This window comes from Rhinolophus ferrumequinum, chromosome 17, assembly GCF_004115265.2.
Source record: "Rhinolophus ferrumequinum isolate MPI-CBG mRhiFer1 chromosome 17, mRhiFer1_v1.p, whole genome shotgun sequence".
NCBI lineage: Eukaryota > Metazoa > Chordata > Mammalia > Chiroptera > Rhinolophidae > Rhinolophus > Rhinolophus ferrumequinum.
The window spans coordinates 4956293-5241744 of record NC_046300.1 but is presented as its reverse complement, the minus strand read 5'-3'; the positions used below and the strand labels follow the sequence as shown (position 1 = coordinate 5241744).

The window sequence follows — 285452 nt, the reverse complement described above, 5'->3', positions numbered from 1 at the left end:
AGGCTCAGAGCAGACCCACACTAGGGAAATAGGCGTGTCTCTCTGGTCTCCTTGTCCGACCCCCTGCAAGGTGAGTACTCTGCAGCGCTACAGGCTCCTGCTCAGGTCCAGCCTTAGTCACTCTGTGGTTGCACCTGATTCATTTATGAGAAGACAGTTGAGGGCCCCACTATCCTGCCACCCTGCCTGATGTCACTGCACTTCCCGGGGGCATGTTCCCACTCCTGGGAAGGCCCATCCCGCAGGAAATGGCTGTGCGATGAATGTGCCGGTGAGTGAGTGAGCGAGTGATGAGTGAGCGAGTGATGAGTGAGCGAGTGATGAGTGAGCGAGTGATGAGTGAGCGAGTGGGTCAGCCCCTCCCCCGGGAGAACACCAAGAAGAGGCCAAGAAATGGGCAAGAGCGTCTCTGAGAAATGGGCTGACGTGGAGGCAGAAGCAGGGACCCAAAGGGAGGCAAAGGGTTAGGAGGCTCAGGAGGAAAGCGATGGGCCTAAGGGCACAGACACAAAGCGGATTGTGACCCCCGAGAGCCGGTGTCCAGGAGCTCGGGGGACACAGCTCCAAGGCCCTCAGCCACAGATGGCCTGAGACGGACAGGTCCCTGGGGCCAGCAAAGCAGAAACAAGGTGGGGTAACAGGAGCTTGGACTGACCACGAGACAGACCAGAGGAACCATGAAACGAGCACCTGGGACCCAGGGTGGAAATAAGAGTCCACAGTAAGCATAACCTAGCTCAAGGTCACAGAACAAGGACCCAAGGTCACAGAGGGAGCCACCAGCCATGGCCTGGCCCTTTGTTCTCACCAGAAGGGAACCTCAGCTAGCCACAGTGCTGAGGTGCAAATTTCCCCAGATAAGGACACTGAGGGTAAGAGAGGCCACTTGGCCTGGGAAGGGCCCCGTGGCAGTGGCCTCTTTCCTGAGGGCGGCCTCCCTCCATCCTGTGCTTGGGCACGCTGGCACTGCCAGGCACTTCCTCAGCCTGTCGAGGGCCCAGCCCCCAGCCCGGCACCCACGGGCTTCCCCGGCCCTGGATGAGGGCAGTGACAGGGAACAAAGGCCCCGTCTCTGCCTGCTCGGGCTCCCACCCCCTTGCCCGCCCCTGGCACAGAAGGACCGGGGCCCCGAGGAAGCCCGAGAGCAAAAGTAGCTAGCATCCATCCACTCCTTTGCCAACGCTGCGAGAACCCCCACCCCCTCCCACAGGCCTGCTGGCTACACAGCAGTGTTCCCCCATTCTAAAGATGGGAAGGCTGAGTGACAGGGGTGAGGAGCTGGCAGCCACACAGTGGGATTCGAACTCAGAACCCTTTGCTTACAGAACCTGCCCGGTATCCCTCGCCATATGCGTGAAGGTGTGACTTGTTGGTCACAGGTCACTCAGGGCAGAGATGGGGCAGGGACAGAGAAGGCAGAGCCTGGACAGCTCAGCTGGGAGAGTCTTTGGAAAGGCGCTGAGTTGCCTGGACCCTTCCAGCCCGCCCACTTACCTACCCGCCTGCTCAGGGCCAGTCCAGTGCTGGTCACAGTGGAAGAGATAAAGTCAGGTGAAAGGAAGAGAGGGAGAAACCAAGTCAGCACCCAGGCCTCTAGTCCCCAATGGGGCTGTCAATCCAGCCAGAGGCAAAGGAAACCTCAGCCCTTCCCATCCGTAACACGGGACTATGTTGCCCCCTGGGGGCCACTCCCCCAGGCCATGGCCACCTCCCTTCTTTAGGCCCATTTCCTGCTCCCCGCTCTTGCCCACAGCCTGTCCTTGAGCCCCCAGAGGGGACTGCATGGATGTTGATTCCTCCCTGCGGGCCTAGGCCAGGAAATGATCACAGAAAGCACTGGATATCTGGGTGTGATCCGCCCCACTTTACAGTGGTGGAAACGGACTCAGGAACCTGTCAGAGGCCACCCAGCTCCAAAGGGGCAAAACAGGGCTGTCCCATCCCTGACCAAGTTTCATGTCCCTGGTGTCCCAGGGTCTGTGGGGGCAGGGGGAGAGGGTGATAAATGGACACCCCACCATCCCACCCACAGGAGCAGCTCTACCCCCTGCAGCCCCAGGGCCCCTGGACAACGTCCAGGCAGACAGCTCAGCAATTCAGGGTGAGCAAGGGCTCAGCTGTGGGACCTTGGGCCTGAAACCTCTCTCAGCTTCCATCTCCTATCAACCAGTCAGCAAAGGCCAACAGGGAAAGCTGATGCCCCTGTCTGCCAGTGCCCCAGGGCTGGCGAAATGCCCACACCCAGCTTGTCCCAGAGGCCTGGCTGCTCCCTCAGCTATGGGCACCTCCGAGGGGTCAAAGCAAGTACCACGCAGACTCTGGCCACTGCCTCACACAGGGCAAGCGCTGGGATGCCAGCCAGTGTCCCTTCTTGCCTCCCCCAGCCCTGGCCCTTATGAGACACAACTCATTTTAAAGAAAAAATAATATTTATTTGCAATATAAACAAAGTCCCGTTGCTGGTTCGGGATATATATGTGTGTGTGTGTGTGTGTGTGTGTGTGTGTATGTAGGGTCACAAATTTTCCTTCATAAGATCATAAAGCAAAACTGGCCACCCTCTTGGCATACCCTCATTTACACAAACCTGATGCATCTGTCTGGGTTTTTCTTTTTAAAAGTAAAAAAGAGAGAAAGAGAACCATGTACAGCATGGAAGCTTTTTGTCAATTTCTCGACTGTGGCAAGATTTTAATCCGCTGCCTTAAAGAATCCCTGAAAACAAGCCCTGTGAGGTAAGATGCAGTGGGGGCAGAGGGCCGTGGCCTCGCTCACAGGCCGAGCGCTGGCTTGCTCGGGGACCGGCCCGCCCCCTCCCCCTGCCCGGCCCCCATGCAGTCCTGACACCTGGTAGAACTGAGGTTGGAGAAGGAACAAAACTGGAGGAGGATAACGGAATCCGTGGCACTGTTCTCTGGATGTGGGGGTGGGGGCCGTGGACAGAGCCTTCCATCCCTTTCACTTGTCCATCCTTGTCCCCTGTGCCTGCCCCGGGACTGAAATGGGTATGGTTTCCTGGTAGTAGAAGGCATGGGCAAGACGAGCGCTGGGCAGGCTTCCACGGGGACAAGCAGGCTGGGGGTGGCAGCTGAACCAAAGCAACAGCCAGGGTGAGGGACAGAAACGGGAAGCAAGGCTGGGCCCCCACCACCGAAGATTCCCCCAGCCCCTGGGCCTCCACTCTCAGTTACAAACAGAGAGAGAGAGAGACAGAAGTAGTGAGTCTGTACAGAAAAGGGCCCAGGGCCCAGGCCCTCCTAGGGGCCGAGCGCAGAGGGCTAACGCTACTGCCTGGCGTCCCCCGTGGCCCCATCTCCAGCAGGGCCTCCTGTCTCCTACCTTGGGGAGTCTGCAGGGACCACCAGAGGGGCAGCTGGGAGGGCAGAGACTGCAAAGGCCACTTGTCCAGCTGACCCATGACAACTTGCAGTGGCCATCACAGGCCCATGCAGGGCCATGCTGGGCTGGGCCAAGGTGGGAGATGTGGGCCGACGGGGGCCGACGCTGAGAGCAGCAAGCCACTGCTTCAGGAAGGGCCTGCTGCAGAAACGGAGGCTTCACACATGTGCAAAACGCATTTGGTCAAGATCAACACGGGGTTTGTCTTTTCCATTAAAAAAAAAAAAGAAAGAAAACAAAAGACCAATAATTGCTTTTGAAATAGGAAGAAAAACAAAACTGAGAACACCTCTCTCTCTCTCTTTCTCTCTCTCTCTCTCTCTCTCTCTCTCTCTCTCTCGCAGGATCAAGAAAGGGATGAAATACTGGTTTATACAATCCACTGTTGCGTGTAGCCTGAAAATAACACTTTTCATTTAAAAAAGAACAATCAGAATGTGAACACTGCTCCAGGGAGCTTGGATTTACCTGCCGAAAGTAAAACGTAAACTCAGGTCCGTGGATGTCTTTAAAAAACAGCCAAACTGACTGGGCCTCAGCAGAATGGAGTGTCCTGGGCCAAGGATGAGGTTCCGCTGGACCCCCCACAGCCGTGTCTGAGCGCCGGCGGCTGCTCCAGAAAGTCCTGCAGACGGAGGCCTTGCCGTGGGCTCCGCCCACCCAGGATGGTAAGGGCAGCTCGGCCACTTGTCAGCCTGGATCCAGGCGACGTCCAGGTCCCTTAGGACAGACACAGCAGGACAGGCTCGCCCACGCGGCCCTGTGGAGGGTGGGGGAGGAGCCGGCACCCAGCCCACCGGTGCCCCTGGCCTCACGTGGACTCCAGGGTGTTGAGTGGGAACAGGTTGTGGTTGGTGGGCGTGGAGAAGTAGAGCTGCTCGCTGGGGGTGTGGTTGTCGCACGGGCTGCTCAGCCCCAGCGTCCGCTCAAAGTCCAGCAGCTGCCCCATAAAGTTGAAATTGGGTGAGATGTTGGACTTTTTCCTCTTGACAAAGTCATAGGCGTCATTGAGTGACAGGTTCATCTTCTGCATCAGGTAGGCCACCGTGACCGTCACGGAGCGGCTGATTCCGGCCAGGCAGTGTACCAGGACACCACACTCCTTGGAGCGGGCCTCGTCTGAAACACACAGGCACGTGTCAGGGAGGCGCCTCCTCCAAGCAGCCGGCAGGCAGGGCTGGGCACAGAGGGCGGCATGCTCACGGGCTGGCTGGTGCCTGACTCTGGAGGGACCTGTGCAGTCCCACATGAGTGAGACCGCAACTGGGGGCAAAGGTCAAGAGCATGACTGTGGAGAGGGCTCTGCCACTCGTTACTGCCAAGCCACTGCACATCCCTGTGCCTCAGTTCACTTATCTATAAAATGGGCCCCCGTATTAACAGTGCTCTTATAAGGACCTGCCAAGTGACAGCTCCACAAATGACATAATTACTGCTAGTGCTGCGACAGTGCTGAGGGTGTCACCTGCACCCTCTCAGGTCCGCGGCACCATGGCTAGTACGCTAATGTTATAAATGCGGAAACGGGCACAAGAGACAAAGTGAACAGCCCAAGGCCACACAGAGGTTCCTCCTAATTCGTCGTACCCACTGCTGCCAGCCCATGACCTGGGGGTGAGGACTGAGCTTGTTCTCCTGGGCACCCATGGGCACCCCCCAAGAGCCTCCTGGGAAACAGGCCTTTGGGGGAGGCCCCTCCACAAGGGAATAGGGGCCCAACCCTGCCCTCTGCCCTGCCCTGCCCAGCCAGTCCTCAGGGCCTTAGCCCTGTTCCTGAATAGCCAGGGACTGGGATGAAGGCCATGCCTGAAGTGTCACAAGTGGGGTTTGCTTAAGTAGGACCCCCACCCCACTTATTATATGCCACCCCAGCAGGCCCATGTGCCAGTGACATTTCCCACAACCAACCAAGGTCTTTCAACCCTCCCAGCTTCCCCCAGTGCCACTCTCAGACTCCTTTGCCTCACACACAGTAGGAGCTCAATAAATACTGGCACATTAATAAATACAATAAATACTGGCTGAACAACTCAGTCCTGTAATCTGTCCTCCCCTGGACCCTAGGGCAGCTGCCTCTTTGTGCCTCAGCTGTGCCAGGGACATAAACAAGAGGCAGCCCTACGGCCCCCAAGCTCCCCACCTCCCTGACTCCGAGCCCACTGGGAACCAGCACACAGTTGGCACTCAATCAGTGCACTCCTACAAGACGACCCATAGGGTCACAGACTGTTCCTCAGCTGGTCCTCACTGCCTCTGGCCTGGCAGAGCTTCTCCTCCCCACCCCTACCCCCTGGGAGGGTACCCAGGGCTAAAGCATGCAGTAGGTGCTTAATCCAGACTTGAGGACTGAGTGGGGACAAGACCAGCAGGGGAAGAGACAGATGTTGTGGCTTTGTGTCGAATCATGTGGTCTGACCTTGAGATTTGGGGCAGAAGGAGGTGATGGAGACAAGTCTCCAGTGGTGACACACCAGGATATGGGGACCGCCTGGCCCCCAAACCCACTTCCGGGTGATCCAAAGTGAAACTGCTTCCGCTGCCTTTATTTTTAGCCCTTTCAGGGTGTGGCTGAGCCGTGGGGGTGCTGGAGCTGGGTCCTGGCCCACTGCATCCTATGGGATGCTGGGGCCTCAATTCCTTCACTCATCAAATGGGGTATATGGTTCCCCCCTACCTTTACACCCTGTCCTGTCCCCCTCCCCAGATGTAGAGGGGCCTTCAAGAAGGATAAAGGCACCCACAAACCAGGCTCAGCCCTGAGGAATCTGGGGTCCCCTAAACTCCCCTCCCTAGTTGAAGGGCAGCACAGAAGCTGAGGCAGCACCACAGCCCCCGGGCCATGTCCTCTTGGGCAGAGCTGGAAGCTCCGCAGGGCCAGTCACAGCCCCTCCCCCAGGCCCCAGCTTCCTTCCTTCCTCCCAGCCAGGCACCTAGTTTTGGTTCCCAGTAAGCGGATGAGATGGGGGAGCCTCCCACTTCCTGTTATTAAAGCTAGCCCAGCCCAGCTGACACCAAAACGCCCTCCACTGGACACAGCCGCCAGTTGGAGAAGATGGCCCTGGCTACCTCCTCCCTGCCACCGAAAGCTGGGCAAAAACACTGGGTCACCAGGCTCAGGGAACCCAGGGTTTCCATTCACCCTGATCTTGTGTCTCTTTCCAGCACCCTGGGTGAAAGGGGAGGCCACGGAAGATGACCTGTAGTCAACGGCCTCCAGCTGGCCAAGGAGGAAGCAGGAGGAGCGGTCAGAGATAAGGCAACTCATGGCGCCCAAGTCAACTGAGGCTGGGGCTGCCGGGGGCTCCGAGAGCTCTACGACGGCAGAACAGAGCAGGCCTTCCTCAGTCTTCGCCCCACACACACATTCTCTCTACAACCCCTGTTCTCCAAGCAAGCCCCCCCAGGCTGCTGGGAGCACCTGGGGCCCCACATTCCAACAGCTGCCCGTCTGGGGTAGGCCTTTAGCTCCAGACCACCCTTCAGCCCCCTCAGGTACACGGCAAAGCCCAAAAGGCACCGTGACAGACCCATTCTGGAGAGACATGTGTGCCGACGCGTGACACGGAGCCGGCGAGACCCGTGGGAGGCCTGAGAGCTGCGATGTTTCAGCTTGCTCAGCCTGAAACAGCAAAGCCAGAAAATTCCAAGCAGCACAGTAGGGGCCATAAGGTGCCGACAGCTGCGGGGAGCCCAGGGCTCAGGGGACTGCTCTGGCCCTGAGGGCTGCGGTGACTCACAGCAGGTATGGGTACACCCATGGGCACATGCTGGCACATGCAGGGCACACACAGGCCTCGACAGGCCCAGAGCTACCTAGTCAGGCGCAGGTGACACCCAGAGTCCGGTCCACACCTTGACACGCCTGCCTACCCACCCTGCCCAGAGCACAGCAACACCTACCGATGAAGCTGATGGCCTCAGGGAAGAACTGGGAGAGGTTCTGGCTCCAGTGGTCGGAGATGGGGATCTGCTTGTAGGTGAACTCGCCCCCGTGCTCAAAGGCGTTGGGCAGGTTGGGTGTGACGTTGAGGATGTATTTGATGCCGTACTTGCCGAGCACGTCCAGGTTGGTGGAGTCCTTGGCGCAGCCGAGGTAGAGGTAGGGCAGGATCTGGACAGGGAAGGCCGGTTGGCTCGATGGCACAGGGCTGCCGTCCGACTCGGTGGCACTGCTGGGCAGCTCTCGGTCTGACTCACCGTCCGAGCAGTCTGAGCTGATACGGAGGCCCCCCAGGCCCAGCACTGAGGTGGGTGGCGAGCCGCTGGGCGAGGACGAGCTGTCCACGTTGGTCTCGCAGTGCTCGGAGTACTCTGTCTGGAACTTGTTGAAACCACCTGTGGCCAGGGCGAGATAGGGTCTGGGTGAGAGACTGTCGGTGTCACGGGCCAGTGGCCCCAGGCCAAAGGGGTTGCAAGAGACTATGATGGCCCCGGTGCCCCACGTCAAGCACCATAACACCAATAACGGCCAACATAGGCCGTGCCAAGTATACATGTTCCTTCTCCTGTTTTCTCCATATCTACCCTATGATCCACTTCCCAGATGAGGAAACTGAGGCCCCAGGAGGTAAAGGAACATGTCTGAGCTCCATACCCTACTCATAAGGCTTCAAGGCTCCAGTCACACCACTTTAGGGCACTTGAGGACAGGCCCTAGCTCACGCCTCTTCTACAGCTCCCATGTGCACTTAGCACCCATGGGTGCCCAATAATTGCTAAGTGCTAAAGAAAAGCAGACAACACCATCTCAGGCCAGCACCTGTGGGTCTGCAAACCCCTCTTATAGATGAGACTGCAGAAGCCAGAGCTGTGTCTGGGTCAAAGGCAGAGAGGGCTCCCGCCTCCTGACCTGGAGTCCAGAGCCTGCACCCCACCCCCAACCAGTCAGGGAGGAGAGTGTGAAGGCACTGGCTGGCCCTTTCCCCCAGCAGCCACAGGTCTAGAAAAGGGGTCCTAGCCCCACCTCTCCAGAACTCCCCCTTAGAACACAAGATCCCCCAGCCTTGGACCCACAGAGGGGGAGGACCGCTGGGGGCTTTACAGGGATTAGAAATGGGGAGCGCCTTGCTGCTAAGCATGGGCCCTGCGCCCGAGGGTGCCGCAGGCCTCCCCTCCCCTCCCGCCTGCCCGCCCCACTGCCAGCGAGAGGCCATTTTGGAATGTTAATTGGAAACACCGGCTGCAGCCACTCGCCGCCCCCCCCCCCAGCGCTGCCTCCCCCTTCCACAAGCTCTGAGGCGGCATGCTGGGGACTGGGGGCCCTGGAAAGCCAGGGTTAGGGCAAGGGACACTGCTTACAGCCGCGCCCCAAGCGCCTCCAAGAGGCGGTGATCCCCAAGCAGCACGACCCATGCAATAATGCCTGGAGTCCCCCAACCCCAATGGTCCCTATGCTCTGGGAGCCGGGAGGGTGCTGAAAAAGGCTCCTGCCTTGTCCCTGGACTTCCAGGGACACACATTCCAAGCTGGAGGAGCTAGACTTGGGTGCCCTGTCGCCTTTAGGGGTCCCAGGAGGGGCCCCTCCCTACTCTGAGGGGCTCAGCTGGAACCTGGACGCTGCCATGGCCCCAATAACAGTTAAAAAGGAAAGCCCAAGCAGGAAGTTTGTTCAGCCCACTCAAATCGTGCCGAGAAAGGGCTGCAAAGGGGGCCCCCACGCCAGTCTAAACCCGCACCGCGGGGGCCGGGCTCCCGCGAGGGGCGGATGCGGGCCGGGGGCGACGTGGCGCCAGCGGGGCAGGCTGAGCGCTGGGAGAGAAAGTAGCCTCCGGCGGGGGCGTCAGGGAGTCGCTTTAGAGCCCTAATCCCGGACCCGGGTCGCGGTGCTGCCCTCACCTTGGAGGTAGTAGGCCTGGCAGCCGTCGTCGCGCAGCTTTTGCAAGAGCAGGCCAAGCACCGAGGCGGGTGCGCCGGGCTCTGGCTGCCACTCGGCCGTGGCCTCGTCGTAGAGCAGCACGGTGGCCGCTTTGCAACGCGTGGCGAAGCGCTCCTTGTCGGCGTGGTTGGGGATGATGGAGCGGATAGGCAGGTTGCCCTTGCGCAGGCGGCGCAGCATGAGGCCCGGGATGGCCAGGTTGATGGCCGTCTCGATGTGCGACGACTCGAAGAGCTCGTGCGGCCGGCAGTCGAGCAGCAGCAGGGACGCGCCGCCGCGCGCTTCCAACTCCTCCTGTAGCCACTCGGCGCTCTTGCAAGGCATGGCCCCCGCACCCGTCACTGCTCCCGCCCCGGTGCCCGCGCCGGACCCCGCACCGGGCTCCAACCCCGCCCCGGTTCCCCCAGCCGCCGACGCCCCCGAGGCCGACATGGGCGCCCGCACTGGGGGGCCGCGGAGCTGGTTTTTCATGGGGAGCGCGGGTGGCCCGGGGCCGGGGCCGGGCAGCCCTGACCAGGGACCGCGCCCGGGCCGCGCGGGCCCCAGCCGCGTCTCTGGGCGCCCGCCTCCCGCCGAGCTGCGCGCCCGCCGCCCCGGCCTCCCGGCCTCCGTCCCGCCCGGCCCTCCGCGCGCGCCGCGGCCTGACAGCCCCAATTAAACCGCGGCACCCGAGGCCGCGCGCCGAAGCGTCCTCCGGGGGGCGGGGCTGCGAGGCCGGCTCCCGGCCTTAAAGGCGCCGCACCGCCACCGCTCCTCCCCACAGTATACGCCGACGCGCTCGCGGCCGGGTGCGCCGAGAGACCTGCGCCTGGGCCCTCGCCCCGCCTCAGCGCCGCGGCTGTCTTTCCTTGCGGGGAACTGGGAACGACCCACTTAGGGGGCCCGATCAAGACGCCCTCCTGGGTCCGGTAGACCCGCGCTCCCAGTTCTTCACGGACTGTGGTGAAGGGCTGCCCTGGATGCGTCCTGCGCCTGGTATCCCCTCCCCACATTCACAGAAGCGGAGTTCCCCCGGGGATGGGGCGGTCACGCTGAGCCAATCTCCTCTCCTCCTGTCAGCCCCATTCATTCATTCTCTCAGTGAGTTCATTCAACAAAAGGAAATTGACCGCCTACTACGTGCCAGACACAGTCATCATTTCAGGCGACTGAATAGTCCCTGTGATAACCACAGGCTCTGAGACCTTGGAGGGGTCTCACCCCAGCAGGCCTGATCCGGAATAAGCACCTGAACAACTGGCAGAGTAGGACGGCCCAGGGCTGCGCCACCCACGGTGGGCAGGAGTGGAGAAAACCTGGAAAGGACCAGCCCTGGGAGGAGAGAGCGAGCCCTTTAAGAAAGCTTTCCAAGCCGGGTGGTGACAGGCGCCGAGTGAAGCGGCACGTGACTTTTCCACAGGGGCGGGTGGGAGGCGGAGCGCTCCTTTATAATCGGCTCTCTTTCCCCTACCTCCTTCCCAGTACACCCATCAACTTTCGCGGTAGGCGGGAGTGCGACGCGCAGGTGGCCAATCGCAGCCGAAGGAGGCAGTGGGGAAAGGAGGCGGGGTCCGCCGTCGGTTCCACCCAGCGCGGGAAGTGGGCGGGGTCTCCGCGAGAGGGCGGTACCCGTTCGGGGGTGGGCGGGACAGAGGAGGTGAAGGGATCCGCAGGTAGCCCTGGAACAAAGCGGCTCGACTCTGGCGGCGCGCGTGCGCAGGGCCTGCCGCGCTTTTCCTAAGGAGCCACGGTTGTCTGCCCGCACAGAAAGCTTGCGGCGGCTGGGTCCTGTGGTCCTGCTCATCTGTCCCCTGGCCAGGCGGAGTGACCCCACCTCCTTGGGGTTTACCCCTCCTACTCAGCCCGAGGCTTGTCGGCACACAGCTAGCTTCCCTGCCTCTACCCACAGCTGGAGAGAATCAGGGTCAGAGGTGGGGGTCTGGGGTACTGAGATTTGCCTAACGGAGGGCCTCTGGAACAGGGAGTATTTGTGCTTTCCGCTGACCCTAAGACAGGAAGAAAGGCAGCCCTGGGGCAGTCTGCTCCCTGCAGTCTTCCCTGCCAAGCAGTCTACCTTAAGGGTTTCATCCCTGGCGGCAGGGCTGTGTCCCAAAGGAGCGGGGGTCTGTCACAGTCACAGCCCAAGGAAGACCACAGCATTGCAGCCAGAGAAGCTCTTATCACCCAGGGCTGCCCTGGGGTTGCTAGGCAGAGTCTACTTCCCTGGGGTCCTAGGACCTGTGGAAAGAGACTTCAGGGCCTGAGAGGCCCAGCAGATTCTGCCCTGCCACTTGCTGATGTGTTGTGTGACCTCTGTGGTTCTCAGTTTTCCTGATGTAGGGGAGTGCTGCCTTGGACAGCGCCCAGCCAGTCCATCACAAAACTATCTGACTGGGAGGGTGCTTCTCTGAGGCCAGGCCCCTTGGCCAGCAGTCCAGGTCCTGCTTGTCAGGAATGGAGGCAGCACTCAGAAAAGAGGGCTGAGCAGACCCACAGGGAGGGGACCCGCTGGCCAGTGAATCTTTCCTGGGAGGCTGGTTGAAGAGTTTCTGCTATAACAGTGCTTGATGAGAAGTTAGCCCCTGCTCTCACTAGTGGGGGCACAACTGAAGTGAGAACCTCCCCTGGGCTCCCACAGTCCCCGTCCCCCATGCATCAGAACATGGAGAGAGGAAAGGAGGCCTTGCCACCCCTCACGTTAGCTTGGATGGCCCCTTGTCTCCCCACCTCTGGACTGCCCTAGCGGGGGCATACACCCTGGAAGAGAGACCTGTGAGGATGTGTGGCACTGGAAGACCTCGGGGGGGCAGGGGGGGCATCCTCCATCAGGGATGTAAAAAGAGGCAGGTTTTGGATGATAACTGGAGAAACGAGAGCACATGTGGAGAGGGTGACAGTGGAAGCAAAGGAATGGAGAAGAATTAACCCGGCCATATACGCGTACAGTGCCAGCGGGGCCTGGGCCCCCATCACCCGGGGTTGAAGGAGAGGCCCAAAGCCTTAGTTCCTGAGTGGAAGCCCTGCCTCCAGCCTTGAACAGCTAGACCCAATGCATAAAATGGATCATAGAGGGCTGCCCTTGTATGTGCAGGGGAGGGGGTGCGTGGGAAACAGACCCCTCTGACTTACAAGGCCTGGAGCACAGCAGGAACTTGCCCATGGTCAGACGGAAGAGGCCAAAGCTGTCCCTGCCCAGGGCGTCACCCGGCTACTGTGAGCCTCCCTCAAGGATGCTGGTGCCCTGGGGGAGGTCTTGGGACCAAAGACACCCTTCCTCTTCAGGAATGTGGCCTGTCCTGCTGTCAGGGTTCAGGCCTTCACTCACCTGCAGCTCCTAGAAGAGATGTCCATTCACCAGGTCTCCCCGAGGGGTAGGTGTGGGGTCCCTGGGGGTGAGCTGGTCTCAGGAGGGGACGGCAGGTAGCGTATGTCTGAGGGCTATACTCCTCTCCCACCTCCAGGTCTTCGCACACTGTACTCCCTCAGCTCGGACAGTTTTTGCCCTCACCCTTTGCCTGTCTTCTAAGATCCCAGCTCAGGTGTCACCTTCAGGGAGGCCTCCCCTTGTCTTCCAGGCTAGATTAGCGCCCCCAGCTCCGTGCTCCCAGGATACCTGCCCCCCTCTTCTTTGTTCTGGACTCTATCACGGTCACTGTTCAACACCCTCCACCAGACTTTCTCCCTTTGGTCACCCAATGTCCACTTCCCCTTAAGCCCATTCCTCCTTTTGCCGTCTCTGTCTCATCCCTGTTTCCACAGGTGCCAAGCCCAAACCCATGAGGCATGTTAGGAGTTGCCCTCTCTGTTTGCACATATCCAGCCCCAGAACCACACAATGAAGGGGACTTCCCAGGGCAAACCTTGGCCATGGTGGTGGGACGTTTGATGTGAACAGAGCAGATGTGAACTGGTGTGTACCTTCCCCCCCCCCACACACACACATGTCCACATGGCATACAAGCGTATGTCACCAAGGGGCTGTGTCACCAAGAATAGTTTAAGCATCGTGGAAGCACTTCCCTTTCCCACTAGTGCCCCCGGATTTCTTAGAGATGGGCTACCGTGTTTTGAATGGCCTATGCCACAGAGGGAGGAGGGGAGGTGGGTCAGTCAGTTCCTTGCCCTCCTATCCTACATGGTTAACACAGATTTAGGGTGAGCTCCTGCTTGCTTTCAGGTAGACAGCTTTTTCCAATGGGTCTATTTCACATCCTATTATGAGAGCCAAGCAGGGGCTGGGGCACAAGCCCAGCCCTCCAGCCCGTGATGCCAGCCTCTGCCCAGGACAGCTCCACCAGGCTGGGGGAAGTATGCCATCAGAGCCCCGCCCGAGACCCAAACTGGGGGGCACGCTGCTTGCCGCTGAACCTGGGGACAGCTTCTTCCCTGTCCCTTGGTGAGGTGCCTGCCTGGATTGCAGTCAGAACAGGTCACGTCTAAGCCAGGAAGGGGTGGACTGTAAAAGGCCTGGGAACTCTCCTGCCGTGGATAGAACCCCTGGCATGTACACCCACACACATGTAAGGACACACACAATACAGGCACAAACACACACAGACCTACCTATATATCCACATATCCTCACAGGTACATATGTGGGTGTGCAGAAATACACAGACCTATGCAAAAGTACAGAAATATACATGTGCACACACACACTGTTTCATGTACACACACAAACACACTGTATACCGGGGCACTTGCCACTTTTGTTGGAGGGGTGCCCACAGACAGAGACCCCAGAGAGGTTGTTACAGGAGGGTGGAGTCCATGCTTCCCTCCCCTTACCTTCCAGTCACTTGGGCTCACCCTGCCCTATTGGCTGTTGCTGGAATTTTGTGACAAGCTCTGGATGGACTGATGGGAGCTGCCAGGCCCTGGGTGATGGCGGTACAGCATGGGGAAGCTGTTGCCTAGAACAGTTCTGGTGCCTGGAAGCCCTGTGCCTGCTCATCCTCCCTATGCCCTGCCCACATCTATAGCGCAGAGAGGGTAGGAAGACAGGGCCCTGGGGAGCAGGTGGGAGAGAGGGTCACAGCCAGGAAAATCTGAGAGCAAGACCTGGCGGGATGGGAGCCAGGGTCTGGGAAACCAGGGACTCCCCAAGGCTGCCTGGAGAAGGCAGAAGGCCAAGAGTGAAGGGAGTTGGGTGCTGTGGGCACCTCCTCTCCATTCGTGTTCAAACATTTTCTGAGCACCTGCCCTGGGCCAGGGTGTGTGCAGGGCAGTGAAGTGGGGCCTCAGAGGGGGACGAGACCAATATAATTCCTCCCTCTCCCAGCTCCCCAGCCAACAGTGAAAGAGCAAGCCCTTGGCCAACCTCCCCACAGTGGGTTCCCTGTGGCCACTCATCATTGACAGTGTGCTTCTCCCAGCCACATACCCAGCCCCCTGGGGCCAGCCTGAGGATGGAAAAGAGAAGTCTAATGTTCACCACTCTGCAATGCTGTGCCCCTGGCAGACATTACTAGTCAATCACAGAACTCTCTCTTGCTGAGCCATCCGCTGGCCTCAAAACCCTTCTGAGCGGGCATGACCAGTGGGTTAACTGTGGTAGACAAGGGTGATTAAACCGATTTGCTAAGTCCTATTTGCTAATTTATAGCCAGAGCAGCTGTGGCCTCTCTGTCCCCACCTCCAGCTCCTTCACCCCGATCTCCTCCTGCTCCCCACTCTGTGCCCCAGACGCAGCACCCCTGCCTCATTCCCTGCCCCCACCCTCTAAAATCATCTCCGGCTTCTGAGGAGCCCCCATGTCAGGAAGCCTGCACTGTCTGACCTCAGCAGGCAGCTCCTGCTCTGCATGCCCCCTGTGGGATCCAGAGTGTGCTGCCCTCTACCCACTTAAGCACAATTCAGCCTGTGGGGTTCTGGGGTGGGGTGGCCAGGACTTCCACATGGCCCCATCCTCCCTCAGATCCAAGCTCTTGCTGGTACAGGTCTGCTGGTTTGGTCGACCTGGGCAAGTCAGCCTTTCAAGCTCTGCTCAGAGCTGACTTGGGACTGGTTTCTGTCCTGGCACAAAGGCCGCACCTATGTTGCTCTCCCCCCATTGCAGCTTTCACATCTTCAGCCTTGCATTCACCCCAGGTTCCCCAGAGAGGTCAGCAGAGCAGGGCTTGTCTGTCTGTTCTACAGATGGGAAAGCTGAGGTCTAGGAAGGGAAATGTCTTGCTCAAGGGCCTGGCTCCAGCCTCAACCGGTTACTCACTTACCCACTGGGCCTGGGCTGAGTCATGGTAGCCCAGGTGATGGGAAGGAAACACATAAACACGGGAAAGTGGGAGGGGTGGCTTGGGGGAGGATGTGCCTGCTTGGGGCTCTCAGCTCTGAGCTCCCCCACACAGGCCCCTGTGGGCTTCCTTGACAGGCACAGGCCTGAACGTCTCAAATCATGTTCCAGATCCAGGCTTTGCATCAGCCCCGAGAGGGCTGTCAATCCATCTGACAGATGGGGAAACTGAGGCCCATGTTTACAAATCAAGCTGTGGCAGGGGTCTGGGCCCCAGACTGAGAACCCATAGCTCCTTTCCCTCAGCCCAGGGGTGCCCAGCTGGCTCTCACGGTGGCTCCAGGCTTTTGCAGGAGGAGGCCCAAGCATGACCCACAGGAAGCTCTACCAGCTCTTCCCATGTCTGGGTGGGGGGGCAGGCTGACTGGAGGCCTGGGCAGCTAATCACCCCGTGACAGGAGGGGACTATATCATGCACACATCATATGTGCTGTCAAATGCTTTTCCCACTTTCCATAGCACACCTGGCTCACCCATCCGGGACCCAGTTTCAGAACCCATCTCTCTCTACCGTCACTACACAGTCCAGGCTCTCTTACCGCTCCCTGGACCATCTCACCAGCCTCCTCCTCGGTCCTCTGCTCCATCCTCACAGTCCATGGCCCACACAGCAGCAAGAGGGATCCTGTGAGAACATGAATCAGACCTGGCCTCCCCTGCTGCAAAGCCGCCCACTGCCCTGTGCAGTCCTTCTCTGTGGCCGGCATGGCCCTGGGTGATATGGCCCCGGGCCCAGGATCCACTCCCCCAGCCCAGCCCCTACATTGTCCTGCCTGCTCTCTCTCCAGGGCCTTTGTACTCACTGGTCCCTCTTCTGGAACCCTCCTCTCCCAGTTTTCTCCTTTGACTGCCTTTTTATCCTTCCTCCCAGACCCACCCGTCCTCCAGAGCCAGAGTGGGCACCTGGGGAGCGACTGAGCCAGAATTGGAACCCCAGCCACTCTCTAGACTCTGTGTTGGCAGCACACGGTACTGTAATTTAAAATGCCATTGGCTCATCCCTGCCATGATGGATGATTCTGGAAGCCTCTTACTTGCATTCCTCAATTGGACTTCTCAGCCTGTCCTGCATGACCTGCCCAGAGTCGCTCCGTGAGATTCCCTGTTGCCAGAAGGCTCCTTGCCACGGAGGGATGGACCCCTGCTCCCACCATGCCTAGCAGGGCCTCCTAGGGGCCTCAGGGCTGTAGGCCGCTATTTCCTGCTTTCCGTGAGGGTGCACCCTCCCCCCGTCCAGCTGCAGCTCATCCTTCCTCCGCAGATTGAGCCGAAACTCCCACCCCTTGGTGGACCCAGGGGTCCGTGGAGTCCAAAGCCTGGGGTCTAGTCCTGTCCACCACCACCCTGGGGTGGGGGGGTCTGGGCTGGGTGTGAGGCTCTGACTCAGCTGGGAGCCCCATCTGCTGGCACTGAGGGCCAGGAGAAGCTGCTCACAGCCCCTGGAAGCCAGGTGGGCTGGGTCTGATTTCCTTGGGGCTCAGAGCAAGGTGGAGAAGGACTCAGGTAAGCCCAAGTGGGCCAGTTGCCTGCCCCCAAGCCACTGCTGAAGTTCAGAGCCCTTTCCTCTTGCACCCCCTCCCCCAGAATCTTTGCCCCGGGCTGATCTCCCCTGGCTCTATGACACTCCAGGACTTGTGGGAAGCACTTCATGGCTCTGAGGGATGGAAGCCAGGGCTTTGGGGAGCAGGGTTCTTAGCTGCCTGCCCATCTGGCCACCAGGACACGCTCGGCCTCCACCTCTGCCAGGAAGGGCCTGGAGCCCTGTGGTTTGAGCAGGGGCTGGGAGGCAGACAGGCATTCCCAGCCAGAGAAAAGGGAAGGAGAGTGACAGTCAGGGGAGGAGGAGCGCCCGGGGTCTGCCCAACTAGTCTATGTGTTTTCTATTAGGAGAAACAGCAGTGGCAGCAGGCTCCTGACAGTAAAGCCAGTCCAACCTCTGAGGCTGGGAGGTGGAGGAGGCTGGGGATTCCCAGGGCACCTGGCGGGCGGATGTGCCCCTGGCCTGGGCTGGTCTGCTTCAGGTGGGCCAAGAGGCGGTGCTGGTCGGCTCTCCGCGGCTGCCAGGCCTAATTGCCTCGTTAGCATCTGCCCGCTGCCCAGGCCTGTCTGATCCCTCCCCACCAGCCCACGCGGCCGTTTTCCAGGAATACCTCCTATGAGGCATTGGTGGTGACAGTGATGGTGACCGTGTGATGATGGCAGAGCTGGGGAATGGCCTGGGAGCCAGTTGACCTGGTCCAGGCATGCAGTTGCTGAGTTGAGACCTCGGTGGCCAGCCCCATCCCGCATGGGATCAGCTGGCCAGCACCTGACTAGAGCTGGATGGGCGGCCTTCCCAGGAGCAGCACCAGGACACAGGCTGGGGCTCCCCTTCCTGGCCTGGCCCCTCCCAGCTCTACCCCTCCCACAGGGGCACGTGCCCCCAGGCCTGGGAGACTCCCTCCCTGCAAAGATGCCGGTCTCCTGGGAGAGAGGAGGGGTCCAATGGACTCTGACTCTCAGGGCTCCTGGCGACCCTCTGAGGGGACAGGGTGGACCAGACGCCAGCTCTGCCTGAGGTCCCCTGCCCACTTCCCTGCCCCACGCATGGCGTATGCCAGAAGACAGCATTGCCCTGACCCCCAACTCCCTCTTGCCTGAGCCCTAGCGGCAGCTCAGAGTCCAGGGCTGGAGGGGCTGAGGTGTTGAGAGGATAATTTGGCTGGAGTTGGAGCCCTCCTTAGAAGTCGTCCCAGAAATCTCCTTAGCTTCTCCAGAACCAAGGACTCAGGCTGGGGAGTGAACTGGATTCCCAGGCCATGGCTTTACCAGACGTGGAGCCCCAACAAAGCTGGGGACGCAATATGCCACCTGCTATAGAATTGGGTGGTCCCTGGAGGTGCCTCAGCCTCCCCACCTATAAAGTGGGGCAATACCTTCCGCCTACCCTAACTCCCAGGAGTGCAGGGCAGCCAGGCAGGTTCTACACTGGAACTGTCAGAGGGAAGGGGCTCTTTGGCCTAAGGTACTGGGTACAGACGCTCAACCACCCCCATGCACTATAGGCAGCAGGAGTGGCCTTGGCCTGGCACACCTATACTAGACAAGGTCAAGTGCTGACACCTGCCAGGCCCTGCACTGGACATAGCAGGACAGCCCTCTGTGGCCCTCAAACAACCAAGGTGTGAGTGTGCCATGTGTGTTGGGACAGGGCATGGGTGAGACGTGGAGGGCAGGGGAATGGAGATTGGGGAGCCTGACCTGACACCTGGTCCTAATACTGACTCACCCACCAGCCTCCCCTCTCTGGGCCTGTTTCCTCCTCCATAAACTGGGTGCTGTACACCATGTAAGATTGCTGTGAGGCAGGGGAAATACACCATGTGAGGGGCCCAGTCCTGCGTTGACTGCATGTCCCCCTGCTCAGCCCTCTTGTGCCTGGACAGTGGGGAGAGGGCCCTGGGGGCAGGCAATGACCCCCATGGAAAGGCCAGGCAGTGTGGGAAGAATAGGCTCCGAGCAGGCAGTCTGGCTCCAATGTGGAGGGAAACAGAGGGGCAGAGCAGGTCTTCTGAACCTAGAGCCAGTGGCTGCCCCGTCCTGAGGCTCCCATGGTGGGGGCAGTAGCATGGACACTCCCAACACCACAGGGCAAGGCCCTGCCCGCCGACCTCACGCCTGACTGTGTGCCCACGCTTGTCTACCCACCTGCCTGTCCTCCCATGAGGAAGGGTAGGGAGGAAATCAGTCACCAGGGCCTTGGCATCCTACCTCCAAGCCTTGGCCTTGCCAGCCCCTGCCGCCTCCTGGTCACCCTTCCTTAGCTGCCACCCCCATTCAGTTCCCACCCTTTGCTCAGACCCAGCTCTGGCCTCAGGGGCTATCCCAGCAGGGGGCTTTGACCCCCACCTCCCGCTTCCTCAGGGCTGTTCCTGCAGCATTGCCCGATGTGGCGTCCATGGCACACCAGGCCTGCCAGGTACACCTCGATGAAAAGGCCCATGCTCAAACATCTGGGGAATGCTGTGAACTCTGTGGCCCCAGCTACATAGCACAGGCCTGCGTTAAAGGTTCTGAGCAATCCCATAGGGACACCAGCGGCTTGACTTTGTTCATCTGGCATATCCCAAACTCTGGTGACCACAACGTGAGTTTTGGGTATAAGCTCCACTACCAACCCATAGGACTGGGCCCTCAGCGTGGATCTGAATGATCAGGGAAGTGGCCTTATGTTGCCCACTCTAGGGGCCCTGAGGGGGTCAGATGTTGCCAGCTGCCCCAGTGGGGTCAGAAGCTATCCTAGCCTGGATCCTGGGAAGCTAGGCTGATTAGACGGGCACCGGAGAGCAGGCTGGAGAGGAGATGAGCCGGACGCCTGGCCATGCTTCCTGCAACCAACATCCGCCATGCCCAGCTCCTGTGGTCTCTAGCTCGAGGCTGCAGAGCTACACAGGGACCAGGCGGGGAGGCCGCCGCTCTCCGCATAGGGCTGCGGACAGGGCCCTCCCCACGCCAAGCCTGAGTTGGGTTATGAGCCCCTGAGGGTCTCCTAATGAGTTCCATATGCAGTGGATGCCTCCGAGAGGAAATGGAAGGGGCTGGGGAGGGAGAGGGGGCCTGAGAGGGGATTAGAAACATGTGTTTTGGAGGAAGACAGGGAGGAGGAGGGAGGAGGCAAGGGGGCAGAGGAGGCAAGAGGAGGGGAAGATTTTATCCTCAGAAGTCCTGGAGCCCTCACACACCCCACCCCCCTCAAGGTTGGCTGCGAGGCGCCCGGCCCCTGCAGAAGGCCCCAGGCCAGATGTCTGTTGGGGGAGTGGTGGAAGACCCCTCCAAGGGCCCTCTCCTCCCTTCAGGTAGAAGCCCCCAAGTCCCCTTAGGGGCAGGAGAGAACCAGGTGGGTGGGAGCTCCTGGGCGTAGGACGCCCAGCCCAGCCAGCAGCAAGACGCTCCTTCAGATCCAGCTTCCCGGCCTCCAGAGCCCTGAGCGCGGCGAGGCCACTGCCCGGGCCAGCCCCGACTCCCGCCTTCGCCCTCTCGGCTAGCGGCTAGCAGCTAGGCTGCCCTACCTGCCCACCCTGTCCGGTGGGGACTGTGCATGGGCACCCAGATTGGCCTGGCAGCTGGAAGCCTCATTAGAAATCGGCTGTGTGGGAACCATGTTGGCATGTGTGTGTGGGTGTCCAGTGAGAGACCTGTGGTGGTTAGAAAGCGGAGCCTGAGGGCCTCACGGGGTACAACGGGTCCCCCTCCCAGGAGCATTTGTGGCGCCCCAGGTTCCCACCCAGCTGACCAAGGCTGAACCGGGAGTGGGCCTTGTAGCCAGCTGGCTGGCCTGCGGGACTCTGATGTTGGGGGCCCAGCCCTTCAGCCCCCATGTCCAGCTGCCTCCCAATCATGGATCGAAGGCCAGCAGGGATCAAGCCTGCTCTTAGAACTGTGTGTGTCTGAGCAAGTCTTCCCGGTAGCCCTAGAAGGCCACTCCTGCTCTTATTCCACGTTATGAGGAGGCTGAGGCACAAAGAGGTGAAGTCAGAGCATTCCTGGCAGTACGAAGAGCAGGTGGAAAGGCCGTGGAGCTGGAATTTGCTTGGTGTGTCCAAGGAACAGTGAGGAGGTTGGCGTGGCTGGAGGGGCATGAGGGGAAAGTGGCAGGTGGCAGGAGGGACAGACAGGATCCAGTAGGGCATCATGGCTGTGGCCTAGACTTGAAGGAGGCTGGGGAACCACTGGAAGACATTGAACAGGGATGGCATGAGTGATCTTACAAGGTTTCTTTTTCACACTTACTTTTTCATCTTACAGCTCAGCAGACTCAGGCTGCTGTGAACAGATGGGGCGGGTCGAGGGCAGAGCAGACCAGGCAGGAAGTGAGCAGGCAGCCCCTCTGTAGGTCCTGGCTCCGGGGGCTGGCTCCCCGTGGCCCGAGTGGTGGGCAGGCCCAAGCTCCTGGGGGAGGCTGGAAGCACCCTTACCTGGTCCGCCCCAGGCTGACGCACCCTTCCCTCACCAGTGCGGCCCACAGAGCTGAGGATCCCCCAAACCACAGGCATTTGTCCCCAACAGGAGACTTCAGGAAATTTCAAAGGGCACGGGCGTCCTTGTGGGGCCTCACATATGGCAGCTAGAGCACCCCAAGTACTAGGGGAGCTGGACCCCACTCTGGGGCCAGGGCAACCCTGGGCGCAGAGGCCAGCGTCACAGTTCCAGCCAAGAAGTCCCACAGCAGCAGCCTGGACATGGGCCAGCCCAGGCCTGTGACAGAAAGCACCTTCTGTTTCTAGTTAGCAGCACATGTGAGCTGCTGCCTGGAGGGTCTACGAGGACTAATTACACTGCTTCTCCTGCTCCAAGTTTCAGAGGCTTCTGCGGAGCCAGACCAGGAGCAGTTGTCATGGGAAGGAGATGCAAGGGGCTGAGCTGACTCCCATCCCAACCTTGGCACGGGGGCACGCCTTTGGGGTGGCTCTGGCTGGGGTCAGAGTTTGAGGGGCTCAGTGCAGTGGGGTAGGGCACTGTAGGAGCTTCTGGGAGAGCTGGATGGTTCTAGAGACCTGCCAGGTCAAGGCAAGGCCCTGGGCTGAGCCAAGCCAGGGGAGGTCTGAAAGAAGAGGCCAGCTGAGCAGAGCCTCTGCAGGGTATGTGTGCCCTCGGCCAGGCCTGAGGCCAGGAGAATATGGGCTAGATCAGCGTGGGCCCAGGGTGCTCAGGGACGTCCATGGCTCCGAAGTCAATCTCGATTCCAAAGCCGAGTCTAGGTGGCCAGCTGGGGATGGATAGGTGGAGGACAGAGGCGGAGTGACACTTGATGGCATGGCTCCTGAAGGCCATGTCTCTGCCCACTAGGTACCCACGGAAGATGCCGAAGTCCCACTTTCAGGAACACACACTGTGCCTACAAGAGAAGCTTAGGGCCATGAAAGAGAAGCCTTAGGAGAGGCTGACGTCGTCTCCTGCCCAAGTTCTTTGTCCCAGTGCTCAGATTTCTCATGGGTGGTAGAAGAGTGGGTGGGGGCCAGGCAGATGTAGTCCCAGGCAGACCCAGAGTGAAAGCTTTCCCGGCCTTGCTCTATAAATAGGTTCTCGGGAGAGTGTTTCCATACGGCTGGCTGTCTGAGGAGGGGCTGGCACAGAAAGCTTCCTAATGGCTCTGCCCCAGGCTCTCTGGCCTGCCTCGTCTCAACCTGAGCATGGCTGTGAGGCCCGACATCCTGGGCCTCCGTGGGTCAGGAGGCCGGGCTGAAGCCAGGGAGCCCAGGGTGTCCGAGGAGCAGCTGGGGTGGGCTGAAGCCTGGGCCACGGTGCGCACAGGAAGTGAAATGATGCCCCTGGCACTGGGCCACGGCCGCTGCCTTGGCAAGGTGCTTCCCCCTCAGCAGCCTGGGGTGGGGTGCAGTGGGGGTGCTTGGCGAGAAGCCCTGGGTGGATTTCTGTCCGCTTACATGGCCACACACCAGTGAAGGCTGGAGCCATCAGGCCCATCTTGAGGAAATCATTTCGGAAAAGGAGGTTAATGACGGAGCGGGACAACAGGGCCATTATGACTCACGGCGCTCTCTGGCTCAGCCGGCTGGGTTTCCGGGATTCTGGGCAATCACAAACACCCACTCCCAAGCTTGTGCTGGCTGCAGTGCTCTTGTCCCCTCAGGTGGGGAGGGGCTGCCCTGAGCCCCCCGCCTGCCCGCCCAGCTCCCTCCTCACCACTGGAAATGCCCATGGCAGAGGCCTCCCCGGATCAAGTGGCCAGAACTCTGGCCACCTCGAATTTCAGAGCTAGAGGGACCCAGCGACCACCACCCCTAACCCCACTGACACACAGGCCAAGTTCCAGGGCAGGGGCCTGACCTGCCAGAAGTTTCCCCATAAACAGTCACACAATGACCACCTGTCATTCAGGAGAAACCACAAGAAAGGCCCTACCACACGGTCCCCAACCTTCCCAAATCATCGCGAGCCAACCCAACCCCCACACTCAGTCCTGCCTGCCACCAGCCCAGACATACCATTTCCCCCAGGAGCAACGGGGACCCCTAGGTTCTCACTCAGAGCACTGAGGTCTGGGTCAGGCCCACATGAGCAAGAAAATGAACTCTTTGGGGGGAAGAACTTGGCCCACATGAGAGCTTGAGCCCTACCCCCCAAGCTCCGCCCTCTGATACACAATGGCTTGGAGGAGGCGGGTCTCTGTCATCTTAAAGACAAGTGCAGCTCTCCAGGAACCATCCTTCTGCCAATCCAGGTCTGGTTGGTCGCCCCGTCCAGGCAGGTGTGTGTGTGCAGGCTCCCCCAGGAGGGCTGGCCCGGGCCAGCCAGCAGAGCACTCCCAGCGGCCCGTGGCCAGGTCTGGCCTGCCTCCACCTGGGAAAGCCTAGATGGGCTTCCTAGGATGCGCTGATGTTGGCCCACAGACAAGGAGTATGGTTTTGGAGGACGTGCCCCCCAGGACTGGTTACATGTGCTAACTGTGGTGGGGCTTCCAGAGACAAATGCCACCCCCCACCCCGGTGTGGGCCACTTCCCAAATCCCTAACACGCCCTCAAAACCACATTTTCTCCCACAGAGAAAGGTGGAATTCAGAAGTTCAAAACTTGATCCTGATCCTTCAGTATAAACTGAAGATGGGGGCGAGGCAAGCCTGGCCTGGCCTGTGAGCCACAGTGCCTTGGCGACCCTGCTCCTGCCCCACTGTCCCTACCAAGAGGCACCATCTGTGTCTTTGGAGGTGACCTCATCCTGGGCTGGCTGTCCCAACTCCTGGGAGTTCCAGGTCCCCACAGGGCAGCTGAGCTGTGTCTCAATGTCAATGTCAGCACAGCCAGCACGGGAGGGGATGACAAAGCTGGCCTCACAAGCGGTGTCCCCTCTGAGCAGGCTGACGTCAGGTTGCCCAGACTCTCCCCAAACGCCTCCAGAGATGGGGAGCCCATGACCCCGAAGCAGCTGAGGGCCTTCCCTGCCAATTCGGGTCAGCAGGCCTGTCAGGTGCTGGCAGGGCCATGTGGGAGACCTGCAGCAGGTCCCGGGGCCTTCGGGACCTCCTGGGCCAGTGCCTCTTCCCCACCTACAGCTCATGGGAGCATGTCAGCTACAGCAGGCCCCGCTGTCCTGGTGGGGCTGGTGGGGGTAGGGAGGCATGGGCCCCGGCTGTGCCAGGTGAGTGCAGGTCTCTCTGCTAACCACCTGGAGGGGTCGTTATCACCACCACTTAACACACGAACCTGAGGCTCAGAGAGGTTTTGTCACCATGTCAAGGTCACACAGCCAGTGGGCCAAGGGCAGAGCTGAAAGCCTGACCTAGACTGCTGCACTCTCCCCACCCAGCTGCAGGAGGCAGCTTCCCCATTCTTGCGTTCATCAGGACACAACACAAGCTGCCTTGGCCCAAGCTAAGCATTCAGGCTGTGCTCCACCTGGAAACCGCAGAGGCTGGGAGCCTCATTAGCAGAGTGGTACTGACAGCTCCCGGGAAGATCTAACTGTCCCCCCTGGCCCCCAGGGCAGGGCAGGTGTGTTGGAGAATGAAACCCTCCCCGGCTGGCCAGGCCCCAAGAAGCCGAATGTGGAAGGCACGGACGACACCCAGACATATGGAAAACACTTGCCTTTCTGCTCAGATGCAGAGGGAGGAGCCTCTGGAAACCCTCCTGAGCCAATGGGAATGCAGGTGCCTGCAGGTCCCAATCGAAGAAGCCAGCGGGGGCCAGCTAGAGAAGGGGGTGGTGTGCAGCGGCTCTGGCTATCCTTGCTCCCCCAACACCCTGAAAGGCTGCAAGCAAGGGCGTCCTGGGACTGCAGAGGTAATCCTGGCAGGGGCCCTCCCAAGTATCATTTTCATTCTCGCTGTATGGGGTTGGGGGTTCTGATTAAGCCTCACTCAGAATGAGCCATTTCTACGACAAGCTCAATAAAGTCTGTTTTAATTGTCTGACTCCTTTGCCTTCGCACACGCAGAGGAAGCCACCAGGCCCTGTGGGGAGCAGAATCCAGACCCCTGCAAAGCCAGAGTGCATGTTCCTGGGTGAACCTGGCTCAAATGGGCCCACACCATGGCTTCTGTCAGATTTAGCGAAACTCCTGTCTCATCCATCTAGGAGCAGTCCCTAGGCTATGGTGGCTGGGAAAGCAGTCACGTGGCACAAAGGAGGACAGACCCCAGCAAGGTGGCTTGGGGCTACCTCCTCCGGGGGTAGGGGGGACGCTGTGATCTCAGGGATCCTTAGGACTCCGAGGCAGCAAACATTTTCAAGTGGCTCCTTCACACGAAACTAAACGTGGCCCACTTTGCATGTGTGGGCCTGACGACCAGGCCCCCACGTTGGGCCGAGCCCCTCTAGGTGCGCACAGCAGGGTGGGGGCAGGGAGCATAACCCCTGGGCTCGGGGATGGATGGGATTCCCCCAGAGCGGAATCCCTTTTATTTATTTACCTGAGTCCCACAGTACAAACCCCTGGCTTGCTATCCCCCCAAAACCGACTGAGCTCCCGATTCTTGCTCCCCGATCACGGCGCGGTTCTCTGCATGATTAGCTGCTGGTTCTCCAGGCACTGCTTTAACTTGTCTTCTGTCAGTGTCAACCGCTGCTCCAGGATGGAGACTGTCTGCAAAATAATAGGTGGTCAGGCTCAGAGGGCACAGGGGCCACCAGGCTGCTCTGGGGATCCCCCAGCTAGTCCTGCTCAGCCACCCGCACCCAATGTCCAAATGCCAACTGTTGGCTCTTCCCACCCAGGGTCCTGCTGGGCCCCTCATCTCTGGTGGCTTTTGGGATAGTTCCTGCCATTATGTCCACTCCTCCTGGCTCTGGATAGTTGTTCTCTGATGTGCAGGAGGAAGCAACACTGAAGGAAAGGAGGTGGCAGTCCCACGGGTCTTTGGTCATTCCCCAAGACAACGGGGGTCAGGAATCCCCGGCCCTGGTAGTCTGACATTTAGACTGTAGTTCAGAGCAAAACGACCTCCTCACTGGGGCCAGGTTCTGCCCACAAACTGGACACCATCCACTATCTTCATTACAAAGGTGAGAACACTGCACCCACCCACAGCCGAAGGCATCCCACCTGGGTCCTCACCTCGAGCTCTTCGCCTCCATACCTGGAAGGGCTTCCAGACTGGGAGGTGAGTCCCTGAGCACAGGCGGCCCTCTGCCTTTCTGAGTGCAGTGGGGACCATGGCAGGAATGTGCCAGCTGGGGCTCAGGCCCTCGCCCGTCTCTGAGCCCCTTTTCTCCTCTGGAATGGGAAGCATAACGCTAAGCTCACAGCAGTCCTGGAGACTCAGCATTGTGCCCGGCTTGTGCCCGGCTTGGCCACTGTGACGATGAGTGGTGTCACGCTGACTTCCGGAGGCTGAGGCCGTGCTCCCCGGCCTCCACACACACCTAGCACGCGGGCTGGCCTGAACTGGCCATCTGGGCTGCCAAACGTGCCAGCTGCTGGGGCTGCGTGCCCTTTGTGGGCCAGGGTCAGTCTTGCAGACAGGGCTCCAGACACGGCGGAGAGAACCTACCCCCCCTGTGGCTTCGGACAGAGTGCGGCAGGGCGGCAGTGGTGTCTGGGGGCTGTGTGCTCCCCAGAGAGGGGCTGGCCCACTGCCCTCAAGCACTGGCCCATGGGCCTGCCCCACCGGTCACAGGCCCACCCCAGCCCTCACTCAGCCTGACACACGCTGGCCGTGAGGGCTGTGCTCACAGAGGGCTGGTTGAGTGCCTGTGTGTGCCAGACCCACAGCGGGCACTGGGCAAGTCTACTGTGAACAGGCATCAGAGACGGGTCAGATAAGAAACAACGCTTTCTATTAATTCCCCCCATTCGTCTGTGGGCTTTCCCAAGAGGTTTTGCAGCCTCCCCTGAGGCTCCATGGAGGCTCTGGGCCTTGGTCCAGTGGAAAGTTTCCTTCCATCCACTTAATGAAACACTGAAACATTCTGGGATGGAGTTTCCCGCTAAGGCTGCTATAAATTCTCGAAGCATCCTGACTAATGTCAGCCGCTCATGGAGGCCGCTCCTTCCGGGGGCCAGCCTCTTCTGAGCTTGCCGGGGCTACACAGGCTCTGAGCCCTGGGCCATGGGACAGGGCCTAAGAAGCTGCTGCTACCCCTGAAGCAGGAACTGCACCCTGAGCGGCAGAACTGGGCTGACACAGCCCCATTCCCCCTGCGCCAGCAGCCCATGGAGGGGGTCTGCCTCTCGTAAAAGTGGTGGTAGAAACAGCCCTGGCTGGCCCAGGGCAGCATTCCTGGAAGTTTCCACTGGCTGCTGCAAAACTCACACTGAGCCAAGCTCCAAAGTCATTCTTCATCCAGACTTTTTCCGATGGCCATGGACTCCAGGCCACAGTGGGGGAGCCAGGCTGCTTTCCTCTTCTGGCCCCACTCCGTCCCCTTTTCCAACTTTTCACAGGCACCGACCTTCCAAAAGTAGAGGCAGTGGGTGCTGGGCCAATGTCAATACTAGGGGGCCACGCATTTCACGAGGCCTCCCTATGGGGCCCATACCTCAGCTTGGTAGAAATATGGCCATTACATTTGTCAATATTAAGTTTCTCTGCACAGAAAAGCATCACTTATTTCCCATCCAGCCCCCTGAATCGAGGGTGCCGAACCAACTGTGGGCCTTTCCTTTGGGAGCTTGCAGGGGGTGCTCCATTGCATGTTATAGACAAACAGGTTTTTAAAAAGTCCCCCACCCCTCACCCCTGCTGCCCTCCGGCTTCTCCCCTTTCCAGCCAAGCTTCTGGAAGAGTCATGTCACCTCTGTCCTTGGTCCCCACCTCTCCCCTTCCCCTTCTGGCCCCAGCCTACTCTGCCAAGGTGCTGGGTGGCAGCCCCCATCCAGGGATTAAGCCCACCAGGCTCCTCCCAGCCCCATTTGAGCCCTCGTCCCCAGATCCGGAAGGATGGGCCAGGAGAGGAGCGCGCCAGGATGTCTGCAGGCTAAGGCTGGCTGGCGTTCTCGGCTTCTCAGGTTGTCGCTAGTAACCCTCCAATACAGCAGGCCCTGGTTTCATGGAAAGCGGCGCTCCCACAGGACAAAGTGAACCTCAACGTCCTGGGCTCTGACTTGGCCACGTGTATCCCTCCACCAGGGACGGGAAGGCTCAGAGCTGCTGGTGCCGAGGCTGCCAGACTGCGGGAGGCGGGAAGAGCATCCGGGAGAGGGTGTGGGTGGGCGGGCGGCGGGGGCATCCCCAGCAAGGGCTGCTTCCGGGCCGTTCATAGTGGGAGCTCCCCACACCACGTGCTGGGCACACAGCAGGCCACAGCCCTTCCCTCCTGCTGCCCAGGGCCATGCCAGGCAGGCTGCCCACTGCTCACCCACCTCATACTCTGGGTCTGGCCCTGGGAACCCTCCTTCTACCACACGGTGCCCGGACTAAAAGGGCGAGAGGGAGCACTGAGCTGCCTGGCAAACACCTCCGCCGTCTTTCTGGGTCCACACTGCCCACCCAGTCAGCTCACCTTCCTTTTGTTCAAGGGCAAATGAGAACTGACCTTCCCAGCAGCTCCTTGACCTACACGGAGTCTCATCTTACTCTGTCCCAGCCTCTCAGAAAGGCCCCAAAGAGGGGCAGGATGGGTCTAGTGGCAGGTGCCACTGAAGGACACGGGGCAAAGGGAACCTGGAGAAAGGGCTGGGGAACCAAGGCCTAGCTCCTGGGACTCGTCCATCCCGGGCTCCAAACTCCCACAGACTGGCTCCTCTGGTCTGTTGACCTGGGGGGATCCAGGCCGCTCACTCCCTTCTCCCCAAGCCATCCAGGCAGCTCACTCCTCAAGTGCCCCCTGCACCTGGGGCGTGGAGGCCGGACTCGAGGCGAGACCAGTAGGAGGACTCAGGAGTGGGCTTTTGGTTCAAGACCACCCTGACGGCTCTCGACACTCCACTCCAGGGGTGCTCTTGGCAGCTGTCGTTCACGGAGCGCTCACGAGGTGCCAAGCACTCTTCAGCAACCCTCAGGCTTGGAGCCTTATCACCCCCATTTCAGTGAGGAAACCAAGGCGCACACGGCTTCTACGCGACACACCTGGGCTGTGAATCCCGCTGGGCTGGCTTCAGAGCAGGGGCTAGGCGCTGGGGGCCACGTGCCTCTGTTCTGTCCCCATCGAGCACACAGAAGGCGAGGCCTAACCTGACTCCCTTCCCCCCATCATGGCCACGTGACCCCAGGAGACTGGCCTGTCCCCCAGCCGCACGCCCACACTCGAGCAGCCTGAGGAGGAACCTGTGCATCTGTTCTAACCTAGTGGCAGCCACCGTCTGTCCTGCCCGGCCCAGCCCACCTGGCCTGGTGGCTCCAGATTAAATGAACAGAAGCAGTGGGAAGGGACCCCCAGGGTCACCACCTTCACACCCAGCAGGCCACGCTCAGGCAGTTCCTAGACCTCAGACAACCCCGTCTCCATAAAACAGAGTGTCTTACCTGGCTAAACATTTCGGTTTGGAATGATCACTTTGAGCTATGAAAAGACACTATTATAGGAACAAAAGGGACACACTGACAAGAACCTTTCACTGCTACGCAACGAGAAACCACCTTACCACCTTAATTTTAGATGCTTTCCTTCACTGGGGTTGACAGCATTAGTGATCAGCCCCACAACTCTCTGTGGAACTCGCCCAGGTCACTGCTGGGGCCCCACCCCTCAGGAGGCTGGGCTCGACTTTAAACAAGGTACCTCCCTTCCTGGAGCGGACCCCACACCACTCGCCCAACACTGTGCCTTTCAGGGTCACAGTCTTCACCTGCGAGCTGTGGGGTGGCGGGGAGGCTTGTGGGGTAAGGTCCTAGGGAATCCAGAAGTTTCAGCTTCAAAGTCACACCTGTCAGAGGGTTACCTGGGGGGCTTGTTTCTGAACCACCTTCTGAGTTACTGGCAATTTCCAGGAAGTCACAGCCCTTCTCATGGAAAACTGAGCCCTTGGAAATACTCCCATTTGCTGTCGGATATATTCTGTTGTTTCTGTAGACCCAGGACTGGCCTACTAGGCCTGCGGCCTTATTTGTAAATGCCATGCCCATTTGTTTACAATCGTCTAGGGCAATTTTCAGCTAGTGGCAGGTAGACTAGTTGTGACAGACTCATAACCCCAAAGCCTAGACCATTTCCTGTAAAGGAAAGCTTGCCGACCCCTGCTTGCCCTAGACGCCCTCCATTCACTCAGACCCACACTGCGCAGTAGCACCTGCCCATTCTGGCCTGTGCCAGGTCCAGGGTGACAATGGCGCAGACACACTCAGCTGGGCCTGTGGGTGTGCTGGGAAGAATGGAGGGGTCTGGCCTGCTCAGGGCCCCAGGAAGTGAGCAGTGAGCAAAGGCTGAGAAGCTCACCAGGCCAGAAGGGCGCTGGGCCAAAGGGCCGGTGTGCACGAAGGCAGAGGTGGGACGGAAGGCACCGAGCAGGCAGGATGGACCGAAGGAGGCTCGTGTGCAGGAGCGAGGGCAGAGCTCTGAGGAGGCAGGAGATGGGTGGGGCCCTGCAGCCGTGCTGGCAGCCTCTCCCCCAGCCTCAGAGCAACAGAAGGTGCCGGGGTCCTAGGCCATGGGGGCGCGAGATACCTCTGGCTGTGAAATGGGGACGCTATGGGCAGCGGCTGTGGAAGGGTGAGATGGAGGCAAGAGAGAAAGAGAGGGGATGGTGGCGGCTTTGTCCGGAGGAGGGGGCTTGGGAGAAAAGGGGACAAGCACAGGTACCCATGCCATGAGGCATGAACCACCAGCAGCCAGCGGTGAGTCAGACGCGGACCAGAGAGGAGGAGACGTTCCCCGAGGCCAAGAGCACAGACCAGGCCTCGCGACAGGACAGGCGGAGGCCGAGGCCCTTCTGAGAGGGTCAGTGAGGCATGGGGTGGCTGGGGAAGAAGCCTGGGCCAGCAGCAGGGCTGGTTTGCATTTCTGGGATCATCCCCAGCCCTGGGAGCAGCCGGGGGGCCTGGGGAGAGGAGGAGGGGCAGTGAATCCACAAGCCCCGGACGCCGAAGGTGAGCTGAGGACCGATGATGTCACTGGGCCACTGAGATCCACGGAAGCAGCCTGGGTGGGCAGTGAGGAGAGACTGCCCAGTCCCAGGGACCCAACAGGGAGGGTGAAGGACGGAAGCATTGGGGACCAAAACCCAGAGCCCGGGCCAGGGCTTTCCAGCATGAGTGGCCCCGAGCTCTCCAGGGAAAGGCTCCCAGGGAGGCTGCACGGGGTGACTCACGGACATTGTGACCCGTCTTCCACTGGGCAACATGAAGAGGGTGAGCGACTTCTCACGCACAGTGCAGGGCCTGTGACACGGTTCCCGTAACACCCTGGAGGGCCTTCTGAGTGTGGCAGAAGAAAAACCAAGTTTATTTTTAGTCCCCAAAGAACTGTAGTGATGCCCAAAGAAGCTGCACCAAATGCCAGTCCCCAGCGACACGTGGCACCCAAGGCACCAGCTCCAGTGGGAAAGCACACAGCGCATAGGCTGTTCCGACAGACCCCCCCCCCCCCGAAGCTCGCTGCCTCAGACGCCTCCCTTCTCTACCGACAGAGTTTCCAGGTGTCGGCCAAAGGCCGGCTAGGGGCCCGGGGGCTCTGGGACCTGGAACAGTTGAGCCCGGCTCCCACACTGTCCCCCACCCCCACCAATAGCAAACTGGCCAGTTCGGGTGCCCTGTGTGGGACAGAGCCTGGGTGTGTGTATCTCCGCTGGCCTCCAAGGGGGCCGAGGGTGAGCCTCCACGCCTGCTGTGTGTGATGGGGACTCAGGCATCTGTGGGCTTGCAGGGTGACTGCACAGCCGCTGTGACATGCTATGGGCTCCGTGTAAGGCCAGGGAAGAGTTTGCACGGCGGAGGTGAGAGTCAGGTGCCCCGAGAGAAGGAGCCCTACTGGGAAGTGGTGGCACGGTCAGGGCGAGGGCAGGGCCCGGGGGCCTCCTGGAGCGCTGCACAGTCCCTTCTCGCCATCCTGTGCCATCCAGTTCCGCCACGGCACTATCCCTGGGCTTGGTGGCCCTTTCCTTTGTCCCCCCTTTCTTCTTTGGCCACCTATTTCCCAGCACCCCACTTCCTCACACGACCACCCCCACTTCTTTCAGCCTCACAGGAATCTCTCCCCAGCGCTGTTTCCTCTTGAGGTGGGCTTGTCCCGCATTTTCTCTCAGCTCTTTTCTTCCAGTTCCCATTTCTGCTTCTCTTTTAGGCCTCTTTCTCATCCCCTTTTCACTTTGTGTTTGGGGAGAAGGCAAGGAGAAAAGCAGTGGGATGCATGTCTGGCCCACAGGGACCGAGCTCTAGGTGAAGTCTGGCCTGTCAGGCTCACCTGAAGGAGCGCCCCAACTCTGACCTCTGACAGGGGTTCCGGGAGGTTCTTGTGAGACACAGATCTCATTCGTATTTTTCAAAGATTTAAAGAAAGAAGAAAAACCCACGGCATCCAATTCTTTTCTAGTGCTGGTAAATTTATAAAAAATGCTCTTAAAATAAAATTCAAATGATAAGTTAAAAAAAAAAAGACAATATGAGCCGGGCCAAAGGAAATGCATTCCAAGTACAAGATGCAGCAGGTGCAAAGGCCCTGAGGCAGAGAAGAACATGGCACTCAGATCTGTCAGGAGGCCAGAGTGGTTGGTCTGGACTGGCTGAGCAGGGAAGAGAGTGTGGTGGCCACAAGGGAGGTAGAAGGGGGGCCCCAGGACCCTCACCCAAATGGGACAGGAGTGGGGAAGCCCCCACTCCCTGGCACTGCCTCGCGACTCGCAGGTCTGGGAAGGTATGGCCAAGGATGGTGGTCCCCCGCTAGGCCTGTGTGTGGCCAATTGTCAGAGTGCTGGCTCCAGAGTGAACTCGGGGAGAAGAGGCTGGGCCTGGGAACTGACCAGGGCTGCCTGGTGCCACAACAGGCAGTGAACGGAAGGGAGTGAACTGGCACTTGAGGACACAGACCAAGGGCATACCCTCCAAACCAGGTCCCTTCCAGCAGCTGCTCTTCCTCCCAGAGACACACTGCTGCCGCCACTTTTGCTGAAGGCTTCCTGGATGTACCCCACCTGCAAATGTAGCGGGAAAACCGGGCAGCCCCGGTTTTCACACATCTGACATCACACATCTGTCAGGTGCCCGCCACGTGCAGCCAACAAGGCTCTGTCCTGTAGGGGCTTCCAGGCACCGAAGTGGCCACAGTACAAGGCCTGTCTGGACTGGCTTTTGGCAAAGCTGCTCCGCCAGGACTGACAGTGAAAAACATTTTGGAGGAAAGGGAAAGAACAAGGGTGATTAGCCAGCCATTCTCTGCACTTCCCAGACATTTGACTAGTTCCTTACAAAATGCTGGCACTGTGCAGGCCTCACTAGGCTTCTCCACGGCACTCCCCAATCCCGTCCAGCTCTGGGGGCAGCGCGTCTTCCCAGCAGCCCCTGACCCCAGCCAGGGCACTTCTCCACGTCCACTTCCTGCTCTTAGCAGGGCCCTAGGTGGTGCATGGGGCCCTCTTAGGTGAGTGGTATTAGTTCTATGGACGATATTCCCTCCTGGGCCTCCTCAGAACTAGGAAGACAGGAGGCACAGAGGTGGACAGGGTGGCTGGGCCAGAGACAGACTAATGATGGAGGCAGAGAGCTTCTGTCCAGCCGCACGTCCCCTCAAGCACTTTGCCTGGGCTGGGGGCACAGCAGCGAGGGGCACTACAACTGCCCTGGATGGCAGGCTAGCAGGGAAGCCAGGAGACTGGGGCATCAGTGTCCCAGTGCGGCAACATGAGGAGTGGGACCAGAGGGCTGAAACGGCCGGGGATCTGCTGCATGAGCAGAGCTGCTAGGGCTACAGCATGGGCACAGCCTCAGACAGAGAGGAGAGGTGTGCTGGGCAGAGGCGGCCCCTGGGGGAAGGCCGGGAGCGGGCGGGGGGATGGGGAACGCAGCAAGGCTGACGGGGCTGCAGAGAACAAACATCAGGATGAGACTCGTGTCCAAGCCACCCCTGGCTGCCGTGTGGGGCTGGCCGGGCAGTCACATCAGGGAACGAGACTCAGGCGGTAACCCTCTCCAGCGGGGTTCCCTCTGCCCCAGGCCCCCAGCATACGGACAGTGCTGAGGCTCCAGGCACTTCCCTCCACGGCCGCTTCTCAGTCCCCTCCACATGCTCCTGTTGCATCCCTGTCCTGTCCAAGAGCTCGGGAATAACAGCATGGCATTACCATGGCTCAGGGCCTGGGTTGCCCGTCACTAGGCCCTTCCTGCCCAAACCCCACCTCCCTGGAAGCCCCACCCAGCCCTTCTCCCCCAAGATGCCTTCTGGTCCCGGGCCCAGCACTCGGGCACCTGCCCGCCTTGTCTCCCAGCACGTTACGGCTGTAGCACGAGTGTGGCCCCTTGGAAAATGCTGTCAGAGTGATTCCCGGTCCCCACCTTTGTCCTGTAGGGTAAGACCACAGGTTCCAGAACTGTACAGCCTGGGTTCAAATCTGCACTTGACCACTAACTGGCTGAGCGGCTTTGGGCAAGTTATCTGACTCAAGGCTTCAGGTTCCTCATGTGTACACTGCGTCTCATGCAGAGTCACTGTGATACTGTATTAATAGCCAATATCTATGTGGCACTTGCTCTGTGCCAGGCTGGGCAGAGGCATGCACTGTGGGCAACATGACACCCCCAGCTCTTACCCTCACGGGGGCCATGGCTGAGCAGGACTGTGGGAGAGCCCTGGGCACAGAAGGGGTTGATGAGGTCCTGAAGAAGCCAGCCTGTGCTCAGGCCTGGGAGGGGCTGAGCCATCGGGCACGTGTTGGTCTGACGGCTTCTCCTGTGACAGAAGCTTCCTTTGAATCATTTCCAAACTTGTGGCTGATTTAGGCTCCCCCAGGCGTTCCCCAGAGGGACTGGGGTGCCCCAGCCCCTTGCCTCCCAACACAGGAGCCAGATTATTGGGGGACAGAGGGTTCAAGCTGCCCTGAGTCTCAAGGAGAGGGCACAGTCACCCAGCCATACCCCCCTGGGGCACGTGTGCCAGGCCGTGGGAAATTTCCTGGGGCTGGCCATTGGCTCAGTGCCAGTCTCAACTGTGCCACACAGAACGTCTAACTTTCTTCCTTTGCTTTCATTGCAAGATGGAAAAATGTGGAATTAATCTCCCCTGTAGCATGGTTTTGACTTCATCAGATTCTAACGATCTAAAACACAGGCAACAAAAGGGGACCTCTTCGCTGTGGGGTCTGGTGAGCTGTCAAAGCAAAGTGGGGCTGCTGGGCCCAGCGCCTGCCCGCTCTGCCTTGTCTCCTGCCAGCTCCAGCTCTGTCTCACTGTCTGTCTGTCTGTCTGTGTGTGCACGTACGTGCAGGGCCAGTCCACTGCCACATGTCAGGGGTGACTGGGGGCTGCAGGGGCCAGCCCAGCTCCCTGAGGACAGGCGGTGCTGGTCTGAGCTCAGCCCTTCCCACACCCTAGGCTTTGCCTCTCAGCCCCAGCCTCTGCCCAGGCTAATGGTCCACAGCACGGGGATGCAACTGCCCGCCCTTGAGCAGCCTTTCCCATCCGTCAGTCTGAACGCTGGCACCATGGCTGCAGGGATCTTTGTCCATTCCTTCTCACTACTGTCCTCCTGCTTCTAAGCACAGGTCTTGATACATACTGGGTGCACACGGAGTGCTGGATAGACAACTGCCCAGTCCAGAGCACTGGGGGACGCAGAGCCCCAGCCAGCCCAGGTCCCGGAGGGTGGCCCTCCTGCTGCGTGAGGCATACTCCCCCAGCTTGGGCCTTGGACCTGGCGGGCTTGAGGGGACAGCGAGGGCGGGAGGAGAGGAGCGCAGGCAGGCGGGAATGGCCCCCACCAACCAGGCGTCAGCAGGAAGTGGGGGTGCACCAAGGGGGGCAGGAGTCCAGGAAGCAGGCGAGTTCCTCCCCTTCCCACCTCAGGCCTGACATGAAGGCTAACACGCTCTAAGGCCTCAACTTCCACGGGGAAGGAGTGGAGATTCCCTCTCCTGCCACCGGCCGCCGTCTGACATGCTAACTTGCCCAGGGTCACACAGAGCTGATGTACAGAACTTTCTAAACAAATTCCTCCCAATCTCTCTGGATTCATCAACTGTCTTTTTAAGCACAGTCTGCTGCTCACAACGCAAAATGAGCTTCTGTCCCTTGAGCCTGCAGGTCCGTGTTTCTGTTTCACATTATCTCAGGGATAGAGGGTTTTCCTGCCGTTTCTGCACCCCCAGCCCCGCCTCCACTGACGGTCAGCTCTCTTCAGGAAGGACGGGAAACACTTTTCTACTGCTGGATTAGCCCCGGGACTCAGGAATCTTGGCCAATTTGCCTTCCTCGTGGCTTTACAGGAACTCCTTTTCAATGTACTTGTACACAGGCTTTTCCATATTACTGCTCAGCCCCAAAGGAGAAGCTATAAAGAGTGGGTCCACTCACCACCACCCATAAAACCAGACGCTCCTGAGACCCGGGGGGCGCTCGCCACACCAGGAGGAGACGAGGAGGGAGAGCGGCACAGCCCCGCTGACACTGGCCTATGTTCAGGCTCATCTCTGTGCCAGCCTGGCCAGCAGGGAGGCCAGTGCCCGACAGGGACAGGCCTCATGGCACAGGACGCCAGTCACCGCTCAGCCACAGGCTCTGCTGTGCTCTGACTCCTGTGTGCGTCCAAACAGGGCTGAGCAAGGGGTGGGGGCCACGGCCTCGGCTGCCTTCCACATCCCACTTCTTCCGAGGCTGACTTGTCCAGTGATCCACACACAGTGGTCCATTTACCAAAACCCGGTTACACATAATCGTCCCAAGTCAGAGAGACAGTTTGGTAGCTCATTGGAGGCCTGGAAAACCTCAGTACAGCCTGGTAAGTCAGGCTGTGGCCCAGCTGACGGGACCACCTCAGGGACGAAGATGGGCTCACGGGCTCCCTTGCCGGGCGAGTACCCGCTGACCATGGTGGGGAGCCTGTCCTCTCACCTTGGCCAGTTTTCTGGACTCCCAGCTGGGCCCAGACCGCTCCCCCAAATGCCATGTCCTGCTGAGTTCAAAGCTTCTTTCTGCTTTTTCTCCTCCATCCAGCTGTGGGTACTGTGGGTACAGTGAGGGTCTATACCAACAGTCCAGGCCTAGACAGGGCCCTCTACAGAGTGGGTAGAGGGAAGGGGCGGGCCCGACTGTGACATCCCCGTCCCCTGCCGGCAGCACTTCATTTGGGAGAGTCCCAAGTGGCCAGCCACAGGATCGGCTGTGATGGCTAATCTCGGAGCCACGCGGGCCTCAGAGCCATGGGGCTGCCCGTCACAATCACAACACTCACGATACCTCTTCTCGTGGCCTGGGCATGACCCTTCCTTGAGGGCTCTTGGGTCCCCAGAAGAACGAGAGCAAACCACCTGGAGTCCCTCTCGCCCTCTCTCAGAGCAGGCCCAGAGTCAGTCTGAAGAGGTGCCCCTGCTTCCCCTCCCCAGCTCCAGGCCTGCTGGGGCCTCACAGGAGAAATCTCATACCACCGTGACCATTCCCAGGCCCCAGAGGTAACCGCAGCCACCCTCGGCCCATCTGCAAGCGGCAGCTTCTGTGGGGAGGGGGTGCTTTCTGCCACAACCGCAGACTGGATGGAAGACGGAGCTGCTGCCATCCAGCCCCTCCCACAGCAACAAACACGAGCTCGCCTTGTCCTTCCCTGTGCCTCTGCATCTGCAAAGCCAAAGGAGCCTACGATAAACTGCCAAGAAGAACAACATGGCTGGGAAGGACCAGGGCCCAGCCCCTCTGTGACCAGCTGGAGTCACACCCCAGGTGTGCCTCTGTACAGGCCAGTGTGTGTGGAGTCCCCTGGCCCCAGGAAGCAGCCTCTTAACAGAGGACAAACAAGTCCCTTGTCTCCTAACCCAACGGCAGGGACTCAGGCTGTCCCGAACTCGACTTTGGTCCAAGGGCAGCCCTTCAATGTCCATGAAGAGAGGACGGCCAACCCCACTGCGGACCCTGGAGGCCAGGAGGCTAGATATGCTGACATGCAGAGACGGCCCTTTTGTGGAAAGCAGCAACAACCCGATGGCACGGCCTGTGTGCGGGTGACATCAGAGGGCTGCACACGCCCTACAAACAGGGATCACAGGGGGGCAAACAGGTGACTCACTCTACCTTCCCAGCACATTCGGTCTGGGCACACCTGGGAGGACCGGCCCCCAGGGAAAATGGCATAACTGCTTTAAAATCTGGAGTCTGTTTCCACAAACAACAGCTGGTCTACCCAGGAAAGAGAGCTCCCGAGGGTTATCAGGCAGCTCAGCCCATGTGAGGGCGGGCCCAGGGTCCCCACCTTCTCCACCAGCATGTAACCAGACGCCACAGCTGAGCAGCCCATCAAACAGGGAACTGTCAGGACTGTGGTGGGGCGCAGGGGTCCAGGTGTCTTGAAGTGAATGGGGCCATTCTCCCCAACTCCCCAAAGCAAACAGGCAAAAATCCTTAGCCGTGTTCTGTTAGGTCAGCAGTTACAACAACCTGGACATTTAACAAACTCAAACGCCAGAGACCCAAACTGGCAGGGCTAGGGGGGCCTGCCCCGCCTGCTTCCCACGGTTCGTACGGTCCAGTTCAGGAGCCCAGCGCCCCCCGGCAAGTCCCAGGAACCTGAATGTGACATCACGGCATCGCTGTGCAGCCTGAAGCGTGGGTGCCATAAAACAACATGGCTGGAGCAGGAATTTCATGGCTTGGTATTTTTAAAAAGCAGCAAGACGTGAATGAAACTGGAGTCAAAAATAACTTTGCTGTGGGCTTCGGAGGCAAAACCACCAAGCTACTGGTGGGCCCAGCCCCTCCCTGCAGCTCCTGGGTCCTGTCCTGGACTCCGCGCCCCACCCCTCGACCTTGAGGAAGACCCAGGGCTCTGCACCTCCCAGACGTCACCTGAACCCGTCACTTAGGGGTCTTGAAGGAAGCGGAGGCAGCCAGTGTGGGAGGTGAGCTCATGCAGGAGTGCTGGCTGTGGCACGGCCTCTCCCCGCCCAGTCCTAGTAGTTCCTGAGAACTCCCAGGAGGGGTTCTGAGGAGCAAAATGTCTCCTCAAGACAAAGCTAAATTCCATCATTAGGAAATACATTTTCCCCCACGACCATTATGATATCTCGACTCAAAGAACAGCTGTCACAAGACGTATACATCTTTTGGGCCAGCCTGGTGGCTCAGGCAGTTAGAGCTCCGTGCTCCTAACTCCGAAGGCTGCCAGTTCGATTCCCACATGGGCCAGTGGGCTCTCAACCACAAGGTTGCCAGTTCGATTCCTTGAGTCCCGCAAGGGATGGTGGGCTCTGCCCCCTGCAACTAAAATTGAACACGGCACCTTGAGCTGAGCTGCCTCCTGGATGGCTCAGTTGGTTGGAGCGTGGGCTCTCAACCACAAGGTTGCTGGTTCAACTCCTGCAAGGGATGGTGGGCTGCGCCCCCTGCAACTAGAAACAGGCAATTGGACCTAGAGATGAGCTGCACCCTCCACAACTAAGACTGAAAGGACAACAACTTGACTTGGAAAAGTCCCGGAAGTACAAACTGTTCCCCAATAACGTCCTGTTCCCCTTCCCCAATAATAATAAATAAAGAGTACACATCTTTTGAAGAGCTTGGCCCCTGATGCCTGGGTCCAGGTTCAGGGCTCCCATCTAATGGGCCCCATGACTCATCCCCAATTTTCAACAACCGCCAGTGCACCCCAGTCCCCCTCACTCCTGGACCCTCCTCCTTCCTGGACCCGGAGAAAGACCTGTCCTTTCTCCCCCTCTCATCCTATTGTCCAGCCAGACCACTAGTGTTTCACTGGTGGCTCAAAAGCACTCCTGGGACTCGAGTCCAGCAGTTACAGGCCTATGGAATGTCCACTTCTGTCACTACAGCAGGGTCACCTGGCCACACTGCCCCTTGGAAAACATGGACAAAACAGCCGGCACCAGTCTAGCACATTGGGTCATCCAGGCAGGGCTAGACTGTTATCACTTAGCAGAGGAGGAAACTGAGGCTCTGGGGAGCAGCGTCACCTGCCCAAGGTCACCTAGGTGATAAATGGTGGACTTGGCCCTCAAATCCAGGAGGGCAGACACCATGTTCTGAGCAGCCCAGGTTCTCTCCAGAGGGGGAGGGCCGATGGCTCACTGGGCTGCCTGAAACCCAGGAGGGACCTCTGCTCCCCATAACTGCTAAGGACACATAGACTAGATGAACCCGGGCTGCTCAGAACATGGCGTCTGGCTGGGATCAGGGTCCCGAGGAACTCAGTGGAGGGACCAGTGGAGCCCCAAACAGCAACCTCACAGGGGTTAAGGAGGGGTCTCTCCCACACAAAGAAGGGCCAGGGCAAGGGGGTGTGCTCTCTGGCCGGCGACCTCAGGGGCCTGGCCTGCGGACTCTCTGATCACAGAGCAGGGAGCAAGGTCTTCTGGCCTTAACTTTCAGGAAGGTCAGGTTTGGTTTGCAGATCAACTTCTTGATGAAGCCACCCCTTCCCCGACTACACCAAAACTGTTCAGTAAGGGGAGCTGGGGAAGGTCTGACCTGTGCTGGGTCGAGCTCAGGATTGCCTGGCATCCTGAGGAAGCCCAGACCAAGTAGCCCCCGGGGCTGGTCCTGCACAACAGCTGTTACAGACGCCTCCCTACATGTGGCGGGATGCTAGCTGCTGGCCACCAGGCGGGAGGATAACCTGGGGCTCTGCAGTAAAGCCTTCGGAAAACTGCAGGCCTCAGACAAACATCAGGAGGAGGGAAATTATGAAGAGGACGTGATCCCCACACTCTGAGGACTTTCCATCTGAAGGAGCACCTGCCAGGCCGCACAGCCCCAGGGGCGCACCTGCTTGGGGGACAGGCGAAGTCTATTTCCCCAAATACATACATTTTTGAAAAATAACGTATGCACTTTATAAAAAAGGTGTTCTCCCCAAAACAAAATAGCACAACCCCAATTCGGGAGTTAAAGGTCTGGGTTTCAGATGCTGCACACGCCCCAAGGGCAGTGTGGTTTCCTTGGGGTCTGAGAGGATTCTGGGCCGGGAGGGCTAGCAGAAGCCACCTCAGTCACTTGCTTGGGGGGCCAGGAGCCTCGCAGCTGCAGTCCTGCCCATCTAATTACCCCCTTTGACCCTCCTGCAGTGAAACCTGGCTCCAAGCTGATCCCAAGCCAGGGCAGCTGCAGAAGTCACATCCTGGGGATAGGACCATAATGGCTCTGCCCCCGGCCCACGTCCCAGCCTCTCTGTGTCCCTAGCTCCACTCCACCCCAGACCCTCAGCATGCGTCAGGCCCTAACTCCGCCCTGCTCAGTGGTCCCGTCAGAGGCACAAACTCCTGTGCTGCTGCTGTTACCCCCCCCCCCCACACACACAGGACCCATGGCCCTCTTGACTTGGCCGCTGGACTCCCACCTGGCATGCTATTCCCAGCTGTCCCCTGCCAGCCCCTCCTCGGACGCCTGCCTGACATCAGCAGGCAGTGCTGGGACCTTCCTGAGAGTGGGACTGGGTCCCGCACAGAGCCCCATACACAGAGAGCGCTGAACAAATATGTGTGCATGGCGGGAACCCACCACCATTGTGAGGGCTGAAGACTGGCTCTCCCTGGCAGGGACGCAGTGGGCGCTGGAGGTGCCATTTCTGGTGCCCTCGTGAAGACCCTCCCCCACAGCCAGGCCCTGAATAATGACAAGGCATTGCTGGACACCGTCCAATGGGCTTCACACAGGCTGGCACTTCTAATCTTCACAAGAGCCGCATGAAGCAGGTGCTAGTAACAGCTCTGTGTTCCAGATTTGGAAAGTGAGGCACAGGTAAAGTGACTTGCCCAAGTTCACTGAGCTAGGCACTGGGAAAGCTGGGATTTGCACCCAAACAAGCTCTGAGCCCCATCCCTCCAGGGCATCGCGTAGCTGCCTGACCCCCGGGCCTTCGCGTTGTCCAGAGGTGCCCCTGGACAGCACTGAGACTGGGTCCCTGGTCTTCAGCCTGGTGGCAAATGGGCCACAAACCTCCAGAGAGGAGGACTCGATCACTGGGCCACACCCAGCCTGTTGAGCAGGAGGGCAGGCTCTGAGGACCGTGAGCCCCTGAAATGTCTGTGGTGCCCCACTCATGTCTCCCAGGGGCCAGAGGCTCTGTGCCTTACCCAGTAAACATCCTGCCACTGCCCACTGCAGCCCCCATGAAAGGGTGTTCTGCAGGAGGGCGGGCCCAAGGAAGGCAGAGGCCACTCTTAAGTAAACTGCCTTGTCGGGGAGGGAAGGGGCAGCGAGAGGGGAGGAGAGCGTGATTCCGATGGGCAGCTTTGAAGAAGTTGGTGCTGAGGTGGCTGAGACACCCACCCCTCCAGAGCACGGGGGCACGTCAGAGTAGTGAGGAACACCCACTGAGGGGACGGCATCCGAGGCCGACAGCCACAGACCATGGAGGTTCAGGGCCCGGCTGAGCTACCCACACAGGAGAAGGACGGTGGTGGGCGCCCAGCTCCAGGCCTCAGGGGAGCCTCCAGAGAGGGGGCTGCCCTCAGCCCGGCTGTCCCAAGGGGTGGGGACCAACCCCAGTGGGGACAGCTCTGGCTGTGGCTGGAGCACTCCAGCTAGAGCCCCAACTCCAAGAGGTGGTGGGCCTGGAAAATGGCTGGCCACCGAGGGTCAGCACCAATGCACGGCCCCCTGCTCTGCAAACGGGCTGCACTCTAAGGCCTCACCGGGGGCTTCAGCTGTGGAACCCAGGCTTGGAACTCAAAAAGCCCAGAGTCCATAGCACTTTGGCATTCAAGAACGCACCCTGCTGGGCACAGCAGGTGGCTGGTGACGGGTTGGGCAGCAGGTGGGTGGAGTGGCAAGTGGGTCTGCACAGGGTGCCACCGAGTCATCCGGACCCCGGCCACAGGCCAGCCTTCACTTACTGGCTGTGATACTAGTTTCTTACAAAGTTACTGTCGTGCTCCTAACTGCTAACACATAACCAACCCTCCACGTGCACCCCAAAAACACTGACACAAAGTGCTTTTAGTGTTCTACGCCTCTGGATCCAATGACGCTATTTTTAACCATTTTCTCAGACTTAATTTCCAGTTTTATCCTATAAAGTTCTAATTGATCCCCCCCCCGCCCCCGATCTCCCACTTGAGGAGCTGAAGGCATGAGGTGGGTGTGGCAGCTTCTGCCGCGTGTGAGGTGGGGACAGTTTTAAGTCTTTGCATGCTGCTCACATCTCTCTCGGCACAGGCCTTCTTCTCAAGAGGTAACAGGCTTTCAGGAACATCTGCACCATGTGCCCGTAGCCACCATCCCCGTCACCGATGCCAGACCTTTCCCTTCCAATGCCCTTTCCTCAGTGGGTCCAAGGGGCGCAGTCCCAGCTGGGATGCTGTGACACACGTGGACCACATGACACAAGGTGCAGGGGCTTTTCTCCCTGAGCCCCAGGCCCATGACGCCACACCACGGCGTCTCCATTTCTGCCAGACGCAAGCGTCCTTTGCGTCCCTCCTTCACTCTCACTTTACCCGAGCTGCCCCAGGAGAGGGGGGTCTGCACCCAGAGCCAAGGAGGGAAGGGGCCTGAGGACCTTTAAATCCTGCCTTGTCCCACCTTCATGCCCCACGCCAGCCACGCTGGGCTGTGCCTGTGGCCTGGATGTGCCCAGGGCCTCCTCCAGACCCGCAGGCAGATCACTCCCTCTGTCAGCACCGCGCTCCCATCCCAGGAGATGCCCGCTGGCACCCCCGCAGCGCTTGCTGCCACCGCACGTCAGGGCATTTTGCTCTTACTGACCCTGCTGCACCCCTAAGTCTGAGGTCTGAGCACGCACGCTCCACAGGGTGGGCCCACGTCTGTCTCAGGAGAGCGGTCAGCACCCCAGCTCCCGAGGGCCAGGCACAGGCCAACACTTCCCACAGCTTCACCTCCTTTAATCCTCACCATGATGGTGAAAGGAGGAGCCCACGACCTGCACATTACAAACACACCAGAGCTTGGAGAGCCCAGGGCGTCTCTCCAGGTCACTCAGAGGATACGCAGTGACAGCTCAGACCCAGAGCCTGGGCTCCTGGACGCCTTGATTCCCGTCCCTGGAGTGCCCACCCAGTGAAGAGTGGGATGAATGGACAGTGTTTCTTTCAATGTGCTGCTGTGGCCCAGGCCACCCTTGCATGGGCACACCCCGGCAGGATCCAGAACTGGTGGTCTGGGGTCCAGTGGCTTGGCCAAGGCTTGGATAGCCCTGAGAGCCAGGATCCCAGGGCAGGCACTGCCATTTCACTAACTTGGGATGGAAAACAGGTCCATTATGTTTTTAAAAACAGCACCTGCTGGCCAACCTCAGATGGTCCCAATGGCAGGCCAAGTGCAGCCAATGGCAGGCCAAGTGCAGACAATGGCAAACTTGCATCACACCTACCTGGGTAAGGACGTCCAGCTGGCTCACGATGTGCTCCAGCGTGCTGGTCAGTGTCTGGGGCACGCTTATGGGCTCCTGGGGCCGGCTCCGCACTGACTCCTGAGTCCTGTCTCTGTCTGCTGGGACGGGGAAATCCACCTCTGGCTAAAGACAATGGAAGGAAAGACAGCCTTCAATCTTAATTGAGTGCTCAAGGAAACCCTGACAGAGGAACGGCCCTGCTGAAGGAGCAAGTGGAAAACCACCAGCAAACTCGAGAAAACAAGCTCCAAATGCTGGTGAGCAACAGCCGTGTGCCGGGACTCCCACAGCCGGGCCGCACACCCTCCGTCAGGCCTTGTTTTCTGAGCAGAGGCTATGAGTAAAGAGTGGAATCAGAGCACCTGGCAGTTGGGCTGGAGAGGCCTGGAGGGAGGAGCAGATGGGCCAGACAGTGCCCTCTGGCCAGCTCCTGGAGGCCCCGGGCTGCCTAGACAAGACTCCAGGGAACGTGAGGGGCTCAGCGTTTCTGCCTAAGATCTTCCCGTTCCCAAATACAGCAACCACTCCCCCAGCACCCACCCCACCGAGAACTAGTGATTTCCTAAGGGGATTCATTCCAGTCCATGTGTCCCCCAAAACTCAGGCTCCGTTCTGCTCACAGACGAGAGCTTCTCCTGCCCCAGGAAGCACCAGCATCCTGAGGACATGGCCGGCAGATGCCCCAGTTTTGGCCCGGGAACGGACAGGTCCTCTGTGCACTTACTCTCTGTGGGAACGACGAGCTTGGTGAGGCCCACACTCCTGGCCGGCCCCACAGCCCCAGGAACCCGTCAGTGAAGCCAGACTGGGCTATAAACCACAAGCTCACTCACGGACATTCCAAAGGTTACCATGCCACTCTCGGCTTCATCAGTCCTCCAGGGCTCGCCACCGCCTTCAGGAGAAAACTCCAGCCCTGGACAAGGCACCCTGTGCTGGGCCTGCCCCCTTCTGCAGCTCCCTGTGGTCCTGTCCGCTGGGAAGGCCCTCATGCACCTCTCATTCCCTCTGCCCCGAGCAGCCTGTCCTCCACTCACTTGGCAACCCTAGTCAGAAGCTCCTCTCTGCTCCTGCACACGTGGGCCTGCCCCACCCCTGCCCCGCACCTCAGGGCCAGGACACCTGAGCAGGAGAACCCAACGCCGCCCGCCCGCCCACATGTCTGTGTCCTTGTTGCTGTGTCCTGCCCGCAATCATCACCCGTCGCAGGTAAAGCCAGGACATTGCTGGGCTCAGAGCTCACCGACTACCCATGCACCACAGAGCTGAGGTGACCGCACGGTTTTCTTTATGACAAAAGTGTTCTGATCGCACAGATAAACTCTCAGGTGCACGTTGATCTGAACTTGGGAAAATGCAGGCCCTGGCGATTAAAGAGAACTTGGACGTGAGACCTGGGGAGAGGGTATTCTTGAGAATGGAGCAGCACATTCCCACACGGCCACCATTGGCACATGTGCTGTGGCGCCGTGGCCACCTGGGAAGGCCTCGGCCCACCAGAGCTGGGCTCCTCCCGCCCTCCAGGAATCAGTGCAGTTCCGATCTCAATGCCAAAAGGAAGCATTTCAGAAGGCTCGGCCCACCTTCACCTCACCGCGGTGGCCCTTGGCCTGAGGAGGTCCTCTCGGAGACACAGCCGAGTGCTGTGGGGAAAGCAGTGCGTTGGCGGACATCCGAGCTCCACCACTGACGGGCGAAGAGGCCGTGGGCAAGAAAGAGGCTGAACCTCTCTGGGCCTCCACTTCCTCATCTGTAAAATGGGGGTGATGACTGACTCAGCCTGCCCTTCAAAGGGCTGGGCTGTGAGAAGCGCTTATCTAAAATCACCAGCAAGCCTTTCCTCAGACACGTTCCCAGTCCTGAGCCCACTGTTCTGGAGGACCCCAATTCCTTTGCATGCCGTTCCTCTGCACACCGAGTCCCCAACGGCTCCCTCAGGAAGGGCCCACAGGAAGGGGGGAGCCGGGCACCGATACCCCACAGCCGACATCTTCCGGGAGTGGCCCAACCGGGAGGAGGGAGTGGAAATTCTGTTTCTTTAGAATAGCCCCGCAACTGTGCCAAGCTGAGCCTCTGAAGGACAGTGACGATGGGTGTGGTGGGGAGGTACGTGAACACTGAGGACAGCAGATGCGTGCCCGAGCCAGGGAGGTGGCCTTTGGAAGAGAAGTCATGGAACCACCATGTTTTCCCATCTATTCCCAGCTTCCACGGGCTGTGTCCATTTTACAACAAAGAAAACTGAGGCTCAGACGAGAAGCGACTGTGGGAAGGTGCCCAGCCTCAAGCCTCATGCACAAGTCCAGGGTCCTGCTGCTGGCCTATGCCTCTGGCCACGCCATTTGGTCCCTGTCTTACTTCACCACCAGGATGAGGCCCTTGTCAGCTGCTTTGTCTATTCCCATCAGCACACATGACAACACTCAACACGCTGTGAGTCCAGCACAGAAAGAGATATTCGCTGCTGTTGACTTGTAACCTATGTGCCAATGTTTTACACATGTCACTTCATTTAAGCCTTGCAATGGCCCTTCCCAGCAGGCATCCTTGACCTTATCTTTCAGATAGGGAAGCAGGCTCAGGGAGGTTAAGTAACTTGTTCTAGGTCACCCAGGAAATGACAGAGCCAGGATCTGAACCCAAAGTACAGCAGTTGTATCCCCTTACATCCCCATGGAGGCCCCCAGCTCCTGGGTCTAACACTTTCTACGTCAGTCCCCCACCCCACCTGCCCTGGAACGCCTGTCTGGCCCAGAGCAGGCCCTCCACAAACACTCACCACCTCAAAGAGCCAAGTCCACCACGGTGACATTCCTGGGTAATGAAACCTTCCCAAGACCAAGCGCTAGCAGCCCTGCCCCACACAGCATTGCAGCCAGTCACCTGCACTCCCGCACTCTGGAGACATGGCATTTCCCCGAGAGCTTGGCAAGTAAGCAACAAAACAGAGATGATGGCAGAGACACATGTCCTAGGGCTGAGTAATGACCGCGGTGGAATAACCAGAGTAGTGTTTAAGGGGAAAACCGTACGAGCGTTCTGTCTGTCCAACATCGAAGGGTACTGGGGGCGCTGCCTGGTGGTTCTCAGACGTATCACGAGTAAAATCACAACAACATTAACTTACTCACACAAACCCACGGAGCTGCACCACGTTGACAACTTTCATTTCTGCCAAATATAAACAGCTTAACATCAAAAGAGAGAAAAAGGTGAAACTCAGAATAGATGAATCTAACTTCGTGGAAATCTCACCTGGGGTCTTAGGTGTCCCCTCTCGCCCCGGCGCCCTGTGGGGTCCTGGGATCTCACAATGACTAGTTTCTGCCTGCCTCAGTTTCTGTTGCTGCCAGCCTGTCACATGCCACCAGGAGCTCAGCACTTCACACACTGCAGGAACTGCGTCAATATCTATGGTTGATCTCAGCCACTCAAACACATGGGTAACCAACTCATAAATTTTCATTAAAAAAGATGAAACAAAAAAGCTTGCAGGTCTTCCTGTGATAAGAAATCAACCCATCGGGGGTTAACTTCTAGACCGGTCTCTGGATTGACTGTGATCTCACTTTCTCATCATCAAGGTGCAGGGATGGATAAGGGCCTTCCTTCGGCCCAGGATATAGAAAGTTGGGGAAAGCATGAAACCCAGCCTCACAAGAAAAAGACCGACAATCAACAAGAATCATAACTTTTCTTACATCAGAGAGTAAACAACTAGCCTGAAATCTAAGGAAAGACAGACTCTTCCTCCAAGGAAAACAGGAAGTGAGCACGGCTCACCTTTGGCAAAGCATGGAAGAAAGGACGCCGAGTGCTTACAAGTGGGTATGAAGAACTGAGTTATAAGCTTTAACAAATGGCTAGAGGCTGAGTGTGGAGGGGGAATGAAGAACACCTGGGAGCCACAGATACAAGGGGTGTTGACACCCACTCACAGGTTCTCCTCCACAAACCTCCACGGGGCTTTCATGAGAAAGACTGGGGGCAGGGCAGTGGATGGGAGCAAACCATCCTTGAGGTGTGCAGGCCTGGAAGAGGGGAGTCGACACAGAAAAGGCATAAAGCCTACCAGGACCTTTCTCCCCTACAGAACAAAATCTTAAATTTGGGGGGAAGAGCAAAGAAAGATAAAACCCCTCTGGCCTTGGGGGATAGGCAGGAAACCATCCTGAGCTGAGATCACTGAGTTCTCCAATGGCTGAGGAAGGGGCAGGACTTCCAAGACCCAGGATCATAGGGCCTAAGATGGAACCCGGGCCAGGGCAACACAGAACCCCCCCACCCCCAACACAGCTAGCAAGTACCAAGTAACAAGCAGCAGCAGCCTGTAGCTGAGGGAGGGACAACAGCATGGAGACAGACACACTCTGAGGGGCAGACCCCCTAGGGAAGGCCGAAAGCTGGGGGTGGCACAGGAACAGTGAAAAAACCCTCCAACAGCCAGACCTCACTTGAAGTACACAGGAAAACTAAACTAAGCTCAACTCCTGATAAGACACTATTTACCTCAACCTCCACTGTCCGAACTGTAAGGTCTGGCATTGAATCAAAAAGTATGAGACACACAAAAAGGCAAGGGGAAAAACCCCACTGTTGAGAGGCAAAGCAATCAGCAGAATCAGATTCAGATGGCTCAGACAGGGGCAGTATCAGATAATTTAAAATAACTATGCTTAATATGTCAAATGTTCTACTGGAAAATGTGGACAGCACACATGAACAGGTGGGGAATTTCCGCAGAGAGGTAGAAATGATAAGAGTCGATGGAAATGCTGGAAATAAGAAACCCAGTGACAGATATGAAGAATGGCTTTGACGGGCTCAACTCAGTGGAGGAAAAGAATTCAGTGACCTTAAAGATAGATCAATTCCTCACACTGAAGCATCCTTGGGAAAAGAACAGAACAGAGCGTCCATAGCTGTGGGGCGATGTCAGATTGTCTAAGGCATGTATGACTGGAATCCGAGAAGGAGAAATGAGACATTTCTTAGAATGCAAGTTTGCTGGTAATAAATTCTCTTATCTGAAAGAGTCTTTATTTCTCCATTTCTAAAAGATATTTTTGCTTGGTATAGAATTCTGGGTTGAGTTTTTTCCTTGAATACTTTGAAGATGTAACTTCAGTGTCTTCTGGCTTGTGTAGTCTCATATGAGAAAAATTCTGTAATTCCTACCTTTGATGCCTCTATATGTGTCTCTCTTCTCTGTCTGTCTTCAAGATTTTCTTTTAATCTTTGGTTTTCGGAAGCTTAAATATAATTTGCATGGGCTTTTGTTTTGTTGTTTTTCTTTAGCCTACTTGTTATTTCTCTGAGCTTGGATCTGTGGTTTGATGCCTTTCATTATTTTTTGAACATTCTTGGCCATTATCTTTTCATTATCACCAGAACACCTTAAATGTATTATTAGTTCCCTAGGGCTACTCTAAAAAGTTGTCACACTTAGTGGCTTAAAACAATAGAAATTTATTCTCTCAGAGTTCTGGAGGCCAAAGGTCTGAAATTACGGTGTCAACAGGGCCACACCTCTGGAGACACTAAAGTCATTTTTCGCCTCTTCCAGTTTCTGGTGACTCCAGAATTCCTTGGCTTGTGGCTGCATAACTCTGATCTCTGCCTCCATCTTCACAGGTGTCTCTTTTCTGCGTGTCTCTTACAAGGACACTTGCCATTGGATTCAGGGTCAACCCAATAATCCAGGATGAGCTCATCTTGAGATCCTTAATTACAATGACAAAGACCTTTTCCCCAAATAAGGTCACATTCACAGGTTCCGGGGGTTAGGGCATGGACACATATTTTGGGGGAGCACCATTCAACCCACTACAGAATGCTTAGATATAAATCAAACAACATATGTACAAAATCTATTTGCTGAACACTACAATGTACTGATGAGAAAAATCAAAGACCAATATCAATGAAGAGAGATATTACGTTAATGTATTGGAGGCTCAATTGTTTTAAGATGTCAATTCTCTCCCAAATCACCTACAGGAATCAAAAAGCTGATTCTGAAATTTATATGGAAAGGCAAGGGAACTAGAAAAGCCAAAAACATTTTGAAAAAAAGAACATTAGAGGACTCGAAGACTCAGGACAGTGTGGTGATGGTGAAAGGACAGGCACGTAGATCAACGGAACAGACAGAGTCCAGAAACGCACCCACAGGTACCTGGTCAATTAATTTTTAACACAGATACACAAACAACTTAGTAGACAAGAGTTTTTTTCAACAATTGCTGGAACAATTGCATATCCACATGCAAAGAAATGAACTTCAGTACGTACCTCGCACTATGTATAAAAAGTATTAATAACTCAAAATGGATCACAGATCTAAATGTAAAACCTAAAACTATAATATCAGCATACATTTTTCTTCTAAAGTACAGGAGGAAATCTTTGTGAGCTCGGGTTAGGAAAAATTTCTTAGACATGACACTCAAAGCATGATCCATAAAAGAAAAAGTTGACAAAATGAACTTCATCAAAATTCAAAACATCTGTTCTTTGAAAGACTGTTAAAAAGATAAAAACACAAACCATAAACTGGGAGAAAATATTTGCAAGTCACATATTTGGCAAAGGACTTGTACCCAGAATATATTAGAACTTTCCAAACTCAGTGAGAAGACAACCTAATTTTTGAAAATAGGCAAAAGATTTGTTCGCCAAAGAACATATAAAGATGGCAAACAAATACATAAAAAGATGCTCTACATCATTAGCCATTAGGAAAATGCAAGTTAGAATCACCATGAGATATGAGAATCACCATGAGAACTTTAGAATGGTCTAAAGTTCTAAAGACTGGTCACACCAAGTGCTGGTGAGGAGGTGGAGAAACTCAACCTCTCATATTCAGCTAGGGAGATTGTAAGATGGTACAACCACTTTGGAAAACAGTTCGACAGTTGCTTAAAAGGCTAAATATGCACATATTGTATGTTCCATTCAACTCCTACGTATTTACACCCAAAGAAAATGAAAATGTAAATAATAAAAAGATATGTACATGAAAGTTAACAGCAGCTTTATTTGTAATAGCCCCAAATTGAAAATAACCCAAATGTTCACCAACAGGCAGGAAAACAAATTGTGGTATATCCATTGGATGGTGTACGATGCAGCTAGAGATGAATGAACTATTGATATACATAACATGAGTGACTTTCAAAATAATTAGGCTGAGTGAAAGAAACCAGAGCAAAAGAATATGTAACTATATGATTCAATTTATATCAAATTCTGAACAACACAAACTGTCTACAGTGACAGAAAGCAGATCAGTAGTTGCCTGGGTCTGGAGATGGAGGGAGTGGACTGACCACAAAGGGGCACAGGGGACTTTTGGGCATGATGGAGTCATTCTGTACCTTGCTCACCGTCGGGATTACATGACTCCATGTTTGTCAAAACTCAGAGAATGGTTCACTTTTTAAAATGGTGAATGTTACTATTTATACATTAGTAAGTCTGATCTTTTAAAAAATGCAGTGACAATTGAAAGGCTCCTGGGAGCCCAAACTACCCATCACATGACCTTGCAATTGACAACACCCATCGGTGGCGCTCAAGATGCAAATCACCACCTTTCCATGGGACATCACCAATGGGCAAAACCCAAGGCTGAAGAACCCAGCTGAGGCCCGTGAGGTCTACCACTGGTCTGGAAATTAGTTTCCAAATGCAGAAAGCCAGCGTCACACTTCAGTGCAAAGCCTCAGTTCCCAAAGCCTCAGTCTCCCCGATTGTCAGCAGATGTCCCCAGGAAGGGTTTCCCAAGCAGCAGCTGTCCAGTCTATGGAATGTCAGGCCTCAGCCGCTTAGGGATCTTCATACACCTTGCCAGTCGTGAGCGAGCAAGGTCTGCACACACCTGGCCAACAGCCAGGAATGGCTGGAGTTTTCCCGTAAAGATGTCGTGAGCTGACCTGACAGAATATCCCCCTCCAGTGAGTGAGGCAGTCAATGATTAACACCTGCTCAAGGCAGCAATTTCTCTTTTTCTTTTAATCTCTAACATTGGAACTTGACCCCAGCCCGGCCTGCTCTGGAAACTCTGTAACAGACAAAAACATCCAGAGACTGGTCCACGGCTTGAGTCTGAGCCAGAGTGAGGACAGGGAGGTGACCCAGGCCCAAGATCTGGGCTGTCTCACGGGTACCCTCCTTGTGTAGACCCAGGTGGGCAGCACTTCTGGCCACTCCCCACTTAAAACACCAAAGCATGTCACTGTTTCCGAAGCAGGGCTGAGTACAAAACTGGAAGAAGTGGACATACAGTTAAATCTTTTCAGCTGAATCGTTCATCGCATACACGTCCTGCTAAGTCAGGGTGTAGGGATCACGGCCAGACGTTTCTTAGTCTGCATCTCAGGCCTTTGGCTTTGGCAATTTGCCCTCACGGAAAGTTAAGAGGCGTCCCTGTCTAGCCACCTCCTGTTTGCTAAGCCCGGCCCCGGGAGGAGAGCAGGGAGCAGGGCAGAGCTCATTTGGGCTTACCCTCACCGCCAGCATCTCGAGTGGAAAAAGGCACGGCTGTTTCCTCAACTCAAAGCTCCAAACTGGCCCTGTATTCCCCACATATATTTGTGGACAGATATACTACAGTCTTGTTTGCCCTATAATTTAGGGTTCCGGCCTGGAGTCCAACAAGAGAGGAAACTTCTAGTTCTAAACATAGCCCTGAACCCAAGAGGAATTCTGGTTTCTTAAAATCATCTAATTGTTCAGCAGTCTTGCCAAAGCTCTTGCAAGCCAGCTGAGTCTGAGTACGGGTCTTGGTTACTGCCGCTGGCTTTGGTGTGAACGTGTATGAAGGTGAAGGGTGCTTGTGCATGACCGACGTTCTCTGTGAGAGCATTCCCGCTGAACACCACCCACTTCCGTGAGGGCTGGCCCTTGCTCAGTTCAGTTCCACAAACATGTCTGAGGGCCCACCCCTGGCTGGGCACGGAGTACCCGAGGGTTACCTACCCCCTACCTAGAGACAGAAACACCTCTCCTCCTACAGCAAACATCGTAACTGGGGCCCCCTGGGACGGAGATCAAGGCTTCTGATAAAGCCCAAGTGTTGACTGGAAATTAAAAACAAAAAAAAAAAATTGAAGTGCTTTGAACTAATTTTAGACTTAGAGAAAAGTTGTGAAAAATAGAAGAGAGAATTTCCATCTATCCCTCCCCCAGGTTCCCCCAGTGTTAACACCTTATGTAACCATTAGAACAACGATCACCAGGAAATCAACACTGGGACGATGCCAGTAACGAAACTAAGGACAGCACGGGACTGGCACCAATTTTCCTACTAACGTCCTTGGACCCTGATGTCCCAGAATCCGATGCAGGGCTCACACTGCATTCAGTTATTTCTCCTTAGTCTCCTGCAATCTGTCAGCAACGCGCCCCCCCACACCCATCCCTTCACGACCTTGACACTTTCGAATAGTACTAATCAGGTATGTGGTCAAGTGTCCCTTGATTGGAGCCTGATGTTTTCTCATGATTGGAATGAGGTTACGTATTTTGGACAAGACCACCAAGGAAGGCGTGTGTGTGGCACCATCACGCTGACTGCATCACTGCGACGTCGGCCTCTCTGCCAGGTCTCCCCAGTGCAAAACGCCATTTCTCCCTGTGTAGCTAATCTGGGGGGACTGTGGCTTTTTAAAAGGAAACGCATTGCTGTCATTACAAACTCCGTGTGTCAGTCCAGCTTGCGGGTGGCTGCAGCTGCCCCACAGATGAGAAGCGTCTCATGAAGACGAGCCATAGGGCGACATCTCTGGAAGACGCTGAAGTTCTCCATGACAAAGAGGAACAGTAGCAGTTTATTTATAGATCCACTTGAAGACAGCTCATTGTAACTACTGGAGTTGAATTTTTAAAACCCGGGGAACAAAGGCTGGCTATTTTAAACTCTCCTTGCACTTAGTTCAATGGAGAGTGTTAGAGGCACGGACCACACCCGGGCATTGCTCCCAAGCTTGGCAATTCATATTTTGTGCAGCATCTCAGGACACGAGCAAAGTCTGCCAAGACGGGTAACCGACTGGCTCCGCCTACACAGCAGAGGCGGCTGGCCTTAGACGGGCCAAATCCTCACAGGCATGCTGTCGGGACAGAGCCGGGGAGGCCGCATCCCACGGGGTCTCAGGACCTCCTGTCCTGGAAAAGGAAGTTGCACACCGCTGTTGTGAACTCAGGTTACAGGACGTGTCCCTCCCTCCCCCTGAAGGCTGTGAAGAGGGACAGCGCCCCCCAGCGGATGCCTGTCCCAGGACAGCTGGCAGTAGCTGGCCCACCTGCCCCAGGGTCAGATACAACTCCAGGGTGGAACAAGGGTGTCCTGGGTGGGGCCCAAGTCACAACTATCCCTGTGGACAGAGAACAGAGAAGCCCGGATGCTCCTCGTGCCCCAGCCCAGCTGCTGCTCTATACCCAGGCTGTACAGTCTCCACACCAGAGCCACTGTGGGGAGGGAGACGTGGGTGTTCTCGAAGCCCCCGTCCTTATTTGAACAGAAGGCATCAAACTGCATTCTTGACAATGTGGAAAACTGTGACTATGGACTAGGCATTTGATACTAAGGAATGATTACTTTTGTTGGATGTGATAAGAGCACTGCAGTTATATAACCAAAAACGTTTTCACTTAGGGCAAAATATATCTAGGATGAAATACAAATACTCCAACTCTTCTATAAAAACGTGGGGGGGAGATGAGTGAAGACTGGCAAAGTGACAAAGCGAGGTGACAAGCACACGGGTTTGTTATGTTATTCTCTCTACTTTCTGTGTTAACTTGAAAACTCCCACAATACAAAGACTTTTTGTTTTGTTTAACAATAATAATAATAATAAAAAGCTTCCAGGCGATGGAAATGGGCTGTGGAGCTGAGGCCAGGCGAGTGGGACCCCAGGAGAAAACTGAGGTACGGCGTCCCCAACTCGCTGTCCTGGCGTTTTCAGGCGCAGGAGGCAGTTTAGTCTGAATCCGCGAACGCTCATAGCAGCCTTTGGCATGGTCACACAAAAGGCGCTTGATGGCACTGAGGGCATCCAGTGAACCTGCAGCAACATCCGGACTGTCAAAGAAATTAATTTTAAGATAATCTCCATGGAAACCGTCTATTCTGATTTTTTCCATGGTAACCAGTAGGAACATAAACATGGCATCATCTCACACGTTTATACCACACGGGCGATGCTGCCATCCAATCTGGAAGGTACAAGCTGCTGAGGGCTTTGCTCCACGGAAAATGAAAAGAAGTAAAACTTCTCGTCCAGGCGTGCAGGCTCTACTACCCTCCATTGCCCAGTCACTGTCACCGCCCTAAAGTGACAAAGCAGGCCAGAAAGCAGTTCCCTTTATTTAGCCTGGGACCATCCAAAATTCAAAGGAAAGAGCCAGAGCCTGCATCTAGCCTCACACACTCCAGCCATGCTGCCCACAGACATGTCCACTGAACCCTGACGCCCTGACCATTTTGTGTTCCATACACAAGCAGGCCCCACGGGAGGCCAAGACCCCAACCCTCCAGGGATACAAATGAGGCCTGCGAATAACTGACTCCGGGAGAGAGGGGCTGCCTCAGCAGGCAGAGTGCTCTGGGTGGGTGGAGTGGGAAGACTTCACGAGCTGCTGCCCTACCCGGGGAGACTGCATGGAGGAGGCACCATCTGGACAGGAGGAGTGTCGCTCTGCTGGGGAACAGGGAGTATGGCCCCAAGAATCAGAGCCAGAGTTAGGCAACTGGCTCTATTTCCACTTGTGGATCATTTCTTCTATTTTCAGCTTTCTGGGTTTGAAAAAGTAGCATGGAAAAGAAAAGAAGGAAGGAAGGAAGGAAGGAAGGAAGGGAGGGAGGGAAGAGAAAGACTTGGAGGCCAGTGACCCTCGCTCTCTGCTTTGCACCGCATACATGGCCACTGCTGGCTCTCTGTTGGAGAGGGGACTTATCAGCATGATCAGACCAGACTGCAGATGCTTGCATCACTGTCAGCAAAATGGCAGTGTCACAGCAGTGGCCGCGGGGCTGAAATGAAAGGCAATCTGAGGCAGGCAGCCCCTGCTGGGGACCAGAGGACATGGAACCTTGTAGTAAAGACCCACAATGTCAGGACACACTGCCCATTGTCCTGTGATTTGGGCTCATTTCCTCATGTGCAACTGTGGAATCTCCACTGGCCTTGAACCCACCTTTTGGCCGCCAGGGGAAAAGGAAAACCCAAAACAGTTCTGAGGCCCTTGAAAGAGGTAACAGAGCTCTCAAAGGTATGTGTGCGCCCTGAGGCGTGTCCCGATCCACGTGGAGCCGGACACGAAGGCCACGAGGCTTCGTCTGGACTCGAGTCAGGTTTGCCCATCCCCATGACACTGTGATACCTTACTACGCCCACCCTGGAGTTCTGCAACCAAGCCTCCTGCTGGTTTAAGTCACGAGGCAGGCCTTCCTTCCTGAGTCATGCCACTCATCTGGATAGGGCTCAACTTGTCTGTAGAATAGATGGGAACTTTCCAGTGGCAAGAAACTTCCCGCAGCCCCTGCAAGGGGCAGCTCGGAAAAGGGAGCTCAGCTCTGCCCCATTCCACAGCCCCCCTCTGCCACTACTGCTGTCACCACGGTTTCAGGGTATGTCCTGAAGCCCAGTGGTACCTGGAGCCACTACCCCAAAAAGCTTTGCAAAGAGGACCCGGGGCTTTAAATATTGAGCAACAAGCACCTGGCCCCTCCAGCTCAGCTATTGGCTTCTCTAAAGGTCCAGCAGGCTCTGGAGTGTGGGAGCTGGCCGAGGCGTCCGCATCTGCAGGGCAAAAGGCCTGTGGGCTCTTCCTGTAAGTGGCCTGAGGTGACCTCAGAAAATGGTTTGCTATTCACTTGACCCAGAGAACCCCACAAAATCATGTAAATCGAGAAGTTCAAACCTCCGTGTTCATTTTAAGAACACTTGTGAAACTGCCCAGGGCATCAAGGGGATGCATATCCGAAAAACCACCAAGTATCTAAAGGATGTCACGTCACAAAAGCAATGTGTGCCATTCTGTCATTACAATGGTGGAGTTGGGAGGTGTGCCCAGGACAAACAGTGGGTTTGGACACAGGGTCAGTAGCCCAAAGAGAGTGTAGAATTTTTGCTGCACATGCTTAAAAATGCAGAGACTAATGCTGAACTTAAGGGTTTAGATGTGGATTCTCTGTCACTGAGCACAGCCAGGGAGCAAAGCTCCCAAGAGACAGCGCAGGACTTACAGAGCGCATGGTGGGTTAACCCACACACGAGCTCCCCCTGCCTCACTGAGGGGATCTTCACTGAGAAAGAGCAGATTGTTCCTAAGCCAGAAGAGGAGGCTGCACAGAAGAAAAAGATCTATCTCCCAGAAGAAACTAAAGAAACAAAAGCTTACGGCCCGGGAGTAAATTCAGCATCAAATAAATGCCAAAAAAAGTAAAAGCAGGGAAAAACAAACAAACAGGTGACTGGACGCAGCCGCCCTAAGGGGCAGAAGCCGAGAAGGAGCACAGGCCCAGCAGGGCCCACACGGCGCTGCACTGAAGCCCATCCTCCCTCTGACCGACGTCCTTGGCTGCAGACAAAACCATGCCTGTGCCTGCCCAGGGGGTGCCTTTGGGTTTACGAAGCCCATAGGGCAGCACTCGCATTTAACGCTGCACTGAGGTCAGAACCCAGGCCACACCACTTCTGGAAGAGGCAGACTACAATTCCCCGAGGGCCCCTCCCAAGCTGTAGCCCTCATGAGCCGCAGAAACTTCCCGAGGTGGACAGACTCCCTTCTTCCCCCGCCCTCTCTGGTCTGGATGCCATGGGCACAAGGGGCCAGCCCGTGTTCCAGTGGACCGGTGGCTCTCCGAGTGGCTCCCTGGAATGGCGGCATCAGCGTCAGCATCACCTAGACACGTGTCAGAAGCGCAGATTCCTCACCGTGCCCGACACTCTGGGGATGGGGCAGGCTGTGTTTTGACAAGCCCTTGTGGTGATTCTGGTACAAGCTGAGGTCTGAGAGCCACTGCCACAGGCTTCCTGCAGTGACGTCCTACATGAAAAGGGCTGTCTCCTCACTACAGCACCGGGAAGCCCAGCTAACTCCACTGGACGTTATTTCTGCAAACATCGGTGTCCCCCCCACCCCACCCCCGCTTTCGTAAACACAGTAGTTATTTACATGTGCCTGGTAGCGGCCTCGACCCAGCTCCCAGGGCAGTCAGTTGTAGCCTCTGGGAGGAAACGAGAGGGGTCCTGCCTGCTTCTCAGTAATGGACACAACCCGCCAGACCCTGAGGGTAGGGCCCAGCGCCCCCGACCCTGGGGGCAGGAACCCCTCTGCCAGGAGCATGGGGATCCTCAGTGCATCTAGACTTTGCACAGCCATACTACCCACCAGCTACTGTCCAAGGATACGCTGTTTCAAGCAGGAAACTTTCTTTAAAAATTATAGTTAGGTAACAAATATTGAATCTTTTTAAATTCTAGTCTCCTGTCTTCCCACCGAAACTAAGAAACCCAGAGCACTTTCCATGACTTCTCTCCAGGTAAAGGGGGGACATGCAACCCGTTGTGAAGTGAGGTGTGCTGTCTGAGGGCCTGTGCTGGGCCACCCCACGCCCACCCCGCACGGTGGTCTTTTGCAGAGTGAGCCCATAAAATGGAACACGCCCAAAGGATGTGATACACGCTGCTGGGGAGAAATCAGGGTACAGAGACTCAAGATGACCTGCCTGGGGTCAGTGTACAGGGGCAGTACGGCTCTTACTGCCACCAAGTTCTGAAAGTGGCTCCGTGGGCCAGAAGTTTCCAGCGTCATCCACTTCCTTGGAAGTGCTGCCTGAGAATCCTCTCCAGGACACCCATCCTGGGAAGATTGCCATCCCAGCCCACGGAAGTGACTGACCAGGCCATGTCAGGGGACCTGGAGATGCCCTACAGAACGGGAACCCCGGGTCCTGGTGGGGAACAACGGGGACGGGTACCGGGGGTCAGATTTCACCAAGGACGATGGGTCCAAGGCAGTGCTGCAGGGGTCTACACAGGGGCACGCGGGGGGGACAACTGTGCTGAGTCACCGGCATCTGTCCCGTGCTGGGCTTGGGTATCTGTCCCAGGGGCTGAGGACACTGGGCTCCTTTTTCCCACTTAGACATGGGGACAATCCCTCTCGCTCTTTTCCAGCCTCTTAGTTTTGTTAGCAAAGGGGCCGAGATCTGCACCTTGATCCCAGGGCCACGGGCTTGCCTGGGGGCTGGGCCCATCAGCAGGTGAGCCCTGAGCTCAGGTTCCTGCACAGAATGTGCACCCGAGAAGTCCCAGGACACATGACAACAAAGTCCCCACTGTCCCAAGTGAGCCCACAAAGCCAGGCCCCACCAGGCCCCACGACGGGCCAAACCAGGAGGAAGGGTCCCCTCGGGGAGGGTCTGCATTCCCGTGGTTCTCACCAGACTCTCCTTCCCGCTGATGAAGGGAGCTGTGAACAAGGCTGGCTTTTCAGCCAATGTGAACAGAGCCAGCACTCCAGCATGTCTTGATCCCACAGATGCCCTGAGCCCAGGGGCACGGGCAAGGGCAGCCCATGTGCTGGGCCCCATGAAAACGACACCTCCAAGATGCCCAAACGCTTGGGCATCCGCGACTCACGTGCTGCCAAGAGCCCCTTGAATAGCCTTGGAAAATTTGGAGCCAGAACTGGGGTCAAGGGGAGAAGGGAGAGACTGCCTCCTCTCTAAGACATGTCAATCTGGGGTTCACGCCTGCTCTAAACACCCACAATGCCCATCTGCCAAGTGTCCCCTCAAATCCACACTTCTCCTCACCATGGAAGGCCATGCCAGCCAGAAATCTGTGTTGTTAGTAAGAGACCCAAGTCCTCCATGTTCCCAGGTGATTCCGAGGCAGGTGGACACGGGCCCTGTCCCTCACCTTGACCTGGACTCCTCAGCTCTGGTGAGAACCCAGACCTTCAGCAACCACCACCCAGGACGCCCAGAACCTCAGCATGGGGCAAGATCCAGTGCCAAGACTCTATGGGCCAGTAATCGGGCCCAAGGACCCCTAAGTCAAGCCCACCCTTGTGCAGCACCCCAAAATAGAAATGTGAAGTAAGGGTGCAGGAGGTGGCTGGCCTCCACCCTCAGAACCAGAGGAAGTAGGAAGAACAAACGGGCCATCCTCAGGGCAGGCTGACGTGTCAGGTCAGATGTCCTCGGCTAACCCGGCCTCCTCCTCCAGGGGACAGTTCCAGCACTGGGGCTCTGCGGGGCCCAGCCACCTTGCCCAGAGGAGTCATAGGGACGGGGCAGGAGAAGAGCCTGTTTGCACCCCTCCTGCCCGCCGGCCCTCACCCTGCAGGTTTTGAACACACAGCCTCCTGACTGGGTGGGGGACTCAGCTAGCTCTCGGTCGAACAGAGGAAGGAAAAGGAAAATTTTATAAATAGCTAAGGTTTGCTGAGTACCCGCCATGTGCCAGGCACGGTTCCAAGTGCCTGCTGGCATGTTCCAAGTGCCACCTCATGAGATCTCACCAAGGAGGACCTGGCATCTCCCATGTGAGTGGAGAAAGGCCCTGGGCCCTAGAAGTCACGGTGATTGTCTGCACTGGAGGGTGGCTGACCCTGAGAACTCAGGAAGTGGTTTTTCGGTTTTACTGAATTACCTAGCATTCTGCATTCTCCTCCGCGCCCAGCACAACCTTCCGTCCCAACTGCATAATGGGCTCAGAGATTGTGGAGGGAGGGCAAGAGTAAATCAGAATAAATGCATCTTTGCTATTCAAAGTCATTTTCAAATGTTTCTGTGGTTGAGACAGAAGTCAGTCCTGTGGCAGCTGGCACTTGAGGGCCAAGTGCCAAATCCAAGGTCAGGCAAGACACAGTGGTCCTCACACCTCAGGGACAGGCCCTAAAGCACAGCCAGCAGGACGGAGTGAGAGCTGTGAGGGTGAGTGAGGAGGGCGACATGAACAGGGCAGCAGCAGGGAACAGGGCTAAGCACTAGGCCCCTGAAAACTCCAGCACGAGATGCTGCGGACAGCTCGAGGGGCCCTACATAAGCCCCCCTGGGAAATGCTCATCTGCTCGAAACCTTCCAACCTGCCTCCAGCCATGTAGCGTACTGCACCCCCCTTGGCCCAGCACTGGAGTCCTACCCGAGCCCTCCAAGCAGAGACAGCTCCCCAGCCACAGCCCGAAAATCCCACATCACAACTCGGCCAAGAATAGAGAGAAAAATGGAACCCATTATTCTCATTCTGAAGGGCTGGGAAATGGCTTTTGCTTTTCAACATGAAATGTGCCTAAAAATAAGCTGTGAATTTCAAGCAGAGGCTGAAAATAGCTGCGGCAGTGAACAGAGCTCTGTTCAGAGCGGGCTTGAGGACAGCCTTTTTCCTGAGAGTTGAATGCCACAGTCAGAGCCGGGGTCCTGGGTGGAGGTTTCCAGGGCAGAGGGGCTGTCACAGGCTCACAGGGCAGCCTTGCCCTGCTCTGGCCCTCTGGCTTTAACTGTCACACTCTAAAAAGCACATGATCAGGAATTCAAGACCAAGCACCTGGCCCGCCGGGCTTCCTGCAATCCCCAGATGCCCAGGCGTGCCTCAAGGGGCCGAGGCCCAGTGTGTGTGCAGAGCTGGGGGGCGGGGCCTCAGGTCCGAGAGCTCGTGGGCTGCCTGAAAGGCCAAGGGCCCTGGCCAACCACCAAGCCACTCACTGGTCATAGGCCAGCACCAGGGCAGGGCCTACGGGAAGGGCAAGGACTCTCCAACTGTAAGTGAAGAAAACCTACTAGCTGAAGGTCTTCATGGACATCACCTCTGGAAGATTCCGAAGTGTGACAAGCCGAACATTTCTACCAAATGGGCTTGTGGGAGAAATCCAGGCTGAGAGGTCTGGCCCCACTGAGCAGGAGCAGGAGCTCCAGAGTGTGCACAGGCCCGGGCGGCTGGAACCGCTGGCTGGCCCCAGCACCGTCCCCAGGCTCCTTCCTCCCGTATGACAGCCCTGCCCTCAGTGCCATATCCTCCCGCTGCTCCATCAGCTTCCTTTCTGGGCTCACTCCCCAGGGAGCTAATGCAGTGATTTTCACCTGGGGGCAGTTCTGCCCCTCGGGACATTCGGCAACACCTGAAGACAGTTTGGGTTGTCACAACTAGGGGTCAGGAGACACTACTGGCAGCTAGTGGACAGAGGCCAGGGACGCTCCTAAGCATCACAATGCCCAGGACAGCCCCCCAACAATGATTTATGTGGCCCAAAGGACGAGAGTGCGGGGGCCAAGAACCCGAGCTGCAGAAGGGCCATACGCAGATGGAGCTGGGGCGAGCTCAGTGGATTCCGCCGCTCCTGGGCTCCCTGGGGAGGGCACAGCCCAGCCAGCCCCAAAACCAGTCACTGGGCACCATCCCAGCGCCAGGAAGCCCTGGGGCAGGACGGGCCAGACCACACTCATCAGCTTCCCTCCCCACCGCAGGGGAGACCTGACCACTGAGCGGTGCTACACCCATTGGCCTGCCCAAGTCTGGGGACACGGAAACACTTCTGTGTATGACAGCGGTGGCGGTGGCACAGTGTGAATGTACCTAATGCCACTCAACTGCACGCTGAAAAATGGGCAAAATGGTAAATGTTATGTCATGTATATAAAATAAAACAAACAATTCCTCGTGGCCTGGGAGCCCTGATCAAAGGCTACAGAAGGACACCACGTGGTGTGCATGGGCCAGCGTGGGGACACATGACAAGTCAGAGCTCACCAACACCACACACAGGGTGCTCAGGCCTGCCTCAGGGGATTCAGGTCCCACCATGGAGATGGAGGCTTAGGAAGAGGGGTGCTTTGCTTGGGACCATACAGCCAGGGTTCAGACCCCAGCGCCCATACCCTTCCCCCTATTTGAGTCCCACGTGGGGACGTGCACTGGGCAGAGCTGTGGCCTGAAGGCAGTACAGGAACAATCGGTTTTCCCACCCCGCCAAGCATCCACCCACCCTGCTCTGTCCCCCACCCCACAGGCCTGTGTCCTAGATTATCAGACTGAAAAGCAAAGGTGCCCCACACCCCTGAGCCAGGACTGAAGAGAGAAGAGGCAGCTTGTTCAAGTAACTTTCCTGGTAACTCCAAGGAAAGGAACGTGCGGGTCTCCCCTTGCTGGTGATTACCAACCATTTCCGAGAGATGGTGGTGGCGCCTTCTCCTGGGATGGGGAAGGACAGGAGTGTGGGGACGGGGGTGTGAGAAGGGGTCCCTCTGACAGAGTCAAAGGCTGGATGGACTCAGAGGTTTCCTGGTTCTATTCTGGGCCAGCCTTGACTCACGGGGGGGGGGGGGGCAAGCGCTTCCTGTTGTTCAGGCCAGTTTCCGCGCGTGGGAGAGGCCTTGCTGCCCCTCAGGGCCAAGAGGGAGAGACTTAAACAGCCTGTGGCCACCGGGAATTAAAACCCTCGAGCCCCTCAGGGCTCCACATCCATGCCTGTCCTGTTTATTTCAGCCAAAGCTGAATGCGACCTTATTCAATAAGACTTTATCAGTTATCAATTTTTTCCTCCAAATATTTGTCCAAAGAAATATCGTTAACTATTTTAATTCAGGAACAGTGACTGCCCTTTTACCAACAAAGGTACTAAAAATGGTTTGTGGCTGAGGAACTTCCTTTCCATGGTTTTTTTTTTTTAAAAAAAAGGAAGTGAGAGCAACAAGGCCAGGCTTTGCTACCCATCCCAGCTACGGCTCCAGGCCCCGCACCCTCTAGAACACAGAGCCTGGCCCGCAACAGGGCCTCCCTTTCCCCAGGCCTCAGCCAAGCAGATATGTGCCCTGGGCAACACTCTCACAAATGGCAGGCACGGGCGCAGGCACCCAGCAAGTCTGCGTGTTCACTCTCAATTCGAAACAAAGCACCACAAGGCCAAAAGTACTATTTGGTAAATGACAAGCTCTTACCAGGCCCCTTCCCGTGACCAGCCTAAGCCTCCAGCCCCGGCCCCCTGTCTCTGGGCCCAGTGCTGTTCGCCATGACCCAGGACACCAGTCACAGGGCTCAGACATAGCTGCCGGCCACCTACCTCATTCCCCGAGGAGCTGGCCAGCGTGGCTGGGGGCCTCTGCACTTTCGTGACTTCTCCATAATCCACAACATCAAAGTTACTCCTCCAAACCATCACCTGCCGAGACCAACAAGCATACAGATTCAGAGGAGAAAACTCCTTGCCAGTCCTTCATAGAGAACATGGGCCCAAAGTTCTGGGCCAATGGCAGGACACCCCAACTCAACTCTGGGACCTGCCCCCCCTCTCCAGAGAGCAGGCCTTCTGGGCAGGCATCCAGAGGACCTGGATGGGCCACCAGAATGGATTCACTGCCTGCCACCACCAGGCCTGTGCACTTGCTGGTCGCTCTGCCAGGCTGTCCCAGGCCCGAGACCCATGCAGCTGGCTCCTCAGGCTGCAGTGTCCACTCCAACGCCACCTTCTCAGACATGCAGTCCCTAAGCTCCTGCTGATTCTTACCACAGCCCTCTATTTCTTTCTTTCATGGCATCAGAGTCGCTAATTACTGAAGCCTTTTGTTGCTTGTCTAGCTTATCATCTGTCCCCCAGCTAACATAGACACTTCTGAGGGTGGCGACCTGGCCTGTTCCACTGTGAGAAGTGGTCAACATACGGATGTCAGCCCAGACCACTGGACTTAAGATGGAGGCTCCACCCTTTACTGTGTAGCTGCAGGCAGGGCATTCAACCTCTCTGTGCCTCAGTTTCCTCATCTGTGAAAAGGGAATGATCCTAGTTCCCGCCTCACAGGACTGCAGTAAGGCTCACAGGGTACAGCTCCACAGACTGGCACACAGGGAGCCGTCGGTAACATGCCCTTCATCCCGGTCCTGCTCAGGATCTTCACTTCCTGAGGCTGCTCCAACTAAAGCTGAGAGGCCCTGCTGGGCAGCGAGAGCGTCCCTGCTGGCGGGTGTCAGCCACGTGTGGCTGCACTCATCTCGGGCCACTGCCCGGATGGCAGGAATTGTGGAGCGTGGCCAGCGGTCAACTGAAAAACCACAGTATCCACGTAAGATAGAAACTCAGCACGCCCTGGGCGCTTTCCCAGCCAGGACACAGCCACAGGCCTGGTTTTCTGGAAGGCTCCTGGCCACCCCACAGCAGCACCGCTGTTCACTGCTCCCCGACACATGGACACATAGGGGATCCCATTTGTCCCCGTTCCACACAGAATGTCAGCACACAAGCCATTTGGAGGTTCCTTGTGCAACTGGGCAAGTGTAACTGTGGAATAAATGCCCAGCAGTGGAAGGGCTGCCTAGGACGTGAAGAGATGCTGTCAGATGCCACTCCAGCGGGCTCTCAGAGCTGACGGCAGTGGCTGCCTAGGACTGGCCAGAGTAGGTGGAAGCCCTCCTTTCCACCCGTATGCCTCCCGGACCATGTGACTTTCCTTATGATGTGAATTTACTCTTCTAGACCCCTTGTCTTCTAAGCAGTAAGCCAGGCCTCTACGCCCAGGGAAGGCTCAGGGGTCCCCTTTGTCCTCCTCCTCCCCCGTCTGGTTAGCGCAGGAGTTGGGACTGGTGTGGGAAGACGCCTGCCATCTCTCATCCAGGCTGTGCTCACAGGGCTCCCACCCTCTGCTTTCCTGGCAGAGACTCAACTAAAACCAGTCCTTTGGGCTGGGGCTGGGCTCCCTGGCAGGCCAGTGGGATTTTCCTGGGCTGAGCAGTGACAGCTGTGAAGCCAGGCATCAAGGGGAAGGACATTCTGGACGACCAGCAGGTCAAGAGTGGCTCAGAACAGCCACCTTTCGTTCCTGGACAAAGTGCTGCACGGGAACCTGGAGGGACATTTCCAACAGGTGGATTCTTCAGTGGCCCCTAGGCCTCCCAACGCCAGGCTTCGGGCCAGACCCCAAGGTCAGAGTGCCCTCCAGGAGACCGGTCGTTGGTGCTTAGCAGTCCAGGCAGGAGGCACCAGGGTCGAGAAACAGAAAGCCTCAGCAGACGGGTGACAGAGTGGGACGGGACCTCCTCACACATGCCTCTCTGCAGCCCTGGAGTTTGAAAACGCTGATGCTTCAGACTGCACACAAGCAGGCCAGAGCAGAGGGTGCCAGACAGGGCAGCTGGTGAGACTCAGTTTCCCTGCCCACAGAATGGGTGAAAAGAGGGCTTGCCCCACAGGACTGCTGTGAGGACTAAATGAGGTGTGAAGCTCTTGCCAGTTTGCCCACTCGACCAGGCCCGCATAATTGTCTACCGTATTTTGCTGTGTATAATGCACACTTTTTTGCCCAAATTCGTGAGGGAAAAATAGGATGTGCCTTATACACGGGCAGTACCAACTCCGTATCTATATAAATGTTTTCAATTCTTTTATTTATGCTTATGAATTAAAAGTGTAACTCTAGAAGTCAATAACGATATCTGTATGCAAAATAATACCCTGGAATACGATCAGTGGTTTTATTGAACCTATGATGACCTTGCAAATACGAAGAGTTCTTGGCCTTCTATGATGTGTAAATATCATAAATTTGTTACCAGTACATCAAATTTCTTGTACCTTGTATCTGTCCTTATGTTTTGTAATTATTTGTTACATACAATTTCTTGTACTGTAAGTTAAAAAATAAATGCTAAAATTCCTTTCATAAGACAAAAACCATGTACCTAAATATAAACAAATAAAAATTTGAATTGAAAAGATTTTTTCCCTGGAAGTTTGGGCCAAAAACATGGGTGCACATTATACACGGGAGCACATTATACACGGCAAAATACGGTAATTATTCATTTATAATCAGGAGAAAGAAGTTGCTAAAAAACTTTGCTTTCAAAACTCTTTCATGGTAACAATGGCCCAGACACCTTGCAACCCACGCTGATTTGAGCAGTGAGGGCTGTGATCTGCGGTCCCAGGGTCAGCACCTGCAGACCTGCTCTGGGGAGGCCAGGGCCCTGGGGCTGAGCAACCCCACCCCAAGCTCCAGCCTTCGAGGTCCCTGAACGCCACCAAGGACGCTGGGCAGACCCGCCCACTCCCATGACGCCTTGGCCTCCTGTTCTGTTCTGATCAGTAGGAGCTGAGATCCCTCAGGTCATTCTTTACTTACCTGTTCATCAGAACCTCCAGAAGCAAAATACTCCCCCGTTCTTGAAAAGGCAACAGTGGTGGCTGCACCCTATCAGAACAAACGAGAAAGAACAAACACCAAAGGTGACTTTAGATTCTAATGCACAGGAAGAAACCAGAAGCTCCCAAGTGAGAGCAGCCGCAGAACAAAGGACCGAATCCTCCCCGCCTTTGGCAGAGGAGACCGCGGGTGCCCAGGCATGAGCGCCACCACTGCGACCTCCGGTCCTGAGCACCACTGACAGGACAAAGGCCAGGCCATAGGGTCGTGGGGGGCAGACAAGAACGAGGCCTGGCATCACTACCCACACTTCCCCAGGAGAAGCCGGTGGTCAGAGGCACACTGATCTCTCCGAGGCCCAGCGTCAGGACGAGCCAGGCCACGCTTCTCCCCACAGCACCCAGAGCTGACTGGAGCCCCAAGGAGGGGCAGGGTGCAGTCAGGAGGCTGGGGAGGGGGTTCCTGAAGGTCCCTGGGCACAGGAGCAATGGGATGTGTCCTCAAACGTGCATGTCACTGTCCTTACGGTCAGGCCCTGGGAGGAGATGGGCCGTTCTGGCTTCCCAGGTGCTGAAGGTCCCACAACCATTGGAAGAGGGATGCCAGGCCTGTGCCAGGCAGTGCTGAGGGCCAGGGGGCATGTCCAGGCATGGGCGGGGACATGATCTCCTGGCAAGGGAGGGCAGCAAGAGCCCCAGTGCCCACACGAGACGTCTCCAGCAGTGGGGCTGACAGAGGGCTGGAAGCGCGGACAAGAGAACATGGGGAGCACCGTCCACTCAGTGCCAGGAAACACCAGACAAGTTGTGGGCTGGAAAAGGGACCCGAGGTCACAGAGCGCGGAAGGCAGGCTGAGAGCTGCACCCCGGGCCCAAGTGCACTGGGTAGGAGGGAAGGAGTCTGCCCACGCTTCCGGAACCCACCCTCGGCTCCTCCTCTCCAAGGCGCCTGTAACGGGGTGCTGAAGAGCAGGTAAGTGCAGGCCAGTGAGCGCTGAGCACGTGGGCTGGCCAAGGGCACTTCCCCTGCGCTGGCCCATGTAGGCCTCAGAGATGGTGGTGCCTTTGTTTACCCTTCCTAAGGGTGACTCCTCAGAGGGCAGAGAAGCCTCCAGCCTGTGCCCCTCCCTGCCTTCTCTCGTGGGGGGGGGACAGGAACAGGAGTCCTGTGCGGCCATCAATAGGACAAAGGAAATCCATTCTTACCTGACGAAGGGGACCATGTTGTTACACCAGTGAGTGTGACGCCAGACGCAAAGCCGCCCACATGGGGCCCGTGTGTGGGAGGGGGCAGGTCGTGCGCCACTCAGATACCCTTCCAAGTGACAGTCACCGAGGGCTAACAAGGCTCAGAGGACCTATAGGGGGTGTGTGTGTGTGTGTGTGTGTGTGTGTGTGTAACAATTTCAGTGGCTTTTACATGATTCTTGGAAATCTTTGTAATTTCACATATTTTGAATTTTTAACAAGTGTGTGGCATTACCGCATCAATAAAAAAAAAAAAAACTGTTTTCATTTTGAGGAAAAACAGAGGGAAGAGGGAAAAGGGAGGGAAACCAGTATAAGGAGAGTCCAAGAAACTGGGCTCCTATCCTGGCCAGAGCTGGCTGAGAAATGGCACGTTTCCAAGAAGTCACAGCAACTAAGGAACCGAACAAATATTCATGGGTCAGTCACTTTTCCTGCCATCCCTCAACCACCAGATGGCAAGCTGGGGACGAGGTGCTGGAGACCAAGCAGCGGCAGCAGCAGCAAAGAAATGTGGCTGGCAGTGATTCAGGACCAGAAAGCAGGTGCTGGGAGCCCTCTAGGCAGGAAGTGCTGGAACGTTCCCTAGGGCCCAAGTACCAGGAGACTCCAGGAATGGCACGAGTGACAGTGAGCTATGAGGGGACTCTCGAGGGGTGAGGCCTGCAGTCCTTCCCAACGGTGTCCATTTCAAGAGGCCTGCTTGGCTCCCATACCAGGTTTGTCGGTGTTCCTGGAAAGACGCCTTCCACAAGGGGTCCCGCCCGTCCGTCTGTCCGTCTGTTAGGGGCTCAGGCAAGCAGCCCAGGGCACTCAGAGCACAGCCCAGAGAGGCTGGCTGGGGCTCTGCTGTGGGCCCAACTGGAATGCAGACAGGCCCCCCCCCCGATGACAGTCTTCTTGCCAACCCCTCAGTCGGCCTCCAATGGCCTCGGCCTCCGACCCTCATCTCGCCCTCCCCGACAGCTGACCAAAGCTGACCACTCACTGTCCAGCAGACACGGTCAGCTCGAAGCCTTCTTTTGCATTGCATTTTTTCTGCTCTTTCTGCATTCAGATCTTAACTCAGTTATTTTTCCATCTTTCTTGGTTTTAAATAAATTCACTTAAGGCTACAAATTTACCTCTGATCACCACCACCTTAGATCCCAAACATTTCCAATATGCTACGTTCTCACGATCGTTCACCTTCAAGTGTTCCGTTCCCACTAGGATTTTCTCTTCAGCACAGCAGTAATTCCAGAGTACGTTCCAGTTTCCAAACCATGGGGCTCGGGGCGTCTCTTTCATCATGGACAGTGGTCAGACAGGATGCATGTTCTTTAAGATCGTTTTGCCTTTGTAGTGGCTTACTTCTCTCTGTTAATTACTCGGGGCTGGGGTGTTGCCAAGCTGTTTCCTCCCCTAGGCAAAATCCAGGGACCTCTGCAGTGACCCAAGTGTGACTGAGCAGTAGCACTTGGCTGGGCCCTTAGCAGCGTGAAGTCCAACCTTCCCCGGACGGTTGGAGGTGCCCATCTGCTTGGGGTCCTGTTCCCAGGCAGCTCCTAGGCCCCACCAGTTCCTTCCCCCCACCTTCCCTCTCCGGACCTGGACAGCCAGAGTCTTTCGTGACACGAACCTGCCTGATCATCCTGAGTACGGAACACAGCCTGGCCTCCACCCCCTCTGCCTCCTATCCCAGCCACCCGGCCCTCAAGCTTAGCTGGACCCACACTCAGCCATTTCACCACACGCCGCCTCTGCCTTGCCAACCTCCAGACCCAAGAGAACCAACTGTCTGGCTGTTCCACTTTTAAACGGCAGAGTTCTCCTCGCCGCCCCGCCTGACCCTGTGCCCACACCGGCTATGCTGGCAAAGGCCCAGCCAGGTACCCCCACCCACCACCACCTCTCAAGGGTTTTGAAGTTTTTCGGTGGCTACCAGGGAACAAATAGGAATGTCACACCACATGTCCCAAGTCAGAGGTGAAAGGAGTGTTTATCTCATGGAGGCCCGAGAGGCCGCTGGCGGGGGGTGTCCTGGTCTGACCTGCATGCTCAGGCTCCGTCCTCCACAAACCCGGGCCAGGGAGGCTCCTACACTCGCTTACCAGCGTCTGCTGTGGACTGGCTCTCGTGTTGCAGCAGGGGCCCCATGGACCAGAGCAGCCTCTGGGAGGAGCTGCTGCCCAGGAATGCCCACGCTCTCTCCCGACCTTGGCTGGGGACCCCGCTCCCAGCCACCAACCCCGGGCTGCTGCCGGGGGACAGGGGGCCCGGCTGACCTCTTGGTTCCTTATGTTGGAGCTAATGAGCTGTTCTCCCTCTCGATGTCCCCTCACCTCTCCTAGGAGGTGCTCAACTACCCAGGCCAGGAGGTATGAGCTTCCTTTCCCCTGGAGCAGCCCGAGGGGCAGCCCACGTGCCCCAGCCCACTCCGTCACGCAGCTGCCTTTCCTCCTGCTGGGTGAGCCCCCCGCGGCTACTGCCCCAGCCCCAGCGAGGCCCCAGCATGGCATAAGCTCCCGTCACATCAGTGGGCCCGCTCTGAGCCTGTGGTTTCATGACAACGTAGCCTCCGCGCAGACAGCAGCCCTGGGTTGGGCCTCAGCAACAGCTGCTTGCCCGTGGGCCAGCCGGGCGCATGGAACCAACCATGTGTCCACTGGTCTCTGCAGCTCAGTCCCTCCACAGCCACACGAACACCAGATCTAACTCCCCACCCACGTCCCGCCCACCCTCCTCTCCCAAATAGATCTGGGGACTTAAACTAAATGAGCATGCTTTGAGACTATGTTTCGGAAAATACAGAAAAATAAATCTCTATTTCTAGCACACTACCCCCACGCTTGCCACACAGAGCTATGGGGGCCTTGCTCGGGGTACAAGGCTTCAAACGACAGCTGTGGTCGGCAGGAAAGCCCTTCCCTCTCCTGGTTTTGCTACATGTGGGGTGAGATGGGGTGAGGAGGCCTATCTCACCCCACATGTAGCTGGGAGACCCAGCAAGCAGCAGGGACTCCCTTTCCTCCTGCTTCACTGGCATGACCATGCAGATTCCACAGCAAGACTCCGCAGAGCCTCAGAGAGGATACTGGCACCCCCAGCCAGCCCAGTGCCCTCAGATACCCTGCCTGTCCTCCAGGACTTGGGCCCTGGACCTGATGGGTGGGACTAAGAAGGACACTGCAAACAGACCAAGGGACCTGCAGGCCAAATCCACTCAGGGCGCTGGGGTAGGGGGTGTGTCTGAGTCAGGGGAATCACCACAGTCCACCCACCAGGGGACGGATTTCAGGAATTATGTGACAAAAGAGAAGTCAAAGGAATAGGACGTTCTGGGGGAGATGAGAACAACCTTAAACAAAACAAAAAGCCAGATAAACCCTTGAGATTCAGTGGGTGGGTAGGAGGAGAGGAAACAGGCGATCCCCTCGGGGTGGGGGCCTGACGGCTATGGCCCCATGCCCACCACCAGGGACTAGGTCATCAGAAACTCCTACCAGGGACTCATTTTCCTAACAATAATGCCTGCCCGCCCATGTGCCAGGACCGCGGCCATAAGTTTAAACGGCCTTGTAAAGAGCTCTCACCTAGAGCAGCTGGGGTTGTAGCCCAAGAACTGAAGTGGACAGGGGCTGACATCTGTGAGGACCGACAGTCCGGTGCAGGCAATGCAGACACGTCCTTCCCAGAATGAGGCAGATCCAGGAGTCCTTTACAGATCAGGAGACTCAACAAAGTTAAGGTCTTGCCCAATGTCACAGGACACAGGCAAAGCTGCAATGGTCTGACCCCGATGCCCAAGCCCTCTCCTGCCGTCCACAGCCCCCAAGGCTCAGGCTTTTACAGCTAAACAAGATAGGAGAGCCTCTGGTCTTTCCAATCCAGAAACGGGGATTACAAGCTATTGGTTCCTGGAAATACCAGGGTGTTTCCTCAGAAAGCTGGGTATCGTCACCCACCAGACAAGGCTGTGTGACCCCTCCCCAACCCAAAGCATCCCGGCAGTTGGCCTCAGTCAAAGCTGCCAAGGGTGACTGTGTAGGCTCTTTACCAGCCCAAGCCACCGAGCGAGAAATCACCCGGTAATCCCAGGGTGAAGGCAGAGGAAGGAAGACCGTGTGCTATACCCAGGCTGGCAGCGCCTGCCTGCCCTGTCCACTGTCCACCTGGAGGGCACGTGGAGCTGGAGATACAGGGGTAGGTAGAGAGGTGCCCTACCCCTCAGCCCCAACAGGCTCCTCAGCCTGGCCCACACCCCTGCCTGGCAAAGGCGTCGTGTCCGCTTGGTACCCGCTGCCTCGTCATCGCCGAGCCCCTCACAGCTGGAGCAGCAGGGCTGTCGAGGACCCAGTGTCCACGCAGGTTGCAGCCAGCTCTCTGGCTCGCCACCCAAATCACTCGATGACACTCTTAAGAGCCACATGGGCCCAAGCGCAGCCCCAGGTATAGCTGTCCCCAGGTATAGTGTGCATGCGTCAAGCTCCTGTGGGCAGGACCTCTCACTCCTCCAACATGCTTCCTGGAGGCCCTTTGCAGCTCAGAGTCCCAGAGCCAGGACTGCAGGAGAAGCACCAGAATCCCTCAGGCTCGCTGTAACTTGTAACTGATGTCCAGGCCGCACCCACGAAGTGAGCCAGCCTCACATGGGCCAGTGGGGAGCGTGGCCAATCGTGGGCCAGAGAACCACCAAACTGCCGGCCTGGTGGGACTCTTGGGCTGATGCGCTGCCCTTGGGCCCAACCCAGGAGACACCGACTACATTGGGTGATCGTGATCATAACCTGGCACTTGGCACGTGTCTGTCCTGGTGCCCTTGTGCCTTAAGGGGCAACTGAATGGCACTTCCAGCCTCAACCCAAACAAGGGAACGCCAGCCCAGCAGCAGCACTGCCTCCCCTGACCCTTCTTTCTCCATCCTGACCCTCCCTCACTGTGTGTCTTCACACAGGCAGCTTCCCGGGCACACACAGAGCGCCCTCTCTAGGCCAACATCTTTGACCGCGTCCCTTCTCACAGGTGTGGCACTGGAAGCCAGAGGGGGCTGCAGCTCCATCTGACAGAAAAATACAACAGTCCTTTCTCTGGGCTATGCCTGGGGACAGTCATAAGCAGGTCCTCTAAGTCCAAACCAAAGTGTCATGGGGTTTCCTCTTGCTGGACCAGAACGGGGTCATGTAGCAGCAAGGCTGGGACACCGGCAACCACAGGCCTGCGGGCCTCCCACAGACCAGTAACCTACAAACCAGAGTGAATGACAACTTCTAAAAGCTGTACATGCGAGGCAAGTGAGAGTGGTGGGAACGGTGGACTCAGGTCCTTGTCCCAACTCTGCCACCCTAAGCTGCACGAGGCCCCTACGTGTCCAGCCCACTCTCCAGGTCTCAGTTTCTCCGTCTAGACTTAAAAGTGCCTTCAGATCTGCGATTCTCATCTGTGGGAAAGAATCCTGGGGCACCTGGGACCCATTGGGACTCCCCCACCCCAGAGCTGCTCAGCCACACGCTTCAGGAAGTAGCTGGTGGCAGCTGTGCTTGAGGAGGCACTAGCCACTTCCGGAACAGAATGTGAAAGCCCAAGTCACAGAGCCCAGGTGCACGTCTTCCTAGAAGGACGGAGGGCCTCTGACGACACACCGAGCGCCAGGCGGAGCTCCAGCCCACCCCTCAGCAACCCCGTGACATGGCCCTGCTGTCTCTGGGGCTCAGCGGAGGCCATACATGCCCCAGAGGGGTCAACACAGGTGTCACAGAACGTCCCCCACTCCCGCGACAGCACCTCACAAAACCTCCAGTGAGGACCATCCCAGAGCACAGCGGCCCCAGGTGACAACACAGGCCCAGCCTCCACACTCCTCCCCAGGGCCGAGCAAAGCAGCCCCTCTCCCGGCCACAGGTCTCCACAAGCACCGGGTATTCAGTGTGGCTGGCGGCTGTTTTAACCAACTGCCCAAATCAAGGCTGCTCATGGGCACCGCCCTCCCTCAGGCAGGCACTTAGCTGACTCTGAATCGCCCCAGCCCCAGGGGCAGAGCCAGGCCCGACAAGAAGCCACAGCAGGCCCTGGCAGACCTGGGGGCACCGAGGGCGAGCGGGGCTTTGCTCAGGGCAAACAGGCTGTCTCGGCAGCCCTACCCCACACGCACCCCACACGGGCGCCCCATCAGCCCTGAGACCAGACACTCGCTCACGAGGCTGCTTCCATGTCATCAGAAGCACCCCAAAAGAAAGTCCAGGCAGGCAGAGAGGGCAAAGGAAGCGGGCAGTCTGCATGAGTGGCCGGCTGCAGAACCCCCACCCCGAGCTGCGGTCACCACGGAGGTCTCCCCGCAGGTCTTGAGGAAGGGGAGGGGGAGGGCGGAGAAGCAGCTCTCTAGGGAGAGGACAGGCGTTAGAGCAAGCGTAGGGCTGGAGTGGAGTCAGGGCAAGCCGGCCCCCGGGCTCCCACCTCCGCAGCCCAGTGAAGCTGGCGGCATGGCTACCACAGGAGGCACACGGATCCTAAGTTTCTGTATTCGACAGGGACTTTGCGGGAACAGAAACAAATTTGAGCCTCACTCTCTGACTCCCACTTTCATTTGAGATGTACCCTGGGAGAGAAGCCCACCCACCTTCACCCAACCCTCCAAGGACCGAGTAAGACTAGACGGCTTCTCCCGGTCTCCTAACACCTCTCACGCCATGTCAGCTCTGTTGACCTCCCCAAAAGCCCGCCACCTCCCAGGCCATGAGCCCCAGGGGGTGGGACCATGACACCCATTTCACATCCCTGGTGCCCAGCCCAGCAGGCTGGGGAGTAGATGGTAAATAGACACACAGATGGCAAGTGAACAGAGGTGAGCTCGCTTCTCTTTCTCCTCCCTCCCTCTGGGCACTGCGAGCTTGCTGCCCTGAGGAAGAAATGATTCTGGGGAGCCATTTCCCGTCCTCCATACGCCCAAACTGCCAGCTGTCCCTCAGCCTAGTCCCATTTCCAGGTTTGACACCAGACAAGCAACCGCAGTTTGACTTGGCCCGTTCCACTTCTCCAGAACGTCAGCAGGTTTCCTTTGCGTGCCTGGTGCTGGGCCTGAACGCAGGAAGGGCATTTCAGATGCCGCATTCGAGGGTTCTCAGATGAGGAGGTGAGTCAGCTGCTTAAAGAGCCCTCACGGAGAAAGAAAAGGGATCCGTGGGTCGGCACCTGTTTGCATGGTGCGTCTGCGTAGTGCTTCTTCTCTCTTTTTGTGGGGAGCAAGAGAGGAAGCAAGCGCCGTGGTTTTCAAATGCACTCGTGGCTATAAGATCCCAAACTGGTGACACATGAATCCAAATGATTGACTTGCCGAAGGGCTAACCACGGTGGCTCCTGCCACACTTCCCACAGGAACAGCAGACAGCCCAGCCCCAGGGCCGTACATTATGCCTACTTGTGCCAACCACTGGGGGAGCAGGCCCGCTGGTCTTCCCGCACACCGGACACGACTCCGACAGGGAGGGCAAGGAGCCACCACTGCTGAAGGCAGCACGCGGCCTCCGGGCCCCAAGGAAGCAGAAGGCCGTGCCCCACCCCAAGCCCTGGCCAGTGGCCCTACGTGTCCCGCCTCTGACAGCAATGGGCTCCAGAAGGCCCAGGGCTAGACACCTCACACCTGGCTGCTGGCCCGAGATGGAGGAGCCCTCCAGGGCCTCTCTCGGCCCTCCACAACCTGTCCCCTCTCCATCCTGCCTGCACCCTGCTCACAGGTGGGGAAGGGGACGAACTGAAAAGCTGTGCCCGCACCTCCTGGCCCACTTGGGTGTGGTGCCTCTGCCAGGACAGGAGATGTTCTTTCACCCGCTCTGCTCAGCAGGAGACAGCTCAGCCACAGCCCCGTGTTTGGGGGTGTGACAGGCTGCGCCCAGGCCAGCTGCTGGGGTGCGCCGCTGCCATCCCCTCACACAGCCGCCCACAGGGCCCACGCAGGGACTCCAGGAATTCCCAAAAAATGTACAGGAAGACTTCCCTCCTGCTTGTTGTTGTATCTCCAAAAGTGTCCATGGCTGCAGAACCCTGGGAGACCCCAAAGCAATTCAGGGCATGGGTTCCAGGCCTCCACTCAACCACTGGACCAAGGGATGGATGCCTGAGGTCATGAGGGGAAGGGCTGCATTCAGCCCCCCGGGGAAGTCTGCCAACCACATCCAGATGCCTCCCTGCCCACTCCCTACCCCCGAACTCCTGTACTCCCTTCTCAGCTGCAGGGCCAGGCCCCACGGAGGTCACAGGTCTTGTGGGGCCAAACCTGCTTCTGCATCTCACCTCACTGCCCAGGCCACAAGGAGCCCATAGACACCACCCGTAGTGGGCAGCAAGGGAAGGGCTGACTCAAGGGGACCCAGCCCTGCTCGGGTGCCAGGCCCACGCCCTTACCTGATGCCCATGGAGCGTGTAGAGCAGCCGGCCCTCCATGAGGTCCAGGATCTTCAGGGTCGAGTCACTGGAGGCTGTGACCAGGTAGTTTCCCGACGGGTGAAAGGAGAGGGCGTTCACCGCTGCGCTGTGCACTGGGGAGGGACACTAGTTAGGCGCTGGCTGGTGGGCCAGGGGCACAGCTGAAGCCTGAAGACAGGCAATTGTGGCCAACTGAGGCTCGGCCCAGGGCTGTGCCAGGGTGGCCATCGCTCAGAGGAGCTGTGGGGGGGGGGGGTCCCACAGGATTCCCAGGGGAGAAGCATGATCCAAGGAGAAGAGGAGACTCATCCGAGCCAATGGCAAAGGGCAGGTATGGCCGAGGGATGGAGTGACCCCTCCACCTCTGCCACCACACAGAACTCATGTGACCCGCTGTGACCTACTCCCTCTCCACACGGCTGCTTTAGGGAAGGCAAAGGGAAAGCAGACCCTGGAAATGCCATCCGGTGTCCCTGCCCTGTGGGAGAGGGTGCGGGGGGGGCAGGCAAGCAGATGGCTGACACGCTATGGGGAGCCAGTCAGGCCTGGGTTCCCATCCTGGCGTCCTCACTGGCCCACGTTGTGACCTTGACCAAGCACCTCGACACTGAGCCTGTACCTCCTGCACCAGAGCACCCACGTGTTAGGGATGCTGTGGGCACGCCACCAGGTCAAGCCTCTGCACAGTGAGCCCCCAGTGTCCCCTGCCATTTCACCCACTCAACAGCTCCACCCCACCCAAGACTCTTTCCCCACTGCCCCAGCCCGAGCCCCACCATCCATCCTGGTGTCCGTGGCTCTCCAAGGTCTGGCCACCCGTCCTATCCTGTTAGCTCCCCAGCTTTGCTCCCCATGGGCCCAGGAGACTTGCCCGCCTCTTCCCCTGAACTTGAAGCTCACTGCGCAGTCACCTCCTGAGGGAAGCCCCCCGACCTCCCCCTCTGGTCACCCCCTGGCTTGTCCTCCAGAAGCACCCTGAGTCCCAGGTCCGTGCACTCTCTTCACAGCAGGGGTTTTCCACTTGTGTGCAGCTGGGTGATTCACCACTGTGTCTCCCATGAGGCCACATGCTCCGTCAGACAGGGGCTGTGTTGGGTCCTTGACTCAGAAAGTGGTTGGTGAGTGGCTGAGTCGGACCTGGACAGGCCACATGGAGACGGTAATGCGTGGACCAGCTACGTTACAGCTTCTTAGGAAGAGCTGGGTGCCTGCGTACCCATTACCACAGACCTGGTGAGGGAGCTAAGAAAACCATGACCCCGCCAAGCCAGAACTGCCCCGAATACAGCCACAAATTCATAAAGCAACCCCTCACCATGGCGCTGTGCGGCCGCTTGCAGGAACGTGGCTGCGCCAGTCAACACAGCCACTAGGGAACGGCCCTCGGCAGAGCCCCCAGGGTGCACGAGCCCCTCCGACACCAGCCAGGATGATGTACTGAGGTGCCTGGGTGGGGACACAGGTTCCCAAGCACTGAGGGGACACAGGCAGGGCTTCCCGGAAGACGATATTCACGGCTGAACGCTGTGGACGTGCGAGGTCACGGGGGACGAGCCAACACCCTTGGTGTTGATGGGAACTGGGGCATGGAGGGCAGACGGATGAAGCCACAGCCGGCTCCCGCAGGAACTAAATGGCACCAGCCACAAGCAGTAGCAGAAATAACATCAGCAACGCAGAGTGTGACCGTCCTAACGGCGTGTGCAGGGACACACACACGTGTGCACGCCCGGAGGACGCATGTGGACCAGAGGCTTGAAAGAGAGGCTGGGATTATTTCTGGGGAGGACAGCAATAGAGGGACTTCTGATTTTTGCTCTGCATACTTCCAGGATAATTTTTTTAACCACCAGAATAGTCACTGTGATTATACAACTGAGTGAATGATAAAGTGAATCCTTGTCACGTCACGTTCAGGGAGGCAGAAGACCGAGGCCCAGCTCAGAGAGGGCCTGCAGGCTCCCCGGTCGTGCACCTACAGGCTGTGCACCAGGGCCCCGCACTCCTGAGGGCCCGGCTGTGCTCAGTACAACGCTGGTTACACTGGCAGTGGGGTGGGGTGGGAGGCGGGCAGGACACTGAGAGACCCCCCCCCGCCAGGAGTCCTGTCCACCAGGACCCCCCAGCCCCACGGGGGACCACCCTGAGAGGCAGCTCGCCCTACATCTACCTCGGCACGCCCCAATCTCCCCTTAAACACTGCTCCTGGGACATCTGCCTGAGCCCTGGATTAGGGTGCGCGTCTCTTGTTTCTGCAGCTCTTGGCAGCCTGCACTGGGATGAATGCCACCCCTGTCCCACCTGAAACAAAGCTGGCAGAGGAGTAGCCAGGGGCAGGAGACTGGATCAGGAGAGGGGAGCTCAGGGAGCCCCGGGCACCCCAGTACCACCAGGGCAGTGGGGTCAGGATGTGGACATCACGCCAGGGCCTCCTGCCTGTTCAAGCCCTCCCACGGGAGGAACGTCCCCTAGAGGAAGGGAACCAGAAGCCCTGCTCCTCTATAAATGGCAGTGACATCAAAGTCCTCCTGACTGGGGGTTGGGGGGGACATCTGGAACCATTCACTCCAGAAAAGAGCGCAGTTGGCATGCCAGGCTTTGGGGACGCACCAGGCCCACGACCAACCGCCTTTCCCCCCCGCTCTCCTGCCTGTCCACCGGCCCCGCCAGCCTGGGGCAGCTTCTCAGCTCCAGAGAGGTCATGAGGCCGCCCAGGGAGGCCTCATAAGATTCAATAGTCCCTGCACAATAGCTCCCACAGACGCTCGGCTGCCTCCAAGGGGGTGAGCCTCTCATCACGAAGCCCGAGCAGTGACTGTGCACAAACCCATTTTTCTTCAAGCCCAAGGTTGCAGGTCCTCTGCTTGGCTCCACGTCCGGTGCCAGTGGCACCTGATGGCAGATCGCTACTACTTAGACACAGCTGGGGCTCCTGGCTATCATCCCCCCGATGTCTGCAAGTCAGGAGCCCAGGGAGCGTGGCACCAAGGCCAATGCAGAGCCTGCCCCCAAGCACCAGGAACTGGCCACAGCCTGTGGGCAACAGGTGGCTGAGGGAGAAACCTGGGTCCCCCCCCCCCACTCTGCCCACACAGCTCTGCAGGGAGAATCCCTCAGCAAACCTGCTCCACTGCCCACCGAGCTCCAAACTGGCCAGGGGGCCCAGAGAAACCCCAGGTGCCCAAGCAGGAGGAACTTTCTGGGGCACGCCCCACTCCCACAACCCACCGCCGCCCAGGGTAGCTTCTCATGATGAGCATCTGGCACTACCAGGGACCCGGCAGCTCTGGCATCACTGGGCCTCTGAATTCTTACCACAAAGGTGCTCTGATCCCAGCAGCAAAGGACACTGTGAACACTCCTCTCTGCGAATGTCACGTAAGCCTCACATGGGGGTGGCGGGAAAGTGCCACTGAGCTAGCCAGGTCAGGGGGGGATCTGATCAACCTTTTTGGTCTCAAAACGCCAAGCGAAGGGTGCAGGCCTGCCTGTTGGCTGCATAGCTGCTAGAAACCCTCTGGGACCACACCTTGGGGGAGGGGGACCAGGGCATGCTGAGGCCCCATGGCAGAGAACCTGGGACTCTGAGCTCTAGCTGGAGCTTCCAGAGAGGGCCAAGCCAAGTCCTCCCGGGGGCCTGGGCACATAAATGACTAGAATCAATATGGTACAAAGAGCCCAGCATGGGACGGTGGACAGGCTCCAGGCTCAGGGGCCCTGAGTCGGAGACCCACATTCCCAGCTTCCCAGGTGCGTGACCATGCGCAAGCCTCAAACTTCCCCCTGTGAAATGGGGAGCAGCCCAGCCCTGCTGACCACCCAGGCCTGTCACGGGATGATGGACCAGCACGTGCCTGGAAACCAGGACGGGGGTTGCTGCTCAGATGTCTGAACAGTCCTAGCGTGGGCTCGAGCATATGGAGCCCAGCCCACCTCCCGGGAACGGGTACTCCCCGACTCCCGCAGCCCCGCCCACTTGGGAAATCAGAGCTGCTCCCTGCGGGATCGGCCACAGCCAACCAGCTCCCTGCCTAAGACAAACGGCACCAGCTGCCTGCTGTAGCCCAAAGTGACTCCAACCACCCCACACGGCCGGGATGCGCCCTCCCCGGAGCCCGACCGTAGAGTGGCAGGCCACACACCCTTGTATCACAAACCAAATTCTCTCAAAGAGCCCAACAGCCTCACGCGCCCAAGCCCACTCAGGAGTGCCTGCTGTTCATCCAGAGCCACCAGGGGAAACACTGGATGTCACTGTGTCCTTAAAAACTCTCCCATGGGTTTCCTAGGAATCAGGGACAGAAAACAGCTCAAGCTGCCTCTGCCTGAGGGCTGACAGCCCACTCAGGGAATCAGCCTCCATCCAAACAGATCCCCCTGCACCTCTGGGCGTGGGGAGCAGCTGCTGCTCGGGGGCTGGGAGAGCCTCTCAGGGAGAAGTTTCTGCCCAGAGCTCTCTGGGGGCCGCTTGACCTGAACAGACCTGGCCGGGGCCCTCAGGCCGCAATGAGGGGGAGAGGCGTTCCTCCACCCTCCCATGGCCCGTTTCTCCCTGAGCCCCGGAGGGAAGTCTCGGGTGGTGGGATGAGTTTGCTGCCCTGTGAACACCCATCATGTGTCCTGCATTGTACAGGGCGCTCAGAAGGAACCTAGTTGTTTATGGGGTACTCCGAGCCCCCGAAGCTTCTGATCTATATTAAGGGCAGCTTGAGAAAAAGATGCTGCAGTGGAGTGACTCCATGGAGTGACTCTGTCACAAGAGGAAAGGACAGCAGGAAGGAAAAACTGACTGAAATCTCTCCACGGGGCCTGACAGCCTCATGCACCTCAGGTCCTCAGGACTCAGCCAATGCCACCTTGAGTCCCCAGCCCCTGCCAGTCGCTGACCTCTCACCCCCACCCACTCCCAGGCCTGCGCCCTCAAGAACCCCAGGGACCTGTCTGCAGCAGCCTCCTCTCTCCTCGACCGCTCTGCATCACCCCCCTCCTGACCACCTCTGCACGAGACCCTGGCTCTGCCCTCCTCAGCCCTCCTGTGCTGGCAGAAGGGGGTCCAGCCCTCACACTGGCTGCTTTGTGGACCTTTCTCTTCTGTGGTCCCTCAGTCACAGGGACCCAGGATATGGCCTCAGCCCTTTCATGTCCCAGGTCCCTGGACCCAGCTGGCCCCTCCAACCACCATCATCAGCTTCTACCTCTGGTCAATCTCCAAAGCCCCTCCCCTGGGCCTGACCCTGCTCCACTCTGACGCCCGGGGCCTCACCCAGACATCGGGCACGGCCTGCCCACCGCCCAGTCACCCAGGCTCGCCAGCTTCCTGCCCAAGCGACGCTCAGCACGGCTGTCCTCATGTGCCCCGCATCCCTTCACTCCTCGAGTGACCCGCCGGTCCCACACTGCCAGCCAGGCTGCACCTTTGGACCCTGGGCCAGAGCTTGGCATTCAAGGCCCTACCCAGTGGGTACCTGCTGCTGCACCTCACCGACGTCAGGCCTGGAGGCTCCCAGTGCGAAGACGCCCGCGGTACCACCCACTCCCCGGCACTGCATGACTCCTCAAACCCCAAGAGGAAAGCACTGCGCCCGCCCCCTACACAGCCAGTGCTGCTCCCCAGCGCACAGCCTCGCCACCTTGCCTCCCCAGCTCTCCCGTCCAGGCCCTCCCTCCTCACCCCACGCTCGGGGGCAGCCTTCCTGCCCAGCACTCTTCCGCACCTGCCCACCGTCCCCACCTCTAACTCAGGTCTGGCCTGGAGCAGAGGAAAGGCTTCTAAACCTGAAGGAGGGGAGGGAGAGGCACGGCCTCCAAGTAGAAGGCAGATCCCGCCGCTGCCGGTACAGAAACCTGTCTGGCTCCCTGTGGAGGAAAGACCCTGTCCACATGGCTGGCCCCTGCCACCTGGTGGTGTTGTGGGGTACTGCAGGCCTTGACCAGCTGGGCGGGCGGGTCAGAGGCGCGGGACCTCCTGCCTGACTCCAGATTGAGACTCAGCATAATTGTCATCGTCACTAACACTATACCTGGCTCCTGTTTGTGCCGGACACTAAGTTCTTGACATGGACCAACTCAATACCTTCCCAACAAGAGCTCTGAGAAAGGCCCTATCACTGTCTCAAGGGACGCACTCATGTCACACAGCTAAGAAGCTGAAGCTGGCTGCAGAGCCCACCCTCCACTCTGCTTTTCAAGAGGGGGGGGGGCCACTCCCCCTTCTTGAGAGGTCTGTCACCTTGGTTACCCTAACAAAGTGCTGTTCTGGAGCATCTGAGAATCCGTTAAGAAGGGCTTGCAGGGTGCTGGGGGGAAAGCCCTGAACCCCAGGCCACACCTTTGTCCAGACATGTCCTTACCCTTTCCAGGTGTGACTTCTAGAAGTGAGCGCATGAACTTCAAACTGAGTCCCAAGTCAACAACCACAGTTCTTCCAACAACTCCCGCTCTGTCCCTCCGGGCCTCAGCCCCGAGCCTAGCTGCCCGCCCACCTTGGTTCTGCCTCCTGTGCCCTCCCCACAGCCAGGGGGACTCGTGGCTCTGCCCAGTCACACCTGCTCTCAGGCCAGTTCCACACCCCAACACCTTCAGCTATCACACCCAAATCACACCCTAGTCTGCCCGCGCCCCCCGCTTCTACCTAGAGCCTGACCCAGCCCACTGCCCTGCTTTCTAAGGGCTACAACTAAATAGGGGGACATAGCCCTGGGGCTGGCTCCTGACCTGGGCCCCAAGCTAAATCGACCCTCCATATGGCTCACGGCTCGACATCTGTGGAGGACACCATGGGACCAAAGGTGGCCAATGTCCCACTGACACTGACCACGTTTGACAGACCTGCCCCCTTCAGCACAGGTCAAGGGTTGTCAGCTTGGCCCTGGAGGGTAGAGCCTCCTGCACGGGGGAGGTGAGTGGTAAGCGCAGTCCGAGAGGTGCCCCGAGGAGCCCTGGCGAGAGACCCATCAAGGGCCCCTATCTGGCCCTGCAGTGTGCATGCAACTCTGCCACCTCATCCGTGGGCACCCAAGGGCGTAGTGGACGCCAGGTCGCACCACACATCTCCTGGCCCAGGCTCACAGGCAGGATAACCACACCACAGACTGCCCAGCAGACCCGGGACCCTACTCACAGCCAGGGCTGTCCTCAAGCCCATTTAAGCCCCACAGCAAAGAGCGAGACCCAGGCACCCAGGCCCACTGCGGCTGCTCGTGGACACTCACGCTGATAATGCTGCAAGAGCCGGTGAGTCCGCACGTCCCACACCTTCACTGTGTTGTCCATGCCGGCGGCAGCAATGCACGTGCCGCTGGGGTGGAAGTCCACGTAGGTGACGAAGCTGGAAAGATAGAAGCCACCACATGCTGTAGGAAGTCTGTGCTGGCTCAGGACAGACCCCAAGACATCCAGCATCGTCCCATCCCTGCACATGTGCTCTCGCTGTCCCTCAGCCCAGAATGCCTCCCTCCCACCCTGTTTCTTTACCAGATGGCCAAGGGAGAGCAAGAAGGAGAGGATGAGAGCAGTGACTATCGTGACCCAGGAGGATTCCCCAGGGGGCAAGTCCCAGCATCCACGTCTACATATTAATACAAGTAAAGAAAGCCGTCTTCAGACCAAAGGTCGGCCGGCTACCGGGGCTTTCAGAGGTAGAGCTGGCACCCTCACCAGGGTGGACGCAGGCAGGCCCTGCCCGCTGAGGCCCAGACAAAGGGTCAGCAGGGCCCCTAGGTCCTCAATATACCCATATGGGACCCCCAGGCAGGTATCATGGCCAGCTTTCTGGAGGGGCCCTTACCTGGGCCTCCCAACCTCATGGAAGGGGGCAAAAGCCAGGGTTCACTTAGGAGTCCAGAACAGGTGAGTCCCTGCCCAGATGCAAGCCCCTCCCTGTCCCGATGACACGGCACAGTGTGAACAGCCACCACCCGCTACAAGACCACAAGGGCCTTTCACTTATAAAACCATCACATAGATAATACACTAATGTGCTTTTTAGGTTCAACTGCAGTCAGACAGACAGCTCACAATTCTGAGAATTAGAAGTGAAGGGAAAAGAGAGGCGCCAAGAATGACAGGCCTTGAGGTCCCCCTTATTTGCAGGGATGGGGATGAAGCTGAAGCTCCCAGCCACACAGGAAAAGACGTGGAGACAGGGAGCAGCGGAGACGTGGCTGCCACAGAAGGCCAGGGGGCCTCCGCACACCCCAGTCTGTGCTTTCCTTGGGCTCCCGCAGTGTCGGAGGCCGGGACTCACCCGCCGTGCTCGCAGTACGAATGCACACACTCCCGGCTGGTCTGGTCCCACAGCTTGACAGTCTTGTCATCACTGGCAGACACGATGAGTCGCCCGTCGGGGGAGAACCTGAGTCAGGCAAGGCACGGGTCACACCACCGAGTAACAGACATAATGGGCACCGCACGGCACCTTCCACGGCCACTTTCCTGCCCTGACCCCGGGAACCAGTGGGGCCACGTGCCCTGCTCTAACCTGTGACCCTGAGCAAGTGGCTTCCCCTCGGTGAGACGGGGCAGGCATAGGAGGGCCCGGCTCTGCACGTGGCCTGTGCGTGCTGACTGCTGGTGCCACTTGCATTAAGGTGGCCCAAAGCCCGCCATCGGCATCACTGGCCTAGTCCAGGTCCCCCGAGTCTACATGTGACTCTGACAACGGGTCAGCAAAACACAACCTGCCAGCAAGGGGGAGGCCTGGGGCCCCGCCACCAAAGACTGGTGTGCGCTTGATGCTCGTCTGCTGGCCTGGCCGCCCTCTTCTCAGGAGCCTGATGGTGTGGCCTCTGAGAGCAACAGGCGCCTCCCAGGACAGGGAACAGGTGCCCTGGAGGACAGGTCACTTCATGGGGTCCCCAGGACACAGGCCGACCTGTGATTCGCATGGTTTCCCAGTGTCCCCAGACACCCCCAGCCTCTTCCTTTGGAGCACAGAGATTTGACAGGTGAGATCTCCATAGAAAGGAACAGCATAAGCCGGAAGCAGGCACATCTGTGTCTGCAATTCTTGGACCCTGAAAGGGCCTTTGGGTTGCCCCATCCCCACAGGACTGCCCAGACCCTAAACAGCTCTGGAGCAAAATCAACCTCTGAGGAGCTGAACACCCCAGAGGAAAATAGGCAAGGCCTAGTGCGAGAGTCAGGTTCAACCTCATCCTACCACTTACCCACCATGCTCTGGGGCAAGCCACTGCACCACTCTGGCCTCAGGAGGTCTCATCTGCAAATGGGAGCAATACCACCGCGCTTGCAGGACTGCCAGGAGGAATTAGAGGCCCTGTGTAGCAGCAGCGCTGACATGACCTCCTTGTTACGGTTGCTATTGCTAATAAGTGGTCCCTGTTGACTGGCTGTGGGCAGCGTCAGCAGAGACATCGGGTCAGCATGGCTGGCAACGGGACGACTTATTTGTCCTGCTTCAGCTCAGTGAAGCTTCTCAACAGCTTACCATGAGAGAACTGTTCTTGTTCCCATTTCATAGATAAGGAAGCCGAGGCTCAGGACGGTTAAAGAGGAGCTACCTTGCCCAAGGTCATGATGCGGGTACCTGGCAGTGCCCCAGTCAGGTCCCTCCAAGGCTCTTCAGGAAGGACGACGCTCACCTGGCACAGCGGACCCAGTTGATGTGTTGGCTCAGGGAGAACAGGAATTTCTGGCGATGAGTCGACCACACCTTGACTGTCTTGTCGTCAGAGGCTGTCACGAGGGACTGGCCATCGCTGCAGAAATGGACGCTCCTCACTGTGGCCGTGTGTGCACGAAACACAGTTGACTCGCCTTTTCTGTGGGAACAGGTGTCTCGAGTCAGGAAACCCCGACAGCGACGTGAGGGGCAGGCGTCCCGAGTGAGGAACCCCAACAGACATGTGAGGGCTCTCCTCACCCCTCGGGGGCCCCTCGAGTCAATCCAGGCCTGAGCACCTGGGCCCCAATAGGGTGGCCAGAGCCCCCACCTCAGCCCTGTGCAAGCATGAGGCAGAGTCCCTTCCAGGATGGCTAGGGTCTGCCCAGAATCCCTCTCCCAACCCCAAAGGGAGGGCCCCAACTGAAGCCTCAGCTTCTGATGGCACCTTCTCGGAAGTGGGGTAGATGTGTCACTGTGACCAGTACAGGGTCAGGATGGGGTCTGGGGTGGGGACAGCTCTGGCACAAGGACCCCAGACTCAGGCCCCTCAAAGTCTATAACTTACACATTGGGTACCCAGATTCGGACAGTCTTGTCGCGGGAGCCTGAAGCAAGCAGGTGTCCCGAAGGGGAGAAGTTCACACAGGTGACGGCATCCTTGTGGCCAGCAAAGCGGTAGGCACGTGACTGGGGCTTCATGTGCCAGACCATGAGGCAAGAGTCCATGGAGCCGCTGGCTGAGGAGAGCAGGAACACTGTGACCCTCGGCTCTAGTGGGCCTCGAGTCCGCACCAGGACTTGGGGGCAACAGGGACAGGGGGAGCAGCTTCCCCACAGGGACAGATCACACCTCCAGTGAACGGGGACCAGGAGTTTGGAGAGCCCAAGGTGTGCCAGCTCTCCTAGCGATGGGCCCACATGGGAACCATCCCAAGAAACGTCAGCCCTTTGCAACCCAGGGTCTCATGGGAAAACTCATGCCCCGTAGGGTCCCAGGTCTCCCCACAGACACACCCTGAGGACACTGGAGAGCAAGTCCTCCCAACACTGGAAAGCCAGCCCAATCCAATGGGCCTTGTACCACTCAGAAGCCTAGAGGAGGTCCCCAAAAATGGACCAAAATTGATTTCAGTTTCCTGCAAATCTGAAGTGACACAAGGCCAGCAGCTTCTGGCAGGGTACCTTGCCCATAAGATGAAGGAGGAATCTCGCCCATAGAAACAAGGCAGCTGCAGCCATGTCAGCTGTGTATGAGCTCCCAGGTGGCCAAGTTGGGGGGCACTCCGCTGCAGTACAAGGGCAGTGGGGAAGGGGAGTGCCAGGCCCTGCTCCACTTCCTTCCCATCTGACAAGGTGCCCATGTTACCGTGGACAGCAGAATCGATAAAGACCCAAGGAAAAGGAGCCACTATTTAGGACCCATTTTGCAGGCCAGACCTAAGAGGTGGCTGGGGTGTATAGGGAAAAACCTGGAACCCAGTTCCACCCTCAAAGGTGGCGGTGACCTTGGAAGGCCCTCAGCCGCTCTGGGCCTCACACCTGGCATGTAGAATGGAGCTCACGAAGCCCAGTGCCCAGAGCTGGCTGCCTGAAGTGAGACGCAGGTCTAGACAGAGCACGGGGGTCCTCACTGTGCCCTGCCTCCCCCACACCACACCTCCCAGGGGGAAACTTGGCTTTCTCAGCTTATAACCTCGTGCCTAGGACAAGATGCCTCCTCTTACCCAGGTGCTTCATGTTGAGACTGAAGTCCACACAGGTAACTGCATCTCGGTGGCCCTTAAAATGCCTCTCCAGCGAGGGGTCCTCCTGGGGGAGACCAGGGCCAAATGTGTGAAGGCTGGATGAGAAAAGCCTTCCCCAGAGCCAAGACTCTTCCTGTAACAGCCAGGAGAGTTTAAAAATGCTCATGGCATGGTCTTGTATGTAGAAAATCCTAAGGAACCCACTAAAAGACTACTAGCACTAACAGACAGGTTCAGCAAGGTTCTAGGATACAAAATCAATATACAAAAATCAATTGTATTTCTGTACACCAGCAATGAGCAATCCAGAAGAAGTAAGGTAACAATTCCAGTTATGATATATTTTAAAAATGTAAAATACTTAGGAATAATTCACAAAAGAAGTACAAGATATATCCAGCGAAAACTACAAAACATCATTGAAAGAAATTCAGAAAGAACACGATAAATGGAAAGACATCCCATGTTCATAGTTTGGAAAACCCGATAGTTTTAAAATGCTACTCTCCAAATTGATCTACAGATTCAACAGAATCCCTATGATAATCCCAAGTGTATTTTTTGGCAGAAATTAACGAGCTGATCCTAAAATTCATATGAAAATGTGAACACAAAGTCATTTTTAAAATCTGAAAAAAAGAAAAAGCAAGAAAATAGCCTCTGTACAAAACAGTTTGGCAGCTCCTCAAAAAGTTAAACAGAATTATCAAATGGCCCAGCAATTCAAGGTAAATATCCGAAAGAATTGAAAACGTGCTCACACAAAACCCTGTACACAAATGCTCATAGCAGTATTATTCTAATAACCAAAAAGCAGACAAACTTAATGCCCATCAGTGGATGATTAGATAAACAAGATGTGTTATATCCACACAATGGCACATTATTCAGCCATGGGAGGAATGAAGCACTGACTCACACTAGGACATGGCTGAACCTTAAAAACATATTCCTAGTGAAAGAAGCCAGACACCAAAGGCCACATTTTGTCTGATTCCATCTATATGAAATGTCCAGAACAGGCGAATCCATAGAGACAGAAACAGATTGGTGATTGCCAGGGGTTTTGGGGAGGGAGGAAATGAGAAGGAAGGGGAGTGACTATTTTAATGGGGTTCAGGGTTTTTCTGGGGTGGCAAAAATGTTCTGGAATTAGATAGTGATGATGGCTGCATGACACTGTGAAATCACTAAAAACCACTGAATTTTATACTTTTAAGAAAGTGAATTCTATGGTGTGTCTCAATAAAGTTATTTTTTTAAAAAGACGAGAGAAAATGGGGGCCTTACAGCACACCCCACCTCAGGAATCAGATCCCACTGCAGAATGGTTAGTGCACCCAAAGGTCAGCTGTGGAGAGGCCCCTGGCATCACCACTACCCACTCCATCCAGCATCAGAGAAGCCCCAGTTCAGGACCCTGCTGCAGAAGCCATGCAGATGGTACTCCAGAGCCCCAAAGCTCAGGAACCTCAAAGAAGCACTCCGGGTGCACCAGGAAGCCCAGCAAGCTCCCCTCTTGGGGAAAAATGTCCTTGGGGTAGGGCAAGGCCAGTGCCACGCCACACAGCTGTAACCAGAACAAAAGTCCCCATGGCCCAGTGCCCAGCTCTACCCCCAACACACCAGCCTGAGTCCCCCTTTCAACAAGAGAGGGAGGGGCAGCTGGCCCCGCCTGAGTCTCTGAGAAGAGCAAGAGTAAGATAATGCCCACCTGTAGGCTCACAGGGCAGAGGCACGTTCAGGTCCACCCCTAACCAGAAGGGGCCTGGAATCTCCCAACACCCTCTCCCCCAATCCCATGGGCTCAGTAGTTCCTTGCCTGCGGGCTGGGAGAAAGGGTCTTGTGGGAAGGGCGCTAGACTAGGGATCAGTAGGCCTGGATCCTAGTTTGAGCCCTCTGCTCGTGTCCCCAGATACCTAAGGGGACCAACAGGCCACCACCCAGTCTCCTGAACTCTCAACCCAGCCAGAAGTCCAGGCAAATTCGAAACAACTTCTCACAACGACGGGCTGTGTGTGGGGTGCTCCCCTCTGGCCTATGGCCGAACCCGGGACTCACAGACGGCAACCCGGTTTAGGTCACATGCAGGCACAAGCCGTCCCGGGCATCCCTGGGGCCTGCTGTTCCCATACGCTGGAGTAGGGTGTACTCTCCACAGCCCCCATCTAGTCATCCACTGCTCAGGATGGCGAGACCGAGGCCAGAGGCCCGGCGCTGGCGTCAGGTCACACCTCCAGTCAGGCTGTCCCGCTGTCTCCCCAGCTGGGACGCAAATCCTGGGGGCAGGGACTGGTGTGTTCGCCCTGGTAGCCCGCACAAGGCCTCACTACGTGGCCCAACTCAGCCCCCCCTACACAGACGATAAACTGGGGCGGGAGAGGACGGGCTCGGAACCCGAAGTCCCAACCGCCCCCCTCGCAGACTTCTCCCCGGCCAGGCGCCCACTGTCTCCGCGGGGAGACTAAAGCCCAGGCGACCGCCGCCGCAGGAACTTACCGGGTAGGGCGAGGCCATGGCAGGGCCCGGGGCGCCCGAGGCGCCGGAGCAGCCGGAGGAGGCAGAGGCTACCGTTGCAGCGCGTTTAGTTTCCGCGCCCCTAACCGCCGCCAATAGCAACGCGAGTCGCGTCCCGGCGACCCGCCCACCGCGATTAAAGGAGACGCGGCGCCTCCGTTATTTGCCTCCCAATCGGAAGCAGAGGTAGGGCCGAGTCCACGGTCTCCGCTCCCAGCTTCGCCAGGCTAGGCAACTTACGGAAGGCGCCGCCAAAGGTCTCTGTCCACCGTCACTCATTCCCCCGGAGAAATTAAAAAGCCCAGGATGAGGGGTTCGCCCCACCCGCCTGTAGCCGGGCTACGGAGACGGCGAGCACGGCCTTCTGGGAAATGCAGTTCCAAGACGGCGGCCACCTTGTGTTTGGAGGAAGGGGGAACTACATTTCCCAAGATGCCTTAAGGGCGGGATTGAGGGGCCCGGGATTTACCACCCGCAGCGAAAACTTTAGGAATCCAGGAAGTGGAGGGCCGCTAGGTCATTTTACGTATGTCTTCTTAAAGCGTCAGGGAGGCAGGGTTTTCGCTCAATACCTTATTAAGAACCATTGCTTCGCCCCTGGGGAACTCTTTAAATGGTTCGCTCCTCAGAACGCGCTTAAAACAAGTGTCCATTTAAAAGAACACTAGTCTCTTGGAATCACATCCGTGGAGTGAAGAAACCTGAATTTCATTCTCAGTCCATGCTCTGCTTCGCTGGGGGGGGGGGGGGGGGGCGGGGGAGGCGGGAAGGGGTGGGGGGGGGCAGAGAATACCTCTGTTCTTTGGGCCTTAGTTTCCCCATATGAGGGAGTGTGGTGCAGCCTGGGCCTCTCCGGACTCGTCAGCCCTGGGAAGCCCTTATAAATTAATTATATGTTGAAAAGAGGAGACAATCTAGGGGCCTGGCCACCAGAGGCCGTCCTTGCTCACTTTCTGCTGTCGGAAGGCGCGGGCTGTGTTTGTCTCCACCTTTCTACCCCACCTCACTCAGCACATCTTGACAACCTGGAACTGACCTGGACCTGATGTTTCGCAAGATTCAAGAAACTTCTGCCCACGAAAGAATATCCAGCCTAGAAAAGTTTTATGAGTTTATTTGAGCCAAAATTTTGAGGCCATGCCCGGAAGCAAAATCTCAGATTGAGAAAATGCTCTGGAGAACAGAGGTTTTGCAGCTTTTATACATTAGAATCAAAGGAGAAGATGTCAGGAAAGTTACATGAAGTCCATTGGTGGTAGGAGTAAAGAGGCAGGAGAAAGCAAAGCCGGTAAATCTCTCGGATTGGATAAAAAACAAAATGGAGAGACATACTTTTACTTTGGATACAGGATTATTGTCACGCAGCAGCCTAACCATCTGTCCCCTCGTGCCTACCCCTAAAGAAAGAAGAGTCTGTGAGACTGTTCCTTTCAGGGACTTTCCTTCACCTTTGTGCTTACACCTCATGTCTCTCTGTTTGGCCCCCAAAAGATGGTTGGTCAGCCAATGATGGGTAAGATTCCTCATGGAAGGAACAACCCAAGCCAGGTGGAACCGTGTGGGGACCAACAGGAGAACTCATGGGGTCAATAGAGGTGGGCACAACCCCCACTTCCCCTGTCTAAGGAGAGCTTCTGCCTCTGTGGCTATATTCCTTCCCACAACCTGCTTGGGAAGTGAGTCAAGGATGTGATAACATCAGTTCTCCTTCCGTTCTTATCAATAAGTTTCAGCATAAAGGTTTTGTCCCTGGGGAGGCACGTACCATAATTGTTAAGACATCATGGGACTTTCAATTGCGGCTGTTTGCAGGCAAGGCTGATTGGTTTGAATCAGTTTTCTGGTATGATGTATGAGACTCACAGACCGTGGAGAAAACAATACTCCTTCCTTGTATGTATATCAATAAAAGCCACAAGGCCACCCGATTCAGGGCTCTCAGTCCTTTGAGGCTGGGAGACCCTTGGCCCCCTGTTTCATAACTTTCTTGATTTCTGTTTCTTTCTTAACCCTTTGCCACCCCTTCTCGTTCTCACTGCCTGTGTTGCGCTGAACGCAACACAGGATAGTAAACGTTTACAGTAAATAGAGATGGTATGTGGGCAACAAGACAACAGTGATGGTGGCCTGGTTTTCTGGCGCTGGTGACTGTGCCTTAGAGGGGTCTGGAAAAGAAAATGACTCTGACATTTGAAAGATATGCTATCCTATATGCATAAAAACAATGGACAGGGCTCCCCTAAGATAAAGACTGACCTTTGCTAAGGCAGCATAGGCCTGAGACGTGACTAGCTGACCCGCCGTGGCCTGCCCAGTTGAGAATTTATGATCAGACCATCCTGTATGGTTGCTTTTGGAAACTGAGATTCTCAGGCCTTCCATGTGGTCCCACTCACAGCTTGTCACAGCTATGTCACAGCTATGACATAACTCCTTTGTCCTTCACACTTCCATCACCTGCCCTGGCCAGGTCGGCTTGGCCAGACCCCAACACTGGTTAGGACCTGACCAGGTCATCCGATTTCTCATTGTATCTGAGACCTAAGATGGTATTTACTTGGACCTGCAAAGCAGAGCCTGATTCAATAAACTTAGAAGTTGATGCAGGCAGGGAGCTGGCATATGGGGGAGTGGGTCTCTCCTTAGGACCTGGAAGGTCTGGAGTGAGACACAAGAAACAGATACATTTAATCCCATCCTCACTGTGATTTGGCATAGAATTGGTTCCTTTATGTTAGAAATAGTCAGGCTCATTTAACTTAAGATACTATGAAATTCTCTTCGAAACAACAAATATAGTACCACTCACACCCTAAAATTGTTTAATACTGTTCAAAGGATGATTTTTCAAGCTATGGAACACGCCTGGTCTATAGGAGCATGTAATCTACAAAACTGAATTTAGAGAAATCCTTGTGTAAAAAGATTTTCAAATGTCAGTTTTGCTCAAAGAGAGAGGTGCTGGAAGCTTTTACTCATCTTAACTAGTCCTTCCAGATTCCACTGTCTTCTATCCTCACTAATCAGGGAAGAGGAGCTGGGGCTGCCCCACCCCCACCTCTGCTCATTTATTCTCCAAAAACTGCAAAGAGGTCGACTCTGCCAACATCACATAGACAACCTAGGACCTACCACTGGCACAACCTGCATAAGCCAAGATTGGTGCCTTCACTTTCTGACTGAGCAGCCCCTAACCCGTGCCACCTCCATCAGACCGGACTCCATTTCTGACCAGGGCCTCCATGTTGGGGGGGGCTGGAAGACAACTTTTTCAAGCCTCCTTGCAGCAGGGATATCTCCATCCTGGTACAAAGCCCACAGATGGCCCCTCTATGAGAGCCTCTTTACCTGTCATTACTCCTAGATCCTGCTGCCCAAAGGCCAAGACTACCGTAGAGTGGGGCAGTGAAAGAAAGAGGAAAAGCAGGGGTTAGACCCACCCACATAGCCCGGCCCAGCCTGGGCCTGGAAAGTCCCAACAACGCTATCGGTCTGCACTGCACCTGCCCTTGGCCTGGGTCTGAAACTCAGCAGGGCAGCTCAGGCGTGTCCCAGGATCAGGCAGACCTAGGGATGAGTCCAGTGCCACCTCCAGGCTGGGTGACCTAGCAGGGGTCACAACACCTCTCCAAGCCTCCGTGTCCTCAACTGTAAAGCAATCATAATACTCCTGCCACAGCAGGGGCGTGCGGATTCCATGAGCTATTAATTCATGTCAGAGCCTGATGTTGAGTTGCCACTTAATACATGTGACTTCTAACTTGACCTCAGTCACATCATACCCCTCAGCTGCTTTGACGATCTGGCCGACACCTCTCTGCCTCTGTTCCCACCACTCTCCCTGCTCTCTCTGCTCCAGTCACATTGGTCTTCTCGCTGCTCTGAATGAGGACGTGCCAGGCACACTCCCATCTCAGGACTGCTACACTGGCTATTGTTTCAATGTCCACTTGGTTCAACCCATCACTTCCATCGTGACTTTGTTCAAATATCACCTTTTCAGTGTAGCTTTCCCTGACCACCCTACTGAAAATATCAACCACCCTCCCCTTTTCTGCTTTATTTTCTGCCGGTGGCTTATCACGATCTGACACACTGGACTTGTTGGTTCATTGTCTTCTTCCCCTAGAACGTGAGCTTTGTGAAAAAGATGTGACCATATTCCTGCACCCAGCACAGGGTCTGGACAGAGTGGGGACACAATAATATTTGTTGAATAAATAAATGAATCATGACAAGTTTGCTCATAGATTGTAAGGAGGTATGTAATGGGTAGGATTTGTTCTCATCTGGAGAGAAGGGAGAGGGATTAAGGTAATCAGGAAAAGCTCCTCAGAGAGATCTGAACTTTGAAACATAAATAAGGTGTAGGTTGACAGGAGAGAAGAGGAAAGACAGTTCCAGGACAGGGAGCAGCCTAGACAGAGGTCTGGTGACAGGGCTAAACATGGAGTGTCTGGGGAACAGGGACAGAGCCAGTGGGCTCAGGAATAAGTCTCAATTATAAGGCCACAAATGTAGATAAGACGCATGAGGACCAGTCTCAAAGGGTCAGAGGGTCACACGTCGCCTCCTGGACTGAGGTGAGACAAAAGACACCCCTCACAGACGGGGCTATGGTACCAGGTCTGCTTGTTTGAGGAGTAATCCACTCAAATAAAATGAAGGCTAAAAATCATATGATCATATCGATGGATGCAGAAAAATCATTTGACACAATCGAACATCCATTTATGATAAAAACTCTCAGCAAGGTGGGGATAGAGGGAACATACCTCAACATAATAAAGGCCATAAATGACAAACCCCAGCTTAGATCATACTCAGTGGTAAAAAGCTGAAAGTTTTTTCTTTAAGATCAGGAACAAGATAAGGATGTCCACTTTCACCACTTTTATTCATCATAGTATTGGAATTCCTAGCCTCAGCAATCACACACAAAAAAAAGAAATAAAAGGCATCCAAATTGGAAAGGAAGATGTAAAACTCTCATTATTTGCAGGTGACATGATACTACAGAGAGGAAACCCTAAAGATTCTACAAAAAAACTATTAGAACTAATAAATGAATTCAGTAAAGTAGGAGCATACAAAATTAATATTCAAAAATCGGTTGCATTTTTAGACACCAATAATGAACTTTCATAAAAAGAAATTAAGAAAACAATCCCATTTACAGTTGCCTCAAAAAGAATAAAATACCTAGGAATAAATTTAACCAAGGAGGTAAAAGACTTGTATTCAGAAAACCGTAAGACATTGAAGAAAGAAATTGAAGAAGATACAAATAAATAGAAGGATATACAATGCTCTTGGATAGGAAGAATTAACATCATTAAAATGTCCATTCTACCCAAAGCAATCTACAGATTCAATAATCCTTATCAAACTACAAGTGGCATTTGTCACAGAACTAGGACAAATAATCCTAAAATTTATATGAATCCACAAAAGACCCTGAATAGCCAAAGTAATCTTGAGAAAGAAGAAGTTGAAGATATCACGCTACATGATATCAAACTAAACTATATTACAAGGCTATAGTCATCAAAACTGCATGGTACTGACATAACAACAGACACATAGATCAATGGAAGAGAATACAGAGCCCAGAAATAAACCCACACCTATATGGTCAATTAAACTATGACAAAGGAGGCAGGAATATACAATAGGATAAAGACAGTTTCTTCAATAAATGCTGTTGGGAAAACTGGACACATACATGAAAAAAATGAAACTAGACCACTTTCTTATACCGTGTACAAGAATAAAAACGAATTAAAGACTTAAATGTAAGACCTGAAACCTTAAAATTCCTAGAAGAAAACACAGGCAGTAAACTCTTTGATATCACTGTTAGCAATATTTTTTTAGATATGTCTCCAGGCAAGGGAAACAAAAGAAAAAATAAACTAATGGGACTACATCAAACTAAGAAGTTTTTGCACAGTGAAGGAAACCATCAACAAAACAAAAGGACAAACCTATGGCTAGGAGAAGATATTCGCCAATAATACATGCAATAAGGAGTTAATAGCCAAAATACATAAGGAACTTATACAACTTAATAATAACAACAACAACAAAATCCAATTAAAAAATGGGCAGAGGACCTGAATAGACTTTTGTCCAAAGAGGACATGCAGATGGCCAATAGACATGAAAAGATGCTCAACATCACTAAGCATTAGGGAAATGAAAATAAAAAATGCAATAAGGTATCACCTCATACCTGTCAGAACGGCTATCATCAATAAATTAAACAACAAATGTTGGCGAGGATGTGGAGAAAAGGGAACCCTCGTGCACTGTTGGTGGGATATAAATTGGTGCAGCCACTGTGGAAAACAGTATGGAGGTTCCTCAAAAAAATTAAAAATAGAACTATCATATGACCCAGCAATTACACTTCTGGATATTTATCCAAAGAAATCCAAAACACTTATTCAAGAAGATATATACATCCCTATGTTCATGGCAGCATTTTTACAATAGCCAAGCCATGCAAGCAACCTAAGTGTCCATCAATAGACAAATAAAGACAATGTGGTACATATATACAATGGAATATTACTCAGCCATAAATAAGGATGAAATCATGCCGTTTGAGACAAAATGTATGGACCTAGAGGGCATAGACTAAGTGAAATAAGTCAGACAGAGAAAGACAAATACCGTATAGTTTCACGTATATGTGGAACCTAAAAAAATAAACAAATAAAACAGAAACACACTCATAGATACAGAGAACAAACTGACGGTTGCAGATGGGAGGGTGTCTGGGGGGTTGGGTGAAAAAGGGGAAGGGATTAAGAAGTACACATTTGTAGTTACAAAATAGTCACAAGGATGTAAAGTACAGCCTAGGGAATATAGTCAAGAATATTGTAGGGTGGCCGGATGCCTCAGTTGGTTAGAGCACAAGCTCTGAACAACAGGGTTCAATTCCCACATTGTGAGCTGCACCCTCCATAACTAGATGAAGACAATGAGCTGCCTCTGAGCTGCCAGAGGGGCAGCCGGATGGCTCAGTTGGTTAGAGCACGAGCTCTCAACAACAAGGTTGCCGGTTCAATTCCCACATGGGATGGTGGGCTGTGCCCCCTGCAGCTAAGATTGAAAACGGCGACTGGACTTGGAGCTGAGCTGTGCCCTCCACAACTAGATTGAAGGACAATGACTTGGAGCTGATGGGCCCTGGAGAAACACACTGTTCCCCAATATTTCCCAATAAAATTGATTTAAAAAAAGAAGAATATTGTAATAATTATGTGTGGTGTCAGGGGGGTACTAGACTTATCGGGGTGATCACTTCGTAAGTTACATAAATGTCTAATCACTATGCTGTATACCTGAAACTACTGTAATATTGTATATCAGCTGTACTTTAAAAACTGGAAATAAAAGGTACATTCTTGAGAAGAATCAGTCCTGCATTCTTAGCCTCTGGATTGGTCCGAGATGATAATCTTCCAGATGTCCCGTGGTCTAGATAATGGATGTCAGGTAGTGGGGACAACCTAGGTACATGAGGGAGTAATCAGAGGGTTATCTATAGGAGATATATACTCACACACGTATTTCCAGGCAGAACTGGGGAGTTCAAAAGTTAAAGTTCCCAGACCAGTTAAAGCAAGACGAACCATTTCCTCATGCCTCAGTCTCCTCGATTTTAGTAATTTATCAGGTTGAGTACAGTGACTCCACTTTCTTTCTTCACTGTCCTTAGCCGTGTGTGGGGGACTCCTCATGCATGTACCTGTGCCCATATATCTTATTGGTTGAGGTTCCTCCAGAAGCTGACCCTGAGAAAGGATTCAAGAGTAATTTGTTTATTTGGGAGGTGATTCTAGGAAACAGCAGTAAGGGGTGGGAGAGACAGAGGAGGAAAAATAGCCAGTGACAGCTGTGATATCAAGCAAATTACCAGTGTGGGTGACCAGGGCCCAATCTCACTGGAGCGCTCTGGAACACGCCACAGAACACGCCTCAGGGTCACTCCACTTGAGAGTGAGGAGCCACCCATTCTTGACAGCCATGGCTGAGGCCCGACACTTCCAGCCCTGTCCTAAACCAGGACTAGGGGCTTCGGGGACAAAGAAAGCCCTCAGAACAAAGTCTCCAGCAGTGGCAGTAGGAAGTTAGGCTTGTGTCCTCAAAAGTGGTAACTGGGAGGGAACTGGGTACAGGGCCAACACAAGCTGCTCCTCTGTGTGTCCTGGTTTGTGTGTCTGCGCTGGTGCCGTTAATGCCACATGTACATGGACTCCAGTGACCTCTGCCGTGCAAACCTCCGCTGGTCCAGGGGAAGGTCAGCAGAACACCAAACAAGCTCTGGCCTTCCCTCCCCCAAACAGGCTGGCTCAGAATTTGCTAAATCATGCCAGACCTGCACCAAATTTAGCCAAACAGACAGGCAACTGCTATGGGCAGTAGCAGCTCCTGCCCTTGGGCCAGGGTGGAGGTGGGGAAAGGTTGGCAAAGTGGGGTGGGGACAGGGAGACGGAAGGTCCTGCCGCAGAGAGGGTACCAGCACTACAAGAGCCAGGGCCTCCTCTGTCTGAAACTTACTGCCCTCGGAGCCAGCACAGTCAGTAGCCGGGGAAGGCCCCAAACGCCATGCAGGGGAACTCAGCCTCCGTCCTGTACACATGGGGAGTCCTGGAAGCTCGGTGTGCCAGCGAGGGGCACAGTCAGCCATCGTTAGAGGGACCACTCTGTGAGCAGGGCTGGAGGCTGAGCTCCTGGGAGGAGGTGTTTCGCTGGGCAGATTGGGCAAAGCCCTGTGTGTGACAGGCGACTTGCCCAGGGGCAAAGGGATGTGCCTCGGGTGACACTGGCCAGGGCACTATTCCTCTCTGGGGACGTGTGGTGGCCAGTTACTGTCTCAGCAAGGTTTAGGAAATTCAGGAGCAGGGAGACAGGGCTGAGCGCAGGGAATCATGGGAATGAGGAAGGGGGTACTGCCTCGGTCTCTTTGGCTGTGTCTGATCACCATTGTGAGGGGGAAGGGTAGAAACAAATTGGAAACGGGGCCAGGGAGCAGAACGGGGCAATGCCAACTGAGACAGGAGGGTCTGAGGGCCCAAGAGCGTGTCCTTGGCAGAGAGAGTGAACTTTGCAAAGATGGGCCAGAGAAGCCCCTTTAAGAGGGGAGAGGTCTGGCAACAGAGGCCTGGGCCATGGAGACCTGGGGAGCAACAGGAGAAAGGGGTTCGGCCAGAGGGAGACCCTGACTGCACAGGCCAGCAGGATGCCAGGCTTGGGGGTACCAGAATTCCCACATGGACAGTTGGCCCACTGTGGGGCCTGGAGGGACGTGAGAGCCACCCCTGAAGCATGCTGGGGAAGGAAAGGAGGGAGCTGGAGCTTGGGGAAGCCTGGACACTAGAAGAGTCTAGGGGCTAGCAAGGAAGACCCCCAGCAGGGAGGGGATGGGGTCTCCCCTGAGGCTGTGTGTGGTAGGTGGGGGGTGCTGTAGGGTCAGGGGATGGGGCCGGGGGAGGAGGTAAGAGGTGGGGGTGCTTTGTAGGGGGGAGGCTGGAGTTGGGCAGATCTGGGTTCTAATCCAGGTAGAACGCTGACTTGCTGTGTACCTGTGGACAAGAGCTTACCCTCACTGAGCCTAATTTCCTCCTGTAAAATGGAGATCATGGGGAAATCGTAACAGAAGTTAGGTGTATCAGTTTTTTGGGGTTGCTGTAACAAAGTACCACAACTAGGTGGCTTAAAACAACAGGAATTTATTCTCTCACAGTTCTGGAGGCCAAAAGTTAGTCAAAGTGTTGGCAGGGCCATTCTCCTTCCAAAGCTCCTAGGGGAGGACCCTTTCTTGCTTCTTCCAGGTTCTGGCAGCCCTGGAGTCCTTGTCTTGTAATAGCATGACTCTAATCTGTGCCTCCTTCTTCACATGGCTGCCTTCTCTAGGTGCCTCTGTGCCCTTGTAAGGACACCAGTCAGGAGGTTAGGGCCCACCATAATCCAGTATAACCTCATTTTAAATGGATTTCGTTTACAAAGACCCTATTTCCAAACAAGGTCACATTCACAGGTACTAGGGGTTAGGGCCTCAATGTATCTTTTGGAGGCCCTGGGGCGTAGGGTTTCTGTAAGGATTAAACCACAGGCCTGGCACACCGTGAGCTATCAGTACATCCATCGTAGCTCAAAAAAGAAGGGCTGGAAGTGGGAGGCTGTGGGAGCTCAGACTGGCAGACTTGTCCTGCAGGTACCCACATACTCACACGTGCACACATGTGTGCAGATACAAATGCACAGGAAGCCAAACACCGGCCAAGGAGTTACACCCAGGAGGGCCAGGACAGGTGACCCAGGAGTCTCAGCCTGCAGCCCATTTGCCAGGCGGAGCCGCTCAGAGCAAGGCTGAGGGACTGATGTCAGCTCCCTGGACAGGAAGACCCCAAAATCAAAGCCTTGCTGGTCAGAAAATTCCTTGCGAATCTTGAGCAAGGTCACCAATGACATCAGGCACACATTCACAACAGTCCCCACCCCCAAGGCTACTCAAACCCACAGCCTTGGTGTAATGGGGGAGGGTTGGGGGGGTGCCCACAGCACAACCACTGTAAGGAGAGGCAGGACACAGAATCAGTCAGCCCTCACCTCACAGTGGAGGAAGTGGGGAGGCGTCTGCCACTCCCCCACCCCTCCCCATGACTCCTATGGACCTGGCAGTCAGACAGGTCTGGCTAACCCTCCTTCCCCAGGTTGCCCACTGGGTCACCCCTAGGCCAGGCCTGCCACAGGACACCCTCTGAGCTCATCAGGGTCACTGTGGGCAGCTGGCTGAGCTGAGCGCATCTGCACTGCCATGACCTCTGGGGAGCTGCGTCAGCAACACGGAATGTTCCAAGGATAGGATGCAGGTTCTGATAAGGTTCATCAACCAGTGACATAGCCTGGCTGCCCACAGGGCTGCTCCCCAAGCCCCAGCCTGGGCACCTCTCCCCTCCTCCCCACCCCCACCCAGGGCACCAGACCTGGCATCAGACCAGAGACCCCATTCCACACCTTCCAGTGTGAGGGCTCCCAGCTCCTCAGCCCTCGTGGAGGGCCCCTGGGCTGCTCTGGCATCCGTTCATTTAAGGGTACCCCCAAACCTTCCTCGCCCACCTTTGCCAAGCACTGTGCTGGGCCCTGGGGATGGAGCGGTGGATGAGATGGCACGGCCCTGGCCTCATTGTGCTGACACACATGGCCATGGAAGGCCTCTTGGAAGAACAGGGCTACGAGCATGGGTTTGGGGTGAGAATGAGCGGGAGTGGCGGGGGGCTTGCCCCACCGAGATCTGGAGGAGCGTTACAGGGCAGAAGGGACAGCAACAACATAGGCTGGGGTGGGTTTAGGGACAGAAAAATGTGTGTGGGGGGTGTCATCTAGGTGGGTGGGCCTTGCAGACTCCCGTAGCTTCTGTTCAGTGAGAGGGTGCCACAGGAGGCCGTGGGCAGAGGCGGAGCCCTCTCTGGCTGCTCTGTGAGATGAGGGGTTTGCCAAGGGTGGCCCAGGAGCAACCCTGAGAACTTGGAAAAATGCAGGTTCTCAAGTGCCCTGGGCATCTGGAACCCTGGGGTGGAGCCCTCAGGAAGGCTGCAGCCCCTCCAGCAGCACGGCTCAAGCACTCCCACCACTGGAGGCTCTGAGAAGAAAGCAGGGAGACTGTCTGGGAATGAGACTCACACCCCTAACCGCTCAGGCAGCACACAGCCTGAGAAGGGCTCTGCCAAACTCGCAAACAAGAAACCGCTCACCTTTGTTCACCTCAGCTGAATTATATAATAGGCTTTCCTAACGTACTTGGCCACAGGACATTTTTTGATAGAGAACACCTGGTAAACAGGTAAACGACCCCGCCACCCCACCCCGCACTGCACCTGGCACTCAATGACCACTCGACTGCCCTTTGGCAAGTGCACAAATCTCTAGGTGCACAGGATGGTACCCCTAACTGGACTTGGGTGATTTGCAACCCGTTAAACTGTCCTGAGGTCTGGAGGGACATACGGAGCCTGGGCTGCCCTGGGACCTCGGGGGTGCGGGAGGATCAGGAACAAGGACGGGAAGAGGGGGCGGGGCCGCCGCCATGCTTTTCCTGAAATATTGACCACCTCTGGTGCTGACTGCCCACCTTGCCTGCGCCTGTGGCTGTTAGAGAGGCAGCTTCTCTAGAAGGTTCTTTTTGCCGATGTGTTGCTTGGAGAAGGCTTGGGTGGGTTCCTGGTGGTCAGTCCTGCCACCCTGTGTCCAAGCTGAGCAGCCCCTCCTCTGGCCCTGCTGACAGCCAGGCCTCAGGCCTGCCTCCCAGAGCTCCCTCTCCAGGGCAGGTCCCACAAATGCCCAAGAGCCAGTTGCCTGGGTAGTGACCTCACATTCCCTGCTCGTCTCTGGGCCATGTGCTGACCAGCAATCTGCTTCCCACTTTCCACACCAGCCTCTTTGCTGACACAACCTGCCCACAGTGGGCCTTATCTCTGGGGCCTGAGAACCACCCCCGACACATACACATGCATTCACACAGTCCACAGGAAATCCTGGTGTATTTACCCACTCCATGCATGCATGCATGCGCTCGTTTTTTTCATTCATTCATTTATTCATTCCACAAACGCTCACTGAGCACCTCCTGTGAGCTACAAGCACTGCTGCCCCCCTCCAGCCCCTCTAGGTCAGAGCAATTAAGGCAAAGTCCCAACGGACCTTGATGTGGGTGGCCCAGAAAAGAGGAACCTAGGGACTCGGTGGGTTGGTGGCCGTTAGCTGGAGGGAAGCTCAGCTGGTGTCACAATGAGGCTGCACATGGAGCCAGATGGGCTCAGGAGGTTGGGTAAATGTCATGGCTGCCCTCCTCCCAGGCGTCCCCCCTGCCTGAAGTCCAGGGTCTGCCTCAGCTGAGGTTGAGCCCCAAGGCTTCAGAGCTGTCCCTCAATGCCAAACCCACAGAGCTAGGTCCCTCTCTCGCCTGGCTCTCGGGGCCCCCTCAGTTGGGCCCAGACTGCCTTTGCTGCCCCTCACACACCCTCCTGGCAGCTACACCAGACTCTGTGACTTCAGCGAGGGCTTGGAGGGCTTGGTGGCCTTCCGGTTCCTCCCAACTCCTGCTTCTCAGGGGCTTTGAAGGCCTAGAGAGCCTGGAGCCCATCTTCCAAATGCTGCCCATTTCCTCTGCCTTCGCGCCCAGGCTGCCTTGCTCGTATTTTGGTCACAATAATAGCAATACAATGAGACGTATCTAACCCCTTCTTGGTGCTGGACACAATTGGGTGTGTCTGTCTCCCCCCTAGACTGTCCACTCCATGAGAGCTGGACTACATCTGTCCTGTTCACAGCGGCCGCCCCAGAACCTTGTCCAATGCCTGGGAAAAGCTAGGTGCACAGTGAATATTTGCTGAATGAATAAATCTCTTTATCCATTTCCTGAAAGCTACCTCATTCCACCAGGGATCTGCTTATAAGAACACATGCAATTCAACGAGAGGAAAACAAAGCTGGAATCAAAAGGTTTTGACCTTTGAGCTAGGGATTTCCTTTCTAAATATCTCACAGAAGCTCTCACCCCACATGAGGAGGCATGTCCCAGGACATTTGCAGGAGCAACCTATTGGAAACCAGCAAACAACCGCTAAGGGGCTAGGTGAGTAAACCCCAGCATCGCTGCAGCAGAGTATGATGCAGCCTTGGAAATAAAGGGCACTCTGTTTGCTTCAGGGGTCTCTCCAAGCGACAGTATTAAGTACAAAAAGCAAGGAGCAAACAAGGAGCAGCGCTATGCTTTACCAGAGCAGTGCTGGACATGTAGTAGGCGATCAACATAAACACTGAATGAATGAGTGGATCTTTCTGGAAGGACCCATGAGATCTTGGAAGCAGTGGCTGTGTCTGGGGAAAGACCTGGATGAGGGGAATTTCTTTGTTCACGCTGTCATACTATTTGCATTTTTACCATCTTCAAATATTACCTATTCAAAGCGTTATGTTTTTCTTATTAAAAAACAACCAGAATTCAGTGCTCACATAAAAATCTCGATGTGAGGCTCTTCTTGAAAAATGGGAAGAGGGGCTGGCCCCACCAGGTTGTATCCCTAGTAACAACTGCCGGAGCTGAGATATGGCTGCCCCTCAGCCCAAGGCACCCACTGCCCTCTGGCCTCCGCGGGCCTCTGTGCTACTAACCCTAGGTCTGTACTGCAAAGAGGTACACCTGCGAGGTCTGCAGAGTGGGGAGCGGGGCTGAGGAAACTTCCCCAAAGTGAAGCGGCAGCTACTTAGCCATCACTCCCCGCTAATTTCGCTCACACTGATTCTAAGGGCTACAGCAGGGCCTAGGGTTTAGGACTGACAAGCGTTGGCGTGTCACAAGCCTGCGAGTCTTGCACAAGATCAATACCCGTGGGGCCCCAACCGCCTTTCTGCTCTCACCTCCCCCACCACGGCTTGAGGGCTTTAAGCCTGAAGGCAAGCTCTGGAGAGAGGGAGCCACCAGTGGCCCTCAGGGACCTTGACCCCCAGGGCTGAGAGGTAACTGACAGGGAAGGACATATTGACAGAGGAAGGAAGGCAGGCCTGGCTCGGACCCTGAGTCCAGCTCTGAAACTTTGGACCAGTCACTTTTTCAGCCTGTGTTCCCTCATTAGGAGCCACCAGTTAACAAGTGCCATCTCCGGGTGCTGCTCCCTGTCCCAGTGTCACAGTGAGTCCTCAAGTCAACCTTGTGTATCAGTCAGGGTTCTCCAGAGAAACAGAACCCCTTTCTCAGTATATGTGGAGATGAAGACTGATTTATTTTAGGAATTGGCTCACGTGACTGTGGAGTCTGAAGGGTAGGCTGGGGGGCTGGAGACAGGCAGGATTTCTGTCACAGCTCACAGCGGAAGTCCTTTTCCCAGAAACCTCCGTTTGCGCTCTGAAGGCCTTCAGCTGACCGCATGAGGCCCACACACGTTATCAAGGAAAATCTCCTTCACTTAAAGTCAGTTGATTGTAGATGGTAATCACATGCACAAAATACCCTCACCGCAGCTCTAGTGTTTTACCAAGCAGTAAGCACCATGGCCCAGCCAAGCTGACACACTGTTTCCCTGAAAATTAGACCTAGCCAGACCAGCAGCTCTAATGTGTCTTTTGGAGCAAAAATTAATATAAGAGCCAGTATTTATATTATATTATATTATATTATATTATATTATATTATATTATACCTGGTCTTACAGTAAAATAAGACTGGGCCTTATATTAATTTTTGCTCCAAAAGATGCATTAAAGCTGATGGTTCAGCTAGGTCTTATTTTCAGGGAAACACGGTACTATTTAACCATCACAGAAAGTACCACTCCCTTTTTGTGCATGAGGAAATGGAAGCTTAGAGAGGTTGTGCCAACTGCTTAAGGCCACACAGCACACAGAGGGTGGAGTTTACCTGCAGTCCCTGAGCGGGGTTCTCCATCACTACTTCACAGGGTGCCTGTGAGAACTGGGTAAGAAAATGCAGAGAAGTGTCTGGGACACGCCGATGGTAGGGACAGAATTCAATAAGGCAGTGGCTGTTATTACGGAAGTACGATGAGTACTGGAAAAGGATGGCGTGGCTGTGGGAACTGGGAGAGGAGATAGGATGGTAGGAGACGAGTTCTGGAGTGGGCAGAAAACCTACAGTCCTCAGGGCCCCTTTCTTCCTCCTTCCAGAGGACCCCAAGGAGAGAGGAGGAAGGCAGAGGAGGCTCCACTGCCCCGGTGCACGGCATACAGAGGGAGCACACTGTCCACCAGCGTGTGGTGTCTGGGAGGACTCTCGCCTCCGGAGGCGTGGCTGGCTGCCCAGAGGTACTTGGAAGTGGTAACTTCCACTAAGAGAGCCTTGGCTGGGCGCTCCCATCTGCCCACCTGAACTAGACCTATCATCCAGAAGTAGAGAAAAGCTTCCCTTGAGACCTGAAGCCCCTGGTGCAGCTCCAGCCCCATTCCTCCCGGTTTCCTCAGCCTCCCTGGGGTGCAGCACTAGACTAGAAGGCAGAAGGCCAGCAGGCCAGCCACACTCTCCACTGGCTGTGTGACCTTGGGCAAGATACTTAACCATTCTGAGCTTCTGTCCCACATATGGCTGACCTGGAGGGCTCCTCAGGGACCTGAGAGTGTGCATGCAATCACAGTGCCAGGCCAAACGTCTGACTCGGGCTGTTGTCGTTGCCATACGTGTTCACCATACGTATGTCGTTGCCATACGTGTGCCATACGTGCCACACTATTATCTACCCTCCCCGGCTTCTCCTATTGCCCCTGTCCACCCAACACACTTCTCTGAGCCTCTCTCACTCTCTCCGCCCTCCTCCTTCCTTTGTTCCAGCTCCCCCATGTCTGGGCAGAAGGGATGCTGAGCAGCCCTTTAAATGCCTCCAAGACCAGAGAGAAAGGAAGGTCCTTGCCTTGGTTGATAACTACATTGTAATGCTGGGACTCTGATCCCAAGGAACAATGTCAGCCTGAGGCCAAGGCCCCACGAGCATCTGCGCAGGCTGGAGGCTTTGTCCGTTTTCAAAACTGTCCCATGTCCATCCGGGTCTCCTTGAAGAGAAGGCTGCAGAATATCTTTCCTGGCTGACAGATGTGGAAACTGAGGCCCAAAGGAAAACAGTTAGCTTGCCCAAAGTCCCTTGGCTAGTTGACCCTCATAGAGAAGCACTGCTAAAAATAGCTTCTGATCCCAGAGTGGGAAAGGATGGAATTCTGGGGCTGGAGTTGACATTTTCTTTCTGACGATGATGACGCAGACTGTGGGGGAGGGAGGAAGTAGGGGAGGCCAGGCCCGGGCGTCATCCCCAGAATGGGGCCTGACCTTGCTCGAACTCCAGCAGCTAGGCCTCCCCTGCCTAGGGCCAGGGTGATGAGTTTGTACTGCAGCTCTTAGGAGGGAGGCGAAGCAGGAGTGAGGGGGAGAAAAGGGAGGGAGGGTTGATGGGAAGGGAGGAAAAAGAAGGGAGGAAGAAGGCTGAAACCAGCAGAGGGATCAGAACTCTGCCAGAATGGGACCCACTCAGACTCATCACCGAGGCAGGTGCAGTATTCCCATTTCACAGATGGAGGCAATTTGCCTAAGATCCCAGAGTCAGAAAGTGGCAGAGCCAGGATTAGACCTCATGGCTTTAGCCCTTGCCCTTCAAGCTCTCAAAGTGGAAACCACTCAGGCAGCATTTCCTAAAATGTGACCCCAAGATATCCCACCCCACATTACCAGGAGAGAGGCCTAGTTAAAATGCAGATTCCTGAGTCAGAATCAAGTGGGTGCGGCCCATGAGAATGCATTTTGACCAGTGCCCCATGGTGGTCTTGAGCGATGACAATGGGATGCTCTGTGGCTCCTTAATAACCTTTCTAGTCTGACCACCTGGCCCCACGTCCTGGCTGCACCCCTGGGCCCAGCTGTTTGGCTGACTCATACTGCACCCCCAGGACAGGCCTGGCCCTTTCCCACTCAAGGCTCCACCCACCAGTCTCCTGGTCCCATGTAAACCCACCCTTGCAGCCAGCACTTCTCTGGAAAACTTCCTGGTGGTTGGGATCCCCCTCCTTCAGCATCTGTTGGAGTAATAGCCTCGTCCTCCATCTGGAATTGTTTACAGTCTAATTTTGCTTGCCTCTTGTTTCACTTGATGTATGAGTTTGCTTTGTTTCCCAACCTTTCCCTGTATTAAACAGGAAATTCCCAAAGGGTTGGAGACTGGTTAGTTAACAATAAGTTTCTGAAATCCATGACTTCACCTGACCTTCCTGCCAACCACAAGTGGCAGGGCTGGGAGAGCTTAACAATGAGGAAACCGAGCCTCAGAGAGGTGGTGGCCCGCCCGAGGCCCAGTGAGAGAATCAGGTTGGAACCCAGGTCCAGTTCCAAAGCCCAGTTCTTTCTGCTCTGCTTTGCCTCTGATCACTCAAACAGCACTGTGGGGCAGGCAGAACAGGGATTATGATCCCATTGCTCAGTTAAGGAAAGCAAGGCCCAGAGATGGGCAAAGCATTCACCACCATCTTTATACCCAGTTTCCACTCCTAGCTGTACTTGGGTCTGAGTCCAAGTGTTGACCTTTCCTCTTGACCCCCTCTGGTTGATGGGCACTGTCCAGGGCTCTTAAGGAAAATGGGGCAGAACTGGGTCTTGGTCTCCCAGGCCAAAGGCCTCATCCTGGGTCCCTGGACTGGTCCCAGCGCCACTCTGGACCCAGATGCCTTCTCTGCGAGTGACGACTCACCTCACCCATTGCAGCTGACTAGAGACTCAAAAGAGAGGGAATGGGAAGTACCTGGACACACCTTGGTCACCATCACTCTGGACTCTGTCCCTCTTAATACCCAGCTAAGGAAGGAGCAACCTGAATGGCCTTTTCCCGGAGAGTGGAGGAGGGCGGCTCTGAGCCTGGCGCAGGCCCAGACCAACCAAGACCAAGTTAGGCTGGGAAGGGTGTGGAGCAAGGAGGCCAGGCTGGGGTCCCTGAGAGGGCTTTGCCAAGTTCTACGCTGCCTGTGTGGTCTGGGGAGACTCAAAGGAGGCACGGCCCACTCTTAACTTTGGGATGGAGTCCGAGGCACCCAGCTGGTGCCTAGGGTGGCCAGCAAGGGACTTTGGACAGCCACAGTGGAAAATGAAAAATAATAACTAATATGTGTCAAATCCTAACTATACAGCAGGCCCTGTGCTTACCCCCTTCTCGGCGTGCCCAGGTGCTCTGAGCTGGGGCGTGTGTGGGTTCCATCCAGCCCTGTTCCTTTGTATCAGGTTAGGTCCCCTCGTCTCGGCCCAGAAAGGGCCTCAGCGAGGTCTCCTTCCGCTTCTGCTCCTCTTCCTCACTGAGAGGTGTCCCCCCACACCCCCACCCCCTCCCCCACCACCCCTACCCCGCTAGCCCCCTGCACATCAGCCCGAGGAACTGTCCATCCTTAGGCAATCCAGCCCCACCTCCTCCGGGAAGCCTTAGGTCACAGCCTTGAAAGCAAGCAGGGTTGGGGGGGATTCTGCTTTAAGACCCTGCTGGAGAATCCCTGTTTCCCTTCCCTCCTCTCTGTTCAAGGAGCCCGATTTTAGAGCCCGATAACCCGCAGTAGGTCCTAGTGGCACTTCCCCTCCGACTCTGCCCTTTTAAGCCCCGCAAAGGGGACGCAGGGTTCGGAGGCACAGAGCCGGTAGTGGGGCAGCGGGAAGGGAGTGCAGGACGAAGTCGGCCGCCTACGGCCTAGCCCCTCCTACTCCCGGTGGGCGAGCGGGGGAAGCCCGGGTCCCCCGGTCCCCGCCAAGCCCACGTAGGCCTTCCGACTCCCGGGGCGCGGCGCGGCGCGCCTGCGCGGGGCCGGCACCCAGGGCGCATGCGCAGCGGCGCGTCTCGCTGTATATATTAGGACAGTGTCCGCGGCCTGGGGCTCCTCACCGACAAGGGCAACAGTCGGCTCGACTCCTCGGCTTGGGTGCCCGCCGCCGCCGCCGCCGCCAACACCGCCGTCTCCGCAGAGTTCCCGCAGCAGGTGAGGGCCCGCGCTCGGGGCCCCTCGCGTGTCCCGCCAGCCCGCGCTGACCCCGCTCCCCACCGCCGCCGCCGTCGGGACCCCATCCCCCACCGCCCCAGTCACCTGCCGCTTTGGGGTCATCGTTCATCTCCCAGACCTTTAGCCTATTCGGCTGGCCGCCTCAGTTTCTCGCACTCGGCTCCCTCCCGACTTTCCCCGTGTGACTGGCAGCTTTAGAATTCCCATCTCAGACCCCTCCCGTTATTCTCGAGCCCTCGCCCCCCGGGTACCTCTGATCCCCCAGTGCCCAGGACCGCCACCTTCCGCCAGACCCAACGCCCTGGATTCTGTAGCCCCTGCTCCTCTGCAGTCAGCTCCGATGGCGCTTCTCCTCGTACCCCTGTCCTCCTTTATGCTCCCTCCTCTCTCAGTTCTGCCCAGTTCCCCGGGGAAATCCTCGCCTCAGGGACCCAGAGCCCCGCTGGACGCCTTCCTCGGGTTTGGGAAAGTGGGGACCGGGAGGAGGTCCGGATCCTGAAGAGCCCTCTCTTCCTGGAAGGACGACAGTGGCTTCTTCCCCAGCCTCACTTTTCCACTTGGGTGTGTGCTGAGAGGTGTCTTATCTGCACTGTGCATCTTCCTTGGGGAGCCTCTGACCTCCAAAACCTGTTCCCAACTTGTCCCTCACTGTCCCACCCCCTTGGGTATTAATCAGCAGTATTTACTTCATGCGGTAGAGTTGCTTTGTGGGAGCTTTTGTATAGAGTTGGGGAATGAAGGAGGAGTTGGTGACATGGGTAGAGTGTGGTCACCACTCCTCGGTTGAGCCCCATATCAATGCTGTCCTTGGACAGTTTTGCGTGAGACTTGTTAGTATCCCAGAGGACCCTTGTCATAAAACGGCAGATGACACCTGAACCCAATGAGCTTGCAGTGTATTTGCCTGTTAAGTGTTGATGTCGCTCATCCTCTTTCTACAGGATCAGTGTACCTCTCGGATATGGAGACTGTTGTTCGCCGCTGTCCATTCTTATCCCGAGTGCCTCAGGCCTTTCTGCAGAAGGCAGGCAAATCTCTGTTGTTCTATGCCCAGAATTGCCCTAAGATGATGGAAGCTGGGGCCAAGCCAGCCCCTCGGGCTCTGTCTACTTCTGCAGTGTGCTGCCAGCAGGTCAGAGAAACCCCTCCGGCCAATGAGAGTAAGTGTCCTTAGCAATGAAGTGTAGGGGGTGCCAGTGTTTGCATTCATTACTAGATCGAAAGCTGTTTAGTCCAGTGGTGATGAGGGTGACGGGGGTGACTGTGCCAGGCTCAGTGCTTTCCATGGAGTAGCTTGTGTGATTGTCGCCCTAACCCCACAAGGTAGGCACTTTCAGTTTTCCCATCTTCAAAAGTGAAACAATGGTCAGGGTTCCACATTACAGGTTTCAAGATTTCATGTCAGTGTCTTTTGGGATTATCGGTGTTTGGCAGTGCCTCATTCACGGAAATAAAACGTTGGCATTCTGTTCCAACTTTTCCTTCATTAAATATTTGGACCTTTGGCTTTTATTTATTTATTTTAATGAATAGACTTTTTTTTAGAGTAGTGTAAGGTTCACAGCAAACTTGAGTGGAAGCTTTTGGCTTAAAAAAATTTTTTTTAATTATTTTTTAGTGTACAATATAACATAAAACTTACATTTTTAAGTGTGCAGTTCAGTGGTATTAAGTGCGTTCCCATTGTTGTGCAACCGTCACCACCAGCCATCTCCAGAACCCTCTTCATCTGGCAAAAATGAAACTCCAACCATTAAACACTTAACTCCCTGTCTCCTTCTTCCAGCCCCTGGCGGCCACCTTTCTACTTGCTGTTTCTATGAATTTGACTACTCTAGAAACCTCATATAAGTGGAATCATACAGAATTTGTTAAAGTAGGATTATTTAACACAGGTATCTTTATTTCATGAATTTTTAAAATTTTGTTTTTAATAAAGAGATCAGAGTTAATTTCAGTTTTGGTCTGGCTCTGCCGGAAGAGGATGAGGCTTTTCAGATTCCACTTAATCCTAGATAATAATTTACTTTACAAACTCTGTTAGGTGTGTTCTCTGGGTGTGGACTTGTAAGAAAGGAATGTGTTTTTCTTTAAGTAGAAGGATTTAGTCCTTTGTAGGTTTTCTTTTCCTCTTTACCCTTGTTCAGGCATTATTTTTCTTACTGATGAACAGTTTGTCCTTAGTAATAGGAATAGTTGAGTAACCTGGGCTCGTCCACTTGATAGATTACCATGTAACCGTCACAAATGATACTCAGAAACTATTTACCAGCCGAGGCAGATCTTTATAGTGAATAGAGCAGAATAAACAAATCTACTGAGTAAGAAAACTTTTTCTAAACCTGTACATAGTGAAAAGAAGACAATGCTTTTGTTTTGAATGATAGAACTCTTTATTTCTTTAGACTTCCTGCAGTGAATATGTAGAAGGAATGAAGTGAAAGTCAAAGCAATTTTTTTTTTTACTTTATAGAAGATTTTAATAAAAAGTATATTACAACACTTTAGCCATGTTGTGGGAGAGGCTAGCCTCTGACTCAGAAGAGTCCTCCAGAATGATGAAGAAAGACTTTTTCAGAAAGTGAAAGAATTTCCTCAAGAGGAGAGGGAAGTCCTTGTAACCAGAAGCTTGATTACCAGCCCACTGTGTTATTAAGTCGGTGAACTTCTTTGATGCGTTTAGATGAGAAAGTAGCTGACGAGTGTGCCTGTGATACCCTGTGGTTTTTCCTTAGCACACTTATAACTTGAACTCTGTGAGACAACAATCTAAAGACCTTACTTTTAGCCTCATTTCTTCTGTTAAGAAGAAAACCAATTGTGTATATGTTAAGAAACAGCAAGCTGCTTTGTCAGGAATCTGTTCAGAAAACATTGGCGGAGAAAAAAATTGTGTGAACACTTTCACTTACCTTCGAGAGTGTGTTCTCTTGTGAAATATGCTGAGTGTCCTTGGGGTAGACGTACTGGAAATGATCCAACTCAAGAACCCTGGGTTGTCTGACACTGGAAAAGACGATTTTTTGGTTACATAAGTGAGAACTATTATGGGTTTAAGAGGTAGCTGGACTGTGCCAGTTAACTCTTCACAGGAACATTGTTTCCCGGAGGCATATGATAAAACTGCTAGAGTAGCAGAATCTGATCAAAATGAATTTGTATCTGGACTGTGGGGTAGAGTAAGGCTGAAGTTTGTCGTTGGGGCAATAAGAGAAAGAAACAAGTGGTGTTCTTGTGGGCCGTGCAGCCAGATCTGATGCTTCACTGCTTTTGTTTGCCCCCCAGATGACAAAACTGCGAAAGCCGAGGTCCAGCAGGCCCCGAGTGCGTCCCAGCAGGCTCTAGATGACACGCAGCTTCCCTCTGGACACTCCTCCCTTGCCACGAGCCAGGGTGCTGCAAGCAAGTGCCCTTTCCTGGCAGCCCAGATGAGTCAGACGGGCAGCAACGTCTTCCGCAAAGCCAGCCTGGAGCTTCAGGAGGATGTGCAGGAGATGCACGCTGTGAGAAAAGGTAAACAGGGCCACGGACCAGGGACGGAGTCCTCTCGGCTCTTTTTGGATCCTGAGATTTATATACGAGCTATTATTAGGATACTATTTGTGTAAACACGTTCCTCTTTTAGAGCCAAGCAGGAAGGTCATAAAGCTACAGTCAGACTGTCTTGCACAACATGGGACTTTCTTTCTGGTGTGTGTAGGATGTGACCAGCTCTTCCAGTTGCTGCTCAATTTCTGAAAACAGCCTGAAGGCATCAGCTGTTATCAACTCCCCTTCAGTGCTTTCTCATCATCTGGTGGGATAACAGGAAAAAGTAGTGTTACTGCAGGAAGCGCAGGTCTTAAGGCTCCCGAGCTGTGTGCCTTACTGATGGTTATTGAGTGGCCATCTTAATCCCAGTTGTGGCTGTATCACGGAGCGCCCCAGGTCCCCGAGAAACATCACTAGCAGAAATGATGCCTTTGGCTGGAATTGTTTTCTGCGAAGGAAACTGAGGTTATGGTCGGGGAGAGGTAGGGTGGGGAAGGCAATGCCAACCAGCTAGAGAGCTTGGGACGTTAATGTTCATTGAAGCTGACTGGTGGCCCCGACTTGGCCATCACAGTAACTAAAAGGGAAGAAAACAAGTTTCATACAAATACCTTTGTTCACGATTGGCTTTTTCTCGTCAGCCGTTTTTGACAACATGTCTGGAAGGTATTGTGAGCTCAGACTAGAACGTTGGTCCCCTTTGCCTCTTGTTACTCTTGTTGCAGAGGTTGCCCAAACCTCAGGGAACCCCAGTGTGATCAGTGTAAAGGCCGACGAAGGGGAGCCGAGCGGATTGCTGAAGAACTTGCAGGACATCATGCGAAAGCAAAGACCGGAAAGAGTGTCCCATCTTCTTCAGGATAACTTGCCAAAATGTAAGTGTCATTGTTAGGTGTCTGATGCTGGAGAGAGATGACAACAAACATACGTCAGATTAAACATAATATTGCATGTGAGGTGTGGGCTAAAGGCCCTGTCCCTGCTCGATGCCAGTGGGTGCTCTTGGCCATGAAGAATACACATCCTGCCGTCTACACAGGGGCCTGTGCTAAGCACGTGACACACAGTCTCCGGATGAGGGCGAACAGCAACTTGCCCAGATGAGTGCCTCACTGGTTTGCCCAGAATCTCCCTGCTGCTAAGTGACTGAGCTGGGATGGGAACCCAGGTCTTTCGCCAAAGCCCAGATGTGCTTCTTAACCATCAGACGGTACCATCTTTTGTTTGTTTTTTAGCTGTTTCCACTTTCCAGTATGATCGTTTTTTTGAGAAGAAAATTGATGAGAAAAAAAGTGACCATACCTATCGCGTTTTCAAAACTGTGAACCGGAGGGCCCACTTGTTCCCCATGGCGGACGACTATTCCGAGTCCCTCATCACCAAGAAGCAGGTGTCCGTCTGGTGCAGCAATGACTACCTAGGGATGAGTCGCCACCCGCGGGTGTGTGGGGCAGTCATGTAAGTAGCCACCGAAGTTATTTGTAAGACACTGATCACTGGCAGGGGTTAGATCTTTCACAGGGCAGTGGTTCAGCCGCTGAAAGCACAATACTATTCTTAGCCTTTAAAAATAGCAGCAGGTGACTTTTAAAGAAACTCATGTGCAAGTAGTTAGTTAGTAGAGCCAACTGCTAGGGTTCGAGTAAGAGGGTTCATGAATGACACCAATGCTCACTTCCTACCACTCCACTGGAGAGGACGTCTAACGCCAGGCAGCCTCGCTCATGGCTGCGGGTGAAGAAATACAAGCCTAGCAGCACTGGAGAAAAAGATACTGCAAAAAGACATTCAAAAGGATGGTAGATCCCATCATGCATGTCCTTCCAGAGGTTTGCGTGGTTAGGGACGCTCGGGAGAGCTGCTCACCAAAATCTCCAAGGAGGCTTGATAAAGAGAGCCCCGTCTGACGGTCGGTGATAGATACATCCCAGCGTCATGTGACTGGTTTGCAGAGGGTTTGGGTTTAGGGAACCACCGTCCCATCCCTCTGGAGACTGACGCTGTGTTATTAGAGAGCGTGATGTCAGTCAGGGAAAAGAAACCGTGGAACATTAACTCGGCCAACCCAAGTGGGTGTTACATGAACACTTGTTCTCGATGATCCCTCGCGGTAGTGTCACGCTGTGTTGTGACCTCCTCCGGCCTACTCTAACGATCACGTTGGTGAAACGTCTGGCCCCACGCTTCACAGTGAGAGTTGCTGGATGAGCAATAGGTTCCAGGAGACAGGAACGGTGCACATAGCAGCGTGCAGACCATGAGACTTATTTTCCATCTGCCCCTTTTTTTGTTTTTAAGGGACACTTTGAAACAGCATGGTGCTGGAGCAGGTGGTACTAGAAATATTTCTGGAACTAGTAAATTCCATGTGGACCTGGAGCAGGAGCTGGCCGACCTCCATGGAAAAGATGCAGCACTCCTGTTCTCCTCATGCTTTGTGGCCAACGACTCCACCCTCTTCACGCTGGCCAAGATGATGCCAGGTGAGCGGGCCTCGTGGGGGGCAACAAGGCAGTAGTCCCCCAGCTTCTGCTTTCTGCAGTTTCAGTTACCTGCGGTCAACTATAGTCCAGAAATACTAAATGGAAAATTCCAGAAATAATTCATAAGTTTTAACTGTAGGCCATTTTTGAGTAGGGTGATGAAACCTCTGTCCCGCCCAGGACGTGACTTATCTGTTTGTCCAGCTCTCCCGCTCGTCAGTCACCCGTAGCCTGTTGGTTATCAGACGGACTGTCTTGGTGTCGCAATGCTTATGTTCGTCGCCCTTACTTTACTTAATAAGGCCCCAAAGCACAAGAGTAGTGATGCTGGCGGTTTGGAGATGCCGAAGAGAAGCCGTAAAGTGCTTCCTTTAAGTGAAAAGATGAAAGTTCTTGACTTAATAAGGAAAGAAAAAAAATCGTATGCTGAGGCAGCTAAGATCTACAGTAAGCATGAATCTCCTATCTGTGAAATTGCCTAATTTATAAGTTACACTTTATCACAGATGTGCATATATAGGAGAAAACATAGTACGTACAAAGTTTAGCACTACCCACGGTTTCAGGCAGCCACTGGGGGTCTTGGGACGTGTGCCCTGCGGATAATGGGAGGTTAACGTAACAGAACTACTGATGACAAAGAGGCTTACGAAAAACACTCCGTTAGGAGTAATGGGAGTGTCTGGGAGCATTTGTTCCTGATTTGAGTGTGTGTGCTGGCTGTGCATTGTAAGTTCCAGGGGAACGTGACACCAGTGGAGTCTGATTTGAAGGGCTGTCCTCAAGCTCACTGCTTCCAATGTGCTTTGTATTCTAAGAAAACCCTGTGGAAAATTCTCTTAATCACTTGAAGTTGTCTTTTATAGATAATGTCAAGTTTGGAGTGAGGCAGCCAGATTTAAAAGCAGATTAATTGCCTGCCTCAGGATCATTCTATACCTGGGGGCCCGCTCAAAGGAGCAGCCCTGGTTACTTCCTTTGCCAGGAAGACACTGCCATGCAGTTTGGGAACTCCCAGGCAAAGGCTGCTGTCCCTGCCTGTCTAGGAGGTCTCTGGTGCAGATGGCAGCAAGTAACATCTTTGTCGCATTAGGCTGTGAGATTTACTCTGACGCTGGGAACCACGCCTCCATGATCCAGGGGATCCGGAACAGCCGCGTGCCGAAGTATGTCTTCCGCCACAACAATGTCGGCCACCTGCGAGAGCTGCTGCAGAGATCGGACCCCGCCACCCCCAAGATTGTCGCCTTTGAAACTGTTCACTCAATGGACGGTAGGGCTACATAGATAGATCCAGAAGCTTAAATGGAAAACTAGGTTTGACCTCTTTAAAACACTATGGTGTTTTAGTTTGATTTTGCAATTTCTTTTCTTTTCACTCTCTGTAATGGGTGGACATTGGATAGATTTGGGTCAATGCAGATTTTCTCGTCTGGCTTTTACTAGGCTCTCAGACCCCCAAGATAATCTAGAGACTGAGGGAAGTTCATTTTTTTCGCCAACATTAAAAATAATACCTTAGAACGTAAGTCATTTTGTTCTGACTGATGTACCGAAACAGAAATCTGTGAAATGTCAAGCTCTTCAGAATGGTCTGTGGTCTCTCCCCAGGGGCGGTGTGTCCGCTGGAGGAGCTGTGTGATGTGGCCCATGAATTTGGAGCCATCACCTTCGTGGATGAGGTTCACGCAGTGGGGCTGTACGGGGCCCGAGGCGGAGGGATCGGTGATCGAGATGGAGTTATGCCAAAAATGGACATCATTTCTGGAACGCTTGGTACGTAGAGTCTGCACATTCTGTAATCTACACTCAAGTTCCACCGGCCTCACAAGGCCAAAGACGAACTGGTCTACCTGGGACCAGGTGAGGAGCATATGAACCCTGGGCCACTTTTTGGGGGGGACTTTGTATTTTCTCAGTGAGTGTTGGCGCGGCTTAGCAGAATCTCCTGAGTCACAGAAGCATGGCTGCCAGAATCAAAGTAAATCTCAGCCTAACGCGACAGCAACACCATTTGTTGCCATCTGAGCTCATTCCAGATATTGCTGTGGCTCCAGCCACACGCGTTGGCTCTTCCTCTGGGCCTCGCATCGTTCCCTTCCATCCAAAACAAGACTCTCGTGCTGCTCTAGCGCGGCTGTCAGGACCTGTGGGTTCAGGTGTTGGGACGCGCCAGGCTCTGTGCCTGCCATGTGAGAGCTGTTGCGGCCACTTTGCTGCTGCTAGTGGAGAGGCAGTGTCTCCTGGAGCCGGACTCTGGAGCCATGCTGCCTGCTGCCTGCGTCCCTCGCTGGCTGTGTGACCTGGGCAGGCAGTTAACCAGTTGGCACCTCAGTTGTCTCATCAGTATAATAGCGATAACGATAGCACCTACCTCAGTTTTTGTGGCGAAGGTCAAGGAATTGTGTGTAAACGGTTACTGCAGACATTCTCTTTGCCCATGAGACTCCTAAGAGATAAAAATAGAAATTGTACAGATTTGAGGACTTCACATTAGTGAAGCAACTGGAAACCCATGTAGCAGTTAGCTAAAATGCCAGCTGACAGCCTGCACTTGGTAAAGGAAGGGCAAGCCAACAGAGAGTTCTTAGCCAAGCAGCGGCATGAGGACCTCGTGCAGACGGGGAGCTGGGCCCGCAGTGCGAGCCCTCCCGGGAGGACGCGCTTGTTCATGTGTCCGAATTCCCGCAGCTCTCTTGAAGACCTCTCATGAAGTGGGCTTTGAGGGTACGGTCACTGTGAAATGGAAAAGGCCAGAGAGAGAGATTTTCCACTGTAAGAGCCTAGACCAGCCCAGCCCTGCTGGGGTTCAAGCAAGAATGTTAATCACAGAACATAATGTTAAGATCTCGGAGGACTCTTCCGGGGTCACTAATCTGGAAACTTGAGATACCAATTATGTAAAGAGACTTAATAAGAATTGAAAAACGAGGCTGGCCCTAAATCAACTCAAACAGGTTCTGAGTTTTCATATTTATCTGGCAAATGCTAATTGTCAGGGTTTTGTGTTTACTTAAATAGGAAATAATACCAATGACGGCAGAACAGCTAAATACCTTGGCTGGGTTCCATTCCAGCCCAAGGGGGTACTCACAGTGCCAGGAGGGCTCAGGCGCCGCAGCTCAGCCCCCGGCCCGGAGAGCACGCACACTGGGGGAGGTGGGGGGACATGGTGGTGGGCATGGGAGACAGCGCCCACCGGAGTGGGACCGGCTGGGAAGAGAGGCGGCAGCTTGAGGTGCAGGCACACTGCGATCCGCCACTCGGGTGTCACAAGCCCTACATTTTGATCTTTGTCTTACATCCGCTTGGCCATGTGACAAGACCTTTTGGGCAAAACCCTTTAATAAGCTTCCTCGGTGTTTTCCTTTTTCAGAAATGGGTGGGTACCCCTTTACTTCAGCCTGGGCAAATGACGGTGATAAAGAGAAAAGTAAACGCTCTGAGGTTTGCAGCTACTTGCTGTGTCCTTTCAAGGGGCTGTCGCTGTCACAACGGGTCTGTCTTCCGCAGGCAAAGCCTTTGGCTGCGTGGGCGGGTACATCGCCAGCACGAGCGCGCTGATCGACACCGTGCGGTCCTACGCGGCTGGCTTCATCTTCACCACCTCGCTGCCACCCATGCTGCTGGCGGGGGCCCTGGAGTCCGTGCGTGTGCTGAAGAGCGCCGAGGGCCAGGCACTGCGCCGCCAGCACCAGCGCAACGTCAAGCTCCTGAGGCAGATGCTCATGGACGCCGGCCTCCCGGTGGTGCACTGCCCCAGCCACATCATCCCCATCCGGGTAATGGCCTGTCGGGGATGGACACCTGCTGTGGGACGTCCTGCAGTTGGGCTGGGCAGGGTGACTTCCGGGCAGGGGCTGGAGCCAGTGGCTGACTCCACAACAGGAGCAGAGCTTCCTTGTCCAGAGCACTGGCTTTAACAGGGTAAACACAGAGCTTGTATCTGGAACATTCCGGAAACCTGAACTTGGCTAGCTTTCAAGTATGGCTTCCTATTCAGTTAATTTCGAGATAGGTCTTACCTTTCCCTCTACAAATAGTAACCCTGTTGGTGTCACAGTTCAATTAATGTAATTAACACGGCTGGTATAAGCCAAACTGCCTTTATCCCCAGGGTACACACATCCCTGGCTTTGAGGACCAGCTGGCATCAACAGCGGTCACAGAACTGCCGCTTTTCCCACACGAGCCTGGGAGGGAAATCACTGAGTTCATTCCCCACATGGGTTAGGGTCTCTGGTCTGTACTGCACAATACCAGGTCCTTCATGGAGGCGTCAGAATAAATCTCACAGCCTGACACGACAAAGATGTTACTTGCTGCCATCTGCACCCAAGACAAATGACCTCCTAGACAGGCAGGGACAGCAGACTTTGCCCTGAAGAGGCGGCCGTTCCGGCAGTGCTTCACTTCTCCCCCCGGCTGGCATGGGCTCCCTGTTCATTAGAATCTCCGCTAAGACGTGGTCCACTCTGTTCTGACCTTCACCTTCTGTTGTCACCAAACTCAGGTTGCAGATGCTGCTAAAAACACCGAAGTTTGTGATGAACTAATGAGCAGACATAACATCTACGTCCAAGCCATCAACTACCCGACGGTGCCCCGGGGGGAGGAGCTCCTGCGGATAGCCCCCACCCCCCACCACACGCCACAGATGATGAGCTACTTCCTTGGTGAGAACTGGGGGGCCTCACTGGTGACATGTGCACAGCTGTCTTTGCAGTGTTTATAACTGAAGCGCTTCAGAGGCGTTTACATTTTTGACTTTTCCCAAGTAATTGAGAATGCTTAGATGATACAAAACTCCAAAAGACATTTAGTTGTTTGCTTCACTGTAGGAGGGTACAGGTCGTTCCGGAAGCTCTGAGGGAGCCTGCCAGTCCACTCTGTGGTGCCAGTGTCCCCTTGTGGGGATGATGTAAGATGCACGTTGATGGCTGTGGCAGGGGAGGAGAGCAAGGCCTCTCAAAGCTGGCGTCTGTCCTGGCCTCCGAGTTGGGCTTTGCTCTTCTCTCCCTTCCCTGCCAGCGTGCTCCCTGAACCAGCCCCACACCCACTCAGAACGATGTGTAATTGAAAACTTACGAATTGTTTATTTCTGGAATTTTCCATTTAGTAATTCCAGGCTACGGTTGACTGCAGTAAGTGAAAGCATGGGAAGTAAAACTGCAGGTGGGGTGGGCACGGTACATCATAATGTGCAGCCGTCACCACGGTGATTCCAGAACGTGTCACCACCCAAAGAGAAACCCCGTGCCCGTTAGCAGCCATTCCCCATTTTCTCCCCCCACCACTGGCGACCACTGGTCCATTCTGTCTCTGGATGTGCCATACTTTACATTTCATGTAAGTGGAATCGTACAATATGTGGCCTTTTTACGCTGGCTGCTTTCACAGCAGTGTTTTCAAGGTTCACCCATGCTGGAGCATGTAAGCACGTCATTCCTTTTTCCTATGGACATTGCACGTTGTTTGTCCATCCATTCATTGGTGGACATTTAGGTGGTTTCCACCTTTGGACTTGTGAAAATGCTGCTAACCATTCGTGTTCAAGTCTCTGGGTGGACATATATTTTCATTTCTCTTGGGTATATACTCCTTTTAATCTTTTAAAACTGTTTGTCTTCACAGAGAAACTGCTGGCCACGTGGAAGCAAGTGGGACTAGACCTCAAGCCACATTCCTCAGCTGAGTGCAACTTCTGCAGGAGGCCGCTGCATTTTGAAGTGATGAGTGAGAGGGAGAGATCCTACTTTTGGGGCATGAGCAAGCTGGTATCTGCTCAGGCCTGAGTGTACCATGACCCTGATCACGCCACTTGACCCCAGGCCACGTCGTATCCAGACAGCCTCCACAACCATCTTTATATGTGAATTAAATTATATTAAATTTTAATCTACAGTAAAAGCATAGTCCTGAAAATAAATTCTTGTTTCAGTGATGGGTCATCCTATTATTGGCTACTGAATCAAAACACCGTTTTTCTTCATCTCTTTAAGGTAAGTCTGTCCTGTTGAGACGTATCAAATGTGTGACAACACACTGGTCCTCCATCATGGCTTTAGACCCTGCTAGAATGGTAGGGCCTCTCCCTGCTCAAACCCAACTACCGCTGGAAGTTTGCCACATCCAGGGGCTCACTCGGCTGCACCCCAGAGACTCAGCATTATAGCCAGCAACTTCTGCAAGTCACACCACCATGGCGGCTGGTCTCACTTTAAATCTCTCACCTCAAGTCTGAAGGGGGCAGGCAGGGCTGCTAGCGACCCTGCTGTGGCTATTTCCCTTCCCTCTTCAACCACTCCTGGTGACCACCACCACGTCCTCCAGCTGTCTGCCCCCACCCCTGTAAGCATGTCCCCTCTGGTGACAGTGGAAGTGCTTGTTCCCCTCCTGTCCTGGGCTCCTTGCAGCGTACACATGCCAGCTACCCTTCCCACCTCTCTCATGAATTGCTCCTCTCTTGTTCATCCCCGTTGGCCTGCAGCGGGCTTTGTCACCATCTTAAAAGTCACCATGCTCAAGTGTCCTTCAACAGATGACTAGACAAAGATGTAGCACATGTATACAACAGAATACTACTCAGCCATGAACAATGAGATAACTGCCATTTGCGACATGGATGGATCTTGAGAGTATCATGCTAAGTGAGATAAGTCGGAAAAGGAAAAGAACCGTGTGATTTCACTCATGTGGGACAGAAAGCAACAAAAGAAAAATGAACTCATAGACACAGCAGTATGGTGGTTACCAGAAGGGGAGGAGGGTGGGAGAGGACGAAGAGGGTCAAATGCACGGTGACGAAGGAGCCTAGACTTCTGCTGGTAACCACACTACGAGTGTACACTCGTACACCTGAAATCCTATGTTATTAACCAATGTTACTCCAATAAATCAAACAACAGACCCAGGCTGTCCCTCAGATCCTGAGGGAGTCCCTCCCTCAGCTGCTGTTCTGTCTGCTCTACTGAGCCCCTCCCCCCTGACTTGGTCTTTGGTCCCTGTTCTCTTAAAGCCACTGTTTTCTCACCATGTCTCACTGTGGCCGGTTCTGGTTTCCTGCCATCAAACAAACTCCTCCAGTCACACAGGTTGTCATGAGGGGTCTCTGGTCCCGCTCCCCACATAAGAACGCAGGATATAGTGAGGCCAAAAAGGAACATCCACGGAGCCATGGGTGGGGGGTTCATACCACTATATTCTCGCTGGCGGCTGGGTTGGAGACATAGGAAGCAGGAGCCGCACGATCCACAACCCGCCATCCGCTTCTCTGCCAACCAACCAACTAACATAGTCACGGCAGTTACATCAGTGGCTAATGGCTAGCCGGTAATAGCTGATGGCCAACTAGTCACTGCTGATGACCGTCTACTACCCAAGCCAGCACCTTTCCATGTGAGGCCGAGAGCCTGGAAACTGCTCTCTGGGACTCGGACCCCACACAGGTCCAGGGGGCACCCTGGGTCCACCCATCCCTCTCCTATCTGCTCCTCCCGTCTTGCCATCACCCACCCAGTCCCTCTGGCCTCTTGGGTGGAAGATAGCTGACAAATCCTGTAAGTTGTACCTCTAAGGTACATCTCGGGCCAGGCCACTTCCTGTCACCTCCACGGCAACCATCCCAGTCATGCCACCATCATCCTGGCATCAGCCCCAGCCTTGAACCCCACACAGCAGCCTGCGAACTTTTAAAATATAAATCACCACGTCCCCTGCAGAACATGGTCCTCAGTTTTCCAGTTGCACTCAGATTAAATTCTAGATTCCTCGCCCAGACTGACAGCCATTCTCTGGGATTGGGGTCCCGCCCACACTTCTTCACTCTGCTTCACGTGTTGGCACATGCCCCGGGGTCACAAATACCCCTGGCCTTGGTGTTAGCCACTGTTTCTCTGCCTGGATGTTTCTACCCTGGATCATGGTGTGGTAGCCTCCCTTCACACAGGACACGGGTCCCTGAGGAGGCTAAGGCAGGCCCCCTCGAGTTCTCACCATCACTTGACCGCCTACTGTGCTGCCCTTCAGAGCACTGGTCATCACCAGTGATGTGTCCCTGCTGATCGTGTGCCTGTCTTTCTCACTTCTGTATACTCAGTGGGGGTATACTACCTAACACACCGTAGGCACCAAGCAGATGTGTGTTGATCAATGGAAAGGCACTGTCTCAGCTCAGGCTGCTAGGACAAAACACTACAGACTCATGGGCGGCTTCCACAGCAGGCATTGATTTCTCACAGTTCGGGAGGCTGGGAAATCTGAGGTCAGGTGAGGACCTCTTGCTGGCTGAGGGACGGCCGCCTTCTGGCTCTGGATTGAATTCACATGGACTTTCCTCAGTACGTGTGGACAGAGACCGCTTTCTTCCTCTTCTTGTAATGCCACTAATCCCTCATAGGGTCCCCCATTCGTGACCTAATCTAAATCCAGTGACCTTCCCAAGGCCCCGCCTCCACATGTCATCACATCGGGGTTGGACTTCAACATGCAAATCTGAGAGGGACACAAACATCCAGCTCCTAACAAAGACCAACGATAACACCCAAGCCTACTTTACCAGAAAGAATTAGGTGAGCTGGAGAAAAAGTAAGCTGCTGGAGGACAAAGAGAACCTCTCCACCTTTCCTTCCCGCTCTCGGCTCTAGAAGGGGCAGCTGTGCTGCGTCCTGTCTGGACAGAGTTGTGCTGATGCCCGTGCTGGCGCCCCCTGCTGGCACACACACGCACATTGTCAGGCCAGCACTGGCACGAGCTCGGCTGAGTCCTGGTCCCATTAGATAAAGCCACACACCTATGCTGGCCCCGAGCATGATGGACATAGCAAATTCCCTTCTGCTCAGGAAACAGGCTTCACTCCACTTTCCCAGCTCTGCCCCTCACGACTGACTCTCAGGGCTTTCACATTGTCCTTCACGTTCCCACCTGGAACTCGTTCTGGCTCTTTTCCTTCCAATGGGCACCTTTCTATGAATGCTTAGCAAGACCCACCTTCCTTCTCATGAGACTCAGAGCCAGCCAGGTGCCAAGGTCTTCAGCTACATTTTTCTCCTTGCTGCTACGCGGGGTTACAAAGGACGATGGAATGAGCTGCAGAAGTGAGGGGATTTGTTAACTGCTTCAAAATGAGAGGCTTGGCTTCTAATAAGAACTCACGTGTGAAAATAAATGATGTCATGGAAGTTTACCAAGAATGTTTAGAAGCCTAGGACATTAAATAAAGTGTCCTAGAGGGAAAAAGGTGAGGTGTATCTAAAAAATCTTAGCAAGTAGAATTTCCTCTCAAGGTTTCCTAAGTCTCTGCATACCTGGTACTCACTGCTCCCCAATAATGAAACTCAGGAGGCTGCAGCAGCATCTGCAGGTCTCTGGGTCTTGCTGCCAGCTTCATGTGCCACGAGTCAAGCACGTCTACCTCTGCTCCCTGTTCAGTGCTCTGGGCAGGGTCCTTGGTGTGGAAGGATCGATCTCGCCACCCAGAGATCGATCCTTCAGTTGAAGCCTGCCAACTGGTGTCCTCAGCCTAAGCCCCTTACCTAATAATGACAACCGAGGACCTGCTGGGTTTCTCAGACCTTTACACGTATCACCACAAATCCTTATAACAGCTGTGGCCAGTCCCATTTACAGATGAGCAATCTGAGGCTTCAAAGGAGAGACCACCTGCCCAAGATAACCCAAATGGCAGAGCCGGTGATGACTCCCATCTCTCCCCTGGCCTTGCAGGCAGTGTTGTTAAGGGTCGAGCATGCCTGGCAGTCAATAGTGAGCTCTCCTCCTGACCACAGGTCCCCCAGCCTCTGAGCCCAGCTCCTACGGCTTCCTGCAGGACCTGGGAGCGTGGAGCCCCGTCCCTTCTCATCCTGCAGACAGGAGCTCCAGACTCACTGAAGCGCAGCCCAAAGTCACACCACAGCCCCCGTGCTTCATCTCCACACACTCTTCTTCTGAAGCCACAGCCCCCAAGGAACCAGGACCCTGAGCTTGCGTGGCTGGGGGACTAGGGGGAGGTTTTACCTGGGAACCACCTGAGGGCAGATCAGCTATTCTGAGACAAGTAAGCTGTGCTTCCCACAGGCAGGGCTCTGCTTCCTGCTCCTGGATGTGGCAGGCAGGAACGGAACCAGAACCAGTTCAGAGCCACTTAACAGGGGCTTCCTGCGAGACTCCAGCCTGGGGGTCGGATGGTTGTTTTCTTTTCTCCCAGGCACAGGCCAAGGAAGTACATGGGGCCATGCCACGCCTGCAGCCTTCTCCCCCAGGAGCCAGACTGGCTCTCTCAGGACAGAGCAGAGCCGAGGGTGGGGGGGACTTCTGATCGCTGGATCAGAGCTCCTCTTGTCTTTGAGGCAAGCAGATAACAGGGGCACCAGCCCACCACAGAAGCGCCTGTGCCCAAGTGTCATGCACGGTCTCTGGTCCCGCTCCCCGCATAAGAATGCAGGACATGCTGAGGCTAAAAAGGAACACCCACGGAGCCATAGATTGGGGAGTCATACCGCTATAGTCTCGCTGGCGGCTGGGTTGGAGACAGGAATCAGGAGCCGCAGGATCCACAACCTGCCGTCAGCTTCTCTGTCAGCCAACCGCCCTACTGTAGCCACGGCTGTTATATCAGTGGCTAACGGCTAACTGGTTACAGCTGACGGCCATCTACGACCCGAGTCAGCACCTTTCCACGTGAGGCCGAGAGCCTGGAAACTGCTCTCTGGGACTCTGTCCCCACACCAAGTTAGAAGGAGGAAGGTGGCCTGTACTCTCCCAGCTGTGAGGAAACAGCAGCCACCCTCCCCACCCGCCACTTCCCACCCTGGCCCCAGGGCTGCCCACAACCAGGACACAACAGTGGCCAAGTCTGCAGCCAGCTCCAATCTTCTTCCAGCGCAGTGGCCCTGAGGAGCTGAGCTAGCCTGGGCCAGTCAAGCTTGTTCCACTCTTCTGGCCACCCCAGGCCCCAGCTCCAAATGTCAGCCTACATGTGCTTCTTCTCCTCAAAGGGCGGGTGTAGTTGTAGGGATGGTGAGGCAGCTGGCCCGGGACAAAGCACCTTGAGGGCTCCAGGCCTGACACGGCCCATGACTCCTCACGTACTGGTTGAGTACAAACCTTGAACAGACTATCTCCAAAGCAGTTGTCGGGGCTCCCAGCGGTGTTCTGAAATTTACACACACACACACACACACACACACACACAGACATACACACAGAGATACACACAGACGCAGACACACACAGACACACAGACACACAGACACACACACACACACACACACACACACATTCTCTCTCACCCTACCCTCCATCCTGGTCACTTGTGGCTGCCTGGCGCCCAAGGGCAATCAGCTGTGAGGGGCAGGGTCCGGGAAAGGGGGCCCAGCTTTGTAACCAGTGAAGGCCCATCTAGGTGTCTCTTTGATGTCAAAACAGAAACCCAGCATGTACTGTAGGTGAAACAGAAAAGGATGGATTGTGAGCTAACTCTAGAATCTTCTGTGGCGCCCTGCTCCTTGCTGCAGTTATCCTGGCCCGCCTTCCTGTGCCCAACTTCTGCGGGCCTCCTGGGCGCCTCATCGGCATGGCCACCAGAGGGCGCCATCTCCCCTCTGAACTCCCCACAAAGCTTTCCCCATCCATCCTCTTGGGCGAAGACTACGACCTCTCAGGACTTTTCTGGGGGGCAGAAATGATGTAGGCCCGCAGATTTTCTGCCCTGAAGGCATTTTCAGCCCAGTAAGCGAGGGAGGCAGATCCTAGACCAATACTCAACAAGGGGTGCTGACCCAGCCTCTGCAGGGCGGCCTGGCACCCCCAGAGAGGAGGAGGGTGGGGTGTGCCAGGAGGGGTTGACAGGAGACTCAGCCTGCTTTCAGTGACCTCCCTCAGACTCCCCTGAGAAGACGCCCATGAACACAACTACCCTTGGCAATTTTCCTCCCCTGAAGATCCGCAGCCTGGGGGCCCTCCCTTCTCCCCCATGGCAATTTCCCCCAAATCGCCTCTAGTCCCTCTTCACTTTAGGAAGCCTGGAGAATTCTCCCTCCTCCCCTCCCACGCACACCTCCAGTGAGCTCAGGGGTAGCCACGGGGTCTGCAGATAGCATTTATTGAGTGCCTGCAATATGCAGGGTGGGGGTGCGGAGACAGGGTGGGGCAGCCCAGGCAGAGGGGCGTGGTCGAGGTGGGGGCGGGGTTGTGTGTGTGCCGGGCGGCCGGAGGGTGCTATTCAGCCGTCGTGGGGCCGCGGCAGAAGTTCTGGTTATAGAAGTGGTGGTTGTCCCTGGTCAGGGCGGTGCCCAGCTGGGCCCAGAAGCTGCCCTGGCCGCTGGGCTGTTGGGGCCAGAGGAGGACGCTCTGGCGGCAGAGGCGCTGGCGCAGCCGCACGTAGCGGGAGCGGTGGGCGTCGGGGCTCAGGATCACTAGCACCACGACGTCCTTTCGGTCCTCCAGCAGGCGCTGTTGGGCCAGCAGGAAGCTGGCACGCAAGAGACCGCTGACCCGGTCCGTGTGGGCCAGCACAAACAGCGTCTTGCGGCTGCTGTAGACTGAGTCCCACAGGTTCTCGAAGAGCGTCTTGCCAGGTAGCCAGTCCCGCTCCTCCAGACACAGGCGGAGTGCCCGGCGCCCACGTCGCTCCTCCAGCCGCACTCGCAGCTCGTTGTACACCCAATCGGCCACCGCGCCCTGCTCCTTGTTGAAGACCACGAAGGCATCATAGGACAGGGCGTCTGCACCCCGCCGGTGCCCCCAGCGGGGCAGCCAGGTCAGGCCCAGGTGGAAGCAGTACCAGAGGTCCCAGCCGCAGAGGTGGTGCAGCATGGGCACTGCCAGGCCCAGGGCCAGAGCCACCAGCGAGATGCTGAAACAGACCCAGGAGAGGGCGTCGTCCAGACAGAGGCGCAGGTCCTGTGCGAAGATGCTGTGGCCCAGGAGCTGGCCTGGACTGCCACACTTGACCTGGCTGGACAGCCCAGGCACGGCGTCCTGCACCTCCAGCAGGAAGTCCACGAAAGCCTCCCCACAAGCACAGTGCAGAGGGTTGGCGCTCACATCTAGGACTTTCAGGGTGGCCACTTGGGCGCCAAACCAAGAGGGCTCCACCGTCTTGAGGGCATTGGCGCTGAGGTTGAGCTCTCGCAGCTTCGTGGCCTGAGCAAAGAAGCCAGAGGCCACAAAGTTGATACTGTTGCCACTGACGTCCAGCCTCTGGAGCCTGGTGCCAACAGGGAGGCTGCCGTTGGTCAGGGCCTTCAGCAGGTTTCCTGCCAAATCCAGGACTTCCAGCTTGGGCAGGAGGGTCAGGCTGCTCCAGTTGAAGAAGGCCAGGTAATTGTCACGGAGACGCAGCATTTGCAGGCTCTTGGGGAGTTTGTCTAGACTGTGTGGCAGGAGGGCATGCAGGTGGTTCTGGGACAGGTCCAGGCGGACCAGGTTTCTCAGATCTTGGAAGAAGTGGAGGTAGAGGTCCCCCTCGTTCCACATGCGGCTCAGGTCATTGCCGCTGAAGTCCAGGGCCCGCAGTGAGGTGCTGCAGAGCTTCTGGGACACACGGCTGTGGATGCCATTGTGTGCCAGGCTGAGGTAGCGCAGGGAGGGCAGTTGGGCCACGAAGCTGAGGTTGTGGCCCACGCCCTGCATGCTGAAAGGCTGGCTGTTGTAGCTGAGGTCCAGGGCCTGCAGCTGCGGCAGCTCCGTGAATGAGCGCCCGTGGTACAAGTCCAGCTTGTTGTGGGATAGGTCCAGCACCTGCAGGCTGGTCAGTGGCATGAACTCTGAGCCATTGACCGCCTGCGAGATGCTGTTGTGACTCAAATGCAGGCACTGGAGGCGCGAGAGCCCGGTGAACATCTGTGGCCGGATTGTCATCAGGTTGTTCCGAGACAGGTCCAAGGTGAACTTGGGGGTCTTGCAGCTTGGCATGAAGTCATCAGAGCTGGGGGCATCCAGGGAGGCGGCAGCAAGGCGCCTGGATGGCAGCCGGCCCAGCTTCCCAGCAGCGGTCTCCCCAGTGGCGGCCGCCAGCCCGGCTGGGGCCCCGCTGATGCGGTTATTGGACAGGTCCACACGGCACAGCCTGGGGAATGCCCCGAAGATGCTGAGCTGGGCCTGGTTGATGAAGTTCATCTGGAGACTCAGGTTTTGGAGCTCAGGCAGGCCCATCAGCGGCCAGAGCGTGTTCTCGTTCAGCGAGCGGAAGAAGATACCGTTCATGTTGAGCTCCCGCAGGGAGTGCAGGCTCCCGAAGGAGGGTGCCAGCGACAGGTGGGCGTAGGACACCCCCTTGTGGTAGTTGAAGGACAGGTTGAGTTTGCGCAGCTGGGTCAGGCTCTTGAAGGCGGTGGTACGGGTGATACAGTCATACAGGAAGTTCTCGCTCAGGTCCAGCACCGAGAGGTTGCCCAGACCCCGGAACCAGTAGCTGTCCAGGTTGTGGAGAGAACTGTCCTTCAACACCAGGCCTTCCAGGTGGTTCAGGTGGCTGAAGGTGTCTCGATGCAGCTTCGGGAAGCCCCTCGGGCACTCGATGCAGGGGTTGCGGGCATGGTCGCAGCGGCGGCAGTTCCCTCCCACATCAAGCACACGCAGGGCTGTGAGATTGGCCAGGTCCTCGGGCCCCAGGGACACGATGCGGTTGTAGGACAACAGCAGGTTCTCCAGGCTGGGGGGCAGGCTGCGGGGCACCCCCGTAAGGTTGTTGTACTTGAGTGACAGATGGGTGAGGTTGCCCAGGCCAAGGAGGGCGCCCGGGGCCACTCGTGGGACCCGGCCGCAGGGGTTCTTATAGTAGCAGTTGCCATCCATGTACAGGTGTCTCAGGGCATGCAGGCCCTGGAAGGTGGTAGGATCCAACTCCAGGATGTTGGTACGGCTCAGGGACAAGTACATGAGGGATCTGGGCAGGGCGGGCACGGCTGTGATGTTATTGTAGCTCAGGTTCAGCTCCTTCAGGGTGGGCACGGCCAGAAAGGTGTGGGGCTCGATGGTCATGTGGCAGCTCCAGTGCATGGCGCTGAGGGTGCTCGGTGGGCAGTTCCACTTGAGGTCGAGATGCTGCAGGCTGGACAGGTGGACAAAGTCAGAGTTGTGCAAATGGTGGATGCGATTGGAGCGCAGGGACAGGCTGGTGATGTTGCCACGGGGTGCAGTCGCCGAGAAGTGGGGCACAGACTTCAAGAACAGCCATTCGCAGTTGACCTGGCCGGGGGCCTGAAGCTCACAGGGCAGGAAGGCAGGCAGGGTGCCCTGGGCCAGGGCCGCGGCCAGCATGGCGGCCTGCACCAGGAGAGACCGGGGGAGCAGGGCACCGCGGCAGGGGCCCTGTGGGGGTGGGGTGGTGAGTGGGCAGCCCTAACTCCACCTCGCCCGCCTGGCTTCGCCTGGCTTCACGGAGTCCCCCACCAAGCCCTCCCCAGGGAGGCTCCTGCCTCTCTGCCCAGCCCCCATCCTACCTCCAAGGCTCATGGGGAGCCTGGACTTGGGTCTCAGACCCGCCTTTGACTGAGGACTGCTTCTGAGACCTGAAATCCTGGCTCATGACCTAGAGCTTTCACTCATTATAGTAAACCCTGGTTGGACAAGAGAGCCAGGCAGGTGGTCACCAGGCCCATCAGGTTCTCGCCTACCTTCCCCTCCCCTGCCTCAGAGGCCACTTGGCGTTTGGCTCCCTTCCCTCCACCACCCTCTCCCCACCCCTCCCCTCTCCCTTTGGAATGAGGGTCCCCTGCTGGGGTCCAGGCTGGGTACCACCCAGGGCCCCCGGCTAGGGTGGGCACTGCCCAGCTCTTTCCCCCTCTGCCCACATCACTCAGCCCAAGAGCACTTGCCCTGCTGTGGGTCAGAAGGGGTTGGAGGGAGGGTGGGCAGCAAAGCGTCAGACCAGGCCCAGGCCGGACGCCCTCCATGTCTGCAGCCCCAGCGCCACCAAAGAGCGCAGCCGTCGGCCTCAGCCTCCTCATCCCTGCAATGGGTTTGGGCCTCAAAGAAGCTCAAAGAAGGGCTTCTGCCCTGGTGTCTCCACGGTTCAGAGAGTGTCCCCAGGGCCATGTGGGTGACAGCCCCTTTCACTATTGTCTGCAGTCTCCAAGCCCACCTCGCTCCCACCGCTCCCCATGCTGTCCCCTTCCCTGGGGGGCTGAGGGCTGTTGTCCTACCATGACAGGGAGTGAGGGCTTCTCCAGAGGGTCTTTCTTGGTGCTCCCGTCTCTCCCACTGCGAAGCTCAGAATGCAGAGGAAGTGAGAATTTCACAACAACCTAGTAGTCCCATCCCCCATTTGCACAGGCCTGGGGGGGGTACCCAATGAGTCATAGGTCATTTGCATAGTCAGAAGGCAGTCAGCCCCCTGGCTCCTTCCTCTTTCATCCCCCCACCTCTTGCCCACAGCCTGTCTTCACAATGCGTCACTCCTGGGCCTCACACCTGTCCTCTGGGAAGAAGGCCCGGAGCCCAGTCTAAGCTCAGTGAGAGAATGGAATTAGGGGCGGTGCCAGACCGCGAGGGCATGCTGACTCCAGGCCAGGGCCATCCCCTTTCACCCTCATGCCTAGGTCCCCTCAGCCTCTGCTTCACAGGGAGCTCATGGCTCCCACAGCTGCCCCTCGCTGGCCCTACAGCCGTCCCCAGAGCTCCGGGGGTCTGGCATAGCCAGAGCTGGGGCAGCATTTGGCCTCACCCCAACTGCACCTGCTTCTACCACAGCCTGCCACTTCCTCTAGGAGCAGGGCCTTCCCTTCTGCATTTCCAGGGCGTCTGGGGCCTGCCCAGTGCACAGACCACATGTTGGGCCAACTGAGACCTCGGCTTATCCTCCCCCGTTGGCTCCTCCCATGCCCTGCAGGCCCAAAGCCTCAAGGTGACCCGAGACGCTCGGCAAGTCCCGTTGTCTACACCTTCAGACTCTGCCCAAACTCGGCCCGTCACCCACTACCTTCACATCCACCAGCCTGGTCTGAGCCGCCGTCACCTCTTGTCTAGACCAAAGCAGTGGCCACCTCCTCATGGGTTGCCCTGCTTTTGTTCTCACGCCCCACAGCCTATTCACATTTGGCTCCCGAGACACATTAGGTCCCTCTGCTCAGACACTTCCATGGCCCTTTTCAGAGTCAAAACCACAGTCCACATAATAGCCAACAAGGTCCCATGGCATCTGCCCTCCCATTGCCTCCCTGACCAGTCTCCAGCCACATTGGTCTCCTTGCTGTGGCTTGAAAACATCTGCTGTGCCCCCGGGCCTTTGAATGTACAGTTCCCTCTGCCCGGAAGCTCTTCTTTTAGACTCTCGTGTGTCTCCATCGCCTCTGTTATATCTTTGCTTACATGTCACCCTCTCAATGAGGCCTTCCCTGGCCTTCTTATAAACCTCCCACCACAGCTCTGACATTCCTGAGCCCCTTTCCCTGCTGTTTTTGTCATAACAGTTTTTATCTGCTAACACACCATATCATTGATTTTCATGGTTGGTCCTATATTGTATTATTGCCCTGCTGGAATGTCAGCTTCTTGAGGGCAAGGATCTTTTCTGTCTGTATCCCCAGGGCCCAGCACAGTGCCCTGCACATAGTCGGTGCTCAATATTTGCTGTATCCATGGCTCTCTAAGCACTCAGCTCTGGGCAGGCACATAAAGAGTGTCTTTGAGTGATGGTTGGATGGATGAATAGGGCATCTACTGGGAGGAGGCAGGGCTGGACATCTGGGTGGGTATCATGGCAGGCAGGCTCCACGCTGCCAGCATCCAGCTGACTCACTGGCGCAGGGGGGCGAGCAGCCTGGGGGTGAAGGCGTGGTCTCCTGCCTACTTGGGAACCTGTGTTTGGGGTGGGCAAGGACAGCCCTCCTTCTCTGGGCAAGTTCTCCTCCCTACAATTCTAGGGGCTGTAGAGCCTGAGAAAAGCCCCAAGGATGGGCCACTGACTTGAGTCCAAGCCCAGGACACGCTCAGGAGAGAAAGGACAGTGCCCATTTAGCCGCTAAACCCCATAGATCCCACATAGATCCCATATGTCCCCACTCCTGCACACCTCCTGCCTGGGATGGGAGGGGCCTTCCACCCACTTATCAGAGGCATAGACAAGCTCAGGCTCCCGCTGGGTTCCAACACTGGGGGAGACTCTCCCAGAGTGGCTGGGACCAGAGACCCAGGTCCTCCCCACCTTCCCTGCAGCCACCCCGCCAGCCTAGGGATCAGGAGCGCAGGTACCAAGAGGGCTGGGAAGTCGACAGAGAAGTCTGCACACGCACACACACGGACGGGAGACACCCGCCACGCCTCAGCCCCATAGAGGCCAGGAAAACTAAGGGCAGAGCTTCCCCAGTGTGGCAGGCCAAAAGAGACCCCCAAGGAGACCCACCTCCTAACCCCCACACCTGTGAATGTGTTCTCTTACACTATAAAAGGGGCTGTTTTGCAGGCAGAACTAAGGATTTTGAGAAGCGAGTCTCCCACATTACCAGGGAGAGGGGAGGTAACTACAGCCACAAGTGTCCTTACAAGACAGGCAGAGGGAGATGTGACTACAGAAGGCCCTGTGACCACAGGAGCAGAGGAAGTAGAATCAGAATTAGAACCTGCTACGCATCTGGCTCTGAAGATGGAGGAAGGGGGCACGAGCCAGGAGTCAGAGGGCCTTTGACCGCTGGAAAGGCCAGGAAACGGTTTTAGCCCCCGGGCCTCCAGAAGGAACCACCCGGCCAGTGCCTTGGTTTTCGCCCTGTAAAACTCATTTCAGACATAAGAACTGTTAAGAGCACAACTCTGCGTTGTCTAGAGCCAGAGTTTGGGGAACTTAGTTACAGCAGACATAGGAAACTAGCACACCCAGATCCTCATGGCACGGGGGCGGGGGGGTGCCTCTCGGGGACCTGCCTGAGGCTGTATAAACACACACACACACACACACACACACACACACACACACACACACACACACACGGGCTTGGGCTCACCCAGACACCAGGTAGCCAGGGGAGCTGGGGCTACATCCAGCAGGCCGACAGGCCCTCCTGAGTTAGGAACAGGCAGTTACGTGCAGGGCCCCCCAGTGCCCAGTGCTAGAGGTGGCCCCTCAGGCCAGACTCAGGCCAGACTCAGGCATTGATTTAAAAATATTTTATTCTTTAAAAAATACAGCATCCAACCATCTTGTGTTGCAGTGACCTGTGCCCCAGCCCCGAATGCCCCCACCCCTTGTGGCCAAAGGCTTCTGGGCTATGCTGGGGCACTAGTCTCAGCTCCCTTGGGGGCCAGGTGCATGCCAGGCCACCCATCCAGCCCCTTCAGACAGCCAGGCAGGGTCCCCAGACACCGTGGGCACACAGATGAGAGGCAGGGAGAGCTATGGCCGAGGGTCACAAATGCCAGCCCAGTGGCCCTCAGAAGCTGCAGAGTATTCAGTCACCAACCCTCCTGCCTCCCAGGAGGCAACTGCACTGGAGCCCAGGCTGGGAAGGAGGGAGGTGATGAGCAGTGAGGCAGCCTGCCTGGCGCAGGCCCCGCCCCCTAGCTGTCGTCCCCGTTCTCACCGGGGCCACGGATGAGGCGCTTGTGGCCCCGCTTGCCCCCGGGGCCCTTAGGCTTGGCGAAGGCCTGCTTGAAGGCATGTTGCTTGGGGTGCACCTCGTCGTACAGGAACTCGGCCGTCAGCTCCGCCCCATCATCGATTTCAATCTGCGTGGGGCCAGGCAGTGGTCACCCCACCGGTGGGGCGCCCAAGCATGCACCACCCTTGCTCTCTCACACCGCAGCCTGGGGTGTCCTGCCAGATCCCCACCTGGAATGCCACCCCCAGGAACGCAGAGCCTGGGGCCTGCTGCCCTGCACACCTTGCTCACCCCTACCTGTCTTCCAGACCCGGGCGCCAGGGCTAGGGCTTGTCCAGGCCACTGGTCAGCGGGGCAGCCTCGGACAATGCATGCTACCCCTTGGGTCTCAGTTTCACCATCAATCCACCAGGCAACAGTGACCCCTGCTCTGCCAGTGTCTCGGGACTCCAATGCCCCAGTGGAAGGGGGTGAGGGCCCTGGGGAAGGGGCGCCCACCTTCTTGGAGATCTCCAGCTGGAAGTCTTGCTCCACAGAGTCAAGGAGGCGGCTCTTACAACTGGAGTAGAGCATGCGCTCCTTGATGCTGCACTTGTAGCCCGGCATCGAGTAGATGAACACTGGTGGGGACGGGGCAGTGAGAGAGGCAGCCTGGGGAACCTGCTCCCCCCTCACTGCTGGCCCACCGCTGAGGCTGGCCGGCTCCTGCCCAGCCATGGGTGTGCATGGGGGCCCTGCTGCGGCCACTCACCCACAGACTCGAGGGGGTCGCCCTCGTGTGTGTGCTTGTAGAGGAAGAAGTGGTAGCGGGCGGCTTCTCGGGGCACCCGTGAGGGCAGCTGAGCCACGTCTGTGGGCTCTGTGTGCACCAGCTCGATCGTCTCCCGCTCCAGGTCTAGCTTCTGCCAAGGGACAGGGACACGTGAGGGTACCCCGTAAGGGAGGACGCAGGCCCACCCACCGCACAAGAATTCCCCAAGGTGGGTGGGCTGGCAGGTAGGAGCCTGCTTGTGATCACCCTCTGCCAGGACACCCCTCCCCAGCAGCCACCCACCACGGGGGTCCCTCTGCCGAGGCCACTCCTGGGCCCAGCCCTATCTGCCCCTTTGGAAGCTCTGCTGGACGAGGCAGTCCCACCAAGGGTGGTGGACAGGACAGTGGGAAGGACCTGGACCTCGGAGGCACCACATTGGGCCGGCCCAGACTCAGAGGCGAGGCCTCTAGGGGAGTATGTCTTGCAAAGGAAGGGCCATTCTGCTTGAAAGGGGGGCAGCCTGGACCACTGGGGCAGAGGGCCCTTCTTGGGCAAAGGGGTGGTCAGGGGAGCTGCAGAGGGGGCCTGGGACAGGAGGGGGCTCAGGGCTGAGGGGCAGTGTGAACGCAGGGGTGAGTATGTGTATGCAGTGTGGAGGGCAGAATGAGGGACAGTGTCACAGGGGGCCCTGCCTCTGAGCAGGGCAGGGCAGGAGAGCAGAGTGCATTCACGATACAGGGCCGCTGCAGCTGAAATGGGGCGAGGGCGGGATGGGCAGTCTGTTCCCACCGGCACACAGGTGAGCTGCGGCGGGCAGGCTGGGGGGGTGTGTACGAACAGGCAGGAGCACAACGCAGCTGTGCCGGGGTGGGGAGCACACCCACCAGCTGGATGTAGTTGACCGTCTTCTGCTTGAGCTGCTGAAGTGCCCGCTGGGCCTCGGGCTGCAGGGGGAAGGCAAGGCCCTGCAGCGTCTGGTGCTTGCTCTCCACACTGATCTCTGTCTTCACCTGGGGCAGGTGGACAGTGAGCGAGGCCCTCACCTGGTCCACCCACCACCCAGGGAGCACAGGCTCAGCCCTCTGGGCCTGACGTGACCCCGAGGGCCCGGACTGGGATGTCGGCACACCCTGTCGGGCAGACCCACCTCATTGATACGGATCTGCTGCAGCTCTCTCTCGGCCGAGGTCAGCGGGGCGGGTGCTGCGCAGGATGACAGGTGCTTCTGGTACCCGGCAAAGGAGAGGTCGTCCTGGCGGGGACGCAGAGGTGTCAATGGGCAGCTCGGGTGGGCTGCCAGAGCCCTAAGCACCCCGGCTTGCAGCCCCTCACTCTCCCAGCCCTCTCACTCATCACGAAGCCGGGTGCCCGCTTGCTCCGTGACCCTGAGTCGCGTCCCACCCTCTGTGGGCCCATGAGCCCGGCCCAGGGGGTCCTGGCCTGGGGCGCTACCTTCACAGTTCCGAAGAGCTCGTCCTTGACGTGGCCGCCCCCAAACTCCTTCTTCACCGTGGCCCGTGTGGCTGCGTACAGCATCTTCAGCCGCACCTGTAGGGCCCGGGGCCAAGCCGTGAGGAGTGTCTCTGGGTGGGGGCCCATAGAGCGCACAGCATGGAGGCAAAGAGGGAGGTGCTCGCCCAGCCCAACCTCTACCTCCCAGAGCCAGGCTGATGTGGCCAGGAGGGCTTCAGGCACCCCAGGGCCTTGTCCCGTCTCACACTCTCTGGAACTGGACTTGATGTCTCACCCTCAGACTCCCCAGGGAGAGCCCTGCCATCTCGCTCAGACTCGGCTTCCCCTTCTCCTGAACTTGGGACTGGGCAGGGGGCCCTAGGACTCACTGGGGAATTATCAGGCGACCAGGCGAGGAAGAGCCACTCAAAGCCCTGGGCATTCTTGGAATCCAGGCGGTACAGCAGGTAGCAGGGCTGCTGGGCATCCAGCAGTGGCAGCACGGCCCTGTCATAGTCCTGGTCCCAGCTGCTCACCGGCTCCCGCGAGGCACCCAGCACGAGCTGCTCTGGGGGCAGAGGTCGGGTGAGCCAAGGAATAGCCATGTCCTACACCCACCTCTGGATGTGGCTCAGACCTGCTGTGGAGCCAACCTTCCCGTAGAGCCCCCAAGTCCCTGAAGGACGAGGCTGTGTGACTGCATCAGTGAGCAAGTGAGTGAGTGAGGGAATGAATGGATGAATGAGTGAATGAATGAATGAAGGCACAAAGCTGCCAACTAGAGGCTGCTCCCTTTGCACATGCACAGAAACGGTTGTGAGAACGTGCCCACAGATTACCCGACACACAACCACACAAGACACACAGATGTGTTCCCACAGCCACCAACAATGCACCCCCTCACTGACACCCACACACGGGGGGGGGCTCGTGCAGACCCCCCCACCAGTACAGCTGCTCAGCACACAGCCCCACTGTGCCGCCTCCTGCTCCCCGCCCCCTCAGCCTGGGGTTCCAGCAGAACCTCTAGCACAGCTTGCTTAGAACAAATGTTCTGAAGGAGGTGTGGGGTCACAGCCTCCGGCCATGGGGACCTGCAGAAGCAAACGTATGTGGGAAAGAGGGAGATGGGCTCCCACCAAACACTGCATCAGTAGGGATCCCGCTGCCACCCACCAGCTGTGGTCCCCTTCCCCCCTTTGATTTTAAGTAACAAAAGCAGCCAACTCCTCAGGCCTGCCACCTCCCTGCCTGCGGCAGTGGCTACACTTGACCCATCAGCCCGTGGGCCTTAGCTGGGCACCAAACAGCAGCCCAGTTGTGCACAGGTCCAGGCTGGAGGAAGAACTGGGGCAAAGGACAATCACCCCCTGGCCAGGGGGTCCCGGCACCTGACCACTGTGTGGGGGCACGGGGCCCCCACACACCAGGCCCCGCAGCCCAGCCACCTGTCTGCAGGCCTCCGCCGCCTCCCCTACCCTCCCCGAACTCAGATGGGATCAGGGTTCTACACCAGCAGTCACAGGCTGGGTCTGCTGCATAGTACTGTCGACATTGTTTAATTTGTTGCCATCATTTTCAAACGGGAAAGTTCAACACAGGAAGTGGAATTCATGACTTCTCTAAAAAAATTAGGAGCTTGTCCACACTCAGTTGGAGATGGGCAGTGGCTGCCCGTCAGGGGACCTGGACCTTCTGGGCACTCCAGCTGTCCCAACAACCGTAAGCAGGACTGAGACGGGAGAGCTCACCTAGAGTCCTCCTGCTCAGTGTCTACAGGGACATCGTGTCTGGGGGGCGACGGGGATGGGGCTGAGGACGAGAGGCAGAGTCTGTCTCTTCCAGGGGCCTGCCACCCCACGAAGCCTTCACTCATGACTCACCACAATGACCCCAACCCAGCCTCTGAGGGCATCTGAAATTTGGGGACCGTGGACAAGGCCCAGCACAGCTCTGGCCCTAAGGCCTGGAGTGAACTCTGGGTCTGGGAAGACCCTGCTTTCAGCCAATTCAATGTGTGAAAAGTCACCTGGGCACAAGCCCATTCGGGGAGCCCCCTGAAGGGCCCACTCCTGCAAGGCAACCAAGGAGCTGTGAGGGGCCCCGCCTATCCTCAGTCCCAGGGTCTGTGCTCCTCCAGGGACAGCCCCTCAGCACAGAGGAGAGGGGGAGGCGTCCTCTGCCCCGCTCCCCACCCCCCACCAAGCCTCAATCTAATCCTCTCCCTCCTCAAGCCCTCCCCCTTCAGGCGTCAGCTCAAGCTCTCCCACCACTGTCACCTTCTGCCCCTCCCCCTGCATAAGCTCCAGGTCCCCAAGGTCCAGGCCCAGGCCAGCCACGCCTGGAATTCACCCATCTTGCTCTCAAAGAGAGCTGGACAGCAGCCCTTAGTCAACCATGGTGGGGGCACTTCCCAAAGGCAGGGTCCCGGCTTCTCCTTAGCACTGCCCTGGCCAGTGGCCAAGCCAGCCTAGGGCTGCCAACCACAGATGGAGGTGAGCGGCACTGATCGCAGGGGGCAGTGTCTGGCCTCACTCCCAGGCCTTCCCACACCTCCGTGGCCTCTGGGGGCTGAGCAGTCCTTGTGAGCCCCCAAGCTTCCGTTTCCCATTCTCTGTAACAGGGGTAATGATCAGGCTTCCTACAAGGCACCTCCCACTCCCAGATGGGGAAACTGAGGTCCTGAGGGGTGTGGAGGCCAATGTCCCCCACCTCCCAGAGAAGCAGCTGGGTGCAGCACCCAGCCTACACTCTAGCGCGTAGTGGACACTCACCGTCCTCAATGACGACTTTGATGAGCCGGACAGAGCCAGCCCGTGCCTTGGCAAAGAATTCCTTCAGCTCCTCCGTGGCTATAAGAACAAGAAACATGGTGGGGGTGAGCAAGCAGAGTGGGCAGGGTGGGCAGGGAAATGTTCGGGGCCTGCCCGGCCTGTGGGGTCTAGTGGCTAAGCTGCGAGCCGGGTTAAATACGGCCCCCCCATGTGACTGGGAACCTGAGATGGCCGCTGAACACAAGCTCCCAAATTTAGCCAGCAGAGGTGGCAGGCGGGTGGCCTGCTGGCTGGGGTAGCTCTGGTGACAGGGCGTCGGGGATGGGACAGCCCATCCTCGGATGGGGCGGGCTCCGGGACAGGCCAGGCCAACCAGAGTGAACCCCAGGAAGGCCCATCGCCGAGCTGGCCTGGGACCACTCAGCACTGTCATAACCTCAGACAGAAACACATGAAGATGCCCCGACGAGCACTGACCACTATGCCCATTAACACACACGTGTGCACACATACACATGCACACACACATAACACGTACCCTGAGCGTTGTTGCATGTGCCAACAAACAGGTACACACCCAGCCTTGCATGTGTGAACATAACGCGTCAACACATACCGGTGACAGAGAAAGCAGTCTGAATGCAGACACCCTCGTCCATGAGCACACGCTCAGCTGGTGTAACAAATGGACACACGCAGTTAGACACGCACACCCCCGGACACACTGCCCAGGGTGCTAACACACACACACACAGGCAAATGCAGGGCATTGCAAAGACACGTCTGCAGTCGAAGGATACGCAAAGTATACACAGAAACACACAGGCATGCACTGACACACGTGCACGCATGCTTCGCTCCAGGCCACCAGCCAGGCTGCCTAACCCTGAGAGGCCCTGAGGGGCCAGCTCAGCCCGGGCACAGCCCTGTCAGGGGACAACAAGCTCCCAATACCTAGGCAGTCGGGAAGGCTTCCTGGAGGAGGAATGACTCTCAGGAACTCCCCAAAACAGAGCCTGTCTTGGTCCTTGGGCCACAGAGCTGGAACGTGACAGCTAACCAAGGACCCAGTTGCAGAGGTAAGGGTCATGGTCAGCACGAGGGACCCACAGGAAGTCACAGACCACTGTGGTTCAGACAGAGAAACCAAGGTCCAAGTGGGGAAGGACCCAACTTGGGTCTCTGCGTTCACACGGCTGGCCAGCATGACCTTGAGGCTGCCCAGGGGTCAGGAGAATTCTGCAGGAACACAGCTGAAGAGCTGAGGTCAGAGAATATTTATAGTGCCCAGACTGAGCAGCTCGGGTTGGAGGGGCTTTAGGAAAACAAACTCTGGTCATGAGGTGCCCCTCACGTGGGGCGACTCAGCCTGAGACCTTCGGCTGTGCACCACCCTGTAAGACAGCTGGGTGGGCAGGGTCCCAGCTGAGTCTGCAGGTCCTTGGGGCTCAGAGCAACATGGCATGGAGACAGGGCCCCACTATCAAACTGCAGAGCCCAGGCAGGTCCTGATGGCTACCTGGCCTCTGGGACTCCACCTTTCCGTAGCTGTGTGTGACCCCGCTGCCTCAGTGAACCTCAAACTCATCTATAATGTGCAGCTCATACTGCCAAGCTGCAGAGGGCTGTGGTCAGGAGTAAATAGGAAAAGGGCTGGGTAATGGGGTCTCTACGAAGACTGTACTATTACTGTAATGACAGTAGGGCCAGCTGTGCCGAGCTGCCCCTTCCACCTGCTCAGACCTTCTGGGAGGGAAGGCCAAGAAGCTCCCCCAGAGAGGCTGACACGCCCATTCTAGTATTACCAGGGCAGTGACACTCCAGAAGGGGAAGAGACAAGCCCTCCCCCCCCCTCCGCCACCTGTCCCCCCCCCCCGCCCCGCCCCAGGCCTCCTCAGCCACCATCAATAATCCAGAGGCCAGGCCTGGGACACCTGAGCTTCTATCATGAAAGATTCATGTCACGGTGATGGAAGGAGAACTGACTCTGGGTGGTGAACACACAATGGGATTTATAGATGATGTAATACAGAATTGTACACCTGAAATCCATGTAATTTTACTAACTATTGTCACCCCAATAAATTAAAAAAAAAAAAAGATTCATGTCGCCTGCCCCGCCCCCGCTGCCTTGCCTACCCACCACCCTGTGAGCCTCGGGTTACAGGTCCCTCCCCTGCCCTGCTCTGAGGTCAGCAGATTCACACTTATGGCCAGGACAGGGTTGGCACCTGGGTGCCCAGGGCAGAAATGAGAAGGCATAGGCTGCTTACAGGCAGGTGCGCTGGGGCGGCCCAGTCCCCGGTGATCCCCTAGGCAGACCTGTCTCACCATATGGGAAATGAGAGTGAGGCAGGTGCCTGACCACTGGACCTGTCGGCCTGGAGCACGGAGGAGGAGCCCTAACTTCGGATCCCCTCCCAGCTGGAGGCAGCAGCAATGACCAGACAAAGGGGAAGGAAGGGGCAGGTCCAGCGGGTGACTGTTCCTTCCTGTGGGGCTGAGTCATGAAACAGCCTTTCCAGCTCCTCCTGCAGAGAGGCTGATCCTGACCCAGGCCCATGTTTTTTCTGGTCCAGTGGGGTGCAAACCCCACAGGGAAACCCTCTCAGGGCTGTCCAGCCAGCAAGTGTCCACAACCACAAGCCAAGATCCAGGTGGTCAGGGCGGTCGATGGTGGTGGCGCAGTCGATGGTGGTGGCCCACGGTGGGGATCCTGGTGTGGTGTGAGGAGTGGCTGATGGCCAAACCACCAGGCTCCCTGGGCGAGCAGCCTCAGCCTTCTGCGCAGGCCAGGCAGCACTCCCAGGCCAGTGGAGGGGGACACTGAGACCCAGGTAGGGTCAGGACATCTGGCTCCCAGCCACTACTTCTCTCCCAGCCTATCTAAGGAGGAAACCAGGGCCCTTGGGGGACGGGGTGGTGGTGCTCTGAATTAGAGAATCTTGGGGGGTGGGGAGCTGGCCGGGAGGCAGGGCCAGGACGATCCCCACAGACCCCATATTTGGACCCTCTTCTCTGTGCCCAGCCCGGAGCTGGAACCATCCTACCCTAGCTGAGACAGACTCAGAAGATCAGAGTGGAAAATGGGAGGGAGGTCTGAGGTCAAGGTCAGACTGGCAACTCTTCCCCATCCCACTTTGGAGGTCCTGTCCCAGGTTTTCCCCAGCCTAGCTTGCATGAGTGTGTGGGGCGCAAGGGGGCGAGGCGGGGGAGCCAAAGGTCAGGGCCCTGTCCTCAGACAGACACAAACCCATACAAACATACACACACGTCCAGTACATGCACCCATGGTAACGAATGCACACGGAGATGCACCCACATTGTGCACACACAGACACCCACAGATGTGTGCAGTCAGAAACACTGATGTCTAAAGATGGTTCCATGTTACTGTGTCCATTCAATCAGCTACTAGTGCGTGTGTACCGAGATGAGCAAACACTGGATTGCACACTCCTCCAGATGTGCGCATCCGGGTACACCCACCCCCAGAAGGCACAAAAATCCATAGATGGTCACATAGGCACATCCACCCTAGATGGGCACACAGATACTTCCGCCCCAGCTGCGTACGCATATGTACACCTATTCCCGACTATGCACAGTAAGTCCGTCCCCCACCCAGATGTGCCCACCCCAGGCGACCTGCAGCTGCAAAAAGAGAACAGGAAGCTCCCCCGGCTGGTGCCAGGGAGCAGACAGGGACCGAGCTGGGGAGGGGGCGCAGCCGCAGGCGGTGACCCTCTACCCGCTGCCCGCCCTCCATCCGCCCTCACCGTGGATGCCCGTCTGGTGCGCCATGGCTCCGTGCCCCGCTCCGCCCGCGCCCTCGGAGCCCTCGGTTCGGCCCTGGCCCGGCTCCGCCGGCTTGGACCAGAAGGAGGAGGAGGATGTGGCGGGGGCCGCCCAGCCTCGCGCAGCTTCCCGGGCGGTGTCGCAGGACCCGCCCCCAGCGCGCCCCGCCCCCACGGGCGCGGCCGGGAGGGGGGCGGGGACTCGGGGCTGCGCGTGCGCGCAGTGTGCGCCTTTTTCCGGGTGGGCGTCTAGCGGGGAACTGGCCGGCTTCTCCACGCGCCTGCGCGTGTGTGGCTGAGAAGGGGGGTTTGCGTGTGGCCGAGCGTGCGTGGGCGACCGCTGCTGTGTGTCTGTGTGCCCGGATCCGAGTGGTCTGTGGCTGGGGCGGGTCCGAGTGTGTGCACGCCCCCTGCCAGGTGGGTCTGCAAGCAGGTGGGTGGGATCCGCGCGGACCCCGCTTCTTGGCCGCGAAGGGTTCCGCGTGTGGATGGGCGCACGCGTGTTTGTGCGGTATCTCTGGCCCCAGGACGTTTCCTGAGCGCCTGTTGCGGGACACTGGCAACCATCGAGGCGGCCCCGCCCTAATGCTGCGAGCCCAGGCTGACCTACCAGGCGGCCAGCCAGCAGTGAGAGGGGCCGCTAGGAGGAGGCGAAATTTGAGTGGAGACTGGAGGTCAGCCTGGTAGAGAGGAGGGAAAAGTTTTCTGAGAAGAGGGAACTGCATGTGCAAAGCCCTAGAGGTTGAAGGAGGGCCAGCGCTTAGTGAGTGTCAGGCTCAGCCCAGCTCTTAAGGAGCTGGATCCACGCAGCAGCCTGGCGTGCGCTGACTTCAGCCTCTCCCTGGTTCGCCTGTCAACATAATGTTTCTAACAGGCCACTTGGTTGTGTCAGGGATGATGAGTACAGGACCTCCGTTCCAGGACTTGGGCTGGGAAAACTGGGAAGGAGGCATCGTCTGGATTTGGGGTGACAGAGTTGATGAGGGAGCATGTGGCCTGCCGGATATCTGGCCCTGACTCGAGCTCCTTGCTCACTGTCCCACATTCCACCACCATCAGGCTGCGCTGAGCCCTTCTCTGTGGCCCCAGGCCCTGGGTTCTTCCTCTCCTGAGTACCCAGCACACATAGCATCATGGAAGGGTTTTCTTGTTCATCTTCCTGTGTAGTGTGCTCACCACGTCCACCCTGGCACTCACAGTGGAACATAAACACCCTGTGTGGCCCTGCATCCTGACCTTGGAAGAATTGCTCATAGGTAGGTCCGCCACCCCCAACTCCCAGCCCTGCCACAACCCAGATGGGGCCAGCAACATGGAGCCACTGGTTCCATCAGCAATCAGACCTGGCCATTGCCACAGGTACTTGGCAGTTCCACAGAACTGTAAGAGCCAAGAAAACAGATTAATTAAAAATAATAAGGGTATGTTCCCTGTAAAAATGTCTGTCACTGGATGAACTGTGACCACCTTAACTGCAGAGTCTCCCCAACTCTGAAATGGGGATACCTTACACGGTCACTGTGAGAACTAAATTAGCTAATATAAGCAAGCACTCAGAAGAGTGCCCGGTGCATACAGAACAAGCATAGGTCATGCATTCTTAATGGGGACAATTTCACTGAAAGGGCAAACATGGCTCTTGGAGGCAAGAAAATAAAATAATTTTTATGTACAAAGCACAGATATACGTACCGTACATAAACAGGTATGTAGTATATCTATGGTAGTAAAATTTCACGGTGAGGGGTTGGGGAGGATTAGAAAAAAAGTCTAAAAAAGGTCTTAGGGGACAATAACATAATAAAAGTAAAGAAACACTGTCCTAGGTGGATGGTAACTACGGTGATAGTGGTGCCAGAACCCAAACTGCTCCAAATGGCCAAAATACAGAAACAGACTCAAGTTACTTGGTCAGATTCCCAATCTAAGGACTGGTCAGTGCAGATTGCTTTTCCAGAGCCCCCACCCCCTTCACAGGCTGTCAGGATGGTGACCTGGCTGGACTGTTCTGGCTGGAGGAAATGCTCCCTGCCTCCCCAGCTGGCAGCACACGACTGGCAGAGAGGGGCAGTTCCTTCTCACCTCTACCCCTGTTTTACATATTATTAAAACCAAATTATTTGGATGTCTGGGCTGAGAGAATTTTACTTTCCTCCTCGTTGAAATCTATTTTGAAATTGATGGATGTGCAAAAATCACATGCAATGTAAGTTGGCCTCAGAACGACTGATTTTTCTGTAATTCAGAGAAATGAGAAAGCGTTGCCCTAAGAAGTTGCCATCTACCGGCATATGATTTGGGTTAAAAAGAGAAAATCCTACCAGCACCATATACAGCTCTGACCCAGCTCCCGGAACAACTATAATTTGAGACAGTGAACATCATTAATGCTGTGAATTCAATGTAACTATTTTATTGAGAAAAGGAAAAAGGTCTCTTCTGGTCACATGTGCTTCTTTGAGGGTGGCCAGGGTAAGAGGGAGGGAGAGCACCGTGCCATCTGGACATGTCCTCCCCATCATCCAAGAAAAAACAAATAGACCGCTTCCCCTCCCCAGTCCCTCTCACCCAACACTCGACCCTGGCACCCTGCTTTGCCCTTACCATTTTTTGAAATCACACCGGAAATGTATTTATCTCTGCAAAAGCACAATCTTATCACTATACCCTCAGGACCCAGAAGCAGGCCTGCAGTGAGAGCTGTTGAGTATTTGTTCAATAAAGGAGCGAATGAATCAGAAACACCAAGTCTGCCTCTCCGCCATACACAACATACAGTTTCGGTGATGGGCGTGTTAGGGGGAGAATAAGTGATGGATGGAGGCTCAGGGCCGGCCCCCTCGGGAGTGTGGAGAACAAGCCCCACCTCTCAGGCTTCAACTGCAGAATCCCCTGGGGCTGGTGAAAGCCCGGACTGCAGGCCCTACCTCCAGAGTTTCCCTTTCACTAAATCCTGGGTCAGCCGGTAAGTTTGCAGGTGGAATCAGTTTCTGGTGCTGCTGAGCTTCGGGAAGCACATTTTGAGAATGGAGCTTTCCTGCAGTCAAGGACATCCGCAATCTACAATAATCCGCAATTCGCCTCCCTGTAATCCGCAATCCACAATCTGCCCTTGCTAGCCCCCATTTGCTGCTAGCATAGCCACGGCAGTTATATTAGTGGCCAATGGCTCACTGGTTACAGCTGATGGCCAACTAGCCACAGCTGATGGCCATCTAATCACAGTTGATGGCCATTTACTACCTGAGCCAGCACCTTTCCACGTGAGGCCAAGAGCCTGGAAACTGTGCACTCCTGGCTCTGTCCCCACAGACTCTTACTTAAATGTAAGGACCACGGGCTTGTACCAGAATATAATTCGATCCCTGACACGTATTCTGTGAGTTCTGTCAAAACTGGGCCTACAAACCAAGGCAGCTGATCTAAGGGTGAGGGAGGGGGAAATGGCAGGAGGATTTGCTTAGCAGACCCACACACTGCGCTCCTGGTGCCTTACGTACAACTGCTTGAATCCCCACCAAACCCTACGAGATGGGTAGAATTAGCCCCATCTTACAGATGAGGCAACTGAGACTCAGGTTTACTCACTCCCCTGGCTAATAAGGAGCAGAGTCCAGATTTAGACCCACAGTGTTGGCTCCAGACACTGCTTGCCTTCCCTCTGCCAACTCAGGGAACAAACCGAAGGCAGGGCAGTTACTAGCAGAAGGTGAGGCTCCACAGGGACTGGAGCTTCTCACCCAGAGCTCCACACCCAGAGTGGAAGCTCAAGGTGAGAAGCTGTGAGGGAGGGGAGCCTCAGGAAGCTGTGATCAGGAAACTCCCAGTTGCGCACCTCTCTGTGGGGGCCCAGAAACACCCTCCCCAGCTTTCTCCACAACATGCCTACCCTATCTACCCAATTTCACATCAAGCTGACAGCGCCTTCGCCAGGTGAAAATTAAAACCACCCACGGGAACACAGAGGAAGGCCTGGTTCGCATCCACGGAAGACGTCTACACTTCCCCTTTCTCACCCCCTGTCCAGAAATACCACCTAACTGCACAACCCATGACATTTCCCTAGATTTATTCTCTGGAAAGCGAGAACAAGATGCACTGACCTTGTGAATTTTAACTGAAAAGTATACACAAAAGAACTTGAACTTGGGGCGGTGGCTGGATGGCTCAGTAGGTTAGAGCGCGAGCTCTTAACAACAAGGTCATGTGAGTCCCAATGTTCGATTCCCACACGGGATGGTGGGCTGCGCCCCCTGCAACTAAAAATTGAAACTGGCCCCTGGACTTGGGGCTGAGCTGTGCCCTCCACAACTAGATTGAAGGACAATGACTTGGAGCTGATTGGCCCTGGAGAAACACGCTGTTCCCCAATATTCCCCAATAAATCTTTTTTTAAAAAAAGAACTTGAACTTGGGGGGATGACCCTACAGAGACGCCCAATGTCATTATTGTCATCGTCACCGTCTCTCATATTTCAATGAGCAACACACGCCGAGTTCGACATGAGATTCCAAAGGGCCATGAAATTACATTTTTTTTGCATACTGGGTGGAACACACACCTACACTTTTTTTCTGGGCCACTGGTTGTTAGAACTGTAGTTTTTTCAAGGGCACCATTAGAAAAAGTGAAGCAATAGCGGTCTCTTGTGGACGCAAACAGTAAGTACAATAGCTTACAGGACCAGAATCGCACAGGAAATTTTGAAGCCCATTGGTGGAAAATGGCCCAATTTCAGGGTGGATGGTTCTTTTTTTGTTTGGGTTTTTGAGTTTATATGAGCCCGACTGATGACATATACTGGGGAAGAAGATCTCAAATACTCCCCAGAGTGGATGGTTCTTGAAAGTGCATCAGAAAACCTGAGGCCGTACTTGGGAGCCTTGGCTCTATGAAAAGTTTTATTTTTCCTCTGCGCTCCTCTGTCACCCAGGTAAGTCTGAATGAGGGGACACTCTGACATTAGTGTTCCGGTGAGTTGCTCTGGCATTGTATGGGGTACCAGTGTGTTGTCTCCAAGTACCACCTTTGAAGTGGGGCCCCGCTCCTGAAAGACTTTCCCTCCTGGACGCCCATTTACAAACAGGCTGTCCACCCACTGATGACCCCGTGTCCATGTAAAGGCAAAGAAAGACTAAGGCTAGCAACGGTATAACAGGACCGAAGGCGTTGGAGGGGGCCCCAAATATTGGTTAGATTTCTCCTCCCAGTGGTGCACAGTTTTATTTTCTCCTGTTTTGATGGCCACTTTGCCAATTTTTAACACTGTACCAGAACGAACTAAATTATGACTTACATTTCACGATTTGGGAAACTGGTTTCACATACAAGATTAACATTCATTTATTGTGCAGGACACTGTAGCACCTTTAAACATGTGGACTGTATAAAGAGTAAAAAATATCATTTGGGTAGTTTTCCAGTTTGTCACTTTGGCAAACAACGCTGCTATAAACAGCCTCCAATGTCAACTGGTCCCCACGTGCAAGGGATCCCCTAGAGCAGAGGTCAGCAAACGTTTTCCACACGTGGTCAGACAGGAAATATTTGGGGCTTACGCTGTTCAGTCTCTCTCGCAACTGTTCAACTCTTCTCTTGTATCAGGAAAGCAACCATGACCACATGGGACCAAATGAGCATGACTGGGCTGTCCAACAAAACTTTGTCAAAACAAAACAAAAACAGACAGCAGGCTGGATTTGGACCACAGTCCGATGTTTTCTGGACTCCTGCTCAAAATGACTTGCTTGGGAGTAGGACTGGCTGGACCACCCCATCGCATGACTGCACAGCAGCCCCGAGTGGCGCAGGGCACAGGCTGCCGGGTCACAGGGCATGTGCACATTCTCCTTTGCGGGGTACAGTCAAACTGTCCCCCAAAGGGGTTTTGCATGTTTGCATCCCCACCAGCCGCCTTGCTATGTCATGACTCACATCCTTACCAGTGCTTCGTATTTACTATAGTTTTGGCCACACTCACAGGTTGTGATTTCTTTTTTCTTTTCTTTTTCTTTTTTTTTTTTTGCATTTCACCAGTAAGTAGCTGAGTCTTGAGTTTCTGCATTTCTGACAGCATACTGCCTTTGTGTAAATGGAGGATAAGTCATTTTTTCCTTGGGCACTTCAGTGGCAGAATTCATGCTTCCATGTCTCCCTTTTGCCCATGCCCCAAAACCGTGCGTACACATTGCTCAGTAAATTGTTTTGCTAATTCAAATCATGCCTTAAAACTTTGAAACAGATTCCTACTGAGGAAAGACAGGCAGCCAAGATTGGTGGTGGTTGTGGCTGAGGCCAATTTGGGGGAGAAATACAGACCACAGACACAGTAAAACCCGACAAAATAAGAACCACCATACTAGTGAAGAAAGCAGAGGGAGGGGCTATCTCAGGGGTCTCCAGGGGACCCCTAGGTTGTGTAAAACAGGCCTGGCTGGGGTGGGGGGCAGTTTGGGGTGGGATATGCCCAGTACACAGCGTGGCCATTCCCACCCCTACTTCACCAAAGCTATGGGTGGTTTTTTTTTAATTCAACCACTACATAATATTTTATTTGAAAAATTTTATAAGCTCCTTTAAAAAGACTATAAGCCACTGTTCAATATTAATTAACTTACAGAGAGCCACTATAAGAAACTGCCTCGCATGGCTCATGGAAGATACAGCTTGTGGTTAAGATCTGGGGCTGCAGCCAGACAATCCCGTGTTCAAATCCTGTTCCATCACCTTCAGGCTGTGTGACCTGGGGCTGATGCTACATTTCTCTGAACCTGTTTCCTCATATGCAAAATGTGAGTCTGACCAAACCTCCCTCATTGGCTTAGTCTAAGGGTTCATGAAATAATGCACGGGAAAAGCTTGCTATGTTTCAGGCATAAAATCTAAGCAAATGCTCCTATTGGTACCTTAGTAGTCTTTTTTTCTTTCCCTTTTTTAATGCATCAGGAATATAGTGGAATGTCCTTTATATAAATGCACATCAACTCTTCTGGCTCAGACCCACTTATCTTCTATTGCTATTGCGAAATAGGCGTGGCCTGGCTGGACAACAAGAGGCCAAGAACCCAACCACTTTCCCTCTTTGGTGTAGCTGCCAGGAAGCTGAGGTTTTGTAACTACAGGGTTGACAGTGTGTTGTGGAATGAAGGGACATATAAAATGTGAGCCACAAAATCTGCACATATTTATGTAAGTACAGAGAGTAATCAAAGGGTAGGTAGCCAGAAAATGTAGGAACAAAAGAGGTGAATCAGGTCATTTAAATTAAAACATAGTAATTTTTATGGATTTTGTGTTATTGGGGCATTTGTCAGTTTTTTAATGTTTGTGATTTGCTGTGATTTCTTTTCTTATCCTAGATACATATTCACTTTTGCACTTCTGAAATTGCATTCATAATTTTATATTGTTTTCTTAAAGAAGTCCCTCCAAAACCTGGATTGACTCCAAAACCTGGATTGATTCCTGTCAATCCTGGAAAGGTTGACAGTGTCCTTCATACCGAAGCCATCCCAAGGGGCACATCGGTCCGCACAACATAAAAATATGCACTTGTACTTTTCCCTAAGATGTGACCTGACATGTGATCCCTCAGTTCTCACCCCCCACAACGCCCCCTGTCACTTTATCAGAGGACTCGCTTTCACAAATCCAGAATCCCGCTACGCAGGGTGCACAGCCCATGCATGTCAACACCTCTGGGGCACCAAAGGGTCGATATGAAATATTTTCCAAGGAACAACCTGCCTATTCCCTTCCCGGCAGTGGGCAAACAATGCCCTGCGCAGAGGTGGCGCCCCCGTGAGGACACAGGCGGAAGTGCCTCATTCCATTCCAGCCCCCAACGACAGCAAGCTAGTGGCTGCATCTCTCCGTCCTGGCATTCAGAAGGGACACGGCGGTGACCACGGTGCGGGTATTAACACACGTATTAGGACTGAAAAGTGAAGTCACCTCTCCTATCAGCAATAAGCCTGAAAAGGACCTTGACGACAAAGACCAGCTTCTCTAATTCAGTTACGTACGTGGCAGATACATTCTCTAAACTGAGTGAGTTAAGTCTACAGCTCTAAGCTTTTGACCCAAAGATATTGAAGGGAGGGGGAGGGTGACAAGATGAAGGGACTTACTTTTTAAAAAATGGAATATTAGGGATACATTGAAGTTATTAGTTTTTAAATTTCCAGCACTTTCTGAGTATTTCAAGTTATACGTGTCTCTAAAACAAAAAAATAACAGGCACAATGAATAATCATTTGATAAATATCAGAAGGCCTTTCTGGAATACATTCTAGAAATTACAAAAGTAAAGGACTCTAATAACTGAATAACAAATCTTTTCTGCAAGTTAGAGGTTTCCAGTTCTGCTTGCAATAAAATTGAAAGAGAGCCTAATAATCTGTCAGCAAATGGATTCTGAAAAATCAGTTTGTTTTTTTTACTTCTTTTTTTTTTTAAATTAGTTTCAGGTGTACAAAAGAATGTGATAGACATTTATCAAAAATCAGTTCTTATGATAAATTATTTTATAATTTTGGGTATATTGCTCAGAAGTTGAAAGAATTAAGACAACTATAGATATTTAGTATATGTAATATTTATAACAAAAACTCCTATTACCAACCACTCATTCATGTGAATGAGGTCATATTTATAAAAATGAAAAATAGGAATATAATTGATACTGAAACCCACCTTTTTCTGGCAATAAGTAGTATTCATCCACAGACCTACAATTCAATTAGAGAGAAAAAAATTCAACAAGTTTACTTTTTTGTTTAATAATTATCTATCTATATACATATATCCTGTTTATATACTACTAATACTATTAGCTCAATCTGACTGAAAAATTTTAATACTTAGAGCCTTATGGTCACAGAAAATTTATTAAACCATATTATTTGTCAAACTATTTTTGTGGCACAATTTGATTGGGTAGACAATAAAACTTCAAAGAATTGAAATATATTAAATCAGTATAAAATTCTGAGAAGGGAATAGAGAACTTATTTGAATATATATATATGTGTATATATATATGCGTATATATATATATATATACGCATATATATATATTTAAAGATTTTATTGGGGAAGGGGAACAGGACTTTATTGGGGAACAGTGTGGACTTCCAGGACTTTTTTCCAAGTCGTTGTCCTTTTAGTCTTAGTTGTGGAGGGCGCAGCTCAGCTCCAGGTCCAGTTGCTGTTGCTAGTTGCAGGGGGCAGAGCCCACCATCCCTTGCGGGACTCAGGGAATTGAACCAGCAACCTTGTGGTTGAGAGCCCACTGGCCCATGTGGGAATTGAACCGACAGCCTTCGGAGTTAGGAGCATGGAGCTCTAACCGCCTGAGCCACCGGGCCGGCCTCCTGAATATATTTTTATTAATAGATGCTGATAGGTAATACACTGCAATGGTTTTTAGATTTCAATAGATGTATTTAAAAGAGTAATTTACAGTATTATTTTAAAAAGTCCATATTTACTCAGAAAATCCATTTAGGGTGGCCCAGATGGGTTTTCTAACACCAGTAGCTGGCACTTTGCTCCCTTTCTGAGACTTCTTGCTAAGCAGGTATCAAGTTTTTCAAATAATTAGGCAGTTTTCTCCAAGTTAGATTAGCCCACCCTTGAAGACAGCCCTGTGGCCCAGTGCTTTCCTCGAAGTACCTCAGGACACAAGGAGTCCCTGCTTCGGGAAGGGAGACATTTGAGGAGAATCAAGCTTTTTGAGAGGGGCTTCCTGGTGTGTGGAGGCTGTGCAGCGTCCCTGCCTCCTTCTCACACCCCACACAGGCAGAGACTATCCTGATTGTGGGGAAAGGGGCGCCCACAGTGGGGCTTCTGGGAGGGCTGCAGTGCCAACCTCCTCCCTCCAGCCATGTGGGAAAGGCCCTGGGGTCTCAGGCTCGGGCTGAGCAACTCCTCTGGGAATGGCCCAGGGTGTTCCCCGCAGTGAACACCCCTTCTCTCCATCCTGAGACAAGAGCCACACTATTCACTCTAGTACTGGAGGAGCTTGAGGTCACGGGTTCCAGGTGGTTCAGCTGTGACCGGGGTGGGCTGGCCCACTGTCCAGTGTCCTCAGCTGGAGAAACGCAATTCTAGAGCTTACCTCTCAGGACTTTGGTGAGGCTTGACATGGTAGGTTTGAAGACACACACATACACGCGTGCATACACACACACACAAATGCACACACCCATATGAGGGCACTGTCCAGGCCATGAACCAGTGAGGAGCCACTGTGCCTGGAACCTGCCCACAATAGCCGGGTGGTGTTGGGGCACAGGTCCTCACTTTCTGTGTTCCCAAGATGGAGAGAACGGCCCATTTCCCTGATGAAATGTTAAGAGCAGCAGTGTGTGTAAAGATGTCAGCAGCTGGTACTAGCATGCTGATAAAATGTCACTCATTTTGCCCTCACAAGAGCCCTGGGCATTAAGGTGCTAGTATGTCTGGTTTTACAAATAGGGAAATGGAAGGTGAGACCCCTGCCTGGGGCCGCACATCCAGGCCTCTCTGTGCTCACCCCTCCTCAGGGTCTCTGCTTGAAGACCCTGGGGCTCGTCCTGGGTATCACACCCATCTTGGCCATGACTATAGGAAATACAGCGCCTGCTGTGTGCCAGGCACTGTTTTAAGCACTTTACACATATTAACCCACCCTATAGATGAATATCCCATGTAACAAATGGGGAAACTGAGGCCTGGCGAGATTGTACAACTGGTGCGACTTGGTGCAGAGCTTGTCAGTGGCAGAGCTAGGACTGTACCCCACGCAGTGTGGGTCCAGAGTCCCCCTCCCACTGGTGTCAGCACAGGCTGCTCCAGTGCGCTGGCTCCATGGCTGACCACGGTAGCCCTGCTCCCGCCACCAGGGCTCAGCTTCTTGAAGAGGGAAGGCAGGGCTGAGGGTTCCAAGCCCACAGGACTTCACACACAGCCACCGTGCCTCACGATGACCTGGGGTTAGCATCAGCAAGGGGCCGCCAACCTCAGGGCTCTCTCCTTTGCTGTTGCAGTTCAGCTTTTAAAAAGGTTCATCGGGATTGCCTGTGACACAAAGCTGGGGCAGAATCTTCATTAAGATCCCATCACGATTTGGGGAGCAGTAAGGAGAGGCAGACCCCTGAAGCCCTTCTGGCCCAAGCTGTCCCTGCACAAGTGTCGGCTCCCCCACCCCCCATGGACTGCTTGGCGCCTTTACCCACCTTCTCCTGTGAGGGGCTTGGAGAAACGAAGTGCCTTGTTGATGACACAGGACTGGCTCCAGCACCGAGACAGACTTATGGCAACAAGAACTGAGCATGAGTCAGTCCTGGGAGAGAGGAGGCAGCTGTGGGGAGGAGGGTAGGGAGGGGACGAAGGTCATTACAAGGGGCTGTCACCATCTGGGAAGGACAGTTAATGCAGGTGTGACGGGCAGAAGTGGGGCGGGGTTACTCAGGGGTCAGCTGTCAAAAAACAAAACGAAGTTGTTATTCATCGAGTTTTATAGTTTCCTTTAAAGACTTCCCCCTTGTTTGTGCTGCATGGAATGTGTATATTTGAGTATGTAAAGGAGAGACAAAAGGACAACTGAAAAAAAAAGAAGAATCTTTTAATAAAAATTATTCATAAAAATCCTAATAAACTTTAAAGAGCGAGACATTTCTTAGTACATTTATAAAAGAACATTTGGTCCTTTCACAAAAAGCTCCCTTTTAATTTAAATACACTTCTTATTTACAGATTAAACATAAAATATCATCTATAGTTGCAAAGCATATTGCACATTACAGAGAAGCATTTGTATATTTCAATAGGTTTTCCCCGAGTTTCCAACTCTAGATTTTTTGTGTGAAAACAGATTTATCTTTCTTGTGTATAATAAATAAAAATGCAGCTTGTGTTTTGCTCTTTAAAGCTACAACAAAATACCTTTAAAAATAGTTTCTGTGCCTCTCAGGATGGGGGTGGGTGGGTAATGAATCAGGAAGGTCCACAGGTACTGAACATTGTCACTGGATTCACGCGGGAACGTAACCCTGAGCCCTGCAAATCCTGGGGACACACCGCCAGCCTGCCCCTCATTTTCACAGGAGCCCCGCCCTGCAGGGAGAGGCAGTAGGGTCCCTGGGGTGGAAGACGAGAGGTCAAGGTTTGTTTTGTCAAGTCCCGGCTCAGCCACTCTGGCTGGGACCATCGGCCAGCCCTGCCCGTTAGCCTGTGTGAGACTGGAAAGCGTCAAAAGAGAAAGACCTCTGGAGTCCCCCAGAAAGAAGAAAGGAAGGTCTGAGGCCACGCCTACAGAATTCAAAGTGAAGGATGACAGTCTGCGATCATTCAGTAAACGGAGCTCTGCAAAAGAGCTGGGAGGGTGTTTGGCTTCGGCGGGAGAGGGGGAGGGGCGGGGGCGTCAGGTTTAGGCTCTCAGACTGTACAACTGCACCTGTCCAGCCAGGTACCGAGGACTGTCCTCTACTTGTCACTCGCAGATACCACTGTGCAGAAATACACAGAAACCGATAGAAGCAACGTGTGCCCTCCCCTCCATCCAGGACCACCTCAGAACAGAGAACATTCTGGCAAAAAAGCTCAGACAAATGGAAGGAAGGATGTGAAAACACGAGCTGGCTGTTCTGAAGGCCAGCACAGTCGGGGGCGAGCAACATATCCCTGGTCACCTTGCCTTCCAGGAAGGGATTCTGTCACGTCACCTAGAGCAGCGGAGCTGCCGTGACGGCCCGTACTTTGTGGGGAGACCGGGCCTCCACAGGCCTAACGAGAAGTGGCTCCTACAACGGCTCCGCCAAACCCTTTCAATCGCGTTGACCGAAGCCGACTGATAGCAGCCACACATGGGAGCGTGAGGGTGGTGCCCAGCTATTCTGAAGGCGGCTGGTGGCCGAGTAGGGGGATTCCTCGGTGCCCAGATCCTCTGCGCTCCCCTCCCTGAACTCGCCCAACACAGAAGGAACAGCCAAAACCCTGCCAGATGCATCACGCTCGTTGGCATTCCAATTTCCAGAAGGAAAACAAGTAAGCTTTGAACTTGGCTCAAACAGCCTTCTTTTGATGACTGGCACTGGTCAGCGTTGTGGCATCTAGTCAGAAACTCGAGACTGGGTGGGTCGTTTGGAAGCTCAACAAGCAGGGCTGGTGTGCACTGACCGCTCGCCCTCAGACCCACCAGCTGGCTCAAGTCCAGTGCCTGGAAGTCAAGAGGGTCTGAGACTTAACACAGAACACGCCCGGTGCCAGCCTCTAGCCCCTGGGACGCCTCTGTGGCCCTGGCACACAGACCCCATTCCAGAGCATGAGCAGGCTGAGGCCCAGGCGAGAAGGGACCTCCCCATGTTGGAGTGCTACGTGTCAGTGCTGTCACAGGGGCCACAGGGACGCCAGGATGGCACTGAGAGAAAACGGAGGCACGAGGGACTCACTTTCTTGCCTGATGGGCTCCATTCTCCCAAATGGGCCATGAATAGTCCCACCTCAATTTGCCTGGAGAAAGGGTACAGGGACGCTTCTGCCTGGTGCACATGTGTATTTAAAATGAGACATCTTGGTTTAACTGAGTCAATCAAAACATTTAACATATACACTATTCCCCAAGAAAATTTTCTGTTCAGTAGATGAGACAATGTTGATAAACAGAATGCTTCTGAAATGAAGAAGAAAGGTAAAACAGAAGCATTTAATTCTTTAAAACAATTTGCACAGTAGATGCTTAAAAGATGGGGGTGACACATTTATTACTGAAAATCCCTTTTTTAAGAATCTCCAAGAACTGAATTATACATCTATTTCAAAAAACAGTAACACTAAATTTCCAAGAAGGAAAATGTTTCCCTTTTGATTGATAATGCAATGGCTTAGACTGTGCTTACTTCTACTTTTAAAAAGATGAACATGAACTCATTTGAAGTGTGTGAGCAACATGACAGGTGAGGCTGCAAGTTTTTAAGACACTTCCTACCCTTTCTATTGAGATTCATTTCAACCTCTGAGGTTACATAGAAGCCAGGGGAGGGGTATGAACCCACCTCTGCTTTGCATGAACACTCAGCCCAAGTTCAAAGACAGACACTTCCTTTTTGGTTAAGGAAATAATAACAAAAGAAAGAAGGTGTTTTAGCATAACTTCCTTCTATAAATGCTTGTTTAAAACATCAGGTTCAAAGGCAACAACTGGCCATGAAATGTCCAGAATCTTCCTAATACCCATCCCACCCACCTTTCAGTGTGCTCCCACCATGTGGCAATAGAAAACAAGCCTGTTAAAACCATAGCAGCAGCTGTGACTTCCAGTGGCCCAAACTGAAATCACATAAGGCACTAAAGCCTGTATTACACTGACAAATGGCTCAAGGACGCCTGAAAGTCATCCGATCATTTCTTTCTCCCTGACTCAGTTAGTTGGCACTAGACACAGGAAACAAAAACAAAACAAAATTCTAACCCAAATGTGGTCAGCACTGAGACCCTTGGTTAGTAAATAGGAGACAAATGGAAGCTCAGACAATCTTAGGTATTTTTCTCTCCCTACAAGGCACCTGGTTCTAGAACTATGGGAGCTCCTCAGGTAAGTTCAAAATAAATGTAAAATACGTCCAAAGGATCTACCTGTTAATCTCTTAAACTGTGATGTGACAACTTAAGAGACTCCCTGTCAGAATTTGGATAACACCGTTATTCACAAGCAGATAACTGATAACACTGAAGATTGCTTGGGGTCAAAATGAATAAACGGGTGATTCCCCCCCATGTGATCCAAAATCATGGGTTGACGTTTGGGGGAGATCCCAGGTATCCAATAGGGAGAGAAAGGATGACAGGATGCAATACATAGGGCCGTCCAGTGAACCCCACGCCCTTTGCACAGAAATTTCATTCACGCCCCTCTAACAAGAGGTGGCAGTGCTGCGGTCACGGCGAGTGACGGCGAAGGGGCTGGCTCCAGTGTGAAGCTTGAGGCCCAGCCAAAGCTGCCCCATCCACCAGGCTTGGTCACATCAGCCTGTCATCAGAAGCTACTTCTACGACCGTCTCGCTTCAAATTATATCCTTAAGAAAAACAGGGCATTTTATTGAACAGAAGAGAAACACTAACGTATGCAAGCCTTCTAGGTGTGCGTGTGGAGCTGGACAGAAGTCCCCGTGGCCTCGTGGGCGGCCAGGCTTCTGCCCTGCTCCACCTCAGACTGGGCCGCGGGTGGCTGGGGCTCAGCTGTTTGGTCCGGGTTCACAGGGGGCCCCCAAGGAGAGCAGGTCAAATCAGGCCAACCATCTGGTCGATCTGTCGCATGTAGACGCTTTTTAAGGGCAGGGAGTATCTCCTCTCGTCAGGAACGCGGCTGCACTAGAAGGAAGAAAGGAGGGGCAGCGGGACTTTCAAATTAAAAATCCACATGCTGACCACCAGGAAATACAGCTGGACGACCAAATCCGGGGATCTCAGCCATCCCTGGCCTCTCCCACTAAACGACCCTGCCCCGCATCCCGGTTGTGACCAATGAGATTGTCTCCAGACATTGCCCCTGAGGAGCAAACGCACCCCAGGTGAGGAGACTGATGCGATGTGACAGCCTCACCGCACAGGGGGAGAAGTGGGGACCTGGGGAGGCCGAGACGTCCACGCAAGTGTGGAGTGGCCAGTCTCCCAGCAGCGTCCCGTGGGTCCTTAATCCACCCAGAAATGCAGAAAACGCTTTAGCTATTTGGAAACATTGTGGTTTTTCTGAGTTTATGGTTTTTCTCATCCACAGCTAAAACCTAAATGCTGAGAGTGCTATCTTTCTTCCTCCCTCTTTTCTTTTTGTAATTAAAGGCACTTTCTTCCCCTTCAAAGGAGAACAAGTTTGAGAACCCTCTGGCTTCCGGTCGGGACAGCCAACGAGACCCTCCAACAGGTCAGAAGCAAGGAGGAGGGTCAAGTGTTTCCTCTGCTGGCTCCCTTCCTGCGAGGTCCCTGAAGCCACCTCAGAGCAGGGGCTCCTGCCTGGAAGCCACCGCTCTCCCAGACGCCTGTCTCCGTCCAGCTCCTGTGGCCACTCTCCCCACCGGCCCTTCAGGCGGGAGTGCGATGTGCCCCTGCTGCCGGGGTTCCGCCACACCCTATGACACCTACGTGAATGGCTCTTTGTGAAACTCTTCTCAAATGACCCAATCTGAGTGTGCCATCAGTTTTCTGTCAGGAACTTTGGATGACAAAGTCATTGGTAGTGTTTTCGCTCTCTCCACATGCAAACCACCCCTAGAGAAAGCAACTTACGTTGGAGCTGGAGTTGATGACTTTTAAGTCCCCCGACTTGGGCCTGTGAACAGATTTCCCCTCTGGACCCCGCCCTTCCTCTTCAGGAAAGAACTCCTTCCATGGGGACTCCCGGAGGTGCTCGTCCACAGACACAATGTGTCCCTCAGTTGTAAACATGTATCTGGTTCCAGATTTGTGTACTGGATTCTCCTCATCAAAGAGCTAGTGGGAAAGAAAAAGAAATAAAGATACAACTGGTAACTATAGCATGATTGCAACTAACTCCTCTAGGAGGAGAATTTGCTTGGCCCTCAGGCTTTACAGTGACAAGCAAACCGGTGGAAAGGCATCAATTAATAACCGTGGTTCCCAACTTGGCTACAAGCCACAATCACCAGTTTCGCTTACACTCAGATGCATGGACTTCCCCCCCCCCCCGCCCCGCCCCCAAGGCCTAGAGACCCACACTTGGGCCGTCTGTGAAAGCCCTCCGGATGGTTCCCACATGTTCCCCAAGAGTTCTAGAACAATCTGCACCTCACACACTGTAAAATGCTGGAGGGAATAGGCACGTGTTTTATCCTTTGCAGTATCCCCAGCTCCTGGGCCACCATCCAGCTCTTTCTTGTGTCAGGACATGGGCCGGGCTCTGAACACATGGCACACAAGGCCATCCTTTCCTTCAAGGGTGGGTGTTGGAGGGGCCGGGGGTGGGTTGTGGGGGTGAGACAGGGTGGTGGGAGCACCTCCAACACCGAGCCTAGGAAGCGACAGGCTGATAGGGAGAGAAGGCAGGTGTGCAGTAAACGTTGAGTGAGTGGAAACCTAGAAATCTCCGATGAAAGAAACCTTATAGTCACCTCAGGTATTTTACAAATGAGGAAAAACGAGATTCAGCGCATGTCTATATTTACACAGCAAACAGAAGAACGGGGCAGGCCCCGGGCTTCCTGCCCTGGACCCTGAGCGCTCTCCCCAGACCCTAGGGGTTTCCTCTACTTCCTCCAGACTCAGCCGGTGAACATCCTGACAGTACTGCCCCTTATGGGATGTATGGCAGGCCCTGGCCAGCCTGCGTCAGCGTGCTGGCACCATTGCACTGAGGGCAGGGGACCTGCGCACACGGGATCTGGCTGGACGTGCGGCCTTCTGTGGAAAGTGATGCCAGAGCCACAGCATCATCTTAAAGAATGAGACTGGCACTTCCAAAATCTGCTTGTGTACAGGCATGAGCCACGTGTCAAAATGACAGGTTCCGGAGCCCACTTCCAAAGACTCGGACTCAACTGACGGGTGTGCAATTAACACAGGCCTGGGTGGCTGAGATCCGGCTGGCCCAGCTTGGGAGCCACTGACCTGGACAACACAACCTGCTCGTTATCTGATCTCGGCCCAAGATCTCAGCCACGTGCTGTCCCCACCACGAAACTCCGCCCCTCTGTGCCTTGAGGAAGTGTCCTTTGTATGTAGCCATGCTGGGTATGGTGGCTGTGTGTTCCAGCTGGGTATGGACACCGTGTGTGTGTGTGTGTGTGTGTGTGTGTGTGTGTGTGTCATGCCAGAGTTGCAAAGCGGGAAGAGCACTGGCGAAGGAGTCAGAAGCGCCAGCTCTGCCACGGTCAGAGAACCCAGGCAAGTCGTCTGACCCCTCTGTGCAGAATGAACATTGACTAGAGGATCCCTCAGGCTCCTTCGGGGTCCAAACTCTCCTCCACACACGAGAGTGTGCGGATGGCTCAAGGGCTGGGTGGCTGCGGGTCTCGCCAAGACCACACACACGAGAAGTGAGAGCTACAGACACCGCTCCCTTCCTGAGCGAGGCCGCCCCGACTGCCACACTTACACAGGTCCTCCACTAAGCGTTGCCACACTTCGCACAATTTGTAATCGGACATCTTTTTGTTTAGTGACGATGCCCCCTCCGCACTGAGGTTAGGAGCCATGGAGGAAGGCACATGTCCTGTTCTGACACTGCTGTGCCCTGAGCTGCCACAATGCCCAGCAGAGAACAGCGCCCAGTAAGCACACGTCAGACGGCAGACTGGGTGGCCTCTTGCTCCAAGCGGCGTTGGACATTTCCTGGTTAATGTCACACACACCTACCAGGTACAAGTACTTGCAGGTCTCGCTGAGGAAGAAGCTCTCCATCCGGTCCTCTTTGGACTTGTCTATGACGTGATGCAGAGTGGCGTACCCACACCTACAAAACAACTTGCCAGTCAGTCCTGCCTCTGCCTTTACCCACCTGCGTGTTAGTTTAAGAAGCGCACCATTTATTAACAGAATAATCAACCAAATTATCAAATGCCATGTGAAAAACAAATTACATCAGGTTTAAGGGCTGTCCATTTTTAGCCTACATTGACTCCAAATTCATTTAAAAATTGATTTGGCAGCTAAATCACCAGGTTAGTTGTAGGGGGAAAAGCGGGAGGCGGGGGCACTGGAGGGTGTTTTCCAAAAGCATAACATGACACCAAGAAGATGACTGGCAACAAATTTAGGACTGATTTAAATCGTTTGTCCTGATATGTATGGAACTGACTTTTCATTTGGATAATCTAAAACAGTAATTTGTAAGGAAATACCGCTAAGTGAAAAAAGCAGCTTATAAAATTCAGTTTTGTATACAGAGGGCGCCAAAAATATGTATACACATTTTAAGAAAGGAAAAAACTATTAAAATTGTAATACTCAATATACACTGATAACAAAAGATGAATACAAGTCACGTTTGACTTCTGCAATTACAGGAGGTGCTCAAAGTGGTTCCCATCAGCGTCCAGACACTTCTGATGATGGCAAACTACTGCTCGAGCAACGTTGACCAAAGGGTCTGCTTGTACACATTTTTTTGGCACCCCTGGTATGTGTGTGTGTGTGTGTGTACATACACACACCCACCCACATACACACACATACACACACATACACATATAAATATATAAGAAAGGTCATAAGCATATAGATTTAAATGTTTTTGTGCTCATCTCTGCACATGGACACAGTGATAATATTCTACACCTGTATTTTTCATACTCCCTAAGCTTTTTAGTGTCATATTATTTGTATAATTAGGGGAAGTAAGTAACTTAAAAAGAACACACGCAGTCTGCTGGAACATTACAGACAAAAACGGTGAAGTAAAAAGCCATTCCCATTGTACCGGGCAGGTTCTATTACACAAAAAGGAAGCACTTTCCCTACAAAATTAACATTAATGACCTGTTCTCTAAATTTAAATGCAAAAGAGGATAACATTTCCCCAGAACAAATCAAAAGGGGCCAACAGAAAAAAGAAGGAACTTAGAAAACTAACTTGACTTTTGTGTACTTTTCCAGACTCTGCAGAATATCCATTCCTACGTGGAGGTAGAAGGGGTTCTTGGTCGCCTAGAGAGAACACGAGAGAATGTGAGCCAGTGAGGGCCTGGAGGACACGTCGTCAGCACACATCGCTGGGACTCCAGGCACACGCGAGGAGGTGATTCACGGCCAAAGGAAGGTGCAGGCCGGTGGTTCACTTTACCCTGAAGGGCCGCCAGGGTCAAAGGATAAGGTGTCTGTCAGGTCACATCAAGTGCACCGACCATCTGTTCAAGGTTAACTGGGGTTGAGACGAGCTGTTCCAGGGCCGAATAGTACCCTGCTTTGGCCTTCCTGATCCCTTCATGATCAGAATGAAGCAACGCTTTGCTGACAACACCATATCCGAGAACAAATCCAGTTTCTATCTTGCCTCAGAATTCTCTAGAAACTTAAGCTTCAGACACAGGGAGACAGGATCCTGCCCCCATCCCACTTACAGCGTTGTGAGGAAAGGCGACGAATGGGAACAGGAGACTTTCACAAGTTCCTGAAAGAGGCCTCCACTTTCCTTTCTAATCACCCTAAGAGCTCAGTTCTTGGGGTGCTTCCTCTGCTGTCACACGCTCTTACATGGCTTTGTTAGGAACAACAATTCTCTGGGAAGATGAGGCTTTACCCCCCAAACGCTTTGAGCGTTGGGGATCATCTTTAATTGGTGCCCAGGGCCATGCTGCAGCAGAGAAAGCAAAGAACCACAAGATGACTGTGTCTGGATCGAGAGCACAGGGAGGAGAGGCTTTGGAGGCAACGCTGTGAAGCGGAAGGTTACGCTGGATTCTAAGAAAATAGTCAACGTGAGGAAGAAGCTGAAAACAGGACAGAAGCAGAGACAGACACAGAGAGTATCGACCCAAAGGCCCAGACCTAAGCTTTTGACGAGGGAAACTCAGCACCAGACACGTCATTCTCACAGCGTGTGCGGCCTGACTACCCTGAGCTCAGGGAGGCAGACTGGAGGGTATCTCTTCTTTCTTCCGAGCGGTTATCTGAAACGCCTGAGGCCTCTCTTTAGGCATAAGGACCGTGACCAGTTTCACTGGATTTCTCCCTTTTTCATCAAGGAGCAAATGACAAGGATTCAGCATGAAAAAGCCACGGAATAAATCTAAGGCACAGCACTAACCCTCCTTGCAGACCTCAGGACAGTCGGATCTACTTGCTGAGTCTTGCTCACAGCAGGTGCTATGACACGTCTACCGGGCGGCACAGTGTGTGTGGCTGGCACGGGGCATAAATATCTGCCTTCAACTAGAGGGGAGAAGACTTCACAGTTAAAGGGACACTCCCTCCGGCACTAAAGTCATTTCACGAAAGACGAATACTGTGTTTTTCAGATTAAACAAAAAGAGGCATTCAGATGAATCCCAGATTATTTCCTTTACAACCAAGAAAGAGAATTTTTTTGCCTGAATGTTTATTATAGAGACTGGGGTTCCAGTACATGAACCGCCGCCCAAAGAGTTCTTTGGTCACATAAACTGGGAAAACACTGAGTACCAAATCAATCTTGATTATCTAAGGATGTGAAAAATGAGACTTACAGTAAGACACAATGCAGCTTTGCACAATGTTAGGTTAAGAAACGTGACGTGACCACAAACACCTTCTCTGTCCCGTGAACCACGAATGACACTACCTCTAGGAGGAGTATGGACAGGCGGTCACTCTGTCAGAGTCACCACCACACAACACAGTTCTACATCAATCAGCAAATGTTCTCTGAGAACGAACTGCTACAGGTCCTCCTAGCGTTGAAATACAAGGCAGCATTTAACAAGCTCCAGTACCTGGTAGAGGAGATAAGTAGATTCCACTAGCTCCGGCCTCAGTGGGTAGAAGAGCACGTCGGGGGCCTGTAGCTGCCAGTTGTACCTCTCGGGGAGGGCCCCGTACCGTTTCCATATGGCGTAGTAAAAGGCATGCAGGCAGATGGCGTCTTCCACATCGCCCATCAGGACCTAGAGAGGAGGCACAGGTCACCAGGCTAAGACACTTTTCCGAGTGGCAAGATGTGACACAAGGCCCTGGGCCCACCCTTTGCCCACCCGCACTCCCACCCCCCAGGCTGGAGACAAAACCAACCCAAAAGGAGGAACTCAGACCGAGAGATGGCCTCCCCGTTGGGCCATCCATGCCAGGTGGCTGTGAGCAGCACAGGACGGGGTTCATTGTACTCAGAACAAGAAGAGACGGCCGAGAGAGGGTCATCGAAAGATGACACGCGGTCAGTCTTCAGGCTCTGTGCTTATTAACCATGGCTCCAGTCCACATCCTGGGCACTAACTCCACGAACAGAACAAGGCAGACATACTGTGCTACTAACCTCCCAAGTGTGAAGGAGCCAGAACGCACGGGGATCATGAAGAGAGAACACAAAAGCCCTCCCTTCCCATGAGACCGTTCCCTTAGCGACACGAGTGCCAAGTACCTGCAGCCCGGGGAAGAAGGCCTGCAGGGAGTCGATCCACGTGTTCATCAGCTGCCCACTGAACATGTTCACGTTGACGTACAGCGGGGGGTCTCCTTCTCCCTCGTTGCAGGCTTCCCGACTAAAGGCCCAGCACAGCAGTCAAAGGAGAGAAGACAGATGCCCTGCAGGGCGCAGCTCCACCCTCCAGCAGCGACACCCCCCCACCCCCCGCCCGGCAGTTTAACTTAAATGGAGTCAGCATTAACTTTCCTCCTCCTACGTCCTTCTTCAAGCCTTTGCAGACCGACTGCCTCTGCCTGCCGATCGCAGAGTCTAGCACATTGGAACATCCATCGAACCTCAGCACTGCCATCTAGCACATCTCACTGTACTTTGCAGAGCTTTCCCTTTCAGGGTGAGGACCAAGGCCACGCATGGGCCTACGTGGAACCTGACCTGAGTGTGGAAGCCTGGTTATTTCCGCACAAAAAAGGAGGCTTTCTCTAATCAGGCCCGACGGCCCGGGCCTGGACGCTCGGGGGCTGCTACTCAATTCAGTTTGGGGTTTTAACATGCAAAAATGACTCACTCCGGCCAGACAGCCTCTTAGAAGAACACAGCACTCACACCGTGGTTCTGACAACAGCTAATATAGAAATGGGTCCAAGGAAATTCCTGCCTGCAGGAGGCTCGGGAGCTATAACCTGCAGTGGCCACTTAATATACAAAAGTATAGAAAGAAAGGCCTGGCAAGGGAGAGGTGACATTAGGGTAGAAGTCACTGTAACCACCATCCTGAACGCACAATTGAGGAGCAGCAAATAATGCTATTTTAAATAAACAGAGAAGGAAAAATGTGGCAGCTGTCCTTTCTCTCATCAGGTGTGAACACTAATCCTAACAATTTTCTGGAAAGTAAAATAACCAAAATAACTCAGTGACTGTCTTCCATTATAGCTCCATCTGCAGTTAAAGCCACAGTTAAACACAGAGATCCGTCACTCCCGTGGCAGCCAGTCTCCAGGACTGGCCCCGTGACCCCTGCCTCCTGGCAGACACACCCGTGGAGTCCCCTCCCACACACTGTCAGGGTTCCTCTGTGTGACCAACAGAGGCAGGTACAGTGTGGTTTGCCATTCTGAGATTAGGTGATGAAAGCACGTGGCTTCCATTTTGGTCCCTTTCTTTTGCTCTCAGATCCCTCACTTGGGGGGAAGTTGCCATGAGCTGCCTACAAAGAGGCCCAGGAACTGAGATCTCCAGCCAACAGCCAGTGTGGAACTGAAAACTGCCAGTGGCCTCAGGCGTGAGCCTCGACCTGGCTGCAGCCCCGGCCGCCAGCTGGAGGACCATCTTATGAGGCCCCGATAGCTCAGCTGCTCCTGGCTCCGTGACCCTCAGGAACTGTGTGAGACAGTGTCTGTCGTTTTAGGCACTAAGTTTTGGGGTGATCTGTTCTGCAGCAGTAGATAACTCCTACACCCCTTCACCCCCAAATGACTGAGAGACAACTAGGAGGCAGTTAAATGAGAGCGGAGACCAAGAGACCCTGTGAATTCATGTTGAGAAAAACATGCACATTTCAGAATCCACTCTACATGCTTTCCAGGGCGACAGAAGAGATGTTAGGGACACGTACCCTCTTCTTAAGTAGTTCTGAATGCTCTGATATACAGCATTAAACATTTCTAGGTCTTCTTTTTCTCCAAAGAGAATGTACGATTTCAAGAGATACTCATAGAAGGAGTCCAGTCCAGCACCCAAGCCGCTCTGCTTGCCCACCCAGTGGCCGGTCTGGATGTCCACCACGTTGCCTGTGAAAACAAACCACATACGTCAGGTCCCAATTATCCTGGGGGAGGGCAGGCCTCCCACGTCAGCCCCACTGCACGTAAGCACCTTTGTCCTTGGCAGGAAGAGAAGGAACGAAAGCATGGCCCTTACATTTTTGTCAGTCCTCACGGCAGCACGGACAGCCAGGAGATCTTTCTGAATACGCAGTGTTTAACCACTGACACAAAAATGGGGAAAACACTTAATGCAAAAGAAAACTAGGGCTGCCATTTTGCTTTTCCAGACCGACAATGCATTTCACAGCTTTCTGACTCAGTACTGCCATTCTTGGGAATTTATCCTAAAAAAAAAATGTTTTTAAGAAAAGGAATTATGTTGCTTATCAGATAATTATAAATTATATAATTTAATTATCTGTAAAAGGGAAAACAAAACAAAACAAAACAAAACCCACAAATAGTCCAAGCGTCCAACATCAGAAGAGTTAATGGACTACCGCGTGGATTTTTAAAGACAATAACTAGGAAAGCAAAATAACAATTTGAAAACATCTGAACGAGTTGCCCAATGTAAGGCAGAATAAAAATGTTTATATTATAATTTGAAAGTAAATAAAAGTTGCACATGCCAGCCTGAAGGGGTCTGGAAAATTTAAAAGGTAACAATTTGGAGTGACACTGGTCAACCATCTAATGGTGATGGGCGACAATTTGGTGACTTTTTTATTTCTACTATTGTTAAATGTAAGTACTTTGTAAATAAACTTAAGAACTTAAGGAATGATCAAAAAACACTTTTAAAAAAGCCGTGCTTTGGCAATGACACCATGTGGCTGTAGGACAACCAATCAAGTTACTTCCCAATGACAAAAAGAAAATACTTGTCAGTGTCAGATAAACAGTTCCAGGAGGTAAAAACCCATTTTTAAATAACATCTTGAGTTAGCAAAATACTGACCATTGCTGAAGATGATGATGAGTACACAGGGGTTCTTTATTCATTATACTTGCTTTTATATATTTGAAATTTTCCCTAATTTTTAAAATAACATCTTGTCCAAACATTCTCAAGGGAAAAATGAGCCCACCTCATATAGGTTTAATCGGTGCTTTCGATCCATAGTTGACCCTTGAACAACGCAGGGGTTCAGGGCGCCGACCCACACTATGGTCGAAAATCCATCTAATGGTGATGGGCGACAATTTGGTGACTTTTTTATTTCTACTGTTGTTAAATAGGTAACTTCTGACTCCCCCAAACATTACTACTGGCCTGCTGTTCACTGGAACCCTCCCTGATAACATCCACAGTCGATGAACACATGCTTTGTATATGATATGTATCATACACTCTATTCTTATAAAATATTAAGCTAGAGAAAAAAACGTTAAGAAAATCATAAGAGAAAATATATTTACAGTGTATTTATTGAAAAACCCCCCGCACGTGAGCAGACCCGCGACACTTCAAACCCGTGTTTTTCAAGGGTCAACTGTGCCACCACGTGCCCAGATATTTTAAAAGGAGAAAGCCACTCTACCAGTGACTCTAAATTCCACTATTAGAACCTGATATTGAAGCAGTAGCATCTGCCTCAGAGCAGTTATTTTATTAACGGTCATTTTCGGGTGGAATTTGCCAAGAGATTCCAATCAGAAAGAGCCCTCAAAGAGCAGAAGCGCTCTTCTTCCTATGGAACCTTCCAGCCTCGCTCTAAGCCAAAGTCACAGAAAGAAATGGGATACGGTGGATGGACACTGAGGGCCGATCTCTGAGTTGTCAACTTTCAGATTCAATGGTACAAGAAAGAAGGTGAGAAGAGAGGGAGCACCCCAGAGAAGATGAAAGCACGGGGGGCCAAAGGCATGGAGACCCAATGGCCAGAGAAGATGCCACCACACCTAATAATCCTGTGTCATTGCTCCGGAGGTTCCAAAGGGCTTTCACTGCTCGTCTGGCCACCCATTCAAACGTGGGATCCCCCAGTAGTCGGCTCAGAACCCCAAATTCCACCAGGAGGGAGCCAGCCCCTGCCGTGCACGTCTCGTTGTTGCTGTCGGGAGGAACGCCTGTCTTTAGATTCACCTGGGGACAGGAAGACACAAAGGATTCATGGCAAAACTCAGGAACTCGCAGGGCGAGAAGGCAGGGTTACAGCTACGACACTTTGCTAAGGAACCACATCAGCTGGCCGCCTCCCACTATTCACTGCCCCCCAGATGAACAGGGGAGTTTCAAAGACACAAACTAGATAAAGAGGACATCAGAGCCTTGTTTTACTAATGAGCCATTCTCAGGGGCACCATTATAGGCTACTCTCTCACTAGCAGGTTCTCTCTTTCCAGCAGGTTCTCTTCGTGTTTACATAGCCCCAGACTCTGGCAGCAGAGACAAGGGCCAGCTGTGGAATCACTCCCACATTTTGAGTGAGCTACGAACTCACCCACGCTCAGTGAGCATAAACAAATCTCAGACTGGAAGACAAAGGAGACACAGCGAGAAAGGGACAGACTCTTTCATCTCTGAGGCAGCCTGGCTGACTCAGTTCCCAGAGGCCTTCTGGGCCCAACAAATCAGACGTCAGAAGGATGTAATCTTATTCCAGATCTTGCATTTAAATCAGCAGCTAATTTGCTGGTCTGTGCAGGCTTTATTTCGAAGATCCATATAAAGCAACGAAAGAACATTCACTGAGCTCCTGCAACACCCACGTGAGGGTCTTTGGGGAAATGTACCCAACTCAGAAATGAGGAGAAATGCCCACGCCGTTTTGTAGCAGGGACATACGTTCCACATGTGAAAGAACTTAATACCAAGCACGGGAAGCACCTTTTTCTTTAAGGGGAAGGATTGAGTTAGATATGTCACTGTATGCCTGGCACACGGTAGGTGCTCAGTTAATGCTAAATGAATTAAAAATCATTTACACCCTATTCCGGGCCAAATTCTAAGAAGGACACAGCTTTCCTCCTGTCCATCGGCCCCAGTCCTCCCTCCAGAAGACGGTGGACGGTGAAGGCATGTGCCTACCCGAGGGTAGGGGATGCCTGTCTTGGTGTTCTCGAAGGCAGGGAGGAGCCGCACGGCCAGGTCATGAGCCATGTGCAGCAGCTCGTTGTCGTAGTCTTTAATGGCCATGTCCCCAAAAGGCTGCTTGGAGTCCGTGATGATTCTGTGGGCAGAAAGGAGACTTCCCAGGACCCTGGTGACAGGAAGAACACAAACATAATAAAATCACGTTGGCTGTACACGCACAAAGTCCAGTTCAGTAGGACAGAAGCAGCCTCGAAGTCTGTACAGAAGCAGAGGGACTGGACTTAATGGTTTCTGGAAGTTCCTTGCGGCCCTGATAAGAACGATCGATTCCTAAGCATATCACTGAAAGGAAGAAGGGAGCCGTTCCTCTGCGGCTCCCGAGAACGAGCCCATGTGACGTGACAGCTAAGGCTTGTCACCTCAGCCAGCTCTTCCGAAGGGACTGCACTAATCATTCTCAGGGTAAGTGTCGCCTGTTAGGGTTAATAAGTGACTCTGGATTTCTCTCACTTGGAGGAAAAAAACTTAGCCATATAAGAGAAAAGGGCAAGACAGCAAATTCGAAGTAAATGTGTGCCAAGCAACTGATGGAATTCTCCGATCTCTGGTAGAGAGGTGCGGTGAGGAAGAGGAGAAGGTGATGTACTCAGAGGCCACCCGCTTAGCTCTATGTCCCCGAAGAGCGATGAATTCATATCCCACTCCCACCATCTGAAGTGCGTTGTGACATTTTTCAGAACGAATGTTTTCATAATTTTTAATTTTAAATAAATGTTACCTCTTGAATGTTATTCAGTAATACAATTTTCAAAAAGTTTAAATGAAATAGGAAAATAGCCACAATATATCAAGCTAAAAAGGCAAGATACCAGATGGGGTCTGGCATAGGAGCCGGTAAATTAACGAAACACACACAGGAGGAAACACACCCCCGAGGTAAGCAGTGGTCCTCTGTGGGGGTAGAAGACATGGGAATTTCCATTTCCTTCAGAAGCTTGTAGGGGTTTTCCGAGGACACAGTGAAGGAAGGAAATGAGACCAGAAATAGAGTGAAACAGTGACAATCTGAATTAAAGGAACACCTATCTTACACCTTCACTAAAGGGTGTGTCTTTTTATTTAGTTCAAAATGTAATTAAGTACTCTGAAATGTCAATCGCTCCAGTTTCGATAAATTCAAGAATGAAGATGAAAAAGGGCCACTGCACCCATAAGGTCTGTGGGGACCCTCTGCCTGGATCTTGTGGCTGGCAGACCGTCACTCTAAGGAATTTTCCTTCTTACACACAAAGGAAACCCTCCATCCATTTATGTCCTATTTTACCTTATTGTGGCCTCAAAGACTTGGACGGTAGAATCTTTGTCAAATGAAACGGTGTCGATCACTAACTTGACTGCTTTCTGGAACTCCGATGAATTTCCCATTATCTTTAAAAAGAGGAACACAAACCATTACAATAGTTTGGAACGAGACACAGGCCACATGACTGCAGGAGCTGGGCCACGTCACCCAAAGGTCGGCACGTGGTTTTGCCTCCCGTGGGAGTACAAACACAAATGGCAGAATAGAGATGGCAAGCCATCTCCTCTATCTCCAGAATCGTATCTCTAAATGGCAAAACGGTGAAAATAAGCCCTCGTAAAATGATTAGCGCCCCGCAGGGTCCCACCCCCCTGTCCCTCACGCACAGCATTCGAGTGCCCAGAACTCCTGAAATGAGTGAAAATAAATCCAGAAGGAACAAAAATAAGATTTCCCCTCTGCTCCTGAAATAAATTGACAGCTTGGGTGCAGTGACTCCCAGAAGACCACACATCTAGAAAAGGACTTGTTGCCTGTTACCCAGATGTCTAAACACTTTGAGAACCAGAAGTAGTATCTTTTGGAGCACAGCATAAAACCAGTTACATTCAAAACAAACAAAATGTAACCATCAGCTCTGTCCTTTTTAAAAAGTGATCTAGAACTACGATTCCTATGTAGGGCACACGGACATGATATCATAGCACGCTGCTCTCTCCGACAGGAAGTGCAAATTTGGCACAAAATTTTACAGATCAACCTGAACTGAAATGCTTTCGTGCTGTTCAAAATTTTATGACAATCCTGTGACTATAATGACACCATAAGGACACACACAAACCAAGAAAAAACAAATTCATTCCGACACTACGTCCTTCAAGTGTCTTGTTTCCTAGTATTTACTGGTCGGGCGCATTCCCTGCCCCCCCACCCCCCATCGTCACGTCGCCATAACACGCAGGGCAGGTACAGACGTCTCTTTTCTGGCTTTCAGCTCTTTCTTTTGAAAAGATGACACAATAATGCTGCAAGCTGCATCCCAGGTCTAGGAGACTGGTATTATCCACGTGTTTCTGCAGCGTATCTGTGAGAGCTTGTTTCAGATGTTCCCGAAAGAAAAGAAAAACCTCAACAGAAGTAACACCTGAAAAATGGGGCTGAAGTGCGAACATAGTACAGGCCGGATGCTGTACAATGGAAACCACAGAGCTGGTCCGTTTCCTCACAGATGTGGGCAGCACCAGGATCTGTTAGCAGCTGCAGAGGCTGATCTGACCTCAGACCCAGTGGAGGGAAGCCAGCAACCGGCACTCCCGCATCGTAATTTTCACGTTGGTCAGAACAGATAACCAGCCTATGACATCACCCCCTCAGGCTTAAGGGAAGCTGGATTGGACAGAAGAGGTAAGTGGGTGTCTGTGCCCTGGGGCTTCTCAGAGCCTGTAAAATGCTGCTGTGCGCTGTGGCTCTCCCGGAGTGCAAGAGATGTGCAGAACTCCTCAAGTTCATTTGGGAGCAGTATTCTACTCTCAAGGAGTATAAGGCCCTTGGAAGCTGTGCTGGGAAGTGCTGGATTAGCAGAAACAAATTTTTTGCACACATTTGCACTCCTGTTCCAGACACCACTAGCTGTGGAGAGTGCGATGGTGGGTGAATGATGGAGGTACGGTCCTGTACTTAATGAGCGTGGCAAGGAGAACAGAAAGACACAGCAGGGCAAAGAGAGTGCTCAGGGAGGACAGGGGCCTTTCCTACCAGCCTAGGAGTCCCGGGACTTCTTTAAAGCAACACTTACAGGCTGAGTCAGCCTGTTATCTTGAACAAGTCAACTCTAATGGGCCGAACGTACTTGTCTGGGCACATTTTGATGGTGGATGATGGAAGTGGAGTGGCAATAACTTCAGGAGGAGATATTGGGAAACTAAATTGCTTTGCAGCTCCCGTCTGGCAGAGTGAAACCCCGTATTTCCCATTAGACCACGGGCGCAATGGAATGTAGAATGACCTCTCAGCCTCCTCCCAAGTTCTAGTAATTCTACTGCTAGCAAGTACTGCACAGTGATGCAAACTGGCCAGCATTACCCAACTCTCACTCCTGACACTTGAAACTCTCCTAAGGAAAGTTAAGAGAGAAAACAGTAAATTATTAAAGGCAGGATTGGGGCTTCGACTACAGTGTGAATTTTCTAACGGTAAAGGCTTGCTGGACAATGAAGGAGAGAGATTTCAAACCGCGATGCTGGCAGCTGGCTCCGCCAGTGGGGGCCAGGAGGCAGACCACGCACACCGCCCGGCCTGACAGTCAGCACCTGCTTTCCACCTGCTTCTTCTGCAAACTTGGTCAAAGGTCTCCTGTTCCCCAGAGTCAGAGGGAGATTGGAGCCCAGTGCAGAGGTGGAAGGGGTTTACAGAGAGGGGCTCCGCAGAGGGCCAGGCCAAGCTTCATACATGCTCGTGGGGGCCTACCGACCCTGAGTTCTTGTCTTTTCCTTCTGAAATCTTTGTACTGCTATGAAGTTTACAGTAACTGTAAACCTTAAAGGAATGCTCTTTTGATACTTCTAGGGAACCAAACAGTGGGAAACTGGGAGAAAAATAGGGTTCCGCCCCAAACAATCACACTTTCCTCTCCACATTTTAGGGGAATCACATTTTCCCTCATTCCACCTTCAATGCTTTTCTTGCTCTCAGCATTAAAGTCATTAAAATAAACAACAGTTATGAAAGCTAGGAATATATTTTGAGTATCAGGTTTCTTGGAATTCCCATCCCTGGGGGAAACCAGGGGGAATCAACTCCAAAATACCTTAATTAAAAATGTATAATAATAAGGCTGAATACTTACTGCAAGTGTGTCCAATGCGTCAACCAGCGTCAGGGAATAATTCCCCAGGACATCATTGATGTTCAGATTTGAACTGAAAAACAAACAAGTTAAAATTAAACAAAGGTACTTTATTTTAAAAGAGGAAAAAGACAATAAAACTCAACACCCATCAGAAACTAAGACTGCTGGCCACTCTTTTATTCGGGGACTATTACATGGCAAAGGTCCCTCTACCTCACAGGTCACTGTTTCTGTAACGTCTGTAAGTAGAGCCGAGTCACAGAACAGCCGAGACACACTTATACTGTAGAGGAAAGGACCCGTCGGCACGTCCGGAGACCGTGAACAGGAGCCACCTGCCATCGCTGACATATACTTTCTTCACCACAAATGCTCTCTCTGCCCAGCTTCAAATGGCTCTGATTTTGGAATCATGTGGAACAAAAAGGAGACCTGGTCCTATGAACTGCCCATAGTACTCGAATACGGAAATTGACACTCCAGCTGTCACACACAAAACTGAGCAAATGCCTTCCTCCTCTCTGGTCTCAGTGTCACTCATCTCTTCTTTAGTTGGGGGAATAAATTAACGTCGGCCACACCCCCCACCCTCCCCACGTCAACACCAGCTTCCTTTTCTGAAACCAGCGTCAGGACTGCAGTGAGGGTGAGGCCCCTCGTCACTCCCACAGTTCTTCCTGACACTGACACGACAACTAACACATCTGGGAAGGGCAGGGTTGGGGGTAGAAATAGTGAACGTAATCAAGTTCTGGGGAGTGAGGCCACTCCTCTGTCCCTGTTTAAAGACCCACGTGACAGAGCCCCCGTTTCATCTTCAGCAACAGAGTCACCGGCATTCTGGTGTCTTCCGTCAGTGCCCCAGACCACTTTATCTACTCCCTGATCACTCTCATGGGTCCGTCTCACTGCCCTGCCTGCGGGCAGCAGCTCCCGTGCTTGCTGCGCCTTGGCTGTGTCCAACAGGCCTTCCAGGAAGCAGCATAAACAGCTTCAACACCTCATTTTATTACCCTTCTAATTGCTTTGTTTTACGCTTTGTATGCCACTTAATCTAGGACAAAGAATGTACAGCAAGCTCTTAGACACGTGTGTTAAAACAAGCTATAGAGAAGGAGCATCTAGGATCCAGGGCTATCTCATCTCTCCCAAGCCCTGAAGCCAGCACCCTGCAGGGCTGAAAAACTGCACCTGCATTTTCTATTTGTCCATTCTTTCTAAATAAATTTACAGAATTGCAAAAAGTCCTCTAAAGATGAGAGCTGTGGGTTAAAATAAGCACTTCAAGGGCAGTGCCAGCCAAGAAGCACATAGGAAGGATGGGAAACTGGAGGAGGAGGTTGAAGTAGGCAGCCCTGCCAACTCAGGAGCTCTGTGGGGCGTAAATATTTAACTCCATGGCTCTGCCTCTCGGAAACGAAGAGCGGCCTCCAACAACCCACCTCATCAGAAAACGGTTCTGTCTTCAGTTAGCGTCCGACCAAGACGGTGAGCGAACCACATGGAACTACTCTGAGTTACGCCCTGACCTGTCACATTCTCCACCTGCACAGCCTGTGGAAGGGATCACTCACTCTGAGGGCTGCACACCTTCCCCTGTTGTACTGTACTTTTCCTTTTCGGCTATAACCAAAATGGACCCCGTTTTAAAATACTTCTCGATACACCGCCCAAGCATTCACCAACAATTGGCAGTTGTAAGAGTTATCACGGTAATACAAATGGTACTTCCAATGACCAGAGTGTTTCCTTCTCTCCACTCAGACAAATCCACTCAAAGAGAGCGGAAGTGTTCATTAAAACACTTAATTCTTGTCTATCAAATAATTGTTATACACGCTCTCAAAGTATGCCACAATAGAAAAAAGAAAAACAGAAATGGGCGTGAAGAAAACAGTAGACTCCATAGAACACTCCTGGGCCTAATAGCCCCAAATTATCAGGAGTCCATTTACACTGGCCCACCGATGGGTAAGACTGGATTTGCTCTCCGGGGAGTCTCCCATCAGGACCAGCCTGATCTGATACCACCTAGGTGCCTCCAGCCAAGAACTCAGTCTTCCCGAGCCAGGCTAAGGTCGAAAGTCCACCTCTTTCCATAAAACCAGCTGCTGAACCACAATGATGCAGAATTCAACTCTCCACTTCATGACATTCACCCCACTGAGAATTTCTAAGGCTCTCATCACCACAAAACAGAGAAGATAGAGAAAACCATGGCCTTTCACAGAAAGTTTTTGATTATGTAGTTAACAAACTCAATCATATATGTGCAAAACATTCCCGTATATACTAAACCTGTCACAGCTGTTCAGAAATCTACCTGGCGCTGTGCAGGCACGGAGGTAATATAAGACAGTCCCTGTGTTCAAGGGACGGATACTCTGGGGAGACAAGACAAAGGGAAAGGAAGGTGAGTACAGCGGCACTCAATTCTCAAACGATGCTAAAAGCTGGGGTAGCAGCTCAAAGGAAAGCAACCACAGGGAGATTGAGTAAATCGAGGAAAATCATCTTCAAACAGTTCAGTGGCGTCACAGAAAAAGACTTGAACTTGACTCAGGGAGGACAGGATGTGGAGAGGAAGAGGAATGCAGAGGCCATCTTAAACCGGGGTGCCTAGGCATGAGTCAGTTTGGGGGTTTGTTAACTTGAGATTTGCTTTTCTGTTTGAATAGCGCTATGTTGGGAGAAAGCACAGAAGGGTCACGTGCCCAAGACCCGAACTATCACTATTCACAGGATTGTGAAATTATAATATCCAAATTTACTTGAAGAAACTTTTGAATTTGGACCCTCCAACCCAAATTGGGTACGTGAGAGGAACTGACTGCATAGCAATCTGTAGCTGGACAGAAGGATTTACTATTTTTAAAGAGTTCAGGTTTTATTTATTTCACGTTCACTGCTCACCCTTCCTCCAAACAAGCCTCAAGTAAACGTGACTAAAAAGAAGAGACGTTTAGCGCCATATTTTGTTTCTGGACTGTTTTTACATAATATTCTAATGGCTATGTCACTTTGTATTTTTTAAATGAATCCTTAGAATACATTTGACAACAATCACTAGAATATATCTGACTTTAAAAAATATCTGAAAGGTTTTTATTACAGGTTACTCATTTTGGGGATGTAAATGTACCCTATTGTTTCAGAGCCAGAGTGACAAAGCGCCATGTTGAGCGTTTCCTGGAAAACACTAAAGTCTGGCGGGAGTTAAGTTAAAGGCAGGGGAGTAAGAAGAATTAATCTTTCCACTCTTTGGAGGTGTCCAGTGTGCGGGTCTCCTCAAAGCCACCAAACCCCAGGCTCTTCCACCTCCTCAGAGACACTAAGGTTTACCAACTACAAGCCTTCCGAAATGCTGTCCCTTCATATTTCTAACTCCACCTTTGCAACAGCAACATACCTGTCTCAAGGTAACCTGCCCTCATCCTACCCAGACTGTCACCTTACAATCAAACCAAAACACTCGTCAGCTGACTTCACCCTGAAACAAAGGTCTGTACCATCTGGAACTACCACAGGGATCAGCAAGCGAATCACCTGCCACCTGGCCTCACTGGAGAGGGCTTCCAACTCTCCAGAGGTTCTTAAGGTTCCTTAAGAAACGCACAAAAAAGTCATCAACTCCTTCTCCACACCACCACAGACCCAGTTGAAAGTGTTCTCTATCACAAGTCATTAAGCTGTTTTTCTCAGGTCCACACCTGAAAAGGAAACCTGAGGAAAAGTCTGAGACACAATAAGGAAGGGCCTTACCCTTCTTGCAATCCTCTCCCTTCTTGCAATCCCATGAGCACTAGAGAGGAAATATTAAGATCCACAACATGTACACACACTTTGATTTCAACTATGTGAAAAAATGGGTAGGACTATGGGCAGGAGCTGACAGGAAACATAAATTAAAAAGAACCATCTGGTGCAATTTTAGGCTTTTTTTTTCAAATTTTAACTTTTTTCTCCTAAAACAAATTGAGATCGAAAGAAAATACATCAAGTCTGGTAATAGTTAAGTGAAACAAATAACTCTTTAATTCCGACAATCTGGAAAGGCCCAGTCTTTTTTTTTTCAAAATTTAATAAAAATTCTTCTCAAAAAAATTGAGATAGAAATTACATTTATATGTATGAAGCCTGATGTAATAAAGCGAGAAAAATAACTCATCAGTTTCCTACCATTTTAGAAAAGCCCAGTCCTTTGAAGTTAGCCTGGAACGTGACCTCGCTTCCCTAAAAACTATGCTCTCAAACTGCAAGTTAAGACGTGCATTTGTAGAGCAACCATTTTTAAAACTCTTCACGCCCCATTAGTGTTTGGCATCCTTTTTAGACTTTAAGGATTGGCCTCTGCATCTTTCACCAGGTGAAGGGAAATCCATGCCCCAAACACCCAGAGGCACCGAGGTGTGGTCCCAAGGCACTGAGCAGCCCAAGTCCTGCACTCTCCGCAGCCTCCATCCGGCCTGACAGGGCCCGTGATAAAGCACACCCTTCCCTCTGGCTAGGAGGGCCTTAGCTGGGTGTGTTGTCCTCTTGGACTCTGAGGTCAACAGAAGTGACCCTTGAAGCTCAGCCTTCGAAAACAAGGCTCGTCGTCGGGGAGGGCTGGCCCACCTTCCCCAACAACCCTACCACCGGAGTGGGGGATTTTACAGGACAGACATTGACAGTCAACTCAGCAGCCAAGGAATCTCACCCTGAGCGTCAGAACTCCAATGTGGGCCCGACGGCCTCCCTGTCTACCTTCCACTTAAGAAGCTGCCCCGGGGCTGAAGGAGAAAGGTTGTCGCCCTGCTCTGCCTCAAACTCACTGGGTGGCTTTAGAGAAGTCCTTTCCGGGCGCCAACTCCTGAATATTTAGATAGAAAGGCCCCGGGGGGGGGGTGGGGAGAGATAAGGGCTTGTTTTGAAGCTGCGTTTACCAGGGATTTCATTTTACCATAGTTCATCTGAAGGGGTTGGAAATGGGAGTCTAAAGCGCCCCAAGCCACCCCTTGGCACTGCCACTGACCCTTTTGGGATCTGGGTCTATTTCCCCATCTGTAAAAGAAATTGTGCTGGACAGCTGTACTGTAGTTCAGAGATACCGGAGAATCAAGAAAGAGGACAGCCTCCGGCCCATCCACGCACCTCAAACCCAGGGGGGCCTCAAAGGGGATCGCCCAAAGCGGCGGGGCGCCCTGGCCCAGGACCCTAAACGCCCTGGCATCCCTCGGGGCATCCGGAGGGCAGAGGGCGGCCCCTTGTCCTGGAAGGCGGAAGGGCTACTCACGGGTCCCCGCGGTCAGGCCCTCGGCCGCGGCAGTGGATGGGGTTGAGCTCGTCCTGCGGAAAGGCGTGCGCCATATAGTTGTCGTAGCCGAAGACGAACATGCCCCGCGCCAGGTCGCGCATCTGGGCGCGCAGCTGGGGCGGGAAGGCGCCACTGTAGCGCCGCTCGTACTCGTCCCGGCCGCGGCCCCGGCCACCCAGCACGTAGCCCCAGTGCGCCGGGCCGCACACGCCCGGCCGGGGGCGCCGCGGGGCCCGCTGCCGCTCCTCCACCTCGGGGCCCGGCGGCTGCAACCACGACGGCCCCGCCGGCCCCCCGGGCGTCCCAGGCCGGCCCGTGGGCCCCGGAGAGAGGGACGCAGCGTCGTCGGGGATCCTCAGACGCTGGAAGCCGAAGCTGATCGGGAAGCGCTGGTAGAAGCCCATGCTGGGCCCCAGCCCGAAGATGAGCCACAGCGCGCCGTGGAGGCCGAGCCGCAGGAGCACCAGCCCCAGGACGAGCGCTCGCCATTGCATGTTCGCGCGGGCGCCGCGGGCATTATCTTAGAGCGCGGTGGCTCCCGCCGACCACCGCACCCAGCGCCCGCGCCGCGGCCCCGCTCGCTGCCCCTTTAAGGAACTCCCGGGTGACGCACCAGGAACTGGCCCATTGTCCCCCGCCCCCAGCTTCTCTGGCCCGGCCGGCCAGGCCCCGCGTTCGCCCGCCTGGTCGCCCGGGATTGGCCCGGGCCGGCCCGGCCTCGATGGGCGCGGTGGACTCCTCCCGCGCCATAGGCCGCCCCGACGTCCGCGGCGCCGCGAGCCCTGGCCCCGCCCCCCGCCTGAGGCCTCGCCCCTGGGCGGTCCCTAGTCCCCACGGGCTGGCGTGGCGAGTCCGGGCTGCTAGGGCTCCGGGCGACGGAACTTCTAGCCAATGGGAGCGCGGCACGGGAGTGCCCGCCGGATGCGGGACGGAGACGTGGCCCACACCCGCCTGGCTCTGGGTAGAGCGTGTCTCCGGCGGAGCTGGGTCCGTAGGAAGCCACTCCAGCTGTGGGTTAGGGATGGTGACAGTTAAAAGATGTAAAGAGGGAGGAATGGAACCATTTAAAAAAAAGAGAGGGGAGGAGTCAAGGCTGCCGCCACCGCCAAATTATTTTTACCAGATCTATTTAACCAGGTAGGTCCCCTACTGCCACTGCCACTCTGCCGCGCACGGCCGCAGTGACCTAAGCTAGGGATACATTCCTAGGCATCTCACTTTAGTAACCTCTGTATCTACTTCCTCTAAGAAGGTTGCAAATGTCAGCTCTGAAGGGCTATAGCTTTTATGTAACGAGTCAACAGTTTAAGGGTTTTTGTTTTCTTTTGCTTTCTGCATTTGAAAATGTCTGCTAAGGTTTGCCCTCCACAAGTTTATACCAAGGTTCCTGAAAAGCTTGGGGAGCAAGGCCTGCTGGGAGGTCCAAATCAGAGCTTGGATGAATGACCAAGGGAGTGATTCAGAGAATGATGAAACTGTCACGTGGCACGCTCATCCCACGCTCAGGGTCAGGAGACTTGCTGTAATACAGAGTAGCTGTGATGGGGCCTGAGAAGGAGCCCAAAGAAACATTCAATGACAACACAAGATAGCTCGCACACAAGCCCTTTTTGTTGGCGGAGCCTTATTCCTTCCCGAAATCCTGAGAGAGAGATCTCTGCCCAAGCTTTAAAAATATAAAGCTGGATAAAGATGTGGTACATTTATACAATGGAATATTACTCAGCCATAAGATGAAATATTGCCGTTTGCAACAATATGGATGAATCTTGAGATTATCATGCCAAATGAAACGTCAGACAGAAAAAGTCAAGAACCATGACTTCATTTATATGTGGGATATAAAACTGAAAGCAACAAGCGAACAAGATAAAGAAACAAAAACTCACAGACACAGACAACAGTTTAGTGGTTACCAGAGGGTAAGGGGGGAGGGAGGTGGTAGATGAGGGTAAAGGGGGTCAAATATATGGTGATGGAAGGAGAACTGACTCTGGGTGGTTGAGCACACAATGCGATATATAGATGATAGATTATAGAATTGTACACCTGAAACCTATATAATTGTACTGAACAATGTCACCCCAAAAACAGTAAAAATACATATATATATATGTATACTGATATATATATATCAGTACTCATACTAAAAAAAAGAATATAGAGCGAGCTTGAGCCAGGGTGTTGTCTCTGTGAAAGGCACTTAAGCACCCGCTGGAAGCCCAACCTCTGCTCGATCCTGAACTTTCAGCTCTGCCTTCCTGGAACTTCCAAACTGGATGGGAATATTAAGTTGTGTGTTGTGTGTCCTTCCTATTTTATTGTAAATTTTAAGTTTTCAATTTGATCTCGTACCACCATCAACTATAGAGCACATCGATGACAGCTCCTGTCCTCACATTAGGGACAAACTCTAATAAAAACAAATCTCTTCTCATAATCAGAGAAAACCATTCAAATTCTGAAAGATGCTTTTCATGGCAAAACTGACAGTCGTTGCCAGTTGCATACGTCTTGTGGTTTTCAAACTACTTTCACATATGTTGTTGTTGACTCCTCACAGAAAACCTTGTAGTCTATTCCAAGAGCCATAAGGGAACAAATCAGGGTGGGGGTGGGGTGGTGGTGGCTCCAGTTCTCAGAGCTAGTTGACTCGAGGCAGAAAAAGAGCTGCTGCCCAGGTCTCCCACACTTTATGGTTCTGGGGATGTTTACTACAATGAGCTGGCCCCCAAAGCAGACAGCCTGGTCCTTCTGCTCTTCCCAACCACAGCACAGGCAACAGTGGTTGACTTGAGCGCCCTGCAAGGCACAGCCTAGGATTTAAGGGCCAGGTTCAGAAACATGTTTCCTGCTGGAATTATACTGAGCCACAAGAAAATGGAGTATCTTGGGCTAGCCCTTTACAACACACTAGGACTCCCCTTAAGGTAAATGTGGCTGGTAAGATTGGGATTTGATCAGAAAACCCAGCCTTAAATATCAACTCTTTAAGAAACTGTTTGGTTTGTGATAGGTTTTTCTGTACGTCATGTCACAAGAGCATCAGGGGGCTGACCAAAAACAAAACTGAAATGCACTATGGTAAAAGGGCTTTCCTGTGGGGGTGCCAGAGAGATGACAGCTGAGAACCCAGATTCCGAAGTCTGAGTGCCAGGTGTCTAACCCATAGCTCTGCCCTCTGACGTTGAGCAGTTCCTTTTCTGGACCTGTTTTCTCATGGCTAAATAAGGGTGATGAGAACACCCTTACGGCACCGGCATATGCTCACGGCACCGGCATATACCAGCTGTGAGAATTACTTAATGTATACAGTGTATCTACAAAGGTGCTACGTACAGAGCCTCTTATTACTGCTCTTCAACTCTGTGAACTTGGAAAGACCGGAATCTACCAAAGTACTAGGTACACATACACTTGAAGTCTGTGGAATTCAACTAAGTCTCTCCTATTTTCAAAGCACTATTTTAGGGGGAAAAAGTGTCTAAGGAAACAGTATAAAATAGGACAAGGGCTAAAATGCCACAGTCCAAGGGCAGCTGAAAAAGCTTTTGAGTCCTCAAGTCTAATTCCAGTTCTATTTAACTCAACCTTTTCCAGCTTCTACACATCGTCGTCCTAAATCTCTGTGGTTTGGGGTTATATCTCACAAGGCGATCCACATTCAATCTCCCTCTTACTTTGATGCTGAAGGAGGTGACCTGGCTTTTGAAGATATCCTCCATTGTAAGTAGGTGGACATTCCAGTTTTCAGAACCAGTCTTGTGAGTGAGTGCATGAGTCATTGCATTAGGTCCCTAAAACTGCAAAGCCAGAAAAAAGCTCTGGTTCTTTAGTGACCTCAAAGTGCAGTCCCAGAGCTTCCTATGTTAAGTATCAGGATTAAAAGTCTATTAAAAGGAGATATTTTAGGGGCGGCCGGTTAGCTCAGTTGGTTAGAGCGTGATGCTCGTAACACCAGGGTTGCCAGTTCGATCCCCATATGGGCCAGTGTGAGCTGCACCCTCCACAACTAGATTGAAACAACTACTCGACCTGGAGCTGATGGGTCCTGGAAAAACACACTTAAAATAAAAATTTTAAACTTAAAAAAAAGAGGAGGGATTTTACTACTCTAAGATGTAAATGATTTATTACCCAAAGCAATAATGTAAAAAAAAAAAAATCAAGTGATATAATGACTTAAAACAATTTTTTTTAAATTTTTTATTGCGGAGTATTGGGGAACAGTGTGTTTCTCCAGGGCCGATCAGCTCCAACTCACTGTCCTTCAGTCTAGTTGTGGAGGGCGCAGCTCAGCTCCAAGTCGCCATTTTCAATCTTAGTTGCAGGGGGTGCAGCCCACCATCCCATGCGGGAATTGAACCGGCAACCTGGCTGTTAAGAGCTTGCGCTCTAACCAACTGAGCCATCCGGCCGCCCAATAATAACGATGACTTTTTAAAATTCTGATTATTGCTTCTTTCTGAAGCAATATATACTTGCTTTATAAAAGTGAGGGGGAAATAAACTTAAAAAAAAGGGGGGATTACCTATACTCCCATTGTTAGTTTGGTGAAGATCCAACTCCAGAACTAAGGTAATATTTTCCCTCAATTTGGTAAGCTAATTTTCCTATTTGCTTTAAAATGGAATAGTATATTATTGTTCCCACCTATCTGATGGGCAGAAATCCAGAAGTTTGTCAACACACTGTTGGCAAGACACAAGGGACAGAGACTGGTAGAAATAAACACTGGTACACCTCCCTGAAGGGCCACGTGGCAATTCCTAGCTTAGGTACAAATGCATTTACCCTTTGACCCAGACATGCTTCTGGGAATTGCTGCAGGTGTACACAATGGTTCATTGCAGCACTGTTTATAAAAGCAAAAGGTTATGAACAACCCGGATGTCTATCAACAGGTCAGTTAAATAAACCGTGGAATCCCCACAGTGACAACCATACACAATGAAGTGGGAAACAGCAGCTGTGAAAGGAATGAGAAACTTGCTCTACTGATGTGGAAAAAAGCCATGTCCAAATCAGTGTGCGACCTTCTATGTAAGAAATGGAAAAAAAAGACACAACAAAGCGCGCATGCGCACGCACACACACACACACACACACACACACACACACACACACCACTGGAAAGATAAGAAAGTGGGTAAGGGTTACCATGAGGCCAAGGTGGAGGTGGAGGGGTGATTACTCAGTTATGGATGTGATCGAGTTCAGTGTTTAAATGTATTTTCAAGTTTTGAATCATGTGACTTACCTATCAATAATCAACTTATCCAAAAAATAAATGGAACTTAAGAGAAAAAGTGATGAGCTTCCATTCCCACCTCTTCTAACTACTAAACCACTACATCAAATGCAGCGACTGTCCAGCAGGAACCGATACCCACCACCCACAGGTTGTACCCCCGCCCTTCGGTTACTGATGCTTCCAGAGAAAAGTAGGACTTACATAAATTCTTGACCCTTCTCGGAAGGGCGAGGAAGAGATAGTGCTTTCATAAATTAGTGGTAGGACAAATAATAGCAATTTCTTTCTCTGCAGAGAATGATACACACAGAAAAAGGAGTTACTTAATTCATATACTGGGTGACAGCAGACAGAAGTGATGGGCTCTCTTAAAATGTGGGACAAGACAGTGTCGTGTGACAGACTACAAAACCGATGCGAGGCCAGAGCTGGAGGTTATAAAGAGCTGGTTGGAGGAAATACGACCACTAGCGATCCGTTAACGTTCTACTTCCCATGTTCAAAGGGAAAAACACTGGTTCTGTTGGTTTTCCCTTTCCCTCATTCCTTTTAAAGTATTCATATCTCCTAACTGCTCGAGGTTTCTCCAAGCTCCAAGTAAATTCTAGCAGAAACTAGCAATACTGCACTTAAACATTAGCTCTAAAGCATTTACCCCCAGATTGGTAGTATATTTTTCCACATTGTAGACCAGAATAAACATTTTTCTGCAGTTTGGGAGAAATGCTTTAAAAATTATAAATGGCTTTCAAAATATAAGCCCGTGTTTACAGCATTTCCGAAGAAAATGTTACTGTATCATTCTGGCAAATGTCTGTGATCTATAGTCATTAACTATGTTAAAATGTAAAGTTATAAAATGTAAACATTTCTGTGTTTTGGATTATTTTCAAGTGGAAGGAACGTGCAACACTAACGTATTTACTAGGACAAATGGTTGTTTTCATGTCTCTGCTGTTCACCACTCAAATCTCTCGGCCGGCCGCTAGAACCTCCACCTGTTAGTGGGGGAAATTCTGTAAGAAATCCTCTAGGATTCACTTTACAGATGGGAAAACTACCCAGCCAGAGAGGCTTCAGCAACTCACCAGTCAGTTAACAGCTCAGAGACGACCACTCTCTCGATGCTAATCCAGCACTCCTGACAACCAAGACATATTAACATTTTAAACTGACCCTTCTTTCCCTATCACATAGCTTCCTTTTATGAATGTGACACTTGCAGGCCCTAGTAGAAAACAAAACAAAAAATGAGGTATTGTCCCCCACTCCAGATTCCTGCTGGGAAATCTGCATCGCCTAAGCCACCAGCTGCCTTGGGATTTAAAATAGAATGATTTACTGGAGAGAGGCCGTGTTAATGAACTGGAGAGATGGATGGCTACTACTGTGGCTCCGATTACAGAACTTCCCGTGGCAGTCCATCCAGCGCGTTTCGTTACTGGTCTACTTCTGTACACAAGTACCCATTTTTATTAATAGCTGAAGTTTAAACAGAAATTGTGTGGAGGATATTTACTAATCAACAGGAAACACCTGCAGTGGGCCACCCATTTGTAGAACTGCAAACGTAAGGGAAGTTGGCAAGGCTAGTGTTTGCTTTACTGTCTTCCTTTTCGAGTCTCTGCACTGACATCCATGTTGTGGAGGACACGCTCTTTAAAGTTTGTAGCAAAATGAAAATATTTCAAGTACTAAAACAGGGTGGTTTCCCTGCAAGTTTCAAGTTACCTGACAACTGGACGTACAGTTGCAGTGCTGGCTACAGTGCATTTAAACTTCCATTCCAGTGTCAATGTGCCAGGTCCCGAGGGTTGGAATTACCAAACCCACAAGACTTCAGGGGAACTGCATCCCGTATGGGTAGCAGATGCAAAGCGATTAGTTCCTGTCAAAACAATGAGCACTAGAGTGTCCACTACAATCAACGTACTTGACACCATCGAAGGGACTAAGTTTAGAAGTCTCAATTTTTGAAAGCAGATATAAACTTAGAATCAAGGGTAAAGTAAGCTGACTTTATATTTCCTCCGCCCCCAACTCCTTCAAAAATGGCTGAGATAGGGGGGTGGTGAGAAGAGGAGCAAATCGATTGCTTCACTACGTGGCTCCAACCAATTCAGTAAAAAAATTTAAACTTGATATCCTACGGACTTGTCCTACATACAGATGCTAAATTACACATCCAATTGGCCAAAAGGGTTTGGCCATACAGAACGTCAGTAGAGATACAGAGGAAAAGCCAAGTTGAACTTCCCTGAGTAAAAATATTAGGTTGGTGCAAAAGTAACTGCGGTTCTTGCAATTGCTTTTAACCTTTTAAACCGCAATGACTTTTGCACCAACCTAATACATAAAATAATTTCTCCAATAGCTTTGATAAATGTTCCCTTTTATCATGCCTAAGACAACATACTGGCAAAATAGGCCAAACACATTACTGTATAAATGTGCCTTTGTGGGAAAACCATCATGTTTAATATTTTAAATCTTTCCAGTTTGGAAGTGAATGAAGTAAGCATGTCTTGCAATTTCAGTGTATTAGTCGAGTTTTATGATATGTAGAACTACTGGATTAGAACACGCTAACTAGTGTTGCCACTCTGAAAAGCCCTGACGTTAGTGTATCATGACGGTTTACTACTCCTCCACCCACCCTCAAAAAAGTCGCAGTATCAGCCGTGTGGACATTTTAAAAGTTTATTGCGATTTTAACTAGCCCACAGACCCAATTCTTTGAGAGTTGATTTCTTTCTCTGTGGTCAAGTGACCCTGTTCATGGTAACTTTCTTTCCACCCCCTTCCAAAAAAGTCAGCACCTTCCATCATGATGCACATTTTAAGTTAAAATTGTCAATACAACCCTCAAAATGCAAGTTTATTGAATAAAGCTGAGAAGAGCAGTAAACAGACAAATAATGCATCCACTGAAATAAAATCCATGTATTTACAAAGTTCAGTAACTGGTAAGTGTTCACATGCAGAGGTTAATGCACAGGAAAATGGTGGTGCTGTCTGGATGTCTTCAAATGCCAAAAGCAACACCCAGACACACAGACACATTCAGGTAAAGCTACAGGTCACGGATGGCCTCTGCGGTTCCCACAGCCACACACTCTAGTTCCGAGTCCTCTGTTTTAGGCACAAATTGCCACGTTCTTTGTAACAGTTCCCAGCGACCATTGATGGCACTGAACTACAGTAGCAAGTTTAAATGTCCCTTCACTTACAGACCCAGCCATCCCATCAAGGAAGTACGCAACATGCTTCAAAGGGTAAGAACAGAATTTTAAAAGCCGAGATTCTACCCATAAAAATGTGACTGGAGAAAAGTAAGTAGTGTCTGGGCAGCACAGTGCAGGATTCTGTACAGAATATTGTTAAGGCCATGGCAGTCTATAAATTAAAACTGGTATTCGTGAAAAGAACTTACTGTTGACTGCACTCTGAGTGCTCACCACGTTTGGAAATGCACGGTCCACATGAGTGCTGCTTAACAAGAGAAACAAAATCACACACAGTGTGAGGCAACACACAGGCAGGCGTACCACAGACAGAGTTTTATCTACGACAGTGGTCTATGTGAACAACAATTTACAAGTGAACCAGTAGTAATATGTCCCTTTATGGATATGGAGATCACTAAACTACAAAACGCGTTCATTTTCAGTTTATACATCTCCATGTCATAGAGGCCGACAGTGACCAGCCTCCGGTCCTCAGCTCTGCGTGATTGGTAATCAACCTGCAGACACTCCGTGTGATTACATCAGATAAAGCAGGCAGGTCTAGAGTTGTCACAATAATCAAGATGTCTCATGGCACCAGGCAAGAGTGCCAAACCTTCCATCAGGAAGAGAGGAAGTCAGAACTTTTCTGTTTGTAGGTACGTGTTGTGCTGAAAGTCAACATTAGGACTGGATATAAAAAGTCAGGAGTTAGTTAGAGTCGTGCAGCAGCACTGACTTAATGACTGGAGATAGAAAGAACAAACAGGTGTTTGAACAAAGTCTGACATTCTTCACACGTTTTATTATATTGGCTGGAATGCTCTAAATTCACGAAAGCTTTTGAAAAAATATTCAGTTCCCAACCCCTTAAAAAAGTGTGTTGAACAAGCAAAAAAGGAAGAAAAAAATATAGAAGTAATGACCTGGACAGATACAAAAGAGCACGCCTCAGTTCCTCCCACACCCCAACTGCTGTCTGGTGATGAAGAATGCTCAGAAAGCAGAAAGTATTTAAAATTCATCACGTAACATCTCACCAGTGTAAAGAACCCATAACAACACTGATCCGGTGTCTCTGTTCTTTCTTTGCAGACCATTTTTAAAATTCCTAAGGTGTAATTATACATTTCACATGCATTTGTGGGCTATGTAAACATTATGTTTATAGCCCACGTGAGTCAGGCTAAAAGTTTTCTAAATACTGTGTGTGGCACTAGAAACTTCATGCTGTATCAAGCCAGTATCAGTATTAAGCTACTGGACTCTAGAATGAAATACCATAGACAGACATTTACTGAAAACCAATATAAAAATCTGGCCCACAAAGACCAGAACAGAAATATGTAATCTTCTTGATTTAAGATGGTCGAAAGTGTGTTTTTTTAAAAAAGCTCTACACACTGTTTAAGACAAGTGTGTGTCAGAAGCCTTTCTGTGTGTGCTGACTTTATCGTGACAACTCTAGTTGATTCTTTATGAAGGATTAGGGATACACATCTTCAGCAGTGCGCATGAGAAATAAACTCTGAAAAAGGCAATTTCTTGGGTTTAGGAAGGACCGTATTCTGGGAAGTACTTCAGAGGAACGGGCAATAATTCTAGGATTACAGCCAGGAAGGACTGGAAGACGTCAGGAGATGCTTTTCAGCTTCTTCTAGATTTTGAATGTTGAATAAGCCACTGAAGTGTGATATCTACAGATGGAGGGAAAAAAAGGCATTAGGGAACTAAACATCAGAGATATAATCTTTAAAACGCAGCTAAATCAAAGCACAGCCGGGGCCTTCTGTATCTTGTACAGAAAAGCCACTTCTGCTTTTCTGTATCTATACTGCTGTTCCCCATTACCTGAGCTTCAAGAGGACAATTTGAGGAATTACGAGAGACTGAAGAGTCTCTGATTTCCAAGTGAAACTGTGGAAAGAACAGCTTATGCCATCTTTGATTCGTTCAAAAATTTACCGACTGCCTATAAGATCGGGTATTGAATACAAAGAAACAGGAGAACCGCTCTCTGCCCTTGAGGAGTTTTCAGCATCATAGTCAGAAAACATACAAGTAATCATTTGGGGTTGGGGGGCCACCCCGCAGAATTCTAGGTGAAAGAAACAGTATGGAGCGCTGGGTGGATCAGAAGTGATAAGAAGCGGCCAACGTAGAGGGATGGGGAAAGGGTGCCACTGCTGCTTAGGCCAGAGCAGGGGTTCTCAACCTCACTCTTTTGACATTTGGGGCTGGTTAATTCTTTGCTGGGAAGTGGAGAGGCCCTTACCAGTGCACAGCAGAATATTTCTCCACATCCATGACCTGTACCACCAGATGCCATATCACTATTCCCCACTCACTTGTTGTGACAACCAACAACAATGTCTCCAGACACTGCCAAATGTCCCTGAGGAGCCAAACCGTCCTCAGTTGAGAACCACAGGGCTAGAGGGAGCTAGATAGTATTGTGTGCCATTCTGAGGTGCTAAGAGATTTGGATTTTATTCTCAAGTCAATAGGAAGTTAGTGGGGAATTCTAAGCAGGTAAATTATCCTCGTTTATTTTAGTAAGCTCAGTCCCAGCGAGAGGAGGACAGTCTGGAGGGTTGCCGACAGAGAGACTGTCTCCACGGGATTAGGAAAGACAGCAAGGCCTGCAGCAAGCCAAGTGCTGTGGGGATGGAGGGGAGTAAAATGGGAAGCATGATCACGGTGCAGAACTGACAGGCCTGCTAACTGACGACGTGGAGGAGGCGAGAAAGACACTCTGGCCTGAGTGAGTGTGCGTGTCCCGGAGCTGTCGGCTGGCACTGGCAAAAGGAAGAACAGCCTTAGAAAACAGATTCAGAATTCAGCCGCGGGCACATGGAGTTTGGGGGCAGAATGTAATACATCATGGAGATGCCCCACAGGTAGCTTTAGCTACATGGATCTGAGGAAGAGATGGAGACTGGCAAGATGCCACCTACAGGTGGCACCTGAGACAGCAGTAACCGAGATTAGCCAAGAAAAGCACGCAGACCGAGAAGTCGGCTAAGTCAAAACACTGAATTCCTGTCCTTGAGCTCTTTAAATTGTGTGGGCCACATAAAGCATACATGAGCATCTCTTAGAAGCAGTCTTCTATTCTCCACGCCTGCAAGTCGAGTGCAAATTCCAGCCCACATGCCATCAGAGAAACTAGAGGCCACACACACACAGCACAGCCTACAGCTGATAGCTGAACCAACACGCCCTGGCCGCCGATGTGGGAACAATGATTTAGCCCGTCTGCCCAAGCAGGTCGTTTGCACGTCACAAGGAGGAAAGGCAGTCTGTGTAGTAAGAGCAAAGCCACACTCGTTTGAACTGAATGGGGAGAAAGGTAAATCTAAAATTGAAATAATCAGGTATAAATATTTCAGAAATTCACTAAAAACAAAAAAATCTTGTGGACACTAGACAGATGGATCCTTAAGATTAGATGAGAAGGCAGAAAAAAATAAGACAGTCATTTTCTGTGACAAAAACAGCCACAGATATGAGCCATCTTTGCCAAGATCCTTCTCCCAGAAGGAATCTGTTGTGTGTGGGTCTGAGGACACATTACCAGTGAAATTAAAGTGTTCCTGGTACCACATCAGGAAGCTGGAAGTGTAACGTGTAAGCCATGTACACTAAATACATTTTGGAGCAATTTAGTAAGTTAAATTTAGTAAGATAAATTTGACACTAAAATCTGTTATAAAAGCTGAAATTAAAGAGGATGTTCTGACTTGAATAGCCAAGAAGTCCTATCTAAAGGACTGATTTTCTCCCTTCATTTTAGGAAATAGGAGAGAAAATGTAAGGGGGTAATGGATTTACACCATAGCACAATGTACTAAATAAAAATCCTGGTTAGTATAGAACAGGGTTTCTCAACCTCACCCCGCTGACAATTACTTGCTGTGGGGTATGTAGGATGTTTAGAATATTCCTGGTCTCCACTACTGGCTGCCAGAATTACCCTCCTCACTTTGACAACCAGAGATTGTCTCCAGACTCTGCCAACAGTGTCCTGGAATAAAAACCCCTCAGAGAACCATGGGAGTGTAAGTAAATGTCCTCTTGAAGGCACAACTTAAAACTTGACAAGAGTTCCCCTCAACATAGGAAATATTTTTAAAAAATAAACACTCAGTCACATTAAATGCTTGAATAGTCTGTTCTCAAATCAACTGAATGCTCCAATGTAACCAGTCACTTATTCTATCCATTTAATAGAGAAGATTAGGGTCCATCAGCACAGTCTGAGCTCACACTGCTTTGGGTGGTATCTAAAAGAAGCCCCAACTTAGCCAGAAAACGATGAACATGAGCTCATCAGAACACGCTGAGGAGGGGAAGGAGCTGAGCTACGAGGGGAGCTGACTTGAGAAGAAGTTCGGCACAATGAGAACCAGCACACACTGAATGAAGGCTAAAGGAAAACTCTAAAAATACCTTTTTAAATACTCTATTCTGACACTCTTTATTGCAAACAAATACACTGTTGTTTCTGAAATAATCCCTCACCTAATTTTAGCTAAGAGACTACAGTTCAATCATACACACTATTCTTGAAGGACGCTGGATTGAACAGTGTCCCCTAAAAATTCACATTCACCTGGAACCGCAGAATTTATTTGGAAATAGGGTCTTTGTTTTGCAGATATGCTTAGTTAAAATGAGGTCAAACTGGATTATGGTGGCTCCTAATCCAATGACATGTGTCCTTATAAGAAGAGAAGACACACAGACAGAGACACACAGAGGAGGCCACCACGTGAGGCTGGAGCAGAAACCGGAGCGATGTGGCTCCAAGCCCAGGAATGCCGAGGACTGCCAGCAGTTTCCACCGCTGGGAAAGGCCAGAAGGGTCTCTCCTAGAGCCCTCAGAGAGAGCACGGCTCTGCCAACATCTTGACCTCGGGCTTCTAGCCTCCTGAACTTGAAAGAATAAATTTCTGCTGTTTAAAGCCACCCAGTTTGTGGGACTTTGCTAAGGCAGTGCTAGGAAATCAACACAGACATGAAGTAGATAAAGGGTATTTGGGGCTCATAACTCCAATAGAGTGCTAGCATAGAGCAGTAATGTGCCGGTTCAACAAAAGAAAAATTGTTAGTGCCTATGGACCAATTTGTGTGAAGTCTTATTTCAAAATGTCATTTTGTTATAAAGCACGGCTAGATACTAGCTCTGCAAAAATTAATACAATAAATTGATAGCTCATATGCTTAACTTCGTGTCTTTATTGCATCTACTTCTTTAAATAGCACAGAACAGATTCAGGATGTTTTATTTGTTGTCAAAAGGTATAATGTCTACTCTTTTTCCTGCAGCAAAAGCAATAGTACTCTATAAAGGAAGCCAGTCAAACAGCAATGGGGATAACAAACAGTACGAGTCATTCGACACCCCTTCCAACGATACCCATTTCTTTCAAAAACACCGGTTACTTCTTACCTATATTATCCTTTTCTTTGCAAGAAATTGAATAGCAGCAAATTTCTCTATCCTGAATAGCAGACAGATTCCTATAAGAAGCAGAATTAAGAGAATAAGTTTGTGCTTAAAACACCTGTCATACTTATCACTCTGCTCAATTTTACTTGTTTTTTAATTACTAAACTGAAGAAATTATTTTACTACTAAAAGTTTAGGGATTCACTTCTCTGGTAGGTCAAGTTAAAATCATGGCTGTGATCATTACTGAATAATGCAATGATGCTAAACAAAGCAGTGGGCAAAACACTATAATTTAGAACCAATTAAAAAAAAACTAAAAACGTCATCATTCATTCTTAAGACATACATTTTTTCAATGAGCTGTTTCTCATCCAAGGCATTAGGAAGATCTCTCTTGTTTCCAAGGACTAGCACCTTTGAACAGAAAAGGTAGTAAGAGTAAACTTAACGTAAGACAATGTCACAGGAGTGTGTCATATTCCTATCCGCAGACATTACAGTGAGAACGTGGCCACATGCTGTAATATTAAAGCATATTTGTGGAAATGGTGGCCTATCTCACTCATTTAGTCATTCAAATTAGCATTCGTTTTAACTTCCATATGTAGAGGCCCTTGATTTACTATTTGGCTGCCAAGTTCTTTTAAAATATTCTAAGTCTACAGTGTGCATTCTGCTATTTCTTAATAAATCTTTACCAAAATGTGAATATGATCTTAACAGTCTAGGGCAGGGGAACAATTTTTAACCATTTTCTCTCTGTAAGCTTTTATAACCATGTGAACATGTAAATAAGCTTTTAAAATTCTGGATGCCTCCTATAGGATTTCATGTATGAATACGCTCAGACAATGGAGAAGTCTGGGGAGCAGAAGAATACAGTAGCTATCAACTCTGGGAATAACTGTTATCTGATTGCTACACGTGCTTTGAAAGACCAAAGCAGAGATGGGCTTCCTAACTACCACTCTATCTTTCCCAGATAAATCCTTTCTGCCTCACAGAAATCAGAGACTGTGAGTGCATACAACGTGTTTGATAACATCCACATTCTAAGTCAGTGTTTCCTAAGAATTGTACCTTGACCCACGCCAACAAAGCACACACGATGTCTACCCCGTCATACCTATTCCTTTCACTTAGCCACCCCCCTGGCCCACCCCCGAGTCTGGACACTAACCGCTTCCATTCATAGGCCCTAGACTCTTATTCACTCAAAGGACAAAGACGAGCACAGAGACGCAGCGAGAGCCAGGGGGACGTTAGACCAGAGAGTCGGCGGGCCAAGAGCCAAACCTCAGTCTGTCCGCTCAGCCTGCCTTCCCTTCTCCAACTCTTACCCTTATTTCAGTTCTTCCAGGTTCTCCAGCGGGACCTGCCTCAGTTTCTCATAATACATCATGGTCATTTGTGATCAGCTATTGGTTATGGGGTTGCCTGGCAACTTAGGAACTCTCCCACCTCGTGAACCTGCTGCCCAATAAAGTGACTTGCTCCTGTAGATGATTTCTTTCCTGGCTTTCCTTTTCGCTAGAGCATGGGCACATAATCTACGGTCAATCCAAACTCTGACGGCAGAGCCAGTGATGTAGGCAGACACGGACAGGGAAGCCGTTCTGACAGGGAAGGGGCACCAGTTTCCTACTGCCTGCAACGAAGAAGCCTGTAGTCACCGAGACTGATTTTTACTCATGGTTTATAGAACGAGTTTTTAATGTAGAAGAACAAGAACAGGCTTCACAATCAGATAGACATGGATCCAAATTGTTATAAAGAAGAGATAACACCGCCAACCTCGGCATGTTGTGAGTATTAACTAAGAGAATCATCTTCAAGTACCTGACACCCATGAACTTGTCACGAGGCTAGAGCCTTGTCCTTTTCCAACACTCCTTAGCTCAACAGATGGCAGCACCTTCCATCGAACTACATAAGCCCGAAACGAGGGATTGTGCCCTACGTCTTCCTTCTAAGCCATGACCACGTCTGAGGGACTGCCTTCCTAACTATCGCTCGCTCAAGCCTGTTTCCTTCTCAGCCTAACCCATGATGCAGCAGTCTGCTGGGACAGCTTCAACAGCTTCCTAAGGCTGGCCTGCTTCCAGCCCCTCTCGCCACTTCAATCCATTCTGAAACTGAAATCAGAATGATACGAAAATAAACTTGATCATTTCAAATACTGCGTGGCTTCCTCCCCAGCCCAGCCTGCTCCAGTGTTTCAGCTGCCACACGGCTGGCCGCACTCCACCCCCACACCGTGCGCTGGACAGACCGGCCGCCTCTCAGTGCCCTGCTGACTCCTACCAACGGCCGTTGTCTGGAACTCTCTTCCTCCAAGCATCACATCCCTCACATCTCAGCTCCAGCATCACTTCTTGGGGAATCTTTCCTTCCCTCACACTCAATCAAATCTCCTATCTACAAGTCTCACAGCCCCAGGTACCTCTCTTGGGTGGCACTTATCAGAGCTGTATAACTGAGGTGATTTCAGGGCATCCACCCTGCCACTAACCACGAGCTCCGGGGCAGGGAGGCGTCTCTCGGCACCTGCTCATCACTGTCCTCAGCACTGAGCGCTGCTCCCGCTGCAGCTTAATAAACAGCTGGTTAAGAGATGGAGAAACAGCACCAGGCCCAGTACGGCAGGTGCTCAGTTAATGTAAGCCCTCCAGACTTTAAAACAGGCGGCATTTTACTGACACCAAATATCACTAACAGAACTGTATGATTTTAATAATAGATATATTAGATATAATAAATACATAGTTCTATATAATGTAAAATAACAAATCATCCATACTTACTGGAATTCCTTGTAACTGGGGTTTATCTAGAAGATTATGAAGTTCATTTCGGGAAGCTTCTATCTTTTCACGATCTGCAGCATCTATCATGTAACTATAAAAAAAAATAAAGTGATCCCAATATGCCTTCTTCATATTCTTTGATGATCACAGTTAATATTGCCAATTTTTAATTTTCTTAAGATTTATACTACTGAAATTGTTAATCAGAATCAAGTTCTAGATAAAGAAAAATTGCACACCCCAAACTTTTACACAGACAGCTCTCAGGAGCTAAGACATGATGGTGACACACTTATATCCCTTAGCTCAGAGCTGCACAAACAAAAAACAAATAAAGCTCTCATTCTGTGATTAAGTTTTTTAAAGTCTCATGTAATGGATTATCCCAATCGGCCCCTGAGAAAGACTGTTACTGCTGAAATCAGAAATGAGACTTGAGAAGCAGCAACCCCGCTGACCGCTCCCTGCCGCCGGGCCTCACAGCGCTTACACGATGGCGTTGACGCCCCGGCAGTACCGCTCCCACATGCTCCGGAACCGGGGCTGCCCTCCAATGTCCCAGATCTGCAAGCAAGACAGGCAGCTCTCAGCACAGACATTTCGGTCACTCATCGAAGGACAAAGATCAGGCAGATATGCTCATTTTCACAATGTTAGAGCCAACGGCTCCTCAAAAACTTGAGCTCGAACAACCTCTTAATCTGGAAGTTCCAGGGCTCCTTCTAAACTTAAAGTTCATATTTAATATATTTACACTAAATCTACTAAATTCTGCTTGAGCATAGATTTAGTTTTTGTACGATACTTTCTTTGCCTGTTTACCAATAAATTTCCAATACTGAAAATACAGCAGTCCCCCCATATCTGTAAGGAATATATTCCAAGACCCCCAGTGGGTGCCTCAAACCAAGGATAGTACTGAGCCCTGCATATACTACGTCTTCTCCTATTCATACACACCTATGATAAAGTGTAACTTATAAATTAGGCACAGTAAGAGATTAACAACAATAACTGATAACACAATAGAACAATTATAAGAAAATAAGGGTGACTTGAACACAAGCTCTGCGATATCGGGGTGACAGTTGACCTGATAACTGAGACGGCTACTAAGTGACTAAAGGTGGGGAGCGTATACAGGGGGGTACGCCGGACAAAGGGATGAGTCACGTGGGACAGAGTAGAGATGGCACAAGACTTCATCACACTCCTTAGACAGTGCACAATTTGAAGTTTATGAATTGTTTATCTCTGGTATTTTCCATTTAATATTTTCGGACCGTGGTTGACCGCAGGTAACTAAAACCATAGAGAAGGGGGGACTACTGTATATATCTTTTAAGATAACACTTTGAGAATCTCCAGAATCACGCATCTTCCAGATCTGAATGCCAAGACAGAAAACAAGTTTGTTTAGAATCTATTAAAGTTTAATTGTCCGACTGGGTATACATTAATGCCTAATCATTTTTAATTATTCTGTAAATACCACAACCACCACTCTTACCTAGGTGTTTTTCTTGTATAAAATCATTTTATCCGTATGAAAGCCGCTACGCACAGTAATTTCATTAGTATGTCTACTGCGTAGGGTACTATTCTGGACGATGGGCTATATAAAAGTCTACAGTCATGGTATTTATCTTCAAGAGGTCTCCGATTTAGCTATAGACACAGGTAACATACATAAAAAGATGTATATTAATACCTGAAAAGTCAGGGGCTTCATTAGATGAGCTACAGAAAGAATTAGTAAGCAGCTTCTGTGAGCCACGGCAACTGGGTGAAATGGCCACAAGAGCCCAGGCTATATATAGAAGTAACTACCCCTCTGTTCAGTGGAGAAGTAACTCTCATGAACTACTGAACCAAAAACAATAACACAAACCCCTAAAATATGGCCCCCCTAGTAAATGGTCCAACAGTCCATCGTTCAAACTCTTTCTGAAGACAAAATTATGTTTAAAAAGTTAATTTTTTCCCATTTTATAGTTTTAATTTTAGGGCTTAGTAGTAAAGAAAGGGAAAACTGAGTTACCGTATTTGCTGCCACAAATATAATACTAAATTACCAATATTATAAATAATAAGTTATTATTTCTCAATATAAAATATTGTTCATAAAATAATACCACATTCCAAATACTCTGAAAGATGGGGAACATCTTTTATTCCTAGGAAAAATCAAATCCCAAATATTACCTCTGCCAACCCATATGCTACATTTTCTATGGGCACTTACCATTCAACTCTTACAATTAGAGAAAGAAAAAAACAAAGCTGATTTATACTCTTTTGGAACAGGCCCATTCATTAGTTAAGAATTATAAATACTCATGTAAAAAACAAACAAGCAAGCAGAAAAATTCCCAGCTGTACAGACTGACAATTTAAACGCACTAGGCAAGAAGATGACGTACCTTTATTGTGACGTTCCCTTTAGTTACTTTCCTCATGTTGAAGCCCACCGTGGGTATCATGTCTTCACTGAATTGACCTGACTGAACAGAAGACAACATGTGAAGTTAGAATGATCAGTATCATTAAGACATACAACTGCATAGGCATCTAGCTTCAACACTGCTTCTGTGCCCGTCTTAGTAAGTAACTCCCTTTTTAGTGGTGGTACCAATCTGCCTTCAGAAAACATTCCTTATAGCCTTATTTCTTGAAGAGGTACATTATTTTGTACATACAGGGACATATTCTCTCATTAAAGATATTTTTGAATTTAAGGTAATTTATTACATATTTCCTTAAGTTGAAAAAAGAAATATTGTACATTAAAACTACATAAGAAAATTTATTGGGGCTGCCTGGTGGCTCAGGTGATTGGAGTGCCGTGCTCCTAATGCCAAGGTCGCCAGTTCAATTCCCACGTGGGCCAGTGAGCTGCGCCCTCTACAGCTAAGATTGTGAACAAGGGCTCTCCCTGGACCTGGGCTGCCATGAGCAGCTGGAGGTTGGTGTGAGCTGCCGTGGGCTACCGTGTGCTGCCATGAGCGGCCAGTGGCCAACGTGAAGCGTGAGCCTGTGAGCTGCCGACCGGCTGCCCTCAGCTGGGGGAGCGCAAGGCTCATAATACCAGCATGGGCCAGGAGCTGTGTCCTACACAACTAGACTGAGAACCAACGGCTTGAACCAGAGTGGGGGAGGCGGGGGAAAGGCGGGAGAAGGGGAGGGAAAAAAAAATTTATTAATTCCCTCACACACACATTTTCACAAAATAGAAGAAAATCAGAAGTATAACTTCAAAGTTTTCCATTTTTAGCATTTAAATTATTTTGACAATGTCTTAAAATCCACTGTTTAATAGCTCTTCTGAGATTGTCTTTTAACAAAGCTTATAAAATATTTTGTCATATAGATCTTCCTTTTATGTAATCATTTCTGTTCTTTGGTTCATGACCTCACTGTCGTAAGACTAAAATTAAATATTTCTAATAGTATTTGACTTTTTCAAATTTAAAATGCTCATCTACCTCAAATTTGATAAAAGTAAAAAAGTTTCATTTTTTCAAATGGATAACCAATAATTATCTCACTCCTCATTTAAAAATCCAGATTTCCCAACTCATTTGAAGTGACATGCCAAATTCCATGTAGTTTTATATCTGAACACTCAATTCTTTTCCATTAGTCTGTTTATGCCTAAATTAGGACTGCATGAATTAGTACAGCGTAAACTATGTATTATTCTATATAGCAGATCAAGAATTTGGAATGTTTTTGAAATTGTCTTGGTTCATCTCTCACATTCCAAATGAACTTTAGAAACGATATCCAACTACTATCAAGTCTCTCCATCCAGACACATGGTTTGTCCACTCAAACACTCACATCTTTTATGTCCTTCAGTAACAATTTTCATAACAGGTCTTCCATAGTTCTTGTCATATTCCTTATTTTGACTGCAATTATGAAGTATATATAATGAGTTGCAGTTAATACTGATTTTATATATTGACATATTTTTATATTTTATTACCAAACATTAATTTCTCAGTTGACCTTTACTTTTTCAGGTTAACAGCCTAGGGTTGTGATATATCTCAACAAGGAACTGATTATATAAATAGGACTATTTTCAAGGCCCTCACACTGGCTGATTGTTTGCTGTGACCTTATGCTAGCCACACACGCATTCCAAAACTCTCTACAAGTCCTGAGCATAATGAATTCTAATTTTACAAATTAATTTCCTCTACATAACTCCAAAAGTTCTACCTCTGTTTTCCCATCTGTTCAGTGGAATTTGGGCTGATTAAAAAGAAAAAGTTAACACAACCATAATCAGCATTTTCATTTATATTAGACATTATAATTCCCGTAACTTTCACATGATTTTCTATGAAAATCTACTCATATCAAAACTACATATATAAATACTAGTCATGATACAACAAAAAATTAACCTGATTAAAAAAATGGGCAAAGGCATGCTCTTTGAAAGAAATAATTAATAAGTGGGACTTCATTAAATTAAAAACTTCTGCTCTGCAAAAGACAATGTCAAGAGAATCAGAAGATAAGCCACACAGTAGGAGAAAATATCTGCAAAAGACATATCCAATTGGGGCAGCTAGATGGCTCAGTTGGTTAGAGCACGAGCTCTGAACAACAGAGTTGCCGGTTCGATTCCCGCATGGGATGGTGGGCTGTGCCCCTGCAACTACAATTGAAAACAGCGACTGGACTTGGAGCTGAGCTGCGCCCTCCACAACTAGATTGAAGGACAATGACTTGGAGCTGATGGGCCCTGGAAAAAGACACTGTTCCCGAATATAACAAAAAAATTAAAAAACAAAATCAAAATCCATTCACGTTATAGTTAAAAAAAAAAAGACACAGCTGATAAAAGACTGTTACCCAAGATATACAAAGAACTCTTAAAATTCAACAATATGAAAACAAACAACCCAATTAAAAACTGAGCCAAAGACCTTAACCCTGACCTCACCAAAGAAGATATACAGATGGCAAATAAGCACATAAAAAGACGTTCCACATCATATGTCATCAGGGGAATGCAAATTAAAACAACGAGATACCATCACACACCTATTAGACGGGCCAAAATCTGGTACACTGACAACACCAAATGCTAGTGAGGACGTGGAGCAACTGGAACTCTCACTCATTATACTAGAGGGAATGCAAAATGGTGGCACCACTTTGGAAGTCAGTTTGGTAATTTCTTATAAAACCAAACATTCTTACCATGGGATCTAGCAATCGTGCTCCTTGGTATTTACCCAAAAGAAGTGAAAACTCATGTCCACACAAAACCCTGCACACGGATATTCACAGCGGCTTCATTCACAGTTGCCCAGACTTGGAAGCAGCCAAGATGCCTTTCAGTAGATGATGGAGACACAGACTGTGGTCTATCCGGACAATGGAATACTACTCAGCACTAAAAAGAAATGAGTGCCAAGCCACAAAAAGACACAAAGGAAACTTAAACGCATTATCTAAATGAAAGATCCAATTTGAGAAGACTACATATTGTATGATTCCAACAATATGACATTCTGAAAAAGGCAAAACTGTAGAAACAGTAAAAAGATCAGTGGCTGCTGGGGAGTGAAGGGACGGGGCGGGATGAACAGGCAGAACAGAGACTTTTAGGCAGTATCCTACTCTACATGATACCATCAAGAGGGATCCATGTCATTATAATCTGTCCAAACCCATGGACTGTACACCACCAAGAGTGACCCTGATGTCAACTATGGACTCCAGGTGATAACGCCGCATCCACATAAGCGCAGCAGTTGTAACCAATGTCCCATCTGGTGCACTGTTGACAATGGGGGAGGCTGTGCATCTGTAGGGCTGAGGGCACGTGGGAAATCGCTCCACCTTCTCCTCAATTATGCTGTGAACCTAAAGCTTCTCTAAAGTGTTAAAAAAAATGAAAAAAAAAATAGGCAAAGGACTTGCATAGCTATTTTCTAAAGGAAACACAGAAATCGCTAATAAGCACGGGAAAAGATACTCAATATTACTAATCACCAGGGAAATACAAATGAAATCCAGAGACCGCATGCGCATTAGGATGGCTGCTATCAAAAAACAAACACCCACCCTCCCCGAAAAAACAAAACAAAACCAACCTAAAACCTAAATAACAAGCATTAAGGAGGACGTGGAGAAACTGGCCCCTGGCACACCGCTGGTGAGAATGTGAAATGGGGCCGCTGCTGTGGAGAACAGTACGGCAGTTCCTCAGAAAGTTAAAGGTAGTATCACCAAATGACCCAGCAACTCCGCTTCAGGGTATCTACCCAGAAGAATTGAAAGCAGGGGTGAAGAGATATTTCTACACCCACGGTCACAGCAGGCAGCCCGAGTGTCCACGGGCAGCTGAACAGATAAACACAATGTGGTCTGTTCCTACGATGTAGAAACCCACTCATGTAACAGCATAGATGACCCTTGAGGACAGATATTAAGTGAAATAAGCCAGACACAGGAATACAAATTCTATGATTCTACATATAAGGAAATTAGAGTAGTTAAATTCACAAAAACAGCAGGTAGAACGATGGTTGCCAAAGGCTGGGGGGAAGGCAGGGAGTTACTGCTTAGTGGGTCTAGAATGCCAGTTTGGGAAGGTAACATTTTATAGATGGTTAGAAAGTAATGTGAACGTACCTAATACTACTGACCCGTACACTTAAAAATGGTTAAGATGGGAGGGAAATTTTATGTTTTGTGTACTTAACCACAATTTAAAAAAAAAAAAACTAGCATGGTAGAAGGAGAGGCAAATATCATTTTATAAAATAGGAACTAAATTCCAAATACTTCAATAGTGATTGATCATATTTTCCTTAAAGATTTCCATTGTAACTATACGCATAGGCTTTAATCTCTGTGGAGAGGTCTACGTGAAATAATGCCTCATTTACTTGTTATCAGTAGGAAAGAGGTACTTTACATAATGAAGCAACCAGAAATGGTAGCTAAACTTTTTTTTCATTGTGTCATATTTATCATTATTTTTTATTATTAGTTTCGGGTGTGTAGCTAAACTTTTTAGGTACCAAAACTTTTAAACCAGCTTGCATAGAAAGCTTTGTAAATGCAATACATACTTGCCTAACTGCTCAGACATAATCCGTGGAACATGATTTTTTTTGTTCTTGGTGTTTCAGAGCTATTTTATCAATTGTAAAATAAGAAAACTAAATCAGGTAACCCTCGAGGGCCCTTCTGGCAGTGAAATTTTATGATTATGCACACCAATTACAGCACCACCCCACAATAAAATGATGCGGGGTCTGCAGTACACTGGGGTGCCCCTGAACTTGTTTTAGATGTCCACTTATCATTTTCTTCATCATTACTTCTCACTTCCCCTAATTCAGCTGCTACCACTAATCTGCAACGGCTGAAAATTAGGTAACCAAGTCCTTGTTTTTTTAATCTTAAAATGTCTTGGGTCCAACAAAACGTTCAATAAATATTTGTTAAATTAGATGCATGGATTTTGTGGTATAACTACTTTATAGTCTTAGAAGCATTTTCTCTCTTTTTTATAATAGACACTTTCTAGGAAGTGTCGACTCTTAATCACTTTTCAAAGCTTCTGTTGAATGAACAAACCACTCAGATGGCAGTTGTGTTCTAGATTACTGAGAATTTATTTCTATACTGGTGAAATGCCACTAAACTGAAATTTGCAACTTAAGAAACAGATGCTGAAAAATACTACTTGTGTATCATTCTATTTATTTATTTATTTAAAGAGTGGTATCTCATTATTATTACTTTTTAATATTTTTTTATTGGGGACTACTGGGGGACAGCGTGTTTCTCCAGGGCCCATCAGCTCCAAGTCATTGTCCTTTAATCTAGTTGTGGAGGGCGCAGCTCAGGTCCAAGTCCAGTCGCCGTTTTCAACCTTGAACCGGCAACCTTGCTGTTAAGAGCTCACGCTCTAACCGACTGAGCCACTAGGCCGCCCCTCTGGAAGCTCACTGGCAGCTCATCTTTAATCTAGTTGTGGAGGGCGCAGCTCACTGGCCCACGTGGGAATCAAACCGGCAACCCAGTCGTACAGAGCTCGCACTCTAACCAACTGAGCCAGCGGGCCGCCCCTCATTCTATTTATTTTAACAAATTTAACAAACACTTAATACCACCCACTGTTTTAAGCACTTAGTATTAATATTAATTTATTTAATCCTTATTACTACCCTGTGAAATAAGTGGCATTATCCTCATTTTTCAGATGAGAAAACTGAGGCATAGATAGGTGAAGTCACTTGCCCAAAGTCACATTATTTTTAAGATTTGTAGATAGAAATAAAAATATGCTTTCATGCCTGTCTCCTTAAATAGCATATAAAACATAAACTGCCCTTCACTTAGTAACACAAACTTGTGGTTACGCGTGGACTCTCTGAGACTCTGTGATGCTGGATGGAACAGTAGTTATCGATGTTCACCCTGTAAACCAAAGTCACAAGGCAGCAGGCCTGGAATTTCTTTGGTTGGGAAAAACTGATTTGAAGCAAAATAAGACAGTAAGAAAAAGACTACCTGGAAGCCGGGCACTTACGATCACTTATACCACTTACTGACCACGTGCAAATTACTCTGCCTTTGGCATTAAGGTACCTCATCTAGAGGAAGAGGGAACTTGGAGAATATCTCCTAAGTCACTCCCAGCTCTAACACAGGCCTCTCCTTTAAAAGAAAGTTCAACGAGATGAATGCCTACAACAGTAGAAAAATGTGGCTCTCTTTTTTCCAAAATTCATTAGTATACCAAAAGGCTAAAAGTAGACCTTACCCCCAAAAGTTCTGTTAGTTTCAACTCCACTATGTAGAGCTTACCTAAATTTAGTACTGCAGATCTTACAAATTAGGCAAATGGAAAAGGAGAAGGAATTTAAAGGAAAGAGAGGAGCAAGATAAAAAGCTAACCCCAGACAGGCAGATAATCAATCTGTTAGTTAAAGCACTAAAACAGTAACGGGTGGGACGGGGGTTCTAGTCTTTGTGAACAGCTTGACAGTAGAGAGAGAGATGTAGGTGCACAGCTGCTTATAAACCCCGTTATCTGACACTGGTGAGAACACTGAAATACTCATACATTTCAGTGCTTTAAAGTAGGGAGAGTCTAAATGGATGAGATTCGAGTTTTACAATTGCTCTTTTAAATGAACAAATGTAGAAAACAAGCTATTAACAGCGTGGGAAAAGGAGTTCACTGATCTGGCCATTTATAGTAGCAGTCCAACCAATCCAAGCAAGCTGGAAAGACAAATGGAAAAGTATCTGCTTTGGCAAATGTGTCACAAATTTTCCCTAAGAATTGTTTTTTTAAAGCTTTGGTTATCTAGCTACTTTGTAAAGACAATGAAATAAGGAGCACAACAAAAGCCTTATACCGTGGTTTCCCCGAAAATAAGACCTAGCTGGACAATCAGCTCTAATGTGTCTTTGGAGCAAAAATTAACATAAGACCTGGTATGATATGATATTATAAGACCCAGTTTTATATTACAGTAAAATAAGACTGGGTCTTATATTAATTTTTGCTCCAAAAGACGCATTAGAGCTGATTGTCCAGCTAGGTTTTATTTTCGGGGAAACATAGTACTAAATTTCCTCTCTTGGCCAAAAGAAACTACATTTGCGTGTTAAGCAGAGTGGTCTTTGCTCCTTTTTTTAAAACAACCTACGCTATGACTTAATTGTTTAACTCCCAAACTTCACACATTTGACAAATGAAAAGATACAGCCAATAAATGCACAAGTCAGTCGTTTTTCTAGGAACTCTTACCTCAGATGTGAACGTATCGATACTCATTTCTCCAGTCAGTGGCATTATGATGCCTGTCATATTTGTCTAATAAGTGGAATTTCTGGTACGATATCGCTCTTATATCCTAGTTGACATTAGTAAGGGAAAAGAATGACATCTGGTTTTTGCTGGTCAAGTACTTGATATGGAAGGTAAGCAGATACTAGCTCTAGGGGGCAATCCTGATGAAGAGGCAGGATATTCCCATGGTCTTAAAGCGTACCCGCAAACCGCTCATCAGATGCAGGTGGCAACACTGGATAAATCGGGCACACACCTTGACTGAGTGATCACAATGAACGTGACCGAGAGGATCAGATGGAGAAGTGGCACCCGAGGGCAACGTCCGCTATCAGCACGTCAGCTGAGAACGCACAACTGCATTTAACCATGAGGAAACACCAGACAGTCTTTGAAAAAGGAGGGAGGTATTTTTCAAAAATGTCAATGGCATAAAAGACGAAGAAAGGCTATAAAAATGTTTTAGACTGGAGGGGGCTAAAGAGGCATGACAACTGAATGGTGTACCTCATCCTAAACTGGGACTTGTCCCGGAAGGAAAAAACGCTCTAGATGACATTACTGGGTCAACTGAACATAGGAATAGATAAAATCTGTGATGTACTATCATTTTTAATGTAATAAAGTTGGTCACTAAACTGGTCAGGTAGAAAAATATCCTTCATCTTAGAAAATACATACTTAAGTATTTGGGAATAAAGGGCCATGCTACACACATCTTAGGTAAAATGACAAACAGGGTAACGAATGACAGAGCAAATGAGGTAAAAACAACAATAATTTGATCTCCGTAAACAGGATATGGCTGTTCTTTGCAATGCTTTTAATCCTGCAACTTTTCTGTAAATCTGAAATTATTTCCAAATAAAAAACATTTAAAAATAATTTTTAATGGGGATAATCACACATCACTTAGCCCATCTCACTGTATCAAGGACATCTAGAGTTAGGAGATAAATCGGCCGTGCCACCACCACCTATTACCTGCACGAGTATAGTGAAATTCACGAATACATGCAACATAAGGAATTCTGACAACTAGTCCAAGAACAAGTCATTGCTAACCTTGTTCTGTCCCTTAATATTCTAAAAGAATACTAACTTTCAAATGTCTACTGATAGAAAAAATCCGTGTTTTATAGTTTTGGTGTTAGGAACAAGCCTCTGGACTTTAAAATTGACATTATAAAATCTACTCCAATGTTTTAACATCTATTTATATGCTGGAAAATGAATGACATGTTCTTCCAAGTCCAAGCTCCCCTTAGTTTTTGTAAAAACACCACCACTTCAACATATTTTCCTCTTTTTACTCTAAGCACTTGGTACAGTAGTTACCACCGAGAAGACACACATCACGTCTGGGGAGATCCGCCGTACAACTCTCTCTTTTTAAGGGGCTACAAGAGATATACTTGCTCACTACAGTAGCATTTCAAGGATCAGATAATGTTCATTTTCTCCCAATTTTTGAATACATCGGACAATCTTCCCTTAAATGATTTCCCAAAAGAAAATGACCTGTTTTCAGTTTTATGTGCAAATCTGGACTTACTTCCAACTACAGACATTAATTCCTTCCCACAGAACATCAGTTTAAAAGCAAATGTTGAAAAGATTCATTTGGGCAGTTAAATCTTATTAACCAAAGAATAATATCTCTCAAAATTCCAGTGGGTTTGTGTGTGTGTGTGTGTGTGTGTGTGTGTGTGTGTGTTTTGGGAGGAAAGGATTCTCTTCAGTACTTACCATACAGAATTAAGAAGTGCGCAAAAATTTCAAATTTCAGATTCTGTCTCCTCTCTCCTTAAAGCTGCTTCTCCTAACTGCCTACAGCTACTTCGCCTCCTGCATCACCTGAGTGTTTAATATTCCTTTCCCTCTGCTTTTCTTCCTTCCTGAGTCTCAAAAGCTACTGTACATAGGAGTTTCGCTCTCAAACAGCTGGCCTTCAATAAATACTGTATTCCTTTCATCTCTGAGGCCAAAAGACCCACTCCAATCCGTAAGATGTAGTACTTAACTCCTAACTGCTGCACTGGTCTTCACAAAGCACTCAAGCATTGCCGCTCTGCCCTCAGGGTGCTTCTGACATACTTCCAGGCTAAGGACCACTCCTGATCACTAAGGGGCCAGGAAGGCAGGTCTCCAGGTTTTAGTGTTCAAACTGCTAGGGTTTTTGTTTTGTCCTTTTTTGATGTTAAATTTACAGTAATTTGGCAAGCAATCAGGTTTGCCTTAGGGGTCAGAGGTAGACAGTATATTTTTCATACTAATTGTTGGCAGGTTTTATTTATGCTGCCAGGACATACAACGCCCTAAGCAGTAGCAACATGGATTTTAAAATAGTTCTTTTTGGATGGCAACATTAAAACTGCGTGAAACTCACTGTGTTTTCTTTGACTTTAGGCTATGAAAACTGAATAGAACAAATGAAAATTGTCTAGATTAGAACTTTTTATAAAGCATAATGGCACAGGGAACTCTCTAACTACTAATTAAATGCCTGATCGTCATTCTAATTCAACTCATTTGTAACTAATTAATTCTTACTGCCTGCTAATACTAACAGTAACTTTGCAGCAATCCCCTTTACAAAGACAACTCTTGAGGATTCAAATGTTCTCAATTAGGAGCCTGAAAACTCTCCCTCCCGCTAACCTCTATTCCTAAAACAACTCAGCTCAAGCCGTCGTTAATGACTCTTTCCGATACTGACACTACCTCTCATCAACACCACTCTGTTAATGGTTTTACTAAATCCATCATATCCAAAGAACTGCTGAAGAAGTCGCCCTGCTTGTCTGTGGAACGATGTGCTGGCGACCACATGACAGTGTAGCATTTTCACTCGGATATTCTGATGAGGCCGTAACAATGTAAAAACGGACTTCCTGTTGCCCCCTCCCCCAAAAAAATCAGTGGTGGAAAGCTCTAGCAAGTACAGTATTTGCTAACTTGTCAAGTCACTCAGTGGATGTATTTCCCATGAACACCAAGGGTCCGCCATAACTCTTTAATCAACACCTGGATCTTTACAATAAAAAGACTACTGATGGCACATAGGTCGTAGGTTGCAGCCGGTTCTAGGGAGGGAGAAATCAGCATACAAGTCAAATTTCAGGCCTTAATACTACTACTGGTTGGTCTCTAAACATTTCAACTAATTTTTTTACTTTTCTTTTGAACGTAAATACTTTTTCATAAAAAAGTGATTTTCTTAATGTCAAGTTTCTTTCCCTTTCTGGGAAGAACTGGGTGTTTAGAGAAGTAGAATGAGAGACTTATTTTTCACTGTATGCCCTTCCCTGGGTGAATATATAGCTTGCAAAAAAAAAAAAAAATCATAAAAAGAAGCTTTCTTCCAAATCCTTAAATAGGCTTCTATTACTGAATTTAAAAAGGGGGATTCCTAAAACCATCCAAAGCTACAAATCAATACGTTATGTGTGTAATAGAAGTCCTTTAGTCTTAAGAAAAAAACCCCTCATGGAAAGACCGAAGCATACGTAAGAGATTTTTAACCTACAAACAGTAAAATGAGTTTCATCCTCTTTAAAGAAGGCCTAGTCTTTATCAAGATCTACTAAAGTAAGCCAGAATCAGAAAAAGAATAAAAGAAAAATTTGAGTGTAATTAATACGGCCCATGCAAAACAAGTAAAATCACATAGCTGATTAAGTCATTTGAGTATAGTTTATAGAATCCCAGCAGCTGTGGAGTTGCTATAAGAGGTCTCATTCATTGTTTCAGGTGATGGATGTTCAAACACAAGAAAGCAGAGGCAGCGGTTAGTCTGGTGGGACGCCTGAGACTCTGGAGACAGTTACACTAGGTTATAGCTCTGGCCTTACCACTTGCCCAGCTGTATGTCCTTCTTGCATGTTCCTTAAGTTTGCAATGCCTCATTTTCCCCAAATGTAAAATGGATGTAGTAACAGTCTCTACCTCAGTTGTTTACAAATGAAAGGAATTAAAACATGTAGCATTTTGAGCAGTGGTAGGTTCAGGCACAGGAAAAGCATTCAATATGTGCCACTACCATCATCACACAAGGCTCTGGTTAGGGTTAGGTGAGCACACCCACTGCCCCGTCCAGTGGGTGTGACTGAAAACCTCAGACAGAACGCATGTGCAGCAGCCACCCGGGGACTCTGAAAGTAAGTGGTAGCAGGTAGATTAGAAAAGGAAATCAGAACTCAAATCACAAGTCACTGGGGCTATTTCCTAGTTTGTTTGTTTCCCTTTCCTCCTGATCTCTCAGCCTGGATTCAAAGGCAGCCCAACTGCCAGAAATGTATGCCAGGCGTAAACAGAAAAAGCTCCAAGAAAGTCTCGTTTTGGTCTTGTGTGTGTGTGTGTATGTACCAGGGGGTGGTAACAGGACAGAGACAGTGGAAGAAACCCCCCGTCTTTCCCCCTTTCTTCTGTCACGGCCCCCAGACAAATCCAAACCTGGAAGCTGTGAGCATCCAGGGACAGGCAGGTACCCGGAGAGAAGACAGCCCTCATGCACTGTTGGTGGGAATGTAAATTGGTGAGCCATATGGGAAACAGTACAGAGGCTCCTCAAAAAGTTAAAAACAGAACTACCATATGACCCAGCAATTCTACTTCTGGGTTTTTATCCAAAGAAAACAAAAACACGAATCAAAAATATACATGCATCCCTATGTTCACTGCAGCACCATTTTCAACATCCAAGACAGGGAAACAACCTAAGCCAGATGGGTGGATGGGTAAGAAGTGATGTGTACACACACAATGGAATACTATTCGGCCACAAACAAGAATGACATCTTGCCATTTGGAACAACACACATGGACCTTGAGGGCATTATGCTAAGCGAGGTAAGTCAGACAGAGAAAGACAAATACCAAATGATGTCATTTACATGAAGAATCTATTTAAAAACAAAACACTAAACTCATAGATACAAAGAACAGATTGATAGTTGCCAGAGGAGGGGGTGGGGTGGGGGTTGGAGAAGTAGATGAAGGGGGTGAAAAGGCACCAACTTTCCGTTATTATAAGTCATGGGGATCTAATGTACAGCATAGTTAACAATACTGTATTGCGTACTTGAAAGTTGCCAAGAGTAGATCTTAAAAGTTCTCATCAGAAGAAAAAAAAATTTGTAACTACATATGGTGACAGATGTTAACTAGACTTATATGGTGATTTTATAATATATACAAATATCGAATCATTATGTTGTCCAGCTGAAACTAAGATAATGTTATCTGTCAATTAAACCTCAATTAAAAAAAAAGACTGGAAAAGAAGAAATGGAATTAGTAATTTTAAGTCTTCTTAAAAAGAAATCTCCAGGTCCAGATAGTTTCACTGATTAATTCTGATAAACATTTAAATAGAAATAATACCAATTCTACAATTTCTTCCCCAAAACAGAAGAGACAGGAACATTTCTCAACTCCTTTTATGAGCCCAGCATTACCGATACCAAAAAAAGTTTACAATAACCAAAAGGTTGATACACTATCCTAAAACGAGTACTATAACGATCTAAGTTAGACAGTAACAGGAAGTAAAAGAGATGGATCACTGGCTAGAAAACTTAAGCCAATCTACAGCAAAGTACTACCCTTATAAACTAATGGATTCTTTTTGTGATTTGGGAACAATAGTCCTTGACGAAGGGACATCTATCATTTGCTGAATGGTCTAGATTGTCAGTTTTGTTCAAACAAATGCCAGTGGGTGGAGGGTAGGGGAGTTAGGGCAAACCAACCTTCCCTTCAGGAGGGTACTGGAGGCACCCATTAGTGTTTCCTGGTACCACAGGAACCACTTATTCTGGCCTAAAATGTTCAGAATATAACAAATCACAGCTCCACATAGAGCTGCTTCCCTCAGGGTGTCTTTTCTCTTCTGGTTGTACCCCTGATTCAGTTTTAAGCAGTCTGGAAACCTGCTCCAACATTCACCCAATACAGAACAAAAGACAAGAATAATCTGTGTTGGAATTTAGCCACGAGGCTTAGTTCCTGATGCACCAACAGGAGAACATGACTTTAAAAAATGCCAGGCATAGTCCCCAAAGCAAAGAACACCAGCCAATCGAAGGAAGACGCCATGCCCACTGCTACCTCTGAAAGAGCATGACTAAGAAGGCCGACGGGAGCCCTGGGAGCTCTACAGCGCACAACGCCCTCAGGTCTTTGAGACAGGACACCCTATAGGAATTCAACTGACTCATTCAGAATTCCCAGGTCCAATATCATCCAGTAACTACTTTTGCTTCCCGTTTAGCTCCATTTCTTTAAGGGAAGTTATAGAAGAGTTTTTCTGGGCTGTGAAGAAATATAACTGGTAAAAAACATCTTAGACAATTTTTTGAGTCAGCCTCCTACTTCCAGGGAAATGAACTTCACTGCTCACTGAAACTGTAGCATCCATTCGTGGCTATTTAGATCTGCAATTAAAACGTCAGAGACATTACTAAGAAGTTACCCAGGAACTGTCTCCTAGTTTAGAATTTAACCCACGACTCCTACTGCTACTCGGAACTCTTAAATGTTAGAAGTGAAAAATCCTCTAAATGTAACCACGGATTACAGCATCTCATGTCAGATGACAGCATAAGCGTGACTTATCAGTTCTCTTTTCTATCTGGAAAATTAATGAAGCTACTAAAACCCCAGTCCACAGGTGTGCCATAAATTAGGCAATCCTCCCTTCCTTATCTTTTAGAGACAAATCTAAGAATCCTTGAAAGAAGTCGTGGAAGCAAGAAAATGTTTATAAACACAATTTTAATGTCAAACTCTGGAGGAAGCAAATGTGGCACCTGTCGTAAGGATACGTAAAACCTAGGTTTTAATTCATTAGCCCTTTATCGCCGACTTGTAACATTTTTTTCTGCCTCATAGATTTGCAACTTTATCTCCTCTCCTAATAACACCAGGGTGGAATGCTTTGTTTTGCCCCCATTGTGAAATGTTTAGTATACTGGTTACTTTTTAAAATATTAAAGAGTTACTAATTCCCTAAAAACATTTAGAACTAGAGTATATAGACCTTTTAGCTATTTATTCATGTATCAGTAGTGCCATCTCCGCTTCCACGCTTATCGGTTTGCCTCGCAGTAGAGTGGTGTGGCTGCAGAAAATGCCATGGTCTGAATATATTCTCTTTCAATGGCTATTTTTCACTTTCGGGCTCGCTCTGGGTGTCCCTGAAGAAACACGAAACACTCCATTAGCCTCGTCAGTGTTATCAGCGTTGCTTCACGCAGAAACTCAGCTCTTAAATGATAGACAGTCATAAAATACTGAGTCACTGTACACTGCTCAGGTTCCAAATGGCAGTGCCTTCTAGATGCTAGCATCATTATTTATTCACTAGCTGTCCACAACCCCACCTATTACGGTCCGGGTGGCGAGCCTGGCAGAGGATTACGAGTCCAGGGAGGGTGTGGAGTGACAAGAACGTTTTCCAGTAATATGTGATTCCTGCATCAAGAATACCTCATCGTTACCAGCTGGGATACATGTCGTTCGCTCACTCACACTATTAGTAACAACAATCACCACGATGGTGCACGACACCATTCACTTTACTGGCCTATTTTACAGAAAAGGATGCTTGAGGTCAAGGTCCCAAGGTCACACACACAGCTAACTACTTGCCAAACTGAGATATGAACCCAAGTCTGAACTTCGAGACCCTCATGTGACTTTGTACTCAAGCACAATAATGCTTCAGGCATTTGAAGGTTATTTGGTGATAGATAAGCGGGGTCATTATCTACCCAGAAGCTTGAAGCTAATGTTCGGCGGCTCCACAGCAATGACAAAATACTGACTCAATGGTCAAATGAGAGGATGCAAAAACATACTAGGCCAGTGTTCTACTAGCATATGTACTACAACACCACCTTAGTTAGAGCAACCACAATCTCTTCTCCCAAGCCCAAACTCGTATCTACAAACAATTTACCTCCAGGAAGATGCACCAAGGAGACCAGCACATTTGCAGCAGGATGCCCTACACATCCCAGCACACGTCTGTAGTGGATGATGGCAAAGGACACTCTATACTTCAGTTTCTTCTCCACAGCAACAGAAAACCTTCATCAAGAATCAGAAACTGGTCCCTAGTGCCCAATACACCTCCCTCCTGAAACTCAGGAACCTTCCCTCCCCCTCTGAAATCAAATCCCTACTCGGCCCTCACTTGGGGGGTGAGGAGGGTTCCATTTAACTGGAGTTCATGCTGGTGCCCTAAATCCCAAATATCACGACCCACAATGGTAATTCCCAATGGTAGGGCGGTCACTGTATGCCAGGCAGTGTGCCCGCTACCCTACCTCACACCGTGAGCCACGACGCAGCTGTTCTCACTGCCACGTCCCCAACGAGGAGACCAACGGAAGTGCTGAGGGGTCACAGAGCTCTGGCAGATCTAGAATTCCACTTTAGGCCTGTCTGGCCCAACACACTTGACTATCACCCTACACTGCTTTCTACCGTGTTTCCCTGAAAATAAGACCTGGCCGGACCATCAGCGCTACTGCGTCTTTTGGAGCAAAAATTAATATAAGACTCAGTATATATTATATTCTATTACAATTATGATATATTATATTATACCAGGTCTTATATTGTAGTAAAATATGACTGGGTCTTATATTAATTTTTGCTCCAAAAGATGCATTAGCGCTGATGGTCTGGCTAGGTCTTATTTTCAGGGAAATACGTTAAGTCAATAATCACGGAGCACCTGCTGAATCAGGTCCAGAGCTACACTGAGGGGCATAAATAATAATGGGACGAACTTTGCAATCTAGAAGTAGAACCGATAAACAAATAGTTGGCACAAATAAATACAATCTGTAAGCCAAATACTGTGTAAAGAGAGCAAGGGGCAATACACTGCCTAGGAGAACAGCTGGGACAAGACCGCCCAGCTGTGGCACCTACCCCCTGGGTAAGACACAGCCGTCTGGGGGAAAGGAGCAGAAGGAGATGGAACGTGTACTGACGGCGATGCAAATGCCCTGGTATCTTGGGCGGCTCACTCTCCATCATTACCTCACGCTGACATGCATCTCAAAGGCCTGTGTCCTCCAGCCTTCTCTTCACAACCACCTCGCTCATCTTCACTGGCAAAATTAAGGCGTTCTCTAAAGCCTAAAACCAAAAAAACCACTAAAACTTATACGTTCCTACAAAGGATAACATCAGGAAGTATTAAAACCACCACTAAAGTAGACTTAAAGCACTTGGCAACAGAGAGCCAAAGAAAGCTAAAAATACATATGGATACCACAGAAGGTCATGTCCAATTTCCAAACTAATCTCAGGCATAGGACTTGGGAGAACTTTACTTATCAAATGGCAAATCAAGATTCTAAAGGATTTGTCTGTAAACATGGATTCATCATATTTCGCCTTTTTTTTTTTTTATGGAAGAGAACATTCAGGATGAGAGTTGGATTTCAGACCTGTATTAAAAACTGTGTCACTTAACCTTCCTTTATATAAGCCAACGAATATCTGCTTCACAAGGGGGCCAAAAGAATCATATATGTTGGTTATACTCAATCCAACAAAACTTCTTGCCCTCAACTGTGTCTTTGCTTCTCCTACTGTTCCTTCTTGAACCTCTTTTCTTTCCTTCATGATACTGGAAGCTACATAAGGGAAGGAACCATGTCTGTTTTGTTCTTCATTATATCTATGCTGCCTAGGACACTGCTTGGAACACTCACTGAATGGAAGAAAACCACTCTACTCTAAAAGCTCAGCTCAAAGGTCATTCCCACCATGGTTCCACCGAAAGTCAGAAAACTTCATTTCTAAAACTCCCCTCACGGCTTAGTGGGGTGAAGTAGGGACAGTCCTATAGCATTTTGTGCTGATATTAAGGCACTTAATATTTTTATCCTATACATGGCTACTATGAGCTACATACTCTACCGGAAATAACTTTGGTATATTTATGAATCATCTCCTATCACAACACCTTGCACACAGTTTAAGCACACAGAGAATTGATACATATTTTTGTTATACTCATATTCATTCATTCACTCATTCATTTATTCATTCGAGAGCTTATTATGTGCCAGGCACTGTTCTTTCCATTGGGATACAGCATTGAAAAAAAGAAAAAGAAAAAAGACAAAGCCTTGCACTACAGAACTTACATTCATAAAGAGGCAAAGACAATAAACAAGGTAATTTCTGATTGTGGTAAGCGCAGTAAAAATCATGATGGAGGTGACATGAGGAATCTTGACTTGGGAAGACACCTACTATAGCTAGGATAGGAAAATTTAAAGGTTAAAACTGGTCAAACTGTTTGGCCCAGCATCTGGAACTCTGAAGAAAATCACAAAAATGAAAATTTTAGGAACATTTCGATCACTCAACGGAAAAATAATGCCTGTCACCACAATATACATACAAGGGTTACTAAAAGCCTGTAACATCCACTTGACTAGTATTTTTAGAAAAGAGGATTGAGGGAAGAAGAGATCAAGAGTTCCCCCTGCTGCTGACTGGACGGGAGCGGCCTACTGGCCCTCCGAGCAGATACACCCAGCAGGCTGTGTGGGACCACTTAGCATGGACAGCACCCTCCTCTCACTGTTACCAAGAAAGTCCGTACTGGGCCTGATGCTAAGTGACGTCAGTCAGACAGAAAAAGACAAATACTCGATGCTCTCACTTACGTGCGTGTGAAGAAACCCGCAAAGTGGGGCTGGTGTTACCCCGAGAGCAGCCTGACAGGAGCAGGGAGGCCTCCAGGAAGCGGAGCTCACACACCCCTTCCACGTGAAACTGAACTTGGTCAGCGTTTGAAATGGCTACATCCTGACACAGCTCCTGGAACGGGGTCTGCACCACTGAGCTCTCTATTAAAAATAAGTTTCCCACCCAGCGATAGACATAATTAATGACGTATGGCATAACATAAATCTGTTTGCCAGCATCAATCACGACCCTTTCAAAGCTACTTGTGTAACCCCTTTGGAAGCCCCCCTTTTTCTGTCTTTATAAACTCTGTCCCTTCTTTCTCCTTCAGAACACAGCTGGAGTTTCTACCCAAATCTGTGTCTCCTGGATTTGCAAGTCCTTAAAAGGCCCCTAAATAAAGCTTGTGTTTGTCTTGAAGTTCTGGGTCAAAAGTGATTGACATGTGGAATCTAAAAAAAAACCTAAGAAACAAAAAACCCCTATCTTATAGACAAAGGAAATCCATTGGTGGTTGCCAGAAGTGAGGGGTGGGTAAAATGGGCGAAGGGGTCAGAAAGTACAAACTTCTCGTTATAAAATAAGTTATGGGATGTACCGTACAGCATGGTGACTGTAGTTAATAATACTGTATTGCATTTTTAAAAGTTGTTGAGATCTTAAAAGTTCTCATAACGAGAAAAAAATTAACTGTGTGGTGATGGATGTTAACTAGACTTACTGAAGTGATCATTTAGCAACGTATACAAATACTTAACCATTACGTTATATGCCTGAAACTAACATAATGGTATATTCCAATTATATCTCAATAAAATGTATCCATATATATAAAGAATAGAGGAAAAACTGGAAGGACATACGGCTTAATATTAATAGTGATTAAATCTTAATGGTATTAAAGATGATTTTTTTCCTGTTTGTATATTTTCACTTTCTATTAAACAACAAATATGGATTCTGTGTATTCTTTTTAAGAAATAAAAGAGTTGTTTAATTCAGACATTGAATGAAGAAACAAGATCAAAATAAGGAAACCAGAAGTTAGTGGAGTTTAACAGCTAGATTTTGGAGGGGGATAAGGGGGTTTATTCTACTTCCTAGCTTTCTTCTCTGATAAGAACTATTTAGAAATGATGACGTCTCTATATCCGCATTAAAACATTCTCCAGACAAAACGAGCTTTCAAGGAAAAAAAAAAAAAAAGAGGCCTGATGATCAGTGTCCAAATCAAACCTTAAGCCACCCCGGGAGGAAACTCTTTCACCAAAAGCTCTTTGTGGCCCAGCACTCGTGCATGCAGTCTATGAAGCCCACTTCTCTAGGAGACAATGCACTAACACAGTTACAGTAGATTGACTGCCTGCTGGGTGGGGCTTGTACGTTTGCAACTGTAAACACAGTCATTAAACCGACTGTAATCTTAAGTCTATGTTAAAACGTATGTTAAAACATTACAACAAACACGTGCAAATGAATAATATTATGCTCTTATCCAAACTTAAAATTATAATACACTCGTACAGGCCACCTAAATTCTACAGGGCAGGTACCACTGCCAAGGGCAGCTTTTCTTCCTGTTGGGGTCAGTCTACTTTTCCACCCTACCTCAAAGCTGCAAATCATCTCAGTTTTTCTTCTGGCAAGAGGCTGGGATTTTATAACTGACATATTATACTGGAGTCCTTCTATTTTTCTGTATCTCTCATCTATGCCTAAGAGTTCTAATTCCAGCAAGCTTCTCACAACCTTCACAAACATCAAAACTAAAAAACAAAGAAGTTAAATGACTTGTCCATAGTCCGGCCATTAGTCAATGGTGGAACACGCAAAAGAACAACTGTGTTTCCAACTCTGTTCAGAACTGTTTCCACAACAAATACTGTAATTATATACCAACCAAAGAGAAGTATATCAGATCTAATTTCATTTTCTAAAAGGAAGAAATATATGAGTAGGTCCATTGAAAATTATTAGCCTATCCTGGAGGTTAAATCATTTTTTTTCCACCAGCCCACCTCTACCTTCAATTACATTCAATATGATAATTATCATGTTCAAAAATTTTCTAAGAATTAAAAAAAAGGCTTGCATCCTAAACAAAAGCTACTAACACTTAATACTTAAAGTATAATCAAGAACCTGGAACTAATATAAAATAATACTGAATGTCAACTATAATTAAATATATGGTCACGGGACGCAAAGTACAGCATAGGGAATACAGTCAATGGTATTGTAACAGCTATGTACGGTGTCAGAGGGGAGCAGACTTGGGGGGGTTATCACTTTGTGAGGTGTGTAAATGTCTAATCATTACGTTGTTTTGTATACCTGAAACTAACAAAAAAATAATCTTTTAAAAAAAGTATAATCAAGAGAAAACAACTGAATATAAAAGCCAATAATTTCACCTACTCTTCCTCCTAATACACCATTTATTGAATGCTTTATATAGTTGCATGCTAAACTTTGCATACATTCATTATTTAATTCTTGCAACTACTCTACCAGTCAGCTGTATGAACATCTCCATTTTATACAGGAGGAAAAAAGAAAAACAGACACTCACACAAATGCTATATGGCCAAGTCAATATTCAACCAAATCAGCTGAACTCCAGAACTCTCATTCTAGACGTTATGCTACATTTTGCATTGTGAAATATGATTATGGGTTCATAAGAGATGGTTTCTTAATTATTTGTCCATTGGACACTGAGCACCTAGTACATGCCAGGCACTGTTTCAGGCCCCTGGAATGTATCTGTGAGCAAAACAGACAGAAATCCCTGCCTTCAAGGAGATCACATTACAGTGACCCAGCAGCTAACTCCATGAAGCACTTCCGAGATGCCCTGTCGTGAACAATGCAAAGCGTTTTACAAGTATTAACTCATAACAACTCTATGAGGTAGAAAGTACTATCATTCCCATTTTACAAATAAAGAAACAGACATTGAGGGGTTAAATAACTTGACAAAAATAACACAAGAGGTGGAGTCAGGATTTGAACTTAAATAGTCTGGCTCTCAGCTCAACTTCTATGCCATTCTAACTCATGCAGCCACCTGATTTCAAAATACTTCAAATCAACTGAACCTTACACCACATTCATATGACAACAATGTAGGCTCAAAATATATTCTTATAGTAATACTTATAGCAATGCTCAAGGAATTATCAAGTCAATAGGCACAAAAGACATTTTAGTATCATTTGTCAATCATCATCATCATTTTTTTTTTTTTAACAATGATTACCTTCTAATCCAGTTTAGGAGGAAGGCATCAATTTCAAAGCAGATATGTCACTATTTGGATACCTGAAACCTAAAATTATTTTGCCAGTAATAGAATTAAAAAAAACAAAAACAGAATTCTTAGAGATGATTTTTAAATGAACCCTAAAGCTGTAGACTTTTTTTTTTTTTTAAAGTTCCTTTCAGGAAATGAAATAAATGTTATTCTAGTGTATAAAACTGGGCAAACTATGAAATTAGATCCAAATACAAGATCCATTATCTAATTTAAGAAAAGCGTAACCTAAAAAAAGTAGCACAATAGATGTAAGGACGGCAGTTTGGACTTTGAAGGAAAAAAATTAACTCAAATCACTCCATCAGATATTTCAGTTTTGGTTTGTCACATCTTAGAAAAACTAAATGCCTTCAATTATCATTTCATTTTGACCTATCAGTAATAGGTATTTTTTTCCTTAGTTTTTCTCATACATGAGTTCAAAGGACACAAACCAACTTTTATAATTATAAATGATACCAAATTATGAACTTTTAAAATTCATACACTATATCCTCAAAAAGTACTTGGCAGACTTTCTTAGGACTCTGGCTTAGAAAAGAATATATTTTGACAACCCTTCCGCCTTGTGCCTAAAAAAGCATCCCACATGGTAAGGATCACATGGAAAATGCCAGAGTTTTGGAATATAAACTCCTAAAGCAATCCACCAGTGAGTTTAAGATGAATTAGAATTAGAAATGAGTTGTGTTATATGGCTTGCCTGCAAAGTTCAATAAAAAAAACTGGAAAAGGAATTATAGTCTCAGTGTTAGCAGTTGCTGAAACATAAATAAAGCATTAATTAAAACATTAAACACAGAGCAATTATCTAATAGGACAGTTTAAAAATACTGCTGCTGTACTTTTACCTTATCAACAACACCAAGTATGTTTTGCCCTAAAAATACCAAAGAATGTAGTACGTAACTGAAGTCCAACTTCATATACGAAATTTGTTCAGAAGACGTTCTTAGCGGGAATGCAGTTTCTGGAACGTAACCTGGCCATCTGATATGAAACACATTCACATCTTCTGACCCAGTGATACCAACTTGGAACCCATCCTCAGAAACACAGCTCAAACTGATGCCAACAGCAAACTCTGGACACCACTCAATGTCCAATAATGAGGAAATGATCAAATATATTGTGACACATACACAAGATATGCCAGAACAGAGTATTACACTCCTAAAATTTGTACAGAACCACAAAAGACCCAAATAACCAAAGAAATTCTAAGAAGAACAAAGGAGGAAGCATCACACTTCCTGATTTGAAGCTATACTATAAAGCTATAGGCATCAAAACAGTATGAGACTGACAAAAAACAGACAAATAGACCAATAAAACGAATCAAGAGACCAGAAATAAACCCAAGCATACACGGTCAACTAATATTTGACAAGGAGCCAAGAACACTCAATAGAGAAAAGACAGTTCTTCAATAAATGGTACTGAAAAAAATTGGCTATTCACATGTAAAAGAATGAAATTGGACCCATACCTTATACCATTCACAAAAGTAACTTAATATGGATTAAAGAGTTAAATGTAAGACCTGAAACCATGAAACTACTACAAGAAAATGTAGAAACAAATAAAGCTCCTTGACTGGGTCTTGATTAACTTTTTGGATATGATACCTAAAGCACAAGCAACAAAATAAAAAATGAACAAGTGTAATTAGATCAAACTAAAAAGCTTCTGCAGAGCCAAAGAAAACCATCAACAAAGTGAAAAGATAACCTATGGAATGATAAAAAAAATATTTGCAAACCATTTATCTGATAAGGGTTAATATCCAAAATATAAAAAGAATGCATACAACTCAATAGCAAAACACCCAATAGCAAATACGAAATGAAAAAACTGGTAAAAGACCTGAATAGACACCACTCCAAAGAAGATACATGAAAGGCCAGCAGGTACGAAAAGCTGCCTAACATCACCAGTCATTAGGGAAATGCAAATGCAAACCACAACGAGATATAGCTATCACCTCACCCTAGTTAGGATGATGGTCATTATCAAAAACAAGAGATAAACAAATGCCGGCTGGGATGTGGAGAGAAGGGACCCTCCTGCACTGCTGGTCGGAATGTAAATTGGTGCAGCCGCTATGGAAAAGGGATGGAGAATCCGCAAAAAATTCAAAATAAACCTACCATATGACCCAGAAATTCCACTTCTGGGAATATATTCGAAGGAATGAAAACTAAGTCAAAAAGATATCTGCATCCCCATGTTCACAGGAGCATAATTTACAATAGTCAAGACCCGGAAACCACCTAGTGTCCAGTGATGGATGAGTGCATAAAGAAGCTGTGGTATATACACACAATGGCATATTTACTCAGCTACAGATCCATGTATGACAACGTTGAGGGCATTACGCTAAGTGAAATACATCAGACGGAGAAAGACAAATACTGTATGATCTCACTTACAAGTGGAATCTCAAAAACAAAACAAAACAAAACCCCCAAACTCAGAAAAGAGATCAGACTTGTGGTTACTAGAGGCAGAGGGTGTGGGAGGGGAACTGGAGGAAAGTGGCCAAAAGGTACAAACTTGCACTTTTAAGATAAACAAATACTAGTAAAGTTGTTCAGAGTAAATCCTAAGAGTTTGCATTCTCTAAGGAGAATTTTTTTCTTTTTCTTTTATTGTATCTATATGAGGAGATGGGTGTTAGCTGAACCTACTGTGGTAATCACTTCACAACGGATATAAATCAAAGCATCATGCTGCACGCCTTAAACTTATACAGTGCTGTATATCAATTATTTCTCAATAAAACTGGAAAAAAAATAAAGTGTCTTAAGAAATGAGAAAAAATGGTTTTAGATGTAGAAAAATGCACACCATAACTAAAAGAAACAATCATGATGCAAATATAATAGTACCATCCATCTGAAAACTTTTTAAAAAGGTGTTGTATATATACATTAAAAAAAAGGATAACTTTGAGACGTTGACAGTAGTTAACCTTGAATGGTGGAGACAAGGGGCTTCTTCTACTTTATACTATTCTTTTAAAATTTCTACTAATGACCCTGTATTATTTAGTAATCAGAAAAAAAATCTTCTAAAAATAACATTTAACTATTTTTTTATAGGTGCAAAATGCCTTTTGTATCTGTGTTCAGTGACCATCCACTTTATCTCTGAGGAACTTAAAAAAGTGCTTTAGGTTGTGAAATATCCTGGGTCAGTAATTTAAAATGCATTACTGCACTCTAACAGCTTCTTAACTAGAACATCGGGCTTTTAGATTCTAGGTCTGCATGGGCAAAATATGGGAGCAGGGATGGGATGGGGGAGGGGGGCTTTGAAGAGCCGCCCTTAGGCAGGATGCCTCAGGGTCCACAACTCCGACCGTATTTGAAGAATTCCTCACTGGAGCACTGGCGTCTACAGTAAAGCTCCAGGTCTGTTCAACTTTAGACTTAGGTCACAGCAAATTTTCTTCAAACTGTCTTTTGCCAGTTCCACCCCCAAATAAATAATAAGTACTCTGATCAAACACAGAACTATTTTTCTTTTAAACAATACTAAGTGTAGTTCCATCACCCAACAATGCCCATTAGCCAGTTCTTTCATACGTCTCAACGTACACTGTAATATTGTCCGACTTCTAGTCTTCCCAGATAATCAGCCCTTCCTCTAATTCCTGTCCTCAAATTATATGTATGGGTGGGGGGGGTGCCAAAAAATGTATACACATGACTCGATTCATCTTTTGTTATCGGTATATATTGAGTATTACAATTTTAATACAGTTTTTTCCTTTCTTACAATGTGTATACATTTTTTTGGGATATATATAAATTTTTTCCCCTCAAATGTTTGTCACCTGCTTAAAATGCTTGGATTTAAATGCTATCCACAGTCTTAAGAGTAGCGAGCATATTTATATATAAAAAGATTTTTAGGGGCCAGCCCGGTGGCTCAGGCGGTTAGAGCTCCATGCTCCTAACTCCAAAGGCTGCCGGTTCGATTCCCACAGGGGGCCAGTGGGCTCTCAACCACAAGGTTACCGGTTCAATTCCTAGAGTCCCACAAGGGATGGTGGGCAGCGCCCCCTGCAACTAAGATTGAACACGGCACCTTGAGCTGAGCTGCCGCTGAGCTCCCGGATGGCTCAGTTGGTTGGAGCGCGTCCTCTCAACCACAAGGTTGCCGTTGGACTCCCCCAAGGGATGGTGGGCTGCGCCCCCTGCAACTAGCAACGGCAACTGGACCTGGAGCTGAGCTGCGCCCGAAACAACTAAGACTGAAAGGACAACAACTTGGAGCTGAACGGCACCCTCCACAACTAAGATTGAAAGGACAACAACTTGACTTGGAAAAAAGTCCTGGAAGTGTCCTGTTCCCCTTCCCCAATAAAATCTTAAAAAAACAAACAAACAAATAAAAAACACACACCACTTTTCAAAAAAAAAAAAGATTTTTAAAGGATTAAAATCTCTGAATGCGCAGCTCTATGGTTCTAACCTCCACTGGATCTATAGAGGCAGACGGGAAAAGTTGAAAAGTGCACTGGCCCTGGGTTCTAATTTTATCTCTGCTACTAATTAGCTTTGTCGCCTTAGGAATTTCATTTAACCCTTCTGGATATCCTAGCTACATCTATAAAATGAGGGCAAAATTAAGGTTTCTATAAATTCTTACAAAATAATTCTAGGGTGGTGGGTTGGCTCAGTTGGTTAGAGTGCAGTGCTCGTAACACCCAGATTGCCAGTTCGATTCTCACATAGGCCAGTGAGCTGTGCCTCCACAACTAGATTGAAAAAACAAAACAATGATTTGACTTGGAGCCGATGGGTCCTGGAAAACACACTGTTCCCCAATAAAAATTAGTAACAATAATAGTAACTCTAGGTTCAGATTTCTACAATCTCCCCAAGTATCTTATTTTTCCAATTCTCAGGAGTAAGAAACTTATTACTGGATTAATCTTTGTGGTATCAACACTTCACAAAAGCGTAGACAAATTTTTATACCACTACCCATTTCAAAAATACATTTCAAAAATGTTTATAAAATGTATCTTCTGACATTTTGGTAGATCCTAGTAAACATTTCTTAGTAACTATCTTATAACCCATCTAAGAGTCTCAGTTAAAAATAAACATTGCTCAAACATACATTACACATATAGGGCACATGATTTATTATGCAATTAACTGCCAGAATATAGCAACAGGCACTATATTTCATTCCCTAACACGAATCAGAACGTTAAAGACTAGAGGTGTTTCTTTTTTAATGTCCAAAAACCAAAAGAACACTATTATCTAAATTTGTATCTATATATTGCTTCTACATAAAGTATCATGCTTCTACATGAAGCATCACTTCAGTTTTAAAACCATAAGAATATGAATTTTATGACTGAAACTCTCTTTAAGTAAACTGCTTAATTGAAGAATGGTCCAAATGTTACATATATCAGCTTCACAAACCATTTGAGTAAATTAAATAACATGTTATTTTTTTTTTAACTTTTAAGACAGAAGATAGAGCCACAATTTGATGTTTACAAAAGTTGATTTTTCCCAAAAGAAAATTGGCTTCACCTGAAACTTTCATACCTGGGAAGTTACTTGTTGAGTTTTAATAAAAGTGACACATAGTGCTCAACACATCTGTATTTAATCTATAAAACAAACATTTTATACAAAATACAAAGAGTAGCACTATTGATTTTTTAAAAAGATAATGCTAACTTTACTGTTTTGGACACACCGTTTCTATCTAAAAATCTGCAAAAATCACCTTTAATTACTAACCTTTTCCTCATCCTCAATATATTCTATGAGAATCACAGATTAGGTTAGAGTCTGAATTTTAAAAAGTATGAAATTTAGTGGTCTCTTTTTTCCAACATCCTAGTCAACAAATAGGCAACTACAGTTCAGATTTTTTCTTAAAGGAAGCTACCCAACCTCATTAAAATTTAAAAAAAAAAAGAAAAAAGTCTCACGTTAAAATAATAGTGGAACCACTGGTTCACTTTAAATTCAATGGCTTTCCAGAAGTTTTGTTGTTAAAAGTAATCTAATGCAAAGGGAAAAAAAAGGGTGTGTGTTGCCGTGTTACTCGCTATAATCCACAGATCCAGTAATGGAGGCCACATCTGGATGTATACAGAGATTTAAAGAAGAAATGACCCCAGCTAATCCCCTTGTCAGTATTTTTCAAAACACTGCATTAAAGGAGTATACATACCCACTACAAATAGTTCCCATTTACCTAGCCCCTTCTAATGGGCAGGCACCATGCTACCAGTCACTTCACATCTGTCATTTCATTTACTCCTCAGAGCAAGTCTGTAAGAAACATACTATTATCTCCAATTAACACGCCAGAAAGGAAGGACCGAAAGAGGATAGAAGGCTGCTAAGTGGCAGAGCCAGATGGCACAGCCAGGGTGCTCATGACATGAAGCTGCACTGCTCTGAGTTCCTCAGGGATTTACCACACTTTTGTTTGTTTCCCAAGCATAACTACTTCTCTGCAACAAACGTAACTGATTGTAGCAATGCACCTATCTACACCATAAATTAATGCAGTCTTGTCAAAAGGACAGGATTTACAAGGAGACTCCAATTCTTATTTCAAAGGAATATCAGAGAATTTACAGTTAACTGAGCTCATCTGCACTCAGGCGATCTTTTCCATAACCTATAAAAATTCTAATATGGATACTGAGTCCAAAGTTCTCCCTTAATTTCAGCATTAGATACACATTCCACTCTACTACACCTGTTGAAAGGCAGTCATCTCAAGCCAAATAAAATCATACTACAAAAAGAGCCAAACAAGTAGATAAATTTTCTTTATACTTATGTGCGACATTCTTCCAATTTAGATTTCTGCTCAATCTCTTTCCCTCCAAGTCTTACTCATTCCTGTTGCTCCATCACTGCAAGGACTAAGAGTCACAAGTCACACATGTTCTCCAATAAGGGAGCTGTGTTTGAATCACGCCTGTCACCAAACCAGTTAGACAGCTAGTCTCCTAGTAAATAAGAGTCCAGCCTCATCTCCACGGTGGATGAAGCGCTGCCATCTCTCTTGAGAACAGTTCCAAAGCGGCTCAAGCCCCTACCAGCTAAGACTGAGTCACGCAGCTCCTGGGCTGTAAATAAAGACCGACGAGACTCTTTGCATGTTTTGCTCTCATTCCTTCCACAAACAAGCAAAACTTAATAACCATCCTTCCCCTCAATCACTCCTGGAGGAGCACCACGCTGTGCGCGGGTTCCCGGGGCAACGTCCCTCCCAGACGCCCCTCCCGGGCCTGGAATAAGCTCTGCTCCTGCCCAGTCCCTTCAAGTACGAGAGACCCTCACAAACGACCCGCCGCTTCCCAAGGCCGTGCGCTCTCTGCGGACGGCAGACCCGTCCAGTCCCCCGGCTTCAGCCCCGACCACGAGCCCCGGAAGGGCAGGGACCCCGAACTGCCGGGCGTGAACGCCGGGCCCGGCTGTGGACCGGCCGGAAGTCCCCCCCCCCCGCTCGGTGTCGTCCCTGTGGGAACGAGCGGGAGCCCGTCGCCGAGTTACAGGGCACAAGCCGCGCACAGAACTCAGGAAGGTCCGCACGGGGCCTGCGTCCCGAGGGGCGTCTGGGGGGAGACTGAATTCTCCCGCTTTCTCACAGGACCGACGGGCTCCGGGCAAGTCCCCGGCTGGAGTCAACCCTCGGCTGCCCCCGAGCAAACCCGAGGAACCCCAGCGCCCCAAGCGCTTCAGAACCGCGACGAGCCCCAGTTCGCCCTTCCCGAGCCCCGGCCGCGTCGACGGCACAGCCCCGGGAAGGAGACGACGACGTGGGCATAACCCTCCGGCCGCCGACCTCCGCGCCACCCCTCAGCCACCGACACGCGGGAAACTCCAAATCCTGGCCGTCGGGGAGGTCCGGGCACGGCTGCCCCCACCCCCACCCCGGGGCCCCGTCGCGCCCCAGCGGCCCCAACCCGCCCCTCGGGCCGGAGTCGCGGCCACAGCCCCGGCGGGGAGCGGGCGGTCCTCACCGCGATGACATTGACGAAGGTGGTCTTGCCCGAGTACTGCAGCCCCACGAGCGTCAGCTCCATCTCCTCCTTCCAGAAGAGCGAGCGGAACCAGTCCAGCAGGCGGGAGATGAGCGCCAGCATGATGGCGGCCGGGTCGGAGGGCGGACGCGCGGGCGGGCGGGCGGGCGGCGGCGGCGGCTTCCACACGAGCGGGCCTCGGCCCGGACCCCCTAACGGCTCCTCGGGGCCCCGGCGCGACACTGGCAGACACGGGCGGGCGGCGACAGCCGGAGCCAGGAAGCCGAGCGGGTCATATGACTCGCCCTCCCCCCACGCTCGTCCACGCGCCGCCGTCGGCGCCCACGGCAGGAGCGGCGAGGCCGGCCGGGCCAGGCTCGCCCGCCGCCTGCAGCGCCACCTGGTGGGATCTCCGCGCGGCACCGCGTACCAGCGGGCCGGCCTTGGGTGCCTTTTTTTCTACCACGCCCTCCTGCGCTCATAAATGTGTTAGTGAATTCATCATTCATTCTTTCTACAATTGTTTATTGACAGCCTACTCTATGCAGAAGGAGTTCGAGACGGGGGCGGGGAAGGGGGGCGGCGTTCAGCATAAAAATCCCTGCCCTACATTTTTGGTGATAGCCAAAGATGGAAAGCCAGGTGTTTAGCAATAGGGAGCTGATTAAATCAAGTATAGTATGTCAACGAGGCTGGTCTCTGATTTATAAACCGATTTGTAATGAAGTCCAGGAAATTCTTTCAAGAAACATATATGTAAAGTGCAGACTATGTATATAATGATATTTTTGGTGTAAGTTGGGAAAATAAGAATGTATATGTAAATATATGCAAATGTGTGTACTGGAAGACTAATAAAAATGTTTTCCTATGGGGGTCGAGGAACCTGTATAGCTGGAGGCAGGAATGGGAATGAGACTCCTCTAGATATCTTTTTATATCATTTTGACTTGCAACCATGTAAATGAGTTGCCTGTTCAAAAGTTTCATTTAATTGAAAAGTAAACAAAAACATCTGCAAGGTTTTCAGATTTAAAAAAAATCTCTGCCCTCATGGAGCTCACATTCTAGTGAGGAGACATGTAATATTTCCATATATATATATATATATAGTAGTACTGAACTTTATAAAGAGAACCAAACAATAGGACACAGGAGTGTCTTCTGCTCTAGTTAGGGTCAGAGTAGACCTCTGGGAGGGAGTGGTCCTGGTTTGGGAAGAAGTGAGAAAGAGTGTCAGGTGCACGCCTGGTGGAATCACCTTCCAGACTGAAGGAACAGCAAAGACCCTGAGGGGGAAGGAGCATGGGATGCTCTAGAAATAGAAGTACAGCAGTGTGGTTGGCTCAGATTAATAAGGCAGGGCGTGGGCAGGATGTGGATGAAGAAAGAGGCAGGCACCGAATCAAGGAGGGCATAGTGGCCCTAGATTGATTTTATCCATGCTGTGCTGGGAAGCCAGGAGATTGAACCAATTTATATTTTTAAAAGTTCGCTCTGGCAGCTCCATGGAATACGCTAGGAAGCTTTGAGGTTTGAACTGTGTTCCCCCAAAAGAGATGGAGTCCTAACCCCAGGATCTTGTTTGGAAATTGGGCAATTGCTATCAGTTATGGTCATACTGGAGTAGGGTGGGTCCTTAGTCCACTGGTGTCCTTATAAGAGGAGAAGAGACCCAGACATGAGGGGAGAAGGCCATGTGGCAACAGAGGCAGAGATGGAAGTATTGCAGGTGCCAGCAAACCACCGGGAGCTGGGACAAGGCATAGAACAGACTCTCTCACAGTCTCAAAAAAATCAACCTTGCCGACACCTTGGTCTTGGACTTCTAGCCTCCAGAACCCTAGACAATAAATGTCTGTGGGTTTTTTTGTTTTTAGCTTTAAGTTTTTTGTTTTGTTTTGTTTTGTTTTTAAACAGTCTGGTCCCTGATGGCCTCTCCGCTGCCCCTCCCCAGCTTGGCTACAGTTCTGAACGTCGCTCGATTTTGAGCAGTTCCACCTCGAACACCAGGGTTGCACCACCTGGAATCGTTGGGGGGGCTCCCCGCTCTCCATACCCCAGCTCTGATGGGATCACCAGCTTCCGCTTTTCCCCCTCACACATCCCCAGCAGCCCCCGGTCCCAGCCCTTGATGACCTGGCCCGTGCCCAGGGAGAAGACAAAGGGCTGTTTCTGGGGCAGGCTGCTGTCAAACTCCTTCCCATCTTCCAGCTTCCCCGTGTAGTGCATGTGCAGGACATCCCCCTTGCGCGATTTGATCGCTTCTTGACCCCGATCTGCAGCTTCCTTTTGTCCTCGGCCCCCGCGGCTGTCGCCAGGGCGCTCAGGCAGATGGACAGTACTGTCAGGACCCAGTTCAGCCTCATGTCCCTCCTCACCGTGCCCCCGGAGTCAACCCAGTCGTGCTTGTCTGTGGTTTTAAGCCACCCACTTGTGGTCCTTTGTTACGGCAGCTCTAGCAAATTCATACAGAGGGAATGAGCAGAGACAGTGATAGGTGAGGAGGCTATTGTATCGCTTTAAAGGATGATGGAATCTGGGACCTCGACTTTGTAAGCACTTCGACAATTAATGAGTAAACAACTAAACGAGCTAAGTGCAAAGTGAGAAATGGAATATTCCTCAGCCTTTACACTCACTGTAATTGCCTTCACCTCTAAAATCATTAGTTAATGGAAAGTGACTTCTCACCTCCAGATTCTAGTTTCCCACTTTAAAAACTTTAAAATTTATTTTTTTATCATAAAAGCACGCAATATGATGGTTGTAGAAATTCAAACAGGACAGAGGTGTGATAAGAAAAAGGTCATCCATCTCTTGGCACCCTCAATATTCATCTCTGAAGTAACCCATTTTAATAGTTTACTCTTTTTTGATCAAATAAACACATGCACATACATGGGGTGGGGAATTTTTGCATATATACCAAAATAAGAATATGTTGTAGGAATTATTCTACAGCTTCCTTCTTTACTTAACTTGTAAAGATGTTTTATTAAAGGCAATACTCAAAACTCCTCATTTTCTCGTGATTTTACTACTAATTTTGCTGTATGACGGCTGTGCAAGAAAGATAAAATTTCATGGCATCGGAGCTGGACGCATCCTGGAAGACCATTCTCATTTAGCTATCAGAAAACTGAGGCCCAGAGAAGGAAATATCCCAATTAGGAACCTGATTTTAAGTGTAATCTCCTTAAGGACAGGGGCCATTTCTACTTGGCAATAAACTTATTTTGAGTAAACGAGTCGGTCAGTCTGGGGATCCTGAAATCTCACCTCGTAGGCACTTGTTTTGCTAGCTTCATTTTTGGACAAGGAATAAAATGGGTGTGACACATTCCGTAAGTTCCCACTGGCCTGATTATCAGCCTCCTAGCATCTTAAAATGCCAGCACCTGGGCCTTACCCACGAGACACTTCTGCATTTTGGCCAAGTCAGTCACGGGGCCGGAATTTTTCATTAGCCATGGATGTCACTCCAGGTCATACAGATGACCCGCCCACATCTGCAAGGGGCAGAATGTCAGTTCTGTCTTTTGGAAGGAGAGTGTTGGCCTCAGGAAAAGAGAAGCAAGGCTAGTTAGGGAGTTCTCTTTAGAAGGAACATGCCTCTTTATTCTAAAACTGAGATAGTCAATCCCATTTTTTTAAAAAAAATTAAGGACTTTTAAGAAAAATTTAAGAAACTAAACATTCTTTTGAAGGTAGAAAACAAATATTAACTGCAGTGTGTGGGAGTGTCAAGAGCACTGCCAGGAAGGAAAACCCTTATCTTGAATAAAAAGTTCATATCCTGGCTTTAAAAATGAAATAGCTGTGTGATCCTGGGCAAGTCACTTCCCCTCTCTGGGCTTTGGTTTCCCTATCTAGAAAATAAGGGTTTGGATAAGATAAAATTTAAGAACCTCTTATCTCTGGGGGAATCAAAGCCACAACCTTGGTGTTAAGAACCTCTTATCTCTGAAATCTTATGATTTCATAGCAGCTTGACTGAAATGTTCAGGAGTGGATTCCAGCATGGGAAAGGAAATCATTCTCTTTTTGAATAGCCTTTTTTTTTTTTTAGGGGAGTTTAAGTTTTATGGGAAAGTAAGCAGATATAACCCTCTTTCCCTCTCACAGCTTCTCAAATTATCTTTGTTCCATTTGTTCCAATTCATGAACCAACATTGCTACGTTATTATTAACTAAAGGCTACAGTTTACGTTACTGTTTATTTTTGTGTTGTACATGCTATGGGTTTGGACAAGTGCATGATGTCATGTATCTACCCTTACTGTATCATACAGAATAGGCCATACAGCAGGCCTTAAAAATCCCCTGGGTTCTGACTATTCATCCCCGAGATAACTTTTTCACCTTCAATAGTCCATGATTTTATATATTTAAAAGAAACAAAGAAACATCGAATGACTGACACACACACACACACACACACACACACACACACACACACACAACCTAAGAGTCATCAGTGGAGCTCAGAAACATCCACATGGCCATTTGACAGTGGAGAAAAGTGTCTAAAGGCTGTTTGTTTGTTTGTGGGAGCCCCCTGATTCAGTCAGGCCTGAAGCTGTTCTGAATGTTTCAATTATCTGAGACAATCAATCTCTCTCCTTCGGCCAGCTGGATCTCAGTTTCTGTCAAGTACTCTGTAAGAATCCTGTCTAAAATCTATTTGAGAAATCAACACAACAACAACAAAGTCTACCTATGATAGGAACAAAGAAAGGTAGGGAAATGAAAGAAAATGTAACAAAGCAAAGGGGATCATAGACAAAGGAACACAGAGGTTCGGGAGAGAAGCATCAGTTTTTTTTAAGTGTGTCTCTGCTTCACCCAGGTCATCACTGCTTTTGGGGGATTTGATGACTGGTCAGTGCATCGTTTGATGGTAAAAGCAGGCATTTTAGAGTCCAGAGGGTGTGGGTTTGTACACCAATTCTCTCACTTCTGACTTTCAGCAAATTACGTCACCTCTCAGAGCCTAACATCAGGATAACATCTACCTCTCAGGGTTGTCAGGCGAGTCAAATGCGACAATATAATCAGTCTCGCAGCCCAGCATTCTGCCCACAGACAGTGCTCATTAAATGACACTTCTCTTATTTCTGCTAATACCTCCTGTGGAAATTCCCAATTCTGAGTTCCTGTGACAGGCACGCCACCCAGAAAATGAGGACATAGCCCCTCCTTCTGAGGGCTCACAGTACCATCACATGCCTCTGGGCTGTCCTCTCGGGCACTTTAGCCGCGCTTAGACACATCCTGTGGTTGCAATGTCAAGGCCAGGGTTTCTCAGCTCTGCACTATTGGCCTTTGGGACCAAATAATTGTCCTGTGTGTGGGCAGCAGTCCTCTGTATCTTCAGCAACATTCCTGACCCACTAGATGCCAGTCTGCCCCCAGTTGTGACAGCCCAAAGTGTCTCCAGACATTGCCAGAAGGTCCTGGGGGGCCAAATTGCCCCCAGTTGAAAACAACTGGATTTGAAAATTTTTATTCTATTTCCCACTGCCCTGTCCTTTAAACTCACTCTGGGGGCAATGGGTACCAACAGGCGGGAGCACCGGAGTGGCCCCTCTGGAAGGAGGAGTGTCATCAACACTGACATCGTGAGGTTTCTGTTTGTTTGCTCAGGTCTCCTCCCCCCACTGGGAGGCCCGCTGGGTAAGACAGCCTGACCCCAGTTCTTTCTGGCAGGTGAGCCACAACTGGTCTCCTGGAAATAGTCACCATGCTTTGTTCCCCCGACCCGTGAGGATAAGACTGCTTCAGTGTGAGAAGGTCTTTTTGCTCCTCAGTCACAACAGCCAGCCGCCCGTGCGCCACACGTTTAGATCTCTCAGGCAGGGCGTCCACTGTGCCCTCAGCCTCTCTAAGGGGTCCCTTTAAAGCCTCTTTTCTTGGGTGTAAGATGGTAAGTAGGTGCCTCACACACACCCTCACTGGGTGGGGAGTGACTCAACTCGTGAACAGCCTCTGCAAACACCGTCTTTTCCTTCAATTTCCCCTCTGGGTTGCTATCCTCAGTGGGAGTGAAGGGTCAGCACCTCAAAGCCCCCCTCTTGCAAGTCCTGCGTGACCATCACGTTGACACGTGACATCTAGTACTATGGCGCTTCAGCCCAAAGTAGAACAAACTGGTTTCACTGTAACCATTCGTTTCATCCTATTATCATTGGCCAGACTGAGTCCTCTGGAGGCAGGGATTGTCTTACTCAACTTGGCATCCCAGCGTCTGGCTCCGGTCTGACACCTGGTAGGGGAGGTCTGTAAACGTGTCCCAACGAATCGAGTCACAGCCCGGCTCCTGTCCTGGCAACGTTCGGATTCCTCTCCGTTGGCAACGGTTCATTTGATGGAACAAAGAGGCAGGCGCAGAAAAGTGAGATGGAAGTGAATTTCTGCCCGGCTTCCAAAAGGACGCCTGTCGTTGCCGTAGGTGGGCTGGTGAGGGCAGCGAGTGGGGCGGAAGGACGCCCGGGTCCCCAAGGCCGCGCCGCCGCCTCCGAACTCCCGCTGGCGACCTCGGGGCGCACTGCACAGCGGCGAACCCGCAGCCCGAGGCAGGAACCGCGCTCTGACGCGCAGCGGGATCCTCCGGGATGCGCTGGAGGTTTTCATCCACTGCCAGACCAAGTTCAAAGGCGGCCTGGAAGCTTTCAGGATAGACGCGTCCGTCCAAAATACACCCTAGGCCTAGGCAGGTGGCCTGCTGTGCCATGTGCTGAGGAAAGACCGATTCACGGCGTCCAAGGAAAACTTTGTCCAGAACACCGGGTTCTGCACACTGCTTTGGGGCCAAAAATAAGCTACAGAACAGACGCACTTCAATAGAACTTTCAGATGTTTTTTCAAAAAAGAGTTCATTATTATTTTATTGGTTGCTTGTAGGAGAATATAAACACATTTGGGGAAATAAATGTGTGAGAGGATTTTTAATAGAATAATTTATAAAAAATGTATAACTATAGCATCTGGTATAAATACTTCAACCAACTCAGATGTGTATAAAGTAGAAAATACAAATCACCATCTCCTTCCTGACCCCCCAGTTTCACTCCCAAGAGGCAATCATTGTTGACAGTTTGGTGAGTTTTCTTTAGTAATAATGGTAATAGCAAAAAATGGATCAGGACTTATTTTTCTATCAGACATTGTGCTAAATGCTTTATGTAGACGATTTCGTTTAATCCTCAGATCTTTTCTCGTGATGGATACTTTACTCCTCTTACTTTACAGATGTGAAAACCAAGGCTCAGAAAGGGTAGGTAACTTGCCTGAGTTTGCACAGCCTTCTGCATAATTTTCTCATATGTTTACAAACATGTATTATGTGAGTGCACATGCATATGTTTATGTATATTTGCTATTAATGAGATTAAATATAACATGCTGCTGTGAAATTTGCCTTATTGCCCTGAAAATATTGTAGGTGACTTTATATCAGGCAGGATTTATGATTTGGCCTTGTTCCCCTGAGCAACACAGTCTCTCTAAATCTCATGTCTGTTATTATCAACATGAAAGTTAACCTATGTATGTAAAGTACTTGGCTGGCACATAGTAGGTGCTCAAGAAATCACACCATTAATGTCACTATTAGCATTACTAGTTAATGTTCAACCACCAGTGAAGGAGGTGTGTTTTTCTGTTGTTTGTTTTAATTTAATGTGATTGTCCTAATGCAACTAAAATCTACTGAGTTTAAACAGCCTGCCCATTCTCTCTGGGTGTTGGGCTTTGAGGGTTTGGCTGTTGCTCAGAAAGAAAAGGAAGAAATGGACAGATGAGAATGAATTTTTAAGGAACTGTCAGATGAGGCTCAGAAAAGCAAACAGAAAAATGCAAAACAAAGGAAATCCCAGGAAGAAACCTGACAATGGAAGATCAAACCTGAAGGCTTTCCCCTCAGCCGCAAATCCCTCTGGCCCCTTGAGACCAGGTGAGGTCTCCCCAGCCTGTCACCTCGTGAGCCTTTAATGAGAGCCTCTGTCGCAGAGCTCAATGAGCAACCTGGAATAAGGTGGATACACTTATGTTTTGTCCACTCTTCAGGGTATTGCTCCTTCATAAAACAGTAATTTGAAGTTGGCCTCGGGAGCAGAGGTTGCAAATTGAAACCACTGATTTGTAAATTCCAGTGGAGTTTCCCACCATTGCAAAGGGTAGGGATTCTGGATGCTTCCATGTAGGAAACAGATTTGATATCCCTGTTAATTTCTTCTTGCCTCTGCTGAAGCAAAGCACCAACCTGGGAATCCTTTGAAATTGTGGTTTTAGTCAACATTGACTGAGCACCTACTATGTGCCAGGCACTGTCCTAGACATTGAAGACAATATCAGTGAACAAAACAACAACAAAAGAAAACCTTCTTGGAGTGTCCATTCTAGTGGTCAGAATTCTAAATGGGCCAGGAAAACCACAGTTTCTGATCATCTGTTTTCAGTAACACAACAACCCTTCTATGGCATCCTGGTAACTTAATAAAACTAAAAATTCCTTGTGCTTATGTAGCCAGTATGAATTGCTTCATAATCCTTGGGTTAGAAGCAATGACAGCACTTGCCTCCCTCTCCTTTCCAGAGTGTCTTTTAAGATTTGGGATGTAAAAGGCTGATCTCACCCTCCTTTCTGGGCAATGGCATTGACCCTCCTCTTTCAACATGGTTACCCCAACACCTCTGACACACAGATTGTGCATCTGCTCTACACATATACACACCCTTTTTGAAGAAAGCTACCTGCATTATAGCGGTTCTCAAATTTCAGTATGCGTGAGGAGAGCGTCACCTGAGGAAACTGTTCCAGTGGGGAACAGATATTTGCATTTTAAACAAGATATCTTCTCAGCAGGTGAATCCAATGCAGGTGTCAGATGGCAAGGACTTCTGCTCCATTTGTAAATCCCTTTGTTTTGCAAAGCAGTGACAGCTGTGCTGCCCTCGCCACTGCTCCAGTGTTGAACAGAGAACTTGTAAACTATAACGTTGGCTGTTCTATTTCACTGTTAGTCTGTTTCCTTTAAGTCATCCACGGCGAACATGCCCAGGGATCGCTGTCGACAGGAGGTTATTGCCCGGATACAAGGAACTGGAGGTCGCGTGGAACTTCTCCCCAGCAGTCCAGCCTCCCTGCCTCCCGGTGCTTCTTTGGTGGATGTTCAGGAGACAGCCTGAACCCATCTTTACGTTTGTTCATTTAGAATATATCGTCCTCACAGAAGAGGATAAGATTGGCTCAGCTCTTCACCACGCAAAGTGGAATGTCTCTTCGGAACAGTTTCATGCCCCGAGCAACTCCAGGGTGGAGTTGCTCATGTTCAGACAGTTTTGATACCATCTCGGATCCAACGGGATATGGCCCGAGATGTGAGTTGATTTTTTTCCAGTTACACAAACAACTCTTAGAAAAAGCCCTTCATGGGAGCGAAAAACAAAGTAGACCCTGGACGATTCATGGAGGCCTGTTGACTTCTCCCCTGACTAGGGGGTATGTGGTATATACACACCACGGGATATCATTTAGCCTTTAAAAAGGAAATTCTTCCATTTGTGACAACATGGATGGACCTTGAGGACATTTTGCTAAGGGAAATAAGCCAGTCACAGAAAGATAATTACTGCATGATACCACTTCTGTAAGGTATCTGAAACAGTTCAATTCATAAAATCCAAGAGTGGAGTGGTGGTTACCAGGGCCTGGAGGGAGAGGAAATGGGTAGTTATTACTCGACAGGCATGAAGTTCCAGGTAAGTAAGATGAATCTGCTGGACAACATTGTGCTACAGTCGACAACCATGATTGTTCACTTAAAATTTGCTAAGAGGATAGACCTCATGTTAAGTGTTCTTACCAAAACAAAATAAATTAAAGGAGGCTTTTCGTACTTGAACCTTGCTTTCTTTCTTGTTAAATGTTCACATCCTCTCTTAATTCTTGGCCCAGGGCCTCAAAATTCATGGTGTGTGATTGATCAAAAAATCCTCTTCATGAAATTATTTCATTCCTCTTCTTCCACTCAGATTTTTTGTTCCATTTTGAAAACATGTATGTGTGTAGGTCTGGGTGTGCATGTGTGTGTCTGTGTATGTATTTTAGTTTTAGGAGGCTTCCCATCAACTGAGCACAGGATTTGGTCTCCAAAAGCCTATGAAAAAGACAATAAAAAGATTTTTTTTAATACTGAAACCGTAACTGTAAAGGAAAACAAAATAAGAGAACCAGGAGCAGATTCTGAAGGGTAAATTCTACAAGGTGGAAGGGAAATGGAACTTGATGAGTAGAGAAAAAAGTGGAGGGAAAGCACTGGAATAAAGAGCAGCCCTTCCCAAAGGGGCCAGGAGAAGCCTGGGAGTGGGAGCCCACAGGGAAGGGCTGTTTGGAGGCCGTGATTGGGGGTAAGAGAGATCTTCTGGTTATCTATTGCTGTGCTACAAATGATTAAAAATGTAAAACAATGACAATATTTACATTGCTTACAATTTAGGCAGAATTCAGTGGGGACCACTTATGTCTATTGCTGTCAGCACTGGAGCAATTCAAAGGCAGGGGCTGGATCCTCAGGCAGCTCCATCTCTATGTGGTTTCTCCAGATGGCCTCTCCAGTGTGGTGGCTTCAGGGAAGCTGGGCTTCTTACAAGGCAGCTCGGGGTTCCAAATGGACACGTCCCGAGAGACAGCCCGGCAGAAACTGTATTGTCTTTATGACTAAGCTTCGGAAGTCGTATAGCATCACTTCCACTGCAGACAGACCCCGATTCAAGGGAAGGGAACATGGACTCCGCCTCTTGATGGACCAGTGTCAGCATCACATTATAAGGAGAGTGTGTGAGACGAGACATATTCGTGGGGCCATCTCTGGAAAACACAAACTGCCACAAATTGCATTTAGACCAGCTGGACCAGATAATTAAGGAAAACCAAAAACAGTGAAGACAAGGATCAAGGTGAACAAACACAACAACTGACCCAAGAAGAAAGAAAGAAAAATTCAAGGGAAACAGATTTAATGTTTAAAAAAAATAAAAACGAATTAGGATCATCAAATTCCTTTGAGACTATTTTACATCTATTTACTAATATAAGCTGCTATAAAAAAGAATAAGCAGAATAAAAGAATATGACCAAAATAGCCAAAATTCAATAATGAATAGACTGACTGAATAATAGAACAGATGGAGGTGAAGACCGAGACAACAAGCTAGAAGATAATCTTGAATAAATCCCTTATGATGTAGACAAAAAGCAAAGAATACAGAGAAAAAAAGAACAACTGTTTTTAAAAGTTAAACTTGGTATTTACCCAAAGGAGTTGAAAACCTAACGTCCATGCAAAAACTTGCACAGATATTTATAGTGGCTTTATTCATAGTTGCCCAAACTTAGAAGCGACAAAGATGTCCTTCAGGAGGTGAATGGATAAGCGAACGGTGGTTCATCTAGACACTGAAATATTATTCATTGTGAAAAAGAAATGAACGATCAAGCCACGAAAAGACACAGAGGAAATGTAAATGTGTATTACTAAGTGAAAGAAGGCAATCTGAAAAGGCTACATGTTGTATGATTCCAACTCTAGCACATTCTGAAAAAGACAAAACTGTGGAGACAGAAAAAACGTCAGTGGTTTCCAGGGGTTGGGGGAGAGGGAAGGATGAATAGGCAGAGAAGAGAGGATTTTTAGGGCAGTGAAAATACTCTGTGTGATATTATAATGATGGATATGTGTCATTCTACACGTGTCCAATGTGCACCAAGCGTGAACTCTAAGGTGAACTATGGACTGCGTGATTATGATGAGTCAATGTAGGTTCATCAATTGTAACCAAAGTACCACTGGTGGGTGATATTGACAATGCGGGAAGCTATTAAAAGGAAAAGTTAAAACACATGGAAGATAAGTCCATGGGGTTCCAACTTCTGTACTAGGACTATCAGAAACAGATGGCAGAGACAGGAGCGAGGAGGAAATAATCTCCCCAAATAGAAGAAAATGTCCTCAAGATGAAGAAACGTGTGACCCTTTGGAAGTCTAAAAGGCCCCTGAGTGCTCAAAAGGATGAGTAGAAAGAGGCTCATGAGTAGAAACACACTGTTAAACTTTCAGAATTCTAAGGACAAAATGAAAAGAAAAAATTCTGCAAGAGATATGCATATTCTGTGCTACCAGAAGGAGAAAACCGGTGACCTGAAAAACAAAGAACCACACGGTCACTGGACGCCTTGTCAGCAAACATGGATTCTAGAAGTCAGTGATGTAATTATGAATGAAAGATTTTTGATCCTAGGTTTCTGTACACAGCCACCATGAATCAGGCAACACCCTGTATTCTTATATGCTATATGTATTCTTATATGCTAGGATGAATGTACTCCCAATTTAAAAACAAAATTCTAAAAGAAATACTCAACTACAATGAGCTACTACTATGCATACACCAAAATGACTGAAATTAAAAAGACTAAAACTATCAAGTGTTGGTGAAGATGTGGAGCCCCTGGAATGCTCTTATGTTGCTGGTGTGAGCAGAAAAGGCTACAACCACTGTGGAAAAACTCTCTGGCACCTTTTCATAAAGTTCAACATGTAATTACTCTATAACCTAGCAAATGGCACTTCTAGGTATGAACACAAGAGAAGTGAAAGCAGATATACACAATGAGACTCACAAATGCTCATAGCAGCTTGATTCATAATAGTCAAAATCTAGGAAAAACCCAAACACCCATTAATAGAGGAATGGAACGCCAAATTTGGTATGGTCATGAAATGGAACTCATCTGTAGAAAAGAACAAACTATTGATACCCACGAAAAAACATGAACAAATCTTGAAAACACGTTGAGCTAAAGAAGCCAGACAACAAAAGAATACATAGTTCTTGATCCATTTAAATGAAGTTCTAGAAGAGGCCAAAATAAATAATGGTGATAGAAGTCAGAACAGTGGTTAGCTGGGAGGGAGGGAGGGTAATGGCCTGCAGAGGAGCAAGAGGGAGCTTTCCAGAGTGACAGAAACATAGCACATCTTTTTTTTTCAGACTCTCCCTTTTTAAAAAAAACATAGTTCAGTATATCTTGATCTCAGTGGTGCACGCATTAAAAAGTCATCGAGCTGTATGTTTGCGATTTGTGCATTTCCCTATATGTCAATTATACTTCCATAAAGTACGGTTAAAAGAAAAAAGAAGAAACCAAGAGCTAAAATTCACCAGCGTCAGTGACTGGGTTTAAAAAGGGGAGAGATGGAAGAGCTGAGTTGGACACTCCAAGATGATTCTCAGGATTCTTCAGGGTTATGAGCTGAGACTGAGAAATGAGGCTCGGTGAGCAAGAGCCTCAGTGCTGCAGTTCTCAGCCAAGAGCACAGGATGGAAGGGTAGGCTTTGTTGCAAGAAATGCCTTACCACCAGAGGGACCCAAGTTGTGAATGGTCTAAGAGTTTTAAATCAGCAAGTGTAAGTTTTAGATTATCCCTCTAATGAAGTCATTCTAACACGCTTACATTCCAACGTATGATCTCTGATGGAAATCAAGGGGTGAAGTTCAGCCAGAAAAACAGGAATGACCTCACCGGCATCTACCTATGGCACAGTGACCTGCTGGAGAGATTAAAGCACTCACATGCTTATAAGACATCTTTATGGCTACCGTGCAAAAAAATAAACCAAAGTACAGAACAATAAAATAATTGAAAAGGGAGACAGTCTAGTGAGATGAAAAAGAAATTCAAGAAAGAAGATAGGGTCAGATAAAAAAAGAAGCCGTGGTGTCTAAGTATGACCCAGAAGAAGAGACGAAAGCCAGAGCGCAATGAAGGAAGAGACACTTAAAAAATGCTCAAGACGCCTTCTTCTCAAGTGGTTGAAGTTTAAGGGCACAAGGTTACACTTCCTTCTCATTGGATCCAGTCAGACTAACTGGCTGTGTGGTAAACAGTAATTACATAATTGTAGTATTATAATAGTTTTCTTAAGTTTAAGCTTTTAGACTCAGTCGTTAGATGAATACGAAAGGAATTATAATCTTGCCAGTAAAAAATCAATAAAAATAATGAAAGGAGGGTGGAGATGAGAACTGGGTAGAAATTTAATGTACTAATTTCCACTCCCTTACACAGAGGAGTGTCAATAGATAGCAGTCGAAATTTCAAAAATAAACTGAGGTTAAATGACATTGTTTTAGGTCGTAAAGATCACCTTTATAAGCATTAAAAATAATCCTAAAGGGGAAGGAAGAATGGTGGGCATGTAGATAATAGAGAAACTGCACTGAGTTTGTCAACAACAGATACCATCTAAGTCTGAGAAAACGACATATGATTGTGCTATTTGAAATAAATGTTAACTACTTGTAGAACTTAAAAATCATTTTTAAAAATCTCTAGGAGTGATGGATTCAGAGTGGAAGTTGGAAATGTTAACTTTTCAGTCTCTTCTGGAGTGCTAAAATTGGGAACGTGATGGGGAAGGATATTACCTTTCTGAGTTGCTTGCAGTGGCTGATGGAAGAGGCAAAATCCCCCCTCCCCCCCCACCCCACCCCTGCCCCCAGGCTTCCCCTTGATATCTCCTGCGTGGGCCCTTTTCCTTTGCTTTAGCTTTTGTAAACTTCGTCAGGATTCAAACCACCAATGTTCCCATGTGACTGTCCCTGTGACCACACAACAAAACTCCCCATCTGAGGGGTAAGGAGCCTTTGAAGCAAGTCTGAAGGCTGGCCGCTTGCCTTATAAAGCTGCTCCCGACATTCCTCGTCGGCGTTGCCAGGCAGGACCAGAATGAGGACCACGTGCATCAGTATCGTTCTAAGGAAATAGTTTAAGAATTCACAGCTAATAGAAAGTTAATAATAACCAAAGCATTAACGTTAGCAAGAGACTTCCATCTCTGCCACTTTCTACTCCCCTTCCCCCATCAGCTTCCTGTTTCTGTGAAGGAACTTCCTCTAAAGCAAGGTTCTTAATCCTGTGGGTAAGGGGGTGCATTTGGAAATACAGGGCATTATTTGGGCTGTTGAATAACTGACCCACAAGTCCAGGATGCTGAAGATCTTACAGTGTGTGGGAAAGTTTGACCAAGAACGGTTGTCATGCGGGACGGCCTGCAGGGTCTCTGGTCCCGCTCCCCACATAAAAACGCAGGACACGGTGAGGCCAAACAGGAACACCCACGGAGCCATAGGTAGGGGAGTCACACCACTATACTCTCACTGGCGGCTGGGTTGGAGACACAGGAAACAGGAGCCACACAATTCTCACCCCTCACTGCGCCGCTTGCAGGCTCAGCCACCATCTCCTTGCTAGCCCCCCTTTTCTGCTAGCCCAGCCACGGCAGTTATATTAGTGGCCAGTGGCTCACTGGTTACAGCTGACGGCCAATTAGCCACAGCTGATGGCCATTTGATCACAGTCGACGGCCATTTACTACCTGACCCAGCACCTTTCTATGTGAGGCCGAGAGCCTGGAAACTGCTTTTTGGGGCTCTGTCCCCACAACGGTTCTGCCCAACATACCACTGGCAGCCATTAAGAAACACCCCACCGGGTGACGCTTAGGCTTCTCTGTCCCCCTCCTTCCCAGTTCTAGGGAAGGAGTGACTTCTCTGATTGGTGACTTTGGGAGAAGGAGTGAGCAGGATCTGTCCTCATCTCGACCCGCCATCCTGAAGGGGGCAGAATTTGGACCTGCTCTTGCCTGGATAGTGGAAGACCTGGAATTCATCCACACCAAACCCTGGGTGGGAGGACCTGGCCGTTCCAGTGGAGTGTTCCCAGTCACGATCTGCAGTCATCTTCACCGGAAATAGAGATCACATTTCCATCTCCCTTTGTCTGTCTCCTGTGTCTTATTTACTAGTTGTTTTGAACTGGGAAGGGTATCAGGAATGCTATTTAATGGCTCCAAGATTTAAAAAAAGAGTTTGAGAGACTTCAGAGAAAATACTGTGGGATGTAAATGTCAATAGTCTTTAGATTTTCCAGTGATTTTAAATTTTAAAAATTCCAACACTTGGAATGACTTACGTTATTCATATGGATTTCAGGATATTGAAATGCTATTTTTATCTTTAAAATTTTACCTAGCCTAACTCTAAAACAGACTGGAGGCTGGTTTTTTTTTTTGGTTTTGTTTTGTTTTTGAAATGCATACTATTCCACAAGATTTCTTCCTTGCTTAAAAATCTACTAGAGTAGGGAAAGTAAAGGCCCAACAACAAGATAAGCTAATAAAGTGTCAGTACACAGAAATACACACTATTCTTGTACCATGATTGAAGGTAGGCAGCAAAGTTAGCAGTAAACTTCCAGGTAGCCAAAGCAAAACAGAAAACACAATTATTTTCAAAATTGATTTTGCCCATTGAGTATAAGGTTAAAATAGATTTTGCCTGACCACACACACACACACACACAGCGGGGGCGGGGGTGGGGTTGGCTGATGTAATGGCGCTACCTCCAACAGCATCTCTAAAGAAAATGTAACAGTGAATTATGTTCAGCTGTTTCATATGGTTTCCTTCAATGTAAGCCACGAGCTTCACGTCAGAGTATGATTTGATAAAAGAGCTCCTTCAGGGACCAAGACAATCCAAGAAAACTGCCCTCTGACTGTCTGACTTGATGCCCAAATTTACAAGCAATAGACTGTTTTTACCAGTTTTAAATATTTTTGAACAGTAGCAGTGATTTTCTCATGGACAGGACCGATATTCAAGTTCTGTACAGCCCATGACCCATCATCCAGGCAAGGACACAAGTCATGCCAAATCTTGGGCTTTCCCCCCTTTTAATTAAAAAGCCCTAGGAAATCTAAATGCATTTTGGCTTTGGGTTATGCTGCTTGGATTTTTGTAAACAGTAACGATTTGCTTCCTCTAGCATCTTTTTCTTGGTAGTCTGTGTTCTCTGATCTTCAGTGCGAATGCACCCCACGAGCAATGATGTGGAAGAATCTCCACTGAGGCGAGATGATAGTCATTATAACTTCTGTTTATATTGAGTCAGGAAAGAAAAGGAAGGAAGGAAGGAGGGAAAGAAGGAAGGAAGGAAGGAATAAAGGAAGGAAGGAAGGAAGGAAAAAGTTTTCCCTCGCTCGGGATTCAAATGACCGTATGGCAGGGTCGTGTGGGAGGCGCTCGGTTCCACCATGAGTAGGGGTTGAAAAAGCACTTTTGGGGGGTTCACCTGTCGTACTGGACACTTCTGTGCACCACTTCAGAATCCTCTGGGTCCCTAAGGAGTATGGAGCGAGCTCCATCGCTGCTGGGGGGCCGCTGTCATTCTTGCTGGTACGGTCGTGACCTACGCTGTGTGTTTCCCTCTTTCTGCTCTGGGACTTGGACTACACAAGACTAAAGAATTCGGTAAAAAAAGGACGATGCCAAAGCCTTAAGAAGAAGGTTAACAGAGGAGTTACTTTCAACTATCAATTTAAAAACATTGATTGTTGTCATCAAAACGATGACAGATGACAAAATCATCAAAAGCTAAAGCTTCTTGTTTTCCCCAATAATTCAACATTTACCAAGTTTCATTCATTGAGTATCAGATCCATGATTTTTGTCAATTTCCATTTCTATATTAAGACTTTCATTCTCACTTTTTTTAGCTTTAATAAGTTTATTTGAAAAAGAAACTATACACTTCTTCCCTAAGTAGAAAACAAATATTACTTGCCATGAATTGAAAGTAACCATAAATATTTATTTTTGAAAGTTACAACTAAATTAAAAGAATATTCATCATACACCTTTAGCATTACCTTTGGTAAATGAAAGGTAAAAGCATAAACCTTTTAGAGGTAAATATAGAAGAATAGTGTCAGGACTTGAGGGTAAGCAAAAGTTTCTTAGGTCACAGAAAGCAAAATCACACAAAAAAATTTGATACGTTGGACTTCTTTAAAATTAAAAACTTCTGCTCATCAAAGACACAATTAAGAAAAAGGTATAAGCAGGCTATAGACTGGGAGTTACATTTGCAAAACATCTACCAGACAAAGGACTTCTATGGAGGGTTTGCAAAGAATTCCTACAGTTCAGTAATAGAAGACTAGTAATCCAATTTTAAAAGGGCAAAAGCAACACTTAAAAGAGTACATAAGAATAGACAATAAGTACCTGGAAACAGTGAATGGTTTATTCATTCGTTCTACAAACACTCACTGACTGTGAAATATGTGCTAGGTGAAGACTAACTGTGCTTCTGAGGGCCTCACCGGTAGTAGGGGAGGCAATTGAACAGACTCCAAAAACAGTGTGCCGGGTGCTGTTATGGAGATGAACGACTGCACAGCTTTTCATGTATGCATACATACACACATCCACATGCATATACAATATATATTATATATCAACAATATGTTATATATGCACAGGTTTATCTAGGTTTATCTTTATGAAAATTTTTGTGTGCCACCAGGAGTAAGGGCGCTTCATGCATTCCTTAAACATTTAGTCAACATTTCTTAGCAAGTAAACACAAATGATTGTGCTAAGTCACGTAAGGTAATAAAATACTAATATAGTTGTATGATCTCATTTATATGATGTTCAAGAACAAGCAAAAATAATTTACGGTGGTAGAAATAAGAAGAGTAGTTATCCTTGTCACCATTTGGACTAGGCTGGAGCTCAGGAGAAAATTCTTTGGTGCTGGAATGTTTTAAATATCTTGATTTGGGTGATTACACACACATACATCCGACAATTTGTGTTTGTGGTAGTAAGTTATACCTCAGTGAAAAATTTATAAGATAAATCAGACACAGCCGTGCCCATAAGAATGTTATAATCTAGTTGGAAAAGTAGGGTATCCTGAAACTACAACAGAAGGCAAGATGTGTTAAAAGCGAGGTGTTTAGCGGACAGGATGGCTCAGAGGTTGGGGGCCCGCTGACTTCCACAGCAGGGGGTCTTGGATCTGAAACCAGCTCCTCATTGTCCAGCGTCCTGAACTTGGCCCCAGTGCAGTGACTTGGATTCTGTGAGTTCACTTCCGTGAACCCATTAGTTTTGCTGCTCTGTAAAATGTGAGTCACGGTGTTTGCCTGCCGGGACCCTAGTGAGCATTAGATGAACTCCCTCACGTAAGAAACTTGCTTCGCTTAGGGTCTGGCACGCAGCTGAGTTCAGCGAGTCTCAGCTCACACTACAGTTATTCCTAAACACTCATACAAGAGGGGGAGTATAAATTCTCACAGACACCGGAGCCCACAAGCCTCAAGGGGACCTTTGTTTATTGGTTCACAGTTTCATGTAATCTCTGTTGCACTCTTGTTCTGTTGCATGGCAGAAGATAAAACCTCAAGTCCAGGTTTGCCCAGTCATTTCAGGTTTAAGCTCAGTCTCTTCACTGCTTCTGCATCCCAGGTGAGGAGGTGGCGAGGGCACTAGGGAGGTGGCTGGTCAGGCTGACAGCCAATGCCTTCTAACTCACCCCATCAGAACCCCTCCACTCTGGCACTCAGCCCCCATCCCCAGCGCCCAGGCTCCAGCCATCTATCAGATGCTTCATTATCACACTGGAAGATGGAGGCTGCTTTAGCGTGGCAGGAGCTAACGTGCTCATCATTTAAAGTAGACAATAGGCATTTAAAAACAACTTTAGGGAACTACGGCTAGGTCCTGCAAGCATCTAACCGGGAGCTCACCAGTGTGAGACACTTAACTGATTTGAGTCGCAATACACACAAGGAATTTCATCTTTGGCTCCTTTTAACTTAAAGTGAAGTTAAAACTAGAGGTAGAGTTTTAACTTAAACACTTTTTTTTAAATTTTATTTTTTAAATTTATTGGGGTGACAATTGTTAGTAAAATTACATAGATTTCAGGTGTGCAATTCTGTATCACATCATCTATAAATTACATTGTGTGTTCACCACCCAAACACTTTTTTTTTCTATAAAAATTCTCATGCATAAATCCAGACATTGGACTCACCAATTTTCACAACTGCTTCTCCCTGGGAGAGTACATCATAACACCATCTCCCAACCTGAATTCCATGGAAACCTGGCTCCAGGTGATATATTAACAAGTATCTGCAATAAAAAGGGGTTTGACATGTTTTTATATTTATAGTTATATTCTATGTACGATATATATTTATGACAACTTTTGGCAACAATACAGATGCTCTCCTCACAGATATTCCCCTCACCTGCCCGACACACGCACGTTAGAATATTAAGAATGATAAGAAGTCAGGCAAGAGAGCAATTGGCATAAACGGGCGAAACAAACTGGCCATGGAATCTTTGGGCAGAAATTCCAACCGAGAAACCTACTGCTCTGTACACGCAGGTGGTTGGCTCCTGCCCTCCACCGGGTTTGCTGGATCCTTCTTCAGTGAGAACAGGGTCCTTACTTTACAGATGAGGAAGGTGGATGCTCCAGTCACCCAGCTGGCTGGCGCATAAATAACTCAGGTCTCCTAGTCACTTTTACAGAAGTCCTTGTGATGAAATTGGCTGGACTCTCAAAGGTTGACACGTGCTCTGGTGTTGGCCAGCACACACCCCGTTCTTATGGTCAGCTCAGGCCGCGTAGCAACTCAGTGGACCGGGCAGGGGCAAGCGTTCCGTCTCCACAGAGGCCCGGCAGCCAACCCCACGGCCTCTTAAAAGGAGGGTTTACCTGCAGAGGATGATGCCGCTTCGCCCACAAATCCTAAGTTTCCATGCTGTGATTCACCAAGAGGGCTTCACACAGCAGCTCTCCGCTGCAGACACTTCAAACACTATTTGGTCTGCAGCCTGATCCTGCTCTCTTCTGTTCCAGGCCCCGCATAAAACTGACAGCTTTGTGGGTTACGCGGTAAGTGGGTTAGGAATGAAGGTTTGGACTCTGGCAAGGAGCCATCACCGCGGGCTTGCTCAGGGGAAGAGGAATACGGACGGACTGCAGAGTGGAAGAAGGCAAGTCTAAACATCAGCTATGACCGTGCAGCCGTGCAGCTGCAGAAACCAGGACTGCAACAGGAGCGTGTCCTCCTTATTTTAACACAAATATACTCGTACTTACTCATGTACAAATCAATAGTTTTCTTCCCCTCTTCCCTACCATCGTTAATACAAAAGATGTACTAATAGTAATTCTATTATTTTGTATTTCAGCATTTAAGTACTTTTTCAGTATTTAAGTCACAGGATATATTTTAGTATTTAAGTTACAGAATATTGCAGTATTTACATTACAGGATACCACAGGGACAATATGACTCAGTTAGACAAAAAAATGAACATCACCCCAAAATGGGTAAAGGGACTTTGAGTCCTTCACTGGGGAGAAGTTTAGCATGTTTTTGGATGTGTGAGAGATGATTTTATTATGTTTCAACCTGTCGCATTTCTCATTGGTTAAGGTGCCAACTATCACAGAAATACTGAGTGTCAGATGGGACAGAGAGTCGAAGCAGTCTAATCCAGCCAGCACTCACATGAGTTGAGACAGAACTTTGCATTTGTACACGTGACATAATTCAGCATCCTTGAAAAGCAAGTGTACCAGCAAGGTTGAGGGCATTTGACATCTGTGTGCTGGAGGATAAATAACCAAATGCCACTTGGGGGAACTCAAGCTCTCTTAGCCTTCTTAGAATTCATAAGCAGTGGAAACTTTTCGCTGATACTAAGGGAAGGGTTTTGTGTGTGTGTTGGAAGTTTCCGCGCAGAAATGGCTTTTGGTGCCAGGTGACTCATTTTTAAACAACTTCCACATTCGGCAGATGGTGATAATGCCAGTGCTTAGCGATAGAGCTAAGTAAATCAGGACGGCATGTTTCCACACTTCTCAGATGCTTATTTCTAAACATTATATAAAAACCATGTCTTAGAGTGCCTCTGTCTCCAATGAGCCACAGAGCCCAAGCGAGGCTGCTGCCTCTGCAGTCCGTCTGGCCCTCCTGTTGGAACGCTGCAGTGGAGCCCACTGACTGAACCATGGAAAGATCCAGACACTCACTTCTCAGATGCTGAAAACATCGGCCACAGAGTACACTGACCACAGACACAGTCTGTCTTGGTCATTTCTCACAAGAATATTACCATACTAAAAGGACTGTCAAGGCTTCGTCAAATCCCCATGCATTCCAGACAAACTGAATTGTGAAATCATAGCACCTATGAGAAAGAAGGAATCTGGGGATAGAAGGAACTTCTGTGAGATAAAAGATCATCAAGGCGGGGCAGAAGTAGCTAACTTTTTACCCTACACTTTATGCCCCATCCCATGGTGCAGAGTTGAAGCTGAGAAGTGGCTGCTAGGGAAGTACTACATTGCCCAACACCCCTTCATTTGTGCCAGGCTACACGACGAGCGCTGGCCAGTAGAAAGTGAGCAGAAGTTGTGTGCGTCACTTCTGGGCCAAGGCAGTTAAGGAGAGGGTGTGCCATTTCTTCTCTCTCTCCTTGCTCCTGGATGCAGAGGTCTCCAAGGGGATGGCAGAGCCATGAGATGAGACAAGCCTGGGTCCCTGAATCACCACATGGAGGAAAGCCACCAGAAACACATTCATTAGATTGTTATATGAGGAACAAATACATTTTTACTGTATTAAGCCACTGAAATTGGGGGTTAAATCATTATAGTAGCTAACACTTCCCTAGATTTCCATCTCCTCAGCTCCAGCTCATATTTTAATTCTTTTTACAATTTATCTTAGAAAGATTAGTAGAAATAACCAGAAGCAGTCTGTCTAAGGGTAAAGATCACGGACATTGGTGTCAGGCAGACTAGGATTTGAAGTTCATTTCCAAAACTAAACTAGCTGTGTGCTTTTGGGCAAGCTGATGAACTTCTCTGGGCCTTGGTTTCCTCATGTGTAAAGTGGGCATAATAATAGTATTCATGTCATACTGCTTGCTGTTCAGAGACATAAAGGAGCCCATCCACGGAAAGCACTAATAATATTCAAGACATGGAGGCTTCTGTTCTTATCGGCAGCATCCTACAAGAGGTCATTACCACCTGTGCTGGTGGTAATATTAGAGATCGATGTGCAGGTTTTGGTTGTAATTAGTCATTTTCCAGAGGGTCAGAGGAACAGGGGTACAGGTGGCTTCCCTAACTAGATACCAGAACCTTAGAAAACTGGGTGGGGTGGTGGATTGGAAACAGGTCCTAGTAAACCAGATACCAGGAGCCCAGAGAGAAAAAGCGTCAGAGTCTCTGGGTCCCAGCACACCTTAGCAACGCCCAGGGCCCTTTGCTGGGGAGGAGGTGGGAGCTGTTTACAAGACCTCAGGTGAGGTCGTGTGGGATTGAGTGAGGCAAGGGCTGTCAGCACAGGGGTCCTCACTGACTGGGTTGCAGGAAACGGGGTCCCCTCCTATGGTTCCTAAAGAAACCCCAGAGATGCTTTCAGGTGACTTTGAGGAGAGGAACTGGCAGCACCAGGAGGTCCGGGAGGAACGCTGCTGAAAGGACGAGTGAGATGGAAGACGACAGGGCAGGGCAAGTAGCCAGAGGTCCACTCTCCCCAAGGGAATCAGTGGTCCCCTGGCTGCTATTCCTATACCTGCACCTCCAGTTATGCTTTGGGCCATGGGGCCGTCTCGCTGTGTCGTCAGCAGAAGTCCAGGGCCCCAGGTCGACCTTCTGATGTCCCCTCTGTCACCCACCGTCTGTGAAAGTGGTCCTCGTTTGGCGTCAGGAGTCTGAAAGAAGACTTTCCCTTTCCTTCCTTTGGCTAGAGGCTGATGGTGGCAAAAGCAAAAGCAGGTGTTTAGCCCAGAACTGCTTCAAAGAAAGATAAAAACAGCCTAATTCCTGCCACCGCTGTGGGCAGCGAAGGGAGGAGCGGAAACTCATAGTGTTCCCGTAAGCAGCTACTTCAGGCCCCCTCTCTGAAGAGAAAGGAGGAAAGAAGAAAACACAAGCAGAAACTCCTGTTCAGCACCTCGGGGGTCCGCACCGGCTGACACTACGGGCCCAGACTACTTTCTCCATCTGCTTTCCCTTTTTTGGGGCTTTTGTTTTGCTGCCGTGATTTTAAGTGTTTGAATTGGAACAGATTAGCGGAGGGTGGGGACGGGTTTCCACAAAGTAAGGGAGAACCGAGACAATTTCAAATACAATGTATTTTCCAGATTCTTGTCTTTACACCAAAATAAAATATTGATGCTGAAACAAAGGAAGGAAGAAAGAAAGAGCAAATGAGGGAAGGAGGAAGGCAAGGGGTGGGGGGAAGGAAAAGAAGGAGAAGGAGCCCTTCAGAGGATGTGCTTGTCTTGTACTCTGGTTTTCAGCACTCCCGAAACTGCTGAGCTTGAAGACAATGAGGCCGAGTTAGTGCATAAGGGACCACCTGAGTCTCTCCACCTGAGGCGGCCCATTTCCGCTCTGGACGACACTACTGAACATATACTTCATCGCGAGACAAAAATCTCTCTGCCTCTATTTCCCATCCCTGGTCCTCTCCTTGTCAGGCAAGGGCAGGCGGAAAGGGTGGGCTTTGTTGGGGGTAACACCCGGTAACCCATCACAGTGGGGGACACAAAAACGCTATGTCATGGGTTTTTCTCTCTCGGAAGGATAGCTGTATCACAGTACAGAGGGGTGACATAACACTAGCCCACATTTTTTGAGTCCCCACGTCACACGAAGGCTGGAGCTTTACAACGCCACACTCCTTTCTCCTCACAACCATCTGCTGAGGCGGCAGCGTCATGCTGTTTTTACGGACAAGAAGACAGAGGCTCAGAGATCTTAAGTACGAGCTCAAGGTCACACGGTGGGCAACTGGAGAAGCTAGAGCTTAAACCCAGATCTCCTGACTCTAAGCCGACACAGTGAACCATTTCAAGAGAATGGCTCTTGTTTATCTTCACAGCATCGTAACCCCATGGTTTAAAATATTAACCTCCTGCATCGACAGCCGTGATTAGTTTAATTACATGGTACTTTGTGGTGTTCTCCCTAAGTCACCGGTAGCCCTCTCCGAGAAGAAGGGAACCCCGTGGGAAAACAACAGAAGCCCCGATGTTGTCCTCACTCAGGACAGAAAGGCATGAGCAAACATCTGTCCTGCTCCCAGCAGTGTCAAGCCTCATGCCACGGTCCTCTCCCTGAAACTTAGGCCAAAATCAGAACTTCCTTCATTCCCTGTTTCATTCACTTGGAACAGGCCCAAGAGAAGGTTAGCCAATCCAAGAGTCTGAGAAAACTACAACCGATTCCTCTGGAAAATATGCTAAGCCGGAACAGATTTCTTCAATGTGCCTGGTGGGTGGCTTCACAGGACGGGGGCCAAGAGCATATCTGCTTGGCTTTGCCTTTGATTATTCATTGACTGGAATGACTTTCTCACCATAAGCTGATGCAGACTCCTGTCTCAGAAATGGTGGGGAGAATATCAAACACCACACTGACTGATTCATTTCCAACAGAAGGTTTTTAAGAGCGGCAGACCTGTGGTGCTCATGAATATCCCAGGTTTTTCCTTTTGGATTCACGGCAGGAGATTAAAGAAAAATGTAGAGATGAATTTAGTGACGGGTGGATATATGGATATATGGGGGGAGGATTTGGATATATGGGGGTGTATATCCAAACACACATCACAAGCGCCTGTCATGAGCCATGCACCATCCTAGATGTTTTCCCAAATTATCTCATTTAGCTTGCACAAAACGCATAGGTAGGAGTTGTCACCCCCATTGTACAGATGAGGAAACTGAGTCATTTGAACTACCTTGTCCAGTATGGCAGTCACTAGCCATGCGTGGTTATTTAAACTTAAATTTGAAGTCATTGAAATGGAAAACATCCGTTGCTCAGTGACACCAGCCACATTTCAAGGGCTCGACAGCCATAGGTGGCTAGTGGCTCTCACACGGAACAGGGCCGATATAGGACATTCCTGTCACCACAGAAAGGTTCATTGGACACGCTGCTCTGGAGTCCAGAGGTAGAGACTTGCCATTTGCTTAAGCCAAGGCCAGATTCAAGCCCGCGCTCTCTGCTCCAAACCCAGGGTCCCCCACTATCCCACCACATCCATGGCGCTTACGATCTTCTCAGTGAGAGACTTAGTTAGCGGGGCGGCTAGCTGGACCCTGATTTATTTGGTATTCCCATGGCAGCTCATATTCTTGAACTAAAAACTTTCTGCCCAGAAGGGTGTGTTGGAAAATGCTACGAAATGTCCAGCAGGTGGTGCGTGTGTCCCAGGTCTCACCCAAGCGCCCCCTCTCAAGTATTTGCAAAAGCTAGAGCTTGTTTTGTTGCAAGATGGAGCCTAGAGAGAAAATTGGAATCGGGCTCTCTGTCGTTTTCTCTCTCTCCCCTCCCTTCTCCCTCTCAAAGGTCTTTTTATTATCACTCACAGACTTTGCAATAACGATGTTTAAAAACTGGAAAACACAGCCACCTTTCAATGTCAACTCTTTAGGCTTTAAATATACGTGGATTAGTCTGAAATTTATATCTCCAGACAGATGCGTCCCTGAAACTCTAAATGTATTTATCCAGCTGCCTACTTGGTATCTCACTTGGGTGTCAAAGAGGCATTTCAAAATGGATTTGACCATAAAACAAATCCTCGTTTTCCTGACCCCTTTGCTTTCCTAACTTGTTCTTCACCTATCTTCCCTGTTTCTATAAGTAGTACCACCATCTGCACAGTTACCCAGGTCCAAATGCTAGGCATTGGCCCTTTACTGGTGGTCCCTTTCTTACATACAAACACATACCCGCGTCACTTCATCAGCAAATCCTGTTGGATCTATCTCAGAAAGAGATCTTGAATGCACTTCTTCCCCTCTCCACAGCACCACTCTCTTCCAAGCCATCGCCTGGGCAACGACAATGGCTCCTCACTGGTCTCCATGCTTTGACCCTTGGCTTTCTCTCACTCATTGTCTAGATGGTCATTTAAAACCAAACCAGAACAAGTCACTCCCTTTACAATAAAATTCAAACTCCTTATCATGGAGTCCTTGTCTGCCTACAAGGTCTGGTCCCTGCCTGCTGCTCTGATCTCACCTCCCAGGACTCTCCTGGTTTGTCACTATCTTTTGTGTCTCTTGTAGTTCCTCAAGCACACCAAACCCTCTCCTACCACAGGGCCTTTGCACGGTCTGTGGTCTCGATTCAGGGGTCACCTCCTCAGAGAGGCCTTCCCCGATGATGCTACCGAAAGTGACCTTCTTCTTCTAGTCTCTAACCCAAGGCTGTCCAAACTTTTTTCAACGTTTTTCACCAAGGGCCCTATGCGGTAAAATACACAAACAGCCGGGCCACTCACTCGAGGTGAAGTACGTATTGCCTCTCCTGGTTTATTTAAGTAAACTAAATATATTTTTGGAATTTGCTGCGGGCCAATTAACAATGGATAACCGCGGGCCGCAGTTTTGACATCCCTGCTCTAAACCATTGCATTGTTTCTATCCTTCAAAACATTTACCCCAATTGTAAGTGATGTTGACGTTGTTTCCTTATTTGCTCACCTGTGTAGTGTTGGTCTCCTGCCCTGGAATATAAGCTCTTGTTCCCCACTGAAATTTGAACTCAAATCTACCAACTCCAAAGTTCCAGTGCCTTTCGAAAGAGGAGGAGAAATGTATTCATGAGAACTCATACATCAGAAAGCACGCTTTCCACTAAAATTGTCCTCTTGTTTTCCCATCTGCAAAAACACCTTTGGCATTCTTGCTTTGAAATTCCCTTCTGAGCCAAACTACTCAAAACACTTGATCACACAGTGGTTCTAAATGGGCTGCGCACACCTTCGGTGGACACATTTGAAGTCTGGAAGGATGCTCACGAAGTTGTCAATGGTGTTTCCTGTAAGGAGAGAACTTTCGAAACCCGCCATTGCCCCCAACAGTTCCCTCTGGCCGCTGGATGTACAGGGAAGAGCGGTGCTGATTTTCCACTGGAACGCACCAACACGGGCTTACCCGCTGGTCACAGCAGTGTCCACTCCTGTTGGGCTGTATGTAGCCCCACTGTACCAGCTTTTAGATGTTTTCACTGATACCCAAAGGAGGACGCTTCATTTTCTGCTGTAGAGCCTGCCTCTGTATGACTCAAATGCAGTGCGACACACACACGTGGATTCAGTAATCTTACCCCAAGCTCAGGCTGCACATTCGATCCAATTCGGCTCAACACCAAGCGTCTATTGCGTGCCACGTACTGTGCGGGAGCAGAGATGCAAAGACGGATGAAACAATCCTGTCACCTGTCTCACAATCTGCCACCAAGGATATCCTCATCCAGCTTGATCAGCCACCTGAGTCGTGACGATTGGCTCTGAAAAACTGCTGGTTCTTTTCAAAAATCAAAATTTCCCCTCAATGAGCAGAACTCTAGAAAATTCTCTGGAGGGGAACAAATAAAATCCTGTGTTGCCTCTGAAGACAGTTCCATGAGAAGAAAATCAAAAGTCTTTGGAGCAAAAATGGCCAACAAAATAACTCCTTGGTCACCAAGGAAGCTTAGATGGGATTATGATTTATTTGGTGTATAAATTCTGGCATGAAAAAAAAGAGTCATTTCCTTAAAACTGTAGTTCTTAGTTCCACCACAATCCCTTTTTTTAAAAAAACAAATATGTTTGTAACATTACCTTTCCTATCCTGAATTGAAATTCATATATAGTGCAATCTACTGACAAATAATTTCTAAAAACCAATATATTGTTTTAAATGCCATATTTGCAAGAAATAAAAGATATAGTTTATAGTACAATATGTATTTCAATATGAAAGCACTCAGATGATTCAAGAAGACAGTGAGTAGTCAAAGGTCTGCACCTACTTTTCATGACTGCATCTGGACTTCAGAGGAGTGAGACAATATTCTGCTGAACATTGTGGCCCGTTTTGCTTTACGTTTGCTATTTCCAATAAGGGCTAAAGAGGCATACATAAAACCTTCATGAATGAAGGAGCTATCAGTGAAGACGGACACAATTGTGTGGTGCTAAGATCCCATGTGTGGTCCTGCCATTAACAATGTCATTTTCCAAAATGGAGAACAACTCTTGGTCAATTGCTAGAGTTTTCCTTTCATTCATCACAGTAGTGGCATTTCTGGGAAGCTTGGTGGCTATTAAAACCAAGCTGGTGTTTGTATTTATATTTAAAAAACATTTAGGATCTATGCTCGAATAATAATAAACTGAGTTTGTGTAAATGTCTGGTGGGACATTTCAAACCTTGAGGGGACACAAGATGACTCTTTGCCCTGCAAGTCTGTCTCACACTGGCCCCCAAAACAACAAGACACAAGACTTCCCCGTCTCCACCCTCGCACCCTGCAATCCTTGTGAGAACCCAAAGCACCATCACAAGGAAACAGCCCCTAAGGGTGGTACCACCCCCTTTGACAAACACTTCCTTAAAGTCACAACTCTTAGGAGAACTTCAGGTTTTTCAGTCACTCTTTGTGTCACCGCAGCGCCTACTCTGCACCCTGTCACCCCGCTGGGAATCCAAGGGTCAGCGGCGGGCAAGTGGAGTAGACGGAGAAGAAATGGCGATAGTTCTAGAAGAGAAAAAGCCTGCCCCTTTGAGTGACAGACAGGCTGGACCTCAGGCAGTAGGTGAAACTTCAGCTCCAAAGAGCACACAGGGCTGTGACAGGGGGAAACCAGGCCAACAGATGACAGGGAATGTAAGAACAGGAAGATGAGCTGTAGCCACAGCAGAGCATGGGGTGTAGAAAGAGCAGTCCACCCGCAGGATAAGGCCCTGGTCATAGACGTCAAAGGAGAGCTCCAGAAATTCAGAAAGAGAAAGAGAGGGGGCGGGAGGAGTGCAGGGAAGGGAGGGTACTAGTTAAGAACTTGGGCTTTGGGATCAGACAGGTTCAAATCCCACCCTTGCCAAGTGCTGAGAAGTGTGGCCTTGGGCCAGTTGCTTAACTTCTCTGTGACTCAGTCTCCTCATCTATAAAATGGGCACTAATGATAGTCCCTACCGCTTGGGTTGTTCTGGGGATGAGGTGGGATGGCAGGTAAGGTGCTGAGCATGGTGTGTGGGGGGTCTGTAAGCTGCTCAGGAGCAGGATCCTGTCTTCTCCCCTTTGGAATCTGGTGGACTTGTCCCAAGCAGTCACAGATCAACCCTAGTTGAACGAACTGACTAGGAAGGGCTGTGGAAGTTCGCCATTCTCACTATTATGAATGATAATGAGAGAAGGAACCAGAAAATGGAGCTGTGTTGGAAGTGGCGATTTGATTTCTTTACTGGGACACAATATCCCAGGCAGCACCGGTCATAAGAAGAACAAACAGATCACCTGAGTAACTGAGTGAAGATGCCTGAAGTCTCTGAGGGTGGACCGCACTGGTCTGGGTGCTTGGGGGCTGCTGAGTGCCCAGGAAAGGCCGTGCAGCCCCACCATGGAGAAAAGAGAGCTGAGGGGCCAGACAGCCAGGGGCACTACAACACACAGGGAGGAGGCCTCAGCCGGACCCAGAGGAATGCCCCGCTGGCCTGCAGACCTGTGGCCGCACGACACGTAGGGCAGGCCAGCTCTGTCCCCTCTAGGAACCGGACACACCACAGCTAAACATTAGGAGTGTGCAAAGTGAGAGAAAAGTAGGCCAGCCCTGGCTCCTTCCCCTCACCAGCTCCATGTCATGTCACTTTCCCCTTTGCGTTCTGAGCTCCAGCCACACTGGCCATTTCCTTGTTTCTCGAAAACGCGAAGCTTCCCCACCCACATTCCCACCACCCACGTCCTCACCAGCCACTCTGCCTGGCTAATTGCTGCTCACCCTTCAGGCCTCGGTTCAAATATCACTTCCTCAGAGAGATTGTCCCTGAACCCTGGCCAAATATGGTGCTCTCTTTTACCCTTATTGGCTCCAGCCTTGCCTTCTTAGCATCTATTGCAATTACAATGATTGTCCATTCGTGTTTCTCTCTCCCACTAGACTGGACACTCCCGGGGGCAGACATTAGGTGGCGTGCATTACCCCAAATCCTCTGGTGTGTGGCCCAGTGTCAGGAGCAAGGTCAGACTTCAGTAGATGGCAGTGGGAAGGAAATGGATGAGAAGGGAAAGGGGCCCTATGCACAGAGTGGTATGACTGGGTTTGTCCTGAAAGAGAATCAGATCCATAGACAAATTCAACTCTTAAGGAAACCAGGCCATGGACATTCCTGGTTGAAGATGCATTTTGCAGCTATTTCTCACCCTATTCCAAGTACTACCTCCCAGCAAACCTTTCTGTCCTCCTTTCCTCTCCAGCCCAGCGCTTGTAGGAGCAAACTCTTTGATTGATTTCCCCACCCTCCCTGCTGTCCAGCCATGTCAGGTGTGCAATCCCTTCGATCCTACTGGTGAGAGGTGTTCGGCACCAAATCCCAGGCAGAAGTGAAAACTGGAAAATAGATCCCTCCCTCCCTCCTGTGTCCTCCACCATCCTACCTCCACCTCGCAAACCCCCACCGAGCTAAAGTCTGCCAAGCAAGACACCCAGCACCATTTTCTGGTTCTTGGGCAAGAAATCATAGTTCGTTTGTAGAGATCATTTCATTCTGTGTCTTTCCTTCTGCATCCCCCCTAATGGGAAGCGCAGATCCTTTTAGACGCTTATGGGGTACAGGCAGAGAACAGTTGGCCCCAGAAGTCCAGCTCTTCTTGAAAGCATGGAAATGGCTGTTTCCCAGGATTTCACGTCTAATAGTTACTCACCTCCAATGACAAAGCCATCACTCTGAGCAACGACTAAGCTAGTAAATGGTTTACACACACGACTCTGTTTAATCCTCCTGACAGCTCTATGGAGCAGACGCTATTATGGACTTCATTTTACAGATGAGGCAAACTGAGACCCAGCAAGTTGTAGTAATTAAGTAATGGAGTAACAATAGCAACACCAGTGAGACTCATCAGAGCAAAATGTTCAATGAATGTTAGCTATTACCGTCGCCATTATTTTATTATCCCTGATTTAGTAGTATCTTGAAGTGGGGAGAGGCTATCCCTCGGAAGAGTCTTCTCTGCTCTTTGCCCTCTGCCTGGGGTCTGGTCACAAAGTGTGTATGACTCAGGCGTCTGTCAGCTGAGGTGGCCTGTAGCCGAAGTGCTCAGTTCCCCCTGGGTCAAGGTTGCACCATAATATAGGCCCCAAACGAGCACCCAGTAGATTTGAGATGCACCCGTGAAGGTGACAAACCCAGCTTCTATTACGGGTTCCTAGAACTAGGCTGTGCCCCCACATAGAGTCCTGTTATGATTCACACAAAGTGAGAGCCAAGTGACAAGTTCAAGTCTTCTTGTTTTAAATATGCTGACCTGAAGGGACCTTGGGAGAATGGATGGTGCATTTTTAACAGCAGAAGACTCCTTCAGAATACCTGGAGCTGTTTCAAAGAGGGGGGAAATTATACACGGATATATCTCAAAATGGGCTAGTCATGTCAAACACAAACCTTTGTGTGTGTGATTTTCTTTTTTAAATGTGGCAATTCCTTATTATCAAGAAGCTGTTATCTGGGGGAGAGGTCACTTGAGAAGGGGGCATGCTAGGATCAGCAGCTCATGTAGAGCGGGAGGCAGTTCATGGATGGAGGGAACTCCATCCATGTTGTGGGGTCATTTGGACCTGGGTTCAGATTCTGATTCCACCACTTACTAGCTGTGTGACGTGGGACAAGGTTTCTGTAGCTTCTCTGGACCGATATGGGAAAGCCATGTCCATATCCACCTTGTAGACTTTTCATCGGATTTTAAAATGAAATCAAGATCTTCAGGTGGACAGAGGAAATAGGCTATAGCAGTTTAGGAGCATTAAGTTTGCAACCAGACCTGAGATAACATCCCACTTCGGACAGGGCATTTAGCTTCCTTGAGCTATTTACTCATCTCTAGGAAAGCCACCCACCTCTGAGGGTTGGAGTAAGAATATGTGTGATGATATAAGCAAGTGCTTCACTCAGTGCCTGGCCCTTAGCAGGCCGCCAAAAAGGGTCGTGCCACCTGTCAGGTGAGGTCAGGACCAGGCTTCTTTATGATGTGGCCAGAGGTCTGAAGTCGAGTGGCCAGCCTGGAGCCTGGTAGCAAGCCACTCAGGGAGGGCTGCGGGTCCAATGTGGAGGTCATGTCACATGGCACTTCACAGCTCTCCCCCCCAGACCCCAAAGAGCTGCTTGCCCCATCTCTCTCCCCCACCAACTGGATTCTTAGATTTGGGTTCTTAGGACATAACTACGTGTCTATCTGCAAAGGCTGGGGGAATGGCTGAATTTTAAATCAATGCCAATGTTTCTTATATCGAGACGAGGCTAATCAAAAAGTTGGTGGGTGGAGGGTAACAATAGATTTTTGCCTCTGTCCTGGAACCATGGAGAGGTGCCTCAAAGACAACTGGGCCACATTCCTTTCCTCGGTAAATTTAGTCATGGATAAAGTTGCCGATGAACACACCTGCTCTTTTTGCCTTGCCCAAAGCAGGCACTGCCCCTAGTTAAAAAGGGATCTCGGGTTGACGTCAGTAAGGGAATTCAGTGCGATCACGGAAATCCTATTTGTACCAGGGCTGATGGCTGATGAACCGAAAGCCGGGGTTTACCTTTACCTCCTCTGCTTTTCCCAAAGGCCTTGTAAAAAAATGAATTCTGGGGCCGGCCCGGTGGCTCAGGCCGTTGGAGCTCCGTGCTCCTAACTCCAAAGGCTGCCGAGGTTCGATTCCCACATGGGCCAGTGGGCTCTCAACCACAAGGTGGCCAGTTTAATTCCTCGAGTCGCTCAAGGGATGGTGGGCTCTGCCCCCTGCAACTAAGATTGAACACGGCACCTTGAGCTGAGCTGCCTCCTGGATGGCTCAGTTGGTTGGAGCGCGTCCTCTCAACCACAAGGTTGCCGGTTCAACTCCCGCAAAGGATGGTGGGCTGCGCCCCCTGCAACTAGCAACGGCAACTGGACCTGGAGCTGAGCTGCGCCCTCCACAACTAAGACTGAAAGGACAACAACTTGAAGCTGAACGGCACCCTCCACAACTAAGATTGAAAGGACAACAACTTGACTTGGAAAAAAGTCCTGGAAGTACACACTGTTCCCCAATAAAGTCCTGTTCCCCCTCCCCAATAAAATCTTTAAAAAAAAAAATGAATTCTGGCATTCTACTCTGTAATTGTACTTGATGGCTAAACAGCCAGGCCAAGCATAAGAAGCAGGACTTTGGAGTCAGGCAAACCTCTGTGTATCTAATGCCTCATTTCTTATCTGTGAAACAGCACTAGAAAACCTACCTTACAAGCTCAATGTGAAGGTTCAGTAAGATCAGATGTCTAAGGCAAAATGGTTTCACCTCTCACCTCCCCACACTGACCTCTCCCTTCCTGGAGCCGGGGTCGGCAGACACGGTTAGTTTTCTACCCAACTGTGATTCCATACCCCTTCTATCTTAGAAACAGAACCCCAGTTTGGTTCACTCTAAGTGACCATGTCCTTTATTTTGGGGGCAGAAGAACTGGCCCGTAGGCAATCCTAGGGAATAAATCTTGTTTCATTTAAGCCAGTCCTGGCAGTCCCAATCCTCCTGCCAAGCAGGCAGTTGCACAAGAGGACATGACACAGTTCTGGCCAATGAGATGGGAGAAATCTGCTGGGGGCGGGGGAGCCTCTGGGAAGGTTTTCATTGTTTTAAAAACGGGATATGAGACAGACAGATTTCCTTTTCTATCTCTGAGTGTTGTCATCTGTATGCTGTTCCCCAGAGAAAGCAACCATCTTCAGACCGAGAGAGCCATCCTGTGAGGTTAGGGCAGCAAAGCAAAGCTGGCAGGGCAGAAAACAGAAGGTACCTGGGTGTTGGATGCTGGCACTCAGCCAATGAATGAACCAAGCCTGCAACTCTGATATTTAGGCCCCTTGTTATGTACGATAATAAATCTCCTCATTGTTTTGGCCACGTCTAGTCAGATGTTTTGCTATACACAGCCAAAAGTACCCCCATGGTGGTGACCAGGGCTGTTTGCAATTATTTGCCTTCTCTTTTTCTGGGCATATGATAGGGTTGTACTTCTCTACCTTCTTTGACACAAGGTACAAGTATTTGGCTTGCTTCAGCCAGTGAAATGTGAGTAGAACTGCTATGTGTCACTTACAGGCAAAAGCTAGTTTGTGCCAGTGTCATTTTCCACACACTCTTTCCCTCCATCAAGGAAACACGGATGGAGCCTCCATCAACTTGGGTTCCCCAGGGACTAACAGAGACTCCTGCAGCTAACATCACACACGGCGTGAGTGAGAAATAAACTTAGTTGTGTCAAACCAATGAGATGTAGGGGCTGTTTGTTACTGCAGCACAGCCTAGCCTTTCCTCACTGATACACATCTGAACTGGTACATTCAACTAATAGAATAGAAACTTTAGCAGAGAAGGAGATGGGAGGTATAAGAGATTTTCCAGAGAAGATTTATCTTTGTGGTGTGAAAAGTCAGATTCCTTTCTAGATAATTCACTCTAAGGCCAGCCTACTGTACAGAATTCCTATCTCCTCCCCATGTTGCCTTTAAGATCCAGGCCCCATCAGTCAATAGAACTAGACAGAGAAGCCACACTAGAGATTAAATGAAAAAAGAGGCCAGACCCTGGGTGGAAGGAAGAGAGTAATGAGAGTGAAGGTACTAAGGGAGCATGGACAATGGAGAGAAGGAAAGAAAAGATTCAGGTGACAGAAAGGGAGATCCCATTGGGCTCCTAATGCGTTGAGACCCAAGGCCTTGCACTTACGCAAGTAGCTAGAAATGGGTTGACAAGAGTAGAGAAGTCACTCCTGAATTCCTCTGTGCCAGCTTAGAATTCATCAAACCCAAAGTAAACAGCTCTTCTAGTTAGGGTGTGTGTAGTTTGGCTAATAGTTAGTCCATTCACTAATAGATGGTGTATTAGTTTGTTATGGCTACCATAACAAAACACCACACACTGTGTGGCCTAAGCAACAAATTATTATTATTTCTTCACAGTGCTGGAGGCTGGAAGTCCAAGATGAAGATGCCGGTCGGCTTGGTTTCTTCTGAGGCCTCGCTCCTTGGTTTGCAGATGACTGTCTTCTCTGTATCTTCACAGGTGTCCCTGTGTGTGTTTGCGTCCCGATCTCCTCTTCTCATAAGGACTCAGTCAGATTGAACTAGGCCCCACCTCTATGACCTCATTTTACATTAAATTACCTCTTTAAAGTCCCCATCTTCAAATACAGGTACCGTCTGAGGTACTAGGGGTTTGGATTTCACCATCTAAATTTGATGTGTGTGGAGGGGGGTGGACAAAATTCAGCCCATGACAAGTGGTAACATCCTTCCTTTTCACAATGAGAGTAATAGTGCAAAGATTACATATGTGACATGCCTGGCACTCAGTCATTCCAACAGAAGGTAATTATTAATACTGATGGGTTGTTTGACCTTCTACAGGCTCACAAATTCCCTAGGCTGGCACTAGTTTCTTTGCTTCTTTGTGACCTGCACAGCCCATGGTGGCATCATGCACCTGGCACTCAAACGATATAGTGCAGTGGTTAACGGCATGGGCCTTAAAGCCAAATATACTCAAGTTCAAATTCTGACTTAGCCATTTAAGCAGCTGTCACTAAAATAAATGACAGTTTGGGAGCTGGGAGTAGCACCTTCACCCAGCCACCCCCTCCACTCACCCATTGCTGGGCAGCGGCGCCGAGGGCTGGGGAGACTGGGCAACGGCAGAGACTGTCTTGCTCCCACCTCGGTTGCTGCTTTTGCTAAGAAAGCACCCAGGACTCTGATGGCATTTTCATTCAAGATAAAAGTGCTCTGCTGCTTTTTTGATTAACTGAACAAATTCAATTGATAATTTCAGTGACCCAGATTCAAGCAATAACATCTTTCTTTGGAAATATGTGGTTTCATCAGCTTCTTATGTTTTAGGGGAAGGAGGAAATTTGTTCAGAAGAGATCCAAGATGGCAGCGTAGATAAACACTGTGCCTGCTTCTTTCCATGAACACATTAAAATTACAACTAAATTATAGAACAATCAACGTGGAGAACCACCTAAAATCTGGCTGAACACAGTTTTATAACTAAGGATAAAAAGAAGAAGCCACATCGAGACTGGTAAGTGAGGGATGCAGACGTTAAACGAGCTGGCCTCAAACCTGTGTGCTGGTTGAAAATCAGGAGGGATATCTCAGCCATGGAGGCTCCCCCCAGAGGAGCAAGGGACCCCAGCCCAACACCGGCCTTGTTGGTTGCAATGAAAGTATGCAACCATATCGAATGGTTTCATTGCAACCAACTTGATCAAGTTGCAATATCAAGTTGGTTTCATTGCAACCAACTTCCGAACAATCTTCTGAAGATTGTTGGTGGCAACAATCACTGCAGCATTGTTTACAATGGCCAAGATGTGGAGGCAGCCTGGGTGTCTGTCGATGGATGAATGGATAAAGAGGAGGTGGTACGTATATACAATGGAATATTGCTTGGCCATGGAAGGGAATGGGCTCTTGCCTTCTGCAGCAGCATGGATGGACCTGGAGGGTATTGTGCCGAGTGAAGTGTCAGACAGAGAAAGACAGATGCAATGTGATTTCACTTATATGTGGAATCTAAAGAACAAAATGAATGAACAAACAAAACAGAAACAGACTCATAGATACAGAGAACATTTTGATGGTTGCCAGATGGGAGGGGGGTTGGGGGTATGGGTGAAAAAAGGGGAAGGAATTAAGAAGTACAGATTGGTTGTTACAAAGTAGTTATGGGGATGAAAGCTATAGCATAAGGGATATAGTCAATAATATTGTAATAAATATGTAGGTGTCAGATGGGTACTAGATTTGTTGGGGTGATGGATGGGAGGGGAGTTGGGGGGCAGGGTGAAAACATGAAGAGATGAAGAAGTACAAATTGGTAGTTACAAAATAGTCATGGGATGTAAAGCATAGGGAATATAGTCAATGATATGGTGATAACTATGTATAGTGCCAGGTGGGTACTAGACTAGTCGGGGGGTGGGGGTTCAAGTCTTAAATTATATAAATGTCTAACCACTATGCTGTACATCTGAAATATAAAATAATATTTAATGTCAACTGTAATTAAAAATTTTTAAAAGGGGGGAATATGAAGGGGGCTAAGAGGTCTAAATTTCCAGGGATAAAACAAATAAGTCATGGGATGTAATGTACAGCATGGGGAATATAGTCAATAATATCGTGATAGCGTGGCACAGTGTCAGATGGTTGCTGGACTTATCATGGTGATCACTTCTTCAGGTATATAAATGTTGACTAACTATGGTGTACACCTGAAACTAATATAATATTGTATGTGAGCTATATTTTTAATAAAAATCTTTAAAAAAAATAAAATTAAAAAAAAATAAAATAAATGATAGCTTGGGCAAGTCACTGAAATTTTGTACGACTGTGTCCTCCTCAGTAAATTTGGTTTGTAATGCCTACCTATATTAGTTTCCTATTGCTGCTGCAACAAATTACCACAAATTTAGTGGAGTAACACAAAAGACATATGCACATTTATGTTCATTGAAACATTATTTACAATAGCCAAGAAATGGAAACAACCTAAGTGTCCATCAATAAAAAAGATGTGGTCTAGATATATACAATGGAATATTACTTAGCCATAAAAAGAATGACATCTTGTCACTTGCAACAACATGGATGGGCCTTGAGGGCATTATGCGAAATGAAATAAGTCAGACAGAGAAAGACAAATACCTTGTGGTTTCACTTATATGTGGAATCTAAAAACCAACATAAAACTCATAGACACAGAGAACAGAAAGGTGGTTGCCAGAGGGGAGGGCGGTTGAGGGTTGGGCAAAATTGGTGAAGGGCATCAAGAGGTACAAACTTCCAGTCCTGGAGGTGGAGCGTACCGTGGTGATTGTGGTTAACAAAACTGCATTGCATATTTGAAAGTTGCCAAGAGAGTAAATCTTAAATATTCTCATCACACATGAAAATAAAATTTGGTAATTTTATATGGTGATGACAGTAACTAGACTTATTATGTGGATCATTTTGCAGAGTACACAAATAGGAGTCATACTGAACACCTGAAACTCACTCTGTTATATGCCAATTATACCTCAGTAACCCTCACCCCCCACCGCCGCCACACACACACACACACACACACACACACACACACAAACTTATTACCTTCTGGTTTTAGAGGTCAGAAATCCAAAATTAGTCTCACCGGGATAAAATCAAGGTGTCTACAGCGCTGTGTTCCTTCTAGGGGCTCTAGGGGAGAATTATTTCTTGCTTCTAGAGGCCACGTGCATTCCTTGGTTCACGGCTCCTTTCCACCTTTAAATCCAGCAATTGCGTCACTCCAAACTCCTGTCTCACACTCACGTCTAAGGACCCTTGTGATCATAGTGGGATACGCCAGAATCATCTTGCAGCTCAAGGTCAACTGATTAGTGACCATACTTTCATTGCAACCTTAGTTCCTGTCTGCCACATAACTTAACACATTCCCCGGTTCCAGGGAGTAGGATGTGGGCATCATTGGAGGTTCACTATCTTGCATACGACACTACATCTCAGAATTGCCACGAAAGCCAAATGCTTATTAGGGTTAGGATGTGTTTGGCACAGCGAGTGATCCATGAACAACGTTCTTTGCTTCTTAAGAACTCAGCCTGTGAAGTTACTCACCGAGGTCAATATCATATGGGAACACAAGGGCCTGTGCAAATGAGACTTACTTTGCAATTCAGGCAGAATTGGTTTTGGCATTGCGATGCCCAGGATCACAGCATCTTCTAGCAAAAAAAGAGATGCTATACATAGAACTTCAAAGCCAACTCTCTAATGTGACCAGGGTTAGCTGCGACCTGAAACTGTCTCTAAGTGGCAGAACCCAAAGAGGTTCAGCATCTTGCCCAAGGGTGCATGGCTAGTGCAGGGTACAGGGAGGAATGCAAGCACAGCTCACGCCAGAGTCTGATGCACAGGTGAGCCCAGGCAAACACTCACACACCACAGACCTAGGTTCTTTGTGACAGCAAAGCCTCCAAAGAGCCTGTCTCTCTGCAACACAGCTGGAGCCGCTGCCTTGCTCTCAGCCCCCAGGGTCCAGACTGAGCCAGTGACATCACATGCAAGGGCCCAGGCCTGCAGGCAACACTGGATTCTTCCTGCTCTGATTTCCCTCAGAGAAGCCATTGGCAGTTCTCACAACAGCTCCCCTCATGTGGCAGCAGTGGCAGCAGACTCCGAATATCAACCACACTTAGGAGCGAGGGATGGAAGCATATGTCAGAGCCGGAGAGAGGAACCAAGTAACAGCCTTCTTTGGGGAGGGAGAGTGTTTTCACAGGCAGGGCTGCTTTTCCAGTGAACTTCTCCTCTTCATTTTTGACTCCACCTGCTACCAGACCAGATGGCCCCAGCTAGCCTTTTCTTTCACAGGCTTCAAATAAAATGCAAAACCCTCTGAGATGTAACTAAATTCCACCCACTGACACAACTCCCTCTTTACCCAGGTGCTCTGGAAGTCACAGAATTTGACACCTACACAATCTGACATCTCCGACGGGGAGGAGGCGGCCCCGAGTGGGCGCGCAGGCTTTCACTGAGCCTTTTGATAAACACTTACTGGGCTCTCCCTAGGTACCCAGCATCACGCTAGGTTTGTGGATACAGGTGAACTTGGCAGCAGGGGCCCCTGCCCCCTCAGGAGCTTATAGTCAACATAAGATCATTCCTTTTCACTGAGAGGTGCTCTGAAGGAGGAATAAGCGTGATTGAGGGTGTTTATCAGAGGCAATCAGGGAGACCTTCACGCAAGAGGTGATGCATCAAAGCCGCAACGGGAAGGAAAAGTAGGTGCTGTCCCCAAATGGAGAAAGAGAAGAGCTACTACAAACACAGGGGCAGCATTTGCAAAAAAGCCTGAAACCTGTCAGACTGTCAGTGTCTTGGGGGGAACAGAGGTACACAGCAGCTACAGAGAGAGGCAGACGTGCTGGAGCTCCTGCCCGTGGTGAGAGATCGGGAGGCTGCAGAAACATTGTAAGCAGCAGAATGACACAGCCGGAACTGCATTTTTAAAAATTAAATGTATTGGGCTAATAGCGGATACTAACACTATTTAAATTTCAGGTGTGCCACTTTGTAGTATAACACCTGTACACTCTATTATGTGTTCACCACCCAAAGTCTAGTTTCCTTCCATCACCATATATTTGACCCCCCTTACCTTCTTTGTTGTCCCTGCACCTCCCTTCCCTTCTGGTAACCACTAAACTGTTGTCTGTGTCTATGAGGGTTTTTTTTTTTAAGACTCTTCTAATGGACATCTAATCAGGGGCAGAGGCAGAGCTAGGCCTCGAACTCAGGTCTCCGTCTCCCTGTCCAGTGCTCTTTTCACCAGCCTCAGGGCATGCGCCTGGTCTCACCATCTGTGTTTGAGGAACCTGTTCCATTTGTGCCCAAACCCCTTTACCCACTTCCCTGTCTCCTGCATCGTCAGAGGGAAGGACATCTCAAAGTGCAGGCAGGCCCACTCAGATGGCCGGTGCCAGTCCCAGCTCTCTTATCTCTAGCTGTGAGTCTTGGGAAAATTAATTTAGCATCTTTGCGCCTTGGTTTCTCGTGTGCAAAATGATTAAAAAAAAAAAAAGTCCACCTCAGATCATTGTTACGTCAATTTAAAAAGAACAATGCATGTAATGTGTTTGACCTCAAATCACTACTCAATAGGAACTCTTTTCATGGGAACTCCTGGGTGGGGGGTGGTCAAAGGTTTCTGTTGACGTTTTCTGTACACATTTTCTTAAGGACTCCCAAGCTGGAAGCAGCCACTGCTCTTTGCTTTTCGTTTCCCCTGCGAGCCTTCTGTATTCTGGGACAGGGAGTGTGAAACCCAGGCCTGACAGTCATGGTGCTGCCCCATGGTGAAGGGGTGGGTTATGTATTCAAAGGAGGCCGATTATAAGCCTGGCCTGGGTCCGTGTGCAGATGGTGGGAGCCAGAAGTCGTCTCTTTGCCACAGTGGAGGCTGCTGTCTTCCATGTTCTCCAGAGGCCAGCAGGCGGGTGTACTGAGAGACGACGCAGAGCTGAGGGGCACAGGAACAGAGGGAGCTTGGGAGCAGCACCGAGCCCTGAGGCCATGGGTGGCACAGCTGTTTTTCAATTCTGTGAATTATCTCAACAGCCCGGCAACGTTCTCACGCGACCGACTGCCTGTCTTGCTTTAGCCAAGCTGAGTGGAGGTTTGACACTTGGAACCAAAAGAGTTCTGACAAACTGTGTACGTGTCAGCGTCACAGGCGATTCTGAGTCACCAACTTAGAGCCTCAAAGTTCAAAGAGGCTCAAAAGGTCATCCAGGACAGTGACTTAAACAAAAAAGCAACAACAAAAAACCACTTTGGTTCTAAGTAGCAAAATCTTTTTGCCAATCTTCAGGAACCCAACTATATAAAACATAAGAGAGGAAGTACTGTTGTAGCTGCAAGCGTGTGGGAGACCCTCAGCCTGGCCCACGGCCTCCGGAGTCTATCCACCTGCCCTTCATCCATCTGAAAGTTAATCAGCTGGTCCGACCTCCTATGTCAGCAATCACCTGGACCTGCGTCTTTGACATCTGCTCATTGAACCTCAGTTGCACACGCCCACAAGGGGCGGCTGACAAACCTCGAGGCGTCCACTTCCGTCTGCAGACGTCTCTGTTGGCAGTAGTTCCTCATCTGCCTCCTGGTAACACTACCCACGGCCCGAGTCCTCTGGGGTGGAACAGAGCTACTTAAATATGCCTTTCCTGAAGACCATTTCCATGGCCCACTTTGTTCCTGGCTTCCCTTCAGTTCCTTCTGACCGTTCCTCATGGGGCTTCATGTCCAGCTGGCGAGATGCCTAAGAGGGGCAGACATCTGCACAAGGTGTGATTTAAAGAGGGAGAAAAAGCAGGAGACTTACAGTGTTTACTTACAACACACACACACAGAGGTCTATGGGGACCCTGTTACTTCCTGTATGTGGCCTTTTCCTGCTGCCGGGTACTGCGCTCAGGGCTATGCACACCTCTGGTCTGCCTCTTGTCCTTTCTCTTTTAGTCCTCACGACACACCATGAACTTAGGGATGATTTTTATCCCCATTTAAAAGATGAGGCCCAGACGAGTTAACAGAGCCGGCTCAAGTTCAAGAGCTCATATGGGATGGGTCTGGGATTTGAACCCAGAGCTCAGCTGACTCCAACGCTGGAGCTTTTAGGTGTATTTCTATCAGAAGACGTGGCTCTCCTTGCTCTGGAAGAGGATGAAATGGAGCACTGGGAGGATAGCATCAAAGCAGATAATATTTTGCAGAATTTATATCACAGTGGTCAGGACACAGGGTAGACACGTCCTTTGCAGGTAAGCCTTGGAGGAACTTCTTGTTAAACATCACAGAGTCATTGCGAGTTAGAAATGATTTAATCTGTTATTTGAGCAAGCAATCGAGGAAGGCGTGGGTCTCTGGGGTTGGAAGGACGAGATGTGACTGTGAGACCAAATCGATTTCAGGTAACCCAGCTTCCCTTTCCTCTTGCCCATAGAGATTCTTTCAGCTCTTTCCCAGCCCGAACCCCACTTCTGGGTGCCACTGTGCTCGATCGAGGAAGAGAATCTGAGGAGCAGCGAGATGGAGGAAACTGCTTTGACCACCTTGAAACCTGATGTGTCACCAGACAGGGAAGTTGGTCTTTGCTCCCTGCTGCAGAGCTTCAGTGTCACATCAGTGTTCTATGTTGTCTTACAATGTGCCAAGTATACACGGTGACAGTAATAATAGCAATACTATTCCCGATGACTTTCATTGAGCAATGCTAAGTACAGGCACACACACATCTCGTCCACACTGCAGCATGCCTCCCAAGCAGGGATCGCTACGGTCCCATTTTAGCAGATATGACTGCTGAGGTCTGGGGAAACTGGTAGCATGTTGAAGCTTCTTGCCCGAGGTCATCCATTTGTAAGCAGCATGACTGAGAGTTGAACTCCGGCAATCTGACCTCAAGCCCAGCTATCTTGATATATTAAGTGAAAAAAAAAAAAAGCAGATTTCCAAACAGTGCAGGATATGACTCAGCGATGGAAAGGAACCATTGTTATAGGCAACAAGGAAGAATCTCACAATAATTATGCAGAGTAAAAGAAGCTAGATAAAAGTGTACACGCTGTATGATTTCATCGACATGATACATTCAGTTGATAAAATTCTAGAAAATGCAAACTGCCCGATAGTAAGAGAAAGCAGCTCGGGGGCCGCCAGTGGTGGGGAGGGGTGCGGTGCGGGTGGGGCTTTTGCAGCATGAGTAACCTTGAAGGGTGATGGCATTCATCCTCGGGGTGGTTTCCCAGGTATATAAGAATGTCAAAACTTATCAGACTGTATACTTTGAATGCACATAATGTACTGTATGTCAATTATGCTCAATAAAGCGTAAAGAACAATATTCGGCAAGATTCTGGGTTTTTTTAAAAAATTAAAACCTGTATACATATATGCATGGAAATGTCTATGGATATATGAGCCGTGTTTGTACGTGACTTAACATGACTCACAAGGCCCCGTGTGACCTGCTCCCTGACCCGCCCCCCACCATCGTTTCTCACCACTGGCCCCTCCACCTTCCCTGCTGGGCCAGAGAATCACTTTCACTTGCTTTTTTTCACTTGCCCAATGCCCTCTCTCTCCTGCTGGTGGTCTTTATTCTCACCGCCGCGAACTCACCGTGCACCATCTCTCCTCAGTTCACACCCCTTGACTCTATAGACTTAAGAATGTCCCTTCCTCTCTCAGACTAAACCTTCCCTTTGGCATGTGGTACTGTAATGGTTTAATACTTTTTCTCTACGTTGCCTTGTAAGTTCCATGAAGGCATAGACCTCCTGTCTCTTGTTCACGGAGGATTCTTAATATGTAACACCAAGCCTGGCACACAGTAGGCTTTCACTAGACCTGTGTTTCAATGAACGACCAAAACACTATTTAAAAATCTTAGTAAGTACTACTCACTAAAACTAACATATTATGAAGAAAAGCACACAAGATCAATATTCTCCAATATACAGCCAGCATAACGTTAAGAATGATTATTAAAATAAGACGGCACATAGCAGTTGAGAATAGAATACTTAGAGTCGTTCAGACATCGTTTTACCAACTGCCTGCCAAGTTTTCTTCTCTGTATGATGCGGACAGTGCTATTCCGTCATTGTCAGGCAGTTTTAATCAGGTAAATAGCATTGTCCTCAGACCAACGGAATATCAGCTGTCACCGAGACCTCCCATGTATCTGGTTCTCTTCTTTCACAAAGCATTTCTCATAGTACCTCACTCACCCCTTGTAGGAACCTTGCAGGGAGGTGACACCGATGTTATTATTACCCGTTTTAAAAGGAAGCTGAGGCCCAGAGAAACTAAATGACTTCACTCAAATGGCAGGTACAGGGAACAGTGGTACCAGGAGGAGATCCTGCAAAGGGTCAGCACCCTATGGAGGGGACCTGCTGGGGTCTTGCCTGCTCCTTAGACAGTAAAGTGACTGAAGGCCCCTGCCTGCCTCCCCAGGCAAGTCCAAGTTTTTCTGGCGGTTCCTGGGACTCTGTTCTCTGAGCCAAAAGGCGAGTCCTGCTCCCACCATTTTATCTCAGTTGCACCTCCCCTCAGGAGGCTGATGGCTTCTGTGTGCTCAGTCCTAGCAGCAGGTACAACACAGCCTCCTTTCCTGGAGTGCCTGCCTGAACCCCTCCACAAACTCCCTCACCTGGCAGAGGCAGAGTCCTCCCTTCCCCTCACCCCTGCCCCCCTCCCACAGTTACTCCCCTTTCTGTCCCTCACATTTTCTGCTCCTCTTTCACCTCTCTCTGGACTGCTCTTTGCCCACAAGAAAACGGAAATCTCCTTTGATGGGGCAAAGCACTTTACCGTCACCCTACTCTCCCTTTGCTCACGCACTTGTCTAGCTTTGAGCTCAGCCAAAGAAAGCCCCCCATAACCTGGGTCCTACCTTGTTTATCTCAGTGCTCTGTTTGGCCCAGCACAAAAATCTGTTTGATTGTTTAATTTTCTTCCTGACATTTTACAAAAACAGATACATTTCACATAATACCCGGTTTCAGGCTTCTCTCAGAAAAAATGGGAAGATTCAACAAGGGGTCCTCAATCACACAGGGCAGTGACCAGCTGGAGTGGAACAACGGCTGCCCCTTCACGAGGCTGGGCTGCTCATATTCACCAGAACCCCCGGGCTCTGGGTTGCTGTGACTCACCTGGCTTCTGGAAGCTTTTGAGTTTGTAACCCCTTCTCGGTGGTATACCCAACTGGCAGAGGTTTTACGTCAGTCTTCTTTCTTCCCTTCTGTAAGTGGAAAGACCCAGTATAGAGATTCATTTTTCCACAGATGTGAATTATACTACCGCCCCAAATTAGACAGCAGAAGCAGTTACATGCAATTTGGTTTTAAATATATTTTCCACCCCAATGCAAAAATGTTATATGGCATATTTAGAATCCTCCCCCCTTTCCAAGTGAAGGTTTTTTCCCCAAGACAACTAAAATTCCCATTGTTCAACTCTCTACCCTGTGTTTTGAGATTTGAGGATGATTCTAGCTGATGGCAGAACTGCAGCCAAAGAAGCATAATTCTATATTATGAGTACCTTTCAGCAACGTAGTCCCTAGCATATCTGATTTAATGCTCACTAATTCAATCGCTGTTTACTGTTTGAAGCTCAATGCATATTTTCAAAGGCAGCTCCAGTTCCTCTTACGCCCCAACACCTGTTGGTTTTTTACCTCTCCCGATATGCAAATGACTGACCTCAATTTTTCCCAGGGGTCCTTAGCCCCAAGCAGGGAGGTGCTGGTTCTCACCGTGAAGACTTTCTCTCTGCTGACACTGAACACCATCTGGTTTGTTTTCACCTCAGGGGTCCCCGGCAAGCACCACCTTAAAGGGCCAGAGCCAAGCCTAGAGCAGCGGTTCCCAAGGTGTGGCCCCTGGACCAGGCAGCACGTGTAGCACGTGTGGTCTTGTTAAACGCAGGCTCTCAGCCCCACCCCAGATCTACTGAACCCAAATTTGCATTTTAACAAGATCCCCAGTTGACTCATATATAAATAAAACAAGGTAATTCCTTTAGTGAAAAGGACTGAGAAGTAAATAAAAGGGAGTGATATGACAGTGACGAGGCATGGCTGCTTTACATACAGCAGCTGTTCTCACGGTTTTTTGGTTTCAGGACCATTTACATTCTTAAAGACTGTTGAGGACCCTGATGAGCTTGTTTATGTGGATTATAGCTATCAGTATTTGCCATATTAGAAATAAAACGAATCAACTTTTAAAATATTGTTAATTCACTTTAAAATAATAAACAATACAAATTAACACATTTTATGAAAGGAGTCGTATTTTCTAAAACAAAAATAATTCACAGGAAGAGCGGCATTGTTTTACATTTTTGCAAATCTCTTTAAATGCCTGCATTAATAGAAGACAGATGGACTCTCAGGTCTGCCTCTGGAAGATGGCAGGTGGACTCTCTGGTCTGCGTTCAGACTGTTGCAGCACCACACGTCCTGCCGTCTTCCGAAACCTCCACTGCACGCAGGAGAGACAAGTAGTGAAAAATGTAGTACTGTTAGGCAAACCGTTTTCACTTTGCGTCCCTCCTGAAAGGGTCAGGGTCCAGATCCCAGTTAGGACTGGTGGTGTGATGCAGTGATGGACAAAGTTCTCACAGTGAGAGCATGTAATGCAAACCTGCTACAGGAACCCGCTGTGGGAAGACCTCACTCAACAGCATGGAGATTGCGCAACGCAACTTCCGCTCTCGACGTGGTCCTGGGGTAGCTGCGGGATTACGGACAGGTCCCTTGTCCTGTCTGAGCCGGTTGCCTGGTCTGCTTTACGAGGAGGGTGGTCTCTAATATTCCAGCCCCCGCCCCACTCTCCCACCCCCACCACACCCAGTACCCGGGAGGTTCCAGCGGGAACGTTAGGGCAACTCTGTCATTTGCCCAGCAGAGGGCGATGGAGACCAGCCCTGGCTGGACCACTTCCACCCCGAGGCCCTTCGCTGCCACCCTACCCAGACACCAGGTTCCCTTGTGCCACCAGGTATCTCGGGCAACCTAGGCCGGCCCCGGGGAGCGACTGGGAGCCCGAGGGCCTTCACGTTGACCCAAACGTGGTCTGGTTGGAATGAGCGGACTCTCCTGGGAAGTCTGAGAAAAGTAGAGGAAAAAATTGGTTTGGGTAAAAACATTATTTTCTCGCTCGGCCTTTCGGTGAGGACCTACCCAGGAGCTGAGGACTCCTCCCGGGAAAGCCGGGAGGGGTGGCGGGAAGGCGACAGCACTGAGCCCTGCGCCTGCCCTCCCCGGGGCGCCCGCCTGCGGTACAGAGCTGCGCTGCCTGGGCGACGTCACCACCTTCCCAGAAGAATCCCACCGCCGGGGGCTGGGCGGGGGCGGGGGCTTTTGGTGTCCGAGGATGACACCACTCGCTCGCCGCGCCTTCTGGTTCACCTCTGTTGTCATGGAGACGATAGCATCCTGGCAGCCTGGGTGAGGCCAGCCCGCCCCCAGAGTGACAAGGAGCTCGGCCCACTTAGGAAACCACTGGCTCAGGGGCGGCGGCCCAAGGAAACGGGCTGCGGGTCCAAGATCCTCCCCTGGGGACGCCCTGCCGGGCCACCTGCCTTAGGGTACCGGATTATCAAGGGCTCAAAGCCCTCTGGCCCCAGGGTCTTAGAAACAACCCTGAAAAATATGGAAGCCCACAGACAGCAGGTGCCTGCCAGAACTGGCTTTTTAATCCGCTCAGGATTTTTTTTTTCTTATCTTTCTTTCCATGGAGCAGTTACTTATGATTCTTTTCAGAAGATTCGCGGGCTTCATCACTTTCAGTGGAGCAATGTTTGGTTTAAGTCACTTGGGCCGGCTCATATTGAGCATCTAGACTGTGCCAGAAGAGAGGGGACGCTAATACAGTACAGCCCTCGGAGCTGAACACCTACCGTGTGTCCCCCAAAGGACGGCCGAGCCCGACCATCAGCTCTGATGTGTCTTTTTTAAATTAATATTAAGACCTGGTCTTACTTTACTATAATATAAGACTCGGTCTTATAATATAATATAACATAATATTTATAACATAATATTTATAATATAATATAATATAATATAATATAATATAATATAATATAATAATACCAGGTCTTATGTTAATTTTTGCTCCAAAAGATGCATTAGAGCTGATGGCCCAGCTAGGTCTTATTTTCAGGGAAACACGGTAGTTGCAAGATTGCGCAGACATGAACCCATTTAGTCTTCACTATAAGTTTAGGAGGTTGGTCTTATCCTATTATACAGAGAAGGGAACTCAATATCCAGCTAATCTGAAACCAGCCACGAAGTTAAATCAGATCTGACTCCTAAACTGGAGTTCTTAACCATTACCAGGCAACTGCTTAACACACCAGTTAAAATGGCAGAGACCCTTGGTCTCTGACATCGATGCCTTTTTACTACTCTGAGACCATTTAATCTTTAATTATGTGTTAACAATTGAGAAGGTCAGGGCGAAAATACTCCTAAAGAAGGAATAAGAAGTGCATAAATAATATAAACGCAGCTAACATTGATCGAACGCCTGCCATACGCCAGGAGCTGTGCTAAACCTCCTACGATCGTGACCACATTTCGTGCTCACAATAATGCTATGAGGTTGGTTCTCTAACTTTGGCCCCCACTTTGCAGATAAGGAAATCGAGGCACCAAGAGGCAAAGTAATTGCCCATGTCCCACAGCTAACAGGTGAATAATTAGTCATCAACAGAAGCTTCCCTGGTCACAGCAGGCATTCCGTACAACTGCACGCTGCTTTGGAGAGAATGAGGACAGGGAGCTGTGTACAAACACCCCCCAGAAAACCTCACCTATTTGGACCATTTCCATCCAAACTGCATGATAATTTGGAAGCAGCCTAGGGTTAGGGTTTCTTTTATCTCCCTGGCAAAAAAGTTGCTAAGCTAATAGTGTAAACAAGGAGAGAACATTTTTACAGGATATTTTAGAGTTTTGAAAGCGCTTCTCTATGAAGATCTAATGCCATCTTCACAACACTTGTGGGAGGTTGTCAAAACTGGTCATCTTAGTCCCAATGTACAAGTGAACTCCAAGAAGAGAGGACTTTTTAATTACTAAAAAAAACAAAGGTCTTTAACAACCCACAATAGCCAAAGGTAGAAACAACCCAAATGTCTATCAACAGATGAATGGATAAATAAAATATGTCATATACACACAATGGAATATTATTCAACCTTAAAAGGGAATGAAATTTTGACACATACTACAACATAGAGGAATCTTGAAGACATTGTTAAGTGCGATAAGCCACCAACAAAAAGACAAATTTTGTCTGATTCCACTTATATGGGGTCCCTAGGACAGATGAATTTATAGCAATTGAAAGTAGAATAGAGATTACCAGGGGCTGGGGGGAAGCGGCAGGGGGAGTTTTGTTTAATCGGTACAGAGTTCCTGTTTGGGATGGTGAACAACGTCTAGAAACGGATGGCGGTGCTGGTTGCACAACACTGTGACTGTACTTAATGCCATTGAATTGTACATTTAAAGATGGTTCAAATAAATTTTATGTGTATTTTACTATGATGAAAAATTTTTTTTAAAAAAAGAGGAAACCTCTTTAGCCCTCTCCATTTTTATTTCACTTTTTCTATTAGAGAGGAGTTCTCAACATAAGACCCATTTTTGTCTTTGCAGGGTCGCTGCCTCCATTTGAAAGTAAGGAAACGTCACACCTTTAAAAATAGCTCAACATCATGTGTTTTCGCTAAATACAGGAGACTGGTATTCCCCTCAGGTATTCCACATGAGCAAGATCTGACTAGGAGTGGGGAGAATCGGGGCTGAGTCACTGGTTGGGCAGGTAAGGTCACCATGGGGTGACCTCTGCATGGAGCAGGCTCTCCACCACCCACATCTCCCATCTTCTCCCCTCAGGGGTGACCAGGTCACCAGCCAGCTTAGCTGGAAGTCTGGCTGCTCTGGTGTGATGTTCAGTGGGAGACATTCCACTTTATGACTCAGTGACTCAACATCCCAGCAGATGGGTTCATGAAGCTTCTGGTAACCACAGCCAGTTCTGAGGTCGAGACCCTGAACTTCCAGGTCATGTTCTACGAGCAAGAGAGGGAAGACATACAGCCTCAGGAAGGGTGAGGAGAGAGCTTTCTTCTTTTGTTGGAATGTTAAGTATCTAAGAAATGGAATGATTTGACTTATCTTGATTATCCTGAGTAAGACAACTTAGGAGAGTGGCACACAGAAGGGGACAGTAAATATTTGCTGAATGATTCTTACCTTGGAGGAGTTGAACGGCAAGAACAATTCTCAACTATGAATAGAATAATATATGTTCCTAATTAGGTTTCACCAACTCTGGTTTTCTCAAAGAGGCACCAGAATTGGAGCTTGATGTATTTTCATGGAACTGATACAGTTTTCGTGTGGACAAGGCTGGTATTGACACAAAGAATCATGATGTTTATGTAGGTAACCCGGTTATTAATAAGTGGTAATCAGAAGGGACTTTCTTGAACATGTTTTTACACTCATCTAGCAACCATTAACCGAGGTACCATATTTATAAGATGAAAGAAAGCAAGAAAGAGAAAGTTTTTGATTTATTTGTTTTGCCTTTTTCCTGTTTAGTCTCTACACGGTTGAGTCAATCTGGTATGGTTTAAGGTACGTGAGCCTTAGAAGCAGAGAAGCCTTGTATTAGTCAGTCAGGTACTCTTGCAAGGGACAGAAACTGAATTCAAATCGGCGAGAGAGGGGAAAAAACCCCAGGGGATGGCTTCAGGTACAGCTGTATCCAGATGCCCAGATGACAGTGTTAGGGACCTGTTGTTCTGTATTTCTCAACTCTGCCCATAGGTGATATTTTTGATTCATTTTTATGGTACTCACCCTCATAAATATGACTGTCACCCCAGAGGACCTTACTTGAAAGAACTCTTCTTTCTCAACAAAAATATCTCACAGACTGAGAAAGAGATAAATGCTGTTTCCAGAATAAAAGGGAATGGTTGCCGGGCAGGCAAAAACAATAAGTGTCCACTCCCTGTGTGTAAATGCATGCCTGCGGGAGAGAGGCTTTACAGTTTAGGTGCCACTTGCCTGGCTCGCCAGTGAGTCAGCCTGGCGTGGTGAAATGTGTGTGCCCTAGACTCAGCAGACCTGAGTCGAAACTCTCGCTCTTCTCTAGCACTATGACCTCCAGCAACTCACTTAAAAGTAATCATGCTAATAACCAATCGGGTTTGAAGACAAGTGCTGGGTTCTATGTGTATTACGTCCATTACTTGACGGCTCTGAAAAGTTATCTGTAAATTACCCATCTGACAGATGGGGCAGCTGAGGGCCAGAGGCGTTAGGTGACCTAAGATCATCAAAGCTAGCGAGGGGCACTCCAGCCCAGGGACCTCTCAGTCAAAGTGGCCTCTCTGGGCCTCACTCTCCTTGCCTGCAAAATGGGTATGAGATGAAGGAGAAAAAGGTGGCAGAAGACCAAAAGGAAAAGGAGAAATAACAGTAAAATGGCCACGACATACTAAGCATGCAATAAATCTAATTCTCTGCATCTGTTTTTCCACTCTTTTCTTGCCTTGCTTCTTTCTCAGTTTTTTTCTTTTCCTTTTTTTATTTTTTGGTCACTTCATGCGGCCCTGGCTTTTCCTCCCTCCATCCCTCCCTTCCTCTCTTCCTCCTGTCCTTTTCCCCCTTTCTTTTTCCTTTTTTTGGTCTCTTTTTAAAGTCCTCACCTGGTATAGGGTGATATTTCCAAATCTCCACTGCGGCTTTATTCACCCTCATAGATATGGTCATATAGATATGACTGTCACCCTAGAGAGACCCACAGCGTGAACCCCAATGTAGCCCTCTTGCTGTTCTGTGGGAAGGGGAAACCAAGGAGAATGGGGTTCCCTTCACCCCAGCCCGCTGATGTCTGCCTGCAGGTTGTACTCAGTGGTTTACTCTGAACTCCACTCTGCCTGGTGGGACAGTTGTGGGGATCCTCCTCTCATCACAGTTTTGGCTTCAGCCCTCTCCTGACCTCTCTGTTACCCCCTCCCGCCTGCCCGGGGAGCAGGCCCAGGGGCCTGATGAAAGGGAAAGGAAGTGAGCCCCAGGTGAAGACTGCCTTCAGATTGTGAGATAAGCACCTTTAATTCGGACGTGTTGTAACTAGAAATGAAGAGGAGCGGAGGTGCTTTACGTGTTTTCTGGGCTGGTGGTAGGGGGACGGGGGCAGGGGCTGGGCCCTGGGCAGACACAGGGTGAGATGTAGAAGGTGGCCCTCCTGAGGAAGGACAGGTGTGAGGGCAGGAAAACAGGGAACGCGTAGCTCCTGAATAACCATTTTATAATGTTCTGGCCTTGGGGACAGAAGTCCAACAGGTGACAGAGCCAAGAGGGCTTTGTCCCCCCACCTCCACCCTATGGCCCCCACCACACACACTCCCCCACGACAGCTCATGAGTGTGTGTCGTGTACACACGCACCTCCTGATTTGGAGTGAGGGCCTCACCCCGGACCCAAGCCCCTCAGGCCACTTGTCCCCCACCTAAAATTGGGGCCCTGAAATTGTGGCAGTGTCCCTGGCAGCAGACACTGCCTCCCACTCACCCCTCCCCAACCTTGGGGGGAGGCTCTATAAGTCCAGGGGAGCCTGGGCAGGGAGGAGACGGGGCACGGTAAAGCTTGCACTTAGTAAGTTCTACTCCAACCCCCCCAAAAAGCGTTAATAATCCTCATTCCATCGTCAGGAAGCTGGGACTCACGGGTTAGTTAGCAGGAAGATACAATGTCTGCTAACTGAACTGGGATTTCATTTCATGGACTCAGTCACCCCCGAGACGCTGCGTGGCTCCTGGGCGCTGTGACTTCCTGGCCCAGGGCTTCTGGAGCTTTAACGAGTCAGCAGGTCTGGGAGGGGCTGACCCCGCGTTTCTGACCGTTCCTGGGCGACAGCGCTGCCCCCACTGGGACCACACTTTGCACAGAGGCTCCAGTTTCAGACTGTCCTGGTGAGTTGGGAACAGAGTCCACGAAACGACCACTCAGGCTGCGGTGGCGGGAGGCATCGCATTGCGCTGCCTGAGTTGACATGTGCTGTGGGTACAAAATGCTCGCCAGATTTTGAAGACCTAGTAAGAATGAGATGAAGTAAGACATCTCTTTAATAACCTTTTGTATTAATTACATACAGAAATGAAAATACTTTAGATATACTGGGTAAAATAAAATATATTTTAAAATTTATTTCGCCTGTGTCTTTTTACATTTTTTAAAAGTTTTTTATTGGGAAACAGTGTGTTTCTCCAGGGCCCCTCAGCTCCAAGTCATTGTCCTTCAATCTAGTGGTGGAGGGCGCAGCTCAGCTCCACGTCCAATAGTCGTTTTCAATCTCAGTTGCAGGGGGCACGGCCCACCATCCCATGCGGGAATCGAACCGGCAACCCTGTTGTTCAGAGCTCGTGCTCTAACCAGCTGAGCCATCGGCTGCCCCTCCGGCAGCTCAGCTGCAGCTCATTGCCCTCGATCTGGTTGTGGAAGGCGCAGCTCACTGGCCCATGTGGGAATCAAACTGGCAACTCTTGTTCGCTCGCGCTCTAAACAACTGAGCCATCTGGCCACTCCTCTTTTTACATTTTTTTTATGCGAGTACTAGAAAATTTAAAATTATGCATGTGACCTGTATTATGTTTTCATCGACTAGCTCTGGACTGGAGCAGTGGTTCTCAACCAAGCACAGGAGGTATTGCTCCCCAGGGGATATTTGGCAATGTCTGGAGACATTTTCGGATGTCATATCTAAGGGGGTTGCTGCTCGTGTCTAGTGGGTACAGGCCAGGGATGCTGCTAAACATCTTACAGGGCACAGGATGGCCCCTCACAACCGGGAATTATCCAGCCCCAAATGCCAAGAGT

At 50.6% G+C, this 285452-nt stretch overlaps 6 protein-coding genes, 1 long non-coding RNA gene and 1 pseudogene across 10 annotated transcripts; 1 reads left to right on the top strand and 7 right to left on the bottom strand.

The window, feature by feature from the left end:
- Positions 1-3789: 3789 nt before the first annotated feature.
- On the bottom strand, positions 3790-9839 carry DUSP7 (dual specificity phosphatase 7). The gene is made up of 3 exons (XM_033132983.1): positions 9235-9839; positions 7300-7734; positions 3790-4518 (listed from the first exon to the last, which is right to left on the bottom strand). Exons 1-3 carry the CDS (start codon positions 9743-9745, stop codon positions 4211-4213), a joined length of 1254 nt encoding a protein of 417 aa, XP_032988874.1. The 5' UTR covers positions 9746-9839; the 3' UTR covers positions 3790-4210.
- A 15601-nt stretch (positions 9840-25440) lies between these two features.
- POC1A (POC1 centriolar protein A) lies at positions 25441-91898 on the bottom strand. 2 transcript variants are annotated; one of them, XM_033131464.1, is made up of 11 exons: positions 91576-91897; positions 89055-89139; positions 87896-88067; positions 87308-87487; positions 85951-86058; positions 84917-85032; positions 77685-77818; positions 68041-68109; positions 64989-65087; positions 44889-45032; positions 25441-26124 (listed from the first exon to the last, which is right to left on the bottom strand). In XM_033131464.1, exons 1-11 carry the CDS (start codon positions 91591-91593, stop codon positions 26026-26028), a joined length of 1224 nt encoding a protein of 407 aa, XP_032987355.1. In that variant the 5' UTR covers positions 91594-91897; the 3' UTR covers positions 25441-26025. The 2 variants fall into 2 exon arrangements, with proteins under 2 accessions (XP_032987355.1, XP_032987356.1); XM_033131465.1 differs by lacking the exon at positions 89055-89139 and having other exon boundaries at positions 91576-91898.
- A 19071-nt stretch (positions 91899-110969) lies between these two features.
- On the top strand, positions 110970-123091 carry ALAS1 (5'-aminolevulinate synthase 1). Its single transcript, XM_033132693.1, has 11 exons — positions 110970-111111; positions 112074-112292; positions 114418-114645; positions 115389-115538; positions 115899-116121; positions 116962-117146; positions 118240-118419; positions 118758-118922; positions 120660-120928; positions 121660-121822; positions 122781-123091. Exons 2-11 carry the CDS (start codon positions 112094-112096, stop codon positions 122939-122941), a joined length of 1923 nt encoding a protein of 640 aa, XP_032988584.1. The 5' UTR covers positions 110970-111111; positions 112074-112093; the 3' UTR covers positions 122942-123091.
- A 6135-nt stretch (positions 123092-129226) lies between these two features.
- Positions 129227-145600, bottom strand: LOC117037242 (twinfilin-2). 3 transcript variants are annotated; one of them, XM_033133094.1, is made up of 9 exons: positions 145438-145598; positions 141659-141736; positions 139274-139452; positions 138885-138980; positions 138580-138684; positions 138317-138442; positions 137430-137580; positions 137177-137298; positions 129319-132458 (listed from the first exon to the last, which is right to left on the bottom strand). In XM_033133094.1, the coding sequence occupies exons 1-9, from the start codon at positions 145460-145462 to the stop codon at positions 129363-129365; spliced, it is 3978 nt and encodes a 1325-aa protein (XP_032988985.1). In that variant the 5' UTR covers positions 145463-145598; the 3' UTR covers positions 129319-129362. The 3 variants fall into 3 exon arrangements, with proteins under 3 accessions (XP_032988983.1, XP_032988985.1, XP_032988984.1); XM_033133093.1 differs by lacking the exon at positions 129319-132458 and adding an exon at positions 136233-136805 and having other exon boundaries at positions 145438-145600; XM_033133092.1 differs by lacking the exons at positions 137177-137298; positions 137430-137580; positions 138317-138442; ... (3 more) ...; positions 141659-141736; positions 145438-145598 and adding an exon at positions 133292-133528 and having other exon boundaries at positions 129227-132458.
- Positions 145601-159124: 13524 nt separating this feature from the next.
- EDEM1 (ER degradation enhancing alpha-mannosidase like protein 1) lies at positions 159125-183469 on the bottom strand. The gene is made up of 12 exons (XM_033131652.1): positions 181738-183469; positions 176460-176532; positions 173636-173739; positions 172306-172477; positions 171177-171360; positions 169121-169295; positions 167500-167620; positions 166859-167029; positions 165022-165095; positions 163806-163902; positions 161721-161924; positions 159125-160808 (listed from the first exon to the last, which is right to left on the bottom strand). Exons 1-12 carry the CDS (start codon positions 182250-182252, stop codon positions 160719-160721), a joined length of 1980 nt encoding a protein of 659 aa, XP_032987543.1. The 5' UTR covers positions 182253-183469; the 3' UTR covers positions 159125-160718.
- A 6230-nt stretch (positions 183470-189699) lies between these two features.
- On the bottom strand, positions 189700-230764 carry ARL8B (ADP ribosylation factor like GTPase 8B). Its single transcript, XM_033132375.1, has 7 exons — positions 230426-230764; positions 200929-201009; positions 198996-199069; positions 198503-198596; positions 196045-196112; positions 195696-195766; positions 189700-191937 (listed from the first exon to the last, which is right to left on the bottom strand). The coding sequence occupies exons 1-7, from the start codon at positions 230546-230548 to the stop codon at positions 191888-191890; spliced, it is 561 nt and encodes a 186-aa protein (XP_032988266.1). The 5' UTR covers positions 230549-230764; the 3' UTR covers positions 189700-191887.
- Positions 230765-232312: 1548 nt separating this feature from the next.
- LOC117036912 (peptidyl-prolyl cis-trans isomerase FKBP2-like) lies at positions 232313-233151 on the bottom strand (annotated as a pseudogene).
- Positions 233152-237474: 4323 nt separating this feature from the next.
- LOC117036631 (uncharacterized) lies at positions 237475-276777 on the bottom strand. The gene is made up of 4 exons (XR_004425423.1): positions 276691-276777; positions 250384-250484; positions 240921-241312; positions 237475-240588 (listed from the first exon to the last, which is right to left on the bottom strand). It is a non-coding gene; the product is annotated as an uncharacterized LOC117036631 (long non-coding RNA).
- Between the last annotated feature and the right edge of the window lie 8675 nt (positions 276778-285452).

Coding starts and splice junctions, on each gene's coding strand:
- EDEM1 (XM_033131652.1), bottom strand. CDS start 182,252: ATGCAATGGCGAGCGCTCGTCCTGGGGCTGGTGCTCCTGCGGCTCGGC. Junction 176,533..181,737: donor GGGCCTGACCGCGGGGACCC/GTGAGTAGCCCT, acceptor TTTGTTTTTCAG/TTCAAATCTGAACATCAATG. Junction 167,621..169,120: donor CAGAACTACTTAAGAAGAGG/GTACGTGTCCCT, acceptor CTGGGCCTTTAG/TCGGGAAGCCTGCAACGAGG.
- POC1A (XM_033131464.1), bottom strand. Junction 87,488..87,895: donor CGAATCTGGGTACCCAATGT/GTAAGTTATAGA, acceptor CTGTTCCCACAG/AAAAGGCGAGTCAACTGTGT. Junction 85,033..85,950: donor TCGTACTGCGAGCACGGCGG/GTGAGTCCCGGC, acceptor CTATCTTTCCAG/CTTCGTCACCTACGTGGACT.
- ALAS1 (XM_033132693.1), top strand. CDS start 112,094: ATGGAGACTGTTGTTCGCCGCTGTCCATTCTTATCCCGAGTGCCTCAG. Junction 116,122..116,961: donor CGGGTGTGTGGGGCAGTCAT/GTAAGTAGCCAC, acceptor TTTGTTTTTAAG/GGACACTTTGAAACAGCATG. Junction 121,823..122,780: donor GATGATGAGCTACTTCCTTG/GTGAGAACTGGG, acceptor TTGTCTTCACAG/AGAAACTGCTGGCCACGTGG.
- ARL8B (XM_033132375.1), bottom strand. CDS start 230,548: ATGCTGGCGCTCATCTCCCGCCTGCTGGACTGGTTCCGCTCGCTCTTC. Junction 198,597..198,995: donor CGGGGCGTCAACGCCATCGT/GTAAGCGCTGTG, acceptor TTTTTTTTATAG/TTACATGATAGATGCTGCAG. Junction 195,767..196,044: donor AAACAGCTCATTGAAAAAAT/GTATGTCTTAAG, acceptor TGCTTCTTATAG/GAATCTGTCTGCTATTCAGG.
- DUSP7 (XM_033132983.1), bottom strand. CDS start 9,745: ATGAAAAACCAGCTCCGCGGCCCCCCAGTGCGGGCGCCCATGTCGGCC. Junction 7,735..9,234: donor CCAGGCCTACTACCTCCAAG/GTGAGGGCAGCA, acceptor CCCTGGCCACAG/GTGGTTTCAACAAGTTCCAG. Junction 4,519..7,299: donor TGAGGCCATCAGCTTCATCG/GTAGGTGTTGCT, acceptor TGTGTGTTTCAG/ACGAGGCCCGCTCCAAGGAG.
- LOC117037242 (XM_033133094.1), bottom strand. CDS start 145,462: ATGGCGCACCAGACGGGCATCCACG. Junction 141,737..145,437: donor GCACCAGACGGGCATCCACG/GTGAGGGCGGAT, acceptor TTGTTCTTATAG/CCACGGAGGAGCTGAAGGAA. Junction 139,453..141,658: donor CAAAGTCGTCATTGAGGACG/GTGAGTGTCCAC, acceptor CTCTGCCCCCAG/AGCAGCTCGTGCTGGGTGCC.